Source organism: Lissotriton vulgaris, chromosome 8 (genome assembly GCF_964263255.1).
Source record: "Lissotriton vulgaris chromosome 8, aLisVul1.2, whole genome shotgun sequence".
NCBI lineage: Eukaryota > Metazoa > Chordata > Amphibia > Caudata > Salamandridae > Lissotriton > Lissotriton vulgaris.
The window spans coordinates 1,238,015,134-1,238,303,491 of record NC_141696.1 but is presented as its reverse complement, the minus strand read 5'-3'; the positions used below and the strand labels follow the sequence as shown (position 1 = coordinate 1,238,303,491).

Here is a 288,358-nt window from a genome sequence, read left to right as displayed (position 1 = left end):
AGGTCCAGGTGCAAGAAGATTTCAAACAGAAGCATCCTTTGACCTGTAGACCGGTTTCCATTTCCACAAATATTCTTTCTTAGCCCCGTATAGAACCATCTATGTTTGAAATGAACACGTTAGTCCAATGGACAAAATTAATGATTTAACACCATTCATGTTTTCAACCACTTGTACGTTCTTCTGAATTGCTGTACTATTGTCTGCCCAACATGTGGGTATGTCTTGCTATTTTATGGCAAGACCGGAGGCTCCTATTATGCTTTCTAATCTTGCATTTAATTGCACAGCAGCCAAGATAAGCAAACAAACTACAGTTCCCAGAGGGCCAGAGAACAAACTGGGCCATGGGAATGAGAAAAAACGAGAATGAAGTATCCAATCACGGAGGACCTAACAGATAAAGACCCTAGCTGACTGCGCAGCTTCCTCTTTTCTTGCTGCTCGCAGTCAGATAAGTGTCTTTATCTTTGCTCTCAGCTCTGTACTTATTGAATTTTATGTATTTATGCCTGTTTTTCATGGTGTTTAATTTCTAGTCCTGAAGCGCGACCTCGCGCTGCTGCCTTCACGCTCTCAGCGTGTATTTCCCAGTAGCTCCGGTGCGCATATCCTCGTCCCCCCCCCTCCCTCCGAGCTCGCTTTGGTAGCTCTGTGGCTCGCGCTGCTCCGCGCGTCTTCACCGAACACCTCTCACCTCCCTGAGGCTTCTCCGGTCCCCGGCTCCTCAGCGTGTCGGCGCTTCAGTCCTTTGGCTTTTCTGCTTCCTGGTTGTTCCTTGTGGAGCCCGTCTGACGCTCTCTGCTTGGCCCGCCTCCTAAACACGCCCCTGCTAGAACTATTAACCCTCGTCTGCCTCTCCTGCCTTTCTGTTGTTTTTCCCACATAACCTGGCTATGGAACACGATAGTTCCTCAGAAGAAGTCCCTGCTGAGGACACCCAAAATTTAAAAAAAGACTTGAGTACATTTATCAATAACTCTGTTGAAACAGCTGTGGAAGTCTCCATGAAACGAATGTCAAAAAATATGGAGAACTCCATGTTAAGCATCATGTCCAAAGTGTTGGCCCAATCTGCGGGGGAAAGCAGAAAAAGAAAGGTGGACCACTCTGCTCAGGCTCGTGCCTCTAAAAAAGCGTCATTGATTGGCGAGTCTTCCTCGCTCTTGACTGAGGTCTCAGTGACTCCCAGGCCTCCTACTAAGGAGGGGTTTGTTGGTTCTGAGGGCAAATGAAAACAAAAAGATAAACATGCAGAGTCTCCTAGGAGAAAATTGGTAATTTCCACCATAATGGACACTGTTGATGATGATGATGATAATATGGATGACGCTGATAAGTTGTTTGACATGTTTGACATTGCTGACCCTCCCCCCCCCCTTCCAAATCTACTAAACTAGATTCTTTTGCTTTTGAGCCAGTCTTTGACTCTGAGGGCTTTCCCATGTTTGACCCTTCTTCTATTCGTCATCCAAATTCCACTGAATGGCTTCCTTCCCATCATGTCGGAGAATATATTTCAGCCAGATTGCGTCTCCCTCTGGAGTCCGCAGTGAGATCCAGGCTCAAATCTGAGTGCCCGAAACCAGCTCTTCCCGACAAAATCACTTTAGTTCCTTCCATCGATCAACCTCTTCTCACCTTCTTCTCCAAGTTTGGCAAGGACCCCCGCAGAGGGGTAGACAAAGCTTGGTCCACTTGTCAAGACAAGTTGCTAGACATTGTAGGTCCTCTAGCCCGTATCTTTGATTTGGCGGAAGCCGCTCGTTTAGAGGGTACGGAACTCTCTGCAGAAGAGGTCTCCATGTGGGCACAACGCGCCTTTTGTCTCCTGGGGAATGCGAATTCTGCAATTACTCACGAGCGCCGCAAAGGTCTCCTTATCAAATTGGATCCAAAACTCTCAAACCTCGCCCCTATGGATCCTGGCCCCAAGGCTAATGGTCTCCTGTTCGGAGAAAATTTGGTTCGTGACCTCAGCAGATTTGTATCTACGTTTGCTTCATTGGATAAAGCCCAACAAACCGTAAAAAAGGTTTTCGCCCCTCGGGTTTTTGGACGGGCCGGCCGAGGCAGGGGCCGCTCTTCTGGCCGTCCCTACAATCAAGGCTCCAGAGGGTCGTCAAATAACAACCAGGACTACAAGCCCCAATTTTACCCCCAACGTGGCCGTGGCTTCAGAGGAAAAGGTCAAAGAAACTATTGTCACAACAACTCCAACCAGCAAGGTAAGCCTTTCTTTTTCCCCTCCTGTGGGGGGTCGTTTAAAGCTGTTCCTTCAAAAATGGTGTGCTCTCAGTTCAGACCCTTGGGTCTTAAACACCGTCCAAGGCTACCTAATCGAATTTCTCTCCCCTCCCGTTCAAACATCCTTTCCTCCTCCCCTAGTTTTCTCCTCTCTCATGGCCTCTCAAATCTCAAACGAAATCGGAGCTCTTCTTCTAAAACATATAACCAACAACTGAGATTGCATGTGCTGCCAATCCTTTTGCTCTTTTATTTATAGATGGTACACCTGACTGTTAGATAAATGTACCTAAGACCAAGAAAGTGTCGTTTAACTTATATTTTATTTTGAAAAACAGGGGGGTTATATTTTATTATTAGAATATGAACCGTTTTTTTAGAAGATTTTTCAAAGTATAATTTTTAGACCTTTATGTACAACTGACAAATCAACATATTATAAACACAACAATACTTTTTCACATATTATAAACACAACAATACTTTTTCGGATGGAAATCTTTTAGACTTTATGCACAACATATACAACAGGACACTCAGTCATACTCCTCACACACCACACTATTTACATATCTACACACGGTACAAAAAAAGAACATGCTAGTTCTATCAACAATGTAATCACTGTGGATTTAGAAATGAAGCCTAAAACCTAGTTGTCTATTTACAAGAACTATTCAAAAATAAATCTCATCCATTTTACAGGTTGTCAAAGGCTTGTTAAGTCTACGCGTTTCGAACTCATAAAATTGAATGAGTTCTCATCAGGACCAAGGTCTCTCAGTCACTCAGAAACCAGAAAAAAGCGAGTAATCTGGACACCCAACCACATAATTTTGGTGGGGCCAGGCTCTCTGACGACTTTGGGCGGTGGCGCTCCGGCTCGGGGTATGGTGCTCTACCTTCGCGCAGCCGGTATGGGGTCAATAAATGGTCCGTGGCGCCATAGGGTGGCTTAAGGCGATCGAGCTCGGGCTCGCGGCTTGGTGGTGTTTCTTCACTCAGCCAGTTTGGGATCCAGCAATGGTCCGTAGTGCACAGGAGTAAATCGGCAGTCAAGCCGCGTTCTGTGTTGCCGATCGTCTGGGGCTTCCGGGTCCGCAAAGGATCCTTTGCGGAGCTCGATCGCCTTACAACCTGTAAAATGGATGAGATTTATTTTTGAATAGTTCTTGTAAATAGACAACTAGGTTTTAGGCTTCATTTGTAAATCCACAGTGATTACATTGTTGATAGAACTAGCATGTTCTTTTTTGTACCGTGTGTAGATATGTAAATAGTGTGGTGTGTGAGGAGTATGACTGAGTGTCCTGTTGTATATGTAAATAGTGTGGTGTGTGAGGAGTATGACTGAGTGTCCTGTTGTATATGTTGTGCATAAAGTCTAAAAGATTTCCATCCGAAAAAGTATTGTTGTGTTTATAATATGTGAAAAAGTATTGTTGTGTTTATAATATGTTGATTTGTCAGTTGTACATAAAGGTCTAAAAATTATACTTTGAAAAATCTTCTAAAAAACGGTTCATATTCTAATAATAAAATATAACCCCCCTGTTTTTCAAAATAAAATATAAGTTAAACGACACTTTCTTGGTCTTAGGTACATTTGTCTAACAGTCAGGTGTACCATCTATAAATAAAAGAGCAAAAGGATTGGCAGCACATGCAATCTCAGTTGTTGGTTATATGCTTGTGGCAAGCAGTGCTGTTGGGAGCCCAAACCCAGTAGTTTTGTTGTTTAGGTGCTTCTTCTAAAACAAGCAATTCAAATTTTTCCCTTCGACTCCTCAGGCTTTCTAAGCTCCATTTTTCTAGATCCAAAGAAAAACAAAAATCTCCGCACTGTAATCAACCTGAAGTGGTTCAACCAGTTTGTTGTTTACCGCCATTTCAAAATGGAAACAATTTTACATCTAAGAGACACCCTTCGCCCGAACGACTGGATGGTCCGTTTGGACCTTCAGGATGCTTACCTCACAGTACCCATTCATCACTCCCAATGGAAGTTTCTTCAATTCCAATGGGCAGGTGTCAACTACTGTTTCACCTCTCTTCCCTTTGGCTTATCTTCAGCGCCCTGGTGCTTCACAAAACTCTTAAAACCAGTGGTCGCTTACCTTCGATCCCTTGGCATAAGGCTGATTATTTACTTGGACGACATCCTTCTCATGAACTCCGACAAGCAGAATCTTCTCTCCGACCTGCTCTTGACACAATCTCTTCTGTCAGACCTGGGTTTCCTCATCAACACAGACAAATCATCTCTAATCCCGTCTCAGAACATGGAATTCTTGGGTTTTCTGGTGGACTCTGCGGCAGCGTCCCTTCGCCTGCCTCTCTCCAAAGTTTCCAAGATCAAAGCGGAGATTGTTTCCGTTCTTCAGTCCTCTCTCTTATCTCTCCGGTCCCTGGCGAGGATCGTCGGTCGCCTCTCCTCCTCCATTCAAGCCATCTTCCCTGGCCCTCTTCATTATCGCGCTCTTCAGCGTCTAAAAATAAAGCACTTAAGACAAGGTCTCGCTTATTCGGATCTCGTTGCCCTAGATCTCGAATCCCGCACCGAGCTTCAATGGTGGATAGACCATTTAGATGCGTGGAACGGCCGGACTATCTTCGCCACTGCCCCAGATCTTGTCTTAGAATCCGATGCAAGCCTGTCGGGTTGGGGCGCCCGATGTGGACCAATCTCGACTGGAGGTTCATGGTCCGCCGAGCAGTCCAAATGCACATCAACTGTTTAGAGATGCTTGCAGGTTCCTTTGCGATCAAAAGCCTTTCAAAGAACAGAATTCGCTGTTCAATCCTCCTCCGTATGGACAATGTTTCTGCGGTCCGCTATATCAACCACCTTGGCGGAAGCAGGTCCAAGCCTCTGGCGGACTTAGCGAAAAGTCTGTGGGAATACTGCCTCGCCCATCACCTATCCTTGTCAGCGGAGTATCTCCCAGGAGATCTCAACTCTGTGGCGGATTGGCACTCGAGGTTTCTTCGAGATTCCAGCGATTGGAGGCTCTGTCCATCCGTCTTCCTTTCTCGCTCCCAACTTTGGGGCCCTTTCTCTATCGATCTTTTTGCATCCCAGCTCAAATCCCAATTGCCCCAGTTCTACAGCTGGCGACCGGACCCTATGGCTTTGGCAACAGGCGCTTTCCTGCAGGATTGGTCTCGTCATTTGCATTATGCCTCCCCCCCCCTTTCTGATGATCAACAGGGTTGTCTCTCAAATTCGCCGCCAGTCTTCGTCTCTAGTTCTTGTAGCTCCTTTCTGGCAGGCACAGGTTTGGTTTCCGTCTCTTCTCGAGATGGCAATGGACTTCCCAGTCCTTCTTCCCTCCTTCAGGGATCTTCTACTCAATCCTCAAGGCGAACAACACGGTCTCATTCTCGACAACTCCCTAACGTTGTCGGCCTGGAAAGTTTCCGGCCTTCCGCTTCTAACGTCCTCATTTCACAAGAGGCTTCGCTCTTTATCAGCCAGGCCTGGGGCCCTGGAACCTCCAAGGCATACAAATCTGCCTGGTCTCTATGGGCAAGCTGGTGTTTGGAAAGGGACCTCAATCCCATTTCAGCCCATCTGAATTTTATCATTAATTTCCTCGCTTCACAGGCCAGCGCAGGCAAGGCCTATCGCACTGTCAATCTCTATCGTTCAGCCATTTCTCTCAACCATTCCCAGATTGATGGTAAACCGGTTGGTGCTCACCCTCTAATTTGTCGTCTATTGAAAGGAGTTCGATGTGCGAAACCACAGTTGGCTAAGTATACCTCTTTATGGGATGTTACAGTAGTTCTTAAATTGTTTACAAATTGGCCTGACAATTCTGTTCTTTCACTCAAGATGTTATCTGCCAAACTTACCATGTTACTGTTATTAATTTCCATTAAGAGAGTTTCTGATGTCAAGGCTCTAGATGTTTCTGCTCGCCAATTCTCTCCTACAGGTGTATTATTTCAGATACGCAGACAAACTAAGACTAACTTGGATTCAGTGTTTTATCCTTACTTTCCAGATCATCCCAAATTGTGTGTTGGACAGTGTTTAAAAGTGTATGAACAAAGGACCGCTAATCTCAGAACGCCCTCTCATTCTCAACTCCTTATTTCCTTTCGTAAACATCATCTCCCTGTCTCCTCTCCTTCCCTTGCCCGTTGGATCCGTTGGGTCATGTCTCTTGCCGGAATTGATGTCCCCGTCTTCGGGGCTCATTCGGCCAGGGGAGCCATGGCTTCTAAAGCCTTTTGGTCTGGCTCTCGTTTGGAAGACATTATGAGATCAGCAGATTGGTCCAATGACAGTATTTTTCGCATGTTCTATTGTAAACCTGTTCATACTGTGGCTTCTGATGTTATTAATATGCCATAGTTTGCAAAGAACAGCATGTGTAAGGAAATTCTTGACAATGAGACTAATGTACAACAGAGAATAGTGGGAAAACAAATGGCTACGAAACGTTACAGTGACATGTATAACAAGGCTAAAAATAAGTCAATAGAAAAAGGGGATTATATCATCTTAAAAAACCCTACAAGGTTACTAAGGAAGAATCTACTTTTACCACACCAATTCTTGTCAAAGAAGTATCCACTGGTGCAGTATGTTTAGACAAGAAGGGTTGGTGGAGTAAAAATGACATTGTCAAATTGAAACCAGGACAAGAAAAACTGTTCATGAGAAGTGAAAAACAAAGTGCTGACATATTAGATGACAGGGTGCTAGGATATGAGGATCTGTTTTCTAATGAGTCTACTCTTAATACCAGTAATGTCAAATTCACTGATGGTTACAATGATAATGCTGAGTCTACACCTTTACATATAATTAATGATTCTAGTTGGAAGGTCAATGATGAATCTGGTTTCAAGAAAGAAGTGGATGGCATTCAAGAGAGTAACATTAACAGTGATTTGGCAGCTGCAGGAGAGGCAGCGCCCCCCCACAGATGCGCTCGTGGAGAGTGAGCACATCAGAGACGGGTGCAGAGGTGACGGCTCCTACTGCGCTCAGTATGAAGGCAACATTGAGCAGTTGAGGAGAGAGTGACGACTATTCCGAAAAGGTCACCATGCAGCCCCCGCCGAGAAAGGTGAGCCTCCGGTCTTGCCATAAAATGTAGATTTTCCTAGTGTTCATGACGGAAAGTCTTAATTTTATTAAAGACATGGAGGCGAGTATTATCCCGCCGCAACATTACTAACATTTGTTCTCCCTCCCTACAGCGAATCCAGCCCTGCCACCGGCTTCGTCTTAGGAGATCTACCCTTCGGCTTCTAAGGTCCTCACCTCCACGTTCTCCAGCTCCAGTGCTCCTGGATCCTTCTTCTGGTGTCCTGTTTGGTCTTCTTCCTTGGATTCCTCTGATACAAGACTTATGTTCCTGGACTTTGGCTCTGTCCTTAATTTTGTTCATTTTTCCTTTATTTTATGACATTATATGACTTGCTCGTCAGCGAAAAGAGGAAGCTGCGCAGTCAGTTAGGGTCTTTATCTGTTAGGTCCTCCGTGATTGGATACTTCATTCTCGTTTTTTCTCATTCCCATGGCCCAGTTTGTTCTCTGGCCCTCTGGGAACTGTAGTTTGTTTGCTTATCTTGGCTGCTGTGCAATTAAATGCAAGATTAGAAAGCATAATACTCGCCTCCGTGTCTTTAATAAATTTAAGACTTTCCGTCATGAACACTAGGAAAATCTACATTTACTGTATGAAACATGTTTCGCACTATATCAGATAGAATCCTTAATAGACTTACCTACACGTAGATATATATATATATTGTAACTTGTATCTGATGGGAGAAAATATAGAGAAATTAACCCTCATATAACACATGGAATAGGCTATATAACAATGTTGGAGCACATATTCTCATCAAAATCATCCACTAGACTAACGTTTGTTCTACCATTGTACTTTTGGTCAAATTTTCCACAAACACTTGCGAAATGTCCTACCTTTAGGCAGCTAGTACATCTTTTCTTACTTGCAGGATAACTTATGGAATCAGCTTTATGGTTAAGGGAACCACATCTGAAACATACGATGGGGGAGGAATTTGAATTATAGTTAGTAGAACTGCAGGACTTTTCGTTAATATATTCTCTTTGCCTTCTGTCGTTTACGTAAGACACACTAGAACAAGATTCTTCATTTACTTTTGCTAGTTCTTTCCTGCCTTCAAGTGACCTTTCGATGCCTTTTGCAATATCTACTACTTCAGACAATTTAGGTTTTTTACAGGCCAGTAGTCGCTCCTTAATTTTACGCTCAAAACAATGGAACACAAATTGGTCGCGAATGTACATATCAGCCATGTCACCAAAATCACACTTAGTGGCTAACACCCTTAAACTCCCAATATACTCCTCCACATTTTCTGATTCTAATTGTTTTCTTAAAGCAAAATGATGTCTGCCCACCATAATGTTCTCTTCTTCGTCAAATTGTTTTTCCAATCTTTTCACTGCCTCCTGAAATTTATCAAGGGGAATGAACTGTCACGGAACGGGTTCATACTCCGGTAGGCTTTCAAAAATGTCCTGTCCCGCAATTCCTAATAGTCCATAAAGAATAGTTTTTTTACGTTCAGCATCACATTTTTTACCATTAATCGCAACCAAATAATTTTCGAAAGCCTTATACCATATCTTCCATTTAGTAACTGGTTTACCTGGAACTTCGAGAAAGTGCGCTGGAGCATTGAACATACTTTCGCTGGACATGACTTCACTTACTTCCCCTGCCTCTTTTTTATTTCGGATTTCAATTGTGACAGATTTTTTAAACTGAATGGAATACTTGAACAGGTATTTACAGTAGAAGAGAACACACTTTGAATTAACAGCAATAAATGTGCAATTAGTAGTTAACAGTGTACTTTATATAATAAGCGTTATTTACTCAAAATGAGGAGATATGACCATATTAACTTATAAGCTAAACAAAATAAAATAGTTTACCTTCTGTTCTGCTAAGCGCTGAAATAGTAACCCTAGATCACTAAACCTGCTGCTGACAGACCTGAATGCTAACAATGTAGAGACTAACAATGATTGTTAAATGGAAAATCGATTGACTTAACCTGCATTTGCCTTTGATCATATGGTGAAAAACATATAACAGCTTTATAACATATTTCTCGTATTTTAGTTCCAGAAACACAACAACTTCCGATTTTACAAATGAAAGAAATAACCTACAATTCTTCTGGTAAATAACTAATTGACACGAGCGTTTTCTCTTACTGGCAGCGCCCCATATAAATTTTACCTACACGGATGAACTTTTAACTTTCATGTCAGCAAATGAAACGCAATATTGATTTCACTATATTTCACCTTGTACTACAAATAAAATGCAACTTTTCTGACAGTACCTTAGATATCCTGTGAGCATAATGGCGAGGCTGTGCCTTACAATGAGAATTCAGCCCCCAAAATGTGAGCGTGGTCCGTGGGTGTCGGTGCTGTTCCTAGTGTTGTCGGCCACCAGGAGTCGTCCCAGGCAGACGGGGTAGGGCCAAGGATGAGGACTTCCGTCTTGTCCGAGTTCAGCTTCAGGCGGCTGTTCCTCATCCACTCAGCAACGGCCTTCATACCCTCATGGAGGTTGGTTTTGGCGGTGTGTGGGTCCTTGGTAAGGGAGAGGATGAGCGGAGGTGTCGTCGGCATAGGAGATGATGTTTAGGTCGTGTTGGTGGGCCACTTGTGCGAGGGGGGCCATGTAGATGTTGAACAGTGTCGGGCTGAGGGATGAGCCCTGGGGTACGCCGCAGATGAGGTCGGTTGCTTCGGCTCGGTAGGGTGGGAGGCGGACTCTCTGGGTTCTGCCAGAGAGGAAGGAAGTGGTCCAGTCCAGCGCTTTATCCCTGGACTGGGACTTCAATGAAAATGGAAGAAATATGGATGTAGAAGAACACCATCTCCCTTTCTTAACCCCTTCGACGCTTGTGACAGAACGGTTCCGTCACGAGGGCCGGTCGGGCTGTGCTTATGACGGAACCATTCCGTCATGGCCACGCCTGTTTCTTAAAACCTTCAGCAAAGCGCGAAAATTCTCGCCGCGCTGAAGGTGTTAAGGAAAGAAAATGAAATCAGTACATAATAAAATCATCAAAACAGGCAAAACAACAGATCTATTATGAGAATCATGAGCAGCATTAGAATTGGATTTTTTAAAACATTTATTCATTTTTTATTTAATGCGATTTTATATAGTGCGAACTTTACCCGAAGGTGTCAGAGCGCTTTACATAAGAACCAATTGCAAAACATAAGGACTAAGGATTACATGCATTACATAAAAGATACAAACAGAAAGAATTGCCAATGTACAAGATGTAAAGTCACACAAGGAAGAGATACGAATGGATATACTCTAAGAGTCACATAGGAATGGTAGAGAGTACAAAGGTCTACTGCATATTCTAGTGATTAGAGTTATCTCTATATACATAGGGAAGGGATATGAATGGATATACTCTAAGAGACACATAGGAATGGTAGAGAGTACAAAGGTCTACTGCATATACTAGTGCTTAGAGTTATCTCTATATACATAGGGAAGGGATACGAATGGATATACTCTAAGAGTCACATAGGAATGGTAGACAGTACAAAGGTCTACTGCATATACTAGTGATTAGAGTTATCTCTATATACATAGGAAAGGGATATGAATGGATATACTCTAAGGGTCACATAGGAATGGTAGAGAGTACAAAGGTCTACTGCATATACTACTGATTAGAGTTATCTCTATATACATAGGGAAGGGATACGAAAGGATATACTCAGAGTCACATCGGAATGGTAGAGAGTACAAAGGTCTACTGCATATACTAGTGATTAGAGTTATCTCTATATACATAGGGAAGGGATACGGATGGATATACTCTTAAGAGTCACATAGGAATGGTAGAGAGTACAAAGGTCTACTGCATATACTTGTGATTAGAGTTATCTCTATATACATAGGAAAGGGATATGAATGGATATACTCTAAGGGTCACATAGAAATGGTAGAGAGTACAAAGATCTACTGCATATACTACAGATTAGAGTTATCTCTATATACATAGGGAAGGGATACGAAAGGATATACTCAGAGTCACATCGGAATGGTAGAGAGTACAAAGGTCTACGGCATATACTAGTGATTAGAGTTATCTCTATATACATAGGGAAGGGATACGGATGGATATACTCTTAAGAGTCACATAGGAATGGTAGAGAGTACAAAGGTCTACTGCATATACTATTGATTAGAGTTATCTCTATATACAGAAAAGCAGAGTTCCATTAAGTGGGGTCGGAGGGGAGATGCAGTCACAGCACCATGGGAGGGTGGGAGGGATACACGGGTATGGAGAAAAGGCAAATCAGAAAAGGGAAGAAACATTTGAGGATCGTCGAGGGGGAAACGAGGGAAAAGGGTTAAAGGACGAGGGAATGAACAAGATGGCGGGTCAGGGTCCAAAGAAATGCGGTCGAGAGCAGCAGCAAAATGGCGGCCAGGACAAAAGAAAAAGTAAAGAAGTCCAGGAGAGTCCGTGGCATAGTTTCTTTCATTCGAGTGTGGCTGCAGGGCTGCTGCCTGCATCTGGTGTCTTCACAGCCCCAATGCTTTGTTTTGCGGAGGGGTGTGTGTGTCCCGAGGGCCGCTCCGCACGGGCCTTCTCTGCTGGCCCAGAGTTGCCGGGGCTGCTGCAGACGTGGGGCGGCCGGTGAAGCGCAGCCAGGGCTCACCTTTCTCGGCGGGGGCTGCATGGTGACCTTTTCGGAATAGTCGTCACTCTCTCCTCAACTGCTCAATGTTGCCTCCATACTGAGCGCAGTAGGAGCCGTCACCTCTGCACCCGTCTCTGATGTGCTCACTCTCCACGAGCGCATCTGTGGGGGGGCGCTGCCTCTCCTGCAGCTGCCAAATCACTGTTAATGTTACTCTCTTGAATGCCATCCACTTCTTTCTTGAAACCAGATTCATCATTGACCTTCCAACTAGAATCATTAATTATATGTAAAGGTGTAGACTCAGCATTATCATTGTAACCATCAGTGAATTTGACATTACTGGTATTAAGAGTAGACTCATTAGAAAATAGATCCTCATATCCTAGCACACTGTCATCTAATATGTCAGCACTTTGTTTTTCACTTCTCAAGAACAGTTTTTCTTGTCCTGGTTTCAATTTGACAATGTCATTTTTACTCCACCAACCCTTCTTGTCTAAACATACTGCACCAGTGGATACTTCTTTGACAAGAATTGGTGTGGTAAAAGTAGATTCTTCCTTAGTAACCTTGTAGGGTTTTTTAAGATGATATAATCACCTTTTTCTATTGACTTATTTTTAGCCTTGTTATACATGCCACTGTAACGTTTCGTAGCCATTTGTTTTCCCACTATTCTCTGTTGTACATTAGTCTCATTGTCAAGAATTTCCTTACACATGCTGTTCTTTGCAAACTATGGCCAGATGTAGGTAATTCATATTTACCGACTCTTAAATACCGAATTTTACCGATTCGGTATTTAAGAGTCGGTAAATATGAAGGGGGGAGATGTAGGTAATTCAAATTTAAGAATTACTGAATCGGTAGGATTCGGTATTTACCGATTCGGTAAATACCGAATCGGTATTGCCCATTGATTCCTATGGGCCATGAAGCCCATAGGAATCAATGGGCAATACCGATTCGGTATTTACCGAATCGGTAAATACCGAATCCTGCAAGGGTGCACGTTGACACCCTCTAGCACTCCAATTCCGGACTTGTGTGCCATGTGGCACACAGACATGCCCTTAGGGCATGTCTGTGTGTCACATTGCACAGGTGTGCATGCACAGATGTGCATGCACACCTGAATTCGGTATTTTACCACCCAATTGGATTGGGTGGTAAAATACCGATTCTTAAGGCCCTGTGACACTCTTAGGAGTGTCACCTACATGTGGATTTACCGAATCGGTAAAATTACCGATTCGGTATTTTACAGAATCGGTAAATTTACTGATTCGGTAAATTTACAGATTTTGTAAAATGATGGCTCCTACATGCCAAATCCTAAATATCGGTCGGTAACGGCCGAAATCGGCCGTTACCGACTGGTATTTTCTCTCCTACATCTGGCCCTATGTCTCCTATTTTTGGCGTAAGTTCTGTGTTACAACTTCTTCCTGTCATTAAATAAAATGGAGAATGATCAGTTATGTAATTTCTGGTATTGTTATAGCTATTCACTTTTTCACTCATGTATCTTTTCACAGGTAGGTTGGATGCTATTGCTAATTGTATGCCTTCTTTGAGGAACTTGTTCATGCGCTATACTTGACCATCAGATGAAGGACTATACAAAGGTGTTTTTTCCTGTTTTATTCCATGCTGTTTCAAAAAATCAGTCATTTTCTGTGAAACAAATTGAGTTCCGTTGTCCGACACAGGTATTTTAGGTTGTCCTTCATTTGAGAATATTTTCAATAAGAAATTAATTGTTATTTCAGTGGTTATTTTCGGAATAAACTCATAATGAATCCATTTTGAGTCGTAGTCAGATAAAACCACCAAAAATTTGCATTCTTCATTAAGTAAATGAAATGGTCCTGAAAAGTCAATAGCAACTTTAATCCAAGGACCTTCTGGTATTTCAACAAGTTGCATTTCATTTTTTCTTATTTTCCAGTGTTTACTTGCATTGACGCATTAAGCACAATGATCAACGTACAAGTTAACTTCAGAACTCATGCCTGGCCACCAGTAATAATTTTTCAAAATTTTCTTGGTGGCAGTTGATCCCGGATGTCCTCCTGCGCTAGTATAATCAATTTCTTTCTCAGAAGATATGGTGGAACAAACCGATCATGTCTTTTGAGAAAACCATTTTCAACTGGTAATTCCTCAGATATTTGTTGGAAAACTTTAAGTTCTTGGCTTAAATTTCTTATAGGAGGCCATTTGTTAGAGAGATAACAAATGACTTCTTTTAATACACTGTCTTTTTCTTGTGATTCACACCATTCTTTTTCAGTGACATTTCCTTCACATGATGGTAGCATCGACAAGTGCGACTACACACTCAGTATCTTCTAGACATACGTTTTCCGTGTCAATGATGGGTAAATGTGACAAACAGTCCACACGGCAATTCTTACCCCCTGGAATGTACTTTATCTTAAAATTATATTCCTGCAACTTTGACAACAAACGAACAAGTCTGGATGATGCTCTTCCATTGCCTCTACCGTTTACCGTTACCATCCATCATATGTATTAGGGGTTTGTGGTCAGTCACTAATTCAAATTCTTTTCCCCATAGATATGTTTTAAGTTTGTCCACAGCCTATACATATGCTAGGGTTTCATGTTCTATAGTGCTGTAGCATTGTTCAGTTTTATTCAACCTTCTTGAAATAAATGCAATGGTGTGCTCTTGTTCACCCTTTTTTTGACAGAAAATAGCTCCTATACCTACAGCACAAGCATCAACTGTTATTATGTTTTTCAAAGTGGGGTCATAAGGATACAGTGCTGGTGCTTCAACAATGGATTTCTTTATTTCATTGAATGCCAACTCTTGTTCATCACTCCATTCATATTTTACACCATTACATAACAATTTTCTCAATGGTTCTACCTTATCAGCATATCCAACATTGAAACGTGCTTAGTATTCACTTAGCCACATGAATGACTTTAGAGCATCTTTATTCTCTGGTTTAGGTGCTTCTTTTATAGCTTTAACTAAGTCATGTTTTGGTTTTATCCCTTCAGAGCTAAGTAGATGACCTAAGTACTCAATTTTATCTTTTAAAAATTTACATTTATTTCTAGAGACAGTCATCCCTCTTTCTTTGAGTATATTCAGTACTTTATTCAATATCACGTTACGTTGTTGAATTGTGCTAGCATGTACCAAGATATCGTCTTGGAATTTTTCAACTCCACTCATGTCCTTGATTAATATATCCATCAATTTTTGAAATACGCTAGCCGCAGAGGCTAGTCCAAAGGGTAACCTTACATATCTTTATACACCGAATGGCGTTACAAAGGTGGTGAGGTCTTTCGAACCATCAGATAAACAAATTTGATGGTACGCTGACCTGAGATCAATTAAAGAAAAATATTTAGATCCAGTGGTGGACGCCAATATTTCCTGCACCTTGGGCACTGGGTGACAGTCTATGACTATATTTTTATTAAGTGATCTCAGGTCGGCACAAAGCCTAATGTCTCCAGTCTTTTTTTTTTAGAGACGACAATGGCGGACACCCATTCAGAAGAGTTTGTAGGTTCAAATATGCCCTCCTTACACAATTTTTCCAATAATTCTTTCAATTCTTTTCTTACTGACAGTGGCACAGTTCTCACTTTAGGAGCAATAGGAATAGCATTTTCTTTTAATTTAATCTTGTGTTCAAATCCTTTAACACATCCTATTTGTTCTTTAAAAACTTCTTCATTGTTTTTTAAAACCAAATCTAAACTCTTCACTTCACTAGATGTGCTCACAAAGTTAATATTATTTTCATCTAAAACAATTGGATTCTTTGCTCCTGGTTTTAAAATCACACCTAACTTGGCTAAGTCTCTCCATCCAACTAGGTTTCTACCTCTCTCAGCAACATACATTTTGTTAGATCACTCTTCCTTTAAATTCAAGAGTTTCATGAAAGTATCCAACCATGTCAATTTCGTATTCTCCAAATGCCTTTGGATTAACATCTGTTTCTTTAAGTTGTACATTGTCCCAAGATTTATAAAATGTAGTGTCAGATATTATAGTTATTGGTGATCCTGAATCAGCCATGACTAGTAATTCAATATCACCAATATGAACATTACCAAGCGAACCTCTAATTTTACCATTGTCAACTTCTAATGTAAAGTCAATATTTGAACAAATGTCTTCTTCAAATTCTTCAATGGCATTTACTTTTAATTTATTATTTACATTGTACTTTGTGTTTCTGCATGAGGTGGTCAAATGCCCTACTTTTTTGCATTTGTTACATCTTTTACTAATAGCTGGACACCCTTGAAAGTCTGCAAGATGATTACGTGAACCACATCTGAAACATGCAATATTTTTTACCTCATAATTTCTTCCCCCTTTGTTTCTTTCAGAAGTCTTGAAATCATATTTCTTTTTTTTCTGCAATGCAAATACATTTGTAGAATTTCTACATTCTCTAGCAAGTTCATTTGTAGATACGAAAGATCTTTCTATGCCCTTTGCTATATCAATAACCTCCTGTAGTGAAGGATTTCTGCAATCTAATAAATGCTCTTGTATCTTTTTAGAATAGCAGTGAAAAACGAATTAGTCTCTAATATAAATATCAACCTTTTCGTTAAACTCGCAGTTACTAGCAAGAACACGCAAAGCTGCAATGTATTCTTCAATGTTTTCTTCTTCAAATTGTTTTCTCATTGCAAACTTATGCCTACCAACCATTATATTTGGCTCCTCAGAAAACTGTTTTTCCATACGTTTTATTGCCTCTTGGTACTCATTAAGAGGTATAAATTGTCCAGGCTCATTTTCATATTCTGGTAGGCTATCAAAGATTTCCTGACCAGCCGTGCCTAACAATCCAAACACGATGGCTTTTTTTCTTTCTGCATCATAACCTTTGCCATCTATAGCACTAAATAATTTTCAAATCCCCTTATCCAGTTCTTCCATCTCATGGGGGGTTTTCCTGGCTCACTTAAAAATTGTGCTGGCACGCTGATATTATTACTTTGTGCCATGTTATTGTTATTAAATCGAAAATACTGCAATAAGTAATTCTTACTTTTATATCAGATTATTAATTTCTTTTTTCTAGAATGCTCCTCAAAGTACTACAATCATCCATTGAAATATTGAAGGATTCCTCAATACGATACGATCATCGTTTAAAATGAAGAATTCCTTTCAGAGCTCAAAATGGCCGCACGTCGTTGCGTATGATGTACGTACGGTGTTTTCAATTACACAAAATACCTCTTCATCAGATGTGCGCGTAAAGGAACTGCGCATGCAGGGGAGAATTACAGTTGAACTGCCAATCGCCTGACACCATTGGAACAGTAACTTTCCTCACACGATTCCAAATCGCATACGCAAGCTTTTTGACATACCTTATTTTCCAATGTATGTATACTCGCGATTTACTGCAATTCTTTTCCAAAGGAAAGTCCGTTTTCTGCTCAGAGATGATGAAGAAAAGAAATGATAATAAATATTAAAAAGGTTGCCATGGGCTTCTAAGGTATCCCCGTCGCCAAATTGTTAGGTCAGGAGGCACACGGTTAATAGGTTAACCTCATGCGCGCTAGCGGAATTCCGCTCCTGCGCTGAGATTTTTTAAATCGCATGTTACGTGGCGAACTGGGCTCGTCATCAGCGTGCGAGGAGGCTACGCCATGACGAGCCCAGCTCGTCATCAGCGTGGAAGGGGTTAAATACTTATTTATTGTGATTAAGTAAATAAACAAAAAACCCACAGGCATAAATAACAAGAAGGTTCTGAAGGGACCAGGTAAAGGCAATACCAAGAACGTTCTATGACATCACATTTATACTACATGAAGGTTCTATAATGACATAAGTGGGGAAAGGTAAAGGGATTGGTTAACAGGTGAAGGTGCGCGAGGCAAAGGGGACTACAATGGAAATGGAAGAAATATGCATGTAGAATACAACAGCAGGGGACATATCCCCCCCCCCCTAGATTTTGGAGCGGGGGGAAGGAGAGGACAAAATAATTTCTTGTCTCCCTTCTTTAATTCACAGGGCCTTTAGCACGCAAAAGCGTTACCTTTAATGGCCCTGCAGGCAGAGCCAGCCTTTGCTAGGATAGCGCCCTGTGCGAGAGACATTTGGCGCCCTTGCTATTCTGATGGTAGTGAATTCAATGAGGTAGCAGAGGGTTACTTTTGAGTACACTCTTCAGTACCTGGATTAGCAGGGACTCGCACTAGAACACAAACATCCCGTTTTATGCAGTGCTACCTCTTCTTTCAATTTTTAGGTATCGGCCTGATCCAGCGCATGCGCTGATCTGGCCGAGACATTTAGGAGCTGCTTTGAAAAGTGCTACCAAAGCGGCGACCAGCTTGCTATCACGCGTACAAAAGCGCGCGTGACGTGCACAGCTGCCATTTGCCACTCGCTAGTGTGCCCCTCGCCATCACTTTCAGGGCCGCGACAACGTGGCCCAGCAGAACACTTTCGCTTTCCGAAGTCACTTTTTATGCAAGGAGTAGTTTGAGGCATAATTGACGCGCACAGTATCTTTGTGTTTAACCCCTTCGACGCTGATGACGAGCTCAGCTTGTCATGAAGTACACCTTTCGTACGCTCATGACGAGCTGAGCTCGTCATGAACCGCGGGTTTTTCAAATCTTCAGCGCACAGCGGGAAAATGAGCTGCACCGATGGAGTTAATGTAGATTTTCCTAGTTGTTATGACGGAAAGTCTTAATTTTATGAAAGACATGGAGGCGAGTATTATGCTTTTTTATCTTGTATTTATTATCACAGCAGCCAAGATAAGTGCAAAACTACAGTTCCCAGGGGCCCAGTTAAACAAACTGGCCAATGGGAATGCAAGAAAAACGATATCTCATAACCAATCATCACATTGTAACCTATATAACGTCACATCTGACTGCGTAGCTTCCTCTCTTTCCTGACGAGCAGCTCAGATAAAGTCAGAAAACAGTGGAACAATAGTCAAAACAATAGAAAGAGCCAAAGTCCACCGTCCAGGAGAAACGAACAGCAGAATTCGTTGAAGATGACTGCAAGTCGGACGGAGAAGTGGACTGACGGGGAGGAGACCAAATCCGCTGATGATCAGGACCATTATGAATATGCAGACTCTGAAGGCCGGATTCGCTGAAGGGAGGGAGAACACAGATTAGTAGTGTAGAGGTGGTATAATGCTCGCCTCCTTGTCTTTAATTAAATTAAGACTTTTGGTCATAACAATTAGGAAAATCTACATTTTATGGCAAGACCGGAGGCTCCTATTATGCTTGTTCAAAGCATATCAACCACCAAAAAAGCCACAGTATCAACAGGTTTGCAGTAAAACATTAGAAAAACACTGTCGTTAGTCCAGTCTGCTGATCTCAGAATGTCCTCAAGACGGGAGCCAGCCCAAAAGGCCTTAGAAGCCATGGCCCCTCTGGTGGAATGAGCTCCAAAAACGGAGATGTCAATGCCCGCAAGTGACATGACCCAACGCTCCCATCAGGCCAAGGTAGCAGAAGAAACAGGAAGATGTGGTTTACGGAAGGAAATTAGAAGTTGGGAATGTATGGGCGTTCTGAGATCAGAAGTCCTTTGTTCATACACTTTTAAACATTGGCCTATGCATAACCTAGGATGAGAGGGAAAATAAGGATATAACACAATATTCAAATTAGTCTTAGTTTGTCTATGAACTTGGAACACAACACCTGTAGGAGAAAATTTACGCGAAGAAATATCCAAACCTTTAACATCAGAAACACGTTTAATGGAAACCAAACATAGAAGCATGGTAAGCTTAACTGACAACATCTTTAAAGAAAGTGCAGAATTATCTGGCCAATCAGAAAGCAGTTTGAGAACAACTGAAACATCCCATAAACTTGAATACTTAGCCAACGGAGGTTTGGAGAAACAAACTCCTTTCAGAAGACGGAAGATTAAAGAATGGACGCCCACTGGCTTGCCGTCGATAGGGGAATGATTAAGTGAAATGGCAGACCTGTACAAATTGACTGTCCTGTAGGACTTACCTGCACTAGCTTCAGAGGCTAGGAAGTTGACCACAAAATTTAAAGGGGCTGTAAGGGGATCAATATGCCTTTCCAGACACCAGCTTGCCCTAAGAGATCAGGCGGACTTGTAAGCTTTAGAGGTCCCTGGGGCCCAGGCCTTGCTGATAAAGAGAGAAGCCTCTTGCGAAAGGAGGAAGTCAGGAGAGACAGGCTGGAAACTTTCCAAGCCGACAGCACCAGGGAGTCATTCAGGATGAGGCTGTGAGGACATCCCAACGGATTGAGAAGAAAGTCCTCGCTAGCCGGCAGAAGTACCAGGAAATCCACCGCCATTTCCAACAGAGACGGAAACCAGACTTGGGACTGCCAAAAGGGGGCCACAATGACCAGTGAAGTTGCTTGACGACGAACTTGGGAAATCACTCTGCTGATCATGAGAAAAGGAGGAAACGCGGAATTGAGATGGAGGGACCAGTCCGGAAGGAAAGCATCCGTTGCTAAGGCTGAAGTATCTGGACGCCAGCTGAAGAAACGAGGTAACTGGGCGTTGAGGTGGGAAGCAAAGAGATTGATATAAAAGGGACCCCACTTTTGAGAGAGGGATTGGAAGACGGTAGGCAGAAGCTTTCAGTCGCTGGAGTCTCGAAGATAACACGAGTGTCACTCCGCCACTGCATTGAGATCTCCTGGGAGATATTCCGCTGTCAGGGAAAGTTTGTTTGACAGACAATACTCTCAAAGACTCTTCACCAACTCTGCCAGAGGTTTGGACTTGGTACCGCCGAGATGATTGATGTAACGGACCGCAGACACATTGTCCATACGAAGGAGAATGGAACATCGCACTGTTTTTTGAAAGGCTTTGGATTGCAAGGGAACCTGCAAGCTTCTCTAAACAATTGATGTGCAATTTCGACTCCTTGTGAGACCATGTACCACCAGTCGATATTGGTCCACAGTGGACGCCCCAACCCGACAGGCCTGCATCTGATTCTAATACAAGATCTGGGGCAGAAGCGAAGATAGTACGGCCGTTCCACGCACCTAAATGGTCGATCCACCATTGCAACTCGATGCAGGATTCTTGATCCAAAGCAATAAGATTGGCGGAGGCCAAGCCATGACGCAAGTGTCTGATTTTTAGACTTTGAAGGGCCCGATAATGAAGGGGCCTGGAAAAATGGCTTGAATAGAAGCAGAGAGCAGGCTGACTATCTGTGCAAGCAATCTGAGATAGATTTGAGCGGCCCGAAGAATGAGAGAAATCTCCGACTTGATGGTCGAGACCTTTGATTGAGGGAGAAGAAGGGAAGACGTGGAGGAGTCCACGAGGCATCCCAAGAACTGGATGGTCTGAGATGCAAGAAGCATCGATTTCTCATGATTGAGAAGAAAACCTAGATCCAGGAGCAGGGATTGCGGGTGTTGAGAGCGGACAGAAGGAGCTGTTTGTCCGTGTTCATGATCAGAATGTCGTCCAAGTATATAATGAGCCTGATCCCGAGAGATCGCAGGAAAGCCACTACCGGTTTTAAGAGTTTTGTAAAGCACCAAGGTGCTGTTGAGAGGCCAAACGGGAGAGAGGTGAAGCGATAAGTCACGCCCAACCACTTGAACTGAAGAAACTTGGAGTGAGAAGGATGAATAGGAATGGTGAGGTATGCGTCCTGTAAATCCAATCTGATCATCCAATGGTTTGGACGAAGAGTATCTCTTAAATGGAGAATCGTCTCCATCTTGAAGTGGCGATACACCACAAATTGGTTAAACCAATTTAGATTCATGACCGGACCCAACTTTTTGTTCTTTTTCTGAACTAGAAAAATGGAACTTAGGAAGCCTGAAGGGTTGAAGGGGGCAACTAGAATGGCCTGTTTTCGGGGAAGGGCTAGGACCTCGACGGGATCAAATGGGACATCTCGTTTGAAAAAACCAATGGAGGAGGAAACACAGTCTAGGAAGGCGGCGAATAAAGCTCTATAATATAGCCTTGAACGGTATTGAGCACCCAATGTTCTGTACTGACAGTTTGCCATTTTGTAAGAAATAATTTTAGACGCCCTCCCACGGTGTGTGGGGGGAGGGGAAACATACCTTGTTGATTGTTATTGTTGTTGTGGTAGTTCTTTTGGCCCGACCTCTGTAACCTCTGCCCTTTTGCAGGTAGAATTGGGGCTTGTATTCCTGGGAATTGGAATTGAAGGAGCCTCTGGAGCCTTGATTGTTGTAGGGACAGAGAAAACCTTCTTTATGGACTGCTGTGCCTTATCCAGAGAAGCGAAGGTGGACACAAACCTGCTAAGGTCTTTGACCAGAGAGTCTCCGAAGAGAAGGCCATTAGCCTTATTGTCTGGATCCTGAGGAGCTAAGTTGGCAAACGGGATCCAATTTAATAAGAAGCCCTCTACGGCGTTCATGTGTTATGGCGGCATTGGCGTTGCCCAGCAGGCAAAATGCTCGTTGGACCCACATTGAAACGTCTTCTGCTGAAAGGTCAGAACCATCCAGACGGGCAGACTCTGCCAGATAAAAAATACGAGCCAAAGGGCCTACCACGTCAAGTAGTTTATCTTGACAGGTTGACCAAGCTTTGTCCACACCCTTGCGAGGGTCCTTTCCAAATTTGGAGAAAAAAGTAAGCAAAGGTTGATTTATAGTAGGAACCATGGTAATCTCCATCAAGGAGGGCTTAGGACATTCAGACTTTAACCATGACCTGACCAAAGGCTCCAAGGGAAGGCACAGCCTGGCCAATATGTCATCGCCAACATGTGGGTAAGGAAACAATTCAGTGGAGTTAGGATGACGTATAGAGGAAGGGTCGAACATAGGAACACCCTCCGAATCTATAACAGGCTCAAAAGAAAAAGAATCAGACCTAGATTTTTTAGAAGGGGGGAAGGAGGATCAGAAACATCAAAAAGGTCAAAAAGGTCATCTGCGTCATCCATGTCGTCATCAGAGTCCATTATGGTGGAAATAACCAATTTCTTTGATAACTGCATGCTTTGATTTAAATTTGCGTTTGCCCTCGGAACCTAACAACCCCTCCTTATTAGGAGGCCTGGGAGGCACTTGGTCCTCATTCAAACGTGAGGAAACCTCGCTTGTCACTAATGACGCAGTTTTGGAAGCATAAAAAGTTGGAGAGGAAACCAACTTTCTTTTTCTGCTATCCCCCGCAGACTGGGCCAATGCTTTGGACAAGAGACTCAACATGGAGTTTTCCATGCCCTTAAACATGCGTTTCATGGACACCTACACAGCATTTTCCACAGAAGAATTTATAAATGTATTTAAATCATGCCTGAAGGCTTCGCCTTCCTCATTTATTTGTGTATTCTCTGGAGAGCTATCAATCTCAATGCTTAAACACAAGAAAACAAGTTTCTGGAGGAAGGAAGGGGTTAACTGGAAACAAGAGGGAGGGATTTCAGGCAAAATACTTCCAGCAGGGGCGTGCCACAGCCTCTAAACAAACAGACGCTCAGAAGATGATCGCGAGGTGTGGACAAAGAGTGCTGCTGAAACAGAGGGGAAGAACCCTTCATTGTACTTGAAAGAATAACAGACAGAAGCCTTTGCGTCACCAATGCGAGAAGATACCGGCACTGAGAGACGCTCCGTGAGCGGGACGCGAACCGGCAACTGCACCACGGGGCAAACCACGGACGCCACGGGGGTGGGTGGGGGGGTAGAAGAGCGGGTCTGCGCGGTCGTGGTAACAAGCTGCGTTAGGAGAAAAAAACTCACAGTAAGCAAACAATATAATTAACTTTACACATTAAATGAAATGCCACTTAACAATATTTAGAAACAATGGGAGCAAAAGATAAGTCACTTATATGACTGCGAGCAGCAAGAAAAGTGGAAGCTAAGCAGTCAGATGTGACGTTATATAGGTTACAATGTGATGATTGGTTATGAGATATCGTTTTTCTTGCATTTCCATTGGCCAGTTTGTTTAACTGGGCCCCTGGGAACTGTAGTTTTACACTTATCTTGGCTGCTGTGATAATAAATGCAAGATAAGAAAGCATAATAGGAGCCTCCGGTCTTGCCATAAAATTCCGTCACACTGGAGGCATTTTTGACACTTTGTGGGGTTCTTTATTGGAGATCTTTTTTCCAACTGCCTATGGGTGAAGTGAGGGTAAGGGGCCAGGTAAGAGTAGATGGTGTGGGTGAGGATAAAATGAGGCACAAGGTACCGTAAAACAATTTTATTCTGGTGGTCCTCTGCCGCAATTAAAACAAAGATTAGTCTGTCCTCGCTGGAACTTAAGTTTCCATTACGAGACAGTACTAAGAGGTGAAAGGTGTGGTCAACATGTTTCTCGCTCAAAGTACACTGACATGCGATTCTTCAGGACCTAGTATAAATCAAAACTACTATCTACAGAAACATGACCTATAAAAGTGTCAGTTTATAACGAGCACACAAATTGTACTACCTGTTTAACACCTGCTCTTGCCTGAATTGGGAGACAAAAGAGACTGTTACCACAGGCAGGTGACAAAAATGCATTCCATGTAGTGACCGTGAGCACAAAGTGACATTGTGACATTGGGAATGCATTTTTGTCACCTGCCTGTGGTAATGGTCTCTTTTGTCTCCCAATTCAGGCAAGAGCAGGTGTTAAACAGGTAGTACAATTTGTGTGCTCGTTATAAACTGACACTTTTATAGGTGATGTTGTTGTAGATAGTAGTTTTGATATATACTAGGTCCTGAAGAATCGCATGTCAGTGTACTTTAAGCGAGAAACACGTTGACCACACCTTTCAACTCTTAGTACTGTCTCATAATGTAAACTTAAGTTCCAGCGAGGACAGACTAATCTTTGTTTTAATTGCGGTAGAGGACCACCAGAATAAAATTGTTTTTCCGGTACCTTGTGCCTCATTTTATCCTCACCCACACCATCTACTCTTACCTGGCCCCTTACCCTCACTTCACCCATAGGCTGTTGGAAAAAAGATCTCCGATAAAGAGCCCCTCTTTGAGGTGTGCCCGTTGTGTATTGCACCGCCTACCAAACGAGGAGCATTGCCTATGAAGCATGACACTCTCAAGGGTGTGTGAGGCCAATATATCCAACACAATGGATACTCAGGGTTAGTTCTCCACTGAGTACTGCCCTTTACACCTAGTGACCTTTTTCTCCTTCCTTCAGGAACAGCCCAGTACCCATTTTGTTGTCTTTACCCAGACAACCTAAACTTTCTTACTTTCTTTCATGTTTTTTCCGTTTTCTCCCTTCTCTCAAGGCATCGCCAAGGCACCACACCGCATTTGAGCGTTTTATAAACGAAATAAAATAACATAATACTTTGAAATACAGAGATGATCATTTTAGGCCATTTGAAAATGTTACATTTTTAAGGAAAACAAATTAAAAGTGAATACTGCCTCCCCAATTTCGCATGTTTATGCAGTTAAGTGCATCTTTAATGCTCTTCACGTGGGCCTTCCTCCGAGCAGACCTTGAACCTGCTGCACGCTTTTGAAGTGCCTCCTGGTGCTGCTGATGACGACGTCGGTCGCACTGCAGGCTAGTTAGTGTCTGTGGTCTTGACCCCCGGAGAGTGTGGGGACTGCTGGCGTCTGAGAAATTACTCACACAGTTTAAAATTTAAGCATGGATGGTGACCATGTTTGGTGCATGTTTTTGGAAACTCTGTTTACACCCCTGTGCTCAATGTATTCTCGTTTGAAAATTTATCAAAATCTATTGGATCAAAATATGTAAATCTTTACCTAGACCTCAAACTCCCTTATTATATTAAAAAAGAATGTAGATATTTAGAAACGGTGTCGTTAGTTTATTTCAGCATTCAGTGGAGGAAGCATTTTTGAAAATGTATATGTCGCAGAACAATTGACATGACTGAAGTTTTCATCTTTCTGTTACCATAGTGAAAGGTATAGTTAATTGTCTAAAACAAAGAAACACACTTAAGTGGAAGGAGTACATAGCGAGCTTCGTCATTGTGGTTTGTATATTTGACAGTACATACCGTTTTCCACCGTTGATCACTGCAAGCACAGTCTGCAGACATTTCTGGGCTGGTGTGTGGCTGGACAAATGTGTTTTCCTTCTCAGCCTGTCACACTTTTTTTAAAACTTAGATTCAGAGAAGAAATTGCCAGATTCCTCACCCATTATGGAAAGGCTATGAAGCCATTCAGTCCAGATAATGTAAGATACACGCATGCCAAAATATCATATGTTGTTGCCTATTTTGTAATTTCCGTAATATTCTTTCGTGTTCTGTCTACCTTTCAAGGGCTGTATTCTGGTGTGTTGCACTCATCTACTTGCCTGGAAGTGAGAGCACAAATCGGTACATTGCATGATCCTATGCCCGAGCCTTCGGCACTGTGGTATGGGTGTCATTAGCTTTGTATTATTTTTCTCCAAATGTGGTCCCTCCGGTTTCAAATATAATACATTATAGTGGCTACTTTCATCTAAAAAAAATGTTTTGTCAAACCTATCAGACACCTTTTATTGATTACTTAAATCATGATATTGTATGTCCAGTGTACTTCATGTGTAGTAATGTAGCCATCTATTGGACAGAAGTAGAATTTTTTGACAGTGTTTTACAACAATGCCGGTTTCATTTTCGGGTCACTATTGTAGACAGTTGTTAAAGAGCTAGCAAAGTGGGCTTCCCCACACCACAATTGAAACCCGCATCACTGCCTGCGTGCACACCACAATAGAACCACGCATCACTGCTTGCGTGCACACCACAATAGAACCACGCATCACTGCCTGCGTGCACACCACAATAGAAGAAGGGATCACTGCCTGTGTGCACACCACAATAGAATCACGCATCACTGCCTGCGTGCACACCATAATAGAAGAAGGGATCACTGCCGGCGTGCACACCACAATAGAACCAGGTATGGCGGCCTGTGTGCACACCACAACAGAACCAGGCATCGCTGTCTGCGTGCACACCACAATAGAAGAAGGTATCACTGCGTGCACACCACAATAGAACCAGGTATGGCTGCCTGTGTGCACACCACAACAGAACCAGGCATCGCTGCATATGTGCACACCACAACAGAACCAGGCTTCGCTGCCTGCCTGCGTGCACAACACAACAGAACCGTGCACACCACAACAGAACCAAGCATCACTGCCTGCGTGCACACCACAATAGAAGAAGGGATCACTGCTGGCGTGCACACCACAATAGAACCAGGTATGGCTGCCTGTGTGCACACCACAACAGAACCAGGCATCGCTGCCTGCGTGCACACCACAATAGAAGAAGGTATCACTGCGTGCCCACCACAATATAAGAAGGTATCACTGCGTGCACTGTGAGAAGTTGGCCTGGTATATGATGCTCACTAGTTCTAGTGATCACCTTGTACCATGCCAAGCAACCCTTATGATGATTGGTTGTAAGTCAACCTTATAGACCAGCTATCCTAGTAGCGTGGACAAAGCAGTCTTAGGCTAAACTCTGTAAAGGCATGTGAAGCAAGCTGTTTTACCATATACAATCCCCTTGAATACCAGATGAAAGGACACCACACAGATATATATTGAAAATATATATATATTTATTTACTACAAATATCCCCTATACTCTTTATGAGCACAGAAGCAAATGCGTTAAAACAAAACACAGTTTAAATATACAAAAGTTGCACAATATGGATGAGCCCTAGGGGCCACCTAAACCATATACTAAAATAGTGGTATAAGAACCACCTAGCTGAAAGGAAGTAGGCCTAGGGCCTGGGGAATCGCTGGAGCTGTTCGGGACTAATAGTGAAGAAGTCGGGAAAGGCCAGCGTAAAAGTTACAAAGTTACTGTTTAAGGAACCTTCCGACTGACCTAGAAGTACGAAACTTTAGACATATACACTAGAGGTGTGTACCAGTGTAGGAACACCGGCGTTGCTGAGTTACCTCACCCACAGGAAGCGGGTGCACAGGTGCAAAGTAGTGTCGGGTTTCGTCACGCAGGTCGATGGTGCCTGAAGATGAAGATGCTGCAGGCGGGTCGTCGAGGAGCGTTCCGGTGGATCCAAGGGTGGATCTGAAGAGGTGAAGACCTGAAAGCAGAGGGGACAATGTTCAAAGTCACTAGCCAGTGACGACCGTGGAACCAGGATGGAACCAAGCGATATCGGGTGCCAACAGGCGATGAGGTGAAGATTGTCTCTGCAGCCACGTGTAATCGAAGAGGTCAAGGACGTCCAGGCATTAGTCATGAGCTGTCCCACGAAGGCTCTAGCTGTTGGCGGCGTCGGCTTCTTGATCGGAGCAATCAGGCCTTGGCTAATGCAAGCCACGCAGGAATTGATGCAAGCTTCTCACTCGGACCAGCAAAGTCAGAGCGGGTGCTCCTTTTTACAGGAGCGAGGGCAAGTCTGGCCTTTTGTGTATTGAACTTCATCCACTTGTTTGGCTACTGTCACCCCAACATTCCTGTATTCACAATAGCCCCTTGGCCCATTGACCTACCCTCTGGATCCGTGTCTACTACAGACTGACCCACAGCTGTGTACCTCTAAAGGGTGACCCATATGTCTTTGTGTCCCTTTGATTGCCCTGTGGAGACTTTGCTTGCGGTCACCACTCTATAATCATACATCCTGACCCCATTATTAATGTCCCTTTTATCCTGACCTCTTCTTTATTCTTATCCAAAGATCTTAATTTCCCTCCCTTTACTTGGTCAGTCTTATTGCCTCTGAATTCCAGTGTATTACATAGCCCCACATTTACCGCATTCTTGTGGCACACTTTGAATACCCTAAAATAGCCATGTCACAAAACATAGAGAGGCATACACCATGTGATAGGCATAAAATGATGGAAGTGAATATTGAAGCTTGGTGGCTTGGTCAGTGAGGACGTGTGCCACCGGAGCATAACAATTCAGGGTTATTGTGTCAATGTTTGGGTCCTGTTTTGCACACATACAGCAACTGAAATTAACCTGACTCTTGTGGCTCTGCAACTATAGCTGTCTAGTTTTCTACCAGCTGACAGACTTTGATGTTCAGATTGTTTCCCATAGCACAACTGCAGGATCATGACCTCCGATTCACATCTCCCAGTGAAGGACTATAGTTGCCATCTTGCTACTAAGAGCCTGATTCTGATTCGGGTTGGAAAGCTTCTCGACCGAATCGGTTTGGAAATGGTTTCTGACCCACTTGGATCGGGAGAGTCCGACCTACGGAGTACGATGCATCCAGATGCTTCCAGATACAATTTGGTTGGACTCCCATTGACTTCAATGGGAGCATATGTTCCTAACCGCATCATAATTGGGCCCTGGGTTGGTAAGACACGTTCCCAATACGATTTGGAAGGAGCAAATGCCATTAGGAGGCCTTCTAACCGCATCAGAATCAGGCCCTAGATGGGAATGCTTTCCTAACCGCATCAGAATCAGGCCTTTAAAGCTCAGCAGTCTGATATTGCACCATGCTTGTCAGGTTGTTTCTTATTATGCTGGGCATTAGTGAATTTGTGTTAGAACTGATCATATAAGATCTTAATTCGATTAGCTTGCATCTGTTATGTATATTGGTTGCAGAGCTAGTGGCACTGGGTTGGGAATTGTTTTCGAAAGGAGGGGGTTTGCCGCTGTCTCCAAACTGCCTGATGTGCCGATCTGCCCAGAAATGGAGGTTTTACATATTTTTCCTTTTGAGAGAAAGGAGAAAGTCAAATTTTGTTTCATCTCCATTTTCAGTGAAAATATAACGGGTAAAAATATATAGGCAAGCCCCAACATGTTTACACCTTATAACTTGCGGTCAAACTTTTGTCTTTGCCAGTGCTTGTTTTGGTTTTTGCAGAAACGTATTGTTGGGGAACAACAATAACGTCCTGCAAAAAATAATAAGAATAAAAGCACTGACAGTCAAATGTTTAGCAACCAACTATGAGATGTGAATATGTTGGGACTTGCCTATAGATTGGCAAAAGTAAAAATATTTCTTGGTTTCAAAAGGCAAATATTGTGTAGTAGTCCTTGGCACTGAAGGGAACTACTTTGTGTGTGGATGTGCTCCTTTTGAAAGACTAGACTTAAATATTCCTCTGTGATAATTGTGATTCTGGATAGTCCATAAATAAGGGGAATTTGAAACACGTCAACCTAGGGAGTTGGCAATAATGAACTCCACTTATGCAATCCTAAAAGGAACATCAGATGCCTTGCTCTACTGAAACATGATGGTGCTACAGCGAAGAAGCAGTAGCAATCTGGGGGAGAACATGAGCCTGTAATCTCCCCTACTCTACATCGCGCTATCTCGCTAAAAACCTACGGAATTCATCCATGAGGTCATAATGAGCTGTTCTTTAATGCCCTAAATTGTTAAAAACCCCTTACCCGGTTGAAAGACGGTCGGAAAAGTGTGCATAATAACAAGATGCACAATGTTCGAACAGTGCAGGAGGCAGATGATCTCCTAGAGAATCTAGGATAACTCAAGCAGTGTTGGGATATAGTGTGTGGTATTGTAAACACATCTGTCCGGAGTTTTGAGGGGGAAACTATTGGTGTTAAGAAAGTAAATCAGTTATTTCACCATCTCGTATATTGCAAACCACTTAGTTACACTAGGCATATTAGTAATGGTGTTAAGAAAGGGAATCAAGCATTTCACCATCTCGTACATTGTAATTCACTTAATTACATTAGTCACATTAGTAATGGATGAATTAACCCAAGTTTTTTTCTTTAACGAAAATAGCTTGTCTATTTTAGCGTAGTATTAACGCTTGATTAAAATGAGGTAGAGCCGGGCTTACCGGCAGGCAGAATCTGGACTAGTCCAGGTAAATGGGGGAAGGGTTCTCCAGGGGAGTTAGGGTGGGGTGTAAAGGAGGTGTGGGGTTAGCACGGGTGGGGGAGCAGACGAGTAAAAAAGAAAAAAAAATCTTATTCGTCCTTTAACCTTAGTAGGGTATTTTTTTTGCTGTTATGGGTTCGATATAGATACTTTGCAGGTGAGGGTGGAGTGAAACGGTGGCTCCTCTAATTCTCCATGAGAACGTTTCATTGTTTATCATGGAATGTGAATGGCCTCCGTGCTAAGAGTAGGAGAGAAAAAATCTTCCAGTATTTGAAGGATTCACCCGCACATATAATTATCCTGCAAGAAACCCATCTTCTTAAAGAAGAAACTACGGAAATATGTGGGAAGATTAGGTGGGCGGAACATTGTCTCTGTTCTGGTCAATCGTCAAATGTCAGGGGGGTCCCTATTTTGATTAAAAAACAAGCGGATGTTAGTCTTTTGAATACTGTGACTGATGCAAGTGGTAGATGGGTCATAGCCAAAATCTCTGCAGGAAGTATGCCCATCACAATAGTTGGGTATTATGGACCTAATCGAGATGACACCACCACTTGGAAAATAATTTTTTCCAATTTGTTGGATCGACTATATTTTAATAAGTAATGACTTATGGGGCAATATCAAAGATACAGGCTATTTGACCCCACATCTATCAGATCATGAAGCTATTTGGATGGATCTGGATCTAGTAGGGAAGGCTCAGCAAAGGGTCTGGTCATTTGATCGTACACTCCTCTTGGAAGACGCCGAAATCGGCCACTTGTTTCAGGAGATACAATCCTTCTTAAACATTAACATTGGTTCAGCCGACTCTATGGTGGTTTGGGATACTTTTAAATCTTTTCTAAGGGGTCTAGTTATTAATAGGATGTCCTATAAAAATAGACAGTATAGGGAGGAAATCTCATCCACAGAAAGACAAATGAAGGAGGTGGAAAAAGGTATCATTAAAGAAATTCATCAAGATCAAATGAAATTATTAACAACTAATCTGGAATCCCTGAAGGCCCGCTTAGATAGCACTGTTCAAGCTCGAATAGTTAAGAGGTGGGAGGTGAGCAAACTTGCCCACTTTGAGTACGGCGAGGGGGCAGGTAGATTATTAGCCTGGAACGCCAAATCTGACAGATTGCGTAATCTGATAAAACAAATAGATGACACATATACTAATAAGCTAACAAGCAATGAAGCAGAGATAGGAAACACTTTTCATACCTATTTTAGGGAACTATATGATAAGGACAACAGTGTGGACATTATCTCGGCAAAAGATTGGCCAAATTCAATCCACCTATCTGCACTAGAATCCAGAAAACGAGAAAAATTAGGGATGGAAATTTCACAAGAAGTCAGGAAGGCTCTCCTGGCTTGTAAATCTGGTAAAGCTGCAGGGCCGGATGGCCTCCCAGCCAAAGTGTACAAACGACTGGATGAAGTGATAATCCCATTTATGGCCACCGTTTTTACAAAAATTCTGGCAGAAGGGGCCAAACCACCGTCGTCGTGGGGAGAAGCAAATATCACCCTGATTTTAAAATTAGGTAAACTATCTACAAAGTGTGGGTCGTATAGACCTATTTCACTTCTTAATTCTGATTACAAGGTTTTTACCAGGATCCTGGCCAACAGATTGGGCGCAGTTGCAGGAGATCTATTGCAGAGTGAACAGAAAGGTTTTTTAAAAGGCAGAAATCTCTCTGATCTTACGCATGATCTGATAGGAGCCATTGATTTTGCCTCTAATTTCACTCTCCCTCTGGCAGCAATGACGTTAGATGCAACAAAAGCCTTCGATAGGGTCAAATGGAACTACCTTGCTGCTGTACTTGAAAAACTAAACTTTGTCCATAAATTTCGCCAAACTATAAACCTCATTTACAGTGACCCGTCAGCAAGGCTGGTGGTCACTGGTAAATTGACTAAACCCTTCAAATATTAAGAGAGGAACCAGACAGGGCTGCCCCCTCTCCCCCCTCCTCATCAACTTGTGCATAGAGCCATTTGCTCAGCGTTCTATGGAGGAGGCAGGCATTTTACCTTTTAAGAGCGGTACATGGTAAAGGAAGGTAGCCCTATATGCTGACAACATTCTCATCCTTTCATCAGATTTAGAGTCATCATTCCCTCTAGTCATCTGTCTAGCTGAGGAGTTTGGTTGAGTTTTCGGTTATGAAATTAACGCAGACAAGACCGAGATCATGACCTGGAATCTGCCAAAGGGCTAATATAACACTAAGGATGAGATGAGGTACCTGGGAGTTAAAATTGTACATAATATAGATAACATAGCTAAGGTAAACCTCTCAAACATCCTTAAAGAGAGTAAAAAATTAATGAGATCCTGGACCCACCTTCCCTTAATGATCCTAGGCAGAGTCAATTTGACTAAAATTACAATTTTACCCAAAGTATCATTTTTTTAAACAATATTCCATTACATTTTGACAAACAATTGATCAATAGATTCCAGCAAGCAATTATTTCATTTGTGTGGGTCTATAAAACAATCAGGATCTCCTGGAAAAAACTAAGACGCAGAAGAGAAAAGGGCGGTCTAGCTCTCCCAGATGTTCAGTATTATGCATGCCCATTTCAATTAACCCACTCGAGGATGCTGCTGAAATCACCAGACCTTTCAGACAGAGGGAAGATGTATAAAGCTATGTTAGATCAGGCAGGGCTTCCACATGAAGGCTTTCTTTTTAAATGTGGGGACAAAAGATTCTTCAAGAAAGTAAGGCTGAAGGTTCTATGGGGTGCTGCTCAAATATGGGCTAGAGTTAGAGCATTAACAGGTATGGAATATTATTCAAGATGAGCTCCGTTATGGGATAGCCCAGGGGCACCAAGTTGCCTAAAAGCTATGTTGGCTATACCTTTAAAAACAGCGTGGTTACTTACATGGAGGGATCTAACTGAAGACGGTTCCCTCCTTTCTTGGGGTATGCTCAATGAGAAATTGAAATGGGGCATGTCTTGATTTAAATATTTACAGTTAAAGAGCTGGTCTCAGAACCAAAAAACACTGATTGGGCCATGATATCCTCTAGAAGATCATCTTGTGATAAAGTTAGCAGGGAAGAAAGAGGTATCTTCTTTCTATTGGACAATCGAGGAGGCCATTGATGGGGATTTTAAACTAGCAGGGGAGCTATGGGAGGAATCTATTCCAGAGGCGGATTGGACTGAATTGTGGCAGACTTCCTATAGCACTTTGTTCTCAACAGTAAAGCCGGCATGGTTGAGAAGAAATCATTATTTCACCACTCATAGAACCTACCTATCCCCGGCAAGACTTTCTAAGATGTCCAAGTATCCACCGGCTAAATATAAAAAATGCAACCTGGAAAGGGCAAGTACACATATGTTCTGGACTTGCCCTGCCGTTACGTAATATTGGGAAAAAGTTGGGTCCACTATAGAATCTATCTTAGGATGCCCTATAGCTATGACACTTAGTTGAATAATTTTTGGCATTCAAGACGGAATTACCGGCTCCAATACGGGCTTTCTGTTTTTTGCTATATTACTGGCCAGACGAGAAATATGTAAGAGATGGGTTGAAGCTTCCCCCCCTATACATTCGGATTGGCTTTCCTCCTTGTATAAAACTTCAAGTATCGATCTGGCTAGACTAAAAATTAGCAAGAAAAGAGCCATTTGGGACCCCCTGGTAAATTGGACTTCAGCTTAGATAACCGTTAGGATTAGTACTCTACACCATGTTTTTTGTTTACCAAATCTTCTTTTGTCCTATGATTAAGCCTCATGGGATGCTCTCAGTTTGTGCTGGACTTTGCCGATATCATGAGGGCTTCAGATAACAGTGATCTAAGGCGGAATGCCAGCTACAATACTTGCCCCTTAAGATCAAGGGAGAGCACGACCACCGTCTCCTTAACTATGAGAGGTCAGCAAAACAGGTAGATAGTCAGGGAGCCACTGGTAGGCGGGTGAACAACGTTGGGGTAATACCCCATTAAAAAACCCTACCTCTCCAAAGTGAGTAACAGTGGCAAATTGCAGATCACCAGTAAGCTGAGGTCAGAGGCGAATGAGGAATAAAAAAAGAAAATGGTACTACAGCCCCTACAAATTTGCACAGATGAGGAGTTCTTTTTAAGAAAAAGACTTGAATAAGATAACTAAATCCATTTTTTAACTGATGTAAATTTGTTTTATAAAGCATGCAATTACCCGAAAGTGTCTTAGCGTGGGCGGTTAAACGGCAGAAGTCAGTAGAGAAAAATTGAATAATTAAGCTTATCTAATTGATTCAGCGAAAAGTCATGCTTTGGACTGTTTGTTAAATGGCAGCAGATGTGACTGAGATCTCAAAGTTAAAGGCAAGGAGTTCCAGAGTTTACCTGCTCCTAAGGCGAACGTTCTCCCACCCCATCTGGCTATCTGGGAACAGTTGCCAATCTGGCTGAACTGAATCTGAGGATCTGATTAGGAGAGTGCCATAAGAAGATTTTTTGAAAATATTCTGGCCTGGTCTGGTGCAGGGCTTTGTGAACCAGACACAGTGCCTTAAACTGGATCCTATTCCTCACTGGAATCCATTGTAGCCCCAGCAAGGCCTGAGCAATAGGGGCAAATTTTGGGACTTTCAAAATGAAACTGGTGGCTGCATTTTTCAACGATTGGAGTTTTTTCTCCAGTTGCTTTATGAATGCCAAGGTACATTGCAGTGCAGTAATCTATCCCTGAGATGATGAGTGCTAATGTCACTGTTTTTCGTAGCTCTGCCACAAGGAACGGGAAAATCTTCTTTAGCATGAGCAGGAAGGAGTATGACAATGTTGTTTGGTAAATTTGCTCAGAAAATCACAATTTGATATAAAAAATGATGCCCAAATGTTTTGCTTTTTGAACAGGAACAGGAAGGGGCTAAGATCAGATGGCCACCATGATGTGATCCAAAAGGAGGTGTGATTCCCAAAGAGCAAAACCTCAGTTTTATCTGAGCTTAGCTCCAGGCAACTTTCCTGCATCCACTTGGCTGTGTGAGACATGCAGAAGCAGAAATGTATTGCTTCCTTTTCAAGGTTGGAAGATATAGACACCACCGGGACAGCGCCGGGACGCCCTTTTGCTGGGGCAGCTGTCACGCTAAATAAAACACCCTAACATAACATAACATAACATTTGCGTGTCATCAGCGTAGGAAAAAACAGCGAAGCCGTACTTGCAAATGAGCTTCATCAGAGGAGTGACATAGGCATTGAAAAGTTTAGGGCTGAGGTAGGACCCCTGAGGGACCCCACAGGGTATTCAAAAGGGTCTGAGATGGAGTCTACGAGCTCCACTGTCTGTTGTCTGTCGCATAAGAGTGAGCTCAGCAAGGCCAGTGCTGACTTGTCAAAGCCTAACAACCGAAGCTGATTAAGAAGGAGTAAGTGGTGAACCCCATCAAAGGCGGCAGATAGATCTAGTTAGTAGAATCAATGCCGCCTTTCCACCCTTGTCGACTACCATTCTCAATTCTTCGGTGGGTGCTACCAAGGCCGATTCGGTACCCCAGTTAGCTCTGAAATCGTACTGTAAGGCTTCAAGGAGCAGATTTGCTTCTAGAAATGATACAAATGTGTAATTCATAGCTTTCTCTAATATTTTCACCAGAAAAGGAAGGCGTGATTTAGACCTGTAATTTTTTACATCATTCGGGTCCAGTGAAGGTTATTTCACCAGCGGTAAAATAGCAGATTTTCTCCAAATAGCCAGGAACTGTCCCATGGTCAAAATGCTATTTAATAACTCTGTAAGCGGCCCTGTTACTAAACTAGAAATCGTATGTAGGCCCTGAGGGGGGCATAGGTCTGAAGGGCCCACAGATTTGGTGGAGATGATGCATTTGATCACCTTTTCTTTAGAGAGTGGGCTACATTTTTCAACATTTGTATCATCTGGGCATTTGAGGGATATTTAGGTATCTAGGCCATCTACGATGGCCGGAGCATCTCCTGCACAGAAGGTTGTCTGATTTTGCTTAAAATCTTGGAAAATAATAGTAACTTTGGTTTGAAAGAAATCTGCAAGTTGATTGCAGAAGGGTTGGTCTGGGTTAAATGTGCTGTCACGGCTAAAGTTAGACATGGTCTTCACTGTTTTGAATAGTTTTCTGTTAGTACCTAGCTGAATTGATCTTTTCTGTGAAGTATTTGGACTTAGCTGCAATAATTAGGGCCTTATAACTTGTAAAAATCCTTAGGGCTCGATTAGGATGTCAGGCAGACTTGAGTCCACCCAACACGTCGCGGTTTTGGGACCGACGACCTCCGGTCGGCGGTCCAGACACCACTATCACGATGCGATTATGGTGCCCTCACATACTCCCATAGAGAAATGAGAGATTGTGTTAATCCCTGCACCCGTGGCAGGCACCTCAAGGTGCCTGCCAAAAGGTGCAAGAATCAACAAGGGGGTACCATAGGTGCCACCTCGGCCCCCAACCAGAGGCCGCAAACAGAAGGTGACCCTGCTAGGGGCCTCCAAACACGCTTTCTGACAAGCTTTCCATGTTGGAAAGCCCAGCATGGAAAGCCTGTCGGAATCTATGTATCATAATCCAGACAACGTAAAACGCTGTCCAAAGAGAATATGGGCCTGCTTCCGACTGGCCGACGGGCTCCTTAAACCCGCCTGAATCCAGCCGGAATGAGCGTCCAGTTTCAATTCCTGTATTGTAATCATCCGGTCGGAATTGAAACCGACGATCTCGAACAGAAAGCCTCCTACCTAATGTCGGAGGCTTTCCGACCAAGATCGTAATAGGCCCCTTAGTCTTTTCTTATGGGCAGTACTCGTTACTCCATCTGCGCTCTTGGAGTCTATATTTCTGTTTGAAGGTTTTTAACTAATGTGAATAACACAGGGCTGGCGGACTTTTTCTGTGACTCTTGATTAGTTTTCCTGTTATCAGTCTGAGGACTGCCGATTCTAATCATTGGGTATAATTCTCTGCAGCAATTTCTAATTTGTTATCTCGGACTGCCTTTGAGTTAGAAAGAGCAACCTTTAACTCTTCAAAGTTAAGGTTTTTCCAAAGTCTGTATTTAAAGGTTCTGGATATACTCATGTTTGGGCCCTTGTTGGGGGGAACATTATATGAGAAAAAGAGTTTCTTATGATCAGACCATATTATTGGCATACCCTTAACCAAACTCAGGTTATTATTGTTAGTAAATACCCCATCACAAGTATGACTGGCTAGGTGAGTGGGTTCTTTTATGAACTGTGAAAGACTGAAGCTGTTAAAATTGTCTGATGACAATGACGATGCCTGATGACTGGTATAATGTAAATGTGTTTTTTGTGTTGTGTTTTGATATTAAGTTTAGTTTACAATTTGAGGTATGATTTATGTCTCTTTTTTGTTTAACCATGAGGGCCTAAAACATTGACATAGGTGTGGTGTTGTTGTTCAAAAATATGGACATTGCATATGTAATAACGTAAGAAAGGGAGTAGGCAGAGTAATGGTGACTCCATAAGGTAGTTTATTCTTTAGATTAAATTAGGCATCTTAGGTTTCAGGAATAGTAGTCACTAAGGTAGTTGTAGCAGTAGCAGCCCCACTGGGAGCAGCATCCCAGCTGCTCAGCCCACATACTCCCACTGAAAATTCACTCAACCAGACACACATCAACATTTTATGGCATCACTCACACTGGATGAGCAGCAGAGCACAGAATACAATGTAAGGACTAAGCATCAAGAAGAGCAGTATACAATACATAGGTTTATTGTTTAAAATACCTTAAAATGTACAAAGATAACAATAGGGTCAAGAAAATAAAAAAACTTGATCAGTTCTAAAAATTCTATGGACAAAATAATTATCAGCAAAGGTTTTCGTTGTTATTTGACTTTTTAGAAAGTTTCCTTTTTCTTGCCCTAGCCATTTGGTGACTGCAGCCTGTCTCTGATCACACCACTGTGTGTAGTTGGCAGTTGGGCTTTGTGTATTCCACCTAGACAGCCACACACTGAATAGGATGTGTCCAGTCCCCACACAAAGGGCTGCCTGCCCCTGTAGTTAGTATGAAGCCAGGGCTGGCAGGGCAGGGTGTCTGTGCCCTTCTAAGGCATGCCTCTAGCAGTTTCTCCCGACCTCAGAGGCACAACTGTGTATAAAAGAAGGATTAGACACCACCACTTCAGTACACTTCTGGACAATTCTGGTAGACTCTGGCTTTGATGTGCCGACCTGCTGCCCCCGTGCCTGGGTGAGAAGTACTGGCCCTCAATCTCTTGAACCTTGACACAACAAGATTACGTACTGCAGCCTTGCCGCATCTCCGAACAAATACATCACTTCGGCAGCGCAACAGTTCTTTGCCTCAGATACACGAAACGCTCCAGGATTTAAGGTACTTTGTTCAGCAGGACTAATTGGGTGCCTGTAGCCAGCCCAGGCTCCATCGTGGTCAGCCTGAACTTCTGAATGTGTCTCGATCCGGTGCGACCAAATATTCCTTGTTGAAACGTTGAAATTCAATATCTCCGGTTTCTCTGTTTGGATTTCTGTCATTTAGGTATTGTTTTATTTATTACAATCTCTTTAGTTTTCTAAACCTGATGTGGAATCTTTTTGTGTGGTGTTGTTACTGTTTTTATTGTTTGAAATGTTGCACAAAGGCTACACTTTTCCTTCAAGTTAAGCCTGACGGCTCTGTGTCAAGCTACCAAGGGTGAGCAGGGGTTATTATGGGGTTTGCTTGTGCGTCACCCTGACTTGGATTGTGGTTGCTGCTTGACCAGGATTTACACCGTAGTCAATGAGAAACCCTTCTAATACTTGGCATCAGGAATACATGACATCAATCTTTGAACGTATTGCTTAAGGGGTCTGAGGGTACCAAGCCATTTATCTCCCTATTATCCCCGTTGATTTTCACTCCTCGCTACCTCCAGTTGTGTAATTTAGCACTCACCTGTGTGAGCCACACCCTCTGGGAATGTGGTGGGGGGCCGTCAGCCTCTCCGATGTGGTATCTAGACAAAAAGTCCTCATTACCCTGTTCAGAGGCTTTTCTTTTCCAGACCAAAAACGTGAAAAGGTTGGATGGAAAGAAAGCACTGCAACACCCTTGCATTATTTCCCTTATTTCTACTTAAGCACATTAAGGGAGCATGATCAGTATACAGAGTAAATGGACAGTCTTCCAAATATTTCCACAATTTGTTGATAGACTATTTTCATTGTCAGGCGCTCTTTTTTAATGGCAGGATACTTCGACTCCCCAGGGAACAATGTGCAGCTCACATATAAGAGAGATCTCTCTTCACCTTTGAGATTTACTTGTGAAATGACAGCATCTATTCAGACGTTAGAGGAATCTGTTTGTAATATAAATGGTTTATCTAAATCATTAGACTGCAAAATAGGTTTGGAAGCAACTATGAGTTTCAAGTCACAAAGGGGCAGATGTATCAAGAATCTGTTTTGCGAATCTGTAGTTGCGAGATTTTGCGATTCACAGTTGCAGATTCGCAAAATGGGATATATGTAACAAATCGCAAAAAAATAGCGATTTCCTAAATATTGCTAAAAAATTGAAGATTATTTTGTGATTTCTTAAATTGCAAAATTCGCAATTTAAGAAATCACAAAAACGGGAATCTGCAAAGCAGGTGCAGGTTGATGACATCGCATCCAGGAAGAGGGAGTGATCACCTGAACCTGTTTGCCTGAGTCACACCCAGTGGCAGTTAGGAGACTGTTTGGAAGCTGAACTGAACTGCTAGCTCTGCAATGGAGTCACAGAGGCCACAGGAGTGCATGGATGCTGAAAAGAGTAAAAGAAAGCATAGGTTTTCTGAAAAGGAGCAGGAAGTTTTAATTGAGGAGATGGTTTGCAGCCATGAACTGCTTTTTGGACAGAAAGCATTGAAGGTACCAGAATCCAGGAAGTGGAAGATATGGCTAGAAATACAACAGAAGGTAAATGCTGTAGGAGTGACCACACGTGCCATCGAGGAATTAAGGAAAAGATGGTATGACATGCACCAGAGATCCAAAGAAAGGGTGGCTGCAAGGTTGAAGGAGGCACAGAAGACTGGTGGTGGTGCTTCTACTGCAGAGCAACCAACACCACACGAAGAACTTGTGGAGGCCACTCTCCTGCCTCAGAGTGTAAGTGGAGTGGCTGATATTGACAGCTCCGACCCTACTTCCAGTGCTCAAGGTAAGATGCTTGTCAGAAAGATAAAATCAGCTAGGTGTTGCATGCACACAGTGTAGATAGAGGTTCATTGAGCAAAGAAGTTTTAGTCCAGGTCCACCCTTCAACATACACATACAAATGCGTCATGGGAGTTGTAGTCTTATGCCGGAAACTTTGCATTTGATAGAAATAATACACATGCTTACATTGCGGTTCTGATTTCAGTCAAAATGAGAGTGTCAGGATTGATAGAACTTCAAATTACCAAACTTTAACTGTTCCAAGATACAGATCAAAACACAAACTCATATGTCCCATTCTATATCCACAGCACAATCATGGGCACCAGGGGACATCGCTGAGGGAGAGGAGTCCCAAACCCATGTTCAATCTGGCAATGAAGGGGAAAGTAGTGAGGAACGTGTCTCCACACCAATAGTGCGCACAAAGCGCCGACATGTGCCCCCTCTGCCTCCTCTGGAGGATGTCATGGACATACATGACGATGCAAGCGACAGTAGCCAAGACACAGTGGACCCTGGTGAGAGCCTAGGCCAACGGCAAGTGAAAGCAAGAACACGCACATACGGAGCACAAAGGTCCAGGAGTAGTAGTGTTCATGAAGAGACAACCACTTTATTCAAAGGTCTGGGGCAGGACATGCTTGAGATGCAGCGCCTGCCACATAAGGCACTCTGATCAATAAATATGCAGCTGTCCAAATTAAACAACAATCAGCTAAATATGGGTGAGGGCATGCTGGCAATGGCAGGTGCAATAGACAGATTGTGTACCACACTGGAGCGCACAGAGACAGCAAGAAACAGGGCTGCTCATTGTGCACATGGACGTATGCATTGCTACACAAAGGCTGTTAACCGCCTCTGCACAGTGACATCAAACTTCACAAGGCGCAGCATCATCATGCAGAGGGAGATGAGTCACTGCAGTCAAGATGTAGGTAGAGGCCTAGAGCAACTAACAAATGCAGTTGAAATATTACAGACAGCCAACTCTGGTGCCAGCACCCTAATGGCATCTGCTGAAAGTGAGGAGACCTCTAGCATGAGTAGTAACACTCCTACTCCTACATCGCAAATGACCCAACGCAGAAGTGGCAGACATGGTGCAGCTAGTTCACAAGGAATGGAGGGCACCCTATCAGCACACTGTCCTGCACCTAGGCGCAACCGTAGGAAGTGAAATACAACAGTACACTACTGTTTCTAATGTTGATGCAGCACAACTATGACTTAGAAATTACTTCTCTGAACAGTTCCATGACTGTGCTTTACTAAACAACTAAACAAGTGCCAATACTGTTATTTCTAATTCACAAACCATAGACAGTTATTTGTTTGATTTGAAAATTCTTGTCACATAGGTGATTATTTTTTGAAGAATCTTATGGTGTGGAAAAGTGGTCTACGCGTTTCAAACCCCTATTAAGTGGGGGGTTCTCATCAGGACCTCATAGCTTGCGACTGGAGTGTGCCCTAATTCCTACAATATCCGACGTAGACAAATCACTTCGGGGTGCTCCTGTGATGTGCAGAACATTTTTTAGTTGTTCGTAGTCCTGTATGTATTCGAGGTGCCAAAAGTTGATTATGGGACCTTCGTGTGCAAAGCCTCTCTGTAATGCAGTCTGTCTTCGTCACCGGCGCCGGATTCTTCAAAAAATAATCACCTATGTGACAAGAATTTTCAAATCAAACAAATAACTGTCTATGGTGACAATAATATGTGTTTTGTTATATTAAATTGTGAATAAAGTATGTTTGTTAGGTATATGTGAGAGTGTGAGAATGGAATGTGTATTGTTGATCAACGATGTATGAAAGCAAAGGATGAAGTGTTTTTTCACGAAATTGTGTTTTTGTATTGCTCCTTTTATGTGAATTGTAAAAATTGGTGAATTTTAACCAACAAAAATTGCAAAAATATATGAAAAATAAAGTAATTCATTCAAACTGATCCCTACGTCTTGTACTCACATCAAGTTTTATTCTTTTTGTGCAGAATTCCAGGTTTGTGAATTAGAAATAACAGTATTGGCACTTGTTTAGTTGTTTTGTTATCGAGTGGCTTGGCCTTACTGTGGGAAGCCCACACCCAGTGTTGTTTTCCAATGACTGTGCTTTAACATGTTATGGGTTGTTACACAAATGAGGTGTGTGAAGTGTGATTAAACACAGCCCCTGTGATACAGAAATTTTGTGAGAGTACACTTTTTTCTTACCTAAAAGTAATTTTGTGTGATCTCAGACCGTCTCTGCCGTCCAGCCGCTTCTCCTACTCCTGCTGCTGCCCTGCCAGGGGGAGGTGTGCAATCATCATCTGATGAGTCTGAGTCACTAACTTCAATTTCAGTGCCTTTCCTCATTGACATGTTGTGTAGCATTGCGAAGCTTGTGACAATCTTGCAACATGTTTCAGGCCTGTACTGCAATGCCCCTCCACTTTTATGTATGCACCTGAAACAGCTTTTCAATATGCCAAATGTGCGTTCTATGACGCTGCGCGTTGACCGGTGTGCCCTGTTGTATCTTCTTTCACTTGCATTTGATGGATTTAAGTAGGGCGTTAAGATGAAGTCGCGCACTGCGTAGGCACTGTCACCTGCATTGAGAGAAAGTAAGAGTAAGTGCATGTTCCACTGTCAAATTACTAATGTATGGAAGAATGGATGTGTGAGATATATTTACCAAGCAGGTATCCCTCTCCAAACTGTCTAGCACTCAGACGTCCATGTATCCCACTATATCGTAAAATTAAGGAGTCAGGTGTGCTGCCTGGGTATTTTGCCACAATATCAGTTATAATGTATTTGGCATTGCACACAATCTGGATGTTCATGGAATGGTAGCTTTTCCGATTCCTGAAGACATATTCTGAAACTGCTGGTGGTGTGATGGCAATATGGGTCCCATCAATGCAGCCAATCACATGGGGAAAACGTGCAATTTGGTAGAAATCAAGTTTTGTTTCTTGCAATGCCCGTTGGGTGCTTGGAAAGTAAATGTGATGTAGCCTGTTCAGCATTGCATCCAAAAAAGCATGAAAAACCTTCAAAGGGCACTCTGGGACTCCCCACCAACCTCTGCTATGACCCCTTGAAATGACCCTGAGGCCAGAAGGTGCAGTGAGCACAATACCTGCACATGGGTAGGAAATGATTGTGTCCTGCCTGTTGGGTGCTCCAAAAAAAGGTTTTAGCTCATCAACGAGGTCCAAAATGGTGTGTGGGTGCAGCCTGTACTTATCATAGATGTCCTCTTCAGTCTGCTGGAACAGCGTGATGCGCAGTCTGAATATTCGCTCCTGTCTCTGTCTTCTCTGTGCAAGGGCACGGATACGCAGCCTCCTGGCTATCAGGTATAGTCCTGCCATTTTGGAGTTTACTGTTGCATTGTGGGTTTCTTTTTTACGTTCAACCTGGTTACCACCTGCATGCACTTGGTGGTAATAGCGATTTCTTAATTTGAGATTTCCATGAATTCGCTATTTGCGAATTTTTCATACATGTCATTACGAATTCTTAATTTGCGATTTCTGGATAGCGATATTCACAAACAAAAAACATCGAAAACAAGAAATCGCGAGATAATTCGCAAAAATGATGTTCTCGCAACGTAGGAATCGCAATTTTTGCGATTCCTTATATTGCGATGCTATTTATTTGATACATACCTTTTCTCTATTTTTTTGTTGCAAACGCTGTTTTTTTTGCGAATCGCAGCGTTTGCGACTAAAAAACTTAGTTGATACATCTGCCCCAAAAAGCTGTAGAGAAAGGGGAGTGGGAGGTTTTATTAGTGGTGAACTTCTGAGCATATCTGTGAGAGGAGCAGAAAGACCCACATAATTGAGTTAAAATTGTCTGCAGTAACCTAACAGGGCCAAAAAGGCTCTCATATATTTTTATATGTTGGGAAAAGGGATGTTGGTAATAGCCTTGACCTTTTCTTCTTGAGTTTTATTTAGTCCCTCTCCCAGTAGATATTCAAGATATTTAACTTTATTTATGGGTTAAGTTTCAATGCTTTTGTATTAATTTATAGTCCAGTATCTTGGAGAGAAGTAAATATAACTTTTAAATGGGTTACGTGATTTTAGTTTTAAAAAATGGACATACCTGAGTATTCATTACTTCTTCTTCACCAGCCTTCTGCCATGGAAATTGAAGAGTGGGGTTGTTTATTTGGGCTTCTCTAAAAATGTTATACAGTGACCATGGTTCTTATAAGAAAAGAGCATTTTAAGAGGCTCCCCTCTGTTTTTCTTGCTGCCTTTCTTTCTTCGTCTTTCTACTCTTTTTTTATCTGGGGATACTTCCAATGATACTTGGGAGAAGAGTGCTTCGGATAACCAATTATTTCCTTCATTTAATATTTCTTTGACAAGTGACAAAAACTGGGGATTATCTGTCCCAATTATTACTTCCATATGAAGAAGATTATGTAGAACCCCAACCTCTACTCAGATGTCTGTACCCCTGGACTCTTTACTGAATTTTTAGCTATGAAATAGGCGTTTGAGTCCCCATGGACGCACTTAATGGTAACTTGATGAGTCAGAATAGTTTGATGACGAAAAACTAGACTATCCTTAATAATTGATTACCTAAACACTGAATCCAGCTAGGCCATAACCCATCTTTGATTTAACTCAAAAGTCACGTAATAACTAGGTCCAGTCTCATGGGAGTAATAAATAGGTTGTTCTATACAGATTACAGATAATGGATTCTTTTTCGGAATGGCTTGTTCTACAAAATCAGGCAGTATGTCCCAATCCCCGCACTCGTAGCATTGTGGACCTAGAGCTTTGGAAAATGCAGGTTTAGTGGTACGTAATCCTGTGCCCTCTTGCTTGTGAACCAGAAGCCAGTGTGAGGCACGCCCTATTACAGGTACAGACACTTTAGAACATTTAGAGTACTCTGTTAAGGATCTGGAGGGTTGAGCAGTAGTAAACGTGCTATCCATTTCTATGGCTTGCTCCAAAGACAAACCCAGGTGTTGTCTCAACCACTTTTGTGTGGCAGGAGATAGCACTTCTAGATACTGCTCTAGGTATATTTTGGCCATTATTTCTACTTCGAGGCGTTGTTCCTTTTCAACCATCTACCAGTAGCATCCCTCAATTTAAATAATAAAGTTCCAGGATTGTCAGTGGGCGTTCCTCTTCCTTTGCGGAACCAAAGTCAATAGGCCTCCTCATCTAGCCCTAATCTTTCTAAAAATACTATTTTAATATCAGCATAGGGAGTAGATCCTGTATGGTTGGGAGCTTGGCATGCAGCCTGAGCCTCTCCAATCAACAAAGGTGCCAAATGGTGTGCTCAATGGTCTTCAGGCCAACAGCTGGCCTTTCAAAGTTTACTAAAAATGCTTCCAGGTCTTCTCCTGGAGTGAACTTTTGTAGTGATACAGTTGAGCCAACTGGCATTAGTCCTTTACTTTGAGCAATGCCAGTAGTTAACTGAAGTTGACTTTCAGCAATGTTATAAAATTGATCCGCTCGTACCCTGAAGTGCCCTGAAAAACATTCCCCTTAGTCTAAACAGTCCTTATAACTCATTCTAAAGCCCAATCCAGCTTTGATGCCCTTCTGCCAATCGATGTGTGACATTCGCCATCGTGTTTCAGAGGTCTTAGTGTGATCCCACTACTGACACCACTACTGACACCAAGTGTAGGCGAGGATTATACTTGAAGGCCAACAAAAATGATGTGGATCGTAATTTGTATTGAGACACCTTGGTTTATTCTTAATACAATATTCTATCTTGGGTTTACTTATGGTGCTATGAGGCTTATAAAGTCCATAGTTTCTAGAACAATGCACGTTCCGATGTGATTTTCCTTCTTTCTCTGCCATGTTCTTGAATTTCTGACTCTTATCTCATTTCTTCTAGTTGGAAGAGTTGCTAGACTGGAGTCCCTCAGAAGTAATTTAGGAATACACACAGGTAAATGAACCAGGCTGGAATCCAGGACCTTCCTACTTTCTAATAGCCCTTTGGTATGATTCTGTTTCATCCTCTGCCTTTTTACTACGTTTTTACTTCTTACAGTTTCTCTGTTTTGTATTCTGTCCTATAGTCCTGCCTCTCGACTTTATAACTGTTTCTTTGTTCTCATTAGCCGATTCCCCTTTTGACTCTCTTGCATTAGTTCTCGCTTTTTTCTCTAGCCTGTGCTTACTGTCAGGCAGTGTAACCCTGTCCCTTGTGCACCTTTTAAAAGGTAATTCAGTGGAAAGAAAAAAACTTCTATAACTTATATATAAACAAAACATACTTGGGCCAAAGATTATACTTCTAGGAATGTACTCCTCTATTCTCCCTTGCTGTTCCTTAACTCATTCACTTTGATGTCAGCAAATAAGACATCAATCCTTGAATGCATCGCTTCAAGGTACTGAGGGTCTCCAGCTGCTTGTGTCCCTCATATCCCCATTTGTTTACGCTCCCTTCAACTCCAGCTTCCTACTTTAACACTCACCTGTGTGAGTCTCGCCCTTCCTGGTGTGTAGCGGGAGCCTCTCTGAGATGGTTCTCAGGAGCAAGACCTCCCTTCCTCCCGGGAATGTCTGTCTTTGGGCTATAGCATGAGTCTTCCCCGGTCTGTTCCTGCTTGTTATTCGGCCCTTCACTCTCTTCCTTCACACCTGACTCCTCCTCCTTCTTATTTCTCCCCTGAGGATTTCCACTTCCAGGGTTAAATTCTGTGCAAAAAGATCAAGCAAGTCCTTCTTTTGTTTCTGTCTTTCCTCCCTTTTGTTTTCTTGTCCTTTTTTTCTGATTCACTATTTTTGTTTTTTTCAGGTCGACGCTGGAGGGGAGCCATCTAAACTTCAGGAAAGGATATATCTTTACTTTGTTCTTCCTTACATAGTGCCTCCTTGCACTTATTTTACACTCTTTATATTTTACCTTATTTTACCTTATGAATTGCTGTATGATCAGTACACAATAAAAAAATTATGTTAGACTGCATCCCTGAAGCTGGAGGAATGAGACATAGGCAGTGAATTGAGTCAAGAGGATATGAGGCTTCTTTGGAAATTTAATGAGGCCTGAGAAGCGGCTGATTAGTCTTTTTGAACTGCTAGTTGGTGGATGGTAGGGGTGAAGAGTGCGACTACAGACTCTGTTGTGCAAGGTGAAGGGGACCTTTTAGGTGAGGCTCACACTTTTGTTTTTCTCTAATTGCACTCTAAGTTAGCTGATGATAGCCACGTGCCTCTGCTGTGAATTCTTAAGGCTAGAGACAACCCTGCCGTGTTAAGAGTGAGTCTTGAGTGCAGGCAGGAAAGGACACTTGTAAGGAGAACTACCCACAAACTGATTCTGACAGTGTAGATAGTAGATACACATTTCCAGTCTACTTTTGATGTATACAAGTGGGACCCCACTTCTCCTTCCAGCTCCAAGTCCTCTATGGAAGGTAATGCTCCACAGAGTACTCACAAGGCAGCTGTGTATCCGAGGCTAGTATTTGCCTGACAGCCTGTTTCCCAAAGTAAGGAGACATCACCAGGGTCTGACCTCTTGCTGGAAGAGCTATATACCTGTCTTGAACCATCTGCCTGCTGACACAGGGAAGAAGCTTACCTACCCTACCAGAGGAGTGACTGTTCAGGAGGAGTGAGGTGCAGTGCGTCCCCTGTGCAGGTGGGACTTCTAGAATCTTTCTGGAAGTGTTTCCTGGTGGAAACCGCGCAGACGCTTCCTGAGATCGCATAGTCCTGTCAGGGTTGTGATCTCAAACGATATCAGCCTGTGCCTGGCCGTACTGCCCAGAAGCACATCAACCTCTGCATGCCCCTCTTGTCCAGAAGGAGAATGGCATGTGCGTGGCCCCATTACCCGAAATAGATTGCTCAGTGCTGAGCTGCACTGCTGGGAGGAGATTTGCCAGTGTATAGTTGCCCCAATCCAAGCAAACCGTCCAGCACCAAGATTAGTCCTTCCTTGTGGATTGTCATCCCTACATGATCGACCACTGCCAGTGTAGCAGGACTGCTGTAAGTACATCTGCTAGGTGAGAGAGGAAACCTCAGACTGTAAATGTAAATTGATACTTGTATAGCGCACTACTCACCCGCAAGGGTCTCAAGGCACTTGTACGAATACCGCTGTGGAACCCATCCTGGCTTTCCCTGTGAGGCGTCCACTCCTGGGCACCCCCAAGGTGGAGGCCAGGCATCCTTAGCATTGTGGGGGCCGTTGTGGAGATTAAGCAAGCTATTGCCCAGAGTTGCAGAGTGGGACTCCATGATTGGAATAGGCACCGAGGCGAGAATTATCAGGTCCGGAGAATTTTTGAACCCAAGACCCGCTGAGGCGGGGAATTGAACCCTGGTCCCGGGCCAGACCTCTGCATCAGGGTCTGCCGCTCTAATCATTGAGCCACACTTCTCCCTCTGTCTAGGGTGGATGCCTGCATTGACTGGTCTACTGCTGTGATAAGAACTGAGAAACAGAACTGTTTCAGAAGTACACTTACTGAGCTATGAGAGACTGAGTGCAAATACCGTAAGGAATGCGCGATCAGCTCCTGAGCCATAATCCCGCTAATGCCCTAATGCCAAGGCGGAGCTGCCTAAAACACAGGGAATGAATCCGAGAGAGGTAGTTGATAGAGGCACAGCCCTACTCAACTGTACCTAGAACACTAAATTGCAGTTTGCTTATGTTTGTGTGGATTAATCCGCTCTTTCATGCATTAAAGTGCTTTTCTTTCTTGAAAGAGAAGTACTGGATTGGACATTCAGTTATTGTGCTAGTGTGCGATTGTTGAGCCTGGGCCTGAGGACACAGGCGCTAAGACAATAGTGTAGTTTCCTTACTCTTTGCACAGCCAACAACCACATAAAGCATAACCGTTGCTGTTTATGCAACAGCCAGTTAAACAGAGAAATGTCTTTGCTACTAGCACGGTTACCGGTCAAATTATACATAATCTCTGCTATTTATGTAGCGGCCAGTTAAAAAGTGATTTTCATTTGCTGTTTGCAGGACCACTGACGCAAGAACTCTGCTCTTTAGTCAGCGGCTAGGTAAATAGTGAAGTTTCTTTTCTATCTGCATAGTTGCCAGTCAAATATTATGTAATCATATCTATTTAACCAGCAGCCGGATAAATAGAGAAGTTTCTGTACTGTTTGCAGAGCCACCAGAGAAATAGTACATACCCTCTGCTAATCAGGCAGCCGCCATTTCTTTTTTTTCTCTTGTTTTCTAAATAGCAAGTTAATCCATGCATGAACTTTACTTAGACATGCATTCTCCATACATGACATATTGTGATCTGTCCTCATTTACGTTCAACCCTATTTGAAAGTTATTACATTTTAGCAATTCAACTCTTCTCCTTGGATCACGACCCTGTATTCAATATCACAACATCAAATCTTGCACAATCATTTAAACAGTTGAAACAGCCACCCACCCCTTCCATTCACGCAGGTGTGTTTTCCAGGCCATTATGTATGTTTGCAATCGACGTCACACCTTTGGTAGGCCGGGTTACAGTATAATGATATTTGAAAGGAAGAACTGTAGGAGGGGTCAATTCTGGTGGAGTCAGGAGGACATCAGGCGGTTGGGCCTTTATTGTACTGATCTCATTCCAAGAGAGAGCTTTTAACACTAGTATTCTTCAGACACCGTGGGCCTCTTTTACAATCTTTTGATGTAGGGCAGCGCTGCAAGGCTTCTTGCTGCGCTTCCCTATGTCATAAGAAAAGGGCAGGAATATGCCGCATCTATCAGATCCACCGCATTCCTGTCCTTTCCCTGTGGGCTGCCACACAAATGGCTTCCATGCACCAATGTAGCCACCTTGAGCCATGGTGCAGAATGCAGCACACGCAGAAAGAGGAAATCATTAGGAGAAATAATTTTATTTCTCCCCGTTGAGCCTCCCCTACGCCCCCCCCTGGGGTGGCGTAGGCTTTTGACGCATTCCCAGGTTTACGAAATCTCGTAAATCTGGGAATGTGGCAAATACCTCAGGTGTTACGTGGTAACACTCACCGTAACGCCCATGACACGCCTCCCGATCACAGGGTGAGGCAACTCAACGGCTTATGCTGCGTTGCCTCTGTCCATGTCTACAAGGCCATAAAAATCCATGCAGGGTGACTATACGTGGCATTGTAGACATGGACCTGCAGTGTGCGCCGCCAGGCTGGACCGTCACTAAAAGTGACGTTCCGGTGGCGCAGGGGCCTTGTAAAAGAGGCCCTTAATTGCGTGCGACTTGAAGGAGGCTTGTTTTCATCACTCTCATTCTGGATTTAAACTAAATTGTCCGACTGTTGAGCTATTGTCCTTTTTCTAGGCCCTCTCCTTTCTCTCTGGGTATCATATTGCTTTCTGCCTCTTCCCACAATGGCAATACCCTCTTCTAGTTAGCTGAAACGGGTCTGGCACTTTCTTTCTCATGGTTATGGCCCTTTTGGCTAATATTAATTTCAAATCAAGGAATATCACCTTAACTTTCCCCTTTTTCATCCTTGAAATTATCCCTAAGTACCAGCTCTCTATTTGTCCAATATGTGCTCTCCCAGTTGTGTATGCGGTGTAATCTGAGACAGCCATCCAGATTCGCTGTATCACTGCGCACTCCCAGGTCATATGTTTGAATCCAGCTGTTTCCCTTTTACATCTTGGATGCTTCTGGGCCAAATACGCTGATTTTCTGTGACAAAAGGTACGCTTTGTGTACCACATTAAAGAGTATGTTTTTTAATTGAGCGTTAAAGGACACTGTATGTCAGTATTGTAATGCGCTGTGCCATTCCCACCTCCCAGTGCTGTAAGTGGGAGGAAAAGAGTGCGGGGGGGGGTTCTAAATGGGGCATGGGTAATGTAATTAAGGACGTAAACTACATTTCTGTGATTCCCATAATGTGCCACCGAACGAGCATTATGCTCCCTCGTTGTGCTTCCTGTTATTGAATCCAGATGTGTAACGCAACAACTGACATGCACTTATAACCAGTGATGACCATTGGCTTTGTCAATGGTTGTTAGCTGGTTAAGATAAATGAGGAACAATAGTGATTTTGTTTTAAATAATTAATATTGAAAATGTTTCAATTCTGAAATTGCGAGACTGTGAATTAAACATTACTGAGGCCTGTGGAAGGGGTAGACATCTACAGAGTATCCCAATCACTTAGGTTCACCCAGTGTTAGACATGTATATCTTTTTTCTCTCTGCATCTCCTCCATCTGCATATCAGACACCTCATCTTTTATTATTATTATTATTATTATGTTTCTTATATAGCGCCTGAATCGACCCCCGAAGGGGTATCTCCGCGCTTGCCTTGGGAACCCGTCCTGGCTTTTCCCTGTGAGATAGCCCCTACAGGGCATCCCCAAGGTGAAAGCCAGGCATCCCGCCGCGGGGGGCCGTTGTGGAGATTAAGCAAGCTTAATGCCCAGAGTTGCAGAGTGTGAACCCATGATTAGGTCAGGCACCGAAGCGAGAATTATCGAGTCCATGGACATTTGAGCTCAAGACCCTGCCGCGTCGGGAATTGAACCCTGGTCCAGGGTCTGACCTCTGCTTCAGGGTCTGCCTGCTCTAACCAGTGAGCCACACTTTCTCTTCAGCACCCTCATTTCACTGTCTCCTCAATGCACAACCTAACATCTCCTACTCTTTCACCACCGCCAAACACACAAGGCAACAAGTCACCTATAAGCACTGCATTTTCTTTTACTTTCGCCATGTCAATATTTTGAGTACCTCCTGCACACACATTTGTCTAAAATCACAATTGCAACTTCTATATGTGACCATTGCTCCGCAGAAAGACCAACGATTGGATGACCATGTATTCTGAGCACCTTTTTTGACCAACTGGCAAGTACTGTGAGAAACTCGTGCTGTCTTCAGACCAACTCCAGAGCGCTCAGTTGTGGTCCATTATAAATACATGGAGGCGACTCTGTTAAAAGTAGGCACTATACAATTGTAATATGGTAAATGGACTAGAAAAAAACCAAATACAGCATCCTGGAAATAGCTAACAATACTAGTGAATTGAATATTAAGTAAAACGTGACATAAAGAAAAACGAAATCACTTACATGTATTACCTAAACAATGTTCAAAGATTGATCAATGTTTTTTGCAATTAAGGTTAAAGTCATAAATATAAGGCCTGATAGGGACCCGTTTTAATGCCTGTTCTTAATTACTACCGGGTCTGAGACCCTGGGAAGCCACATAAAGCCCTCCGCCTTTAATTCCCACTTATCTCTCAGAGATTGCAATGATGCTCCTGTATTTTCTTGTACAGATTTTTATAACCATGTAACTAGTTTTCTTCCCTGTCCCATGGTGTGCAATGACTGCATCCCTGCGTTTGCGGCTGTATGTTGGCTTTGTTCCATTGTCTGTGGATGGCGCATTAGCCCTATATTCCCATTACAAGGTTTCAAAACTGAGGATCGTGTCCTCCCCAAACAAGTCTCCTACAGTATTCAAATGTATTGCCTCCTCGTGTTGCAGGTACCAGATCCCGAGAGGTCCTATCAGCATTGGCAGACCTCTGAGAAGTATTGCTGGTGCATAGGGAAGAACACACAGGCTCAATTTACATAATGCTGCGCATCAGGCATTTCACGCAGTTTGGACCAGGAAAGGGAGATCTTTCAGTGTTTGTGCCCTTGCTGGGATTGTTCTTATATCACCCCATCTGCTATCTGCCTCTCTTTCAATGCCGCCTCACTGAGGAGCTGTCCAGCTAGCAAACAAGCGACCCATTGTAATGGTGACACTTAAGTAGTACCCCTTAAAATCAGGAACTCCCAAACCTTCTTGGTCAGTGGAGAATTTCACCTTTGTTAGCCCTTCATATTGTCTCCCCGGCCCCATTTTAAGTCTCCCAGGAGGGAGTCCAGCCATCCAAAAATGTTTTCAGTAGTCTCTAAAGATAGGTTAGCAAAGATGGTGCAAGAGCATGACCTTCTAAGCTATTGCAAAACAAAGGGATATGTTGCAATGGCTGGGAAAGTTGGCACACTCTACCATATGAGTATAGACAAAATTCAAAGTCTTATTAAATCAATGTCCGAATATTATCTGGTGCTCAGGAGAAGGAAGTGACATCCATTCTTCACCAATCAGAAAAGGTTCTGGAATCAACAACAATGTTTTATAGGCACACAGAGATAAAATTGAGATTGTGGTGTTAGTAATTTTTTTATTTCCTTGTAAATATACGAGCCCCTTGCCTGCCAACATGTGTTTCGTCTCAGGCTGTTCTTGTTACAGCAGATTTCCTCAGGGCAAATTATCTATAACAGAGTCATAATCCAATTTTTAGAAGGAATACTGAAGGAGTTGTATAGAAGGCCCCCATAACCTGGATCAGGTGACATGCCAAACAGGTTTGGAGAGTATATAATGTCTTTCTATAGATTAGTGCGTAATGAGCATGTGGATAGGAGCACCCTGTGTCATGCTGAAGGATTTGGCAAACCAGTGTGTGATTTATCGTGAAACTACCTTAATACAAGGTGACATGTTTAGTAGTATTAGACAAGCCAAGTAAGAGAAGTCACTCCCTCAGTTTCTTAATATGATCCTATATGGTTTGGATGAAATAGTGCTAATGGATTCAATTGAGTCTGAAAAGAAACCAACCCATCTGTGTCATGGAATCAATCAGTATCACTATCTATGAGTCAGACTTCTTGCATAAGAACGAGTAAGGCCTTACCTTAAATCGTCCTAATACTGTATACTGGTCTAAGATTGAAAATTGTATTGGACATATCTATAAACAAAATGCATGATATCAGGCTCATGGTCAGTGTAACAACTACGTGAGTATAGAATTAAGTCTGGCAACCCAGGCATAAATGCTACCAGTAACTAAAGAGAAACAATCTATGAAGGACCACATCCAGAACAGTAGGACCAAGTGCACGGATCCTCACAGGAAATTAATAAAAGCATGAATGACTAAGGTATTCGCCAAATGTAAGACACTAGGAGTCATCTAACCATTTATGAGGCATGCATTTGAAAGAGTGCTGTTAAACAAATCAGAGTTATAAGTCAGCGTAAACAAATCACGGACTGTCCAAATCTCTTTTACAGTATTCTCGTTATCACAGGTATGTCAATATAATAAACTAGCGTGCAGGACCTATTTTTGGTATACAACTGTTACAACGAAGTTTTTACCACGCACTACCATTACAACGCAGGCATTACCACGCATACCATTACAACGCATTGCGCTGGGGGGCGCTCTAGGATAGGGAATAAGTATAATTTTATATCCAACACCTTCCCTAGTGTCCACAGGGACTGAAGTTGGAATATAAAATTATACTTACCACTATCCAGCACCTCTAAGCGCTATGCGTTGTAACGGTATTCGTTGTAAATACCGCGTTGTAATGGTATGCGTGGTAAAAGTATGCGTTGTAACGTCATACATCCCCTATTTTACAATACTATCTCTTGATAACTACCGGGTATTCTCTAAAAGTGAAACCGCTAATGTGCAGAAAAAGGCTGCACCCATCTTGCAGTGACTATAATGCCGGACATACTATTAATACCTAAATAAAAAAATAAACTGCTCCCATAGTTGAAGGTTATATTGTACAATGCAAGATACGATCAACGCAACTGTGTAGGCTTCCTAATATAATGGGTCTGCTAAGAGTGCCAGCAAAAACGAGGGTGTTGACAATGCGCATTTGCATTGTGTAAGATCATATAGACAGCGTCAGAGGACTCGTGGACCAAATTAGTCTCAGAAACTACAACAACGGGGTGGCCATCATGTAATGGGTAAATAAGCCCATCCGGTATATGCTCAAATGCCCAGTATCTTAGGAGGAGAAATTATTAACATAATTACTAAGAGATATCAAACCAAACAGTCCCCTCAACTAAGCGAACAATTACAATTCAAGGTTCATAACATAGTTGTAAACCCAAAGGATGCCAGTGAATTAATATAAGCAGTCAATAGTTAAACTAAAAGTTGCCATATGAGTAATCATAACGTTCTGTGTTAATGGAGGTTACGATTCGCACAATCTCCCCCAATGACAGGGTGATGTCTATTTATCGTTCACAATTGTTAGTGAAATACCTAACATTACTGAGAGACCTATGAAGTTAAGGGTCACTCCATAATAGTGTAAGGGTTAGTATTCATTCATGATTGAACACAATCAAGTATACCCAGTATCAGTATCAGTGTAGATAAACAGTAGTAAAAGGACACGTGTCACCTGGATCAATATACGCAGAGGGAAAAGTTAACCAAAGTTGTAATTGAGTCCATGGTTAATCATTCATTCTGAACAGTGCAGGAGATCATAGAGTTTCAACATTTTCTACCCAAATTATCAATGCAGTTTCTATAAATCACATATATGATAATCTTAATCCACACAGGATATCCACACCTATTATGCAATAGGTCTGTCAAAGACAAGACCACATGGCCGAACATATTAGTCAATATTATACAACAGATTATCAGAAAAAAACATATCCAGTATCACATATATCCTGTCACATGTGTGTACATTATTTCAGTTATTCAGTTCCTGTTGCATAGACCTTATGGCCGTTTGTGTTAGTTAGTGTTAAACAAGAGGCCATCTGGAAACTTCATATCTATTATCACAGTTATTGTGTCACAGTTGTGTATACTGTTCCAGAAATCCAGTTCCTATCGCATAAAAGAAAATTGCACTGCATATCAATTATCACAGTTATTGTGTCACAGTTGTGTATATTGTTTCAGATATTCAGTTGAAGTCTCATAAAATAAAATTACAACAAACTTTTAGTCACCCAGGAAGTAGTGTAGTTCATGGTCAATATTCAAACCCATAACGACCGCCGTCAGACGCATTTTCCAAATCGCTTCCTGTTGTCTCATCTCAATTGTAGTTCCCTGTTCCCACGTCTCTCATTTTGTGGCACTATGTCTAGACCATGAAATCGGCATGTCCTGTAGTGGTCTTGTTTGTCACATGTTAGAGTGTGTAGTGCAAAGGGTTATTTTGCTTAGTTGACCTCTCTAAAATGTTCCATTACTCTTTATTTGATCATTCTAATCTCACTTCCTACATACATTTTCTCACATTTACATATTAATACATAAACCACAAAATGTGTAGTACATGTGATGTTGTGGGAAATGTGGTATGTCCGAATATTGTTAAATTCAAAAGATGTTACTTCCTTAGTTAATCTGCACATTGTGCAGTGTCCACATTTATGGAAACCTAAAGTGCGGGGTGTCTGCCAGTTCGTGCTGGTATTGATGTCTGGGCAGCTAGGGCTAATTCGTCCTTTCAGTGTCTTGCCTCTGCGAAATGTCATCCCCACATTCTTAGTAACATGCTGTACAATATGACTGTCACTTCTCAGGAGGTGCCAGTGTCGGTTTAAAACCTTGCTAATGTTACCAGTTGTGTTGCCATATGAAAGTATTGGTCTGATGAGTGCCTACTCCATATGTCTTGTGGGTGAGTATCTTACCTCTGTTCAAAACGACTGCCCTTCTATATGCCTTATTGACAATATCTTTGTCATAGCCTCTAGTGTAAAATCTCTTTTTTATGTCTGTAAGTCAATTGATATATTCCTTGTCTGAGCTGCAGTTCCTCCTGGCTCTTACAATCTCTCCATAGGGTATGGCTTTCATCTGGGGCTGTGGGTGGGCACTGCTAGCATGTAATATGGCATTGCACAATGTTTCCTTCCTGAACATTTTACTCAATAACGTCATACCACATATATACACAGCTCAATGTCTAGGAATTTAATTTCTTGATGATCAAAGTTCATGGTAAATTATATATTGTAAGGATTATCAGTCAAGTACTCTTTGAAATTTTGTAGATCATTTACAGATCAAGTCCATATCATCAGAATATCATCAATAAATCTCCCCCAACTGTGTATATGTATATGTTCTATGTAGCGTGATCCAGCACGGCCCACACTCGCTCCTCCTCAAACCAACCCATGAAAAGGTTGGCATAAGAAGGAGCAAATCTAGATCCCATTGCCGTCCTGATTGTCTGATGATACCATTTGCCTTCAAATATGTAGGTAGTGTTATCCAATATTTTCCTATCCACATACCCATCACATACTAATCTATTCAAAGCCATTATATACTTCCCACATGTCATGTCTGGGGCCACCTGAACCAGGTTTTGGGCCTTATGTACAACTCCTTCAGTATTCCCTCTAAAAATTGGATTATGACTCTTTTATAGATACTTTGCCCTGAGGAAGACTGCTATAACAAGAACAGCCTGATACGAAACACGTGTTGACAGGCAAGGAACTCATATATTTTCAAGGAAATAAAAGAGCTTCTGAAACCACAATCTCAATTTTATCTCTGTGTGCCTGGAGAACATTGTTGTTGATTCTGGAACCTCTTCTTAGCTATTGTAATCCGAGAAACTATCTGGGACATGAGTGAACGTAGAGCCCTTCCCAAATTAAACTCCAGTAGGTCGCTTTTTTCATGATACATGTTGATCCTCAAGTACTGAAAGGTGCCCATTGAAGTGTTCCCTCACCTGAATCCACATGCATTGGGCAGTCGCAGCCTGCACCATTCAGCGGTGGTGGAGCTGCGAACAGGGGGTGGGGGAGAGGGGACTTAAGGAAAATAGTTAAAAAAATTACTTACAAAAAAAACCCAGATGGCCAGCCAAACATTCATGCGCACTTGCAAAGTATGCTTGCCACTCCTCCTGTTTTTATGTCAGAGCAGCGCTGCCCCGTCCTGCAGAGCTGCCACAGTTGGACAAAATAAAATGATAATGACCACGAGTTATTATCATTTTATTTTTCCTTTATTTCGCTGCTGCTGCACATCAGTGGGGGGACTCTCCTCCGCCTTAGCGAAGGGGTCGCCACTGGTGTTGGGGACGTGTTTTATGGAAGGGAAGGCCCAAATTTTTCCCCCTGCTGACCTTCAGGCCCGCATCACTTCAAAATGCATTTTAGGTGTCAGAGATTGAGGTCAGGTGAGTGTTAATGTCTCGCACATATAGCACTATATTATCATCCTATAGGTATATCATATGCAGTCTTCCTGCCAATGGTATTCCACAAGCCCTCCTTGAATTTAGCATATTTATTGTTAAAGGCTTGATTGCCAGCACAAACAGCAATGGGGATAGTGGGCACAACTGCCTCTTCCCTCTTGTTACATCATATGTGTTCGATATGTGCATACCCATTCTGGTGTTCGCTGTCAGCCTAGTATACGGCCATTTTACCAATCTTATCGGCTGGGATCTGATACCAAACCTTTACAAGGCGCTGATCAGGTATTACCAGCTGAGGGTATGAAAGGCCTTCTCTAAGATCATTAATTCGTGGAAAGGGAGCATTTTTCATCCTATGTATAAAAACGGTAATCGCAATGAGCCTAGTAATTATAGGCTCATTGCTTTAACGGATGTTGACGCAAAACTCTATGCCTCCTGTTTATTATTACATCTACAGGACTGGATGGAAAGGTTTAATTCCCAAATATCAAACTGATTTTAGGCAAGGAATGGGCACAAGCACAAACCTGTCAGCGATTGCACTCCTTACAGAGAAAGCAATTTTAAGGAAATCTGGTCTATATGTATGTTATATAGATTTAAAATCGGCTTTTGACAGGGTTTCACGAGAACGACTATGGTCAAAATTGAAAGGATGGGGGATACCGCAACAACTAATAAACTCAATAATATCCCTCCATAGTGAAACCTGGGCCCGGGTGAAGCTGGGAGATGGTAGCATAGCATCAGCTAAGATAAATATAACAAATGGGCTGAAACAGGGGTGTGTCCTGGCCCGAGCCTTTTTAATTTGTACCTTGCAGACCTAGATAACCACTTGTCAAAAGTAAATGGCCATCCTCCGAAATTGGCAGAGAATCACATACAGTATCTGCAATATGCAGTTGATATAGTGGTCTTAAGCCAACCCCCTATTGGTTTGCAAAGAGTCATCGACCATCTGATTATCTACCTAGATCAACAGGGGCTGGAGCTAAACAGGAAAAAAACAAAGGTGGTGCATTTAGTCGGCCCAAGACCTAAAAGAAAATTCAAGTGGTTCGCCAATTGTAAAGAAATAGAGGAACTTGGTAGCAATAAGTATCTGGGTATCAATTTAGGGCGTGGCATGTCTTTCAAAGATCAAAAAAGTGCAATAAGAGCAAAAGCCCAAACTTTAATTTTTGCCTATAAACAGCTCCATTAAAATTGAGTTGCCCATCTTACAGTCATCTTTTAAAAACAATGGCAGCGCAATTACTTCCTGCATTGGCTTACGGACTTGAAATATGGCATGGTCGGTAATTCGGAATTTTAAACGAATTACAAACGAAAGTGTACAAAGCCGTCTTTCCTCTCCTAAGAGCAGCGTCACCAGCACAGCCTGTAATTGGGACTCCAAAATCAGAAATTCCAGAGGCAATCTGTCTTTGTGAAATTATGTTGGAAATTTCGCTCTTCGGAGCACGGCACCCTGAATAATCTATGCTGGTCAGTAATAAAGGCTCAGTTTGATGGAAAAATCCTGTGTTCATGGGGTGAATACCTAAGAATAGCTCTCGAAGAACTGGGCATTCAAGAGGCATGGGATAGCAAGATGGAGAGGGTGGCGTTCAACAAAGTGTGCAACGGCTCCGCAAAACAGTTATCTTTTTTAGAAGACAAAAACACAATGGTAAAAAGGCGAAATTCCTGGACAGTGATAAATTCATATGTAAATTTAAAACCTCAAGCCTATCTAGCAGCTCATTTTAATTTATTCCTGAAAAAGAAGTTTATGCTGTATCGGTTTGGGGGATACGAAACAAAGGATTTGCAACCAAGTTGGAAAGGGAAATACGATAATGAAACTTGCAGATTATGTGGATATCACAAGGAGTCCCTTTGTCACATGATGTGTGTCTGTCCAGCAGTTGGTGAAGCAAGAAAAATACTCTTAAAAACCATCTTAACAGAACTTAATATACGTACCTGCAGGCAGACCGTTACCTGTTGGGCAGGGGGGTCATCAAATATCTTAATCTGTAGAGGGGTAAAGCTTTTAAACATGATTGACTCACTTTTAAAAAAGCGGACATTGAATCAGGAAATACGGTTACTAATGAATTCTAAAATCTCGTATTTATCCAGACACCCTGATGCACTTTATCGTGAATACGGTTACTAGATGAGTGGAATAATGTTTTCCTTTTGTATTTATTAAGATTTAATGATATATATTTTAATGTGAAATTGTCTTTTAACATACCTTGTATTACATTTTAAAGTGTTACATTTTATGGTTGTAAAAAACCCAAATAAGGATTTTCTAGAAAGGCTTTCTCTAAATTTAATGTCATACACTCTGCCCTTGGCTAATATTAACATGGGGCACTCTTCAGGATATTATAAATGTGTCTGATGTTCAGGGGGGTGCAACATCCCAGGATTTTTTTATTTGGTCCTCATAGATCATGTTTGGGAGTCTCACTAACAGTTTATCCACAAATATTTTTCTGAGGATTTTATCATTTGTATTCATAACTGACAATGGCATGTAAGTAGACATGCTAAGAGGGTCATGCCCAGGTTTAAGTATTGAAATAACTAGCACTTCATTCATTATATTAGAGAGGTAGGCCAGCTCCCCCGCATACAATTTAGGTAGTCTGGGAACATGGGGAGTTTCATATGTGCCATAAAAGAAAATGGGTAAGCGATCTGCCCCTGGTCTTCTACACATCACTAGCTCACGAATGGCATCCCTCCCTTCCTGCTCAGTAATTGTGGAATCTGTCTCTTCATTGTGCTCTGAGGGGATTCTAGGTAGCTCCATGTTAGCGAAATAAATGTCTAGGTCTATAGCAGTGAGGACTGTCACTGCTTAAAATGCCTCTTTATAGTATTCTCTAAAAGCTGAGTTTATTTTACCTTGCACGTGGAATATAGTACCTACCCCATCCATGATAGGCACAGGGGGTAATATACTGGCATTGAGGTTGTATTAGCCATGCCAATAGTATTCCAGCTTGATCACTCTTGAAGTCCCTTCTTGTTGTATCTGTTGTCTGGTGCAGACATTGTAGTTGTTTTAATAGATCAGTATACTTCTCTTTGGCTTTATGCAATTGTTACTCATCATTAGATTCTGCATAGGGTTTCCTCTCTAATTCCCATAACAAGTTTTTTGTTGATCAAAAGTTGCCTTCAATTGTTCTTCATGCCTCAATAGTGATGCCTATAGAAACCCCTCTTATGACCACCTTAAACGTCACCCACTCCATAAGGGGGATGAGGTGGTTCCCTTATTCCATAGCCTTCAGCAGTGTCAACTTGAAGATGGGGGTCCTCCAGCCATGTCAGCTGCAGTTTTCAAGTGTGTATGGGGTGAGATCCTTGCCAAAATGAGGACTAGTTTCCTTGGGTTGTGGTCTGAGAGGGTTTTGCCCCAATATGTTGTGTGATATATATGACTGGACCATGTTAGAGCAGACTATTCTATCAAAGTGAACAAGTAGCGCATGTGGGATCGAATGGAAGAAGTATTCTTTAGTCCCTTAGTTTTTGTAGGTGCAGGCATCTACCAGGGACAAACTCTCTCAGCCACAACTCCCATGCTTTCATATTGCAAAAAAACAGAGCACCTTCTAGTGGTGCGTGCAACCAGTTCAGGTCTATGGTGACAGTACTGTTAAAGTCTCCCTCCACCCAGCATTCAAGGTAACAAACTAAATCTACCCATTCTGCCAGTTTTTTAATAATTTTTCCAGATAATGTTGCTGTCTACGTTAGGTATCTATAGGCTACCCAGAACAATAGGTTGCCAATTTAGTCATTCTCTAACCAGGATATATTGCCATTTTAGGTCTTATCATGTTTTGTCAGCCTCTAACGGTATACCTGACCTCACCCAGATTGTAGCACCTCTAGCATACACTGAGTATACATATGCCCCTTCCTTTTACCTCTCAGCGTATTCCCTTCTTTCACAGTTAAGTCAGCTTCTTTAAACGCTATTTGGGTTCCTCTGTGCCTTAACTGTATCTGGATGTTGTGTTGTTTACTTACTAACCCCATACCCTGAATGTTCCAGGCTCTGAATATGTACTAACCCTGCGTCCTCAATGTTGCAACTCAACTATCTTGCATTATGCAGGTGACAGCCACATATGGCCAGGATCTGAAACGCCATGGGAAAACTCTACAGCCAAGTCTGCCTTTGATATCATGCGCTGCAATTAACATGAATACTTTCACAAAGGCAGACAAACTGCCCCGCAGTCATGACCTTTTAACAAAAGAAATTCAGCAAGTCTCCAAGCATGACATGTGCTTTCAGGTGATTCTGCAGGGACACGTCATGCTTGTAGACTTGCTGCATTTAATTTGTTAATTGAGCGGGCAGATTGTGTGAATCATCTAAAAGCACATATTTTGTTTGTAGACTTTCTGCTTTTCTTTTGTTAATTGGGCGCGGCTGCCTGATTAGGACTGTGCAGCCAGTGCCACTGCGGTGCTGACTTCTTATATGGGCGCTGTGTTTTTGCAGGTATATTATTGTTTTAAAAGCACCTGCTCGCCTCCAGCAATTTTTAGGCAATAATAAATATGTCAAGGTAACTGGTGATTAATGTTCTGCTTGGAGAGAGATCAGAGTTTTCTCTAGTGGAACTTTTAAGGTAGCGCAGAGAGTTAATATGCCTGCTTCAAAGAACATGTACCATGCAGATCACAAAGTGCATAGAATGAAAATAGGTTAGTGGGTCAGAGAGGTCATTTTGTTACTTGCAGTTTATAAGTTAAAATCCCTATATAGACCAGTAAACTATTAACTGCCATCAAAGAACTTCCTGCATACTGCATGGTATACATTAGAGTGTTATGTTTCTTTTGCCCCAGCCATTCATTATCCTAATGTTGCAAAAAGGGTTCATTTGGGCACAAAGCGATTCTTATTAAAGAGAACTCCCAACCATGGTGTTGCATTTTAAATTCCTAGTTTGTGCTTCTCCAGACAAAACACTCTTATGGGTACATGCATCAAGGGTTTTTGCATTCGCAAACGGTGCGAAACGCAAAATTAGGCCGTTTGCGAATGCAAATCCCTTTTTTGGGATGCATTAAGGTTTTTGCTATTTTCGCAATTTAAGAAATCGCAATTTATTTGCGAATTCTTAAATTGCGATTGCATTTAAGAAATCGCAATTTTGCGATTTCTTAAATGCAATGCATGATTTTTTTTAAATTGCGAAATCGCAAATAGGTAGTCGTAAATTACCATGAAGTTAACCTTCATGGCAATTTGCGAAAACTTTCAAAAGTGCACAGAAGTGCATTTTTGAAAGTTTCATTTTACACACACACATGCCCTTGGGGCATGTGTGTGTGAAAAATGTACTTAAAGATACATTTCAGGGGTGCAGGGGGGGGGTCCTTTGGATCCCCCCTGCACCCTTGAAATTGCATACTCATTTTGCGATTCCTTAATTGCGAATCGCAAAATGAGAATGCCTTCACATTCATTCCTATGGGCCTCTAGGCCCATAGGAATCAATTGAAAGGGATTCCTTAATTGCGATTCGCAAATTGTGAATCGCAAATTAAGGAAAATTAAGAAATCACAAAGAAAATTGCGATTTCTTGATGCATAGCCGTTTGCGAATTCTTAATTGCGATTCCTTAATTTTCGCAATTAAGAATTCGCAAACGGGAACATTGATGCATGTGGCCGCTAAACTATACTGCCTATCAGTATGGATGACACTCATATACCTTGCAGTCCTCTGTCTTATGTAACATTTCTTATACACTGTTTTACATAACCATGATTGATTGTCTTTGTTTAATGTGTGTGCAAGGTAAAGTGCTCTGACACCCTACTCTGGTGAGTGGGGCTATAAAACGAATTAAATGCATCTTAGAGAGAGTGGTAATGGAGAATTGAGGGGCACTGTTAAAGGCTGGTAGTACAGGAATCACTGGTGGAGGTGGTCTTTGGGGGGCGCCAACAAACATTGCCGCACAGGGTGCCACCAGCGCTAAGGCCCTGTGCGGGGCAGATTGTGTGCCACTGAGAAAGTATTTATGTTTATTGCAGCGCAAGATGGGTGCTACGATTATCATCAATACTCACACAATCTGCGCTATTTGTTGCTGCACCCACACGCAGAGCAGGGCCGGACTGGGAACCAGAACCGGCCCTGGCAAAGTGCTCAGCCGCCCCCCCCCCCCCCCCCTCCGGGAGGAGAGGGGAGGAGGGAGAGGTGCGACCGTGCTCAGTGACGGGCCGGTTTTCGGCCGTTTTTGTTACAGGGCCGTTTTTGCAGCATAACGGCCCTGTAACAAAAACGGCCCCAGGGGCCCAAAACCGGCCCCCCAACCATGCGGCCCACCGGGGATTTGCCCGGTGCCCTCAACGGCCAGTCCGGGCCTGGATCCACCCTCTTGGAGCCTCTGTTAGTTCTTCCACTGTCGAAACGTTCACTTCCGTCTTCGTTCTTAGCTGAGACATTCGACTAACAGGTTACACCTGATTTCTGGCATCTTAACCCAGGGATTAACGAGGATTCCCGTGTGGGCTGTCAGACCTGTGGCACTGCCATACGTTTTCCAGTAAAGGCAGGGCTTTAAGTGGACCTGGTCTCACCGGGTCTGAGCACTGGCAGTTTTTTTTTAAGTGGGCCTCGAAACGGGGTTCTATCGGTCTCTGTTTTGTGCCTTGGCACAGGCGGTCCGTTTTTTTTTACCGGTCTGCAGTTACAGCAGGCACATCGATATGCACGTGGTCGTGAGCATTGAAAAGGAAGGGAAATCCTTTAGAAAGAGTCATTTTCTCTCTCGATTTCCCTTCTCTTTCTGAAACTCAGGAGCAGCAACATTGTCGTGGTGTCACCAGGGTTTAAAGTGGAAGTTTTTTCAATATTATATACAAATTCAAGCCATAGTTGCTGCTTATTATTCTTATGCAACTAGCAACCATTGACAAAGCCAATAGTCCTGACTTATAGGTATGATGTGACTTTTATCACATATGTGGACGCAATGACAGGAACGGCAAAATACAAGTTGGGCGGCACACTGTGCTTAACAAAGATTTTTTTAGTTTAGGTGTTTGGAAACCACCCCCTTAATTACATTGACCACGCCCCTTTGAGAACCCCCTCAGTTTTTCCATCCCTCTTAAAGCCCTGAGTAATGGCTCGAGCGTGCTTCGCCGTCCCATGCGTGCTGCTACCATAGCAACTAATCAGTTGCAGCAGCAACAGTTTAGGTAGCGTCAAGAAGATATTCATTGCAGCGAAGAACTGACACGGTCACACCTGCCAGCTCTGATCTAACTATCTGGAGCTTTCCCTTTTATTGTTTGGGTAAAGTCGGCTTCAGTTATCTCCAAGAACCGTCCGTGGAGGTGAAGCGCTCAAGAAAGCTGCTGGGACCCACACCTCTAGCTCTTTAGCTTTCCTGAGCGTGACCTGCAGTACAAAATGCTTCCCATCCTCCCTGCTGTTGTGGGTATGACCGGACCGGCACTGGTGGGAGGCCTGCTGTACACTAATGCGGACTGGTGTTTACACTTTAAATCCAGACCAGTTGACATTGCTAATGCTTGTTAATCTCATTCGGTCTTCTGCTGTCTAGCGCCTGGATACTGTACAGAGTGATAAGCTGCGCTATACAAATAAACAGCAATCCTGAGTCTTGCCCGTACAGAGGAAAAGCATTCTTATATTTGTATATTTCAACCTTGGTTTTCAAAGGCCTACTTTACGTGTCCGTTCATTTCCTACTGTGTCCCCAGTGCTTTCACATAACTCGATGTGGAATAACTCCTTTACATACTTTATTCCATTTTGCCTCACTTGTGCCTGCCCCATCATTTCCCCTGTGCTCTTTGACTTTCAGTCTCTCCATTGGGATTTCCTCTCTTATTGCCCAGTGTAGCTGAGTTTTCTTTTTCTCACCCACATGCAGTTCTGTCAATATTGTCAAATTATTCTCGGCTGTTCAAGCAAAGACTTCCCCGTATATATCTTGATTCGTTAACACATTTTCTATATACTGTAAAAATTGCACACTTGATATACCTCCGAGGTATCTTGCTCTTCTACAAATTTAATACACAGACTCAGCTTGATTCATGAAGCATTTTTGCGGGCGCAAACGGTGCGAATCGCAGAATTCCGCCGTTTGCGCCCGCAAAAATGGCATTTGAAATTCATCATTGGGTCCTGTACTCGCAATTTGAGAAATCGCAAAAAAATGCGATTTCTCAAATTGCGATCGCATTTAAGGAATCTCAATCTGAGATTCCTTAAATGCTATTCATGACCCAATAAAAAATTGCGAATTCGCAATTTTTTCCCACTATTTAGCGCGAAGTCAGACTTCGTGGTAAATAGCGAAAACTGAGAAAAATGCACTTTTGTGCATTTTTCTCAGTTGTATGTTACACACACACATGTCCTTTGGACATGTGTGTGCGCAACATGAGTCTAATTTACATTTCAGGGGTGCTACAGGGTGTCCGGTGGACACCCCTAGCACCCTTGAAATCGCATCCTTATTTGCGATTAGCAAATTGCTAATCGGAAATAAGGAATAACTCCCCATTCATTCCTATGGGCCTGTAGGCCCATAGGAATCCCAGGGAGACTTGGAGCCTGTGCTTGCTGTCTCAAACCCGGCAACACAGCTGTGGTTGGATACAGCTTCATGTTCACTGATAGCAGCGCATACCACTCCCCGCCGGTGTCTGTCATCTCCCTGACCTCGTCCCTAAGACTTGGCCGGGAAACAAAATAAAACGATAATAAACCCGGGTTTAGGATCATTTTCTTAAGACTTTTTTTTATGCTGTTGTCAGGGGGTCGACGCCCCTCTGCCATAACAGAGGAGCCGACACTGTCAAAAGTTCCCTCTGACAAACGCTTACCAAGATCCACTTCTTCATCAACCCAAATCGCCACACATTGTAGTTTCTTTGTATTTAATAATACTGTTCGGAATATTGTGTTACCATAAAAATGCGGGCGAAATATTGAGATATTTTGGTCATCGATATTTTGACAATGATTTCGTGAAGCACCGGTGCGTAATTTAAGCCGGTGGTTGTCGGTGGAGGCCTTCAACACTCATTTTTGTGGGATCAGCACTTATTTTTTCACATCAGACATTTACACGGGGGAAAGAAGGAGGACGGGAAAGACAGAAAAAAGTCACAAAGGAAGAAAGCCGGAACCTGCAAGAGTGATATAAATAGGCAGGGAGTGTCTGGTAGTGGATTAGAGAGACATGAAGTGGGTTTAGTGCTACGTAGTCTTGGTATTCAACTCGCCAACATTTAACATGAGCTTCTGAGCAGAGCCCGGCTCTCGCTCTTTTACAAACTAAGCACTGGTTGTAGCTCAGTGGTCTGGAAACAATATTTTGGTGGTATACCTTGTTGACTTGAAAAGGCCAGATTATAGCTTTACATACCTGGAAGCTTTAAACCACCCTCTTGTTTCATCTGAATATACCCAGACTTCCCTTATTTATTTTCCCTTTTCCCATCAGCCACCTCAGTGCCTTGTCCAGTCCCTTCATTAGTACAGTGTAGTAAGCTGACTCTGCACAATCTATATCAAAAACAGGTATAGTGTGCACAGAGCCAAGTGAGTCCCCAAAGGTATGGCAGAGGTTAAAGTAGATACTACCTTACTCTCAATTTAATGGTAGCTGGGCTGAGCAGTTAGGCTTATCAGAGTGTTGTACACACTCATACAGGACAGAAACACACACTCAATGACTAACTCCAGACCAATGTTTACCACCATATTACTTTAGTTGCTTTTATTTTAGGAACCACGTTGAACACAGTTACAAGCAGGTAATACTTTGATATCGTCAATCTGGAACCGTAGCATTTAGTTCTTGAACAAGATAGACAGTTGTTGGTAATAGATACAATGCAATGCAATCCTAAGGAAGGAAAACAGGGTTATGCATCAGTGAGTAAGTACACAGTTACGTTGCAAATCTTCAGGAGTTAAACCGGCCCGGAACAAGGGTCGGTTTAAAGTAGGCACTTGCACCACCAGCGGCACTGGGGTGGCCGGGTGCATAGTTCAGTATCTTACGCCGCGGCGGTCGATACCAGCAATGATGTTCACTCTTTCAGACAGCGGGAAGTAACGGGGATGAATTGGAGTCAGCAGACCACCAATGCCGGCACTGTCGTGGTCATCACCAGCGAGTCACTGTAGTTCGAAGGGTGGCACCACCAGCCTACCAGTCACTGTCAGGGAGCTGTGCAGGGGATGGAGGAGTTCCACCGATGCAGGCTGTCTCGGTGAGGCCGCGGTTGAACAGGCAGGGCAGGAGGAGGCCCGACAGGGCCACTTGGAAGGGGGTACAGGCTCTCGAGAACAGTGCTGTGGACAGCTTGGGTCATTGGGTCGAGAGGATCCCTCTAGGTTGTGGAAGCTGTCCAGCTGTGGGGATTTCTTCTGGCAGGACAGAGTCGCGTTGTCACAATTGTTGGTCCTCAACTTACTGCGGCTCCTTTACCGGTGGATGACGGGGACTAGAGCCTCTAGCCCAAAGGGAGTTTCTTGGAGATTGATCTGAAGGCTGGAAGGTCTCCGTAGTTTCTTGGAGCCCTTGCAGTGTTCCTGGAAGAACAGTAGGCCCAGTAGTCGAGCCGGCTACAGATGGCGGAGCTCTTGTCGGGTTCTGTCCAAAGCGGTTCAGTTCCTTGTCCAACAACGGTCTTCTTCTGTCTTCTTCTTTGGCCCGTTAAATCTGAGGAACAAGGTTCAGGGGAGCTCTTAAATACGAAATTTAAAAGCGTTACTTAGGAAAGGGACAGTAGCCAATGGGTATCAGGCCCGGACTGGCACTTCTGGGCACCGGGCAATCCCCCGGTCGGCTGGATGGGGTGGGGGCCGGTTTTATGTCAGGGGGCCGGTTTTGTTGCTGGGGCCGATTTGAGCTTTGGCGTGACCGAGCACAGGACAAGCACACAACAACAACTATCTGCATAAAATGCAGCTGCTGCCTGGTGGTGCTGCACACACCGTCCTTGACATGTCCGTGGTGGATGTCATGTCATCACCCAATTTTATATCATTTCAGCCCTTCCATGCACGTCTTCAGTCTCCGCCTTCGCGTCTGCGCGGCATGTCATTCACCCTTAGGGCGGGTGTGGCGATCATGCGCAAGCGCATTGGGGGTCGACTGAGTGGGGGAGGAGGCCAGCGAGTGAGAATAGGAGAGGCTGGAGCAGATCCTAGTGGCCCTGGCCTGACCCCATAATTTATTTATGAGTAGCCTGCCTGGGCCGTGTCTGTAAGCTGCCGCTCGGCACCCGAAGGTGAGTGATGATCGTGATCGGCAATGCAAATGCAATCCTTATCTCCCACCCTGATCAGTGAATTTATGGCCAGGCACTGTCTCTGGGGGCGTCGCGACCGGGCCGGCCGCCGGAATTGCAAAAGCCTGTTAGACTTAGGCCCCGGCCCCATTCCGCGACCGCAGCAGTAGTTATTATTCAGTGACATCAACAGTTACAGTTTGAGTAACAGAGTCTGAGAACAATTATAAAAACAGAAAAAGTCATGATTTCACTGCACTGCCCACAACAGCAAAAACGCGTACTTTGTTGTCGGTGTACGGGAGCACTGGAGCTCGCAAAAAAACTGCCTTTTTAAACGCGGAGGAGTGTGCTCATTTGCATAGATATGCAAGCGAACAATCTACACGTAAAGACAAATGCGTGGCGGATAGCCACCTCACTTTCGTTTTTGAATGCTTAAACAAACACGTGAACAGCAGGTGGTGATTTCATCTTCAAAATGCAAACCAAAATATTTTCCTGTAAAAATATCAATCGTATTAATCAAATGCTGCGCACCGCGATATGCAGATATTTTGAGACCACGTGAGCAATTCAGTTTTCCTTCTTTTGGCATTTTGCTTTTTTAGTGGTCCGTCTGGTGTGTGGTCATCAAGGATGGAGCTGGGCACAGTCAGGTGGGGGCAGGCGGCCGGGCCGGGAATCTGAGTAAAAGTACATTTAACTATAATAGGCCCTGGCCCGGTTCCGCCTTGATGAGATTGCATACATTTATTTGCTCCTTAAGATTTTGATAGGCTGTTCCCATTTATGAGTGAGTGTCCGCAGCGCAGTAGAGAGAAGTGGCTTGCGCACCGCATGGGCCGGCGTAACAATTTTAATCATGATGATTGTCACCGTGACAATCATCATGATTAAAAGTTTTGATTTATTGCAGCACGCGAATGCGACGGTGCGAGTAGCGCAACAGTTAGTAGGGGGGCTTGGGAGAGGGAGCTGACCGTAGGGAGGTCTCCTCCCCCGGGCGGTTTGGGAGGGCTGCGAGGGGTTTTCTCGAAGTTGCTGGAATGTTCTGGCATTTGGGCTGGCCTAGTAGGACTGGCCAGCCCAATTATAAATTTCCCTGTTCCCTCCTCCTAGCCACCATTTTAGGTTTGGTGACCTGGTGGCTAGGAGGGCTGTTAGCGTTTTTGTGTGCAGAGATTTACTAGGTGCTTTTAGGTATTTTTCATTCGTTTCCTGTGGCTGTTTATTTACTGTAATGGAGGACTATCGCGTTTTGGAGGCCATGAGACTGCTGTCGGAAGCAGGTCGCATGGACTTGTTGGTGGGAGGGGGGCCGGCGGGCCCCCAGCGCCAGGCCTCCGCCGGTGTGTCCGCTGCTGTGCTGGCGTGTTCCTCGCCTAAGAAGAGGCGTTCAGGCCAGGTAAGCGAAAGGGGCCGGTCCCGTACGAGGAAACCGGCCCCTTCCTTGCAGGCGCGTGTGGCGGCAGGGGAGGGGGGAGCTCCGTTGGCTTTGGGCGCTCCCGTGGTTGGCGCTGGTGACGCGCGACCGGCACCCGTGGTACGCCCTCGGTTGCCGGTTGGGGCGGGGGGGGCTCCGGCGGCGGCTCACAAGGCTCCCAGGCAGTCGGGTGAGGCGGCAGGTGCGAGTTTGGTTTCCTCGGCGGTGCGGGCGGGACAGGGTTTGGATGTTGAGGCGTTGGCTTCAGATTATGTTTCAGCAGCCAAGCGAGGGAGGGGGGGGGGGGCGGAGAGGGAGTAAGAAACGCTCCGCTTCTGACCCTCTCTGCGAGCGTCGCGTGGAGCCTGAGCTTGTTGTGTCTGCGCGAGGGGCGCGCAGGGGCTCTGTGCAATTTGATGTTAGTCATGGGGCAGCTCAGCAGCACGATCTGCCGGATTTGCATGTTTCAGAGCGTTTTGTGGCAGAGACACAGCTTAATGTTGATGCAGGCGCCAGAATGTTGTTAACCCCTTCGAATCTTTCTGTACCAGGGCTAAATGTTGCTGATAATAGGATTTTCAGCCTGTGTGTATCAGGTGGGATGGAAAGACAGGTGGGTTTGGAGCCTCATGCTGGCCAGGTTGTTTTTTCACATGATGTTGGTACTGCGCAGGGGGATTTGGACAGTAATGTGGGCAGCCCTTTATTATTCTCTACCTCTGGTTCTTCTGTGGGTGCTGCTTTGTCTGTTGGGGGGGTTCCAGGGGGGAGGGTGAGTGGGCTCAGATGGGCGAAAGTGGTTCTATGTCTGGTGTTGTTTTGGGCCAGGATTGTTCACGGTCAGGGGGTTTTGTGTTTCCTGGTTTTCAGGAGGTGGATGACCGTTTGCAGAGGGATGGCAGGAAGGTGTCACAGGGGGGTCATGGAGCCTTTTTTTGTGAGAGTCGTGGGGCAGGACCTGCGCCTGGCCCAGGGTTGGCGGGGCTTGGAAGGGCAGGTGTGGATGAATTTGTGAGGTTTTCTCAACCTGGTGTGAGGTGTGCAGGGGCTGTGGGTTTCCCGAGCACGTTTTTGGGGCGTGAGGGGTTTTTCAAGCAAGTGAGTGGTGGGCCTGTTCAGGGGGTTAGGGATATGGCCCCAAGTTGGACTGGAGATGCTAGAGGTCCATATTTTATGTTTGGTTCTCCTGGATGGGAGCATTTCGGTACGGCAGGTTTGGCGCAGCGTGGTTTTCAAAAGGATGGTGAGGGCCAAGTTTGGGGTGCGGGGGCCCCTCTTCAGGCCTCTTCTTCAGCGGTGGCGGGCGATAACTTGGATGAGAGTGATGATGAAGAGATGATAGGCGACTCTCCGACCAGGGGAGTGCCTTTGAGGGGCTGTATTAGGGGGCGTTCTTTGGATAGGTTTCAAGGGACGGTTGCTGATGCTAATTTGCAGAGGACAAGGTCTGTTTCAGGTGTTGTATTCAGGGACCCTAGCACACCAGTCCAAACTTTTTCTTTTCAGGATAGGAATAGGTGCGGCGGTCCAGACTTGACAGGGCGCGGTCCAGTCCACTTTCGCCATGGGGAAGCGAGGAGAATGCCTAGCGCGGCCCTCTCTGTTCCACTGAGGGAACCCGCCGCGGCCAGCACACGAGGGTCTGGCGTGACCCCGCTGGCCCCAACGAGTAGCAGGTATAGGTGTCCTACCTTGCCGGCGGCTATGGAGCCGCAGAGTCAACGCAAGGGGAGCTACAGGCGTGTACAGTCTGCTCCCCCCCCTGGAGGTTCTTCAAAAACATTAAAATGTAATATTGTTGATACCGGGTTAAGTAAGACCCGTGGTGATGTGTTGCCTACTGGTTTGGATTCAGTGGTCCTGGACTATGACGAAGATAGTCCAGAGGAAGGTGAATTGCGGGACGTGGAGGGGGGTGCCCTCTCATGTCTCTCATAGTGTTTTTCAGGCTCCAGTGGTTCAGAGTCAAGTGCCAGTGAGAAGAGAGCACGGCCCATCGGTCAGGGCGCCTCGCAGACAAGACACATTGACTTCAGCGCCACGGGCGGAGCCTTCGAGAGTGGTCTCTCTGTTGCCAGGTGAGCAGTTAGCTGCACTGGCCAAACCTACTATGGTGTCTGTGGGCACAGGAGAAGAAACTGTTGTTATTGTTGGTGAAGGGAGATTGTGCAAAGGACGTTACGTGAAAGACACTGCTGTGGACACTGATGATGTTGTGGAAGTCACGGGTAAAGTGGAGAGTGGTACTACCACTGGTGCTTCCAGTACGGTTAAAGAGCCTTTGGCCAGTAAAGAATTGAAAATCAAAAAGTTACCTTATATGGGGGTCACAAAGCCTTTGGGTGCTCATTTGATGTTAACTACAAAAGAGCGTATTTGGAACGGTGAGTATGTGGAACTCCTTAAACTGCTACACCGGGAAGTCCGGTCCAAAGAGGGGTCTAAGGAAGAGGAGTTTGAGTTAGCCAAACGTCCTAGAGTTCCCTTGAACATTGAAAATTGGACAGCTGCATTCCTTATTTATGCGAGTGTATACTGTGAAAAGTTTCCAGAGAGCAGCGTGTCTCTTTTTAAATACATGGATGTTATACGCAAGGCGCAGATCACTGGTGGGGGGTTTGCTTGGTCCCAATATGATGAGGAGTTCAGGGCCAGGATGGCTTGGGATCCGGAGGCCAAGTGGGGGGAGCTCGATCTTGATTTATGGCAGCATACCATGGGCTCTGCGTCAGGGGGGAAGACTATTTTTACAGCGAGTGGATTTCCTTTAGTTTACCGGCCCTTTCAGGGCAAGCCCACCCGGGGAGGGGTGGGAGCTACTTCAACCACGCAGTCAGGGACTGGCACATGCTGGGAGTTTAACAAGGGATCTTGTACCAGAGAATATTGTAAGTTTAAACACGAATGCTCTGGCTGTGGTAGGAGACACCCATTTTCCAGATGCTGGGATAACCAGCCAGCAGGCAGCCAACAGGGGAAACAGGGGAGTGCAGGTGGTTCAGGGACAACCCCACAGTTTTCAGGGGGTAGGGGAGCCAGAGGTTCTAAGGGTGTTGGGTCCAAGGGCTCGTACACCGGTTAAGTTGGAGAGGTTGCGCCTTGCGCTTCAAGACTATGAGGATGAAGCAGTAAAGAAAAAATTGTTGGATGGTTTTGAATTTGGTTTCCGGCTGGGTTACATGGGCGCAAGGGAGAGGAGATGGTCTGCTAATTTAAAATCAGCATCTGAGCATGGCGCAGTGGTACAAGACAAGCTAAATAAAGAGGTACATGAGGGAAGGATGGCTGGCCCTTTTCATGATTGGCCGATCCTTAATTTAATTATATCACCTGTTGGAGTGATCCCGAAGAAAGATCCGGGACAATTCAGGCTTATTCAGCACTTATCATGGCCAGAAGGGTCGTCTGTCAATGATTTTATTGACCCAGAGGCTGTTTCAGTCTCTTATTCCTCAGTTGACGTGGCCATGTCACTTGTTGTGACCGCGGGCGCAGCTGCTGAGATGGCCAAGTGTGATATAAAGTCTGCTTTCCGGCTATTGCCTGTCCACCCGGATGACTGGTGTCTCTTGAGTATTCATTTTGCAGGCCAATGGTATGTGGACAAGGCTCTGCCGATGGATTGCTCCATTTCATGTGCTCTTTTTGAGTGTTTTAGTACTTTTTTACAATGGTACTTTACTCAGCAGTCCTGTCACTCACTGGTAACGCACTACCTAGATGACTTTTTCTTTGTCGGATCTCCGGGCTCCACGGAGTGCCAGTCTGCTCTGGACACTTTCCAAGGGCTCATGGAGGATCTGGGAGTTCCTGTGGCTCCCGAGAAAATGATGGGTCCTGCCACTGTTTTGTCTTTTTTAGGTATTGAGATTGATTCTGTGGCAATGTGTGCTCGCCTGCCCGAGGACAAAAAAGTGAAAATGCTGGAGTTACTGGAGGCCATGTTATCAAAAAGGAAAGTGTCGGTGAAAGATGTTCAGGTGCTACTAGGCCATCTCAATTTTGCTTGTAGGGTGGTGAGGGCAGGCAGGACTTTTTGTCGAAGATTGGGCAGGGCTCTTGCAGGTCATCAGTTGCCTCACCATCGTGTTTGTTTGTCTGCTGGTGTCAAGGAGGATTTGAGAATGTGGAAATTTTTTCTTTCCTCCTTTAATGGTGTTCCTTTGGTGCGGGACGTTGACTTCCAGTGGGATGTGCAGATGTTCTTGGATGCTGCTGGCAGTGATGGTTTTGGGCTGTATTGGAATGGAAGATGGTGTGCTGAACGTTGGCCGGATGAGTGGTTGAATGGAGGTCGCAGCATTACCTTTTTAGAGCTTTTCCCTTTGCTGGTGGCTTTGACCCTGTGGGGGGAAGAATTGGCACACAAGAAGGTGCTTTTTCGTGTGGATAACATGGCTGTAGTGGAGATCGTTAACCGACAGTCTGCCAGGGATGAACAGGTATTGAAGCTCATGAGAGTCTTCGTGCCTGGTTGTTTGAAACACGACATTCATTTTCGTGCTTTGCACATCCCTGGTGTGGACAATGACATTGAGGATGCTCTGTCTCGTTCACAGTGGGGGAGATTCCGTGGACTGGCGAGGGACGCAGACAGAACACCGACCCGATGCCGATTCATCTGTGGCACGTAGGCAAGGTCGGGTCGTACAACTGGTGGTAGGTTCTTTGTCTGTGTCTACGCGTTCTGCTTATTCTCTGGCCTGGAGGGAGTTTCTGGAATCCGGTGCTTCTAGGCGCGATGAAGTTGGGCGTCGTTCTGAGGATGTGGTGAACTTCATTTTGGACCTCATGGATAGAGGGTTGACCAAGGTAACCATTGCGGGCAAATTGACAGGGATAGCTTTCATGGGTAAGTTGTTGTGGGGTTACTCTCCGACAGCGGGGTAAATTGGCAGAAGGATGCTTGAGGGTTTGGCCAGAGAGCAAGGGCATACTAGTAGACTCAGGACTCCTTTATCTTGGCAGGTCCTGGCTAGGTTGATCACTATTCTACCTTCTGTTTGTTCAGATGACTTTGAGTCATGTTTATTTTCGATGTTGATGGCATTCATGTTTTTGGAGCTTTCAGGGTCTCGGAGTTGTTGAGTTCGAAATACAAGTGTGGCATATTTTGGCGGGATGTTTTTTGTTCAGATGAGGGGGTGCACGTATGGTTGGCCAGCTCTAAAACTGATCAGACGAAAAAAGGGAAAGGTGTGTGGTTGCAGGCGCGTGCTCCAAGGCTTACTTGCCCTTTACTGTTGGCGCGGCGCTGGCGTTCACTGTGTGGGGGTGGTGATGAGGCGCTTGTTTTTCAGCATATTGATGGCACCCCTGTGACAACATACCAATTCCGAATGGTTTTGCGCAAGGCTTTGCAGCACTTAGGCCTGGATGGGAACTTATATGGGACACATTCTTTCAGGATTGGTGCTGCAACTGAAGCCTTCAACAGAGGTTGGACTGACAGAGATATCATGAGATTGGGGCGTTGGTCTTCAAACTGTTTTCAGCGCTACGTGAGGAGTCCAGCGGAGGAGGCGCATGCGTCATCTTCCTTCCCATGAGCTCTAACTCTGTTTTCTTTTGTAGGATCGGTTGCTGGGCCTCGTTCTCCTGTGGTGACGGTCTGGATAGTTGGGCATTCCTTCGTGAAGTGGGCCCGAGTCCAGGCAGCACAGAGTTACTTTGGAGAACTTCTTGGTTTTAACGCTCATATGTTTAATGTCGTTTGGAAGGGGAAAGGTGGGATGCTCTGGAGAGAGTTAATCCCTTGTCTTAACAACAATATGGTGGGCGGGCTATGTCCTGATATTTTGGTCATACATCTGGGGGAGAACGATCTCTGTGCTACCAAAGGTGTGGTATTACTTCGAGCTATTAAGAGGGACTTGGGCCTTATTAAGGAGCTGTGGGCTGGGTGCCATGTATTTTGGACTGAATTAATACCGCGTAGGATCTGGAGAGGGGCAGTCAATCCCAGGGCCGTGGACAGGGCCAGGAAGAAGGTAAACTCTGAAGTTTCTCGCTGCTGCCGTGGTCTTGGTTTTAGCAGAATTTCCCATAGGGAAATTAAATTTGAGACGGTGGAATTTTTCAGAGATGATGGTGTTCACCTGTCCAGAGTGGGAATGGACCTATACTTGTTAGAGTTACGTGAGGTTTTGGCGCGTTCGCTTGCTATGCAGCGTTAATATTGGTTCTGTTCTGTCTCTAGTTTTTCTGGTTGGGGGGGCAGAAAGGGAGGTGGTGTAGTTTCTCTTCCCCCCTACCTTTCTGGGTGGCGGGGTTTTGATTGTATCGGTGCAGTTTATGGTAGATTGTTTGATGAGTATTGGATCGATGTTTTGATTGACAGGTTCAGGGGAAGGTTGGTCATTGTTTGACCGTTCAGGTTTTGGGGGGTATTGGCAGGAGTGAAGGGTCAGGCAGGGTTTATGGTTATAGAGGGCCTGGCTTTCAATATGTGATTGGGGTTTGATGAATAAAGGTTTTAAATGATGACGTAATGATTTAATTAAGGACGTAATGTTTTATTGATGATGTGATGTTTATAATGTTGTTGTAATGTTTTAATGCTGTATTGTTGGGTGGGGGAGGGGCCAAAGAATTTTAGGGGAGGGGGTGGGGGGCGGGGTTTGTAGTTAATTATTTATTTAGTGAGGTATAGTTTTGTAAGGCGTTGCCAAGGTTTTATATTTGTAATGTGCACCTGTTTCCTAATAAAGCGGCCTTTTACACACTCAGAACAATCTCGGTCTACTTTACTCCCACCCCTCGCCCTCCCTCCCAAGGGGGGCTTGGGGGAGGGAGCTGACCGTAGGGAGGTCTCATCCCCCGGGCGGTTTGGGAGGGCTGCGAGGGGTTTTCTCGAAGTTGCTGGAATGTTCTGGCATTTGGGCTGGCCTAGTAGGACTGGCCAGCCCAATTATAAATTTCCCTGTTCCCTCCTCCTAGCCACCATTTTAGGTTTGGTGACCTGGTGGCTAGGAGGGCTGTTAGCGTTTTTGTCCCTCCCTCCCTCCCACTTATTATTTCCTTTTTCTGGGTTTTTTGCTTCCCCCATTTTGTTCAGTTAGGGTTTTTCTCTCTCCTTTTAATTTTTATTTTGAATTTTTTATTAAAGGCTGTTTTCTTGGATATAGGTGTGCAGGGGTTTTTTCTTGCACTTTGTATTGTCTCTAGGAACAGGTGCTGTGCGGGGTTTTGGTTGTATCGGTGCAGTTTATGGTAGATTGTTTGATGAGTATTGGATCGATGTTTTGATTGACAGGTTCAGGGGAAGGTTGGTCATTGTTTGACCGTTCAGGTTTTGGGGGGTATTGGCAGGAGTGAAGGGTCAGGCAGGGTTTATGGTTATAGAGGGCCTGGCTTTCAATATGTGATTGGGGTTTGATGAATAAAGGTTTTGAATGATGACGTAATGATTTAATTAATGACGTAATGTTTTATTGATGATGTGATGTTTATAATGTTGTTGTAATGTTTTAATGCTGTATTATTGGGTGGGGGAGGGGCCAAAGAATTTTAGGGGAGGGGGTGGGGGGCGGGGTTTGTAGTTAATTATTTATTTAGTGGGGTATAGTTTTGTAAGGCGTTGCCAAGGTTTTATATTTGTAATGTGCACCTGTTTCCTAATAAAGCGGCCTTTTACACACTCAGAACAATCTCGGTCTACTTTACTCCCACCCCTCACCCTCCCTCCCAAAGAAGCCCGCAGCCCGGAACTGCATGATGGCATTGGGCAGGCCACATGCGGCTGGCTGCCACCGCGTCCGGGACCGGTAGAATACAGTAGTCTACTCTACACTGCTGCGCACTGTGCTGTTCTGTGCTCTGAGCAGCGCAGAACCGGGCCCTGTATTAATTTACAAATCACCTTCTAGGTCCTAGACGGTAATTTGTAAATTAATACAGGCCTTGGGCCCGGTTCTGCGACCAAGATTGCCAGTGCCACTCCAGGCCAGTTAGTGAATGTGGAAGCCTGAGGAGCGGCTTGCAGGGGGGCCGAACGGAAGTTTTGTTACACTGTCCTGGCCATTGGCACCCCCCACCCACCCCCCCACCCCATCATCCTCCTGACCGAATCCGATATTATGATCCAAAGTGTTAAAGATGTCAAATCATTCCTCACATACCAGGCATCAGATTGTTGTCCTCACACTTGCATATTTAATGCAGCATAACAATGCAATTGATGTGCACCGCAGGAACCTGTAGTTCACATCAGTTGCGTCATTATGCCGCAGTAAATATACTAGTGCGACCGGCTATGATCATCATCTTGGAATTCATTTGCTTTCCCTTTCTGCTGGTAAGTGCAATTACCAGACAATCAGGTAGGTACCCAGCTCTTTGGGGAGGACTGACGAGGCAGCCACACCTGATGCTGACCTGGGGGACACTGGGTAAAGAAATAACTTATGCGTTTAAAATACACTTGTGTGTAGTGTGTCCAGCACTTTTCAGGCAACAATAAAAATGCCAAGTAAACTCTGGTGGTTAATATTCCTGCTAGAGAGAGATCAGAGTTTGGGCTAGTGACAGTTTTGACTCATCATAAAGTAGCACAAAGGGTTAATATGTCTGCTACAAACAACATGTACCATGCAAATCACATAACTGTATTTTATGTGCACAGCTCAGTGGGTTACTGGTTTTGCCACAGAGATGTTTTTGTAATTAGCAGTTCTTAAATTACAATCATAATATTGTGCAGTGACCAATAAACTGTCATCAAAGATCCGCGGGCACACTATATGCTATGGGTTAGAACATTATTTTTCCCCAGTTTTTCATTACCCTAATGCTGCTAATAAGGGTTTATTTTGTAGAAATATATTCTTAATAGTAAAGCAAACCCCAACCACTGAGGTACATTTAAAATCCTCAGTTTGTGCTTCTCCAGAACACACATTCTTAAAATGTAATGCCTACCAGTATTGATGATATGTGATTCCTACACCCTGCAATTCACATTGTCTTATGTGTTATTTCCTATAGACTATTGTCTCCATATATAATGTGTGTGTGTTGTAAAGTAATCACACAACCTACACTGCCTGGTATGAGTAGTTCTATAAAACAAATGACATGCCTGTGAGTGGCTATGCGGAGAAGAAGGGCACTGTTGGAGGGTGTTGGCGAGGGATGTGCCAAAAAAGACTGTTGCCCCTGGCACCACCAGCGCTAAAGCTGGCTCTGCCTTCTTCATGTCAGAGTTTACTATTTGTACTAATTTTCAAAGGTATTTAAAGACTGTGCCCCTGGAATTCAAACCATTGACCCACTCAGGTGCTTATTTACATGTCACAACTAGCCATAAGGCATGTAATGAAAAATGTGTTGAAAAATGCATTTTAGTGGTCGGGCTCGCTCGCTGGGCTCGCTCGCGACACGTTGGACAGGGGCTGGTCTGGCAAAATTTGCCAGGGCTGCTTTCAATTCCCAGTCCGGCCCTGATGGGTATTGAGGATTAATTATATTTCTTGGGCAACTCCTCCCAACTTTCCTTCCACCAACACCATTCCAAACCTTTACAAAAACAGAGAACAGTTAGAAATGTTCATAGTAGGAGCAGGTGACCCATATGAATTCATATATATATATATATATATATATATATCTATATATAGATATATATATATATATATATAGATATATATATATATATATATGTATATATATATATATCTATATATATATATATATTTACAAAACGCAAAAACCCCAGATTTTTGGTTTAAGGAAATGAGAGCACTCAAAGCCAATACGGCGTAGGTTCGCCAAGTCTTTTATTATTCAAAGACCTCCTCGGTAGTCAGTTTGCAAACGCGTTTCGGCGTTGCCGCCTTCGTCAGTGTAAACTGACATTATTTACACATTACATTTAAATCAAACACTGTGATCGTCATCAATCACGTGGTCTACCTTCATGGAAGTAAACATAAAAAACGGTACATAAAGCAATTCATTCATTATTATTGTGGCGGCCATCTTTGAACGGATAATTTACTATTTTACACATATACAAAAAAGTGAGAAAAATTAAATTGACCAATTCATTGTCAGTAAGATTGAAACATGAAATGACATTTACTCCAATATTTGTTCTCACTTATTAACCATAAGTCTAGATGGTAATTAAGCCGCAAGTACCTAAGTATGCGAGTTTCACTTATAAATTTTAGTGAAAATCACACCAGTTCACATGATTATAGGTTACCAAAATGGTGTTGCAGTTGAATTATTGACAATTTAGCCCTGAATGGGCATTGGCATTGTCGACAGTCTAGCCCTGGATGGGCTCTATTCATAAAAGACTGAACATGTTTTACCCAATTCTTAACTGCATTCTACATTTACCAAAATAATCAAATAATACAAAAAACATTCATAGTAACTGGTCACACTACTCTGTATAAGGAAAATACTATGTACATGGCTATATTCCTGAAACTGTAGAAAAGAGGCAAGGAAAAGTAAGAGGAATGCTCAGATGTGAGTCCACATCTCTTCTTCATTATTCATCCCTCCCGGGGTCTTGGTCTGCAACTGGATAATGAATCTTGATTCTAATGTTCTCAGTTTCTTTATCCAGTTGCCCCCTCTTTCTGTTCTGACCAATTGATCCAAGATGAAATAGGTCAATAAATTGCTGTTGCTATCATGTTTCTGCTCAAAATGGCGGGCTACTGGGTAGTTTGGATCCTTTGACGAGATGGCCCTCATATGTTCTAGGACCCTGAGTTTGGTTTGTTTCACCGTACTCCCTATATACCTCTTCCCACAGGGACATGTTAGACAATAGACTGTGTAGTCAGAATTACAGTTCACCAGTTTGGTTATTCTCTTTCTACCAGGAATATAGTATTCCTTAACTTTCTGAGAATTCTTACAGGCCTTGCACTTCATACAAGGAAAGAAGCCTGAAACAGTTGATTTTCTCTTTTTTCATAGTGGCTATTTACAAGATGGTCTTTGAAAGATTTCCCCTTTCTGTAAGTAATCAGAGGATAGTCAGACAATGACTTTCCGATTGCAAAATCTGATTTTAGAATCTTCCAGTTCTTGCGCATTATGTTGAAGATCTCTGGAGATTTTTCAGAAAAGTCAGTAATTAGTCTGATCTTGTTATCTAGGGGCCTTATTCTATCAGTCAATAGGTCCTTTCTTTCTACCAAATTGCTTCTCACTTCTGCTTGTGTGAGAATCCCTTTTCCATAGCCTCTTTGAGAGAATCTGGTTTTAGACTGTTCCCTGGAGCTCACAAATTCCTTAGTGGTCGAGCAGTTGCGTTTCATTCGCAAAAACTCTCCCAAAGGGATGTTATTGATGACGCTGCGGGGATGGTAACTGCGTGAGTGTAATATAGTGTTACCCGCCGTGGGTTTTCTGTAGACAGCGGTTTGTATTTTATTGTCTTCCACAAAGACCCGTAGATCTAAGTAGAAAACCTCACTCTGACTCATATTGCTGGTAAAGCTGAGATTAAAGTTGTTCCTGTTCAGATCTGAGATATATTTCTCAGCCTCGTTCTGTGAGCCCCGCCACACCAAAAACAAGTCATCGATGTAGCGGGTCCACAGGACAATGTTGTCCATCCACCGTTCGTTGTCCCCCGCCCAGGCCACGTGCTTCTCCCACCAGCCCACGAATAGATTCGCGTAGCTAGGGGTGAAGCACGTGCCCATCGCGGTCCCTTGCAGTTGTAAATACAGTTTGCCTGCAAATAGAAAAATGTTATTTCGAAGACAGAAATTTGTGAGTTCCAATAACATCTTGTTATGGCTTCGATACTTGATAGGTCTTAATTCAAGGAAGCTTTTCATTGCCATGAGGCCATCTTCGTGTTTGATGGATGTGTATAAGCTGGCAATGTCCAAAGTTATAAGGATCATGTCCTCTTCCCAAACCACATCCTGTATAATTCTCAGGAAGTCCTTCGTATCTTTGAGATACGAGCTGAGATCCTTCACGAAAGGAGCAATGAAGCTGTCGATATAGCTCGATGTTTTTTCAAGTAAGCTGTCTTTAGCAGACACGATAGGTCTGCCTGGAGGCCAAATTTTACTCTTGTGCACCTTTGGCAGGTGATAGAATGTCGCAATTTGTGGGTAATCGCACTTGAGGTTTTTCCAGTCTTGGAAATCAAGGATACCTTTATCCTTCCAATTGTCTATTAGGTCATTGAATGCTTTGATACTTTCAGTGTATTTTGTTCGTTTTATCTCCACGTAGTGTTCCTTGTTATTTAGTTGGGATAGGGCCTCGTCCTCATATTGTCCTCGTTTCAAAATGACAATATTTCCCCCTTTATCACTGGGTTTGATGATTATGTTGTCATCATCTTTAAGATTCTGAATCACTGCCCAATCCTCCTTACTCAAATTTCTCTTGTTGGAGTTCAAACCTTCCATTTGGAGATGCTTTAATTCCTCAATGACAATTTCCTGGAAAGTGTCTATTCCGTCATGTGGTGTTCTCGGATTTGTCTTTGATTTAATAGTCATTCCACTTTTGCAACCTTGTTGAATAATACCACAGTCCTCCAAAGCCTGTGTAGGTTGAATCTCCCAATCTTGGGAATGACTTGTTCCAACGAGTGTTTGTGCTACCGCAATAGCCTCAAGATCTTTGCCTGTTATTATTGTTAAGGGATCTTCCCCTTCAATATTGGTTCCATCAGCTGTTTTGGGGTTAAGAGTATGTAATTTATGAAGTTTTAGTTTTCTGATAAATCTAAAGAGATCTATCCTTGTCTGCGTATAATTGAATGCAGGAGTCGGACAGAAGGTAAGTCCAAGTTTCAACAGCTCTTCCTCTTTTGGGGTCAATATCCGGTCCGAAAGATTAATTATTGTATTTTCTGTCGGATTCATTGTGGTCCTTTCCAGGTCTTCCCTCGGGTGCTCCTTGTTACCACCGGAGTTGATCTTCCTTGGGCGTCCCCGCCTCCCCCTCCTCGTTTTCCTTTTGGTGTTTTTGGAGGGTGTGTAGTTGCTGCGGGTCGCTCTCTGAGTCCTCTGATGACCTCGTACTCTTCGAAAAAAGGATTGTCTTCAGTTAGGTCTTCTCTTACTTCACCGCCCTCTGCACCTCTAGATTCCACGGTGCTTCTCGCCCTTACTGACTCGTCTTCTGAGATTTCAGACTCTTCAGTACTGGCTGGGGTTCTATTCTTGAGTTTATCTTGTTGTAACTTCCTTCTGGGGGCGTCGTATTTTCGTGCAAATGTCAGTATTCTCCCATTTGCATAATCCTTTTCATCGCGAATGAACTTGGATTGCTTCCTCAATTTTATGGTGTTTTCATAATCAATCAGCCTTTTCTTCATTTGATCTCGTAACTCCTCGCATTTTTTTGTGTCTTTTTCTTCGCCAATCTTAGCTTCAATTGCCTTGATTTCTTCCTGCAACTTATTTCTGTCACTCCATGCGTGTTTCACTAGCAGTTTGAGCATCCCTTGCATGACATCATTCATAAATTCAGACCACTCTTTTAAAAGTTCATTGTTGGGTTTCTCATAAGAGGGGACCAATAGGATTCTCAATCCCCTAGGAACCCTCCCAACTTCCAAGTATTTTTGAAGACTGGTGGCCTCCCACCACTTGCGGATTTCTCGCTCGTATGTTTTCTCAAGGGTGGCAAACAATTTGGTCGGCGTGTCAGATGCGCTCGCTGCCTGCAATGGAGTGGTTTTCTTCCGTGCCCCTGTTTGGGGAATAAACAGAGAGTCTGCCGCTTGCTCCCTCTCACTGTCTGTGAACATATCTCTTGCCGAGGGGTTTAATGTTTCTACGCGTGGCTCTACCTCTCGCTCAGGCTGTGCGTGTTCTTGCCGGATATTTAAAGATGATGACAGCGTCGCTCACTCACCCGTTCCAGAATTTCCCGGCCGCCGAGTTCCCTCACGGTCGGTTGTTCTTTTCCGGGTTGTGTTGCGAAATCTCGCTTTTCTCCCAAAGTCGTGCTCCTCGCACGCTTCTCCGGCGGGGCCAGATGGCAATTCAATTTTTCGGCACTCAGGGTCCACCAGCCTCCGCTCCACTCGAACACGGGTGCCTCTCTCGCACGGTGGAGTGCGAAATGTATTTACAAAACGCAAAAACCCCAGATTTTTGGTTTAAGGAAATGAGAGCACTCAAAGCCAATACGGCGTAGGTTCGCAAGTCTTTTATTATTCAAAGACCTCCTCGGTAGTCAGTTTGCAAACGCGTTTCGGCGTTGCCGCCTTCGTCAGTGTAAACTGACATTATTTACACATTACATTTAAATCAAACACTGTGATCGTCATCAATCACGTGGTCTACCTTCATGGAAGTAAACATAAAAAACGGTACATAAAGCAATTCATTCATTATTATTGTGGCGGCCATCTTTGAACGGATAATTTACTATTTTACATATATACAAAAAAGTGAGAAAAATTAAATTGACCAATTCATTGTCAGTAAGATTGAAACATGAAATGACATTTACTCCAATATTTGTTCTCACTTATTAACCATAAGTCTAGATGGTAATTAAGCCGCAAGTACCTAAGTATGCGAGTTTCACTTATAAATTTTAGTGAAAATCACACCAGTTCACATGATTATAGGTTACCAAAATGGTGTTGCAGTTGAATTATTGACAATTTAGCCCTGAATGGGCATTGGCATTGTCGACAGTCTAGCCCTGGATGGGCTCTATTCATAAAAGACTGAACATGTTTTACCCAATTCTTAACTGCATTCTACATTTACCAAAATAATCAAATTAAAAAAAAAAAAAAAAAAAAAAAAATATATATATATATATATATATATATATAAATATATATATATATATATATATATATATATATATATATATAAACACACACTCGATTAGCGTAACTCTCGCCTATTTCCTCAGCAGGCTCCCGGCGGGATCGCCACCTCCCAAAGTATTAAACGGACTCCTGGCAGTACAAACGCTCATAAATCAGCAAGACACCAGAGCCGGGGCCCAAATGTTCGTTCAAGGTGCAGATATTTTATTGGCACACGGAAAACCCAACGCGTTTCAAAGCTTTCGCCTCTTGCTCACGGGTAAAGTGCAACAGTGGCCATTCCATATTTAAAGTGATACAAACATTTAAAAATGTGCACGTGACCATCAATGGACATTGAAGAGATACTTTGTAACAAACAAGGTTTTTCAGTATCGTGTTAACCGGTTACACAGCATAATACAAACATAGGGGAAGAATTATCAGTACACTTACAATCATAAATTGCATTAAAATGTCTGCTTTCCGATATATATAGTCTTTCCATTCTGACTGTTTTTAAAAAATGCACCTTTTTTTCACGTGACCAGGAATTTAAATGATATCACTGATACATTGTTTTTTTCAATCTTTAACTTTGTAGGTATGCAGCATAGACACAAGATATTGGGATCCACCTAGCCCACTTGGGCATGACACCTTCTAATTTGAATCATGGACATTATTTCTACCACCTATATCTTTGGTGAAACACATACCCACTAGGGTGATATAACCTTGTTTATGTTTATTTGCTCAGGACTTGCACATGAAGTTTGGCAAACTGGTATGAATTAATTTGCCCACTGGGGCTTGATACCGCTTTTTGATTCAGTTACAAATCAGGAAGTTCATAGTTTGTTTTCCTGAACAACCAACATGATTTAATTTACAAACATGGAAATGTCTACATGTTGACCAAGAATGCTAATCCATGACATGGTGTTCATATATATTGCTTTGAAGTTTGAAAAACACGTTTTCATTTTTCATTTACGTTCCCATGCTGTGTAACCGGTTAACACGATACTGAAAAACCTTGTTTGTTACAAAGTATCTCTTCAATGTCCATTGATGGTCACGTGCACATTTTTAAATGTTTGTATCACTTTAAATATGGAATGGCCACTGTTGCACTTTACCCGTGAGCAAGAGGCGAAAGCGTTGGGTTTTCCGTGTGCCAATAAAATATCTGCACCTTGAACGAACATTTGGGCCCCGGCTCTGGTGTCTTGCTGATTTATGAGCGTTTGTACTGCCAGGAGTCCGTTTAATATATATATATATATATATATATATATATATATATATATATATATATATATATATATATATATATAGTAACCTGAGGGTGATGATGATGATGATGCCCCGGTAGGTGACCCCGAGGTAGCCGTAGATTGATGAATATTTGGGCTGAATACAACTCACCATGTCAGCCCGTACATGCTACTGTCCCTTGGGAGAGATGGCCGGCCCTGTGGCGACTATAACCGTCCCGATGCACTATATGCTTCAGATATTAGCTCTCCAGAGTTGCAGGGGTTAGTCTTTGCACTACACGCCTGGCAGGGTGGTGAGGGTGGGGGTAGGAATGGGGTTAGTTGAAGTTGGGGGCAGGGTTAGTTGAGAATACTCAGTGGAATAATGGCCACACATGAACTGCGTCATGACCGAAGGTTGGGAAATGTGCAGAACAGAGGGCAGGACTTACTTCCACTGGCAATCCTGCATAGTTGTTAATGTCAACGGGAAATGTGCCACGTGACTTTGACTGTTTGGCCCGTTTCTGGGCTATGTATTTGAATATGACGTAAAACAATAAAAAATGTTTCAAAAATGAAGTCATATATATAAATTGTATTAAAATAATCCGAATAATGTGAAAGGTTTTTTTTAAAAACATATTTTTATTAGCATTTAATCATAAGGACAGTTACGCAAGTACATGTACATCATTTGCCCTGGACACTTTCCCAGGTAAACATACTAACATTGTCATAGATGGCATCGCGTTCTTGGCAAATACATATGTATTGCAATTACGTCGTGCCAGGCCTGTATGGCAAATTCAATACACAGTACATAGCGTCATATTCAGTCCACCCCATGGATAGCCGAGGGCTAAGCCCTGGTCACTATCATAGTAAATATTTCTTCATATCAAACGAACTGTGCTATCTTATAGCTCAAACCATTGTTTGTCAAAAAGGAGAGAAACATAAAGCAGAACAGATAAGAAACTCCGGCAGCAATTGGCGGTTGTGGTGCACTACATCACCTCTTCGGGCATTCAGAGGGACGATTATGAATAAGGTTAATGAAGATTTTGAATGATTCTATTGTAAGGTTTTATTAATGTGCATATAATGCTGACAGATAAATTTTAAAGTGTTATTAAAAGCGAAGCGTGTTGTAAAGCAGATTAGAAAAGCGGTGCCAAAAAACTGCTATGTGATTTCAAATTTGTAAATTTTTGTATGCGTCTAAATGGTTTGAAGGTACGACATTTTTTAAATAATATGCCTAATATATTATGAAGTACAGCTGCATGTTGATCTTTAAAGAGTGCGGTTAATGTTTCTACTATATCTTAAGTTCCAGACCTACTGCCACCTCTATGATTAATCCTTACCACGGCTTAATTTGTAAATGAATAAGTGCTGGGCCCCAAATCTCTTCTCAGAAGTCTGCGACCTGTGCTATTAATTAATTGTCACCACGCCTACAAAATCCACGGCATGCTTCTTTAGTCCACTATTAAACACTCCCTGCCTATTTATCTCAAACTTGCAGGTCCTGCATTCTTCTTTTAAAACGGTGTATACATGTTTGTTGTCCTCCTTCTTTCCCTTAACTCTTGATTCATGTGTGATGTGAAACAATACGGTCCCCAAAAAGGAGTGCTGGTGGGCGCACCGGCAACCAGTGGCTCAAATTAAGCACTGCCCTTGACTGGTCACCAATGCTACCACTGAAGAGTAAAGGGAGGGCAGGCTGGGCAGCAGTAACCAAGGCCCTGCAAAGCCAGTGGTAAACAACAATACTCGCCACTCACCACACAATACTGTAAGTGCAGGCTTACAAATGTAAACCTACTACTGTATGTGCGGACTTACATCTCTCCACCCACTCAAAACGGCGGCTGGTACTTGCTAGCACAGGATTTATGAGTGTAAAATTACTGCTATTGACTTTTCGCATGTAGGCGCAGGTTTTTGTCACAAGGGTGGCGATCTCTTCATGGTACAGGGAAACATCGTAAAGTTTAATAATTATTAAAACAAATATTTCAATGTAAAATAAAAATATGAATGAACTCAGAATAATTATAAGCAACTTAGAACAAAACATAATGTTATGGTGCATTGACTCATCATATTAAATATGTAATCTATGATTAAACAGATAAAATATATACATTTAATTTATATTTTTTATGTAAAATGATTGAAACACATTACCTCTACTTTCATATTATATTTAACTGTTGTTTATTCACAATTGTTTGTGTAATTAATGTTATTTTGTTGTAATTTTCAATAGAAACTTTAACATTTTATTTAATTATTTTTAAAAACAATGTAAATGTAATATGTTAAGTATTAAAAATGTAATTGAATATACAGTCTGAAATGTACAAATATAAATATGTTTATGTTATTTAAAATTCAAAATGATTTTATTTAATAATTATTTACTATGGGTAGTTCTTGTAATTCCCTGCTTCCATTGAGTGTGTTGCAGAACCTATGAGTGTTGGACTTACTCCAAGTTTGGGCTTGAGTACATTTACAACTGTTTGGGGACTTTTTTAGTTTGTAGGAACTTTAGAAGTGCAGTTTGTGAATAGCAACGGGCCTACTGGGTGGATATCTGAGCATACATCTCCCTAAACCCCTCCTTACCCTTCTCCCAGACCCTTCTTAATCCTCCAGGAACCCCTCCCATATAGTAGGGAGTATTCATCATTATCCTGACACTTCTATTCTTGCCTACCACATTTACCACTCAAATGTATATCCACATGTGCAGAGATGTCCGCCCACGTGGTGGCGAACTCCACAAAGAAAAGACAAGCAATAGCATTTGATAAAAAGTATTAAGCAGCATAGCAAAAGATCAAAGACAATTGCCATTTCAACTGAAAATGGATCTTTCTAGAAAATGGTCAGCTGGAGAATATATCTAAATCGAATCATAAAAATTAAACTAGTATATAGATTTTTTTTCTCAATACAAGTCAATGAAGCTTAATCATGTGATAGAAACTTGTTACTCTCACCTTAAAAGTTATCTGACTATCAGGTGGTAGTATCTTCTCCACAAGGAAGTGCTAGGCATACTTAGGGAGAATATACTATTGATATACACAATATTCTCCTGAAATCCTGTTTCCATTTACCAAGTTTGAAAAGTGAGGTTGCACTGCTAGGAAATATGTAGAGGTACAACACCAGGCCCTGTGTTTTTCAGACTTAATATAGTCATGAAAATAAGCAAACATAAAATAATGAGTTTCATATTAGACTAAAATTATTAATATGTTCTGGATTGGGTATGTGATTATTAATACTATATTACATAGGAGTATATGAACACGATGCAGGCAAGGCATAAACATTTATAGCCCCCTCCATTCCTTTTTTTCTGGGAGGAAAAAAATCAGTTTACAGCAGCTTACTGCAGTTTGATGGAATACAGTCTTACGGATGTATGACATTACAACGCATGCTTTTACCACGCATGCCGTTACATTGCAGTTTTTACAACGCATGCTGTTACAACGCATAGCGTTAAGGGGTGCTGGATAGTGAATAGTTTAATTTACTATTCCAACTCCAGTCCCCGTGGATAGTATGGAAGGTGTTGGATAGTAAATTAAATCTATTCCCTATCCTAGAACGCCCCCCAGCGCTATGCGTTGTAATGACATGCGTTGTAATAGTTGCGTCGTAAAGGCACTGCATGGTAAAAGTTGCGTTGAAAAGGATGTTCCCCCAGTCTTACCATCTCTTTATGATGTAATAAGAGTAAATGCTTTAGGAGTGGCTTTATTTTTGTGAGAGTGTTGGATGCTGCACATTAATATCCTATAACAATATGTATAACAACCACAATTAAAACAAAACCAATAATCGATTCACGTATCTTCATAGCCCAAGGGCCGAAAATCCCCCCCAACTGCATCCAGATGTTGTTAGTGATGAGATCAAGGCTGACTTGTATCTCATGTAAGTTCTTTACACACTCCTTAATGTTTTAATGTTATCTATCTTCTGCTTGTGTACACTGAGGGTTGAGAAGAGAAGTGAAAAATTCAGTCCCTACAATGATCCAAACTTCCCCTTTGGCTGCTGAAAGCCAATCTGGAGTCATTCTGTTTTAGATCAGCATTTTGGTGTGGGCATCTAACTGCTCTTTCACTAATCCTAAAGTTATTGAGGTCAAATTTGCTATCTCTTCTAATAGTTCTGCTTTTCCTCCTACAATAACCATTCCATACAAGGGTATCAAAGCAGAAAAGAATCTAGAGGTAGTAGAACCAGCTTGCCTGCCCCTCTTTCTTTCCAAGTGATGATTATCAAAGTGCCTTATGGATGGAACAATGTGCTGTGGATAACTTGTCCCAGTTCAGTTTAACCTTATGGATGCTGCAGATATTCCTCTGCTGTGCTGGGCCATAATGTTAATGGGTGTGGTCATGACGAGCTCAGCTCGTCATGAGCACACAAGAGGTGTACCCCATGACGAGCTGAGCCCGTCATGAGCATCGAAGGGGTTAAGAACATCCAGGGGTAAGCGTGCGACACATAGATGAAATAATCATGACCTCCTTGCCGGTCATCTTTGAGAAACACCAGCCCAAGAGGAAGGTAGTATTCAAATGGACATAACCCCAAAGAAATATTCTGCACCGTAAAAATCACAGTTACTGTGTCCAACAAAAAACTAGCAACATTTGCTCCTCAGTGCTCTAAGATAAATCCTTGGTCAGTCATTGCAAGAGGAGTCAGGTCTGGTTATTGTGGCTGAAAGGATTATTAATATTTTTAAGACCTAGGTGAGAAGAGCGGAGATGTCAGTACACTCTGGCAGGCTATACCAGACGTGGAAAGGATGAAGGTAAGTGTTGTTAAAGCTGATGGTCACCCTAATCAATGGAATGCTACATCAACAGGCATGTTTGTGGAAATCCAGCAAGAGGAAGAGTTAATGGGCTTTCTGTACTTTTCTAGCAGCAACACTTAGGAGTTACCCTTGGAAGCCGACAGATGCAGAGTTTGGCTTTCAAATAAATCTGCATTGATAATGTAATGCACCTCCAGCCATATCCTCAAAAGAGCAAGAAAGATAGCAGGTCAGACCCACAATGAGATCAGGTATTGAGATGGAAGAGGGTGCTTCACTTGGACAGAGGCAGTAGCGATGAAAGGATGTCACTGCAGCATCTCATGATGGTGGTGTAACCGACAGAGGAGGTGGCATGGAGACATCGACCCACCAACAGACAACAAGGCTGCAGTAGAAACAGTATAATAGTAGATAGTCCAGAGCCAGGCATTGCAGGAGCACAATTGTCCCTAGGCAGAGCAACTGTTTGGAAGTGAGATTAGTGGATTCAAGTCTCCAAACCACAGCATTTGACAGCTGAGATGGTGAACAGCAAGACCTGGTATGATCTGCACCCGCGTGGCTGTAATTCTGTCTTCCTTTGAAATGCCTGAACACAGATCTGTTGTTGTGCTTGAAGGAATGACAGGCATAAGTTAGACACTAAATTAAAAGTAACTTTCACCTGAGAATGGAATTTGTAAAGACATTGTAGAAGCTTTCAGCAATAATTGTAAGACGGTATCATCAATTAGCTGCAAATTCAGTTTGGCAGAGGAGACAGGGAGAATTTATGGGACCCACATGGGTCAGTCCATGACCATTTCATATGCCTCTACTTTATATTTTGGGAAGAGATCACTCTCAGGAACTATGGGCTAATGGCAGAGCATCTGGACCTTTTAAATGTTTCCAAATATATCTCAGCTATCTTGCTCTGCAGGGCACAATATTCCTCCTACCGTGCCTGTGATAAGCACAATGGAAATGTTGGTCTAGCCCAGTGCTTAATTTGAGCCGGTGGTTTCCGGTGCTCGACACCAGCACTTGTATGTCACCACCAGCTTTAGTGACAGTCCACCACATGGTGGTGCTGTCTTTAACATTGAGATGAGCACAACAACAGTGTTTTTTAAGACAATATACTTTGAAAAAGAATAACACCAGCCTCTCACGCCATTATTATAGCATTGAGTGGTTTAAAATAGTCTGAATTGTCAAACTTGTAGGAGTGAGATGGTTAGGTGTTATGTTGATAATGTCATTGGCAGTGCTGACAGGGGCAATGTGTGGTGCAAGCTGCAATGACCTTTCAAGAAGGGCCCTGATACTTAATTTTCTACAAATTACTGCCTGCACTAGCGCTGACACAAAGTGTGTCCCTTGATCGCTACGGATTTAGCTGCTATCCCAAACCTGGGGATAAAATCTCTGAGTACCCACTTAGCAACTTCTACAGCATTTCACAATCACATGGTTATGTTTCCATCCATCCTGACTGAAAACATATACACTACAATAAGGGCTTAGGAATAATTTACATATTTGGACATCTGGATAAAGTCAATCTGGATATGCAAAAAGGGGCAGGAGGAAGGAGGGTGAGTTGGGGGTAGTGGCCTTAACCCCTTTCCAGCATTATGTGCAACAACTCTGGGCTATAGAGGGAAAGGAGGGTGCATAACAATGGGATAAAGCGGCACATATAGTGTCGTCCCTATCAACATGGTCTGCTGCATGATGCAACCTGATGAGATTGGTGTTATCACATGCCTACTTCTAACTCTCCACACACCCTAAGGATCTCTTGTACATTGCTGCTTGATCCACAACTCTTTATCATTTTCAGAGGCATGCTTCTGCAACTGAGACAAATCCTTTATGGTAGGTACAGGAAACTGATTGGTTCTAATGACATACATAGCAACATCAGCAGTTTTAGACAGTGCAGCATTCTTAGCAGCTAAACCAGCTAAGGCATTTTGCCTGTTGAAACATCATCATGTGGATGCTGGTGAGCAGCACACTTCACTACAGCAACTGTTTCTGGCAAAGGCAAGGCATTTAAAACATTACATTTAATAAGAGTACCTGCAAAGGTCAAGAAACTTCTTCACATCCAAAGAAGCCCAAAGTCGTGCATCACTCAAAAATGCATACTTTTAGTCCCTGCACACAGCAGTAAAACATGACTTTAGCTAGAATGGAAGCCAAAGTGTGAACTCTGCAATTTGATCTAATCTCACCATAGGCAAGTTAAAACGTTCTGCAATGTGGTTTGCAGTGCAAACAGCATAAGTAGTGAACAGGGTGCCTTCATCATTCCTAAAACATGATCTGCTTACAAAATTTTAGTTCACCATCACTGAGGGAATATTGGTCAAATCAATACCAGGTTTAGTGACATGGGCTGTCACCAGGACACAGTTGTGTGGTTCTCCATCCTCACTGGTAGGCATTAAAGAAGCAGGATTCAAAGCGGGATTGCAGATCAAAGCAATCTCAGAGGCAGACCAAAGCAATATTTCATATTGATACAATTGAGCTGCCTTCCTTTCTGAATTGGAAGTGCTTGTGCTCTCCCTTAAACATGAAATATAGGCCTACATCTAATTGGAACAGGCAATATACTTGTAGGTCCCTAGTAAATGGTACTACCTGTACCCTTGGCCTTCAAATTAAATGCCACTAGTTGGCAGCAGCACTCATTGTACCACCCACTAAAGTAGCTTTTTAACACGTCTCAGGCCTGCCACTGCAGCCTGTAATGCAGTTTTAAGCTGCCATTTCCACCTGGCAAATTAAGCCTTTTAGGAGGCCTAAACCCTTCTTTTTAATGCTTATAAGTCACCCCTAAGATACACACCAAAGGCTCATAGGGCGGGGTGCACGGTATATACAAAGAAGGACATGTGTTATTACGTTTTACATGTCGTGGCAGTGGAAAATGTCTAAAGTTATTTTTCACTGTTGTAAGGCTTTCTCTTACATAGACCAATACTGGGTTACCTTATTATATTTAATAAGTACCACTTTTTTATTGGGGGCAGATAGAAATATAATGTTTACACTCAAATGAAAATCCTCTAATGATTAAGTTGGATTTTAAGTTAAAAATTCCACTTTTAGAAAGCTGGCATTTTCTTGCCCAGACCAACTGTGCCTTTCTGCCAGTGTCTAGGGTCATAAATGACTATGAATGGCTATTGCTTCCAGACTTGGTAACAAAGGTGCTCTAGGTTTGAGAGGAGTTAGTCTCCCTTACAGAATGGCTGGGGAGGAGTAGTCCCCTGCAATGATGAGCACACTTTAAAAGTCTCTGCCTGCAGCACACACAATGGGACCTAACACCAAGCCTGTCCTGCCTTTTGTTATCCTAGACAGTTTGGAGCCAACCCTATGGGAAAGAAAAGAACTGAACAGAAACAGTTTTGGGGATAGACTGGGAATTCCCAACACGATGTCTGGTACCAAGTATAAAAATATAACCTTCAAAACCACTCATCAGAGCACTCCTGAAACAGTGAAAGATACAAAAGAAGCCCTTTTCCTGTTGCCAGAAGGACCGCCCTGCTGCTGAAAAGGAGTGCATTTCTGTCGGAAGAAGGAAGATTGGACCTGCATGCTGTGGCGGCTGGTGTCAGGGCAGAGTGGTTGATTGGTGTGCATCGACGACAGATTACGACAAACATTTTTAAAAAACAAATTAGAACTTACCTTCAGCCAACCCCAGCACGCTCTTCTGCTCCTCTACAGACAGGCTCCCAGAATCCCCTACTGCCAATCCTGATGCTGTGTTCAGGCATCATGAGAGCAGCATCAGGACTGACCTGAGCACCCTGGATTTGCGCTCCCAGTGAGACTGGGAGCCTGTGCCTTGCGCTTTGCTAGGTCTCTGTTGGCTCAAACAGCAGGTTCTGCTGAATCTTTGCATTGGCAATTCTCAGCATAAAAAGGTCTATTTGCAGTCACGAGGAGCCCAAAACTTGCGTTTCCTTTTCTTCAGGAGGAGCTCCACTGTTGCCAGCCAAGGGTTAAGGACCTGGAGGCACCTCTTGGGGATCAGGACTGACTCTAGCAGGGGCCAGTAGCAGAGTTCAGGCATGTCCAGTTGGTGCTTGGCAGCTGGGAAATTGCTGAAGAAACTATACACTTGCTCACACCACGATGAATGTGCAAACGCCCTGAATGCAATATTTGCGTATAAAAACCTCTATTTTGGGGATGAGCCAGACGATTTTTGTCTTGCACTAGGGATGCTGTTCAGTTTCTTCCCGATTTGTCTGCTCATTTGGAACTTAAAATATTTTCTTCTTTTTGCTAACTCCTTATAACTTTACATTCGGGAGCATTCATGGCATTGACTCTGTACCGCTTATTTATTAATTTTGCAATTAAACCCTTTAACTTTTCATTGGTCTAGAACTCAATAATTGATTGGACCCCATGACTTAATGAACTGTTTTTCTGTTGTCTTTGAGGCTTGGGAAGGTGCCTTAATGCAGGAACACATTGGGGCATAATTACAAGGAAATGGCGGAGCTGTGCAAAATTTGCCAGTGCAGTGCTCCGCCATTTCCAAAACGCAGGGATGCGCCGTATATACAACAATGCAGCGCTCGCCTGTGTTTTCCCTAACGCTGGCTCTAAAAATAGCTGCCTAATGCCATCGCAGTCACCTTTGCACCACAGTGAAAGGGTGCCTGTGTTGCAGGGAATGAATGTTTAATACACAATCTATCATGACTATGTGTTACTTCTGTGTGTGCTGCATTCAACAGCACACATAGAAGTAGCACATTATCATTATTTAATTATTGTTTATGCGCAGGAAGGTGTCCCTTTCTGCACATACACAATCATTAATGGCGATTTGCTATTTGTATGTGTGCTTCAGAATGCTCACAGCAACACTATTGCATGCCCCTTTCACGCAAAGTGATGCATGTAAAGGGGCCGTATTTACATTCAAAGTGGCCTAGTGCACTTTGTTAATAAAGAGAAGGACCAGAACGTCCGTAAGAGTGACGCTCTGGTGGCGCTAGGCCCCTTGTAACTATATCCCATTGCCTCATGAAACTGAGGTTAGGCATTAAGCAGAACATTAGCACCTCTTTGCAAAAGCAGAAGTGGTCAAATGAAGGCTTCTGCTGCAGTTCTATGGCCCACTAGATTTTCCATAAATTGCGCGTATGTGGACATTAGCATGTTAGTGGGTGTTTCCCCTCGAGTCTTTCGGAAATGCTTTTGATGAAAGATAAAACAGACTTTGCACTTCCTCTTCTGAAGCAGAAGTGAGTGCCCCTGGTCATTAGAAGGAACTCGAGCTACGCACGCACTGGGCCTGCTGCAAGCCTGCGACTGCCAACATGGGCTACGAGTTTCTGGAAGGCACCGTGCTCCTGGCCATAGTCACACTCATCAGCGTCCTTCAGAACGGTGAGCGAAGGCCTCTGCTTGGCTGGCACTGGTGTGTGAGGGGAGGCGGGAGTCTTATTTTTACCATGAAATAATCCTAGTAGGAATAAATTGCTTCTCTGTTACAAACTAGTATTTGCTACATATTTTGAAATAAAAGTTGGGTTATTCGATATATTCTCTAAAGTACTTCTGTAATGTGGGCAAAATAATGTGTGATATGCTTAATTTAAGTAACGGGAGCAGTTTCGAGTTTTTAATCTTTCTAAAAATTCCTTTAAAACCATTTCATTGTTATAAAACTCAAAGGCGAGAACCTTTTAAGAATGAGCGGTCCATTGCTTTTCATTATTATTCACACACAGACACCTTCACAATAAGAATGTGTTGCTTTTCCTATTGAAAGCATCCTTAATCATTTGTGCAAATATGAAAAACAATATTTGCATTTAAAAGTTGGCTGGAGTGCAAGTGCTGCAAAAACACACAAAAACTGATCTGACTGCCGATTAAATGGCCAGTTCACAAAGGAATTTGGATGTAAGGAAAGCAGTACGTCTGCAGGACTGTTTAATATAGCCTTACATGCCTTTGTGAATTGGTCCCAAAACCTATAAAATAAGAATAAAAGTGGTATATAAAGTTAAAATTAGTACAAACAGAATGGACTAAGCGCAAACAGTAGAGACTGCACCAGTTTAATATCCAAATATAACAAACAACTCTTTGTCAGGGGTAGTAAGTGCTTTATAAATGCAATTTAAATAAGCAACAGACAGTTGACCAGTCAAACTTTGTAAAGGACCAACCACTGCACGAACACGTTGCAGAGTTTTTTATTAACTTTTGAACCGTTTGAGATAGAACATTTTTTTTAATATTCAGATTATGCACCAGATGATGACATATGTGGTAAATGCGGCAATGCTGCTGGACAATGAACATAATTTCAGTGGCCCGACACATAGTTATGGTTTTTAAGCCTTTTTAAATCTTAGGTTTCCGCGTTGTTTAGGTAGGACGAAGCTAAACCTATTTGTCAAAAGGCATGTAAAACAATCTTGTTGCATGGATACCTGTTGCCAGCCTGGGTAAAGCTGATTTAATACAATGATTTTGCAAAACTTATGAGAGAGCGGGTTTTGCAATTAAAGAGCAGTTAGTGTCTGCCTGGAATGCGAAGCATAGAATGTGTTTAGGTTAGTGGGCTCTATAGGCCCGATTCACAGAACTAACTTAAGACAAAATCCTAAACTTACTACTTTTGTTATTAACAGAAGTTAGGATTTTGTCTTAAGTTTGTCTTAAGATAGACTTAAGACAGACTTAAGACAAAATCCTAACTTAAGTCTGTCTTAAGACAAACTTAAGACAAAATCCTAACTTCTGTGAATACCAAAAGTAGTAAGTTTAGGATTTTTGTCTTAAGTTAGTTCTGTGAATCGGGCCCTAAGAGTTTGTCCATTCATGTGCCCAGAGTTAGAGCTGGCCTAAGACTAAGGATCTGGTTTCGAGTTTTGGCGGATGTCTCAAACATGATGCTATTACAAGTGCATTGTTTCCTGTGCCATTTGTAACACCAGGGCTGTTGTCACGTTTGAGATGGAGTGACCCGCCTACCAAACGCGAAATTAGGACCAAAGTAGTTCCAAGAATGAACAGCCACTGTTCAGACTTGCCAGTCCAGTGTGATCTTGTTGCCAGTCCCACTCCTTGAATCTAGGAAAGATCTGCTCCTCAATGTGACATTTTGGTGAAATGTTTCTTCGAGCTAGGACTCAGGGAACCACTAAACCAGGGCAGCAGTGTTCATTATGTGTGCTGAGCCTTCTGGGAGTTTTAGCTGCAAGTGTTTCAACAGGACTCAGACTTGTCTGGCACAATTTCACTTCTCCTTTTCCAAAGTCAGTGGAGCATCTGCTTAAAAAAGGAAAAAAAAGCTTCTGGACCAGGAAAGAAGAGTGGAGTGCCTCGATTACTCATTGGTAAGCTCTTCACTGACAGACTCTCTTATTCACCCCAAACCGTTATTATTTCCTGAGGTGCCCGAATACAACACTCAGAAACCAAAACTCACATCCGGTACCCAGGTCACCCTCACTCTTTTACATCCATTCTTGCGTCATCGTGAGGCTAGAAGCTACCAAGGGGATGGTGGTGCTTCTAAAGGGCTTAAAAAAGGATGTGGGCATTGGGTAATGAGATGACTGTTAATTAGTCAACATAGTTTGTGCTTTAACCTCTTCCTTGTTCAAGTCTTTCATCCCACTCTGGGGACTTTGCAAAGCTGTGTTTACGTACTGAAATGAAATAAAACAGACACCCCAAGGGGAATTGTTAGTAGAGTGGATTTACTTGTCAACCAGTAATCATAACACTCAGTACACCATACATTGAACATGAACACTAAAACCAATAGAGCCCACACTTTCAGTCAGAAGTGGGAGGCAAAGATCAAATGAGATGTTCAAGTGATCTGCCTAGAAAGCATCTACAGTGAAGGGCTCTGTCAGCCCATCTAAGCCTAGCTGTAGCCCACAGACCTGGTAGATTAAATCCACCTGCCAAGGGTGGCCACAGAAATATAAAGCCCCATCTGGCGGAGCCAGAATAAACAAAATACTCCTATGCCTGCGAAACTCTGTAAAAATGGTGGCAGCCAGGGTATGGAAAAGGGCATCATCTGCCAATACTGGATATTGGAAAAAAGAGAAAGAATTAGTTCTGTGAATAGCAGTGACCACCAATCTTCCAGCTTTTTTTATTCTTTCTTTTCACCTAATGAGAAGTATACTTTTATTTGATTTCATAAAAAATCATAAAAGGGTGGAAAACCACCATACATGAAATATACATTTTGGAATAAAAACAGATGAGTATAAAACATACAGACGATACCAAAAGTCAATTTCTGGATGGGTAATACTAAAACGTATTACGTTAGTTAATGTTTTCCTTTTTTTAGAGTTCTGTTGCTGCAGTTTTTAGGAATTTTATGACTCTACAGGACAGTTGGATTGATAGTCCTCCAAGGCATTGAATGACAGCTACTCTGCATGACCTTATTTGTTTCTTTGTATCCTTCCTTACTTTTTCAGTTTTCTCCGTCCACCTTTCCATTCATCTTCTTTCATTTCACCCTTTCTTACATTTATTTATTTCTTACATTTTCCTTCTTTCTTTCCTTCATTTTACTCTTTCTTCTTCCTTACATTTCCCCTTCTTAGGTTACTTTCTTTCCTCTTTCCTTTCTTGCTTGTGTGGCTCCTGCTACCCATTTGTCTCTCTTTGTTGCTGACTCTTCCCCCCCACCCCATTTCCTTGATTTCTCTTTCTCTTATTCCTTTACTGTTTGGCAGCTCTCTACCCCTATGTCAGTTCTTTCATAGTATCCCGTAAATTGTTACTTTTGAGTTTATAGCTGGATATACAGAATGAAAAGGCCATAAAGAACTAATACATTTTTTAGGCTTAAGCTTGGCAGCCCATCGAGCCCAGTGGCCCGCTAGAGTGTGTGGTGGGGGATGGAGTGGGGGTGGGGGGTGGGGAGGGGGTAACACCACTAGTCAGATAATGCACAAATGTAAAGTGTGTTGTCCAGTAAAGATCCAATCTCTCCCAGACCTCTCGTCATTGTGACAGCCACCATGAAGAAGGCTGTGGGGGTATGTACATTAAAGCAAGCTCAGTCACATGAAGGGCAGCCAGGAGTGGACCAAGGGCAACATGTAGGGAGAAAAGAAAGCTTTAAACATGAGATGGGCAATAGCAAAGCCTGCAGATGCCAGATGGCATACATCTCCACCAACTGGAGACCACCCCGTATTATTCTATGAACGCTCTCATGACCTTGTTATGGACTCACTAGGTAGACACCGCCACGTCCAATTAAAAGTCCTCCTGAAGAAACCTTGCCACTAGGATTGCCTCAGAGTCAGATGCACCAACGCTCTTAGTCGAGTACCAAGCCTAGTCAGTGATGAGCTTGGAGGACCTAGAGGATACTTAATCTGCCACAGCTAAGATCCTGGACAGGTCTCTTTGATGTAACACCAGCTTTTTAACTTCCATATGAGAAATGAGGTCTGCTGCAGGCTGGTGGTGACCGCAATAGAGGCCTGAGGCAATACAGCGTTAACTGAAGATTTCACTCACCATAACCACTGCTTTCCACAGAAATCAAGACAAACGCCCCAATAGGGAAAACAGGATCACCATTCACACTTCCTCCAGCATTCTTGGTAGTAAGCTAGAAATCAGGAGAATTTTGAGGGAAAGAATAAAATACAACATATAGAGGAAGACACTTGGTTCAGCCTCTTGGTTGCAACATTGAAAACTTCTTTGATGGAGGCTGTTTCAGGGTCAGCATTTATCTCTGCCCAAAAGCCTAACTGAAAAACATTTCTGGCCGTGCATCTGAAGCGTGGTATCCCTGTCTGTTCACAAAGGCCTTAGGGACCCAATTGCCAGTATGAACTACCACAGAACTCCCAGGGAGAATACCATACAGTTCAAGGAGCATGCCACCTTATATGGATACCAAAGACCTAAGCCCCAGGGGACTGCCATGGTAAGGTCTGATACATCTATTGTTAGATGGGCCACCTCAGCAAAGAGTAAGCCCCACCTTCATTTCAGGCTTTCTGGAACCAACCACAATGCATTCTGCCAAGAATCCGCTTCAACTCTGGGATGAAGGCTTCAAACTGATACAAACTCAAACATCAGAACAGTAAGACATGCCTCCCAAGGAGATCAAGAGGAAGTCTGGCCTGTGGTACCATACAAATTGAAGCCATCTGCATGAAACCAAGAAAGATAACAATTGAACTTTAAGGAAAGGGACCACCCTTTCATGAAGTCTAACATTTTTGCTGCAGTGTTTCCCTGCTGGGAGAGAAACAGTGCCCTGTTCATGGATATCCTCGGGGGGCCTTGGCATCATGAAATAAAAATCCATGAATCACAACAAGGTTGCACACTATCCATGTATGGGCGCCGACACAGATCAGGGCTTGGAAATAAATTATCCACTTTTCTAGGTAGACAGAGACACTAATCGTTTGCCCATGAATGGCCCAGAGGAAAAGAGACAAAACCTTTGTAAACTCCCTTGAGGCTGATTTCAGGCTGTGGGGGAGATAGAGATATGAACGTGTAGGCCTCTGACTTTAAAGCCAAGAAAACTTGGATGGTGTTCCAGAATGGAAATATGTAACTAACTAGGTATCCTCCAGATGAAGCCGGGAACGTCCAGGGCACACCAGGAAGACTAGTGCATGGAGGGAGTCCATCGTGAAAGTGTAAGGTCAAAATATATAAGTTCACCCCATTAAAGTTGATTACATTTGCGAATAATTCAATAATTTTTTGGGTGGTGCTAGAATTTCACTAAGGCTGGACGATAAAAGTCCCCAGCAGCTCAAGTCTGGTGGGGGCATAAAAGGCACGCTGACGTTCTCTCTGCTGGGGTATTCACCTGTTACAACGCATTTTTTACAACGCACTACCACTACAAAGCAGGCATTACAACGCATACCATTACAACGCATAGCGCTGGGGGGCGCTCTAGGATAAGAGGTAAGTTTAATTTACTATCCAACACCTTTCCTAGGGTCCACGGGGACTGGAGTTAGAATAGTAAATTATACTTACCACTATCCAGCACCCCAAAGCGCTATGCGTTGTAGTGGTATGCGTTGTGAATACCGCGTTGTAATGGTATGCGGAGTAAAAGTATGCGTTGTAACGTCATACATCCCTCTGCTGGCAGACCAACAGTTCGACAGGTCTGCCTTCTGGAAAAACTTACCCTTCTCATCGGGAACCGAAGAAAGAGAACGAGGCAAGGAACCACTTCACAAGCCCTCCTTGGAATGGTTATATGATTCTACTACATAAAGGCATGGTGGCAGGGTATGCCATGCTGCACCAACTACCAGTGTTTGTTTCCAGGTAAAACACAATGAATTTAAAAATACTACGTCAATGCCCACCTCCTGAAACCAGCCACCCAAAATAGTTTCAAATGCAGTACATGAACACAAGAGATGAGAGAGGTATTATTGTTAAGGCAAACATTCATAGGGTTTTAATCCCATAGCAGAAAGATGCCTGTGAGTGACTCGAAACCCACGACGTGACAGGAGTTTCCCTGATGGCCACATGAATAGGCCTGCGACTGAGCGCGCTACACTCCATATACTTCGGTTCCTGAAGGGGTCTGTTAATACGGATCTTCGTATATCAAACATTTCTCAGACTCTGCGATCGAAATAATTTATTTAAGAAAATGCGGCTGATTTGAGCTAATACCCGTAGGAATCCCCCCCTTTCTCGACTGTGTGGACCACTCACTTGCCCTGAAGAAGCCTGCATGGGTGAAACGCGTTGGCTGCTGTGTATTAAATATTGAATAAAAGGATCTACAACACCACCTAGTGAAAGAATTACTATTTCTGTCATCGCAGTCATCTTTCTGCTCTGGGAGTAAAACCCTATGAATGTTTGCCTTAACAATAATGCCTCTCTCATCTCTTGTGTTCATTGTTGTACAATTCCTTTTATTTTAGTATCTCATCTGTAGTTCTCCTCAGCATTTCCTTCAGATCTTCCATGGGCTGTAGGGCAGGAGAAGACAACTCCTGCATCTTCTGTACCAGAAAGATATGAGAATACATACATTGCCAGTCAACAGGTCAGAATGGCAACAGCCAGAGCCAGCTCCTTGGAAGCAAGGAGTATTGGTGGTCCTGCATCTGCTGCACAGGGTCCACAGGCCCCTAACAGAGGGAACCCTGCTTGCCACAGATGCAGGTCTGCTGATAGGACTGAACATTACAGTTCAGCATAATAAAACTCAGCAGAATAGCACTTATGCTGAAAGTGTTGACTTCCAACGATCGAATGCTAAAAGAAAAAACAATATTGAAGAGATTAGTTTCTCGAATTTGTAGGGCAATAACACACGAGGTCTGGCTATGCTGACACGAAGTAAGCTCACTCGTGGGCCTGAAATTGCTTCAGTTGCAACTGCAGAAAAAACAAGAAATTAACATAAATATTAATCAGAATGAAATCACCTTATGTACGTCACACATGGACAGTATTTTTTTCTTCACTTTTTATGACTCTCATTGCAACGTTTGTTCACAAGACACCTTAGCATCAAGAGCCAATAGACCTCATTGCTATTAAAAATTGCTAGGCATATATTTTGAAATGACTGTATACTTTAAGAAAGCAACCGTCAACTAACAGTCTTTTACCATCTCATGGGCCAAGTAAGTTAAAACAGGCCCTCTGCTTTTCAGACAGATGGAAACTTAGAACTGCTCAATAAAAGAAAAGCAGTGTTTTGTAGGAATCTGTTTTTCCACTGACCTGCTGACTCTCGGTGGTCTTTGAGCTCACTTCAAATAGGATAGAAAAACACGACTATTATCAGCATCACAGCATTGTTGTGACCAGGGCTTTAAGTTGGATGAAGGAACTGGGGGTCTCTCAAAGGAGCGTGGCCGATGTAATTAAGGGCGTGGCCGATGTAATTAAGGGCGTGGCTTAAAAACACATAAGCTAAAAACCTGTGCTTAGCATAGTGTGCTGCCCGACTGGTAAATTTGCTGCTTCAGTCATTGCATCCAGATAAACAATATAACAAGTAACATACACCTAAAACAAGCCAGGACTATTGGCTTTGCCAATGGTTGTTAGTTACATAAGCTAAATAAGCAACAAGTATGGCTTCGTTGTACAGAACATTGAAAAGGCTTTAGTTCTGAAATGATGAGACTGCAAAAATGGACAGCCCGATAGGGATCTGTTTCAGCACCTGCTTTTTAGAATTGCCCTTGCTGAACACCGGCAGGACCCGGCCCACTTAAAGCCCTGGTTGTGATGGAGAATGTGCTCACCGTCAATGATCATACACTAGATCTCAGCTTTGTGAAATATATCCATATATTTAGCATTATGCACTTTGCGATACATCGCTGAACCATATTTTTCCAAAAATGACTTTGGAGGACAAATGTAATTTCTGCACATACACATAAACAAGCAAAACTCTTCTTTATATACATTTTTGCTCAGTGAGTCATTCAATACTCATACTTTTCGAAATTCCTACGAATGTAGAGTGCTAATGTTACAGGCCGGCAACCCAGCTGTCAAAACTGCTCTAGCACCACTGCAAAAGGTGGTGCACAGCTGTTTGTGTTGGCTTTGCCCAAGACATGCACTGAAAGAACATATAATGTTTATTAATATAAACTAAAAAACATTGAACTTAGTCAACAATGTAAAAACAGTGTTAAAATCTATCAGCAAAACATATTCACAAGTTGTGATACCACTCTGTTGAAAAGCCTAGTCGGATGGGAGGTGGGGGGCTTTGTACACAGTAGCATTAGAGAGGACCATCTTAGCCAAAGACAAGTTGAAATTCCGACAGCTAATTCGTGGGCTTGCCATATGGCGTAGCTGAAAGCCATGATCTGTATCCATGGCCCTGTTCATGAACAAAGGTCATGCGCAGTGGAGTTTTTTTTTAAATGTAGCCAAGAGGAGTGGCCACACTGCTATGCCCTTTAATGAGAGGCTACTAAGCACGGGCAAACACGACGCACAATAGACCAAGGGCCCGATTCACAAAGGGCATCCACATGGGCGTCAATTCACCAAAATGACAGAGGTAGCGAAGTGACATCACGTGCCCCTTGAACTTCACTTTCAACTTGAACTCACAAATACATATGCTTATACATACACACCAGTGTTTAATTTGAACCGGTGGTTTCCGGTGCTCAGCACCGGCACTTAATTGTCAGCACCAGCACTTATGACAGTCTGCACATGGTGCCACTGTCAGTCGAATTTAGAGATAAGGACAACAACTGTTTATTAATTCAATACACAATAAAAAATGACTAATGCCTACCACCCAGATCGTTTTTATAGCTATTGATTTAAAAAATACATTGTGGCAGAAGTTAAGAGCCAAAAAGGCAGCAATGGGTCTCAGTGAAGAAACCCACCTCTTTCAGGACAAAAATGGAATAAGAATCTGCATTCTGGGGCCTTTGGAATATATCTAACAATTTATTTGGCTGACTAGAGTTAATTGAATTATAATACTGAAGGCAAGACTTTATTATGGCTCCTACAGCTAATGTCATATCCGTCAAAAATATTGCAAACAGGATTGGTTTGTTTATTGATTTGTTGATGTTATGGAAGCTGCCTTTAGTTAAAGTAAACTTGATGCTTGAGTGAGGCTTTAGTATTGAATATTAATCTCAGATTCTTAATTTTATCTGTTTTTGTTGAATTTTAATATGAAGATGTCTCATCAGACGGTAAGGAAGATCTACCTTTAGGTGATCACCTCAATTTTGATGTAACAGAAAGTAATTTTGAGCCATCCAGTTTTAGATATATTGTAATAAGACAAACAGATCTATGTGAGATCGTAGATTTTGGGCCTTTCTTATAAATATAGGTGCATTCTTTGCGAATGATTGGAGAAAAACCTTGTAGTCACAACCCATGTTCCCTCTAATTTGTTTCCTCTGTGTGTGGCAGTGTAAGGTCTCTGTGCACTGCAGACAAGGCTATGTGCATCAAGAACCCCACAGTGTGTGTGGGTGCGGCAATAGGGATTCTGACACAGGGGTTCCTGCTTGATTGTGCAGATAACTGACTTAGGTACTGGAACACAGGAGGCCTGTTTGATTGGGAAGGGAGGACCGGACTGGGAACCCAAAGCAGCCCTGGCAATTTAATCAGACCAGGAGGCAAGTGTCAAGCACTACTGCTTAACAAAACCTGTGCCCAGCACTGCAGCTTTTGTTACAGAGGGATGATATTGCAGCATCGGTGCAAAACTGTCCCAGTAACAAAACCGCCCCCCACTACTCCAAAACTGGCCCCCACCCTTCCAGCCTCCCAGGCAAATGCCCGATGCCTGCTACGACCAGTCTGGCCCTGGGGAAGGCCTTCATGTTGGTGACTGTTGTATACTGGTTGTGTCATGTTGGAAATGAACAGGTGCAGTACAGAGCATCTGCAAACAGGACAAAGCTGCACTAATATATATTAGGAGACCGGGGCAACCTGCCTCATTCCACAGTGAACCTCTGCTTTCCTAACTAACTACACAGCAGCGGCTTAGGGACATCTTAAGGATTTTGAGGGCCCTGGGCCAAACGTATTTTGGGGGCCACTGTGAGGATCAGCTTTGGATTTAGGATCCAGTTTCACCTCTCTCGTGTCCTTTTTGGCGAGATCACAAACAGTGCACAGGCACACTGGTTCAAATTCTAATTGTGTTTGTAGTTAATATTCAGTGATAGTGATGCATTTTTCCAATATTGTAACACAGTAGAAGCTCACTAATACTACTGCAAATAATCAATGTGACATCCTCCCATTTCTCATATCTGAGATCCTGTTTGGTTCTAAAAGAAACATTTTTTGTGGATGTTGCATGAAACAAAAACACATTTGTCATAACATGGCTGTAATAGACTCTCGCACATTACTCAGATTAAAAATACATGAAAGGAAAATGCTATTTGCAACAATTTGCTTAAGAATTATTCAAGGTTATAAGGGCAAGACCCTCTGCAGAACAGAACTGCCTCTAAGGGGGGGGGGGGGAGGAATCACTCAACACTTCAGAATTGATGATCATTAGTTCACTTATCAGCTCTGAAGATGGTTTCCTGAATATGCAGGTTGAGGAATGTACATAGAAGGCCACCAAATGTGCTTTTAGAATCACTGATATGTGTTAGTGATTCTGAAAACACACGTCGTGCTTTTAGGCTTGCTGCATGCCCTTTCTTGATAGAGCGCGGCTGGAGGCAGATTGTCTGCTTTTTTCAAGGTATACATGTTGATCGAAGCGCCCGTCATGCTTCTACAGGACGCTGCGATTAACATGAATACTTGTCCCTCGGTGGATGTGCTGTGTGTGTGCGCTTCAAATAAGACAGTGCGCACACGGAGTAACATAGGTGCGCTCGCGTGCGCACCTTACAGGGAACAGCGGTCACAACCTAAATTGAATAATGTTCATTACTAAATATTGAATAGGGTCGGCAAGAGAGCCCAAGGTACTCCATACTGCAAGCTGTTGGATTAGATAGAGAAGGATCCAATTTAATCTGCTGAATATGATCCGTCATGAAGGAGTTGAACCATTTCATAGTATTCAATGCAGCCCCCACGACAGAGGACAGTCGTTCCATATGGATATGATAGTCCACTGTTGAGGCCTCTAAAAGATCCAAGATTTCCAGAAATGGCTGTAAAAGGACTAGTGTCACAATTTAACTCCTCCGAATTATTGAATATATGTAATAAATCTCGCACCATCAGCACTACCTCACGTAGAGCCAGATGTAGGTCGCCAATTACCGGTCGGTAGCGGCCGCTTTTGGCCGTTACCGACCAGTAATTGGTTTTTGAGATGTAGGGGGCATTTTTTTACAGAATCGGTAAATTTACCGATTCAGTAAATTTACCGATTCTGTAAAATACCGAATTGGTAATTTAACCGATTCGGTAAAACCCAGATGTAGGTGGCACTCCACAGAGTGCCACAGGCCCTTATGAGTCGGTATTTTACCACACAATCCTATTGGGTGGTAAAATACCGATTCAGGTGTGCATGCACATCTGTGCATGCACACCTGTGCCATGTGACACACAGACATGCCCTTAGGGCATGTCTGTGTGCCACAGGCACACAGGCCTGCACTTGGGGTGCTAGAGGGTGTCAAAGTGACACCCCCTGCACCCTTGCTGGATTCGGTATTTACCAATTCGGTAAATACCGAATCGGTATTTCCCAATGATTCCTATGGGCTCCAAAGCCCATAGGAATCAATGGGGAATACCGATTCGGTATTTACCGAATCGGTAAATACCGAATGTTACAGATTCGGTAATTCAAAATTAAAAAATACCTACATCTCCCTTCTTCTAATTTACCGATTCATAAATACTGAATCGGTATGATTCGGTATTTAAGAGTCGGTAAATTAGATTTACCTACATCTGGCCCTGAATGCCTCAGAAACAGGGCCCTGTGATACCCTTTAATCAAAGCTAAATAAAGGAAGGTCGTAGGTCATTGCAAATGAATACACTCTACATGGCAGAGGCTGTGCGGGAACCTGTAACTGTTTTAAAGCAGTATAGCTTTATTTTAGATCCTGAGTTTTCTGTCAGAAGCAAGTGATGTGTGATACCAACTCCAGGGCAATTATAATATGTCAAATTAGTCAACAGGAAATGTTTTATAAAATAAAAAGACCAGTCTAACACTCACATTTCTGGTAAAGTCAGTTGCACATTATTACAAAAGCACTTCCCTGTTGTGCAAGTAGACCGACACAGAATGTTCTTATTATTCTTACATACATTGCCTTGTCTTCAATAATCTCTTGCGGTTACTCGTGAAATGGATGCTGTCAAAAAATGGATATGTTGAAAAGGCACAGGAAACAAAGTCCCACTTGAGAAATGTTTTCGTGCTAGACAACACAGCTACAGATCAACAATATACATCATTTGAAAGTCTCAGACCTACACTATCTTTTTCCACTTGCTATTTCTTTTTTCAGAGCTCAAAGGAGCTTGAGGAAGAAACACTTTGTGCACCAAGAACTTGATTGACGTTTGTGAGAAACTGCTCCCTGCCTGCTACCAAGGGTTGAGCAAGGGTCTAATTTACTGAGACCTTTACTAAGCCTTACACTGCGTTAGTGGCATTTTTACTAGTGTAGTGTGGCTCACTGGTTAGAGGCGGCAGACCCGAGAGCAGAGGACGGCCCGGGACCAGGGTTCGATTCCCGGCGCGGCAGGTTTCTGGACCGGGGTCAGCGGACTCGATAATTCTCTCGCCTCAGTGCCCACTCTGATCAGCGATCACACTCGGCAACTCTGGGCATTAGCTTGCCTCATCTTCACTAACGGCCCCACCAGACCGCCGGGGATGCCTGGTCTCACCCTGGAGATACCCATTAAGGGACCATCTCTCAGGGAAGCCAGGAAGGGTTTTGCAGCGGTCGAAGCGCCTTGGGACCCTCCGGGTAAGTAGCGCGCTATATAAATGCCTATACATTTACATTTACATTTACTTGCACCTACCAATAACCCACTTTCTAACATTTGGTGTTCAGTGAGGTGAATAAGGACTTGTGTTTAAAGTACACAACACAGTTATTAAGTTAATATTTTTAAAAATCTTCTAAATGGCCTTATAACAAAACTTTGATTTTTGAATTTTTAAAATGTTGATTAAACTGATTTAATCCATTGTTTTGATTTTTCTAAATGTGTTCTAATTATGATTGATGGTTGTTGAGACCCATAACTAGGGATACCAAGGAGCTGGATCTGGCTAAACTAACTAAACTCTCAGTGGCAAAGCTTAGGGTTCACTGTAGGATTAGGAGCTACCTGCTACTAACAAGATTAGGAAAGCAGAGTAGGTTATGTCCCTTAAGGCCTGGGCAGATACAGCTCAAGAGAAGGCAGGGACGAGTGACCCCTCCAAGTGGATGATAATAACCTTTCCATTTCTTCTAGTACTAGGTTCATACTTCACCTAATAGGGAGAGGGCAGGTTCCCCTGTACATGGTCCACAGATGTCCATTGGAGAGAGGGAGCTTGAGGCTCAGTTAGCCTCCATAGCTTTGGAAGAGATGAAGTTGGTTCTAGAGGAGAAGAAGTGGGAGGAGGTGAAAGCCAAATTGAATGGTGGCAGTGAAATTGAAGAAGAGGTTGAGATGTCCGGGGGTGATTGGTATAATCCCCAAGGGAATAGTGCTCCAGTACACAGAGGAGGACAACATTGTCAAATGGTTCACAGCATTTGAGAGGACCCTTGAGATGTGGGGGTTTGCCACAAGCATTGGGGTTTACTCTTGTGAGAACTGATTCCTATAGCTGGGACTGATAGACTTCTGCTCCTAGTGAGGTTTAGGCTAAATCCTACACCCACATGAGAAGAGGCTTAATTGAGAAAATTAGTTTAACCCGAGAGCAATACAAGGTGAAATTCAGGAACACCCAGAAAGTGAACCCACAGTCCTGGGTGGACTGTGTGGACCTCTCAGAAAAAGGACTTCAGGTGAATGGGATATCTGCCATTGGCCTGTGAGGCACATGTGCCAGTTACACTATAGTAAGTGACAGGTTTGTGTCCCCAAGCATGTATGTGCCAGAAGAGACAAGGAGAGTAAGGGTAGCCACAGGTTGATTTGAGTCCAAGTAGGGCCGTCGCACCCAAAGTTTCTGGGGAGTGAGTTAGAAAACTGGGATCCCAAAGAAGAGGAAAGGTAAGCCACACTTAAAGAGAGTTCCAGTGAGCCAAGGGTGTTTTGTTCTAGTAAAGAAGACACCCAGAGTTGGCACTGGTGAGGCTTCACCTGGCCATAAGGAAGTCCTGAGCAGTCAGGCAGCTGTCAAGCAGCAGGGTACCACCCCTGCATTGACAGAGGGTAAAGTGGAAGAAGGGTGTATGTCACAGGATGTGGTACCCTAATCCCACTCTAAACAGTTAGGGATAGAGAAGGTGGTCACCTCACTAGTGAGGTGGAGTGGTGTGGCTCACTGGTTAGAGGCGGCAGACCTGGAAGCAGAGGACGGCCGGGACCAGGGTTCAATTCCCGACGCAGCAGGGTCGTGGAACAGTGTCAGCGGACTCGATAATTCTCGCCTTGGTGCCTACTCTAACCAGGGATCACACTCGGCAACTCTGGGCATTAGCTTGCCTCATCTCCACAACGGCCCCCCACATACGCCGGGGATGCCTGGTTTCACCTTGGAGATACCCAGTAGGGACCATCTCACAGGGAAAGCCAGGACGGGTTCCCCTGCGGTCTACAGCACGGAGATACCCCATGTGGGGTGATTCATGCGCTTTACAAGACATCATTACATTACATTACATTACTATCCAAACTAAAGAGGAAGTAAGAAAATTAATCAGCTGTGGAGAAGTTTCAGTTTAGAATGGCTCCTGTTATTGTAGAGATGGGTCAGCGTCCCGAGGGAAGTGACCTTAGCAGGAAGATGTACGGCAGAGTAGGCCTTGCAATTGTGCAGCCTGATTTCTGCACTTTCTTCCTTGTCTGATAAACCAGGGAAACTCTCCCAAGGGTGAGCGGAATCTCATGGGCTCCTGGATTGTGTGAGAAATGAGGACCTGTTTGTAGTGTCCCCCCACTTTCTGCCGCCATTTTGACCACTAAATGATGCTTTTCTAACTCCGACTGTGCCTGGGCCTTGCTAGTAAGACACAGGGCCTGTGCTCTGACTAAAGCTACATGCAATTAGGTCTAATCACAATTGGTACTGACAGATCCTATATGTCCCTAGTATATAATAGGGCTAGGGGGTTTAAACTACCTAATAGCCACTAGTATTTTAGGGTATGGAGATTTAGAGGCCCAGCAGATTTCCTGCTCTTGCATGTGTGCATTGCTGAGTGCCTGCTGTCATTTTAAAGGTAGCCTTGTTTTGCAGACTGTCTTTAAAAGTAACTTCAATGCTAATTGGACTTGGTGGCATGGGCACTTTAGAAGTGATAATCTACCTTACTTTAGCAAATTAATCAATCCTAAGGCCTCGCCTAGGTGTTCGGAGGTGGGCTGCCAGTTAACTATACGCAGGGGCCTTATAAAATGTGTTGTATAAACCAGATGAGGGAAAAAACTGCACATTTCATTTTCCCCCATTGTAGATACTTGGCTTCATAGACAAACATTGTAATAATGTATTACAATATAACTATTGCTAGGAAAGGAGTAAATGTCATTCAAGGATTGGTATTGATAATTTCAACAGCTTTCCACTGTTGAACTTATCATAACTAGTACAGAAAAAAAGTTATAAGACTTTCTTTTCTGTGACCCGAAATCCAGCCTTCTAGCAGTCTCCCCTGATTGGTCAGCTCTAACAGGCTTATCCAGGCTGCTTTGATTATGTGATAAGTGACCTGGCCAGAGCAGAAGTTATCTGATGGTGGGAGTTCTGCAGCTGCAAAGACCAGGCTAGGCAGGGGGTGGGTAATAAAACATGAGCTTCAAAGAGAGCATAACAGTAAGGAATGCCAGCTAGGGCCACCCTCTCTTCCTGCCAGATGGCAGGGCCAAATATGGAATTTGCAGGGATCAGAAGTAGTAGGGTTCAGATAAATGAGCCACACCAGTAGGTTGATTTAGTCACCTCTTACTCCTCTGGAAGAGAAATCATCCATGTTGGATATTTTAAGTGCAGTACTTTGTGGGATAAGAAGATGCCACACTTTGGAGGAAGCTGTTGAGCTTTCGGGTGGTACCCTGCACCTCATTAGACAGGGTTGCCCTGCTGCTTGTCACCCCCAAACCCTGAATAAATATGTGAGAGATGCATAGTCTCTTAGATCTGCTGCTCAAAACTAAAAGGAGGAGCAGGACTGCCCTGCTGGAATCTGGATCTGCACCCAAAGGCCTGCACTCTGAATCATTGTGCCTGCTGGACACTCTGGTACTACAGCCCTGGGGACTGTATCTTGCTTCAAGATGGACTCCCTCCAAGCTGCAGGTTAACAGAGCCCACCTGCACCGTCTCCACCAATAGTCTCCATCTTGGGTTATGTCCAGTGGATTTTTAAGGCTTTGATAAGGTGCATTGTGGGAATTGTAGTCCAGACATTCCAGAGACCATGTAGGAGATTTTACACCTTTGGATTGGTTTTTTGGACACTTTGAACCTACAAGGATACCTTTATGAAGCACCTCATGAAGTATTGAGCACTTTGGAGAACTTTTGTGAAAAAGCTCCATAAGGTGACCGACTTGACATCGCGAGTCAAGCCGACTACCTTCAACAGCGACCCAGCCAGGATTTCAGGTTTGTCCAGCTGAAAGCTCCGAAACCTTTGACTTCCAGGATTTCACCAGGGCTTCGCAGAAAGTCAAGCCAGTGAACCCTCACCGAATCCGGCCTGCTGTGGAGTTCTGATCAACTTAGCAAGAAATCCTCCAGGAAAACTTCTAAGTGAGAAGGTAAAATTTTGACCGAGGCCTCCTGCTTAGTGTATCAGGGCTCCATCGCGGTTGGCCTCAAACTTTGACTTTGTCACGGTCAAGCGTTAAGCTTTTAAGCACTAGAAAGGGTTAACTCTTTAAAAGTTCATATCTACGGTTCCTATATTGGATTTTTGTTGTTTTGGTGTTTTTTTGTTCCTAAAAATATAACCTATTTTTATAGATTGTGGGATTTTTATTGTGTTTTGTGTCTTACTTATTTCATGTATTGGTGTTTTTAAATGCTTTACACTCCTGTTACTTAAGTTAGGCCTGACTGCTTGCTGCCAGCCACCAAGAGTTGAGCAAGGGACTAATTTACTGAGAGCTTTATTGGATCTTACACTCCATCAGTGGCCTTATTGCTAGTGGTAGGTACACACTTACACCAACCAATAACCCACTTTCCAACAATGTTGAGGAAATTATTTTAGCTATACGTAAAAGCCCATCCAGGCAAGCCCCAGACCAGATGGAGTCCCTGTGGATGTTTTTAACGAGAATATAGCACTCTGGCGTGCAATATTGAGTATGGTTGTATGTTGGAACAACGAGTTCCTCAACAACGACTCCCTAAACCACGCGGTCTGTACTATGACCACGTCTCAACAACGACTTTTTTTACCACGCATTCTATTACCACAAATTTTGGTTATGAAGGAATGCTTGGTAAAAAACCCTCTAAAATCTATTCTGAACCCCTCCCTAAAAATCTATACCGTACCCCCCCACATCCCACCCCGTAAACACTTAGATGAACCCCCCAACCTCCTAATAACTAACACTAACCCCCCACTCCCTTAAAACTAACTCCAACCATCCCAAACCCTAAAAAGTACACAACCCCCCTCCCACCGCCTAAAAACGATCACAAACCCTGACCCTTAAAAACTAATACGAACCCCCCCACCCCTTAAAACTAACTCAAATTCCTCCCACCGCCTAAAAACTAACACAAACCCCTCCCACCCTCTAAAAACAATTACGATCTACCCCAACCCCTAAGAACAAATATGCACTCCCAACCCCCTATAAACTAATACAACCCCCCACCCCTTAAAATCTACCAGAACCCCTCCCACCCTCTAAAAACTAACACCCAACCCTCCCTCCCCACCCCAAACCCCTCTTACCTCTCCTATTCCTCCGATGCTCCTCGGGACTGGCCATCCGGAAGACTAGGCCGTCTTAGCCTGAACTGGTTCAGGCTAAGTCGTTGTTCTTGCAAGCCGTTGTTCGGCTTGCTTGACTCTGGAACTCGTTGATCCAGGGTCGTTGTTAAGGATGTTCCTCATTGAGTATAGTTATTAAAGCAGCCATAGTAGGTCCAAAAACTAGCATCCTGGAAGAAGGCCATTATAGTGCCAACATTTAAAAAAGGATCTAGGAACCAGCCAAGCTGCTACAGCCGTGTCTCTTTGTTAGAATTGGGGGTCTCTGGTTGGCAGAGCTAGGTACCTTTGTCCAAATAGGGACCCTTGCTTCTAGTCAGGGTAAGGGGGCTACACTCCTAAATAACCCCTTGGTAGATTGGCACGAGCAGGCAGGCTTATCTCAGGGGCAGAGTGTAAAGCGTTTGTGAACACATACAGTAATACAGTGAAAACACTACAAATGGACACCACACCAGTTTAGAAAAATAAGTAATCTTTACTAGACTTAACACAAGACCAAACAACAAAAATCCACAATACTGTAGCCAAAAATAAGACTTTAAAAGGTTAGAAATAGCTTAGTTCAATGTAGATGGTAAATACATCACTTTACTCTCAAAGTACCTTGGATGCGTCACGCAATACAAACAAAAGGGTCGCAGGGAAGGTGATGCGTCGGTTCCTTGCTTCGGGGGAGGTGATGTGCCGGTTCCTTACTGCAGCGCAGTGGAGGTGATGCGTCGTTTCCTTACCGGAGAGGAGGTGAAGACTGACTGACTGACTGACTGACTGACTGACTGAAATTCTTGTAGAGCGCACGAATGCCGCGGCGTCTGGTTTTTACTGCGCTCTGGTTACGATGCGACAAGATGGTGCCACGATGCGACGATCTGGTGCGATGCGACAAAATGGAGTCTTCGAGGCAATGTGACAACGTTGGAGCGATGTGTGCACGCCGATGGCCGGATGGCGAACTCTGTAACTTCTGAGCCACGACAGGCCCTGCGACACGCTTCTCCGGTGATGCGACAGCAACATCTGCAGTGGCGACACGCTTCTCCAGTGATGCAACACGCTTCGTCGGTGATGTGATGGCGAACAGCTGTGGGGCGGTGCTCTTCTTCGACGATGCAGTGACAAATGATGCGTCCGCGGCACACTTCTCCTTGTTGTGTCATGCTTCCAGCTCCCAGCGACACGCAGTCTTCTCAGAGGGCCCAAACAACAGTAGGCACCTTTCTGCAGGGAGAATTCCCAGCAAGGGAATTCATGGGAGCTGGTGGTGAAGTCTTGTATCCCTGAGACTTCAGGCAGGAGGCAAGCACACTTCAAGCCCTTGGAGATTCTTCTTCAAGATGATGAAAACTTCACAAAAGTCCTTTTCCCCATTTCCTTGGCAAATAAAGTAACCACTGCAGGCCAACCCTAGAAATAGCACAGCACAGGGGCAGTCTCCTCCTTCAGCTTTCTTGGTTCTCCTTGGCAAAGGTTTGTCTTGGTTCCCAGAAGTGATCTAAAGTTCTGAGGTTTGGGCCCCAATATTTATTCCAGTAAATCCTTTGTCCTCTGAAGGCAGAGGGTGCCTGTGCCCAGCCAAAACCAGTTCTGTGCAGCTTCCTGACAGGAGGTGGAAGACAGCATTGTTTGAGAGCAGACCTGGCCCAGGTAGCTGAAAGGAAATCTCCTCCCCCTACTCTCTATTCTATAAGGGCTCAGGTCAGTGAAAGGAAATTTCTGCCCCCTACTCTCTATGCAATGCAGGCCCTATTCAGCCCAGTCCTGACTCATCAGACTGCTGGAGCCAAGGCCCTCTCCAGCCCCCTGTCACTCACAAACCAGACATGGAATACACAAACCTAGCAGAGACTTGCCTGCCGGTTAGGCAACAAAATACCTACTTTCTAAAAGTAGTATTCTCAAACATAGAATGTTAAAAGCACCCAAACTAAACAATGTATTTTAACATTCTGAGTTCAGGCACACTAAGCTTGAATTTCTACCTAGTTCCCTGAGTCAGTTAGGATTATAAGATGTTATAATCAACCTGCCCATTCTGGCCTATGGGAACGGATAGCCTTGCAATAGTGAATACAGAAACTGGCTGTAATTCACTATCAGGACATGCCACACACATCAGGACATGGCCTACCTTTCACATACAATGCACCCTGCCCATGGGGGCACCCTGGGCCTACCTTAGGGGTGGCCAACATGTAGAAAAGGGAAGGTTTAGGGACACTTGCCAAGTCTACATGGCAGCCCCAGGCTGCACACAGGCTCTGCAATGGCAGGCCTGAGCCGTATTTTACAAGGCTGCTTCTGTGTGTGGCACAACCAGGGCTGCAAGCCCACCAGCAGCATTTGATTTTCAGGCCCTGGGCACACATTGTGCACTTAACTAGGGTCTGAGAAGTAAATCAAATAAGCTAATCATGGAGTCACTAATCCAATACAATAATTTACAGGGAGAGCATATGCACTTTAGCACTGATCAGCAGTGGTAAAGTGCCCAGAGTCATAAAACCAACAAAAACAAGTCAGAAGAAATACAGGAGGAAGGCAAAAAGTTCAGAGATGACCCTCCAAAATGGGCCAAGTCCAACTATCCCTAATTGATTTTATTTCTAAAACTCTGGGAAGAGTATCACTTAATAGACTAGAGGAATGGACAGAGAAAAACAACATCCTAACTAAAGCTCAATATGGTTCTGGCCAGGTTAGGGCACTCAGAACAGTAGCCCCATATGTATATCTCCTAATAGGTAAATATGTCACAGCCAGGAGAGGAGCCAAATAATATGGCATTTGTGGACCTTTCCTGTCCTTTTGATTTGGTAAACTGCACACAATTGTGAACCATCATGGAAGGATTGGGAGCTGAAATGGCACTGATTGATATTTTTAAGTGTTTATTCTGGGGAGACTACAGCCAAGGTTCGTTATGGACCAAATGGACAACTCTCATTTGCATTTCAATTATAAACTGGAGTGCAGCAGGGATGTGTTCTGGCACCTTTTTTATTTTTAATATATATTAATTTGCATAGAGAAACATTTGATATCTGTTGGGAAAGACATGCCACTTTTTTTCTAGGATCACAAATAGGTTGCAAATTCTTCTAGATTCTCTAACTTCTTTTATGAGTGCACTGACTTAAAAAGAAATGTATCAAAGTTTCTTATTATGAGAAGTTACCCAGAGAATATCAAGTCTATATACAGGGAACCCCAGTCATTAACCTCATAGATGCTCGTAAACATCCCTCCCCAGTGCTGCGCTGTCCATTGGAACTAGTGCTGAATGGACGTCCAATGGTCGTGCGCAGCACTGGGGAGGTAGTGCTGCCATCGGCCAACGCCCCGACGCAGTACTTAAGGGGTTAAAACTGAACACTTTGCGCACCTAGGCATTTTGTTTGACTCTGCTTTAAACTGGAATCATTTATTACATTTAAAAGCATAACATTTCCACAGAACCATTTATGCTGTTTTTCGTTTTTTAATCCAGTTAGGTTATAAACCAAGTAAGGAAATGGTTCACATTTATAAAAATAAATGCATCCCAGTGGGACAACATGGTGTGGGCGTCTCGGGCGGTACTGACAGAACATCTGCAGAAGAAAAAGAACAGATTTGCAAGCAAACTTTGATCTGTCCCTGCATCTCTGTCAACATATATCTGCCATTCTGAGCTAGAGCTCAGTTATGTGGAAGATGCCATCGAAATGAGCCCAATACTCTTATGGATCAGAGTATGGGGAAAGCCTAAAGCCAACATCTCAATGCTGGTAATGAAAGATTGTTTAACACTAAAGAACATGATGGGAATTCAATGAATTGCATATGTGAAGTGGGTCTTTAGTGATCTGGGTGATACAGAATCCCTTACCACTCCAGAGTCTGGTAATGCCAATTCTAACAAGCTTGTTTTTCAACCAACGCGATAACCAGTGTGCAGTAAAAGCTCAGTTGCAAGAAGCAAGTTAGGTATTCTACCTTGAAGAATGTACCTGGTCTGGAATTTTATTATTTTTAAATCAGTTATACTCAATATAGATACCATTTAACTCGTCTTCAATCACATACCTCTCGAGATTTACTGTTTGCCGTCCCTAGACTGGGATGCTGGTGTTGAACCCTCCCAAATGTCCATGTAATAGTCCTGCCAAGTGCCATGCATCAAGGGTTAGATGACCGCATTCTAGTGCTGGTGTCAGCATCACCGTAATAAAATGCATTCGTCATACATTTATAGTGTCCCTGAGGCCACCTTCGAGGACCCGGGCTAGAGAGCTGAACTGCCTAATTGATAACCTTGGCCTTCCATGAAGTGCATTAAAATTGATTTGCTCTTTATTTTTAAAACATTAAGCGCCAGATGTAGCAAGAATTGCTTTTGGGATTCTTAAATAGCAAATTTTACTGATTCGCTACTTAAGAATTGCAAAATGCAATGTATGTAGAATTTGCATAGAAAATTGTGAAACCTACATATTCCTTAATAGCGAATCGCAAATTGTGATACGCTATTAAGGAATACCTTCCCATTCATTCCTATGGGCCTAGAGGCCAATAGGAATGAATGGGATTGCATTCGCAATTTGCGAGTACCAAATAGGTACTCGCAAATTGCGCATGCAATTTCAAGGGTGCAAGGGTGCCAAAAGGACACCCTGTTGCACCCTTGAAATATGCATGTGTGCACATGTGGCGCACATCCATGCCCTACGGGCATGGATGTGCGCCACCCGCCATTAAGGAAAATGCTAAAAGGTGCATTTTTAAAGGAATTTGCAAATTACCACCTGTTAGACGTTGGTGGTAATTTGCGATTCCTTAAAGCCAGGTCGCAAATTTTTCTTGCTTCCTGCACTGCATTTAAGGAATCGCAAATTGTTATTTCCTAAATGGATTCGCAAAATAGGTAATCTCAAAAATTGCAATTACCTATTTTGCAAATGCCTTTTGGGATGATACATCCCAAAAGGCTTTTTCCCATTCGCAAACGGGCCGATTCTGAGAATCGGCCCGTTTGCGAACAGGAAAACTCTTGATACATCTGGCCCTATATGTTTGTCTTACTGGACTAACTAACAGTATAGCGCTTATATAGCGCTGCTGGGCGTGTGTGAGTCACGACGCATTGCAATGGTCAAGCCGAGCCAGGCCTCGGAGAGTGTACCTTGACCACATGGTGTCTGCTCTCAGCACATCAGAAAGGGAAACAAAATAAACAAACAGCTACGCCGGAAAGATTGCAGCACACATGGATACAGATAAAAATGCCCTGCCTTGTTTTCCAGTGGCAGGCTGCAAAACCACTATGCTCACCCACACAGAAAGATTGATTAAATCAGCATGCTGGCAGACACAGAGGCGGCGGGCAGTAGCATTATTTCTATCTTTCCCTACACACTACCAGCCATGCCTTCTTCAGCAGGTAACTGGCTAATCCCCATGTCTTTTCGGTCCCGACTGGCACCTAGGTAGCCAGGCCTCTGCCTGGGTTCTCGTGCCCTGATGGTGGACCACGCTCCCACCTCCTCAGCCCCCCAGAGTTCTCTTGCTAGAGACATTTCTGGCAGCGGTCTGCTTTAGGGTCTCCAGGATGAGAAGTACGCTTCTTACTCTAGTCATGTGTTTGCTGTTGGAGCCCGGGGGTGCACTGTTCTACTTCCAGCAAGCTATGTCCACTGATGGCGCACCCGACCCAACTGGCTTCTCAATCTGCAAGCTGCAGACTCCTAACTCAACCAGAAGTACTACACAAAAAATTGAGGCAGCAGAAGAAGCCTGTCACCTTGAGCGGGCAGCAGCAATTTATGGCAGCACTGTCGACATCCTGCTGAAAAGTGTATAGCTGATGACAGCTAGCTGCAGCAGACACATCTTAGAGGCCCACTAAGTGTAGTAAGGAGTTTTTAAAGTTGACGGAACTATTTTGTCTGATGCCCGATGGAGCTACCTGGTTTAGCTATAGGGGAGATGGACCGTGGATTCCCGCCTTGGTCGTCACCTACACAGTCGGTCTTTAGACAGACTTCCTTTTAGTCTTTCCTCTCTGTCTCTTCCCTTACCCTCCATTTCTCACCTCCCCTGCCCCCTCCACTAATTTTCTCTCTCCTTTCTCTCCTCCCCTAATTGTATTGCCAATTTTTTGATGCATTGTGTAATTGTTGATCTTTTTCTGTAACATTGTTGATTCTCATGTAAAGCGCTCTGAAACCTTCGGGTCTAGCCAGCGCTTTTATAAAACTCTTTAAAATAAATAAATAAATAAATCTATGATGCTGGTGTCTGTAGTTGTGACACAGAATGAAATAAAATAGCTTTTAACATTTTATTTGCAAAATTAGAGGAATAACAGTACTTTGGGACCTGATGCACAACAACTTTAGAAATTTGAAACTGTCCTACGTTGGATCGAATAATCTTTTTTAAGTTTAAAAAGCTTTATTGAATACAAGTATACAACGTAAAACATAATTACAGAAGAAATATGACTACTAAAGGAAGAAAATAAAGGTATATAAAAGAAGAACATTAACAAATCCAACCCCAAGGGGGTAACTAAAACGTACCAAGAAACATAGCTTTTAAAGGTATTCTGTCAAAAGGGAGGGAGGAGAAAGAACGAGAAAGAAAGAAAAAGAGAGAGAAAGGAAAAGAAAGAAAAGGGAGCAACCTAGAGAACAAAATCAATAGACAGCATTGCCCCCATCAATAAAGGAGTTGGGGAAATATTTAAAACATCTAGGGGGTATGTCTAGAAAGGTATTCTGTCAAAGGTAACCATAACAAATCTTTCTTAATTAATAGTGGTACAGTATTGGCAAAAGCGCGATCAAGTCTGTGGTGATTACACAACAAATTCCACCAAGCATTATATGAAAGCTTGGAAGTGTCTTTCCAGTTGGTTGTAATAACCTGAAAAGAAATGGCAATGAAAAGATCAATAAGTTTACCTACATTACAAGTAACATTCCAAACAGGATATGACATGACCCACCCAAGAAAATATGAGTAATCTCAAAGGGGACATTTGTAGATAGAATCTTGTTGAGTGTAGACCAAATACGAGACCAAAGTGCTTTGACCAAAGGGCAGTGAAAAAACATATGGAGAAAATCACTATTATCGTGTGAGTAAGACCAACATTTTTTGGAGTCTAGTAATTTGAATTTGTGTAAGTCAGAAGGGGTAAAAAAAGCCTATTGAAAAAAAAAAAAAGTTTGAGTGGTGCTGGCTGAACGGGATACCAAATGTATTTTCGTCCAGATAGCATCCCAGACTTGTAAAGGAAATTCTTGGTGTAGGTCAGCCTCCCCTAGAAGTTCAAGTTTAGATTTAATCATTTAGGCAGTGGTGCGGGAGAGTAATTTATAAATGGCAGAAGCACTATAAGGGATGGTAAAGTCTGGTGAAAGCCTGTGGGAAGGGTCAGTGTTGGAAGGGGGATTGGTCAGAGAATTAGAGAAGAGATAGACTTAGAGAGTAGAAGAAAATGAGGTAGGTGTGTGTTAGAAAGATTGAAGGATTCATTATAAGTCCTGAAAAGGTCGTAAAGAGTAATCTTTAAGGAGGTGATCGTAAGTGATGATACCTTTATCAATCCATTCTTTCCAGAAAAGGGCCCTATTATTGATCTTGAGGAATTTGTTATACCAAATCGGAGTCGACAAGTGAAACTGTGTAGATGAGAAGGAGGAGCGAAACAACGAAAGTGCTAATACCTTGGAGTGCTTAAATATGGGAGAAAGGAATCTCTTTGGAGGTTGAGATAGGCGAGTAGCAGTAAGAAATGAGAAGGGAGTGAGTTGCCCAAGTTCAATAGAACTCCAAGCAGTCAAGGGAGAAGAAGATGAGTCAGTAAGAAAGGGCCAAATTTGTTTAAGCTTGAATGCAGAATGGAAACAAGAGATATTAGGAAAATTGACCCCTCCCAAATCTTTGGGTTGTTGAAGGCGAGAAAGAGAAATCCTACATTTACGATTATTCCATAAAAACTTAGTTAGAAGGCTACTAACAGTTTCAAAAAAATAATGTGGGAGAGAAATAGGAAGCATAGAGAGATAAAAATTAACAATGTAGTAGGAAGTAGCATCATTTTGACAGTAGCAAGTCTTCCCCACCAAGACAAAAAAAGAGGAGACCAACTATCAGTAAGTGAAGAACGTTTTTTGAAAATGTCTTTATGATTGACTTTAATGGTTTCCCTAATGGTATTGGCATGCAAGATACCTAAGCATTTAACATACCCTGGAGTCAATGCAAAACCAGATCCCTCAAACATATGAGAAAGACAAAACTTATTAAGAGGAAGAACTTCAGATTTATCAATATTCAGTTTATAACCAGAAACCAAAGAATAATCTTGGAGTAAAGAAAAAAGAGTAGGTAGAGAAACAGCTGGATTGGAGATATAAAGTAAAATATCATCTGCATAAGCAGTAAATTTTATTTCAACCTTTCGAATAGGAAGGAGAACGTCTTATTTTTTTCCTGAAAGGGCTCAAGGGCCAGAATAAAAAGGAGGGGGGGGAAAGAGGGCAGCCCTGCCTGGTTCCTCTATGAAGAGGAAAATATCTAGATTGAGTTCCAATGACCCAAATGGAGGTTTGGGGGGAGGAGTATAATAATTGACTAAACTTTATAATAGGGGGACTGAAACCATGCCATTTAAGCGCTCCGAACATAAAATCCTAATTAACCTGATCAAAAGCTTTTTTGGCATCCAATGTAATTGCTGCGACGGGGGAGTTCATTTTTGCAGCAAGATGTATGATATTAAGAAGAGTTCTAGAATTATCGGTGATAGATCTACCCTTGACAAAACCAGATTGGTATATGTTAACTAGATCGGGGATCACTTTATTAATACGAATAGCTAGAATTTTTGCATACATTTTACAGTCTGTGTTAATGAGAGAAATGGGACGGTAGTTCTTACAAAGGGAAGGATCTTTATCTTTCTTGGGAAGCAAACAAAGCATTGCCTGAGTAAAAGAGCCCTTGGATTCACCAACAGCTAGAAAGTGTTGGAGTAAAGTAAGAATGTGTGGTACTAAGACAGCCTTAAAATGGAGGTAAAAGCGTACCGTAAAGCCATCCGGGCCGGGTGTTTTATCCTTGGCAAGTAGAGTAATAGCTTTGTCCAATTCTGCTTTTGTAATAGGAACATCAAGAGAGGAGAGATCTACAGAATTATCAGAGGACTTAGGAAGAGAATGAAAAAAGGAATCAATTTGCTCAGAAGAGGGGTTGGATTCTGGGGTATAGAGCGAAGAATAATATTGAACAAAACAATCGAGAATTTTAGCATCAGTGGACTGAGAAACCCCTTGAGAATCTTTGATGGTAACAATCTTGGATTTTAGTTTTTTAATCTTAAGATAGTTCGCAAGTGATTTACTGGCTTTGTTGAGTCCACCATACATTTTGGCATAAAATTTAAGAAGATGATTAGAGGCAGAGTCCCAGGAATGCTTGTTAAATTGCATTTTTGCTTTGATAAGGGAGGAGAGTGTATCAGGGGAATCAGTAGTAAAATAAAGGTGTTCAAGATCCTTAAGTTGTTTAAGGATTTGAGATGATTTTCTGAGGGCCTTCTTTTTCTGTCGAGACACAAAATCTATAATGCAGCCTCTAGCAACGGCTTTGAAAGAGTCCCAGAGAAAATGAAAATCAGAGACAGTATCGAGATTGTTTCAAAGAAATGTATCCATAAAAATAACAAAGTAATCATTGAATTGAGGGTCAAGTAGTAGTGAGTTGTTGAATCGCCAACGGCGAGAGACAGGAGTGGGTGAAGGGTAATCCATATCTAAGATAACAGGGGCAGGATCTGAAATGAGAATAGACCCTATTTTCAGAATTAGTCATAAATTGAAGGGCATGATGTGTGAGAAAAATATAATCAATGCAGGAGTGTGAAGCATGCACTGGGGAAATAAAAGAAAATTCGAGGGAGTCAGGATGGGAAATTCTCCAGGAATCAATAAGGCCTCTGGAGGAATTTGATTTGTGAAAAGATTTTTGCATTCTATTAGGAATATATCTTGCTTGTGACTTTCGATCCAGAAAAGGATCCATGAGTTGATTACAATCACTACCCACAATCAGATTTTCAGCCACATGGGAAGAAAGAAGCGAGGAAAAGTCATTCCAAAAGGTTAAATCAATGCCATTAGGGCCATACACATTGCATAAGGAAAAATGATAATTGTTAACAATACTATTAAGAAACAACCATCTACCATTAGAATCATGAAATTCATTTTGTATCTGAACAGACAATGACTTATGAAATAAAATAACAACACCATTTTTGTTATTAACTGCAGGAGAGCAAAAGGGCTCTCCCACCCATTGCTTACGCAGTGAAGACATATCCTGAGAGGTGATATGCGTTTCCTGTAAGAGAGCTATTTGACATTTCAATCGAACTAAATGAGACAATACACGTTGCTTTTTAATGGGGTTTCGAAGACCCTTAACATTCAATTAAATTATACGAAGAGCATTCATGGTTGAAAATAAAGCAAGAATGAGAAGAAAGGAATAGACCAGTTAAGAGAGGAGAAAGGAAACTGGATAGAAAATGAATAAGTGATTAGGAAGAAAAGATTGAAAAGGACATCCAATGAAAAAGATATACCGATATATCAATATGCCGATGCCGTGCTGGCTAATAATTAGAGCGTGACTTACTGGCTCGTTAACTTCCCAAATTTGCCTGTTGAAACTCCGATATACCAATTTACCGATCCTTCGGTTTTCATGGTTTTCACTTGGTTCCACTGTCACTCTGTAAGTGCACTTCGTTAGACTCATTGCTGTGTCGATGTGTCGAGTTGTTCTTGCGAGGACCAGCGGTCTGGAGGCAGGACACGGTAGCGCCAGCAATCACGTCGTACGAGGCAGTGAACGCCCATCACACTGCAAGCCCCCACCTGCGCTGCATCCATGGAGGCGAGCCGCCGCTGAGTTACACAAATTGAAACGCGCTCGAAGTCTCTACGGAATTGCACACACAAGCGGAGCTCCCCGTTTTTTTTGCATTGGATTTTTCGTTCTGCCAGCTGCTGATCCGCAGGAAAACTTTGCTTTTCGATGCAAGGGCATTGCCTCAATAGATGGATCCTCCAAGTTAATCACAGTAAGTGGAGCTTGTATAAGTGTGAATGTACGATTTGAAAGCAGTGCTTGCTGCGCTTCTTTTTGCCAAACTCAGGCACACATGAGTGCTGCGGAGTCAGTTAGGAAACTAAGAGGGAAAGGAGCAACCAAGGTCTTAGTGGGGGCTGTTCCATCTCGCAGGAAGAGAGGGAAGAGCGTACTTCAGGACATTGCAGTGGAAACTGATAAGAAGGTACCTGAGACAGTAAAAAGCCCGCAGTCAGATCAAGAGTCTTCCTCATATCTCTCAGTTGAGGTGAAAACAAAAAGGGGAAGAAAACGTACCAAGGTTAAACCCTCTGCAGCTCCTATTCCCAGAGTGACCCCCTCCTTGCGTTCATATTTTAAAGTGGTTCCTCAGATTTTGAACCTTGAGAGAGAGCAATTTCAGCCAAGCAGCAGCACTTCTAATTTTGGTTTCGAGACAATGGAAAATCTAGAGGCCGCGCAGCCACCCAAGACACCATCTATTCTAGTTGAAAACCATGCTACCAGCATCGGTCTGCCTCACGCTGCACAAGCAGAGGAGACTTCATCGGCAGAGATCGACTTGGTAAGCTCAGAATTTAAAAATACTACGGGTCAAGCCACAATAGATGATGAAAAATTAGTAGCAGTGGCAGTGGACGAATTGCTATTACCTAAGCATACTGTAGCTGATAGAGGCGATGCAGTCAGGAACCCTATCGACAATATCAATATCGAAGAAAATTTCGAGGCTGAGATATTCTCTGAAACCTCCTCGGGCACGTCAAAAGAGTTAAGTGAAGAGGTGGGTTCAGGCGTAGAGACAGTGTCTGTTGCATCTATACACGCAATGTTTGCGGCGTTATCTGCAGAGATCAAACAAGGATTTGCAGAGTCAGCCTCTAATCAGAGGGAGATAAGAAGTTTTTGCGGGCTCTCGATGAGAGATTAGGCAACCTGACATTAAGAACACAAGCTTTGGAGGAGACAGTGGGCCAAATATCAATGAGAGCTGAAGGCACTGTGGAGGATATTGTAAAGCTTAGGAAAGAAGACCAGGCACTCTCTGAAAGATTGGAGACTTTAGAAAACAATGCAAGAAGGTGTAATATACGCATTTTGAATATCCCGGAAGGAAGCGAAGGGGAGGATATTAAGAGTTATATTATTACCTTATTAAAAGAAACTCTAAATCTTTCTCAAACTGCTGAAGAGCTAGCAGCGGAAATTCAGCGCATACACCGAGATCCTTTTAGACGCAACCCTCAGAGGACTAAGCCTAGAAAGATTCTCGTTAATTTCCATACTTATTCCGTAAAAGAACAAATTTTGAACCAGGCTCTTAAGCTTAAGTCACAGGCTTACAAAGGCTATAATTTTCAGATCCGCTCTGATCTGTCTCGCTTCACCCTGGACAAACAATGGGGGCTTGGACAAAGGATGGACGCTTTCCGCAAACTAGGCGCGACAGTACAGATGGGCTTCCCTGCATCCCTTAAAATCATGATCGATAACAAGATGCACAACATCAGATCAGTGCAAGCTGCTGATGACCTCTTACTGTCTCTCGGCAATAAGAAACAAAGAGAGTAATACCAAGTTCGGAGGAGATAACACTAATTTAATATCTTCATGAGTAACACCCCACAATTGTTGGGTAGCTGTTATGTGGTTTCATAATGTAAAGTCTAACAAAGCTCATAAAGCTTATCCCCAAAAAAAAAAAAAAATATATATATATATATATATATAAAAACATTAAACGTATGGGGGAATAAAGCATTGACAAAAAAAAAAAAAAAAAAAAAAAATCAAAACATACAAAAAAAAAAAAATAATTAAAAAAAAAAAAATCTGGGTGGGGTAAGAAAGTTAAAAAAAAACAAAACACAAAAACAACATAACTTCACTTACATTATTAGCAATTAAGTCAACTATGAAGTAAACGGTGAGCCACTTTGTAGAAACTAAAGGCACATAGCGACGAGATGGGGAAGAGCTAGGGGCACTTACTTCCGGAAGTTTTCCGGTTGGTGAGTACGGGGTTTTCCCAGGGTGGGTTTAGGGGGGTGAATGGGGAGGTAAAGGGACACAATTATATTTCTGGAAATAAGCTCCAATCGTTTTTTGTAAATATTTTCCTTAACATTATGCTTTTTTCTCATCCTAAGTTATATAGCAATAATTTTTCTGAATTTTCCAGCTTCTCTTTCTTACAGTCAGCCTTAATATGTAACCTATGGCTAATCTAAAAATATTATCCTGGAATGTTAATGGTCTTCGCACCAGACCGCGGGCTAACAAAATTATGCAGTATCTCCGTGACTGTGATGCGGGGATCATTATCCTCCAGGAAACGCATCTAACCGAGACTGAAATGCTTGATCTGGTTCATAGAAATAGATGGATAGAATCAGCTATTTCAACAACACAAGGCTCCAACACAAGGGGGGTCTCGATTATATTCAAAAAATCCGTGGTATTTAAATTAAGACACCAAAAAGTAGACTCCGGAGGGAGATGGGCTATTGTAGCAGTAGAATTAGGTGACACCAAGCTAACTCTTGTAGGATATTACGGTCCCAACATAGACGACCCCTCAGTATTAGAAACCCTCTTTAGCCATCTGCTTAATTTTCCTGACCCTGTTATTATAGCAGGGGATTTCAACATAACTTTGAATCCACTTTTGGATAAATCACCAAATAGTAGGCAGAAAACCATCTCTAAATCTAGAAACTGTCTACTAGGTTTAATGAATCAATATGATTACATAGATATTTGGCGATTCAAAGAGGGTCCAAAGCAAGAATTTTCGTTTAGAAACTGGAAATACAGACATAGATCCAGAATTGATTTTATCCTTACAAGTAGAGCTTTAGCTGATAACGTCACCAGAATAAAGCATAATCCATTACATCTCTCTGACCATTCTGCATTAGTGTTAGATCTAAAACTGGCGATGCCACCTCTTACTAGAATATGGTCTTTTGACAGATCTTTTCTCTCATCAACGGAAGATATTACATTCTTACTATCAGAGACAAGATACTTCTTTAGTACTAATGAGGGAACAGCCCCGATAGGAATTATTTGGGACGCGTTCAAATGTACTTTAAGAGGTCTTATTAAAAACAAAGTAGTTTATCGAGCTAGACAATATACAGACGAAGTAACCTCTATTGAAAGAAATATTTTGAATGTACAAAGGGAATTAGACAATACTACCCCTATGGATAATTCAGCCATTAATATTAAACAAGCGGAATTGAATGAGTTGAAGCTTTTACTGTCCACAGTTCTGGAGAAGAGGATCATTCAGAGATGGGAGGCAAGCAAACTCTCACATTTCCAATATGGGGAGGGGGCAGGAAAATTACTCGCCTGGAAAACAAAATCTGACCGGGTCCGTAACAATATCTGTTCTATCACTACTCCTCAGGGCACTGTTTCCAGGGATGATGAAATTAGAGCAGTCTTTAGGGATTTTTTTGAGTCTATATACCAAGATGATCTTAAGCCCCAACAGAGTGACATAATTAATTGGCTTGAAGGTATATCTCTTCCGTCCCTAACTACTGAGCAGTCCCGCTCATTAGATAAAGAAATAACTATAATAGAGGTTGAGGAGGCCATTAAAAAATCCAAGAGCGGAAAGGCGGTAGGTACTGATGGTATGCCTTGCGAGATATATAAAAAACTTGTCTCGGAGGTCGCTCCAGTGCTGGCCACTTTGTTCAACCAAATTCTTAGAGAAGGCGAATTACCACCTGAATCATGGAATAATGCCTCTATTACTCTCATCCTGAAACCTGGCAAACCCGCTTCTGAATGTGGCTCATACAGACCCATCTCCATATTAAATGCCGATTACAAAATTTTTACTTCTATATTAGCAAATCGGCTAGGTCAGGTGACCCCAGATATTATAGATCCGACACAAAAGGGGTTTATTAAAGGGAGACAGCTTGGCGATCTTACGTATGAATTGATTGGTACAATAGACATTGCTATAAAGGAGCAGATTCCATTGGTTGTGCTTACCCTTGACGCCACCAAGGCCTTCGATAGAGTGAACTGGTTATACCTATCGGAGGCTTTAAAGAGGGTTAATGTTGGTGACAGATTTCGGAGGACCATAGAGCTCCTGTACCGTAACCCATCCGCCTCATTGTTAATTAATGGTGGTTTGACAGAACCCTTCAAGGTCATGAGAGGAACCAGACAGGGTTGCCCCCTGTCCCCTCTTCTTTTTGACGTTTACATAGAACCCTTTGCTCAAATGCTTAGGAATAACAGTCTAATTAACTCCTTTAGCTTTGGTGGTTGGGATAAGAAGGTGGCACTCTATGCTGACGATATCATGATTTTTTCCACTAGCTATGAAGAGGCATACCCTGAGGTAGTTGAACAGGCCCTTACATTTGGGAAAGTGTCTGGGTACGAAATTAATGCCCTCAAAACAGAATCAATGTCCTGGAATTGCAATAGAACGAATAATAATGGGACATCAAAAAGTCTAATTCGGTATCTGGGGGTAAATATAGTTAATGATATTAACGCTATTGCCTCTTTAAACTTTAATAAAGTAGCTGCAGAGTGCCGGAAACTTATGAGAGGCTGGTCTCATCTCCCACTTTCTATTTTGGGTAAACTTAATTTGGTGAAGATGAGTATTTTACCGAAAGTTTCTTTTTTATTTAACACTATACCACTTTATTTCGATCCTAAGTTAATTTTTAAACTGCAGAGCTCGATTACTAGTTTCATTTGGAATAATAAAAGTGCTAGAATCTCCTGGAAAAAAATTAGGCGTCGTAGGGAGAAAGGGGGCTTGGTTGGCCCTGACCTTCAAATATACGCATGGGCGTTCCAATTATCGCATATGCGAATGCTGTTTAAAATCCCCACATCTACAGGGAAGGGCCCGCTTTTTTCCACTTTATTGGATTGTGAAGGAGTTGATCATGCCAGTTTTTTGTTTAAGTTTGGTGATCCCAAATTCTTTAAAAAGATAAAACTGAAAGTTCTAAAAGGGTCTATATCCACGTGGTATAAAATTAGGCAAGCGATAAAGATTGGCTATTATTCTGCAAAGGCTCCAATATGGAACCTACCCAACCCACCCATATGGACAACAGATGCTCTTAACAAATCCCTATTAGAAGCTGATATCCATTGCTGGGAAGACCTGTTTTTGGACGGGTCTTTACTTCCATGGGATCATCTTAGCAACAAAGTTGGTCCAGGGTTGTCAAGATTTAAATATATTCAGATTTCCAGCTGGGCTCAGTCATATAAAGATCTGCCAGCAAGACGTAACAAGCAACATATAGGTGGCCCTAGCGACCTGATCAACTGCTTGGTAGAAAGTCCGGTGGCAAAAAAAGAAATCTCAAGCTGGTATAACAAAATAATAGATGAAATGGATGTCAGTTTCCAGTTACCAACCACGCTGTGGGCAGAATTAATGCCAGGATTTGATGTAGAAGAGCTCTGGACCGTTTCATGCTCATTGTTATGGAAGTTAGTTAAACCTTCGTGGCTTCGTAGAAACCACCTTTTTACTATACATAGGGCATATTATTCTCCATACAGGTTAACTAAATTTTCATTAACAGGCCCAGTTAAATGTCCGAGATGTGGGTTAATTGAAGCTACGGACACTCACATGTTTCTAGAATGCCCAGAGCTAACAGAATTTTGGGAAGCCATCAAAAATAAGCTGTCAGAATCCTTGGGGGAACAGGTCAATATAGATTTGGTTCTTGTTATTTTTGGTGTGAGAAATAAAATCTGCAACTCAGCATCTAAATTGATATTTTACTCCATACTTGCTGCACGCAGGGAGATATGCAGGCATTGGAAAGATGCTCAACCCCCTACAGTGCATGAATGGCGAACATCACTATTTCAAATTTCCAAACTTGACCTAGCTAGGGCAGGGAGTTCAAATAGTAGAGCGTTTTGGGCAATGCTGGTTTAGTCGTGACTAATCCTGGGGTTTTTTTTTTTTTTCCCCCCAGGTCCAATGATTAACGTGTGCACTGCCCATCCCGGTTAACAAGATTAACAATCTTGGCACCAATGGGGTCTCGATAATTCGGTTACTATCAACTGAGATACCATTCTAAGCTGGTTTAAGATTGGTCACTGTATATAGTGCTGAGTGGAATTGGCCTTACTTCGCTCTCCATAATTTCCCTTACCAGCTACAAGCTGAGTGGCACAATACACGACTGGTCGGCCTATTGCTCTGTGGTGGTTTTCTCTTTTGTTTTGGTAGATTGGAGCTATGCGCACAAATGAGGATAAAAAAAAAAAAAAAACAAAAGAAAAAAAAAAAAGAAAAAAAAAAAAAAAAAAAAGAAAAAGAAAATGGTAATTGCAACCAGCACAGTTGTAAAAAACGAGACAGCAACGGAAAAAAGATAAAGTTAAGAAGGCAGAATACAGAGAGAGAAATAGAATATACTAAGAGGTAGGTTAGAGAAATGTTGCAAAAAAGAAGAAGGTACAAGGAGGTGAAACTACAGCAGGAACATGATGTGAGGAGGAGAAAGGAAGGAAAGAGAAAACCGCGTATTAGGAAGAGAAGAAAAACGGATACAACATGAAAAGAGACGAAACAGAATGAGAGGTAAGGAGGAAAGGTACAGGGAAAAAGAGGTGGGGGGAAAATGCCCCCAAAAAAGACATCAGAAGAAAGATGGCGGAAAGCCAAAGGGCTTTAGCCAAAAAAAACAATTGTACAAAAAACATTAATGTGGAAGGGAGGCAGCGGGGAGCAAGAAAACTGCATGAGAATGAGACTACATATAAGACATGACGCAAAATATCATAGAAAAAGTAAAAATAACAAGGGGTAGAAGCGACCTTATAAAACAGACGAAGGGAACTTACCAAAAACACGAGGGGAGAGCAGCAGCAGGATGAAGTGGGATGTACAGTACAAAAGGGATTCATCGAAAACACGTCAAACAAGTACCTGAAAAACATGAAAGAGGATGAGTATTCGGATATAGATAGACAACATATTACATACTACATAGTAGCTTCAAGTTAAACAAGTCATAACAAAAATACATTGACAAAAGTATCAGGGTTTGCTCAGGTCCATAAGTTCTCCTTTGTGAGTATGAACGAACTTCCGTAATTCAGCAGGATCGTCAAAGCTGAAGGTTCTGTCTTTATAAGTCACTTTGAAGAAACAGGGATGTATTAAACCATAGCGGGCATTCATAGCTCTCAATGCAGGTCTGAGGTCAAGAAATTGCTTCCGACGTGAAGTGGAGACTTTGGAAACATCTTGAGTGAAAAATATTTTATGACCAGAACAGAGCATTTGCTTGTGCTGCTTTGCTGCTTGAAGAATTGTCATAAGGACTGAGTACAAAAGAAAGTAAGCAATGATACCTCTTGGCTTAGATGTAGAAGATGTTGTCATCTTTGGTCCCAAGCGATGAGCTAGTTGAATATTAAAATCCGAAGACTTTGGAAGGCCAACAATCTGAAGAACTTGAGTTTTCAAGAATTGGATCATATCCGACCCCTCTGAACCTTCTGGAATACCGTAGATACGAACAGGCAGAGGCGATTTGGACGGAGAAGGTAGTTTTTTTTATGTGTTTGCTTGTAAAAGCAGATGAGTCCTTGCAACTGCAAGTGGAATTCCCATGAGATTTAGTGGAGTGTGCAGGTTCCATTGTGAGACCAACAGTATGAGAAGTTGTAGGTGAGGACCAAAGGAGTAGCCAGAGGTATCAGCAAAAAGTGATAATGAAAAAACCAAGCAAGCGTGGTAAATCAAATCACCAAGGAAGTGCAGCAAGCGATAAGCGATGGAGTAGAGGTATCGGAGATATGCATCACAGAACCAGTGGAATATCCAAGGAAACAATGGAGCAACAGCAGCATTAAGGTGAGCAGCCAATAAAATCAGTGCTAAAAGAGATGCGCCACTGAGGACATGTAGAAAGACAGCGCCCATAAAATTATCCCATGAAAGTTGCGTAAGTGATTGAAGGAGGAGCATTAAAGACAATGAAGGCATTAATGGGCAGAAAATTGGAGCAGAGTTTTAATAACAGTGCAGTCCAAGGGCCAAAGAAAACACCACCAAATAGAAGGAAGGAAAATATCCTGTAAGAAGTACATGCATTGCACATATGTGAGGAAAAAAATTAATGCAGCACAGAAACAAAAACAAAATGGCAGCGGCTGGCTGAGGCAAACACAAAAATCAGCTTATCTTTGTTAAAAAAGCCACATTGCAGTAAAAAAACTTGCCATTGTGGGCCCCTTAACTTCCGATGCACGAAACTGCCTTTTTTTCAGGGGCAGCGCTGCAGGATAAGGTTCCCTTCGTTCAGAAGCCGACTCGAGCGAACAGAGCTCTTCACATGGCGGCCATCTTACTTCGCCGCGCCGCGCGCCTCGCCCTGGATCGGATGATCTTATCTAGGTATTGCAGTACATGGACGATTTGCTGTTTTGTGCCATACAAGTTTTCTTCCTAGCTGCTCTTGGTGAAATGTCATTGAAAGTGTCACACATGATAGACGTAAATGCCACTCACACGCATGGTATAAACATAGAAATGCCCCAGAGGCATGCTGCAAACGTAGCAGCTATGGATAATTTCTCTAAGCAAAGCAGGTCACGTTATGCTTTTCTGTTCTTTGTACAGTTTTTATCAAAGTAATTTATTGGTCCTGATCCTATGATCAACTTTATTAGATCAGCCCTTCAAATTAGGAAAAGATATGGTGCGGATAATTGCTCAGTAAATAAGAATTGACTAATTTGGAAAAACTATTATAAATGTGTGCTTTTAAAAGTTTTATGTCCATAACTTATGTGCTTTTATGGCTGTTTCGGCCGAATAAAGTAAATAGAATAAAATGAAATGAAAATAAATGATAGAGAAATATGTCTTTAACTCATTTGAGTCTAAAATCATCTTTAGTGGTAAAGTCAGATATTAAATTACTATTTTGAACATGCCACTTTGAGAAAATTACAAAAGACAAAAAAGATGCCCAAAACCTCATATCATAGTCATACAGTTATTTCATGAAGACCAAATGCCAATTCATTAGACCTGGTCAGGTACTTTTATTTATACCAATTATTCGTATTTTTTTTATATACTTTTTTTTAAAGCACTTGTTTTTCTTAGGCGAAAAAATATATACATTTTAAACATATACAACATAACATTACAAACTGAGTAATTTTGACAAGAGAAACATGAAACAAAAATCAAGAGTACATCCAATTAACACTAAACATTAAACATTACAAAATCATTTCATTCATATTTACAAGTCAATTTCTTATTAAAGACATACAAAGCGACATTGAATCACAAGAGTGAAGTAGTATATATTTGTTTTTGATATATCACTCAATGATATAATTAACTCTTGTAGGTATGCCAACGCGTTTCAGGTTCGAGTAACCAGTTCTCGAACCCTCATCAGGGCTTTGTTATTTGTCTGTATAGGATGCAAAAAAACAGTAAAGTTTTATTGACAACCTGTACGCCTCAAAACTGCCACTCACAAATTATAGAATCATCAAAATCTACCTTTATCTTTTAGGCTGGCGGTATTTTCATTTGTATCAACACGAGGAACGTTGTGCTGAGCTTCAGGTTTAATTTCTACTATGAATAAGGCACAAACTATGTAAATTTTTTTAACAAAGGCACAACGTTTTCGAACACTCAAACGCGCGTGCCTTAGTTCTACATACCTCCATGTGCACCATCCGGCGCCTCTTGGAGGCTGGGGAGGTCGTGGTCAATGTGTCTGGATCCCTAATTCAAGGAAAGGATTTTATGCGTAATTTTTATATGGCTTTTTTATCATCAGAACAATATACATTTCCTCCCCAACATGGCCCCATACCTTATATTCTTGTCCTGGGTTGAGACGGCGTTTAAATCAGGGGCGTAACACAGGCCCCCGCAGACCCCGCAGTGCGGGGGGCCTCGGGTCCCCACGCTCCAGACAGGGGCCCCTCACTCAGCCCAACAAGCCTCGAGTCTGACTCTGACTCTGTGTGCGCACGCCACACGCATCATTTAATTCATGATTGAAGTTCAATCATAAATTAAATGGTGCTCACAGCGCACGCCACTGCCAGCCGCACAGCATCTTTATTATGCATTGGTCCCGACGTGCCTCCAATTGGTTAGTAATGGTGGAGTGGTGGTGCACATGCGCATGCCCGGGCCCCGGGCGGGCGGGGCCACCAGGGACTTTCACTTCTTGCTGCGCGCGCCGAGGGCCAACTTAGATGATGAATTCAACAGTTGAAATGAAATAAAAGCGGACCTGGGAGGCCCCTGGAATTGCTTCCGCTTCACAGGTAAGGCTTTGGCTGTGGATGATGTGTGGCTAAGTAAGTTTCGACCTCTCTAACGCTCAGCAGTCAGGGCGCAGCAGCATGGATTGAAAGACGCACAGATCTGTAACTTTCGCCAGCAGGACGCTTGTTGAATCATGAAGACTGGGCGCGTGGGGCTCGTGCTTCGCCACTGACTCCAGCTTGGCTGAGAGGCTCACATTTTGGGGGCCTCCGGAGTGCTATGGAGTTGGGGAGGGTCGTTCCGTGGTTCCACAGCACATTTTCTCTTTTTTTTAATGCATTTTGGGTACTCGGTTTCCGCCCATGCTGTGCACTTTTTGTTTTGTTTGTTTTCCTATGAATTCCATTTCTTGGTGTTCAAATTGGTAATGTTTTTTTATTGAGGAATCCAATAGACAGCCTGTTATGGATTGGTGGTTAAAGTCTAGTGGGGCGTGGAGTGAGCCCACAGAGCAGCAACAGTGTGCCAAGAATGATAGAGATATATTCGGGGAAGTGGATGGGCCTGGAGTGTAGCAAATTGTCGCCGGAGTCATATGGGAGAGAGTGGGACACACATGGGAAGGGAAGGACATTGTGGGTCGGAAGGGGAGCATCCATGTGGGATGTCATATCTAATAAGCATTGGCAAAGCCAATGGGTCTGACGTTGGTTGCAGAGCTATTGACTGTGCCAAAGTATGTTTCTTTTGCTGTAGTTTATTGTGACTTTGTTGTTCCAAGATGGCTAGTGGAGGCTGAGAAAAGAGAGACCTGAAGAAATCATTGAAATACGAAGGGATGTAAATGCAGTGGGTGGACAGTGGTGAATGAGAGACATTGAGGCACTGCAGGGTGTGGAGGCAGCGAGTGGACAGTTGTGTATGAGAGACAATGAAATGCAGGGTGTGGGTGCAGTGGGTGGACAGTGGTGTATGAGAGACAATTGAGTGCTGCAGGGTGTGGGTGCAGTGGGTGGACAGCAGTGTACGGGAGACAATGGGATACAGGGTATAGATGCAGTGACTGGACAGCGGTGTGTGAGAGACAATGAAGCGCAGGGTGTAAATACAGTGGGTGGACGGCGGTGTATGAGACAGTGAGGTGTAGGTACAGTGGGTGGACAGTGGTGGATGAGAGTCAGTGAGGTGCTGCGGGGTGTGGATACAGTGGATGGGCAGCGGTGTACGAGAAAATGAAATACAGGGTGTAAATACAGTGGGTGGACAGAGGTGAATGAGAGACTTTGAGGCACTGCAGGGTGAGGAGGCAGCGAGTGGACAGTTGTGTATGAGAGACAATGAAATGCAGGGTGTGGGTGCAGTGGGTGGACAGTGGTGTATGAGAGACAATTGAGTGCTGCAGGGTGTGGGTGCAGTGGGTGGACAGCAGTGTACGGGAGACAATGGGATACAGGGTATAGATGCAGTGACTGGACAGCGGTGTGTGAGAGACAATGAAGTGCAGGGTGTAAATACAGTGGGTGGACGGCGGTGTATGAGACAGTGAGGTGTAGGTACAGTGGGTGGACAGTGGTGGATGAGAGTCAGTGAGGTGCTGCGGGGTGTGGATACAGTGGATGGGCAGCGGTGTACGAGAAAATGAAATACAGGGTGTAAATACAGTGGGTGGACAGTGGTGAATGGAAGACAATTAAATACTACAGGGCGTAGATGGGCTTGGACTACATAGACCATGATTTGGCATGGGGCAGGGAGTAAACGCGGTGGGCTCTGAAGTCGTGACCTCGGCTGTCCTGCAGGGAGCTGTGCGCCAGTGCCCCATGGCCTATTGCAGACCCTGCATCTCGCATATAGGTCAAGCTGTTTTTATTCTATGTGATGTCTTCCTTACTTTTCTAGGTGGGTAGCCATTCCAGGATGGTTGATGTGCATTTGACCTGTGGAGGGGTACAGGCGACATGTGGGTGACCTTGTGTACTGTGGGGGGGCTGTGATGGGAGTGGGTAGACTGTTAGAGACAGGCTAGGAAGCCATTCATGTCTTGTTCTCTCTTTTCCATAGTACCTGCGACATGCCTTTGTGTGGAAAGGGCTATCACTGGCTAGAGAGGGGAGCTTGTCGCGGCCGCAAGTGAGATTCTGCAGATCTGCCCCATTTCAACACCAGCGATGTTCCATGATTGTGTACTTGATAGATGGAATGACATGACATAGTGTTGGCCCTGCCATGGTGGTGGTACATGTCGGCCCAATGTGCTCACCCATGGTATGGTGGTGCCCCGGCCGGGTGGAACGCGGGCCCTGGCATAATAGTGGTGGTTCCTGTCTGATTGCGTGGTGGTGCACAGCCCTCGTGCTAGCTTCGGCTTGATGGTGGTGGTTCTTGGCTTGGGATTGGCGCATATGACATGCGACTTTGACACATAGATGTTCAGGGCAGAGTCTATCCATGTGTTGCAGTGGTTCATGCCAGTGGTTGAACTTTTTCACAGAGCAGATGACTTCTTGATTTAGGGAATCTGGGTTGTTTTTCAAAATGCAAAGCTAGTGTTTGGTGGCAGGGCGTGTCTGCGTTCATGGGCTGACGGGCTGATGTTTTGGAAACAAATTACTGAATTGTTTGGAGCTGAGATTTTTAGTGGTTGGGGGGCCGACTTGGGAAGGACAGCCCTGGGAACTCCTCTTTCACTTTGGTATACTTGCTGTACTCACTTGCTCCTTCGGCTTGGATCTCTGCTTTTCGTTCCACCACTTTTGGGATCCACCGGCCGCCACTGGTGCACGCGCAGCAGGCCCTTGACCTGAGGGCTCCTGACTGAATCCGGAGTATGGGGGGCCCCCTCCATATTCTTTGCAGGGGGGCCCCCTCAAGTTTCGTTACGCCACTGGTTTAAATCTCTGTCTCTCAATGGCAGTTCGTTTTAAAAAACGACCTATCGGCAATGGAGGACCAGTTACACACAACACAGGCCCAAGTGGTTTAAATAACGCTAGTGTGTATGTTTGCATGTCGTTTTCCTAAAGTAAAGCGTACCTGTTTTAGAACCAAAGTTCAATTTCTCCCTCGTTGTCTTTTTGCGGTGAACCCCCAGGGGTCCGTTATATCCCTCTTAAATCGTCACGCACTACATAAAGAATAGAAAATGGGAAGCGCTCGATAAATGTCAGCGTTAAACATGTACGCTGCACGATGTCAATTGCAGCTTGCCCATTCTTACCTGAATGCGGTCGCACGAAGCCTCCACTGTCAGGTTTCCACTAGATCGCCTCACTAACTGTGGCGGCCATCTTAGTTGAATTTTAAAGTCACGAGCTCAGCTGAACTCGCAAGCTGCATTTGACATCGTGCAGCGTACATGTTTAACGCTGACATTTATCGAGCGCTTCCCATTTTCTATTCTTTATGTAGTGCGTGAAGATTTAAGAGGGATATAACGGACCCCTGGGGGTTTACCGCAAAAAGACAACCAGGGAGAAATTGAACTTCGGTTCTAAAACAGGTACGCTTTACTTTAGGAAAACGACATGCAAACATACACACTAGCGTTATTTAAACCACTTGGGCCTGTGTTGTGTGTAACTGGTCCTCCATTCCCGATAGGTCGTTTTTTAAAACGAACTGCCATTGAGAGACAGAGATTTAAACGCCGTCTCAACCCAGGACAAGAATATAAGGTATGGTAAAGCGCCAAGAAACCGCATGGTAGAAGTGCGCTATACAAATGTTTTTAAATTCTAAATTCTAAATTCTATGGGGCCACGTTGGGGCGGAAATGTATATTGTTCTGATAATAAAAAAAAGCCATATAAAAATTATGCATAAAATCCTTTCCTTGAATTAGGGATCCAGACACATTGTCCATGACCTCCCCTCCCTCCAAGAGGCGCCGGATGGTGCACATGGAGGTATGTAGAACTAAGGCATGCACGTTTGAGTGTTCAAAAACGTTGTGCCTTTGTTAACATTTTTTACATAGTTTGTGCCTTATTCATAGTAGAAATTAAACCTGAAGCTCAGCACAACGTTCCTCGTGTTGATACTAATGAAAATACCGCCAGCCTAAAAGATAAAGGTAGATTTTGATGATTCTATAATTTGTGAGTGGCAGTTTTGAGGCGTACAAGTTGTCAATAAAACTTTACTGTTTTTTGCATCCTATACAGACAAATAACAAAGCCCTGATGAGGGTTCGAGAACTGGTTACTCGAACCTGAAACGCGTCGGCATACCTACAAGAGTTAATTATATAATTGAGTGATATATCAAAAACAAATATATACTACTTCACTCTTGTGATTCAATGTCGCTTTGTATGTCTTTAATAAGAAATTAACTTGTAAATATGAATGAAATGATTTTGTAATGTTTAATGTTTAGTGTTAATTGGATGTACTCTTGATTTTTGTTTCATGTTTCTCTTGTCAAAATTGCTCAGTTTGTAATGTTATGTTGTATATGTTTTAAATGTAGATCTTTTTTCGCCTAAGAAAAACAAGTGCTTTAAAAAAAAAGTATATAAAAAAATACGAATAATTGGTATAAATAAAAGTACCTGACCAGGTCTAATGAATTGGCATTTGGTCTTGATGAAATAACTGTATGACTATGATATGAGGTTTTGGGCATCTTTCTTGTCTTTTTCAGTATAACGGTCCAGCCACCCTCAGTCCCGATAAGGACCTAACTCCTTTGTGTACCAAACTTTGAGAAAATTGGCATTTTCCTGCCTACACCAAAGGTGCCTTTCTGCCAGTGGCCAGGGTCACATAACTGTTAATGGCTCTCCTGTGATGTGAAGTGTGTTCCTTTCAGACAGTGGACAAAAGGACTTTGGGTGTGGGGAAGGGTGTTCATTTCCTGAGCAGGGCGGCCTGGGGGATTGTGCTCAGCCCTTCCTTAACTTCAAAGGGTATCCTGAGGGCTATGCCTAGCCCCTCTAACTCCTGATGATTCCTGCCCTGTCACTGGCAAATGCAGCCAACCCCTGGTTCTGGCTGCCCTGTGTTTCCCTAGGTAGATTGGTGCCAAACCAAACAAAAATAGAAGAACTGACTAGAACCAGTTTAGGGTTAGACAAAAAGTTTAGGGTTAGACAAAGAGGGTGACCCCCACACACAAGCTGGTGCTAGGTATAAAAGTGTCCCCCCAGAACCTCTCATTTGAACACTACTACACATGAGAAGATTCAGGAGAAGGACTGCCCTGCTGTCTGAAGAAGCAACAATGTTCCTGCTTGCCTTGAACCCCGGAAGTGACTCCAAAGGTCAGTTGGCTGACCTATTTGAGCAACAGGGACACAAGAAGCATCCAGAGGCTCCAGCTGATTAGTACCTACTGGACTTGTTCTGGCCTCCTCTGCTTGGCTTTGTGGGAGTGAGTCCTGACCCCCAAGTGCCGTCCTCCAGGTCCTGGACACTTAGCTGGAGTCAGAGTGTACTTCTTCCTGCCTAACTGAAGGTTACATCTATTCTGACACAAAGCAATGCCAGGTCCTACAAAGCCTCACAGCTCCGAACTGTAGCCTTCACCAGAAACTGATGCCAAGTGACGCAAAGCCCAACAGAGCCTCACCGTGAAGCAGCAAGCCTCACCGGATCAGACGCCGAGCGACTCAAAGCCGTGCGCAGCCATGCTGCACGAATCCCATCTGAAAGTTTCACTGAATCCAAGGCAGAGTGATGCTGAGTCCCGCCTAGCTGCACAGCTCCAAATTGAAAGCTTCATCTGACTTAACACATAGCAATGAAGTTCTGCAAAGTAACACCATGCAGACCTCCCATCAAAGACAGAAGGTACAACTTCCAGTGGCAGAATTCTGTCCTGTACCTGATCTGCGTGGTCAGCCTGAACTTGTTGCTTTGTCCTGGTACAGCGTGACCAGATACAGGCAGTTGATGCTTCGTGCCTCTTGGCACTATATCTTAAACTTTAAAAACTCATAAGTCTGGTTCTACTGGTTCAATTTTTGTCGTTTTGGTGTCATTTATTAATCAAAATAGTCTTTCTTTTTCTAAATTTGGCATCGGATTTTTCTTGTGTTGTGCTTTCACTTTATTACTGTTTCAAAGCTGCATAAATATTTTGCACATTGCCTCTAAGTTAAGCCTGACTGCTTTGGCGCCAAGCTACCAGAGGCTGAAGCACATGTTTATTTAGTAACTTTTGTGGTTCTTCCTGACAAGGATTTTGATTATTCTTTGAAGTGTGTTCTCACCCCTTCAACAAATAATCCAATTTCTTACAGGCCTTATATCCTGTTTTAGGTGCATACTCATTCCATCTTTATTCCATTCCTCAAATAGATCTATTTGATGCAGAGGACGGATAGTTCTACCCTAACCAGAATTCATGTCCATGGCTAATACTAGATTGATGATAGGCTTGTAATCTGGATTGTGAGACTTTAGGCTTCTTTTCATGATTCCTAATGTCCTTTCTACCTTAGCTGTTGGCACCATCCTCATGTTAGGCTTGCCAAAGCTTCAGTTAATAGGGCCCTGCCTGCCGCCTTAATTGAATCCCATGGTATGCTCTTGTCCGTGAACATTTTAGACTTAGCTCGTGTGTATTGTTGAGCATGAAGATGTGCATCCAGTCTTTTATCCATGATACTTTGTTCTTTCGATTATGATTAAACTAATAGAGACTTGGGCTGTTGGGAGGAAGTTCTAAATATAGAGGGCGATTGCAATTTCCTCCATCAATAATTTTCTAATGGCTTATATTGTGTTGGTGGATTCTCCACCAGAATCACACTCCCTCCACGAGACAGAGAATTTTCTGTTACCACCAGAGTCAAAGCCACTTCAAGCTAAACTATCAAACTTTTGCATCATTTTTTTCTCTCTGCCTTCATTGTCTCCACCAACAGCATTCAGTTTTGGCACCTTCGCGCCCTTTTCCGTACTTTAATTTTAATTGATCTATCTTGACAATCCATGTGTTCCTTCTTTATCACCATATCACTTTCAATACTAAAAAAGACGATTTTTGGAAATTATCTTTGGTGGCTTTGCAAAGCATTTTTGTTACAAAAATACCAAATTAAAGGGCATACTTACAACATTTTGGCGTAGGGCGGCACCGCAAGTCTTCTTGCAGTGCTGCCCTACATTAAACAAAGCGCTGTATCTACAAGATACCACGCATTCCTTTCCTTTCTGCCGGCGCACAAACTGCAGCCGGGTGCCAAAGCAGGCACCCTTGCACCATGGTGCAAGGGTGTCTGTGTTGTTGGTTTGAATTTATCAAGGAAGGTGTTTCCCTCGTTGTATGTGTGCTGCAGAATTCAGCAAACCTAGAAAAGGGAAAAACGAGGAGAAATATAAACATTTCTCCTCGTTACACCTGCTTTGGGAAGGCGTTAGTTTTGGCTCTGCCCAGAGTTTCGCTATGTTGTAAATCTGGAGCACTGTCAAAACCCATGGTGGGAACACCCACAGCAACACCCATGGAATGCCCCTTCCACGCAGAGTAAGACATCTTCTTACTCCATATTTACAAGGTCAGGGTGGTTTTATGTGGCCTTGTAAATATGGGCCGTCAAACTGCGTCTCCGGAGCATCACAAAAGTGAAGCTCCAGCAGTGTAAAAGTGCTGCAGGGGCATTGTAAATATGCCCCTAAATGTTTACGTCGGTCTTGGCCCTAGTTTTGTGTTCCTGAGGAAAGGCAGAAAACCTAAAACTCTCATCTAAAAAAATTTGATCCTATAATTCAGTACTTCCTTGAATACGCTTTGGAAGGCCATATTCAACTTGCTATTAGGACAGTGGTGCTAGCCTTATACACTGATGCTGCAGCACTTGCTTGGGTACTAAAAGAGCTTAGTTTTTATAAAAAAAATGAAACTGTGCACATTTGGTTAGTTGTTTTTAGGGTTTGGATATGACTGAAAGTGACTCTTCACTGATTGGTGAGCTTTTTTCTATGTCTTACTGTGGATGAGTGAGTGTGTGAATGCAATAATGAGTAGGTTGGTTGGTGAATGAATGCATATGTGGAAGGATATATGACATGCATGATGAATTATTGAGTGCCTAAACTCGCTATATAATGAAGAGGCGCTTTCAGTTATAAGCCATAACTATTGGCTTTGCCAATACTTGTTTAAACAGTATAGTTTGTGTTCAAGTGATACATTTGACATTTTTTTGCAAGTAACAACAGTTTTCCAAATAGATGTATCCACAATCAAGGAATGTTCTTGGATGCTTACCTGGTAAGATATCACATAAACACACTTAAGGTAAGTAAAACGCCTTTACTTCCAGTTTCTGTTCATGCAACTGGCTGGGAAACAGGATCACAGGAACTGCTCATTCAAAGGATAACATCTTATCTTCACAAGCAACATTCCAAGACTACACCTGTCAGTCGTTCATTACATCATACTACAAGACCCAACATTACCCACCCCACATTTGCATTTTTAGAACTAAAGTTAGGTTTGCAAGCTGAGGAAAATCCATCAAAATCGTCACATTTAGAACTTTACTGCAGTGGCGTAGCTAGACCCACGGCCATGTGTATGACCAGGTGGGTTGTGGGGTGCTGGTGATTTCCTTTGCGGCCACCCACAATGGCTGCAGGTAAGAGTCAGGGGTTGGGGGGAGGCTGCTGCCCCCCAAACTCGGTCCGCCTCCTCTTGCCAAGTCACTACGTTGCTAAGGTTCTTAATATCCACATTGACCCCCTCATCCCATCTGACAGTTCCTATTTTACCAACTTTTGACTGTCTTTACAACTGAAGAAAACACATCCACCTACTAGAATCAAATTTGTAAGCATCATCCACTGCCATGACTATCAGTAAAATCAAACCAGGCTCTGTCATTAGTTCTAATATGGTACCCTTTCAATCAATCAATCAAAGCATTTATATAGCGCACTACTCACCCAGAGGGTCTCAAGGCGCTAGGGGAGGGGGATCCGCTACTGCTCGAACAGCCAGGTCTTGAGTTGCCTCCTGAAGGCGAGGTGGTCCTGGGTCAGGCGGAGGTGGGTCGGGAGGGAGTTCCATGTCTTGGCGGCGAGGTAGGAGAAGGACCGTCCCCCTGTGGTGGCTCTTCGGATGCGGGGGACGGTGACGAGGGCGTGGCCGGTCGATCGAAGCTGGCGTTTGGGAGCGTAGAAGTTGAGGCGGCTGTTGAGGTATCCTGGGCCTTGGTTGTGTAGGGCTTTGTGTGCGTGGGTGAGGAGACGGAAGGTGATTCTCTTGGTGACCAGGAGCCAGTGCAGGTCTCTCAGGTGTCCGGAGATGTGGCTGCGACGGGGGATGTCCAGGATGAGTCGTGCTGAGGCGTTCTGGATCCGCTGAAGTCTTTTCTGGAGTTTGGCGGTGGTTCCGGCGTAGAGGGAGTTGCCGTAGTCCAGACGGCTGGTGACGAGGGCCTGGGTGACCGTCTTGCTGGTCTCGGTGGGGATCCACCGGAAGATCTTTCATAGCATGCGCAGGATGATGAAGCACGACGAGAAGACGGCGTTGACTTGTCTGGTCATGGAGAGGGTGGAGTCCAGGATGAAGCCCAGGTTGCATGCGTGGTCTGTTGGTTTGGGTGCGCTGCATAGGGCGGGGGGCCACCAGGAGTCGTCCCAGGCGGAGGGTGAGGATCCCAGGATGAGGACTTCCGTCTTGTCCGAGTTCAGTTTCAGGCGGCTGTTCTTCATCCATTCGGCTACCTCTGTCATCCCTTCGTGAAGGTTGGCTCTGGCGGTGGCGGGGTCGTTGGTGAGGAAGAGAATCAGCTGGGTGTCGTCGGCGTAGGAGATGATGTTGAGGTTGTGCTGGCGTGCGATGTCTGCGAGGGGGCTCATGTACACGTTGAAGAGGGTTGGACTGAGCGAGGAGCCTTGAGGAACGCCGCAGATGACTTTGGTGGCTTCAGATCTGAACGGGGGGAGGCGGACTCTCTGTGTCCTTCCGGCGAAGAAGGAGATGATCCACTCCAGTGCCTTCTCCTGGATTCCGACGTTGCTGAGTCGCTGTACTAGTGTACGGTGGCAGACAGTGTCGAAGGCCGCGGAGAGGTCTAGGAGGATGAGGGCCGCTGTTTCTCCGTTGTCAAGCAGAGCTCGGATGTCATCGGTGGCTGCGATCAGGGCGGTCTCGGTGCTGTGGTTGGCCTGGAAGCCAGACTGCGAGAGGTCGAGGGATCCGTTTGTCTCGAGGAAGGCGGCCAGCTGCTTGTTGATGGTCTTCTCGATGACTTTTGCAGGAAACGGGAGCAGCGAGATGGGGCGGTAGTTCTTGAGGTCGGTGGGGTCGGCTGATGGCTTCTTTAGTAGAGCGCTGAGTTCGGCGTGCTTCCAGCTCTCCGGGAAGGTAGCGGTGTCGAAGGAGGTGTTGATGATGTCCCGCAGGTGGGGTGCGATGACAGCGTCGGCCTTGTTGAAGACGTGGTGAGGGCAGGGGTCGGTAGGAGATCCGGAGTGGATAGAGTTCATCGTGCGGACGGTGTCTTCGGTGCTGATCGGGGTCCAGGCGTGGAGGGTGGTGGTGGGGGGCGGTGGTGCGGTCGTGGCGTGCGTCGGTTGACTGCTGAAGCTGTTGTGTATGTCCGCGATCTTGTTGTGGAAGTAGGAGGCGAGGGAGTTGCAGAGGTCTTGCGAAGGGGTGATGTTGTTGTTTCCGGCGTTGGGGTTGGAGAGCTCTTTGACGATGTTGAAGAGTTCCTTGCTGTTGTGTGCGTTGTTGTCCAGTCGTTCCTTGAATGCGGTTTTCTTGGTGGCATGGATGAGTTGGTGGTGTTTTCGGGTGGCGAGCTTGAGGGCAGTCATGTTGTCCGGTGTTGGGTCTCTGCGCCAGGTTCTCTCGAGGGCTCGGCAGTTCTTCTTGGAGCTCTTGAGTTCGTCGGTGAACCATGGGGCTTTCTTGCTTCCGGGTCTGCTAGGCGGGGTCTTCAGAGGGGCGAGGTCGTCTGCGCAGTCGCTGATCCACTTCGTGAGGTTGGTGGCCGCTTGGCTGGGGTTCGTTGCGCTGGTGGGTGGGTTCTTGCTCAGGGCAGTCGCGAGCTGGTCGGCTGTGATCTTGTTCCAGCTTCTGCGTGCAACCTGTTGCTGGTGGTGGTGGATCGTGGTCCTTCTGAAGCTGAAGTGGACGCAGCTGTGGTCCGTCCAGTGGAGACCGGTGGCGTGGCTGAAGGCGATGTCCTTGCTGGATGAGAAGACGGGGTCGAGTGTGTGTCCGGCGTAGTGGGTGGGGGTGGTCACCAGCTGCTTGAGTCCGAGGTTGGTGAGGTTGTCCAGCAGGGTGGTGGTGTTGCGGTCGTTGTTGTTCTCCAGGTGGAAGTTGAGGTCCCCGAGGAGGATGTAGTCAGCGGAGGGGAGGGCGTGCGGGCTGATGAAGTCGGCGATGTCTTCGCTGAATTGTGTGCGTGGTCCCGGGGGTCTGTAGATGAGGGTGCCTCTGAGGGTGGTCTTGGGGTTGATGTGGACCTGAAAGTGCAGGTGCTCGGCGGGTGCGAGGGTGTCGACGGTGTTGGTCGTGATGCGGATGGTGTTCCTGTGGATGATGGCGATGCCTCCTCCGGTGTGGTTGATGCGGTCCCTTGGGATGATCTTGTAGCCGTCTGGGATGGCGATGGCGATGTCGGGCGCTGAAGAGGCGTTCATCCATGTTTCCGTGAGGAAGGCGACGTCTGGGGCTGTGGTGTCGAGCAGGTTCTAGAGCTTGACGGCGTGTCTGTGGACGGAGCGGGTGTTGAGCAGGATGCATTTCAGGTGGCTGCTGTTGTTGCTCGTCTTGGTCTTGGTTGGTGCTGGAGTAGTGCAGGTCCGGATGCAGGTGAACTTGCAGGAGTTGCAGCAGAAGGGTCCGTGGGTGCGTCTCGGGGTGGCTCGGTAGCATCCTGGGATTCGGACGGCGTTGAGTGCGTTGAGGGTGGCGGCGTCGTACGTCCGGCGGGTGGGCTGGGGTCTGCGGGGGCCAGGGGTCCTGGCACTGGGCGCGGTCCAGGCGCGGACGGGCGTAGACGGGCTTACCTTTGGCGCACCTTCGGCGCTCAATCGGTGCTCCCGCTGCGCGCGTCCGCTGCGCGCGTCCGCTGCGCGGTCGCTCTGGGGACGTCATAAGAAGGGAGCCGGTCGGGAGGGTCTGCGGGGAGGCGGGAGCGAGAGCCAATCGGCTGGTGGGGGGCGGGGCCACGGGCTGGGGCGGCGGGAAAAGCTGGAGCGGGCTTGGTGGCCCTCGGGTGGCTGGGGCTGCGGGAGGCTGGTGTGGGCTCCACGGCCCTCGGGTGGCTGGGGCTGCTGGAGGCTGGTGTGGGCTCGGCGGCCCTCGGGTGGCTGGGGCTGCGGAGCAGGCACAGGCACTGGAGCGTGGGGGTGACCAGGCCGGAAGGCAGGTATCTGTGTGAAAAGGGCATGCAATGGGTATTGCTGTGGGCATTCCACCGCAACCTGCTTTTTAACCCTGCCCCAGATTTACAAGGATCTGGAAATTTGAGGCAGCCCCAAAAACTGACACCATGCAAGAGCAGGTGTTAGAATGGTGAAACAAAGGGAAATACTTAAAATTTCGTCTTGTTTTTGCTTTTTCTATTTGTGGTGCAGCACACATAGAAAAAGCAAAACGCCATGAATGATTGTTTATGTGCAGGAAGGGGTCTCTTTCTGCACACAAACAATCATTAAATATTGATTTGCTACTTCTAGCGGGCTGCATTCTGCAGTGCACATGGAAGTAATACATCACCATTATTAAATATTTATGTGCAGGAATGGACACCTTCCAGCACATAAACGATCACTCCCTGCAACGCAGGCACCCTTGTACTATGGTGGAAGGGTGCTAATTGAAAAAACAGGTGTGCGCCGTATTGTTGTAAATACAGCGCATCCCTATGTTTTGGAAATGTCGATGCACGGTGCCTCCAAATTTGGCGCAACTCCACGCTCCAACATTTCCTTGTACATATGCCCCTTCGGGTTATGGAATTAGTGCAAATAGGGACAACCATCCAGCTACTCTCGTATTTGCCTGTTTGAAGCTCTTTCACCATCCACTTTACAATAAAGGTAAATCTGACGTCTTGTAGTTTTTGTGTGGTAAAAAAAAACCTTTTTTTCCGAGTAATATTACTTTTTTCAGGGCTTCTGACATCTCAAGTGCCTGAAACTTCTCTTCTGCCCAGGTTTGGACTAATAGACAAAGTAGCCCCATTAGTGAATAGTATGTTCAAAAATTGGGCCACATGTTGCACATTGGGGAAGTTTTGAATTTATAAAGACACGCTTAATATAAGAATTTTGTGAGGTAAATTAGACTGGATGTATTTGTGCTTGCTGCAGGCAATTTTTGTGGTAAAATCTGGGATATCAACTGAAATAAATGCCCACCAGCCAATAAAACAGGTCCATTAACAGCCGACACTCTGAAACTGCCAGATTGACTTATAGGACAGCACGAGTCTGCTTCTACCCGAGCAAGTAACTTCACTATTCAACATATTTTCTTTTGTTGCAAAATAACAACTAACCATGGTCAAAATCTACTTTTACAGGATTCTTTGCGCACAAGGTGGAGATTGAGAACACGAAGCAGAATGCGAGAAGTTTCCAGAGAACAGGTTCTCCCGCTTTCGAGCGAGTCTACACTGCAAAGTGAGTTTTTAAACAAATGAAATTGGTACGGGGAAAAAAGAGGGTAAAAGGATAAATTGCAAGGCTTTTAGATGGATGTATGACGTTACAACGCAGGCTATTACAACACCTGCCTCTACAATGCGGTTTTTACATCGCATACCTTTACAACGCATAGCGCTTAGAGGCGCTGGATAGTGAAAAGTTTAATTTTCTATTCCGACTCCAGTCCCCGTGGACACTAGGGAAGGTGTTGGATAGAATATTAAACTTATTCCCTATCCTAGAGCGCCCCCCAGCGCAATGCGTTGTAATGGTTTGCGTTGTATGACCGCGTTGTAATGGTAGTGCGTTGTAAAAGTTTCGTTGTAAAGGCTGTTTACCCTTTTAAATCTTGTTGGCTAAAATTAAAATAAGTATTATTTTGGGGGTTTTTCCAGCTGCGGCCTGATTGGTCAGCGGCTTATGGGGAAGCCATCTTCTCCATGTAGGCTGCAATGCCACAGGTCTCTCTATACTGGTCTTCCTTACCAGTTTGTTTTTGAAATTATTTGAATTGTGTACTCTCCAACCAGTGACTTTCACCTACACCTACCCATTACGAGCATGCCCGTTCCCCCCTTCTTTCTCTTTTATGCAACCTTGTATCAAATACATAAATTGTGATTTAATTCTACTATATGGAATAAACAGACTCTAATTGAATTATTTCTGGCGCTTTTGTCTCACATTCATTGTATGCTTTTGAAATATATCCTTGATTCCATGGAGCGTAGTGGTCTCTCTACATGGTATTAAATACTAGTGTTGAATGTGAATGCAACACACACTAGATAGCTTGGAATTTAGTTCTCCTTAAAGGAGTCACAGACCAATTTTTTCATTCCCGCATTGTATCCAGGTCTGGTGACTATTTTTGGGTTACCCCATTATTTGTATTGGTTTAATCTGAGGCAGCAGAGGGGAAGGATTTTTTGTCCAGGAGCCAGGTTGAGACGACGACAGGAAGACCCCAAGGTATTTAAAACCATCCGGCACTACCGTCACCTGTTGTGCCCAAGCCCCAAGCTGATCGCTCTAGCACTAAGGCCAGAAGAAGGAGCATTCATATAGAGACCAGAGTTTTTGCCAAATATTTCCATTATTCGAAGGAGGTGGGGGCCAGATCTGTTCGTGTGTGTAAAAAAGAATAACACATCGTCAGCATACAGCGCTATGTGATCGGATACCTCACGTGACCACTCAAATTCATATATCTTAGCATTGATTCGCACCCATGCCACAAGCGGCTCCGTGACGAGAACAAACAGATAGTGAGATAGAGGGCATCCCTGTCTAGTTCCTCTTCTGATGTGGAGCAGCCGCGAGATTGAGCTGGCGATCTGTACTGAGGCAGTGATGTCTGTTTATAGGAGGCAAATTTATTTAAGAAGTCTAGGGCCAATGTTCAGGCGGTCCAAGAGTGTAAACAGATAGCTCCAGCTAAGAGAATCAAAAGCATTATCCATATCAGAAAGAAGGAGCGCAGCTGGTTCATTCAGCCGGTCTACAGAGGCAATTGCGTTGTGTGTGTGACGAATATTGTGTTGGGTGGCACGGTTAGGCATAAAGTCCACCTCATGGGGATGGACCATTGTGGTAATAAACGGGACAATGCGGTTAGCAATGATTTTGCCCAGGAGATTGGCCTCTACATTGATTAAAGAGATCGGTCTATATGAGGCGTGCAACTCTGGGGGTCGGCCCGGCTTGGGTAAGACCATTATCTCGGCGTGACACCAGTCAGCCAAGAAGCGGCCATCCTCCACAGCAGCATGAAGAGCCGCCAAATAATGTGCTGATATTTTGATGAGTATTTCTTGTAGAACTTGTCATGTTTATGTTTTAATACAGAACCATAGGAGTTGACGTCATGAAGTAGAAGATCTGGCCACACCAACGGGGGGGCCCTTAGACACCGGGGATGGCACCCATCAGATTGAAACATTGCAGGACACAGAGGGTATATTTCTCAAATGTTCTGGCCCTATGTGAGCAGGCGACGATCAACGAGATGAAGAGGACTCTGTACAGATTGTTTTACAAAATGCAGTCACATCAGCTGGGGTATCCAAGATTTTGGTGTGTCTGTTATGTTCTACCCGCAAGCGGGCTGGGTATAGCATGATGTACTGGATGCTCAGCCTATGTAGAGTGTTCTTAACATCGCTAACTTTTTGTCTAACTTCTTGTACCATGGGTATGAAGTAAGGAAATAGCGAGACGTTGGCACGCTGATACCTGAGAGGGGCTTTCTCGGGCACCAAGCGGAGGCCGGAATCCCTAAACCTGTAGTTGAGAAGGTGCACTATTATGTACCATGGTGGGGTGTCCTCTGGGGGTTTAGGACCCAATTGAGCGATGTGCCCGCTCCAAAGTGGCAGAGAAGATGGAATGATCAAAGAGGTCCCTCAGGAGCCGCTAAGCGAAGTCCACTGGTGCCCCATGTTAATAGTTTCTGCAATTCCAGAGAGGCGAGACCTGGCTTCAAGCTACTATTTTTTTATGGTCACTTGCTTTAACACATGCTCCATTTTGTCGGGCTGCTTCTGCTAATGGTGGAAGTATCCTCCAAGTCGGAGATCCTCTTCGTTGCGTTCTTCAGTCGGACCCCATTTCTATACAGCCATTCATCCCGCTTATCGATGCAGTCCGTGAGTGTGTCAAAACGGGCGTCCATTGCGTTGAAGCCTGCCTTGAACTTGGCCATTATAATTGCCATGTTGCTAGGGGTGGCAATGTCTAGGCTGCTGCCCTGGGCTCATCTGTATCGGAGTAAGTGCCTTGGCCCTCGGTGGGTTTTGTGCGGTCAAAGGTGAGCCACCACTTCTTGGGGTCCCTGCGGCCCATGATATGGCTCTGGTATGCTACAGCCGCAAAGGCTGGGAGTTCGGTGGTTTGAAGCATTATGGCAAAGTTGCTGGAGGCGGCTATCTCGTCCAAAAGGTCTGAGCCCGGCCGTCTCTGCAAGGCTGTTGTGTGGGTTCAGTGGTGTCGCCAGAGAGATGCGGGATCGAGTTCCTCACTGGTGCCTATGAGTCCGCTGTACCCGCGGGGAACAGGGGGTGATGCCATCTGGTGAAGGTCAGAGCGGGCGGCAGCAGGGCAGCACCAGCAGTGTAGTTCTCCAGTGGGCCGCCAGTGTGCCATCAGGTTTCCACCCAGAGGGTGATGTTTTGATGTGTTCCTCCTGGTTTCCACCACACAAGATGGAGCCCACTTCTGCCTGGAGAAGGATCTAGTGTCCTGGGCCGGTGCAAAGTTAAATACGGGCACTGCACTGACAGCCGCAGACCCGCTCTGGTGCTCCGCCCACAACTGCAGATAGTCTCCTGCTCGTCTCCACCAGGACGCCACCGACAAGACTCCCCACGTTTCCACGATTTGGCCGCTGCCCAGCCCGGCCCACAGTGGCTCCAGTCAGGGGGCTCGCACCTAGCCTCCGCATCCGCCGCCCGCCTTCTCCAGTGGGTCATCCTGACCGGTAGCCGCCAACCCCGGGGGGAGGGCTCCAATCAGCAGTTTTCTCTGGCCACATCACTCGATCTGCGGTCCCACGGAGTGGATTCAGGGGGGAAGAGGAGAGAAGCTTGTGTGTATCACTGATGGGACGGGGTGGTCCCTGTCTCAGGTCCGCACCGCACTCTCCTCACCAAATATGGGTCAGCCAGGTCTCCACTCTGCAACGTCACTGCTTTAGTTCTGCCAGGCCTCGCAAGTCCTGCATCACATGGGGCTCTGCAATCAGTATCAGCAGCGGTTAGAATCGGGTACCGAACCCTCCCCGGCACCAGACCCTCACAAAAGTGCGGCCATCTGGGTGGTGGTCGTGGCCGCGCCACATCCCCCCCTTCTCCGCCCCTCCCACCCCCCGGGTGTTCACAAATATTTAGTCTAACGACCTCCCCCCTTGAAAATTTTGGATATTTGTTCCTGTCAAGGGCAGAAGTATATCCCTTTTCAGGGTGAGAAGGGAGAATCCAAAAACAGGTTGCTGTGTAAAAGAAAAACTTTCTCCACATGGAGAAATATATTCCCCATGGTGAAGGAGTAAATGCCATTACACGAACACAGTGGTATTTCCCAATACACAAATTTGCTCTATGTACAGGTGTACATGCAGAACCTCTCCTAGTCTCAGTTGGTAATTCCCTAAGGGTATTCAGGACTATATCAGGAAATCTGTAAATGGTGCGAATTTGCATCTATACAAGAGGTAAACCCTCTGGGCTCACAATTACAGCGAACATTTGTGAATCAGGCAGATAGACCGGGTGCCAGAGCCTCAGCCGCTGATAGTGATGAGATAAGAAGTGTCCTGCAGGTTTCCATCCAGTCTGACTAGGACAAATGGTCAAAGTGCCTAAAAAAACGTAATGATCACTGGGGGCAGGATTTGGTCACAACGGGTTATAGTTGAGATGATTTCGAGCATATCAAAAATAGAAGGTAAAAATATGCTTTAAAGAGAGTACCAAAAACATTAATTAACTATGAAGAGACCTGGATATGCCACAGCCCCAAAACATGCCAGAACTATGAAAGTTATTTTAAAGAGGACTGGAGTGAGACTAGATTTCATAAGAAGTCGAGTTCTTTAACAGTCAGCAGTGAAGAAGTGGGGCTATTTAACAGCCAAAATACAAGTAATGGAACTCTCTTTCTATTAGTTACTGCTCACTTCGACCTCTGCCACGGGGAGAAAAGGACTTAAGCCTGGCAGTACAGAACATCGATTCTATTCACCAAAATACTAGTGGCTGCAGAGCTGATATCAAATGATCTTTGATCCAGGTGACATCACAGGAAGTGACATTACAGGCCTTTGAACACTGGTTGCATTACAGGAAGTGACGCCCCAGGTACTTAAACCTTGTTGCTATTATAGCAAGAGACATTACTCTTGTCAAAAACCTACAATAAGTGGTAATAAAACTAAACATTGGCAAAGCCAATTAGTCTAACCTTTCAAAAGTGAATCTATTTTCTTTGATGGTATCTTGGCTGCGTGTGTGCCGAGAACCATGTGAGATCTGAACTAGTCAGCAGACTTCAAACAAAGAAGTGCGAAAAAATAAAAAAAATTAAACAGCATGCTTTGTCATCTATCAACGTAGGATGTGGAACAACATCCCCGTATCCACCATGACCACACCTAACACTGCTTCAATGTAGGAAAGAGTTGACTCAACTCTTTAACAAACAGTACATCACAATGTATTAACACTCCACAACTTCTTCTCCTATTACTCGTTGGCTTTATTCTTGCCTTTGACCATATACAGCGATCTGGTTCCTTCTGGCTAGGTTTAGGCTGTAAAAAAATATATTTACAAACAACAAGAGAGAGAGGGAGAGTCACGAACACTCTTAGTCCCCAAATTATAATATGTAACAACAACAAAAGAGTGTTCCTGTTCTGGTTAAGGTGGAAAAAGGCACAGAGCACAAGGAAACAACAAAGCCCAATAGGTTTGTTAGGAAAGCCCTCACTCACCGACCTGGTCGGTGACTTGCTTCATCATCGGGCCCCACCGGGTGTGACCGAATGCCACCCCGGTGTGCTACGACGCCAGAATTACTGCGGAGCTGGTTTTTGTGATGGGAGGGCTATGTGAAGAAGTACGTGAATAGTGTCAAGTGGTGAGGTTAAAATTGCCTTGTATGTGTCAAAAATTTAATTTTAATCAAAGACCATCAAGGACAAGGTTAAAAAATGTGTAGGTGAGTAGGGCCAACTAATTGGATGGTCTTACTCCCACTAGCATTACGTGAAGAAGTGAATGGTCAACATGGACATGTTTCAGCCGGTGTGGTATCATTAACCTGGCATTCGTCAGGACCTATGGTGTTAAACCTCGGCGGTATGGGCACTCTAAGGCCCACCCTACGACGAGACCCGGTCCTGAGGGCGATTAGGCTGATCTGCAGGAGACGGACGCCGTGGGCGATGTGCCAAATGCGCCGTCCCCTCCCTCCCGCGGTCTATGGGGTGGATTTTCATCCCTGGTGAAGTGCCTTTTATTTTTAGTCTCTAAACTTTAGAGGCTGGAGGTGTGTGCGTCCTACCTTTGGGTGGTGAAGCCCGCCCCCTGTTTTTTGCACTTCACAGACTTTTAACTTTCAAGTCCTCTGGTAGGGTGGGCCTTAGAGTGCCCATACCGCCGAGGTTTAACACCATAGGTCCTGACGAATGCCAGGTTAATGATACCACACCGGCTGAAACATGTCCATGTTGACCATTCACTTCTTCACGTAATGCTAGTGGGAGTAAGACCATCCAATTAGTTGGCCCTACTCACCTACACATTTTTTAACCTTGTCCTTGATGGTCTTTGATTAAAATTAAATTTTTGACACATACAAGGCAATTTTAACCTCACCACTTGACACTATTCACGTACTTCTTCACATAGCCCTCCCATCACAAAAACCAGCTCCGCAGTAATTCTGGCGTCGTAGCACACCGGGGTGGCATTCGGTCACACCCGGTGGGGCCCGATGATGAAGCAAGTCACCGACCAGGTCGGTGAGTGAGGGCTTTCCTAACAAACCTATTGGGCTTTGTTGTTTCCTTGTGCTCTGTGCCTTTTTCCACCTTAACCAGAACAGGAACACTCTTTTGTTGTTGTAAAAAAATATATACATACATACATTTGCTAGTGCTTCTTGCCATGCTGGGTAGCACCAGAAAAAGCAAAAAAATGCTTGTATATCAATGCGGAACACCACCTACAACAAAAAGCAGCTATGATGTGTAGGTGCCTGTGTCACCACTCATTCACACGTAGGCGTAGGCGGCATGATGCTATGGCGGACCAGCGTGATAATGAATATGTGTGCATGCATCACCATGCTTGCGTGCATATGCAGCATGATACAGCTGTTTTACATTTTTGATCATGTGTATGTATGTCTGTATGTATGCGTTGTTATTTGTAGAGTACCACCCTAGCTTGGAAGGGATGGAGTGCTGAACAGTGGGCATGACCTCCGAGAAGATACAATCATCGGGGTCAAGGGTAGACCTTCGAGTCGGGGTAGTGCTCCTTGAAGAGGTGTGTCTTCACCTTTTTTCCAGCTGCTGAGTACTCGAAATAAGTATATACATATGTCTATATATGTAAAACAAAAATGAGATAGACAGAGAGGGGCTGGGCATCAATGAAGTAGTGGCTGTGGGTGGGGAGGAAGTCAACACTGCTGAGAGGCAGGGGGTATGGGGCAGAGGAGCAATGAAGGAAAGGGGTTGAGAGTTAACTCTTTTAAAAACAAGCATTTGCAATGCAATGGGTCCCGCATTTACCAGCGTTTAAGCTATTGGCATTGTAAATGACAATGCCTTTTATTTATGTTTTAAAAATGAAAACAAAACTAAAAGGTATTGTCATTTGCAATGTCAAGTCAAGTCAAGTCAAAAGATCTTTATTCGGATTGTAAAAACACCCATAAAAGTACATGATAAACACAGCAGGAGTGTTAACATGGTCTTAAAAGGTGAATGTACATAAATAAATAATCACTGGCAAAGTTACAAGTTCATAGCAGTAACTAGATTTATCATGTGCAAATAAGCATACGCTAGTGCAAAAAATACAATGTGCAAAAGTGCATAGTGCAAACGTCTCAATCAATAAGTAGAGAAGCACGAGCCCGGACAACTGCTTTAAGAAAGCTGCTCACTCTAAGAATTGCTTCATCCGTCTTTAACATCAACAAGTCATTAAAAGCTAGTTTAAAATCCATCGAAATTTTTTTTCTACAGTACGGTATTAAAAAGTGCTTAGTGTGCATTCTATAAAAACCACAAAAAAAGTAAAATGAAGCAAACTTTGTTTTCCACCAAGGTTACAGGGACAGCTTAAATTTTCCACGTGTTTATTATAGCCTAGTGGGAAGCAAAGTAGATTTATAATGCTTCCATCCCTGAACCTAAATAACAAACTCCTATTCCACCTACCTAATTTTATACGGAGATAACCCTGAGGCAAGGCATGAGGTTTGTCGCACAGCTCCATAAGGGGGATATACCTTAGTGTGGACGGCTTTGCCAAGTCGCACCTTTCCCTCTCTTTACGATAAGAATCGTACAAAGACCTTTTTATTAGATTCTTATGCGAGCAGTTAATTAGTTGAGGGGAAGTAAAAAGATGTCCCTGCCCCACGCTCGCTAGGCTTTTTTCCACAGCCTTAAGCCAAGGTATAAGGTTAGCCCTCTCACAACTTAGGCAGTCCAGGATGATGTCACGAGTCAAAGGTGCAGCGGAATTAATCCAAATTTTTATCCAAAAGAGGGCAGGTCTTGATCTTACAAAATCCTCTATGTTGGGAGTTTTAATTCCCTGTGACACACATAAGTTGGAGCTGTAAAAATTCCCCCCAGAACCTTCCGACAGAATCTGTTTTCTTCAATCTGTAATTGAGTACAGTTCGAGTAGTCCCACACCTGTGCGCCATAAGTTCCTACGGGTAGGCATTGTGTTCTGTAAATTTGTAATAATGATATAATCACATCTGCCTGGTGAGGCTGACGGAGGGAAGTTAAAGAGTGTATGGCTTTACTTAGTTTGTTCCTTCCCTGGGCGACATGAGGCTGCCAAGATCCAGTATTACAGAACAATAAACCAAGATAGGGAAAAGTGCAAGTGCTTTTTAAAATATTGTCCCCTGATATAATCTGGGTTATTTTATAACTTTTAGGGCCACATGACATAATGAATGATTTCTTAAAATTGGTACACAGGCCCAAATCAGCCATATATGGTACAAATCCAGAAATTAAAATACGCAAAGCATTGGGTGTGCGGCCCATAAGGACTGCGTCATCCGCATAGAGGAGTGCGGGGACAGGTTTGCCATTTACTTGCGGAACATCGTTAGTTTGCTTACTCAAAGAATCACTAAATTCATTATTGTATAAAATAAAAAGCAGGGGGGCCAAAACACAACCCTGTCTGACCCCCCTGCCAATTAAAATATCGTTAGACACTTCGCCCTCATTGTTAATGCGGACGCGAGCTTTCAAATTACTATAGAGATGTGCCAAAAAATAAACTAAGGATTCGTCTAAACCATAATTTAACAGGACTGACCATAAACGAGAGCGATTAACAAAATCGAAAGCAGAACTTAAGTCCATAAACCCAAAATATAAAGGGGATTTTTTAGCAATAGTGTATTTGGCCATGAGTAAGTTTAAATTTAAACATTGCTCTACCGTACTCACTTTACTTCTGAAACCTAACTTGCACGGGTGTAAAATGTTTATTTCTTCCGCCCAGGTTCTAAATGTATTGAAAAGGACCCTGCCTAAAACCTTTAACGTGTTGTCAATCAAAGATATGGGGCGGTAGCAGCCAGGGTCAAGTCTATTGCCTTTTTTGAATATAGGCATAATAGTGCTGCTAGACCATGTTTCAGGAACTGGGGTACAGGATAAATTGTTAAAAACATTGCATAGCAGGGGTGCCCAAAAGTCAGGTTCAGATTTGATTTGGTCGATGGATAAGCCATCGGGTCCCGGGGCTTTATTCCCAGCACTTTCGGTGATGGCATCCTCCACCTCCAACAGTGTAATAATCAGAGGCCTGGCTAGTGGGGCAATGTCAACAGCTCAAACTCGCGTAAATGCGAGGCCTATTGCATTGCAAATGCTTGTTTGCCATCTGTTTCCTTGCTGTCTCTTTTATTTTTTTTTGATTTTCAAAAACCTTTATTGAATATTTGCACATTACACGGTAAATGAAGGCATTATCAATCAAAGTAATGATAATTGTCATACTCCGTATACATTGCTGGATGAGTTTGTAACATTCTGCTGTCCCTCCTCCCATCCCCCCCACGAAACAAAATCCCCCCCAACACATACTTTCAGGCATATCGACATATTACGAAGAACTGTGCCAGACTGCTCCGTGGTCTAGGGCCCAGTAGCATGTGGACACCCTCTAGTTCCTAACATCATTTGAAATCCTGCAGTATGTCTGCGTGGGCAGAAACTTCGATCCTGTGCCTTCCAACTATAGGGCACTAGCGTGGTCATTCATACTTCCAGGGAAGAGTGCCTAAGCACCCTCCGGCGCAGTCCCCACCCGTGTCTCTTCACCTCCTCCGCCTACCACTGTCCCCTCCTGTTCTGCCGGGTCCATCTCTTCTTTTGACCCCTGGGCTAGTAGGTAAGCGGTCAGCGGACCCCAGAAGTCTTTGGGGTGGGATTTTATGGGTAGAAGATCAGCATAGCAGTGTAGATGTTCCTGCCACGTAGATAGGTCAAGCACCAAAATTTTGAATTTAGGGGCCCGACCTCTGCCCCATCTGCAGGCCACCTGTCGTTTCGCAAGTAACATTCCCAGTGCCAAAAATTTCTTATGTACTGTATCGATTTCTTAGGTGAGGCCCAAGAGGGCTACGTGCCGGGTTGGCAATATTTGTACTCCTATCATAGCTTGCTTAATCTCCACAACAGCCCTAAAGCGCTGGGATGCCTGGTTTCACCTTGGGGGTGCCCAGTAGGGAGCATCTCACAGGGAAAGCCAGGACGGGTTCCACAACGGTATACAGCGCCATGATGCCTGTCAGGTGATAGTGCGCTTTACAAGTATACATACATACATACACATACATAGCCAACATGCCCTCAAAAACTTCCGCCCAGTAGGTCGCCACCTGCGGGCAGTTCCACGCCCCCTCTTGCCCACATCTATCACATTTTTCATCTGCCCTAAGAAGAAATTTATTGAGTTTGACCGGGGTGTGATATATCCTGTGTAAGAATTTAAAGTGTATTAGACGTAATCTGCTGTTAGCTGTGATCGCCTCGGTCTGTGTGCAACTGGTGTCCCATTGTTCATCCGCGAGGAGAGCGTTCAAGTCAGTATCCCAGTCCGTTCTGGCCCACAGGGGATGGGGCAGTGGGGAGTCTCGTACATACTTATATAACAAGGAAGTGACGTGTTTGGGGGCTTCAGTCTGCAACAGCGCGTGTAGGGGTGCAAAAGTGTAGGGTTCTGTAGGAAAAGATGGGGTTATGGCCTTCACACTTTGTCTAAGTTGAGTATACATGAATAAATCCATGGTAGTTGGTGATTGCTCCCCAAAATTTTTTTACTTTGTCCTGAACTGTCCCGCTGTGTAGAGGTCCCCCAGGTGCTACAACGTAGCTTGTTCAGCATTCTGCGACATAATCCTTCAAATGTGACCGGTAAGAGCGGAGTGCGGGCCAAGGCTCTTCTAGGGGAATACATTAGGGAGTCTCCAATTTAAGGGCTATCCACCGCCACGCAGCAACAGTGCAGTCCACAGTGGACGGGCCGCGCTCCCGTTCCCTGACAATCGCAAACAGGTACCTCTCCGGAGGTGTCGGGGCCGTGTAACCATCCTTCACCGCCAGATGAGGCATAAATGGGGGCTGGTGGAGCCCGTACACTGCAAAGTGCACCTGCGCACTGTAATAGTACTGCTCAAAGTTGTGATATGGTAGCATCAGTGTGGTTAGTTTAAGCCGTACTTGTTTCCCTCCCCATATAAGCCATATGAGCTATGTCTGAAGTGTGTTAAAAAAAATCTGCCCGGATGGTAAGGTTAAGTTAGTAAATAGGTATAGGAATTTTGGTAGTATCACCATCTTTAATAGGGATATCCTCCCCGCCAACGAAAGAGGCAGACGTATCCATTTGGTCATGTTTTCTGTCACTTTGTCAACCGCCACGCCATAATTGGCACGCATAAGAGCGTCCTTGTCTCTGGTGACATGGATGCCTAAGTACTTAAACTCATCACTTTCCCACTCCAGGGGGTAGTCCAGTTGGTACTGGGCAGTCCTCTCTGTCTGGGGGAACACTGCAGACTTAGCCCAGTTTATTTGTATGCCTGATATGGCCCCAAATCTAGTTATTTCTCGTAATATTGGATTGAGATTATCCTGGGGTTTATGAACATAAAGGGTAATATCGTCCGCATACAGGGATATAAATAGTTGTCTGACTGGGTAAATCAGTGCCCTCTCGTTATGGTGTTTCCTCAATTTTTTCGCTAAGGGTTCTATTGCCAGGGCAAATAAAATTGGGGATAGGGGACATCCTTGTCTCGTGCCTCTGGAGACGGGAAAGTTGGCGGATCTGGTGCCATTCAGTAACAGTGGCCTTTGGTTGTTTGTATAGTAGTTGAACCCAATTTAAAAAGATTAGTGGCATCCCCATGTACCATGTACCCCAACAATCCAATCAGGTAGTCCCACTCCACTGAGTCGAACGCCTTAGTGGCATCTAAGAAGACTGCCACCGTTGGGGTCTACATCTTGCATAACAGCGAGGATGGTTCTGAGATTGTGGGACGTGGCTCGGTTCGGGATGAACCCCGCCTGGTTCGGCAGTGCCAGCCTCTCCATCAGGAGGTTAAGACGGGTGGCTAAGAATTTTGCTAAATCTTAGTATCGCAGTTTAACAGGGACAGGGGACGTTATGACTCACACTGGAGTGGAGTCGTACCACGCTCCTCCGTTATTTCCGCTACATAGTTAGTAAACTTGGGAGAACGGATCGCCTGAAACAAGACCCTCCCCAGTTTGTCTCCCTCGCCATAGACTCTCGCCATGTGGGGCTTACCTCGGAATTTGCATTCCTCACCTGCAGCGTCTTCATTTTCCGTGATTTTGTCCCGCTGTTGAGCTCTAACAGTATTGTCGCCAGTGTTAGTAGAGAGCGCCCTTTCCAATGTTTTGATCTCTCCCTCAAGCTTGTTCAGTTCCCTGCGTAGGTCTTTAAGAATGCTTCCGCCTTTCGAGATGCACCATCTCCTCACTGTGACCTTAAATACCTCCCAGACTATTGTGAGACTTTATACCGACGCCACATTGCGAGTGAAAAAGTCCTGAATTTCCTGCTGTATTTCAGCTTTGAAGACCAGGTCTTGGAGGTGCCAGGGGTTAAGTCTCCAGTTAATATATGGGGGTTGATCAACAGGGGGCCGCATGGCAACCACTACTGGGGAATGGTCGGAGAATGTACGGGCGAGGTGTGTCACCTTATCCAGCCAATGCGCCATCCCCAATGTCACGATTAGATAATCTAGCCTAGCCCATGACGAGTGTACCGCGGAGTGGTGTGTGCCTTCTTGCCGTGTGGGGTGTTTATACCTCCAGGTGTCGAGGAGGTAGTTATATTCTATAGTGTCTTTCAGTGTGTGCTGCGAGCTTTGTGTAATGCGTGGGCGAGGCTCTTAATCTATCCAGCTGCGGGTTCACAACCGTATTAAAATCGCCACCCCGGATGACAAAGATAGTCCCTATCGCTTAGATTTTACTCCATAGCAGTAACAGAGCCTGCGGATCGTCCGTGTTGGATCCAGAATAATTAGCCAGGGTTACATAATGTGTGTCCATCTTCCCCCAAAACAGGCAGAACCTCCCATTGGCTTCCGATTCCGATGCTCTCTTCACAAACCGCACCCCGCTTAATGAGGATGACGACGGCCCTAGAGTACCCTGAGTACGATGCAAAGCAACGGTGAGATGCCCACCTAGTGCGAACTGGGGAGTGTCACTTTAATGTGATGTCTGTGTAAGTACCCTAGGATCTGTCTTTTCTTTCGGGGATTATTCAAGCCCCATACATTCCACGTTATAATGTTTAGATTACATATATCATTTGTATCATCTGACATTCCCTCGCATTGTAAATAGCAAGGAAGCATACTTGACCTTGCCTTCATTGAATTGTGTTAGAAACATTTTACCCAAGAAAGATTCCACTCCCCCCAACCACTCCGGCAGCCCCAACTTGCTGTGCATTTGCACCCTCCCTAACGGAAAAATAAGGGAATCAGTGAGTCCCAACCCTTGGTAAATAAAAAACTGGGGGTTCGCCCGCTATGGGGGTCACTAGGGGCCCACGACTTGCCACCGCTTCTCCTCTGTTTCACCCACCCGCTGCGTCGCCAGAGAGGCAAGCAACTTCAGTGGGATAGAGAAGAGTGACCGGGCGGGCCCATTTACTCAAACAGTGTCAAAATGAATACTTCACCGACTCAGTGCAGTTCATATGGAGTGCAGAGGCCGCGACAGTCATAGATGTGTCTGCGAGTCCCAGGCAACTCATTCCGGTTGCGACAATGGCGATTGCGATCTGGAGTGATCTTGTGCTTCCGCCTCCCTGGATGCCGCCCTTCGATTCTTCTTGAGGTAGTCCTCTGCCTGTTGGGAGTTGGTGAAGTAGTGCTGTCTCCCACGATGAGTGATCTTTAGTTTCGCCGGGTACATCATGGCGTACGGAATTTCCTGTTGTTGTAGTTTTTTCTTTACTGCTGCAAATTTGCGCCTAGCTTCTGGCACCGCTTGGGTAAAATCTGGGAAAAATGCCAATGTGGTATTTTCATAGTGCACCTGTTTCTTTTCACGAGCCAACCTTAGGACCGTGTCTCTGTCGCAGTAGTTCAATAAGCGCATTATTACAGGACGAGGCGGCGCTCCTGGGGATGGTCGTGCAGCTAGCGATCTGTGTGCTCTTTCTATGGTCATGTGCGCCGAGAAGGAGTCTCTCCCAAACAGATCGGTGACCAGTTTTTCCATGAAGTCCTCCATGCGACGCATGTTTGTTGATTCGGCTAGGCCCAAAACGTGAACGTTGTTCCTCCTGGTGCAAATCCTTGTTCTTGTCCGCAATTTAGTAGTTTGTCCATTTGGAGCACATGTTCCCTTTTTTGCTACTTCTCCGTCGTCCAGCTCCGACACTCTGGTTTCAGCCTCTTTAATTCTCTGGTCATGATGTTCGAGTTTGTTCACCACTGAGTCCATTCTTGCATTTATTGTGTCCATTTTGGCATCAATGCTCAGCAGCAGGGTCTTCCAGTCCTCTTCTTGGTTGTCCGCAGCATCAGAGTCTGCATGCTCCGTGGAGTTGGATCATGGTGCCCTGTGGGATTCAAATGAGATTTTCGCTTGTTTGGCGTCTGTGCGCCCCATGCTGGCTGCCTGCTACAGATGTGTGGTCAACGATCAGCCCGCTACCGGTGTTGGACTGCACTTTATAATGTCCAGGCCTGCCTGTTTCAACGTCCAGTATATGGGGTCTTCGAGTTGATGGAGCGGTGTTTGCTAGTAGTGGAGCTGGAGTGGTCTTTAGGAACATCTAGGGTGGGCACTGGCAATGTTGGGGCTCCATGCACATAAAACAATAACTTCACTGGACCACTATTCAGCCAGGTCCTCCCCACCACCTTCGGGGCGCACAGTATGCTCAGGGTCCGAGTCTGCAGTCTACAGTCTCTGCCTACACCCTCGAGTAATAGGATTGTTCAGGCCGTCCCGCTAGACCAGAGAAGCCCCCTCACGAAAGAGCCTCCTACACAGATCACGCAGACCACATCGCGCTGCTGGCAGATCCCCCACTCATCTCGTCTTTCCGGGCGTGTGGCGCCTCATGGCCGCTCCCATATATTGGCACGGAGGGTCAGGCTCTCACCTGCCAAGAAGTCCGCCACAATGGTCGACCCTCCTTCCTTCGCCATCCCGCTCAGCACTCAATGGCGGCTGATGCTGCGTGTGTTCTCTCGGCAGGCCCCTTGCAGGTATTTGCGGGCACCCTCAATGCACTGGTTGAGATCAGGGCAGGCAGCACCAATCTTTGTAATGCGCTCAGAGCCCCCGGCTGCCTACGCCGCCCCGCGGCTTCCCCCGCAGTAGTTCTCCGCACGTCTCCCTCTGCAGCGGCACGCAGCGCGGGATGTTTTCTCTCTGTGCGGCTCTCTCTGGGCTCGGATCTTGCCTTACCGGGGGTTAGCTCCACTGCCCAGTTATGGTGGTGTCCAGGCCCTATGATCTATGCGACTTATACCGCAGCGGAACTCCGCGTCCCGCCTTCAGTCCGTCACAGCGGGAGCTCGCAGCGGCCTCCTCCACCAGTAGGCCCGATCTGCCCCTGTCTTTCCTGGAATCGTGAGTGGCCTATTCACTTCCAGCTGCCACCATCTCCCCTCGCTCAAATTGTCGTCTGCCTCCAGCTCAGGATCAGTACTGCCTCGCGACGCACCAGTCACATCATAATAATCAGCAGGAGTTCCGCTCTCAGTCAGTGTGTCTACTGAGCTTTGCTTTCTATACAGGATGATGCTGCAGGATATTTTCCGCCTGGTCGGGCTGGAGCCTTACTGGTGTGTGGCCATCTTGGTCGCGTGCCAACTAGCGCCCTTCCTTGCTGTCTCTACTTTTTTTTCTTAAGGAACAGCTTGGTCTTTTAAAGCGGAGATCTACTTGCTTTGTCATTGCTTGTTAAAAAAAATAATCCAGGATAGATCACGTCCTCTTGACGTGTACATGAATGTATGTGTCAGCCACTGTATTGATGATTTGTGGGTGTCATTTTGTTTGTGTGTAGTTTTAATAATTGTACATATAGCTGCAGTGACAGCATCAGCATTTACAGCATTAGTGAGACTAGCATATGGCGCAAATTTACTTACCAAAACCCCTTCATGTTGCCCTGCTTTAGATTGCAACTGGCATTAAAAGAATAATTTACATTTATTTTCTGCACGACTAGATCCTACAGATAAACATCTTCTAATAATAAAATAAATGCCATGCAGTGCACATAAAAAGGAGCAGCTTGCATTGTACATGCACTGTAACAAGGGGGCCGGCTGCATCTGTTTCTTTTGATGAGGTGAAGAGCAGGGTCAAGGCAGCCCGACCCCTTGTGCAGCTTTACAGGCCCTTTAAAGATGGCCATCTGCTCATTAAACCTTGAATGGCGCGCACCAGGCACATGGGACCAGAAAGGGAGGGTGGAAAGCAGATCCATTAGGCAGGAGGCTTGACAAACGAAAGACAAAGAGCCCTCCCGGCCTTACTGTTGTTTGCCAAACACCGGAGAGAGAAGGAAATGTATCTTCGACATCTGCTAAGCACACCACATTGGCACCCCATCTTTTAAATGTGGTATACATCAGACCTGCTCCGTGTTCCAGATGTGTTTTTTGTTGTTGAAAACGAAAAGTTTTGCTTTTGTTCTCTCTGCAATGAGCTAAAAGTGAGGCTTTAAACCTCTTGTTTTCTTCACGTTATCAGACCCCTGGTGCCTGCAGCTCGTCGGAAGTTGTTGCGGGCCCGAGTCAACCCACCGAAGCGGGGCCTTTGCTAGGAGAGTAGGGTGACCAGAATTGCAAAGCCAAGAAGCGCAGCTAGGCTATCTAAAAAAACATGACCCCTGCGCGCCGCTGCTGGCTTCCGAGAGCAAAACGCTCTGGGAGTGAGCATTTCACTAAAAGCTGGGACATCCACACGCCTTTGGCCAATTGCGTGCTAAAGCCAGATGCAAAGGCTAATGGGGTGTGAGCACCACAAGCACAAGCTTCTCCTGAAGTGATTCCAAGAGGTAGATTTCCTAAGCAGCGCATGCGCGCTGCCATAGGCTCGACCTAAAAAGCTGTGGAATAGCTGTGGGGGAAGGGATTAGAAACACAGAGAGTTGGGGTTTAGGGGACAGCAGCAAACAAGGAAGAGAGCAAGATAGCACATGCACTCAGATAGGGTGCTAAAAGAAAAAGAGAAACATAGTTACCTGAATGGAAACAGTGGAGGGACATCCAGTCAGAACAAAATGAGGTAGAAATGTTCCAGAGGAAGGACAAAGAAAAAATAGGGCAGAACGCCATTCAATAAGAAGCAGGGAAATGAGATAGACAAGAACAAATCCAATCAAGAGAAATAAACTAACCAGAATCCCTACTATATGTATATATTTTAATAGGGAAACATTGGTTACATAGCGGTATTTATACCACAATACCCTAACAACGCGGGTATTACAATGCAAGTCATTACAAAGACTTGCGCTGGATGGTGCTCTAACCTAAGGAATAGTATGGTTTACTATTCCAACACCTTCCCTACTGTACGTAGACTAGAATTGGAATAGTAAATAATACTATTCCTAAGTCCAGCGCCCTTCAGCGCAAGTCATTGTAAAGACTTGCGTTGTAATGCCTGCGTTGTAAAGGTATCGCGGTGTAAACACGTGATGTAACATTGTATACTAATTTTATTATGTAACAGACACAAAAACCGTCTATAAGCAAGGCTTAAAAAGGATACTAAAATGGATAAAAGTACAAACACATACTGACTAGACTGCTAGCATAATATTGCCGGAGTGCAACCATGAAATTTTTGGAGGATAGGCATGCTAGACCTGAAGAAAATACTTCACAGGCCAAATAAGACAACATATTCCTAAACATAGTTTCAAATGCCCAGACCCAGCCATCATTTGCGAAACACACAAATCATATGTCTAAGCACAACCATGATATGCTTAGAAATTCCTCATATGTCAGAATTCAGCCTCAAACGCCAAGGCAAAATGTACAGATGTCAAGGCAAAACCAATCCATGCCCAAGCATAGCCACACGTTTTCAGTGCTGTCTCATAAGAGCACAGTTATTAAACAGAGGCTGAACCTGAGTGGAACACAAGTGCAGGCTGTCCTTATCAGAACTAATCTCCGCACAGACTGCAAAGCTCTAGCCACAGGCACAAACAACCCACCGAAATGCACATACTCATCTCAAACAAAATGTTCAATCCTTTCCATTGCTTCTTTCACAATTGCCTGCATCCACAGCAGGATATCTGTTCTGGGAAGAGCATATTTAGATTATTAACTGATTTATGTGGCATATACCTTGTCTCTCAATGCTAACAATAATTACTTTGTTTTAGACACACCAGGGCCGGTATTTCATCAAGGATGCAATACCCCATTGTGCGCTGGGGCACACCCGGATGTATAATGAATGCAGTGTTCTAAGTGCAGGAACAAACTCACGCCTGTAGTTTGAACAGCACTTTATTGAGAGGGGGCTGTCTGTTTGAAGCAGCCGGCCCACTTTTCACTGAGGTCACATTTAAATGGGGGAAGCGATCTCCCTGTAGTTGGGTGCAATGAGTGACTGCACCTGCCTACTTAGGGATGTCTGGGGGAGTGCCTGAGACCAACCAATCAATCAATCACGGCATTTATAAAGCGTTCTACTCACCCGGGAGGGTCTCAAGGCGCTGGGGGAGAGGGGTATGTTACTGCTCGAACAGCCAGGTCTTGAGCTGCTTCCTGAAGGAGAGATGGTCTTGGGTTCGTCGAAGGTGGGTGGGGAGGGAGTTCCATGACTTGGCTGCCAGGTAGGAGAAGGATCTTCCTCCGGCGGTCGCTCTGCGGATGCGTGGTACGGTGGCGAGTGCGAGACCCCCATACCCATATTGTAAGGGGCGTCCTCAGGACATATACTGACTGTGCACCACCTCTAAGTAGTTCACAATCAGTGCGCTTTCACTTTAATCACAATCACTTCTCATTCCCCGTTTCCCAACCCTGAGCACACACACATGCTCACATACACACACTTGCACATAAACACTCCCTCGTTCACACAAACACACTCTCACGCACACATGCGCACACAACATACATTTAAAAACCTTTTCTACTTACCTGATGCTCCAGTTTTTATTACACTAATAATGAATAATACACAATTATTGACTGTTAGCTCAATTAAAAATGAGCTCCAAACAAGGAGGGCAAATCCTCTTCTGTCTTTTTGGCACTTATTTTGCCGCCTCTGAGGCCAGGGTTCGCACAGGCAGTGGCAGGGGTCGCAGTTAGCAAGTCAGGGGTTGCAGCTGCGACCCCTGGTGCCTCCTAAATGACATCCATGTTGTATTGTCTAATTGTACTGTCTAATCAGTATAATAAGTTGTGTTAAAAGTTTTTGTGTCATTGTTTGAGTAGAAAGTGCTTTTAAGAGCACTGTGACTTCTAACTATATGGAATGTCTGCCCTGTATATTGTTTATTTGATTGGTCTGATGTGTTCTGTAGGAGGTTTTGTTAGTGTTGCTGCTGTTTATTGTAATGCAAAAAGAACAATTGATTGACAGAATGCTGCACAATGTCAAACATTCACCCCAGTACTGAGTTCTGAGCATAAATCCAACAGGCCTGATGCACAAAGGTAAACTAAGGCGAAAGTCTAACTTTACGATTTTCGGTATTCACATAGGGCATTTACGAGTAGTAAAGCGAGACTTTTGGCTCTGTTAAACTTAAGTTTGGGTCATCAGTTTACCTGAGACAAAAGTCTACTTTACTACTCGTACATGCCCTTTGTGAATACCGAAAGTCGTAAAGTTAGACTTTCATCTCAGTTTACCTATGTGATTCGGGCCCATCGTTTGTTTGCTCCACATGCCTTTCCAGTTCAGACCCAGCCATATGCAAATCAGTCTTGACCCTGCACCCAATGGGAACAGTCCAGCCCGAACTGCCAGGCCAGGTCCTCCGTGGACTGGAAACAAGCATCCTGGACCGGTTTCAGCACACATACTGATGAAACACGATGCAACTGGAGTATGTTTTACAAATCCCCTGAATGAAAAGGGAAATTCCCAAAAAACCTACAGAATTAAGGAAGGGCAGGAGGGGTCTTAAAAAGGGATCAAGAGGTCCTGATGAAAGCCGTACAGACCTTCTATTGAGGGCAATTGGAAACCGTCTGAAACATTTTGACGAACATGCAGTAAGGAGGGGTGAACGGTTACTAACAATCTTTTTCACCCCCATCCTATTTTCTTTTAACCCTGGCCGGGTAATCCAGGAATAAAGCGCAGCAGCGGATATACCCGAGCTAGTTTTAATGATCACCAACTGCACATTTATCATTCTTTTGATCCCGTTATTATTTTTATGTTTGCATTGTCTTGCCGTACCCTTTGCTTCACACCATGAGTTGTCTACACGGGGGTCTTAGCAAGCCCAATGATGAAGCATGTCACAATCTGTGAGTGAGGGCAGTTTTCTCGCACTCGCATGTGCCACTTGCACAAGATTATAATTTCACATAGGGAGCACTTGCACTGTGGCACTGATCAGCAGTGGCACAGTGCCCAAAGCAATATACCAGCAAAAACATTGTAAACAGAGGAGGCAAACAGAAAAAAATGGAGGAGAGACTCAGGCCAATGATGTCAGGTCTAACACACAAGATTATACAGTTACATCCTCCACTCCTACCTCTCTTTTGTGTGGACAACCTAGAGACCCCTTTAAAAAGCTGTAAGCTCAGTCTTGAACAACTACATGAATGAACTCCTCAACATAGTTTCGAAAACCTGCCATACACAAACCCACTCAAAAACAGAAACGTGCTTGAACGCCTGCCAGAACCCCCACCATGACACCAAATTAAAATGAGCACTTCCACCTGCCCAAAACCTGAGAAAAATTCATTTTGTTTAGTGTGAGAAGGGGGTTTTGGCCACTTACACAGAAGCATAACAGAAAATTGCCAAGCTAGACACTAAAAAATGCTGGAAATTTTAATTAAGGAGTACTATGAAAATAACAGTAATTAGCAACAGGACACAATGTATTTTATTTGCATCACAATGTCTCAAATTGGTAATACAATAACATCTTTATAACCCATAGCAGCCCCTGACACTGACAGTACTGAAGACTACTTCCCTGTATAGAATATTACCTTCTATTTTTCTTTGATATGTGACTCTTTGACAACTGCCTATATCTCAAACAGTGTAAGAAAAATCGTACATCACATAGAAGGTCTGAGACCTTGTCGTGTCTCAAGTAAAGGTAAAATTGCTCTACATATATCCACTTTTACATCCAGAAATGCCTGAGAAGTTTCCTAACCACAAACACCTACAAGGTCAAACCCATGTTCTATCATAAGGTCATGTAAATCTGCGGTGACTTGCAATATCCTTTTTAAAGTGCAGTTGGGGATACATTATGACATATTTTTTATTACAAGGGTGCTAGCAGTCTTTGTATAAAAGCAGGTCTCAAATCTCCTTATTAATGTCAGGTTGTGACATTTCTAGTCACATGTAATAAGGAAATGACTGAGCTGCCCAGCCATAATATGTTACTACAGTTGAGCTGTGACATTCTGATGCCTTCTGCTGGAGTCATTCTAAACAACGGAAAAGAGAACTGGCTTTTAGCTCTTCTGATCTGTGTATCAATATTGAACAGTAATGTTTCTACGCATTCTGAGCTACAGAGATGCAGTGCCATATTACAAACAGCTCCATTGTGTTACTGTAAGAACTGACCAGGCTCCAGGCTTTCTCGGGTGTGTCAGGGATTGTATGCACTCTTATAGATTTCTGGGGAAGTGCATTTAATCTCTGTTTTTGTGACAGCAGAGAGGGGGCAGGGGTGGCAGGCCAACAATTCTACTCGCCCTTGGAACCCTTTGCTGCCTTAGACTTCACGAATTGACTATGAACAGAGGGAAAAGGACAAATTCCGTATAAATACAGAATATATATTTCTAAAGAGAAGACAATGCACATTTTCTTTAGAATATCTGCAAGATGAGCCACATTCCTGGTTTCAGGTTGAGCAAGGAATGAAGGTATGATGGCAACTCTTTGCTTATTGTAGATATATCTGCATGTTGCTCTGCATGTATAAATATATAGGTTATAGTTTGGAACACCAAACGATACGTTTTTTGATCATATTAGAGATGGTCATTACTATGGAATTCAGTGGTGCTCATCATCATCATCAAAACCTTTATTCGGTCTGAGGCAAGTAAAACATAAAAGCCAGTAAGAGCATACTAAAATAATTGAAATCACAATGATACAATATAAGGTTAATATAACAATAACAACTTGATAAAACCATCTCAACGTTCTGCTACAACAATGCAAAGGTGCAAAGAACCTTTAGGACCATTGCATCAGTCTAAAAGTATTGAGTTTCTTTATCTTGACAGCACAGTTTCAAAAATATGCCACATGGTGACTAATTCTAAGATCAGCCAGCATCTACATATTCAACAAGGCGGGCCTTACACGTCTGGTTGGCTAAAAAGGTCAGCAGCGGCGGCCGGCACAGGTAAGCGCGGTGAGGCGGGCAGGGTGTAGCAGGGAGGAAGCCCCCAGATGACGGAATAGGTATTATTTATTTATTTAATTACACCTCTTCTGTCGTCTGTTGGGTTTCTCCCAGCTCCCACCCCGCCCCGCCCCACCGTCTTTACCTGTGCCGCAGAGGCTGCAAGTCAGAGCTTCCAAGTTTGTGTTTCACTCAATGACATATTTGAGCCATGGCATTCTATTGTCATAGTCTAGATTTAGATGATATTTGACAATGCCTCTATTAAACTCAAGGTCCTTTTTGATCCAGATAGCTAGCACAGGAACAAGAGATGGAACTGAATTAAATCAGAAACAAAGCCAGCGGCTGACTCTTCATGGACATTAAAGGAGGATGCATTTCAAAGTAATTAAAGTAATGGCTTAAGAAACCTATTCTCCATCGTTTGACTCTCAACCCCATACGTTGCAATACTGAGACATTGAGCTTGATAACATTTCAACATTGCAGGAACACACTTTTGCCCAATCGTAGAAGTAAAGTAAAAAAACAAAGCAAGATTCCTTGAAAAGGTGTGTCTTCTGGCACTAACCAAAGGGGACCAACAAAAAGATGAGTCAAAGAGAATCCTTAAATGGGAGAATGTCTTTACCTTGCTAAGCAAGTTAACTTTAATGTAATGGACTCTACTTTTGGTGTTTTAGGGCTAGCCATGAAACCAATAAATCTGCTCAAGAGTTGCTGTAAACTCAGAGCAGTTCTCGAAATCAGGACAGCGTGGTCAGCATAAAATAAAATCGGCAAAGAACGACCTTTCACCCTAGATAAATCATGCCCCTCCACACGAAGGACCTTCTTCAGATTGTTTATGTATAAAATATGTATAAAATACATACAATTGGTGGCAATACACAACCTTGTCTGACACCTATGTTCAAGGCAAATTTAGCCTCACACTCCCCTGAGGGCCCATAGTGGACGGTAGCTGTAAGGTCTGAGTGCAGGTCACTGAGAAAAGCAATTCCAGATTTGTTAAAACCCATCCCCAGCATTCTGCCCCAGAGCTTGGTCCTATTAACCCTGCTAATTAAATCCATAAACCCCAAGTGAAGAGACCCTTCCTAACCAATTAACTATGTTGGTGTTAAGTAGCAGTAATTGGTCAATCATCCCAGGTTTGAGGGGGGGGGGCACATGGTCAAGGACAATTACATAGGGCGTGGCAGCAGGTGGTAAATCAAGGCTATGGCAAGATCGAGTAGAATCTCCACTGCTAATAGCTACATAGGACGACCTCCTCTCTAGTACTGTTCCTTTATGAAAACACTGTCTCGAAGAGTACTCACAACCCCTACGATGGAACCAGGCACAACTATAATGTCAGGCGTATCCTTAGGTACAGAGTCTACTTTTCGTGATGCAGATGATTGAGCCGATTTGCGTTCCCGTAAAGGTTCTGGAAGGGTACTATTGGTCACTATGGCTCCCACAGTGGCTGGCTGGATGGGTTGCAGTGCTTCGGTCTGCTTGATAAAGGCAGCATTTAGTTTGGCTAGCCTGTTATGGCACACCAAGAAAGACATTATGATCATGAACGTCTCAAACCCATTCTTGGATTTTCCGATCCTTGCACTCAACAGGCCATCATTCAGACAGTAATCCAATCCTGGTTAGACTATTGCAACATTCTATACCTAGAAATCAACAAGTCAGTGAGCACAAGACTCCAGCAGGCTCAAAATGCTGCAGCTAGGCTGCTGTTCTCCCTTCTGATATTCTGTCCTGCGTCCGGCCTATTTTGCACATTGCACTGGCTACCTGCGGAGAAGTGTGTATAATTAAAGACCTTGTGTACTGTCTATAAGATCATACTCTCCCAGGGTCCACCCATTCTGTCCAGTTTGCTTTGCAACGTATCAACCTTCATGGCCCCTGTGCTCAGCTAACACTAAGCTGGCCACTGTTCCTTGTGTTAAGAGAATAGAAGCGGGAGACTGCTTGTTTCATGCAAAAGCCCCAATTCTCAGGAATGTACTTCCCCCTCCTAGCAGGAAAGTCCAGAATCGCTTGTCCTTCAGAAAACCTCAGACGACCTGGCTTTTTTCTACTTAGCGTTTTCCTTTTGGGCATTCTTCCCATTGGCCACTGTTGCAGCAGGTTTAGATTTCAGGACTAGTGCCAGGAAGCTCCATTGCTGGAGCAGCTATGCATAAAATGTATAACATAACATCAAATTAACCGATTTTCTGAACTATCTAGCAAACAATTCACCAACAAGCTCAATGGGAAATAAAGAACATTTAGGTGCCTCCACACTGTCAGCTCTCTTCTTTTTCTGAGAGAGCTGGAGTGGCAGAGATGAGGTGGAGCCCGCAGCTGGAGGATGGTGAACAATAGCTTCACCTGACTGTAAAGTGTCCTTTGGAAGAGATCCCATGGCCACGTTTGACCTGGGAACATCCCCTATGGGCAGCGTCCTATCAGCAGGTCCTTCAACAGAAATAATTTCATTATTTAATGCCCCTTTCACAGATGTCAAATAAGTAAATATATGAGGTCCACTGCACTGGTGATTTGGGGCACAAGGTGCAGGGGACATTTTCTGTTTGCCCAGGCCCCTGGCTAAAAAAGAGTAGTTGAAGTCTCAGTTAGGTATTGCAAGTGAAATACAGTAGGTAGTCACAAAGTCACAAAAGACCAGTGGGGGATCAACAAAGGTAAGTACCTCAATGTGGTACTGTGAAGGAGCCCCCAGCTAAGCCGTACTTACTCTTTACTGAGGCAATAGATGTTAGGTGGTTGGCCCAGCCCAGCCTCCTCTGTGCTCCGACCGGTGTGGACGAGTCCAACCTTGGACCGGGCGCGTCCCGCGCCACAGGGATCCGAGTGCACTTCTGTAGCTCTGCTGCCGCGCTCCTGCCCCGCTCCTGCCCCTCCTGTCCTCAGGGGCACTGGTGGCTGGGACGTGCAGTACCCTATTCAAAACAAATGTGCCCATGGTAGCCAATTTATTGATCTCAGAAGAATGAAGGTTTGTTTGATTTAGCCCTGCACGAGCTTAAAGTGTTGCCCCAAAGTTTACATGAAGATTACAACTGTGGAAGCTATCTTAGTAGCATTCATATATGTTTATTTTATTTCTTGCAGCATTATATATTATATAATAATATTATATATCACCAAGTGCTTTCCTGCCTCTTGTTAAGGGTCTATGCTGATTGCGAGGCATACAAATCTGAGACAGGTGTTTTTAGTGGTGTCATTTATTTGTGATGAGTATGGATGGCAGAGTGCAGCACCTGCTTTAGGGTGGTGCGACCAGTGCAGCCGCACTGGGCGCTGACCTGGAGGGCGGCAGTGGTGACCTCAGGGGGGCCCTGTGTTTAGCATTAATGTACGATTCAAAAGCACCTGCTGAAGAGTTCCTTGTGTTTTCAGCTTTCAGGCAGCAATTAAAATATCAAGCCAACTCTGATTAATGTTCCTGCTAGAGAGAGAGATGGCAGTTTTGACTCACCATAAAGTAGCGCAGAGGATCAATAAGCCTGCTGCAGAGAACAGATCTGTATTTTATATGGATAGCCGAGTGGGCTAGTAAAGCCAGGCTTTACCAGTACTTTAAGACACATGAAATGTATGTAAGAGAGGGGCTATGGGGAGATGAGGGGCAGGTGATAGTAAAGGAATTGGAGGAGGCGGTCACGGGGAGGCTGGGACCAAAAAAGAGGAAAGAGGAAAGAAGAAAAAAGAAAAAATCTCCTATTACCTATTCTCTCAAGAGACTGTTCAGAGAAGAACTAGAAAATACCACCGAAAATAACATTAAGCTTTATCCCATTTTTTCAAATAATGTAAATAACACCGATCAAGATCCGATTGCTCGGGATAATAAAGTAGAGTCAATAAGAGTTATTGCGGAACAGGAACCAAATCAAACGGGAAAGATCGAAAATATTAAAGTCCGGGAAGAAGCAAGGGGAAAGAAAAAGAGAAGAAAGCCACTGAGAAGAATCCAGAAGAAAAAAGGGAACAAGCTTAAATCTCAAAAACCTACTTTCTCAACAAATCCCGTGAACTCTCCAGCAATTCAAATAACACCACTGGTGAAACCTTTGAACCCAAAAGCAGAAGAATACTGTCCGGCCACAGTAATAAGAACAACAGGGCTAAAGACCATAGTCACAAAAGAACTACAAGACAAGAAATTCCAGCAGTGGGAAGGAACTCCATCAAAACACATAATAATCGAAGAACTCTATCCTACAGACAATATGCCGTTCAACCGTGGTAGAATAATTAACCTCTTACAAGAAATACCATCTTTGAACTCTCTTACAAGTAAAGAAATCGATCTAGTATTCTTTCCGAAAAAAGAAAATGACAAATTAGTACAAGTAACATTTTTTTCCCCAGTTCTCCCTGGAATAATAATTAGAGAGAAGGAAATTCTACACAAGAATGGATACGATGTAATCTCAGTATCAGAACTCAAAAAAATATACAAAATAACGGTTCAATAGGACAATCTCATAGAAGAAATGATAATAATAATACTTTCAGTTCTAAATTGGGAGACTCTGTACCAAATATTACGAGAAAAGACATACTAAAAATACAAGTAACACATGGTGAAAGGTCAGTATGGTCCCGGGATACAGGACTAATTAATACAGAGAATTCTATAAAATCTTGGGCATGGCTATCAGAAACTTTAAACTGTAAAAAAATGGATAAACCTCAACAACATCTAGTTTAGCAAAGGCTTGACGTTAATGACATGGAATCTGGCCGGGAAAACTGCTATAAAAATGAAAGATGCAACTAAAGATCTCCCAGATATTCTTGCTCTACAGGAGACATGGTCAACCGTTCCCTTTTCGCAAAAAGGATATTATGTCTACGAAACTCCCGCAAAAAAATCTAAAAGGGGACATGCGAAGGGAGGTCTGGCAATCTTATTAAAAGAGGAATATTCTTGGTCACAAGAAATAATCGACACAAACTCAGATAATCTGCAATGTATTAAGGTGTCATTCAAAACACAATCATCAGCTATTCACAAAAAAATACTACTCTTTAACATCTATGCTCCTCCCAGTAACAAATACGACTTATTATTTGACCATTTGATGGAGATCATTACTCACATACTTGACGATCGACTCTACATGCCATATATTATAATGGGTGATTTGAACGCCAAAATCTCAAACAGCGAAATTAAGAAATGGGCTCTTTTATTTAAAGAGGAATCTTTGGAAATGTCACTCCCACAACTACCTAAAGGAGCTAAATCAGATAAGAGAGGAAGCTCACTACTATCATTCCTTCCTAGTATAAACGGGACCATATTAAACGGTAATACCAATGGAGATAAACCGGCATCATATACTAAGCAGGGAAATGGAACTCCCTCTATTCTCGATTATTTCATATGTGGGATTGAAGAAAAGGAACAAATCACTCAACTCTCAATTAAATTTAACGAGGAAAGTGATCATGCACTCTTACATTTAACAACTCTCTGGACGGCACAGACTACCTTTCTGAATCAGCCAATATTCTATAAACCCAAAATGGAAGTAAATATAGTCCAGCGTCGGATCTATTGGTGTACAGAAAATTTGGATTATTTGAAAATTCTAATTTCTCAAACTCAATTGTTGACTACCATTTATTCAGATGACCCTATATTGAACTTTGAAAATATAATTTACAAACTTAAGTACGCTCTACAAAGCAAATTACATCAGGACAGACCAGTAAATAGTAAATGCACCAGTAGGAATAAAAACTGGAACCAACCGATTGTAAAAAAACTTAATAGGTTGATTCGAGCCCAGTATCTGAGTTTCTCGTCAGTAAATAAAGCGGAAATTAACAGATTAAAGAACCAAATACGAAGAGAAAAAACTAAACAGAAAAAACTGAAGCAGGACTCTAACTGGATTGATATCCAACTAGCAGTCAAGCAATGTAACCAGCGCAAATATTGGTCCTTGATTGCGAAAATGACTGGAACCAAAAAGAAGTTGGAAGCAACTCCCGTTTCAGAGGAAGACTGGGACATCTACCTGAGCGACTTATACAAATCCAATCTGAATACTATGGAAAGAGAGGCTGTTGAACGAGATATGGAAATCAAAGATACTAAAATCACCAAGACTTCGGCAGTGTCTATTGCCATGAATATTAGAAAGGCAAGAAGCACGGGTGCATCCGGCCCTGATCAGATTCCTATTAAGGTCTACCAAGCCGATCATAAAGTGTGGGGCCTGATACTCTCGCCATTGTTCAATTACATTTTTGACTCTGGAAAAATACCAAACTCCTGGAAGGGAAGTATAATTATCCCGATCTACAAAAAAGGAAAAAGAAACATAGCAGGAAACTACAGACAAATAGCTCTTATGGACGCTGCCGGGAAGATTTTTGCAGCAGAAATATTGGACAGGTTGAAATCTTGGGCATTTACGTTGGGACTAATTCCCCTGTTTCAGGCTGGATTCCGACCGAACCATTCAGTCACAGATAATATAGCAATCTTTCAGACAATCCTAGATAAATATGTAACAGGGAAATCACAACCCATTTACGCAGCGTTCATCGATTACTCCACCGCCTTTGACCGAGTGGATAGACCGACCCTGTGGACAAAACTAAGAAGGATGGGTATCCCTGAACCACTACTACAACTAATAGTGAATCTCCACAGTAACACCTGGTGCCGTGTTCAAATGGGGAGAGATAAGGGCTTGTCAAAGATAATACGGACATCTAACGGCTTAAAACAAGGGTGTCTTTTGGCTCCGATTTTATTCTCTCTGTACTTAGGTGACTTACCATCCCAATTACAACAGGGGTTATGCACACCTCCGAAGATCGCCACTCAGTGCATTCATGCCCTGCTGTATGCGGACGATATAGTCATGTTCGACTTAACGCCTTTTGGACTTCAAAGCCTTTTAGATATTTTATACAACTACTCTAAGGAAAATTTTCTAATCCCGAATATAAACAAAACTAAAGTGGTTGCATTTTCGAAAAAGAAAAAAGGTGTGAGGTACCAATGGAAGCTGGGTGGAGAGAGGTTAGAGCAGGTAAAGGAATATACCTATCTTGGTAGAATTTTCTCACACAACATGAGTAACATCAAACAAATTAATCATTTAAAAAGGAAAAGTGATTTACATGCTGGGGCCATGTCACGCCTGTACACGGCCACTGGAAATAAGCATTTTTCTGCACTAATAAAAGTCTACAGAGCTAAGATTCCCCCGGTTCTGTCATATGCCTCGGAATATATTCCTTTAAAACAATGGACCTATATGGACTTAAACGAAGGCAAAATACTAAAAAAACTACTGAAAGTTTCCACTTCTAAACCAGTACAGGCGCTAAGACTGGAATGTACTATCACCAGCGCATATGCCACAGCCGTAGCAAGTATCATCAGGTGGGCCTATAACCTTCTCCATTCTAAAGAAGGTACTCTACGATGTCTGTTAAAAATCGAGACATTAGATAAAGATTCCACCCATCTTATCTTTTCCAAAAATATGAGAGAGGCGTTTCAGCTAGCAAAAGTCAGCTTAGAAATTTTGTCATCATGGACACCTGCACAACTCAAACTTTTCCTAAAAAACTTTACTCCCAAATTGAGTTATGAGCTTGATCACTTACATTGTACCAAACTATCTGTGTACAAGACTTATGCTGACTCTCAGGAATTTAAGCAAGAACAGCCGTATTTAGACTATACTCTTACACACGGCGCAAGGCGTGCAATCATGATGTTGCGTTTGGGTATACTTCCCGTACTAACCTTTACCTCTTCTTGGAGACTAGACAGTTCTTCGCTATGTACCCTTTGTCAGGGGGGCAAACAGAATCTTGAGCACCTTCTATTTATATGCCCAAACAACAAAGTTGTAAATGCAAGGTTAACATGTCTTGAGCCCATCTATCGGTCCTGTAGGATTGTCAATACAAAAGATTTTCTACTTTTATGTAAAATGCCACCTAATGAATATGTTTGCTATAGAATTTTTAAGTTTTTAAAAATTTCATTGAAAATGTATTAATTTGTATGAAAACCTAAATGTATATTTTAATCAATTTTGTGGTCCTCAAAAGAGTACCGAAACAAAATAAATTTTTGACTTTTGACTTAGGGACCAAAAAATATTTTTGCTCCACCAGCGCTAAAGCCGAGTGTGCACGCCAAACATAAAGCAGTGGAGGGTGAACACTTTATGCCCATGTGGCAGAAAGCAATGAAGCGTTATGTAGGCTCACAAGCAGCATATGCCATCTAGTCAGGGTTGCTGCGTACATGGACTGAATATTTTATAATGATTCAAATATATGACCTGCAGATTACCTACAGGTCCCTAAAATATGAGCACTGAACTCCCTTATGAGCAGATACAGTTTGCCAACAAATACTTCTGGTAGGATAGCTCAGTGGGTTCCTGATCCTACTTTAGCAATGCTGGTGTGGGCAAATGAGCTGTTTAAGAAAATAAGTATCACTCAGCCATATAACAGCCATGCATATATTTTTATACTGTGCTATGAACTTTAATTACTATAGGAAGGAAAAAACATATAAATAAACAGGTAATAAAATGTGTGTTCCTATGGTCCTGTAGATGTATGCATCTTGTGTGGGAGGTGGTGTCTCAAGTCTCTAAAAAGCAACACTTCCAAATATTTCAGAAACACTTCCCAGGCTCTTCATTCCCAAAATATATTGAAGTAGGAACAGTGAGTGAAAAAAGAAACAGAGCCACTTGGGATAGTACATAGGAAGCTCATGTGTGTAATGCACAAATAACCGGCAAGCATTAAAAAAGCAAGGCAATTGCCTAGTTATAAATAAGCAAGGCAATGCCTAGTTATAAATAGGCAAGGCATGCCTAGTTAAGGGACCAGAGTTTCACCACCGATCAGCTGGAGCATATACTGTTCAAATCCACACATTTTGGTGTTGCATTGATGCACTTTGTTTGCTCAATGCAATGAATGAAAGCGGGAACACATGATAAAACAGAAACCTAAAGAAAGGCACTTATGACAGTTGCCAGGCTCTTCTTGCTCGAAGAAAGTGAGATGGTCTTGGAAATATGTGACAAATATCACCAGCAAGAATTACCACTCTCAGAAGCGGGACGGATTGCCCTCCTGAAGATGGTGGCCCTGCTACGGCACCTCCTGTATTTCTTTTTAATCCTCCCACTCTGGGTTCCACGGGCAATGTTTCGAGAACTGGACTCCATAATTGATGCCTTCATATGGGGGACTGGCAGTCCCTGACTTTGAGACGTGCTGTATAGCAGCCCAGCTTAATTGGCTAGTCCAATGGCTGATGACCATGAGAAACCCTGCCAGGACTCCGAGTCCATTTGCGCCAACATCTTCAAACCTCAACAAGGTGTTGTTGAGAGTCAGACGATCCAATCAGATGGTATCCATGAGTTCCGAGTGATCACCCAATGCTGGTATAGGTGCTTGCAGAAAACTAGTAGCAAAATTCCCCATTCCCCTGACTTACCACTCACTATGTTAAAACATCTGGTACATGGGGGATGCTGAAGAGATATGGATACTTGGGCTGAAGCAGGGGCAGCAAAACTGGGGGATCTTTTTAGAGACTCGGAACAGCTACGGTTTGAGTGATTCCGTGAGGAATTTAACTGACTGCAAAGTCACTTTCTCCTGCACAGAGCACTTACCATGGTGCGAAGGAAGCACTGGGGCGCAGGCTTAAGAGCTGCCAATATTTGGCTCTATCGGCAGGCACCATTAAAACAGGCTCCTGCCTCTACAGGGCAATCCTCGTTGGCTGCCAGCCCCTATTGGAGCGCTTACGATCACAATGGTAGGAGGATCTGGCCATTCCCATACCTTGTAAGGACTGGGATAGGATCCTAGAACAGGCGTCAACAGTCTCCAGAAATGCAAGCTTCAAATTAATTAATTATTATGTGCTACACAGATCGTACCTTAACCCTGAAAGGATTGGAAGATACCTTAACGTAGCTGAGGCTACCTGTCCCAGATGCGGGGAGAAGAGGGCGCATCTATTGCATATGTCTTGGGTGTGCCCTGTGCTGCACACCATTTGGGAAGAGATCACGTCTGCGATAGGCACTGTCATTGAAAGGGAGATTCCCCTGCTTCCAGAGCCAATGCCTAATGGGGTGTTTACCGCATACACCTAAAACTAAAGTCACAAGCAAATTTCAAGACTTGGAATATATCTTTGGTAAGCATTAGAAATTACCAGGAGGGTCCCGAAAAAACAATTGGAGAAGGGAAAATGAAAAATGGGCGAACTGAGAAGGGAGATTGCTACTAAGAGAAGCTAAATGCGGAATAGGCACAGTAGAGACAGCAATGGCCGGAAAGCATTGGCAGACAGCTTTACCACACTGGATGCTGGCACGCCCTGGCCTCTCCAGAGGGATCACAGGTTGAGCATCCACGACGGGACACACAGAGCCCTTATTGACACCCTGAGTGCCCCCTGAACTGCCATGCACGGCCCGATGACTAGCATGCATTATCCTACATATTCACCAAGTTACACAGACAAACTACCCTCTGCTACTAAACCTAGGATGCTGCATTGACTCACTTGGGGAGGTAGGGGAAAGGAATGTTGATTGACTGGGGGAACCTGTATCGTAAGTGTATTATTGATTGTCTGTGGTCAATTACTTATATAAATGGCGCCATTAAGCTTCACTATATTAGTTTTAAAACTCTAATAAAGTTTGTTTTTAAACAAAAGTATCACCAGCAAGAGTTGTCTCTACTACTTTCTGAAATCCTCCCTACAGTGTGCCAACTTCAAAACGAGATTATGCTCACCAGAACGGCTTAGCTGAAATGTGCAGTGTATAAGCATGGGCGAATTTTGCGAATCTCGCGTTCGCGAATTTTGCGGATTTGCGAACTCGCAATCCGCAAAATCCGCGAATTCCCGCGAATTTGCGTTTTTTTTTTGTGTTCGCGCGTGTTTCTGCCAGTTCGCGAGGGTTTTTACAATTTCGCAATTTGCGAACTTACCTGTCGGGTCGCAAGTTTTGCGAACTTGTTGTTTCTACGTGTCCAGCCTGTTTGGGACACTCTTCTTCATCACTGCCACTCTCTGTCACCACTGCCACTCTCTGACTACTCATGCAACCCTCTGGCCCACCCATGCCACCCTCTGTTTCATCACCACACCCTCTGGTTGTCCAGTGTACATTATTTTCGGCAAAGCAAAGCACACCTTCCCTCCCTCAAGTGACCTGAATTAATTTGGGGCTGATTAATGTGTCACAGAATATTTTTTTAGCTGGCACCTGCTTCCTTAGTGCTTCCTGATTAGTGATCTTTTGCACTTGCTAAGTGCTTTCATTGTTGCAAAATTAGTTACAACACCTGCCCTGCCCCAACTGACAATAATGAATTAGGGGCTGATTAATGGATTTTAACTTCCAGCCTGGCTCCTGCTTGTCTCCCTTAGCTGTAATTCAGGACCTTTGTGGCATATGTGTAACTATTCTGAGGTTCAGAGCAGGGTCACATAATAGTTGCAACTGGCAACTGAACTCTGGAGGGGCCCCTCAGGAAGCACTACAGGAAATGGCTACTAATGATGAGCCTGAACTTTTGAACCTGGTAAGTAGTTTCAGTTTTGCTAAGATCGTATTTCTGCAATTTAGCACTTACTCGCGGGGTGCGAAGTTGTACTGGCAAGCCGCGAACTCACGCGAACAGTGCGAGCAAGCCATAAAATCCGCTGCTCGCGGATTTGCGGATTTTGCGGGAGATTCGCGGATCTCGCGGATTGCGAATTTACCGAAAATCCGCAAAATCCGCGAGCGAAACGGATTTTCCGCCCATGCTTAGCAGTGTACAACGCGGGAAAACAAAATTGAAACTCATTTAAATTGTGTGTAAGTGTGCAATAATACTAAGGCTTTAGTTGGTCTTCAAACAAGCACAAAAAAAGTAGCAATTGGTTAGTAAAATAGCCACACTAAGGTACAAATTGTGGATTGGCATGTCCATAGTATATAAGCAACCATGAAAGCGCATATTTTGGGGAATTTATGTTCTCGAATGTGAAAGGGGTCAAGTGGTTACGGGTTAATTAAGATTTTTAAGGGTGTGGAAATTGGGTAAAGGGTTTATGCCATAGGCTAAAAGTATGATGTACAAGGGTTAGACAATGAATAATTAGGTGCTATGTGGTTAAGAGTTTTGAGTTAAGGATAAGAGGCATAGAGTTAAGGGGGTTTAGAGTATGACGATGTAATATATTCAACTGTAGTTGGATACGGTGAACCATGGTATTCTGCTGGACTGGTTGAGAGAGGTAGGGGTTGCAGGGAGTGCCCTTGGGTGGTTTGAGTCCTTACTCCAGGGTAGGGAACAAGCTGTGTCCCTCCCTCCATTTCAATCCTCCTTCTCTACCATCTCGCATGTCGTCCTTCAAGGCTCGGCAGTTAGCCCGATATTATCTAACATCTATATGAAGCCTTTAATAGCGGTCATCAAACAATATAAGATTGAAATTGTTAACTACGCTGATGACACGCAGTTGATTCTATCCTTGGAGGGAAATGAATCAACCTCCTTGGAAGAATTTCATAACTGCCTACGAGCTACCGCGGACTGGTTGAAAGCTAGCGCTCTGCAATTTAACACAGGAAAGACCGAGGTGTTATATTGCCCAAGGCCCAGGGTACAATCTCTTCTACCCAGCAACTTCTGGCCAGTGGAATTTTGTTCCGCTGGTGCAGCCGGTGAAGGTAGTACGGAATCTAGGCGCTATATTTAATAGCGACCTTGCTCTGGAGACGCAGGTTTCAAAGGTGGTAGCTGGCTGCTTGACCATCATTCGCCTCCTGTGAAAAAAATCCTTCCCCTGTTACCGCCCCGTGCTCAGATAGAGGTGGTGCGTTGTACCGTGCTCAGTAGATTAGACTACTGCAACGCCTTACTGTTGGAGTCTCCAAGCTATCTCATGGATAGACTTCAGAGACTCCAGTCTGCAGCTGCAAAATTAGCCCTGGGGTGGCCAACTAGATCTTCCTCTTCAGGGGCCCTGGCTCAGCTGCACTTGCTCCCAGTGAGGCAGAGGGTGATATTTAAGTCTCTCTGCCTGACCTTTAAAGCCCTCCATGGGTTAGGCCCGGCCTGTTTACAAAGGAAGTTTTCATGGCATGTGCCGGCCCTCAATCTACGCTCCTCCTCTGCGAGGTTGGTGACCATACCGAGGTTTCGGAGATCCAGAGCAGGAGGTAGATCGTTCAGCGTGGCCGCGGCGAAGCTCTGGAACTCTCTTCCCACCGAACTCAGGCAGGTTTCCGGCCTTCTCGCATTTAGAAGGCACTTGAAAACTTGGCTCTTCCCAAATCCCTAGCCTGTTATCAGCTGTCCCCCTCTTTTCGATACGAGTCTGTCAGCGCCAGGATGCCTCTCTGAGGTGATAGTGCGCTTTAGAAGTGAAATAAATAAATAAATATTTATGGCTTGCCATAAAATGCAAAATAATGCATCCATACTATTTTTCAAGGATTCAAAGGTCATTCTAATGTGTCTTAAGAACCACCCTGTGTGTAAAATAGCACAGGCATATATCAAGACTTCACGCTTTACAAGCATACACATATTACTTCTGTGGAAAACACATGTAAATTTAAGAGCCAAGATTTACTGAAGCTTTGGGCATGCGCCAAGTGACACAAATCAACACAAAGACATACAACAAGGGTATTTACTATCCACTGCAAACGGTTTTTTTTGTGCTACAAAGGTGCCTTTTACTAAGTGCAAAACACCTTTTCCATGCTTTGCATGGTTTTACATGAAGGGAGTTACTGGAGTGGATTAATGCAAATACCCATAGGTTTTCAAACAAAGCTCAATTGCCTAAGATAGCAAGACTGGGTGTTGCATCAAAAACGAATATATCCTTGAAATGGGCTTTAAAAAGGGGAAATGTGCTTGTTTCTCAAATAACCGCACGCAGTGCACAAATCCAATGAGTGGGGTCCTTCTGAGTTTGTCTATGTAAATGTAGTAGTATTTGTATAGAAGGTGCAGCCAGGCATCCTAGCGCTGTTGGGGCCGTTGTGGAGATTAAGCAAGCTATTGCCCAGAGTTGCAGAGTGGGACCCATGATTAGAATAGGCACCGAGGCGAGAATTATCAGGTCCGAGGAAATTGAGCCCAAGACCTGCCGAGGCGGGAATTGAACCCTGGTCCCGGGCTAGACCTCTGCAGCAGGGTCTGCCGCTCTAACCATTAAGCCACACTTCTATGTATAGGAATTTGTACTGAAGGGATATGCTTCCAATATAAATCCTTTGCAAGATAGCGGACTCTCTCCTTCTTCACCATGGGTCACGGCGGTGGGCCACACAAGGAAGCCTGCTTGTGCACCAGCACAGGGAGGACAATTGATGGCAGGTCAGTCTTATTAGATATGACTCTGGGTTGTGTCCACCCCGCCCCCTTTACAACACAGCACCACAAATGTGATTGTTGCTCTGCATTACGTGAAAAAAAACATATCAGCTCTGCTAAGGTCGATGAGTCCTGCTGGCTGCTAGCTCACAATTCATTTGACAGAGGCTTAAGGGGGCAAAGCAGTGTAATGAGGAGAAAAACAATCTGAAATTTAAGTGCAAAAGCGATGGCATGAAGGGAAGCACCACCCCGCCTAGTTAGCGCCAAGAAACTACGGCGGTAGTGTGCTCTACTAAAAAAACAATAACATAAAGCAACATTACAACAGTTGCTTATCTCATGTTGCTGCCATCAGCTTCTCGGAAGGAAGCGCCTCATCTCTCGTGCGTTGGATTTCGCAATAAGGGTATCTGGGCTCCAGGATGTTGTAAATGCTTTAAAATGTGTCCTTTGGCAAGGCCCGCGCACAATCCAGAGGACAAACACGCGAACATGAACAGAACATCTTTCAAACGGAAACAAAAGAAATCCCCCCCTGCCCCCACAAAAAACCGTAACGTAAAGCTTTTTCCACAAATATGAACGGGGCTCGTTTGTCTTATTTCTGAAACGCTGCTCTCCTCCCTGAACCAAATGCAGTGTTCTGCTGGACAGAAGATGGCTGTGAAGCTGGCAGGATGCCCCACGCTGGCATCTGCTGTGAACTGCTTGGCATGAGGGAGAAATTCTGACATCAGGGATTATCCTTTCATCCTTCCAGGGTTGGTAAATTGTCCATCATTTGATTAGATGACAGTAACAGCTGTTATTATTTACAGCACCAAGGGATGACAAAACTGTAGTATGATAGGCGCTAGAACAAAACGTATTAAGGTTGATCCAAATATGTGCAGCTTAAGAGACCACACCTGAAACATAGTTACGTTTTAGTAATTTTAACCTTACTCAAAATTGAATTTAATTCCGATTCCTAATTGATTAAAATAGAGTTTCCTTAATCTAACACCATGACTTGAACCCAAAATTAAATTATCTGAATTTAAATAATGTTATTATTAAATGTAATACTAACTTTAAACCTAACTTTTTTTAAAATATATTTAATTACATTAAAACTGAATAAGCTTAACATTAATTCTATTTAAATATTTCAAATCAAATTAAATTTATTTAACATGCTAATCTAGGTTGTGGGAGTTCCTTCGGTAACCAAGACACATGTCACATAGCCCAAACCTAAACTGCTAATGCCATGTGTCCCAAAATTCAGATGTACAATGCCTGCTGACTATCAGTAAGTGCTAAATAAAGCCTCCAATCCTCTGGGGTGCATGTTGTCCTTCATCTTTTCCAGATTAGACCCTCAACAGGATCTGCTACAAGGAATTAGCCAATTCTCTACAGTCAGCGGCCGGAGTTACTGCTGCCATTGTCAGACCTCTGCCACTGTAATGGGGACTTAGTTGGGCTTGCTTTTCCTGTTCTAGCTGTGGACAGTGGTATATCAACGCATTGAGAAGGGTCAACATAAGAGATCAATGGAGCGTGGCCATCTTTAGGCCCACTTAAACCCGCCTGACCATTGGATTATGTTGAGGGGGATATTCACAAAGAAGTGGCGGGGAGAGGCGTTAGCCTCCTTGGCTTAAAGCCTCTCACCGCCCCTTTGGAAATGCCAGGCTGCACCCTATTCACAAGAATGTGGTGCAGCCTGGCGTTTCCCCCATAGACGGCTCTAAGTCTCATGACTTAACGCCAAAACTGGCACCCTTGCACCAGAGCGCAAGGGTGTCTGCAGCGAAGAAGGTTTGTTAATGCACAGGAAGGTGTCCCTTCCTGTACATTAACAAACCAAAAATGCCAGTTTGCTTTTTCCATGTGTGCTGCTACATGCAGCAAACATGGAACAAGCAAAAACGAAGAGAAATAAAACTTTTCTTCTCATTTAGCCACCTTAAGACCTGATTTTTCTAGGTCTTAAGTTTGGCGCGTGCCACCTATTATCACACCCCTTGTTAGTAGGCCGTAGCGTCAAACTCAATGGGTGTTGCAGTGGTACGCCCACTGCAACACCAGCTGTTCGCCTCCTTTCATGCTAAGTTTAGCGTGAAAGGGGCCCTAATCTCAAGGCAGCGTTAGCCACATAACGTGGCTTTAGTTCACATTATGTGGGTTAACGCTGCCTTGAGAATAGGGCTCTGGCACTATCACCACAGGAACGTCAAAAAAGTGAATTTCCAATGGCGATAGGGCCTTGTGAATATGCCCCTGACTGTCATAACACCAACTACGTTGTTTTCTTGATTAAACCCCACCAGTGCTCTTTGTGATTGTCAAAACAGGACCTTATCAAGAAGACCTATTGCAGAGATAAGTCTGCGCCCCCACTGCTAGAAGTGGCCAGGAAGATTACAATCTAGGAGGAATCGTCCCAATTAAGCAGATTCTACTATAAATGTTTGTAACTCAAGGCCTCTAGTGCATCCTCTCCTTGATCAAAGGAGCATGGTACAAGCACCAAAGAACATTGTGGGGTCAGAAGTGGGCATTATCACAGCATTGGCTCTGATGTGTCAGTGCATGAGTAGTGCGACTTGCTGCACCACATTCGGTTCGGATGACATAACATAACATGTGTATTTGTAAAGCGCACTTCACCCAAGGGTATCTTGGGGCTGAATAACACGTTTATTGTTACCCAACTCAAAGGTGCTCATTTTGACAGGGCACGCATGGGCCCATGATGAGCTGGAAGCATTCGACTCCAAATACCTTTGTGTGAGTCTTCCTAGTAACTGCACAGTGAAGGGAGGAGAAAACTGTTCAATCAATATCGCTGCTGCTGTGCTCCCAGGCCTCATAAAGTCCATGGAGCGGATGCTGCTGCTGATGCTCACGCCTTCTTTTGCTTTCTCACACCACAGCGTACCCAGTTTCCATGTGTTCAGGATATAATGGGTGCGGCTCCTAGGGCATGAGTGATGTCAGTCGAGGCACCCTGAACTAGTCAATCTGGAAATGAGTGTAAAGGAAGGAATAAGTAGCAAAGATCATCCTGATTTTTCAGTCTAGAGTCAGACAAGTTGTAGTCAAATAAACTGCCAGTTTAAGAAAAAGTGGGATTCCAAGGGTAAATTCGGCAAACATTGGCATTGTGAAGAACAGGTGGAATGTACAAGATTTAAGACAATAAACTACGTAAGAAGATTGAGGATAATACACATAAATCTATCACATATGTTGCCAAACTTTCCATGCCAGAAGCAATAGATGCCCTGAAAAAGGTAAAGAGTAGCCAGAGGATAAAGGCGTGTATGTGATTGGTGTTGAAAAAGGGCATTTTCTGCTGTTCCTGGATCGCAACAAGGACCTAATGCAAAATGAATCAACTCAGAAAATTGTGTACACAATCTACATTGAGTATAGAACCATAAGAATAGTTGCAGATTTTAAAGGTCAAGTGAAATTTGGGGGCTGAGTGCTTGAAGATACAATTATGGAGATTTAGGAAGGACTTTAAAACTACTTTAATGGGTCTGTTATTTTTAAATGGTATTATGTGGACTGTGGGCAATAATTTCACCTTTTGGGATGTTCCCCATGTTTGTTTCATTTTGGACATTAGTGCTTTTTTATTTTTTCTCTGGCGGTCTTACTGACTAGACTGAGGATCACATGTCCTCTGTTAAATTTGTATTATTTGCCAAACTGCTATGACTGTCGCTATATTAATAAAGCTGTCTGTGCCTAGGCTCCCTGCACAGATGCCAAGCGCACGGTTATGGGAAGTGGTAGTGACTTCTTGAATAACATTCTATCATGAATCTGTAACTTCTGAATGTTAGAGGAGATCAGGACCACATCGACAGCGGACAGGCAACCTCACCTGAAAAGATCTCTGGTGAAGTGAGATTGCAGTTATCATGATTGCTTCTAGCAGTTGTGGGGTATGAAACATCATCTGCCTAGACTCAGCCACTGTGCATTCAAATAGTATTCGAATTTCTGGATAGAGTTCCCAGCACCTCACAATAGTGCAAGTGAAGAAAGCCTCTGAGGTCATGTACCTCTGCCCTGGGGGATTTGTAGGTGAAGTGCTAGTTGATGCAGATTTCTTCCTCTGTAGTTCAGGGGGCCAGACTGAGGACGTGGATTGAGTTGGAAGGCAGTCGCGCATGGTTGAAGGTAAGTTCTGTTTAGTTCAATGGATTCGTTGAATTATTCTGTGTCACAAGGCACGTCCTAGAGCAGGCAGGTGAGAGTGGGAACCTGGGAATTGTATTAGAGTTCGTGCAGCAGTCGCCACCAAAGGTAAACGGGATTTTACTTTTAAAACCCCACAATAGAAATAAATTAGTGTGCAGATCGAATTGGAGCTGAAAATAAATACTACCTGCTTTCTTTAGAATACTATGAATATCTGTCTGCATGTCCGGGAAAAATGCCTTTCATGATAACTTTCTCTGGGTGGCAGGTACCTCCATGGCATTTTTAAAAATCCTTTCCTGTGCATGTATGTTGTACTGAAAAGCGCCTCTATTGTCACATTATATGCACACCGATCCTGCTATGGTCCAATTACGATGGCTCATCAAACATTGGGTGCAAATGGCATATCCGCTAATTTGTGTTTGTGCCGGGTTCACAAATTAGAAGGCGCTCAAACTGTACCTGATTCTCGGTCGGATATTTTGGAATGGCAAATAAATTGCCACTAGCGCATGTTATCCCATTCTAATGTGCTCAAACAGCATATGTGTGCTTTTTGCTCCTGTACTTTGCACCAGATTTTATGTGCTGCATATGGCAGAAGAGAACATCAGTGATTAACACACGGATTAAAGTCCTGCTAAGGGTGCAAAAGCCAGGTTGTGCTCAACGGGGATACCAGCCTCTTTGTGATCGATACCAATGAACAGTCGATATCCTTGTAGAACGTAAGGCGTATTTTCGGGAGAGATGTCAGCTGTGTAATGGTTAACTTCTTATGACCCAGATTTGGGGTTGGGACTACCTGAGCTGTGAGACAGTCACCAGTTCTGGGTGCTTCAGGATGGCTCCTTTCTTCATGCTGAGTGAGATGTGAGATGATCTGATTGGTCGTCTCAACAATTGCAAACAGGGTGCAGGAAGAAATGAAATAAATTTGTACTTGTAAAGCACACTTATACCCTAATCAGGGTTTCCTGGCGCTGTACGCATACCGCTGTGGAACCCTTCCTGGCTTTTCCCTGTGAAATGTCCACTCCTGGGCACCCACAAGGTGAAGCTAGGCATCCCAGCGCTGTTGGGGCCATTGTAGAGCTTAAGCAAGCTATTACCCAGATTTGCAGAGTGGGACCCATGATTAGAATAGGCACTGAGACGAGAATTATCAGGTCCGAGGAAATTGAGGCCAAGACCCGCCGAGGCTGGAATTGAACCCTGGTCCCAGGCCAGACCTCTGCATCAGGGTCTGCCGCTCTAACCATTGAGCCACACTTCTCCACAAGAGACACTGCGCTAGGCACCCTAGTGACTTGGCGTTTCAAAATTCCAAGGAAGCCCAGTAGAAACCAGTCGGATTGAGCCACTTCTTGAACATAGAAGAGTAGTTTCCAAAATTACGCCGCTAAACACAGCTGGAGTCTGAAGTGGGACTGGCTATTTTTGGTGATTGAAGCAGCGAGTTGGCAGACTTCCCATTCTGAATCTGAAGGCTTCCTATCCTATCCTCTGGACTTGACCAAGACAACAGAGACCAATGATGGTATTATAGCTCCATGGGGTGCAGGGCTTTTGATCCAGTGTGGCCCTCTTCAGCTTCCCACACCGACATCATTGTGACCTCCTTCTCCCACATCTAAATGGATATTGCATTGAGTATTTCAACAAATTGCAAAGCTGTACCATTTGCACTAGTGAGTGGTGGGAATTCCTTCAAAGACTCAGTGAATGCTTTGAATCCTAACAAAAAAGTAGCAACATTCCACAGAGACAGGAAGGATATCTTCACCCCCTCCCAAATTAAAGTATCAGCAGTGAGTATTGAAAGAAAGAACGACCCATGCCTGATCAATCTTAACCGGTACAAAAGGAGGTGGTAATGGACAGAGCATCTGAACCAATCAAACACTCACACCCAGTCAAAAGATCTGGGTTTAATCCATCACCGTTCTTTAGCCCACTCTGCCACCCCAGTTCAGACATGGCTACATGCAAATCAGTTTGACCTCGTGCCTCATGGGAACAGTCCAGCCCAAACTGCCAAGCCATGTCTTCGCTGGACCGGAAACAAGCTTCCGAGGACCGGTTTCTGGCATTCCAGCCGTCTTCAGCCTGGCTTGCTTGAATCCAGTGGCAAAGTGAGCAAGGGACTCACGTCTGAGCATACCCTGCCACACTTATGGTGGCCAAAAGCGGTACAAAAGGGGGTGGTAATGGACGGGGCATCTGAAACAATCAAACACTCACACCCAGTCAAAAGATCTGGGTTTAATCCATCACCGTTCTTTAGCCCACTCTGCCACCCCAGTTCAGACATGGCTATATGCAAATTAGTCTGACCCCGTGCCTCATGGGAACAGTCCAGCCCGAACTGCCAAGCCATGCCTTCCCTGGACCGGAAATAAGCTTCCGAGGACCGGTTTCTGGCATTCCAGCCGTCTTCAGCCCGGCTTGCTTGAATCCAATGGCAAAGTGAGCAAGGGACTCACGTCTGAGCATACCCTGCGACACTTATGGCGGCCAAAAGCAAGAAAGAATCCTTCATGAAATTCTAAAGAATTTACAAAAATCCTGCAAAAACATGTCAAAGACATGGTAGCGGTGCAGTGGGTGATGGCACAAATGTACACTAGAATGAAGAGGGAGAAAGCAAAGTGTCTGCACTTGACATCGAAATGGAAAATATGGATACACATCTCCTGCACATGAGGTTCTCATTCATAACCAATGAATTTTTTTTTCTATTCTATTCTATTCTATTCTATTCTATTCTATTCTATTCTATTCTATTCCTTAACTCCATAGCCTCTGACCCTTAACTACATGTTAGGAATCAATATTATGATGTCCATATACGTTAAGGACAATATAAAAATGTTGATATGGCAGTCGAACACCCAGAGCCACTAAGACCCCTCTGAGGTGCAAAGGGGTAGCTCAGTGGAACAAGATACAATTAAAGGGGAACTGGACTCCTGATGCTAAATGAGGAATGGTTGAGAGCAGCAACAAAATAAAAGTCCCTGACCGAGCAAAATTCAATGATATAAATTTCTCCAGATTTTTGCTGTGTTAGAAGAAACAGAATTACTTTGGAAATAGGAAGGAATTCATCATCAGAGTGGCAGAGGCCTGCGAATATTCTTGAATGTGGCTTCCAGGATCTGTACTCAACCTGAGATAGGCAGAGTTTCTAAAATATCTCTCAATTATTGTCCTAATGACAGAGAGCCACTCTGAGATCTCTGCATTCCAAGGCATGCTTCCAGATTCCAGATTTGTAAAGCCGATTTATCACCGCTAAGGGTATCCAGGTGCTGGGGGCCATCGGGGAGATTAAGTGAGCTATTGCAGTTTGTGAATGTCCAGAAACAAGTATGTTTGTGGGCATTCACGAACGACTTCATTCCTGTTCTAGGCTGGAAAGGGCGATATATTTACATCAGACAAGTGCTGGCATAAATACAGCTTCCAGAGTGGGATAGGAAATTAATCACCCCCAAATTTGGTTGGGGTGTAGTGGAAGGGCTTTCTTGATGGGGATAAATATTTTCCCAGTAGAGAATAAAAGAAACAAAAAAATGTGCATTTGCATTGGGAGATCCATTCCCCTGTGCAGAATTCTGCATCTCTGAAAATTCAACACAGAGAAAGTACATTCCCAACAAGGAAATCACGTGATTTTCTAAAGAGTCCACATGGAAACCTGCTCCCGGTGCAGCTTTCCATGTGGATCCCTTGAGGAGACTGTGGGGCATGTGTACAAGCTCCTATCGCCACGGGAACGTCACAAAAAGTGACGTTCCTGTGGCGATAGGGGCTTTGCCTTATGTACAAGGTAGAGTTAAGCTGTTTAATGTGGCTTAACGCTTCCTTCTACATAAGGCACCATTTCACGCTATGGTTAGCGTGAAAGGGCCGTGCAGTGGTTATTGCGGTGCATTGTACTTGATGCTGTCCCCTATGTACAAGGGTGGCGTACATAGGAAGCAGATCCAAAATGAAGACCAGGAAAACTCTAGTCTTAAGTTGTCTAAACGAGGAGAAATGCATTATTTCTCCTTGTTTTCGCTTTTTCCATGTGTGCTGCACAAGGCAGCGCACACATGGAAAAAGCAAAATACCATGATTTGTTTATGTACAGGAAGGTATCCCTTCCTGTACATAAACAAACTTTAAAAGTGACAGAATTGCATTTTAGGGTTGTTTATGTGCAGGAAGGGACACCTTCCTACACATAAACAATCCTCCCCTGCACGCAGACACCCTTGCACTCTGGCGTAAGGGTGCCTACGTTGGCGCTAATTTGTTAAACTTAGCGCCATCGCAGGGGAAACGCAAGGCTGCACCACATTCTTGTAAATATGGTGCAGCCTTGCGTTTACGAAGTGGCGGAGCGTGTCGTTAAACCAATGACACTCTCCGCCACTCCATTGTACATATTCCCCGAAGTCTATTTACTGGATCGAACGACGAAGGCATCACCTCCAATTTTCATAGGTATATTGTAAAAGGGCGTTTCCCAAATTGAAAAATGTTGCAGTGAGAACCCCCCCCCCATATTTTCTGTGTTAATGTAGTAAAAGCTTACTTGCTTGTAAAGGTGTAAGAATAGAAGGGATGGAGTATTCAAGGAAATGTATGATTCGCCTAGATTTCCACTGCTACAGCGGGGGATTTTTGTGAATATTCCAAAAAGTTAGGGATTTTTGTGAATATGCAAAAAGTGGGAAATCCACTAAACTTGTAGGCATTAATCGGCAAGGGGTTTTACATTGTTCATAGTCCATTTTAAGTCGATGTATTGCTGTCCATTTCATTGGAGTGACATTTATACATCAAAGGATGAAGATGATGATAACTAACATCTTATGTGACATTTTTTCTCGTATTGAATTTTATAATTATTTTCCATTTCTCTTTCCCAGCCAAAATTGTGTGGATGCGTACCCTACATTCTTAGCCGTACTTTGGTGCGCAGGATTGTTTTGTAGTGAAGGTAAGGCAAACATGTACATATTTATCCTAATTCATTAATATGTATGTATATATCCTCAAAAATCTCTCCAACATACAGAGAGAGCGGGGGACAAGCCATCCATTTAATTGCACCAGCCTGCATAGAAGTCTAATCGCCAACAAAACACGTCTGACACAACAGTCTGCTTAATAGTAATCGTCAATTTTAATGAAGATGTTTTTCGGCTGATCAAACAGACTTTCCCAGTTCCAAAAAATCGCCATTTTGAATGTCATTTCAAATGCCCCTAATATACTTCTATTCAATAAACATAAAGGACATAGGGGCATATTATCAAGGGGGTTTATCTCCGCTTTTTTGGCTTTAAAAGCCAAGAAAGCGGAGATAAAATTCTCCCTATTACCTAGCTGTCGCTAACACCAGTTAGCGACAGCTAGTAGGAGATAACGACCATCTTGGGCCCCACTTTGCATGTTAGTGATATTTATCACTAATGACATGCAAAGTGGGCGTGCCAGAGCGACTGGAAACAGTCGCTAACATCGCTCTCTCCTATTACCAACTTTTAGAGATATCGCGCTAAGCGCGAATATCTCCAAAAGCTAACACCTGCCCTGAGCAGTTCTTAGCCATGTTATCCAATGGGAGGTGGATAACATGGCTAAGAGCATTAGCTCGGTAATGCATGAATATCGCTGACTTTTCAGCGATATTCATGCATTGCGGCCGATTTTTATCGCATTTGCGATAAACCTTGGAAATACCAAGGTTTATTTGCGATAAAAATCGCCGCAGCTCAGCGGTAATTTTGTGTCTCTAACCAAGCAATAGCGATAATTATCGCTATTGCTTGGTAATATGCCCCATACTTCGGGTTACCCCGCGTGCAACACCAATAAATCAGCCAGGTGCCCATCAATTATATCATAGTTTATATCGGCCATATATGGGCTTTTACTCATGGTTGTAGTATATAAATGCCCCAAGTTGCACCCAGGAAATTACACAATGTTAACTAGAAACTTTAAGTCTCATTAGGAATAAACTGACCCGTTAGACCTTGTTTTAAGCTTTATGTATTTATTTCATGGTGTAGATGAATCTTGAAAATCACTCAAAGAAAGCACAAGGCTGGATTGGAAGTAAATTCTGCCCAATTTTAGGGAAGACTGACCCAGACCTTTTGCTTCTGTCTACCAATTTATAATGCCACCGTTTTAACCGGTGGTGATGTAACAGCAGTGTGAAAATATTTTGAAAAGAAGAAGAGAATATTATTACTTTTATCAAAACAAAATAAACTATGCAGAAGGCCAGTACTGTGATAGAAAGCTCTTCATAACTAAAATGTTGGTGGCAAGTCCCTGCCGACTTTGTGAATCGAGGAAACGTGTTTCACTTCACAACAGGAGTCCATTGTTAGAACTGTTAGCTTAGCAGTAATACATTGACAGGAAACAAGTCCAATACAGCACACTCTGACAAGCATTGGCAAAGCAAATAGGTGTGGCATTGATGCACTAAAAGAGGCAACCACAGGCAAGCACAAATACTTACTGCATTTGTTCGCATAATAAATCCAGGCCTATTGGCTTTGCAAGTCTAGTTGTCCTGAGGGGGAGCAGCAGAACACTGCTGCACCACAGGCTGTTACTAGGTGCCGCAAGATTAAAAAAGTACAAGTACAGCTGCAGTTTATCATAATGCCCCTGTAAATTAACTGTGATCTAATTTCAAAAATATTAGATCACCTGGCAATATTTCAATTAGTACAACTAGATGGTTTCTATAAAAGTCCTATACTTAGGAAGGCAAACACAAGGAGATGATGGACGGAGCTCTGAAACTTTTCAGACACCCATCCCCGGTCACAGATCTGGATTTAATGCGTCGCTTTGCCACTCCAGTTTAGACCCAGCCAAATGCAAATCAGTCTTGATCCTGTGCCTCATGGGAACAGTCCAGCCCAAACTGCCAAGCCAGGTCTTCCCTGGACCGGAAACCTGCATCTTGGGACAGGTTTCGGGGTAATACCCCTTATCAGCCAGGCTAGCTTGAATCCAGTGGCAAAGTAAGGAAGGGACCGCATACCCTGCCAACTTAGGGTGAACAAAGCAAACACAAGGAGATGATGGATTGTGCGCTGAAACTTTTCAGACACTCACTAATGGAGTTTCCTACCATCATCGAACATGTACAATGCAATCCTGTAACCTTCATGGCTATGCACTCAGGCACCCCTCTGGATATCAGAATAACTGAAGCAAAATGTGAGATTTTTGAAACTTTTAATGGTTTTATTTCACAGAATGGAATGGCTTGATAAATAACTGTGTAATGTATTATTGTGTAATAATTTGTAATCTTAATGTACTTTTTTACGCTTACGTGTATGTGGTCTATTTTCAACAAGATTTGAAGTAATGATAAATGAAAAAAAAACCTAGGTGTCATCAAAGTTGAGATCTATGACAAATGAGACTTCACATTTTTTCAAGTGACTAGGTGTCCACTTTGTTGAGTGGTCAAATTGTGAGGAAGCCCTGAACCTTCTACACTTCGCGGTTCCCAATTTTAAAATGAAGTTTGTCTACTTCCAATCTTTAATTTCTCACTTCCCAAGCTGTTTCTTGGTAGCCCAATTCAGGAGTGCCATTTTCCTCACTTACTTTAACTTCCATGCAAGAGCATGAGGTGTGTGCCTCTTGAGGCCTTTCCAAAGGTGCTTTAGATCTATGCACGCACTTTGAATTTGCTGCTCCCTGCATAGGTGTACTAAAATATGCTATATACTGTGATGTAACAATCCTCAAGGTCAGGTGATTTAAAAATTATTGACTAAAGTTTATACACTTAATATCCATGAACACAAAAGCAGAAGAAAGCAACAATTCCCTTGCATTGGGAGAAAACAAATCCGGAATCAGTGCTGTTAATTCCTAACTCCTAGCATCCGGGAAACATCCTTTACAATGCAACCTTTACCACGCAGGGCTTTTACATCGCAACTTTTACAACGCAAACCATTACAACGCATTGCGCTGGGGGGCGCTCTAGGATAGGGAATAGATTTAATTTACTATCCAACACCTTCCCTACTATCCACGGGAACTGGAGTTGGAATAGTAAATTAAACTATTCACTATCCAGCACCCCTCAACACTATGCATTGTAAAGGCATGCGTTGTAAAACTTGCGATGTAAAAGCATGCGTTGTGATGTCATACATCCCTAGCATCCCAATGACACTATTGTGAATTCGATTTTCTGATTTCCTAGCGTAGTTTAATAACACATTGATTTTGATTTAATCTCTTTCAGCTCCTGCCGCTTTTGCTGGATTGATGTATCTGTTTGTGAGACAAAAGTACTTTGTTGGTTACCTTGGAGAGAAGACTCAGAGGTAAAGTAATTATTTAAATGGTGACATAACTCAAAAGAATATGAAGAAAGGGCAAGGCATCATGCTAGACATAGCTCGATACAACCTGGGACCTCGACTGACAACAATCCTAAGCTATGTATTATTTTGATTTGACATGACACAGTGAGTAGACACTGACACTGCATTTGATATCCAGTGCTTAATTTGTGCAGGTGTTTGCAGGTAGCAAGCACAAGCACTCATTTTTGGGGGCTAAGACTTACTTTTCATCATCAGACTTAGAGGCATAACACAAAATGTCGGGGTCCCCTCAGAATGTGAAGAGGGGACCCCACATCTCCCATGCCTCACAGGTGTTCATTGGCATTGGACAGAATGGAGTCCCCACTGAAGGGTTGGAGGGGTGTTGAAGGCATGGTGGTCCCCAGCACCATAGGGGCTGTAGGAGTGCAGGGGCCTGCGTAATGCCCCTGATCACACTTCGATTCAGAAAAAGAAAGAGAAAGGCAGAAAAGGAGACAGAAGAAGGAAGTGCAAGGATTTAAAACAGAGACTAATGAAGAATGCATGGAATAACAAGCATTTGCAATGTAATAGCTCTTGCATTACTGAAAGTTTGAGCTATGGACATTGCTAATAATAATGCAATGCTACTAGCTCAAACTTTCAGTAATGCGAGCGCAATTACAGTACAAATGGATCACAGCACTCACGCTTCAGCTTTAAACATCGTAAGCTAAAGCGCGGGTGCCACGTTTGCTTCAAAAGTAAAGAAATAGAAAACAATGTATATTTCTTTACTTTTGAAGCAATCACAGCACCCACGCTTTAGAAGCAGTTTTTTAAGACAAAAAATAGCTGGTCTTAAAAATGGTGCAAACACTTGGGGCCTCATTTCAGAAGGTTTTGGTGCTCGACAGCGCTGCAAGGAATGTTGTTGCGCTGTCCTGTGTCAAAACTACAGGGCAGGAATGCGCACCATCAATAAGATAGAGCACATTCCTGTGCCTCATTCATGTAAAGTGTTGCACACTGCGACAAAACAGTATTGCAATACTTTTCACTACGCCCTTCTTGTGACACCATAGATGCACTGTATATACCGTACAGTGCTCCATTTTACAATTAATGACAGATATGTCTGGAATCATGGTGTATCTGTCAGCGCAAAAGTCACGCATTGCTGCAGTTGTGGCACAAGCATGACGCAACTCCAGCAATGCATGGGGCCAGCCTATCCCTGTGGCACTGCGTCACCCTTACACCTGCCATGAGGCAGGCATAAGATACTGCTGAGGTGGCGTGCAACAATTGTTGCAGTGAAATCTGATGGATTTCACTGACCCACTCCTATGAGGATTTGTTGCGTGGGAACGCCCACCGTGCATACATCATACCTGATGCAGGTCCAATGTGGCACAGGGCTTCATAAGGTCACACATATGCCTGGATGAGTCACTTCGCAAAAATTATGCAACGTGGTGCAAGAATCACGCTGAAAGCATGTCAAGAAAATGATGCAGCAGTGGCGTGAAACTGTCAGAAGGGGCTCATGAATAAGCCCCACTGTTTTTTTCACCTAAGTTGGCCCACAATGGCTGCTATGCGGCAACGAAGTCGCCCTTGCGCCATGGTGCATGGGTGGCAGTGTTGCTGAGTTGATTTATGTTGTGGCTCCATCTCTTCTCAAGATGTCTGCAGGTGGGGCTGGACTAATGGAGGGCCGAAGTGAACCAGTTGGCCTTCTTGGAGTGTTGTTTGCATCGTCTTTTCTTGAGGGGTGCCTTGGTGCAGTTGGAGATCCATCGGTGGAGGTAGCGCACTGCGTTGTTGGCATCTGCAAGCGTTGGCAAAGTGGTGGTGCTGAGGGAGTTGACCGGAAGTTCTTCAGTGGCCTTGATCCAGCCACAAAGGAGGGGGGGGGGAGGAGGGCAATGATGACGATGAGGTACTGTGGGCATGGTGAAGGCGTGATGGAAACAATGATGGTCGGTACATGAGAGTCCTGTGGTGTGGCTGTAGTTGAAGTTTCCGCTGGTGGAGAAGAGGGGCTCAAAACTGTGTCAGGCTATGTGGGTTGGTGCGGTGACTGGCTGCTTGAGTCCGATGTTGACAAGGTTCCCAGGACGGAGTGATGTTCTGGTCACTGGGGTTCTACAGGTGGAACTTGAGGTTTCTGAGTAGGATGTAGTCGGTGGATGGGAGAACCTGGGGTATGATGAGGTCTACAATAGCATTGGTGAATGGGCATTCATGGCCCGAGGGGCCTGTAGATGAGGGTGCCACAGAGGGTGGTGTTGGGCCGGATCTGGAAGTGGAGGTGTTCCATGGCCACCTTTGGGTCATTAGAGTGCGTGGTCAGTCTGAGTTGACCTTTTTTAGACAATGGCAATGCCTCCTCCGGACCGCTTGGGATGGTCCATGTGGGTGAATTTGTATCCGTTGTGGATGGTGATGGTGATGTCCGGTCTGGAGCAGAGGTTGGCTCAGGTTTCCGTGATGAAGGTGATGTCTGAAGAGGTGATGTCGAGGATGTCCCAGATTTCTGTTGAGTCTTTGTGGAGGGACCTCACGTTGAGAAGGCTGCTGTTGAGCTGGTCGGCTGGGCGGCAGGAGGCGCTGGTGTGCTGATGTGGCAAAAGGTGTGTTTGCAGTTTCGACAGGTGCAGGGTGCAAGAGAATTCTACAGTGTTGCTAGATGGCAGGCCGTGTGGCATCCAGGGTAGATGGCGAGGAAGGTGCTGGCGTCGTAGCGGTGGAGTGACTAAGAGGAAAGGTCCTTGGTGCTGGGTGCGTTCCATGGGAGGATGGACGCAGACAGGCTTGCCTTTGGTGCACCAGTGGTACACCCGCTGCGCATGGCCGCAAAGCGGCCGCCATTATGTAATGCTGCGGGGGGACTGGACAGCTGGGAGGCGTGAAATGCGGGTAAGGACCCTGAAGGGGGCGGGGACGCGGGATGGGAGCGGGGGTTGTAATATATTTTATATTAATTCTTACCTCGAGGCCGGGTTATGCATCTTCTGTGCTCCTCCTCTCCTAAATCTGCTTCCAGGAACAGGAAGCAGGCAGCCAGGCTACTTCCCCATAGCCAATCAAAATGCTGCATTATAACATAGTGATTGTTCTTGAGCGCCTTGCCAAGGTGTTCAGCCAGGGGCTAGAAGGGGGCATTTTCTCCATGCAGGCTAAAATGCAGCCTGCATTGTGAACAGGGATGTGCACATGACTACTTTGGGCGGCCTGAGAGGGCCAACCAAACAGTCATTGCACACTTGAGTGAGTAGAGCTGCCCACTCATCCTCCCGCAAAGGAAACATGGCAGGAGTACGGATGTACCATGTTACTCCGCATACCGTTACAACTACCTACCATTACAACGCGACCATTACAACGCATACCATTACAACGCATAGCGCTTTGGGGTGCTGGATAGTGGTAAGTATAATTTACTATTCTAACTCCAGTCCCCCTGGACCCTAGGGAAGGTGTTGGATAGTAAATTATACTTATTCCCTATCCTATAGCGCCCCCCAGCGCAATGCGTTGTAATGGTATGCGTTGTAAAAGTCGCGTTGTAATGGTAGTGCGGAGTAACAAATGCGTTGTAACAGGTGCATACCCAGGAGTACATCAGAAAGTTATCATCATGTTATGTTTCCTCTTCTTGCACTGCTTGAAAGCAGTGGGGCAACGCTCTTCCGCCACAGCGGATGAGCCGCCACTGGGGGTGCGTCACCCACAGGTGCTAGGCCTGGGCCCGACCCAACCCCCGGGCCTCCCCGCTATGCGTCCTACCTTCTCCTCACCTGAACATTGACACTGTGGTGCTATTCACTACACTCTCTCCAAATCAGCCAGCACGAGCTGCAGCCAGGCGGAATTTCAATAGCCAGGGTACAGCAGTCGCCGTCAAGTACACTGGGGAATCTCCAGATGCAGATGATGCAACAGGGCTCCCCCCAAGCGTAAAGTTGCAGCGCACCCACCACACAAGTTCTGCACAGCTCTGGGCCCTCGCCTCCACAGCGTCCGGCAAGTGCAACATCCTCTGGCCTGTGATGCAGAGAGGAGCAGCCCACTATTGGTAATCTCCTCTGTGCACCCCAGTGTAGTGGTGGCGTGTGGTATGTGATGCAGACCTCCTTACGTTGGTGCACAGGAGCGCCTCTACCGTTCACAGCTCCAAGGGGCACCAGGCGGTCTTCTCACACAGGTCAGCAACGTGTCTCCATGCAACCTGGTAAAACTTCACCACCAGGTAAGGGCAATCGTCAACACCTCAATGTCTACCACCACGGCCCAGCAACTCCACAGCACCTCCACATTCCAAATCCGGGGCCCAGACGCAGGGCCAATGAGGCTTCCAGGCCCCGGGGACTGTCCACGCTTCCAAGGTTTTGGATGCCATGGTGTTGCAATGAGTGTGTAATGATAAGTGATGCATCACTGGTTTTGCCTAGAGATGCGCCTCTTTTCATGATTGTAGCCCTGGATTTCCTCTTTCCTGGGACTCAGGCTGTTCTTCCTGATTATTGGGAGGCATGAGGGGCTGTTGATATGTGCTGCACTTGGCCCTGGCTGCTCCAGTCTGCATTACATTGCTTTTGGTTCATTTTTTCATTGGAGGTGGACTTATAGGCTAATTTTGCATCTAGAGCCAAAAAAAGTCACATTGGGCTGACTAAAGTGAGTTTTTTGCCCACAAATTGACCTTTCGTCAGTTTTTAACCACTAACGCCAGAATTTGTATGTCTTTCATGCTAGTGTTAACGGCAGATTTCACCATGGCTACCTGTAACTATCAGCATGTAGCGATGTATTATAAATACATCGCTAACAGGGCAATAATTTTTGGTGATAGGCCGCGTTAAGAAACTGTTGATAATTAGCGTTAGCGTTAGTTTGCGGCAGTTCTTGTACATATCCCCCCCAGAGTATCTTCAAGAATAATGCTGGCTAAAGTAGTTATATGGGGTATTATGAAAGGCTGTAAAATCACAGCTTAATGCTGGAGTGTGCACAAGTAGAACAAGATGCCTCTCTCTGGCAAATTCACCAGCATGAAAGATGTGACGGTGATTTTCCACACGTTGACTGTGAATAGATCCCTTCCACGTGCCGACTGACTGAAGTCTAGTAACATTTTAAATTATGTGGTGTTAACACTGGCTTACTAGAAGAAAAATACCTGATTAGCGCACATGAATTAACATAAATACGAAATGACCTCAAATTAAGATAAAACATGATTGTTGAGACTTGCTTGATTTCCAGAATTCAGTTTTTGGAGAGCGATCTACATATAATTAAATATTAATATCCAACTTTCCTGCTGTTAGGTTTATGGTTAGATGTTTTGCTTTTGAGATGGAATAAAGGGATCATATTTTTAGCTATTTGCGGATTCTGTTAATTTCTTTCTCAACTAAAGAAGTTAATTTTCAAAGATGCACTGTGATCGATCATAATACTTGAAAAGAGAAAACGTAAAGTAGTGTTTTACAGGGTGAACATTTCAAAGGTAATTATAGTCTGGTTATTCCTAGAATGTCCTAAATTAACGTCACTTCCTCTGGCCTGGGAAAAGCGTTCGTAACCCAACCACATAACTTCCCAGGTCCTTTGCGATCCGGCTTTTGCCATTAGGCAAAGCACTGGAAATGCCCTGATTAATGGTTCTATTCCGCTCCACGCGGAATCCAGTGCGCTATGTATTATCACCCTCCTGGATGTCTCTGCTCAACTGGACATCGTCTTTCTAGCAGAAGCGGGCCGTGGAGGGGGTTCCATGGGGCGGTGAGGCAGGGTAGGGGGGAGGGGAAGGATGGGGGGTAGTAAACACCGGAATATGGATGAACGGAAGTAAGTAAACATATGATTAAATAAAACTAATTCCTTTTGAGCGCGCTGTATCGCAAAATGCGATGCAGCACTTGCAACGTAATTCATTTTATTTATTTAAATGTTTACTAACCTCCATTCATATATATTCTGCTGTTTACTACCTCCCACCCTGCCCCTCCCCGCCCGCCTCACTGCCCCACTGAACTCCCTCCACGGGCCGCTACTGCTTTCTAGACACATCAGCCACAGGATCTAAACAGCTGCCAATAAGGAATCATACCTCTAATGGCACTGAACCCAAACCAGCAGAACTCAACCCTCTTTACAATAGTTTTTTTAACTTTTGCATCCAATCTTCCATCTGCCTACCGATGCACCTTTACGATAATCCATCCTTTCATTTTACCATCGAGCCATCATTTAATCCGTCTGTCCTTTAACTCATCCATACTTTTGTCAGTCCATCCATCTGTCTCTTCACTGATCCTTTCATTCACATACCATACTTTCACCCTTTCGGTCATCCTTCTCTTCATCCATCCTTCAGTCTATCAATCCAAGCATCTCCATCACACCACCCAATCATACATTCATTCTTTCTTCCAAATTCCACACATCCATTAATTTTCAAACCTTCATTTTCCATCCGTGTATACGTCTAGACACCCATCAGTTCCCCATCAAAACCAACCACCCATTCATCCATTCTTTCATTTTTCTGTCTACCTATTCATCCTTCCATTCATCTGTTCATTCATCCACCAGTCTTTAAGCTAGCATGTCCATTTCTTCCACACATCCATGAGTGCACCCATCCGTCCATTTTTCACTAACCAAATCATCCTTTGAGGCATTGATCCTTTCTCTAACACATATGTTCACACTTACATAAATGCATTCTTTCACCCATCCATCCACTCCCTATTTCATCCATCGATCCATCGTTTCGCCTATCAATCCTCTCACCTATCCATCCTTTAACTCCACCTGTCACCTTTCCATCCATTAATCAATCCTTTCATCTATTGATTCATCCATCCTCTCCCTCTTCCATCCATCTTTCGTTCACAATTACATCAACCCACCCTCCCTTTTTTCTATTAACCCTTCTTTCATAATTTCTTCCTTTTAACTTCTTTCTTCATCTTACAAATTATTGTCCAGGAGCGAGAACAGAGGAAGGCGCAGCATTTTTCACATTGCTGCTATGGGCAACATCGGTATCTGAGGATTGCTTTATCCAGAACAAGCATTTACAATGCAATAGGTCTCGCATTTGCAAGAGTTTAAGCTATTGGCATTGTACATGGCAATGCCTTTTATTTATCTGTTTTGTTAATTAACACATAAATAAAAGGCATTGTCATTTACAATGCCAATAGCTCATACTCTTGTCTGCCATGGTCCCGGGTTGCTTGGAAAGTGAACGCGTGCATGACGTGCTGAATGTTGCGGAAAAGCATGTTGTGCCTGCAGTAGGAGAAACTCATCAAAGGAAATAGTGCTTACAGACTAAACAAGACGAACTGTGTAACAACCGAAATAAAAGGACCAGTCTTCATGGAGGTTACAAATGAAGACAAGGCGGTTCTAAGGAGGAACTAACAAGCCAATTAATGATCAGAAGCCAGCATTTACGAAGGACAATGACACAAGCCAATGACAAATATGGGCAAAGAGTGGGCGGGGCTTCAAGTCTATACTCGAATGCAGCATGCCTCGCAGAGCAGCAAACGTGATGCCCAGGCTCGACCTAAAAAACAATGCTCATTGTCTTATAAATTCCATTCTGATACAGTTTGACAGAAGAAAACAACTGGGGGCCATGAATGGAAACCAATATCTCAGAGAGTCGCAAAACAATGCATGTATAGGAGATACATAGAATACCTAGGTCCCAATACAGCTATTTTTTATCAGTCAACATAATGTTATCAGATTGCTGTTACTCCTTATTGAGGAAAAAAAGGGATGCTAGCATAAGTGTTGTCTGATAGTAGAGGTGAAGATGCCCTTAGAGGAGAAACCCATCTTCAGGTCCAATAACAGCTATTTTTTCACAGCGCTTAGAAATGGCAGAAGAGTATATGAAACACTGCATAAAAAGTTAGGATTTAGCAGCACTCACAGTGAGAGCACGATTTGCTAGCAGTTTATAGTTGCCAGGTTCCTCAAGTCCATGTGTAACAAGCTTCTCCCTTCCAGGTTATTTCTTGAATACATTCTGCAACTTGTAGTTCTGGTTGCAACACTCAGAACACCAAAGTAAGAGTTTTTCCCTTGAAGTGCTACAGTGCCACTGGGTCAACACTTCAATGTAATAGTTTCCCCCTTGAAGTGCTGTAGCGCCACTGAGTCAACACTTGGAACACCAAACTAATAATTTCTCCCTTGAAGTACTATAGTGCCACTGTGTCAACACTTCAATGTAATAGTTTCTCCCTTAAAGTGCTATGGTGATGCTATAGTGCCACTGTGTCAACATTAATAACACCAATGCGGCAGTGTGCCACTAGTGATAATAAACGTGCCACTGTGCCAAATGTTAACTTATAATGAAAATACTTAAGCTGCTTATCTACCCAGCGGATACATACCAAGTGTAATCCCCGCAGCCGCTCTGGAGGTATTAGCCTACGGCATGCGCTGGCAGGCCTGCGATGCGAGTCTTAGTTCTAGTATCTACCACCACTGGGAGTGCTTAGTAAACCTGCGGAAGCTGTATAAAACCCTATAAAAAATTGAACATTTACATTCTGTGTGAAGAGGTTTGCAAGGGAAGCCGCACGACATATGAGTGCCCCTTCCCCTACCACTGCCTCCTGAGTGTCTACAGAGTGCTTCATCGTCTAGCGCTGCCTTCACTGCGCTATATTCATGTACTTCTATCAGAGCCCTGAGGTGGGCGAGCAGCTCTGCTAAGTGATGTGGCGGCGTTGCAGAGGCTGCCGGAGCCAGTGTGTTGTCTTTCCTTCCTTCTCACCCGCCCCCACTTTCTTTCCTCCTCTGTGGCTGCAGCTTGTATCAATCACAATGCACCGGACACAGTCAAAGGAAGCAACGACTCACCCGTGATGCACTGCGAGACCAGCCTTCATTGCCGTGTGCCCTCCCCTTCCGTTCTCCCCCAACATACACGCAGCTTTACTAAGCCCTCCAGCCTGCATAATCCAACTCCCAACCAACATTTGGCCAACGTAGACCCACAGAGCCACCGTAGGTGAACTGTTGGGGGGAGGGGAAGAGAGCCTTACCATAGCTAAGTAGTAAGGCAGCTCAATGGGGTTTTGAACCTGCTGCTTGACATCTCTATTGAGTTCACAGTTTACAGATTTGAAGCACGTGGAAATGATTCAGCCTTTGGCGGTAGAGACAGAGTGGGTCTGAGCCGGGTAGTTTACACCTGTTCTGTTTAGAGTGCAGAGTAGTAGCAGCCTGACCTGGTGATTTTGCAACATGCTGGTAGAGACCTAGGCTCCCTCCTCCCTAGATCACCACGTGTTCACTCTACTGTTTCCCAGTCAACTGCTGCAGAGATAACGGTAGGCCTCTGTGGGCGGGAGCAGTGGTAGAAGACAGGGGCACGAGAGGGTAGAAGGTGAGAGTGGGGTAGAGAGCAGCACACCATGCGCAGCAGGGAATCCAGAGAGAGACGCAAAGAAAGAGGCGAGAACAGCGGGGATTATGAAGGAGAAGACGGGAGAGGTAACTGCACGAGAGAGAAATGTGAAGGCAACAGAATCAGAAAGCGAAGCGCACAATAGAGAGTGCGAGAAGAGATGGGTGCTCAAACAGGGGCTCAAAACAATTTTACTTTGCAGCAATCCCGGCACCTGAGCTTTACCTTTAACATGCAGGTGCCATGATTGCTGCAAAAGTAAAGAAATAGAAACAAATTATTTCTTTACTTTTTTAACAATTGCGGCACCCATGCTTTAGCTTAACATTGCTAAAGGTAAAGCGCGGATGCCGCCAACGTGAAAAATAATTAGAAAAACAAGATGGTGTGCGCTTGTCCGGATGGGCCGGCCCAAAAGTCAACAGGGCGGTAACCGAAATGGCCGAAAGCTAATCGCGAGGCTGTGATTAGCATAAAGTACAACGCGCACCTATCGAAAACAGGGGCGGGGCTTAAAACCCCCTTCTGATATATATTGTTAACTAAAGCTCTCGCAGGCGGGGAGCGCATGCGCTCCAACGCCAGGCGAGACCTAAATAGGTGGCTAAATCATCAAAGAATGACTGGTAGTCGGTGATGTCCTGACTCATTGCTGCAGGGAGGGCCATTGATTTGATAATCGTAAATATATCGCTCGAAGAATTTTGGATGGCAGTATCTTGTTTACATAGGAGATAGATTTTGTGAGTTTTACATTTTTTTGGTACCCTTTTTAAGCATCACAATACTTTTTCTGTACCCTTATTTAGCATCACAATAGATTTTTTTCTTTCTTCTTTTTTAGCATCACAATAGATTTTGTTTCTGAGTCACAAAGAGTTTGTTCCTGAATTAACCAAGGTGCATTTTTCCATTGTAAGGAGGGCAAATGTAGTAATAAATGTAGTCACGTAGATCCCTCACCTGCTCACGTCCAACTGACATTCATAGTCCTCTGAAATCTCAACACCAAGATTCCATGAAGCACTATGATAACCATTACAACACTAGCTCATCCAGGGCTGATGAAATGCATTTGCGGTAGGAAACGGCATGAGTGTCTATAGTGCCTGAAAGTTAAGGTTGATTTCTGGCTAATATAGAGTTGAATTCTGGTTCAGTAATCAAATGCCAGAGTCTTTTTAAAGAGGAAGAGTTCCTGCATTTAACATTGGAAAGAGGTTTGGGAATGGAAAAAGGAATCACAAAATGGTCAGACCAAAGCAAAAGGTAATGGTGTTTAACAGAGTAATACATATTTAAATATTAACTGTCAGTCAGCCAAAGGCAACGTTTATATAGACCGTAGGTCTTCAAACAGCATAAACAACATAAAACATCTTTTATAAATAGCCTAAGATCATCACAATTCCATCAATCATTCAATTGAGTAGGTACTATATACACAATAAAAATAAAAACATCACAAATGCCCATACAATGAATATCATAGTAGCATTATTTCATAATGTAAATATTATCAGCACAGCCCTACTAAAATTGAATACAGATTCAAAAGATAGATTTCATCCTTTAACTTCACTATAAGCCCAGTTCAATTAACACCTTTGTTCTCATGTTCATTTTCCATAAAAAAGCTTTTTACAGCCTTCATATATCTTCTAATTGCAATGGCAATATCAAGTAAAGGCATATCGGTAAAAAGATCCATAGAGTGGGCCCGTGATTCAATGCCATACTTTAAGAACATAGGCCGCAAGAATAATTTATGTAGGGCTAAAACTGTCATACAATCAACTAATATATGCGGAATATCACATTTTGTTCCTAGCATACATTTACAATTGCCATGGGGCTGCATCATTACTACTCGTTTTTTATTAGCCAGGGGTTAATTTGAATTCTTAATCTTAAGATTTCGTACCTGAGCCAATTATTAGGTAACATATCAAGGTCCGGGTACCAGGCTTCATTCTGCCAGGTCATCCTCATGAATTGTACCGATTTTTTCTTGCTCAGGTGACTATATTGTCTTGCACCAATGAAAGTTATCAGCAATAAGTCCCCTGAACTAAGTGTAAATTAAAATCACTTTGTGCTCAAACATCAGCTTGTCAGTGTCCGGAAATACACACAAACTCTTATGAAATATGCACTTTTGATTTTGGAAAATTACATCAAATTCCCTAAACAAAACCATGGCACCTTCATCCAGAATCTCACTTGGATGTGTTGTAATAACTGTACGTTTGATCCCCTAGCATTAGTGTGTCTCATGAAGGCAGAGTCTGGCTTGCTTGAATATGCACCAGCACCACATGAAAGGAATAGGTGTTAGTTTCAACAACATGCCAAGAAATTCCACCATTATGCTAGGGCAAGTTTTATATCTGGGGTTATCTTCATCATCCCACTATTATGCAAGGACCAGCATTAAACAGGAGTGGGCAACATCATGCCATCGTCCCCATCCCGAATATGGTAAGAGTTATGCACAGTGTTTCTTCTCAAGCACTTTGCCAGGGGTGAGCACAACTGTGTCACTGGCACCACAAATACGTCAAGAATTATGACCATTATTCCAAGGGCAGCTATCTGTCTGAGGTTGACATTATTGTGTCTCGTGCCATAGATGTGCATAATACGCCACAAATTACCACCATCCTGCAATAGTTATTTGGTCCAGGATTAATACTCATGTGGCACAGATACTCACCTTCATGCCATTTTCCTCCTTTTCTACTTAAATTCAAGATCACATTTCTGCCTGCATTTGTGCTATCGAGACATGGATGATTATTCACTTCTTCAACCATAATTTTCCAACAGATATACATTTTTCACTGTTTCGTGACATATTCCTCCCCCCTTATATCTCCTTTCTGCCCTGCCATTTGTCTTATTACACTTCATCTCCCAGTCTTGGATTTGATACCTATCTCTACCTCTAATATCTTTCCATTTTAACTACCCAGTATTATATAATCGAATCATGTCTTTCTTGTCTGTAAAATGTCTTTTCCAAACTATTGTTGCTGCTTGTCCTAATAAGTGCATCTTTATTGTCACTCGTCTTAATAACTGCGTCTCTCTATTACTGCTCCTCCCCCGATTATCCACATTTCTTGTGTTTGCCTTTTGTCTTCTTTTTCCAGCATCCTGCACATATCTCTCCTTCCTTTTTTCAACTTTGGTGGCTACATTGCGCCTTAAATTTGGACTCCAATTTTGTATTTGTAGTGTTTAAATATATTTGAGCACCACCTCATGGATGTTTTATATGTTCACGATTTAGCCACCCTCTAACTCTTCCCTCTGCTACTGTGTTTCTCATTTGTGCTTCTTATTGGTTTTGCTTATTTGTCTTCTTAACACTTAAACTTGTAGAAAACATTTCCAGTTGATATCAAAAGTCCTACAATCCATTTAAGATTTTTTTTTAAAACACTGAGGCCTCATTTATTAAAAGTGACGCATCACTGCTTGAAAACAGAGATGCATCGCATTTCATTGCGCCATCCTTGCGACATGCTGAATGCTCATATCTACAGTATGAACCATCATGTCGCAAGGAGTTTCAGATACGTCAGTATTTCTGACGGATATGTACGCGCATAAATGACACATTGCTGGAGTGTGTCACAAAAGTGACACAACTCCATCAATGGGTCATTTCACATGGGCAAGTCCCATTTCAAATGTTCTTGCGTCATTCTTACGCCTGCTGTGAGGCAGGCATAAGATATTGATGCATTTGCGTCTTAGATGTAATGCAGTGATATCTCATAAATTTCACTGCGTCACTTCTACGAGGCTTACTTGCGTCAGAACACCCACCCTCCATACATTATACCTGGAGCAGGTATAATGTGGCGCAGAGGTTTACAAAGTGACACATCTACCTAGATGCGTCATTTTGTAAATATGACTCAACATGGCACATTTTTTACCCTGTAGGTGCGTCACAAAAAGTGATGCATCGGCGGCGCAAAAGTGACGCACAGGCTCATAAATAAGCCCCTGAAAGACTACCTCCTTCAGGTAACCTATCAACATTGTTTAAAGTAATTAAAAGTTGTTTTCTTGTCATTTTCTTTAGTTTTTTTGTCCCATGTTTCTTTCTTATTTTTGACGTGTTGGATAAACACCCTACAATGTAGAGGTGGACATCAGCATGCCATGGTTGCCCCCATGCCAAGAATTACCACCATTATGCAGATTGCAAACGTGTGCAAAAGGTGGGAACCAACGAGTCACAAATGCTCCCAACTTCACAAGAATGACGTTCATTATGTCAGGTCTGGAATTATAACCAGGGTGAGCACCATTGTGAAATGGAGGTGCACAATATGCCAAGAAATATCACCATTTTACCAGGGACATCTAGGCAAGTCCCAGCCAAGGGCAAAGACCGGCCCCTCTCAGTGTAACTCAGGACCAAACACATGGCCCAGTCCAACCCAGAATCCAGCACAGCCAAATGGTCGGTAAAGCTAAGGCCACTTTACTTACAAGCCCAACCTCTACCCGAACCAGGAGCATAATCTAGCCAAACCCACTCTAACATTAAATCCCTCATCCCATCAAGAGCCAAACTTGGAGCCAGATGTATGAAGCTCAAATGGGTTCGCAAGCGCCGAAATTTGCAGAATTTCGGCGTTTGCAAACTCATTTGAGCAAAATGGTATGTATGTAGTAAATTTCAGTGCAAAATAAGGAATCGCAAATTTGTGATTCCTTATTTTGCGATTGCATTTAAGGAATCTCAAAATTTGCGGTTTCTTAAATGCAATGTATGAAGCAAAACTTTTTTGCTAATTGTCCTTAAGGAATCGCAAATTACCACCAACTTCAAGTTGGTGGTAATTTGCGAATTTCTTGAAAAATGCCCATTTTTGCATTTTTCAAAGTGCTTTGTGATGCACATACATGCCCTATGTATGTACACCACATGTGCACCCATGCTTATTTCAGGGGTGCAACAGGGTGTCCTTTGGACACCCCTGCACCCTTGAAATTATTCTCAATTTGCGATTAGAAAATTGCGAATCGCAAATTGAGAATAATTTCACATTCATTCCTATGGGCCTCCTGGCCCATAGAAATGAATGGGAAATTATTCCTTAATTGCGATTAGCAATTTGATAATCGCAATTAAGGAATTTTAAGAAATCGCTAAAAAATAGCGAATTTCTACATACATACCATTTTGCAATTCTCAAAGAGCAATTCCTTAAAAATCGCTATTTGAGAATCACAAAAGTGTATCTTGATACATCTGGCCCTTGGTCATCTGCGGCATTTTGCACTCTCTCCCTGGATAGACCTCTAGTCCATATCTAATAATGCTGTGTGTGCTTAGAAATAGTACCTGTCGGAATTGAGCACTATCTCAATAGCAGGCTGTTTGCACGGTCAAAATGCTGGCTTACTAATGAAGATGGAGTGGGCTGCTGAAATTATGTATCATCCCACGGAGGTCAGGAGATGTGCCACAATAAAATCTCTGATGAAACTCTTGGTCCTGTCTTGACTCGGTGGCCTGCCATGTGAGTAGATTCCGTTGTTGTCACTTGTAGCGTCAGGAGATATACTGTATACATTTGACAAGTTTCATAACTTGCAATCTGTTTATTTTTTTATCACTAATGGTACAACTGTTGCCTGAGTCGTCACAGCTGTGATTGACAGCTCTAACAGAAAAAAATAGCCCACAAACTGTTTTCCCACAAATTTTTCACCACTGAACTGTGAGCACAGCTGTACCTGTCATAGAGAACAACTGGTGTATTTGAGGTTTGCGGGCAGCAGGAAAGGAACCGCCCAAGGGTGCAATGTGCAACTTCTTACCCCCTGTGGCTGTGGCTGCACTTTCTGAGAGCAGCAGCACCAACCTTGTGTGGGCATGGACCAGATTGTGTCCACACCCTGGTGCCTAGTTATGAGCTTAGCTTTCAATGTGGCAGGAGGTGCAGTGGCAATGGTGCCCAATAGTCAGACAGGTTCACTGCTCTCCAATTATGGCTATATTTTACTATCCAACCGTGGATTTGGGGCAGGTGGAAACTCTTTCCATGCATCTATTAGGGTCAATGGTTCTCTTGTTTCTTCACTCTTCACTGTGAGTGCTAGAGTGTGTCTGGGTTCCTTCCTGTATACCATTTCCTAAAGTATAAGAAAGGATTAGAGTGCATCACATTGCACAAAACATCCGGCGCTGCACTGAGGCTAGGAGCGTTAAAAAGAAGTAATTACCCTAGTGTGTTCTCTTCTGAATTAGGTGAACTTCCGCCCACTTGTAGCAATGTAAGGAAGCTATACCTGTGACTAAGCCAGCAGATTCGTTCGAAACCCTTTGCAAACAAGGTCAGAAAGTTGCAATACTAAACAATTGGTCCAAGTGCAACATACAATACAATAAGGGCCACTTCTACAGAGCTCCTCAGCTCAGACCCCTCCAGCATAGCAAAGGTACACACCTGCCGACTAAATGAAGAGAGGGAGATGTTTTACTTCTGCCACTGGTTGTGGTGGTTGTAGCGATGCAGAAGAGGTTAACTTGCCTTTCTGCTGCCTCACCTGTGATGCCGGTGAAAGGGTGGCCACCATTTGTAGAGGGAGATGTTTCAGCCTAAGGCCTTTGCATAGCTGACAACATTTACACCATGCTTATGTGGGACATATCGTTGTTCTCAGTGTGCTCATGTGTGACATTTCATGCGACTGATGGAGCTTTCGAGGAGTACCATTGGTAAGTTTTGTGGATCCCTAAACAGAATAACAGTACATTCAACTTCACAACATACTTTTACAATTTGTTTGTGAATCAGTATTTACATTTGTAACAGGAAGGATAAAAGTCCCCGTTAGCTACCAGTCTCCTCCTGGAGATAAAAACGAGTGCAGACCTGGCTTGCGTGCAAAATTTGTTTTTTATTTATCTCACATTGAGTCCGCCATGACGCGTTTCAAACGATGACCAGCCTTGATCATATGACATGGCTAAGACTGCTTCACTAAATCTAAAGTGCCCATGCTCGCAACCAAAATGATAGGCATAGACAATATACTTGTTCATGGTTCCAATTGACTGCTTCAATGCATTATAATATGAAATAATTCCATACATATAATGTAATAACAATATGAAATAATTTTTGCCATGATTAGTATATTTATAACAACATGAACCCGGTATAATATCTTAACTATTATGGCTTTAATACCAAGTTAATCCAATACGGTTCTCACATCCGTATGCCATAGTTTTTTTTTTATTTTTTTAAATTTTTTGGTAATCCTCATATATCACAGATGGAACTCTTGATGGGAAACTTGCTCCTCCATGCACCAATGGTCATTTTGTACCGGCCCTTGTTGATTTCGGCCAGATGCGAGTTGGTTTGCCCATACCCTCAAGTAGCCACTACCTTCCCCTCCATACTCCTTTTTTCGCCGATCTGTGTGCGCCCCATGCTACTTAGGAGATCGGGGAACCAACAGGGCTCCAGACAAATCATTGGAATACCAATCATCGAGATTGCCATGCCGCCAAGGCCGCCCAAACATTCGTCTCACTTCTGGGATCACATGCCACATCTGATTTGCTAATTATCATAATCTGCCTCAGGCAGTTAGCAAAGGTGGGGGAAGTTGGATCTTTCCACGCCCTGCAGATCTCATGCCTTGCTAACAGGATAATGTAGAATACAAATTTCGTGGGAAGATCATTCACCTGATAGTTTGTGACAAGCCCAGACATTACTGTAAACCTTGGGACTGATATAGACATTAAGAGGACTTCTTCTAGCAATTCCCTTATCTTGCTCCAATATTCCACCAATTCAGGGCAATCTACGAACATATGTACATCATCTGCCTTCAGAAGGCCACACCTTGGGCAGTTGTAGTCTATATTTGAAAATTTGGCCAGTTTTTTAGGAGTTATATAAACCCTGTACATAGTGTATATATGATTTCTTTTCAGCGCTGCCGGCTTTATTACAGCGTTTAACACCCTGAAAGAGTCGTGCCAGAAATCCATGAAGGACCCGCTGGCCCGGGGTAAAAGCGGTGCACCACAATTTGCTGATTTCAGCCTCCGTAACATCCTCACCCTCTAACATTGCTGAATACCAAAAAGATATTTGACTCTTCCACTTACCCCTTCTAGTTACCGCATCAAATTTGGGGTTAGGGGGGTTGTTATCTCCGGGTGTCACAGGTCTCGTTGCCCACCAACCTGATAGTTGATAATATTTAAACCGCGTCAGAGATCCCCTAGTTAGATTCGACAATATATCCCAACTTAAAAGTTGGCCATCTCCCTGCAAGTCTCTCCAACTCTCCAACCCTGCCTGCTTCAATGGTAAAGATAAATGATCATTTAGACAGGCTGGAAGACCTGGTGAGTCCCATATGGGTGCCTGCGGCGCATAATAACCGTATGCCATAGGTTGACTGCATATTACTGTGCCCTCCCCTATAATTAAAACATCTTCACTGTTTGCAAAAATATTCCACATTTATGCCCATGAGTACAATTATTTACCCTGTTCATTGAGTTCTGTCCCCTAAAGGGTTGCTCAAAGTATGAATACCGTTGCCATTAATAATCTTACCAGAACATGTTCATTATACAAAATATACTTATCCATGCGCACATTTAGCAAATGCTGACAAAGTGACAACGTTCTAAATGAATAATTCCCTAAAGTTTGCAAAATAATCCTAAAGTACAATGTGCTGAGTGCTACTTTTTGCCGGCAGCATTACATATAGAACTAAGTGTTACCAAATGCTCAACTGGTAATAAGACCTAAAGGTGCAAATAACTAGTGACTAAAAAGCTCTACATACTATTGGCAGCAACCTTGCTAACATAATGTACTGATGCCACACAATTGAGTATGATTAAAGTACAGATAATGTGTGTCATATTCCAGGATTATTCCATAGACATATCATAAATATTACCTTTGCAGTTGATCCCCTTTTTTTTATACATAAATACATAAATATATAAATAACCATAAAAATATGATATATAAAACAACTGTTTAAAATGAATAAATATGTGCATGAATAGAATTCCACATTAAATATGCATATTAAATACATACTGTAAAGACACACGAAGTTATCAATTCTAGATGCATTAGAAGACAGTTTGTATGGTCAGACAGATAATTTATTTCCCTGAAACCATTAATATTACTATTGATAAATTGGAGTGGTGCCATAATTGATTGATGTATATATTGACTCTCTATATCATAGGTAGGTGTGCAAGTCCTCACATGTGTTTAGGCCTCCTGGCTGTTTTGAATCAAATTCTAAAATATAGCTGGTCTGTAGGCGCCTTAGTTTAGCTTCCCGGTTACCACCTCTTTTCTGTGGTGGTATTGCATCTATGGCAAAGTTTTTAAGATGCTTAAGGTCTCTATTGTGACATTCCTTAAAATGCCTTTCCACCGGGTAGCTTGTATCATTGTTGACAATGGCCCTTGTATGCCGGAGTATTCTCTCATGCATGGCTAACTTCGTACTACCAATGTATTTAAGGTTGCAGCTACATTCAAGGATATATACAAGATACTCAGACTTACAGGTAAGATGTTGTTTAAAAGCCTGTATTCTGGTATTGAATGCAGTTTGGTACAAAGTTTTGATAACGCTGTGTTGACAGGCTTTACAGGTAGAACATTTATAAAAACCTTTCCTAGCTGTGAGCCACATCCCCCTGTCCTGGTCCTCTGGGCTACTTTTTACCAGCGCATTCCCCATACTCGCAGTTTTTTCTATATGTAATTGATGGTTGAGTTGGTAAAAATGTGCCTATTATGGGGCCGTCCAGAACTATAGGCCAATTGCATCTTACTATGGCCCTCAATTGTTTTTTCTGCCTAGAGTAAGATAAAATTAATCTAGTGGGTTCTTGGGCTACATCTGGTAATCTGCTTGTCACACTTCTTGATTTGACACTGTATTGTAACAGGTCCTCCCTTGCTCATACTCTGGACCTTGCAATAGCTGCATCAACTGTCTCGGTTCTATATCCTCTGGCTAGGAACCAAGCTCGACTTTCTGATTGCTTATCTACAGTGTCTTGCTTATCACTACATATACGTCTAATGCGTAACATTTCCCCATATGGGATGCTGTTAATAAGATGGGCAGGATGTGCACTAGAAGCATGCAGCACTGTATTGCCAGCTGTTGATTTGCGATACAGGGATGTAGACAAGCGTTTATTAATGATTTGGACCTGCACATCCAAAAACGTTCCTTGATCTTTGCTGATCGCTGATGTAAATTTCAAGTTAATGTCATTGATATTAATTTGAGCAATAGAGTCCATAGCACTCTGCTCATTGCCGCACCACACTATAAACAAATCATCTATGAATCTTAGCCAGGAAATTACCTTGGTATTGCTTACTGAGGACCAGCTCCTCCCACCAACCGTTAAATAAACACGTATAACTGGGGAAGACGCTGCCCCCCATCGGCGTCCCTTGAATTTGCTGGTACATTTGATTCTTAAATAAGAACAGGGTATTTTCCAAGCACAAGAGCAGCGTGCTAAGTAACATTTTGTTATGTTGAGCATACTTGAGGGGTCTATTAGCCAGAAAGTATTCCACAGACCTGATGCCATCCTTGTTTCTAATGCATGTACATAATGAAGATACACCCAGGGCTATTAAGAGATATTCTGGCTTCCATTGTATGTCTTTAACTTTTCAGAGGAAATTGCATGTGTTCTGCAAGTGGGACCTTAGATTCTTAACATGTTTTTGCAAAAAATAGTCAATATATCTTGACATGTTTTCTAAAGGTCCATCACATGCTGCAATAATGGGTGTTCCCGGGGGTCTATATATATTCTTATGTACTTTTTGGACAAAGAAGATCACCGGGATGGTGGGATGTTCCTACTTGTATTCCTCCAAATTAATAAGACCCAAACTTTTCCATGCCAACAATCTAGAGAAGAAAAGGTCCTGAGTACTTTTGAGTTTTTGTGGTGAACTCTTTCTGTAGCAATCCTGGTTGTTAAGTTGACTGGATGCTTCCATCATATATTCTTCCAAGGGCCATAAGACAATGTTCCTGCCCTTGTCTGAGTTCCTCACCACCACTTTATTCTCCTTTTTGAGTTTGTCGATAAGCTGATAATATTTTGTTTCCTGGTTAGTAATTGTCATCTTAGATCTATTTATATTCATATTCAGTTTCTTGACCTGTGCCACCACCTGTTCATTAAACACATCAAGTGAGTCTCGAGGCATAATGGGTATAAATGTTTGATTTGAATTTTTTTTTTTTAAACAAATTTTATTTTTCAGAACATGCAAATAATGCATAGCCCTGACACCCGGAGTCTGCTGCACACATTAGTAGATCAACAATAGCATCGTCAGACTTTTACAGAAAATACAAACACCCACCCCCCATCCCCCTTCCCCATTGCGCTGCTGCCATTACTGATTTACAATAGAATATCCAAAACAAGGACATGCTAAGTCCACAGAACCACCACCTGAGCATTGCCAAAGATCCATCTGTCAGATTGTCGGGAGGACGGCCCTCTCAGGTGGGGGGGTCCAAGTCCAGCCCCCGATAGTCGGCCCACCTCTTTCAGATCTTAAAGTGCTTACGGGGGCACCCCTGGCCAGAAATATAAGTTGCTCTAGTCCCAAACAAAAGTCCATGCCATTCCTCCAGGCGGCCAACGGCGGGGCTTGGGGCGCCTTCCAAGCTTTAGCAATGTCTCGTTTGGCCAACGTCAGGCCCAGTAATAACAAATGGCGCTTATATCTATTGCCCCCGACCCCCTCCATAACATGCAGCAAGGCCAGTTTCGGGTCCCGGGGAAACTCCCAAGCCAACACCTCAGACAAGCACCTGAAAACCCCATTCCAGAATTTAGATATCGCTGAGCACCCCCAAGTAGTGTGTAGAAGTGTACCCACCTCTGATCCGCACCGGAGACAGTCGGGGCAACCAATCATGCCCGCCCTCCATAAACGCTATCGGGTGAAATAAGTGCGATGTAGGTACTTAAATTTTATCAGTCGCAGGCGAGTGGAGATTGCTGCCTCCCTAGGACTCGCCAGGGCCTCCACCCAATCTTCTTCCTCTAAGTCCCCCACATCCCCCTCCCACGCGGATTTAAGTCTTTGCAAGTCAGAGGAACAATGGTAGACCAACGTCTGATATATACGGTAGATTTTCTTGTCCGGCAATTCCCCCATAAATAGCTTGGCTTCCAGCTGACCAAATTCGGGAAGTTGCTCAAGGTCAGTCAGGTATGGCGTCAGTGCATGTCAAAACTGGAGGTATTTAAAAAACTGGGAGCGGGGCATCTCGAATTCGTCTTGTAGGTTCTGAAAGGACTTCAGAGAGCAGCCCGACATCACGTCCCCTAGGGAGGAGATTCCTATCGCGTCCCACCCCCGAAAGCCCAGCAACGCATCCAAGTGGGGCAAGCGACCATTGTGCCAAAGAGGGGTTTCTTGAGTAAGCACATTCCACCATCCCATTCTGTGCAGTGTTTGCCTCCAGATGTAAAATACTACCTGCGTGGCAGATGGAAGGTACCGCCAAAGGGCGTGCAGAGTACAGCAGTGTATGGACGGATGCCGAGCCCATAAAGTACTGCTCGACCGCATAGGCCTGATCGCTCCTATCACCGTACCACCATTCGTTTAAGACCAACAGGTGTGCCGTTTGATAATAAGAGAGCACATCTGATGTGGCTAGGCCCCTGTATATGAAGATAAGAAGGACATCCGTAACGCCACCGAGCCATCCCCCCTCCCACAGAAACCCACCCAGTGGCGAGTTGACTCGTTGGAACCAGCGGGGCGGAATCCGATGCGGGTGATTCAGTAATTGATACACTAGGCGAGGGAGCGCCACCATTTTAAAGATAGCTGTCCTGCCATAGATGGTCAATGGCATACGGGACCACACCTTCATGTCCTCGCGCGTGCGATACCATTCCGGGGTGAGATTGTGATCCCGGGAGGCAACCGCCTCCTCCGACAGATACACCCCCATATATTTCACCCCTCCGGACGCCAACTGAAGGCCCGACGCCCATGCTCACACCCGCCGCTGTCCACCGAGTATCCACAACGTTGACTTACCCGGATTCATGTAAAGTTCAGAAGATTCGCCAAAAATCTGCAAAATGCGCATCAACCGCGGCCCTGACCAATCCAGGTCGGTGAGGAAAAACAAAACTTTGTCCGCGTATAGCGCTATTTTATCAGTAATACCCGAGGACCACCGAAAGCCCTTGAGTTGGGCGTCTATGGGCACCCTCGCCGCCAGGGGCTCCATTGGGAGTGTGAACAAGTAGGGGGAGAGGGGACAGCCCTGTCGCGTCCCCCGCTGAACCGGGAAGGACCTAGAAACCGCACGCCCAACTCGCACCGAAGCTGTAAGGTCAGTGTACAGCAGCCGTATATAAGCCAAGAAGCGTGGGCCCAAATTAAGGCGTCGCAATAGGGCAAACAGATACTCCAACTCAGGGAGTCAAAAGCTCGGTCCATGTCCGCCAAAAGTAGCGCTGCCTGCTCCTCCAAACTCCTCCAGGCTGATATTGCGACGTGGGCACGCCTAATATTGTGTCGAGTCGCCCTCTGAGGCATAAAGCCCACCTGATCCAGATGTACCAGATCTGTAATGTGGGGCTTGGGCCTATTAGCCAGGGCCTTAGCCAGGACTTTGGCCTCCGTATTGAGCAGAGAGATCGGACGGTAGGACGCGTGACACCCCAGGGGTCTACCTGCTTTCAGAAAGACCACCACCTCCGCGTGTCGCCAATCCGGAGGGAGTATGCCACCCTCACATGCCTCCTCTACAACCGGACTAAGGCGTGGACCCAGCTGCAAATAAATCCGCCAGAAAAATTTGCATGGGAAGCCGTTGGGGCCCGGTGCCTTACCAGGATTCAGCTCGCCCAGGGTCCTGCCCAATTCGTCGTCTGTCAGGGGCCTATCCAGTAGTTTCCGCACCTCATCCGAGACAGACCGCGGGGGGAGATCATCTATGAATCGCTGGACGACATCAGCTGTCAAGCATTCCTGAGGCGCATTCAGCCCCTCATAGTACGCAGCAAAGCTCTCCGCGATTGCCGTGGGCTCAAGTACGGGCACCCCCGCCGGGTCTAAGATTTGGGGCAGTGGTTGGGCATGTAGTGTGCCCTGACACAGGTGGTGCAACATCTTGCATGATTTGTCCCCCCACTGGTACACCCAACTACGAGTAGCCAGCCATGCCTGACTCGCCTCCTCCATCAAGACCGCAGTGTACTGCTGTTGGGCCCAAACTAACTGTCGCCTGGCAGATCTACAGCCCGCTTTCCGACTCCTACGCTCCAGCGCTTTCAGATCCGCCTCACTCTGCACCAAGTCTCTCCGCCGCTCCTTACGAGCCGCCACGCACCAGGAGATATCCACCCCCCGCAATGTGGGTTTTAAAGCTTCCCAGAGGGTAGTCGGGGAATCTACGGAGCCTACGTTGGAGGTCAGATAATGATCAATTTCTTTGGTCATATGCTCCTTGTATTCGTCCTGCAGCAGGTGCCACCCCGACATGCGCCACCGAAACGACTGTCTGGCCGGGCCTACGCTGAATGTGAGGGCTACCGGTGAGTGATCAGACAGGGCGCTCTGCAGAGTGTCTGTCGATAGTATTCTATGGGCCGACCCCCTAGGAACAAATATGTTGTCCAATCTGGAGAATGAGTCGTGCACCGTGGAGAGATAGGTGTATTCCCTACGTGAGCCATGTTTGTACCGCCAGGCGTCTGTCCAGTCAAGTCCCGTGGCTAGGGCATGCAGTTAGATGGTGGGTCCCCCCACCCCCAAACCCAGACAGCTACCTCCCCCCACCACCCCCACCCCGTACCTCCCAAACATGGAAGCACCTGTTGCGGTCGGAATGCAGCCTAGTTCCCAACGGGGGAACAAGAACCACCCCCTCCAATGGATCCCCCAGTGACAACCCATAACAAAGGGGCTTTCACTCCCTCCCACCCACACCTGTTGGGTCAGGCTCCCAGCCCTAGAAAGCTGCGCACCTAAGCATCCGTGATTACCATACATTCAGTTGTACGTGGAAGTCCAAGGCTTCATTTCACTACTTGTTGCTGCTCCTGCGCCGGATCACTCTGACGAGGCGCGGAGCCAGAGCGCGATCTACGTCCAGATTTCGACCTCCTACAGCGTCGCTGCTGACTCCTGAGACCCTCACGGCCCATTCCACTCGAGGAGGAATCCGATTCTCCACCCTTGGCCATGTTGACTCGAATTTTCACCGTCTCATCCGTCCATTTGAACACTTCCTCTGGGGAGTCGAAGAACAGTGTGCGGGACTTATAAATAACTAACAATCGCGCTGGGTAGAGCAAGGCATACTGAAGCTTAAGACCACGAAGGCGGGCCTTGGCTGCAAGGAAGGATTGTCGCTGCTGCTGCACCAACCGCGTGTAGTCCGGGAAGATAAGGATGGTGGCGTTGCTATACGTGAGAGAGGCCTTCACCCTCGCCTGTCGCAGAATGGTGTCACGATCAGAGTAATTAATACATTTGGCAATGATCGGCCTCAGACGTGCTCCAACTGGGGGCTTCTGCATAAGGGCCCTGTGGGCCCGTTCCACCACAAAGCAGCGGGAGAGAGTATCCGGGGAAAGCCAGCCCTCCACTGGGCCAGAAAGCGCTCCACGTTGTCACCCTCACAGCTCTCCGAAAATCCCACAAAGCATAAGTTGTTCTGCCGAGCCCGCCCTTCTGCGACCTCGACCTGCATGGCCAAGCCCTTCTGTATTCTTTCCATGGTTGCAACCTTCTTTTTTAGCACGGACACATCATCTTCCCCCTCTGATATGCGCCGGTGATCCGCTCCACCGCATTCCTCAGGTCCTGGCGGAGCAACGTAACATCTGATCCCACGGCCCTGATCTTGGCGTCCAACATGTCCCTGGACTGTGTTATGGCCGCCAATAACGCGCATTGTCGGGTGCCGGATTCTGTGAGCCCACGGCGCCAGTCTCCTGGCTCGCCTCCGTAAATTTGTCGAGGGTCCCCTACTTGGTGTGGCCGCCGCCAGTGCGATCCAGTGTCATCGTGGCTGTGTCAGGTGTTCCCGGTGATAGGACTCTCCACCCCAATGCCCGTCTCCACCGGCAAGTCAGAGGTCAGGTAGGGCAATAGGTAAGTCAATGGGCCCACTTCTACCGTCCGCAGGACGTTTGGACTCGGCGCGCAGACACACTGGAGCAGACCCTCGGTCACTGCAATGCTGGACTAGCAGAGAGGGCCATGGACCAGGTCGCCGGGGCCCCCGGCCAGGAGATCGAGGCCCACCGGCCCCAGCTGCAATCCCAGTGGGCCTCCGCACGAGCACAACCCCACTGATCCCGGGGTTCTGTAGTCCCCCGCCGGGGCCCGATCTAGCCCCGAACCCCACCACCGGAGGATAGAACTGGTGTCCAGGAGGATCAATGAGGAGGGGAGGGGGAGGAAGGGCCAACGCACCCAACCGCACGCCACAGGCCCACACCGCTCACTGCAGTCCGAAGGTCGTCGCAGATCTCACCAGGTAGCCACAGCCAGCACAGCCAGTCCGCAGGAGGGCCACCTGAACAACGCCCCAGACCAGGGGCACAATCCGGCAAGCAATGGCGCCACAGGCCTCTTCCTCACTCCAGGCCCTCTCAAGGATACGCAATTCGCCTCAAGATGGCGGCCGCTTCCACCGGGACGCCTTAGAGTGAGGCTCCCCTCGACCTTCACAGGCGTTGTTGTGCCCACTTCACGGCCCCTGCGGCGACGCTGCCCCGACACCAGCCAGGATCCCAGGCGCGCTCAGCCCCGTGTGTGCTGGAGCGAGCTGGCCCCCACCTGCGTCCGCCTCACTGCCCCGCACTCGCCGCCAATCAGGTGCCTCTCGCCGGGCCTCACGAAAATCGAGGCCCCGGATTCAAGCTCCGCCAGTCCCACAGGCCGCTCCACGCCGCCAGAAGTCCGCACGTCTTCCGGAGCCCGTGATGTTGCCGCTGCCGCCACCGGAAAGTTCCCCCGGAGCGGAAGAGCCCGCAGGAGGAAGCAGCGCCCTTGTGGATGCTCAGGGCCAGGATATTGCCACAGGATGTACGGCGTCTGGTCGGAGCTCTCGCTCTACACGACCGCCATCGTTGCCAGCTAAGCCACGCCCCCCTAAATTTTGATTTGATTTTTAAGGGAGTTACTGGTTTTGCACATGTTTCTCGGATGTTAAGGACTCCTCTGCATGGTGATCTCTTTGATTGGATTGGTCTTCTCCCGTGCTGGTCGTGCTCTCTTTACTTTGTTTCAATTCATGTAGGTCTCGCAATATTCCAGTCTGCTGCTGTTAAATTTGAGGTGTCAGGGGTAGTATTGGTTGGCATGATGTTGTCCTTTTGCCTGGATTGATTTGAAGTAAATTATATTTTTTCAACCTAAGTTTTCTGATGAACTTGTACATATCTGCCCTGGTCTGTGTGTAGTTGAAGTTCGATTCCGGACAGTAGGACAATCAGAACGACAAATGCTGTTACTCAGCTATATTTAGATTGATGTGGGGTACCATCTACTTGCATTTCCCCTGTCCTCTTTCTCGTTTCTTGAGTCCTGCGGTTTCTGCAGGCTTGCCTTATTTCCCTTCTCCTCTGAGTGTTCCTATTTTTGCAGGCCCTGTGTTCCTCGGCCGCATTGTTTCTCTTCTGCTCCTTATTATAAAGCCCAATTCTTCCCCAACGTTAACCTCACGGCGCTCTGGTCAGGTCTTTTCCTTGTGGCCTTTGTTTCGGATTCACTCTCAAGCGCTGAGCTTAAGTCAGATGCTGATGAGGCAAAAAAGGATGAAATTTGGCTGTAGTCACGTTAGATTCATGACTCCCCCCAAAAATAACAAAGAAAATTAAGCCTGCAGCCTCGTGGCCCCCTGCAGCCCTGCAGACCACCACTTCTCTGAGGGCTATATTTAAAAATAATGTGAGGGGGCAGCCCCCCACCCAGCCCCGGGGACCTCCTTCGGGCTAATTGACTGAAATGTGGGGGGGGGGGCATGCTCTGCCCCGGCAGCCCCAGGGAACGCCACCCCCTGGGGGCTATGCTTATAATGTGTGGGGGGACTCCAGCCCCCACACAGCCCCGGGGACCGCCATCACCAGCTGCATACTAAATTATATACTGGGGCCACGCGTCCCTGGAACTTAATTTTTGTTAGAGGGGGACCGCCCTGCCCCCCTCATGGAGCCTTACATAGCCCTGGGGACGGCCACCACCCCCCCCAGGTCCAGCTCCAGCAATGTCCTGAGGTGCTACCTCCAGGGACATTGCAGTTTGCTATGGCTTGGCGGGAGTAATGCTCCCACCATGCCATAGCATACTGTGGTCAGCTTCATGGAAGCAAGAGCATTAAAAATGCTCCTGCTTTCATAAAGCGGAGCAGAATTAGCATTGGACAGAGGGAGCTGCATGTCAGCAGGTCACTCAATCGAAACGCAATGCCGGCTCCTGCAGGAGGCGGGGAGCCGGCAGGGACCGCGGAGGCTCCCCCGCGGTCCCCAACAAGGTGGCCATGCCCCAGGGGAAGGGTCCCAGGGGTAATATCGGCCCAGGGATAGTGGCTGTGCAGGCCTCCCTCCCTTATTTAAAAAAAAATTAAATAAAGGCCTGGCCCGAGGGATGAGGTCCCCAGGGCGAAAAAACAGCTGTCCCTCTTCCCTAAAAAAATATTTTAATGCAAAAAAAAACTCCCAACACCCCATTCACTACCACTCTGCAAATAAGCCTCCTGCCACAGTGGTGGTTGGAGAATGAAATCCCTTTAAATCCTGAGGGTCTTTGAGAGCCAACAAACCCTCTTGTTACCTCCTGTAAGTCCAAGGCAGTGGGATTGCTGAGTTGACTTGAAGGCCATGCTCCAAATCCTCGCCGCTCTGCAAACGCACCTCCTGGCGCGCTTCTGGTTGGGTAATTAATGGACAAAGGGGGTGTGGCCTCTGACAACCCCATAGCAATCCAGCTGTGTGAGTTTTACTGGTCGGTGGCAGGAGGGGTAGTTGGTCCCAAGGACCCTCAAGAGCCAAGGGGACTTCATCCCCCAACTAGTGGTGCACCAGGAGGCTCGTTTGCAGAGTGGTGGAGAAAGGGGGCGTGCCCACCGAACACCTCTCAGCAAACCCACTGTGTGGGACGTACTGAAGTTAACAGGAGGATTAGTTGACCCCCAAAGATCCTTTCGAGCCAAGGGTACCTCATCCCCCTACTAGTAGTGCACCAGGATGTGCGTTCGCACAGTGGTGGAGAAAAGGGGCATGGCCTCCAACAACCTCTCAGCAATCCTGCTGTGTGGAACTTACTGGAGATAACAGGAGGGGTAGTTGGCCCCCGAGGACGTCTTTGATGGCCCACTACCCCTCCTATTACCCCAGTAAGTCCCACACAGCAGGATTGCTAAGAGGTCTTTGGCAGCCATGCCCCCTTTCTCTACCAATCTTCAAATGTGGCTCAACTTGTGGTACACTATTGCTTGGGGAATGAAGTCTACTTTACTACTGAGGGACCTTGGGGGCTATGAAACCCTCCTGGTACCTCCTGTAAGTTCTACACAGTGGGATTCCTGAGAGCTGGTTGGAGGCCCAGCCCTCTTTTCCCACCACTCTGCAAACGCGATTACTAGTTAAAAACCATAGAAATTCACTGTAAAAAACACAAGGATTTCAGGGACGTTATAGTTAGGAATCAGCTGCTAACAAAAGCCTTAGAAATTCACTGAAAAAAAAAGGTTACAGGGACTTTAAAGTTAGCAGATAGAATTGAAAAAACCTTAGAAATTTACTTAAAAGAACAAAAGTTACAGGAACCTTAAAGTTAGAGTTTCACTCAGACGAAACCAGAGAAATTCAGCAGCTATAGTCAGCTAACCTAACTATAACGTACGCCCCTGCAATGCACTGCTTATGACATCACATATGACATCCTTCATGAAATGGTCAGTGACATTACTGATGACATCTCAAATTACATCACTGATGACATCTTCCACAGAACCACTCATACAACTACTCACATCCCCATACAACCTCTTGTGCTCCCAATCACACACCCTTACAACCACTGACATACTCATTCACAGACCTATACCAGGATTCACACACCCACTCAGTCCACCATCAAGCCACTCACTAACCTACTCAGTGGTGGCTCACTGAGGGAGTGCTGCTGGGTGATGGGGCTAGGGAGGGGGAGGGGCAGGGGGCGGGTGGGGGGTAGTGAAGTACGACATACAACAAACAGAAGTAAGGTAAGTAATTAAATAAATAACAATTTTACCTTGCGTGCGCTGCATCGCCGAGTTGGCGTGGCAGCGCATGCAAGGTAAATTGTTTTATTTATTTAATCACTTACCTTACTCCTGTCTGTCGAATGACACTCACTAGCCTACTCAGTGGTGGCTCACCGAGGGAGTGCTGCCGCGTGGTGGGGCGGGGGAGGGGCAGGGTGGGGGGTTAGTGGAGTCCGACATACAACAGACAGGAGTAAGGTAAGTAAATAAATAAAACAATTTACCTTGTGCACGCTGCATTGCCGAGTTGGCGATGCAGCGCACACAAGGTAAATTGTTTTATTTGTTTAATTACTTACCTTACTCCTGTCCATCGTATGTCAAACTCCACTACCCCTCACCCTGCTCCTCCCCGCCTCCCCCCAACGCCCCCGCAGCACTTCCTCGGCGAGCGGCCACTGTACCTACTCTCTCACTTATACACCCACTCATGCAACCATTCACTCACCCATACAGCCACTCATACATTTAGTTATTCACCCATTCAGCCAGCCACATAACCACACACTCACCCACACAGCTACTTACACATCCACTTATTTACCTACAAAGTCCCACCCACTCACTCACCCAATCAGCCTCTCAACACAGCCCCTCACTCACCCGTAGAAGCCCTCATAAACTCACTCACACAACACTTGGAATCCCATTTACATATCCATACTAGCACTCACACATTCCTGCATACACCCATATAGCCATTCACACGCACTTACTGTCCAATACAGTCACTCACACACAAAGTCACTTAATGAAACACCTACTCAAACAGCCACTCACTCACCCATACAGCCACTTAAAGACCCACTTACTTACTCATACAGTCACTGCACACCCACTGAAAGAGGCATTGACACCATCACTCCACCAACCCATACATTCACTGACACATTTACTCACTCACTCACCAACACAGCCACCCACACAGCATCTCACTCACCCACACAGCTGCTTACACAACCACTTATACACCCATACAGCCACTCACACACACACACAGATACACACAAGGCTACATACAGTCGCACAGCCACTTACATGATATATATTAAAAGTAGTATCACTCATTAGTGGTGCACCTAGTGTACTACTTTAAGTTTTGTAGTACCTTAGTATATATGTTTAGCAATCATAAACTCTTACCAAATACTTACACTCACTGGATGGTGTCATCAGTGATGGCAACAGTGATGTCATTTGAGATGTCATCAGTGATGTCATCAATGATATCACCGACCATGTTAAGAGTGATGTAATATGTGAGGTCATAAGCGGTGCATTGTGGGGCGTAAGTTATAGTTATCTCAGCTAACTATAACTACTGAATTTTGTCTGGTTTTGTACAAGGGAAATCTGACCCTAACTATAAAGCCCCTGTAACCTTTGTTTTTTTCAGTGAATTTCTAAGGTTTTTCAAATTAGTTTTGCTAATTATAACATCCCTGTAACCTTTGTTATTTTCAGCGAATATATATAAATACATCATCCTGCATTATCCATGAAGGCATGTATATATAGTAAGACAGTGCTATTTGATGACAGCCCAGTGCCATATGTGTAGAGTGTTGCAGAGGAATCTGGCAGAGCTATTGTAGAATGCAGAGGCTGGTTGGATGTTCCCTTCAGTTGAAAGCAGAGCTAGAGAGAGAAGAAAGACTGCCTGATTCTGATGGATCTACTTTAAGGCATTGTTGAAGTGAAGACCCTCAGGGTGGTTCCCACTGTGGGATTTCTCTTGGACTTATTCCTCAATTAGTGGGAAGGGTGGACTCCTAGGCTAATTCTATCAAATAGTATTGCCTGTTGTAGCTTTTCTCTTATTGTTGCTTAGGCTCAGTGAGAGACTGATGCTAGAACTACTAGTGTGCCTAACACCAGGATTTCATTGGGAATAATAGTATTAACTGCTGACATGTGCAGGTTGCCAGAAAGAAGGGCAAGCTAAGATGACGTGGGCAGTTGATGAAATAAATGAGGTTTCTTGTTAAGAGCGGCTAACACGTTTGGGGCCCACGGGGGGTAAAATCGGGGCGAAAGTGAAAGTAATCGCGGCTGTAATGGTGCCCGCGAGATGGCGCCTGTGCTCATAAGCGCGCGCCGGCTCACGTAACCGCTCGCTGGTGGCCGGAGAAAGCCTTTGGTAGCACTCCAAAAAGCCAGTAACTAAATGTCTCACCAGATCAGTGCATGCGCTGGCTCTAGCGAGACCTAAAAACGGCATTTCAGATTGTTTTTGTGCAGGAAGGGAACCCTTCCTGAAGAAAAACAATCTCCCCACGACACAGGCATGGTGCAAGAGTACCTAAGCCGGCGCATGGCAGCAGTTTGTGCGCCTGCACAGGGGGAAGCACAGAAATGAGACATATTACTGTAAATATGTCGGAATCCCCGTACTTTGAAAGTGACTCAGTGTGGCGCAGCCAAATGGCTTGCAGCACGCACTGAGTCACTTTCACTGAAAATCTGCCCCATAATGTCTCTAAATGACTGCATCACATTCGTTAAACTGCTCCCAAAAAACATTGGCCTGTACAAAAAATCTTAAGTATCCATGAAAAATCAATAATATTTTATAGCAAAATACTCTACCTAATAAAATGAATTTTTCAAGATAAATGAAGATTGAAAATGATCAGTCATAGTAGGCAGTGGTAAGGCTAGGTTCACAGCTGCTGTTGTACAGGTCTGGCAACTAACAGTCAATATATATATGTTTTTACAATGAATGATGTCCAGATTTCCACCAAACAAAAAAAGGTTACACTTTTACATATTGTCCAAGTTCTGTGTACATTTTCTTTGCATTATTTACACTCTTGCTTCCCAAAAATACTCAACAGGGATATAAATGGATAATGGAACTGTTTGACACTCTATAACTTTTCTCACTTCATCATGACATTACATTAATTGTGACAATGCTGCACTTGCACTTTTGTTAAATATGGCATTTTTGATGTGGCATGCACACTGGCAATTGTTTTAAAATATGTCTGGATTAGCGATGCAATGGGCTCAGGTGTCAGGGAAATGGAGATTATATACACTAAATGATGGTGCATTGGGTATTTACCTGGTTTACCAGTGTGGGGGGTCCTTCTTTTCTTCTTCCCCTTTTAAAAACAAGATCTTATCTTGTTTTATAATGTATATTTTAAAGACAGTGTCTAAACATTAATAAAGTATGAACTGAACTGAGCTAACTACACCAATCATGATGCAGCCTCAAACTCAAATGATCGCTTACATTTTTGGGGAAGGTTCATACAGATTGTTCAAAAAGGGCAGACGATATAGGTGATCCAAAGGACCCATATTTAATGGACATTTGGTTGAGCAATAGCAACAGAGTCACTATTGCAAGAGTGATAGTCCCTATGGCCCTTATAAAGTCCTTGGTTTGTACCCAGTATCCCTCCTGGGGTATAGGTCATGGCATTCGCTTCTTGGTAGGGCCTGTCCACTGGCATGGCCGCTCCCTTCAGGGCAGTGAAGTTTTCTCCAGCAGGCCCCTTGTTAAAATGCCACTCCTGTCAAACTATTTTGTTCAGAGAAAACAAACTAAATGTAATTTGGCCCTGGTATGCAGGGATCTTTCACACAGCTCTTGGGTGGCAGTTAACTTTTTTTTTACATCCACGCTTCTGTCATACTTTGCATGGCGGACACGGGCAATGAAAATGAGAGACAGTATCCACCCTCAGTAGCAAGAGATGATCCCCACTCTGATCCAGCGTTCCAGTCGAGGATGGCCTGTTGGGTCAAGGGTTACAGCGGCGGAGTCAGTGGAGGCCCAATGACAGCAACATAGAGGTTTCTCCAACACTAGATCAGAGCGGGGGACTCGTGGGTTTGGTGATGTGGGTCCTTGCTTTCATTGTTATGTTGCTTAATTCAATAGAGTGGCATTTTTGGGGATCACTTATACCTTCTCACCAGTTGAATTCTGCAGAACATTTTGATCTTGGAAGTTTTGTGTAGCTTTGGTAACATGTATTCATTGGCCTGAATGATTGAGGCATGTGATTTGTATGTCTTGTCATCTGCTTTCCCATGTTTCATGCTCCTGTTGTGAGCGGTCACTGTCCTGTGCTATGAAATGCAAGATGTGGGAAGGTTTTGTTGTGTGACGGTTCTGACAGGTGTGGGTTGATGAGCTTCCACTGGGCATGAAGTAAGCAAGGGGGAACACATCTGCTGGCAAAGTGTGTATACTGAAGAAAGCTTTAACATTTAAATGTATACAATACACCTAATTTATGTACCTTGTGTGGAGTTAATGTTGGTGACAAGGATGTTGTGACAAAAACCCATAGAGTTCAATGCTGACCGTTAATACAAGCTGAAAGACACACAATAAACCATAGTTTTCACACTACATGCTGGGAGCAGAGCAGTGCTTGCACTAATAAAAGGAGCTGTGGGATTGAGAACAGCTGTTGCTGCTTCCAGAGGACCCACTGAATGTATAAATCACTGCATATATAAATAATATAGCATCACACATAGCATGCTGCCACCTGGCAGGTGTGAAGCCTGAGCTGCCACTTTAAACATGGAGTTTAAGTAATGTTGAAGACGGGTCAGAAAGGCACCTTTAGGCAGCACCACATTTCGATGAAAATCATTACAGATGGGGCCAGAAAAGCATGTGATTGGGCGAATGAAGTGAAAACGCTGCCATGATCTACAGTGGTTTCATGGGTGGCGGCAGGTATAAGTGGGCGGGAAGGAGTTGTGGCAGTGTTTGTGGTAAATGCAGTCCAACAACCTAGAGTGGCTGCTGCAGGGCACACACTACTTGGACTCCAAGAAGTGGACTTCTCAGGAGCTCATCACAGTGCTCTTCTCTGGAGTGGACAGACCTGTTTCAAAACGTTGGAGTAAATGGGACGTGCATCCACCAGGGTTGCATAATTAACTCTTCAACCACTTTCCCCTTAGAAATACCCGTGGAACCAATACCTGTAGCCAGTGCACTGTAAAGTTCCATACTAGTTACTGTTTGGTTTCAATTTCTTTGTTAAATTGTTTATGAGATGTGTGCTAGGGGTAGTCAGTTTCAGCCCATTGTAGGGCTGGTATTCTATTCTTTTAAAGTGCTCGTATTTGTTTGGCTCAATAAAAAGTGGCCAATAATGAAATATATATGGGGAACAATTACTTCCACTGTGTATTAAACAAACGTTTTAAAAAAAAAATAATGAATGGAACATTACATTTTTGTATTTGCTCATTGTCTCCACCCAAATATGTATATCAAAGGCACTGTCTGTGGTCATGCATCATCCCCTTACCATTTGTATGACAAATGAGAAAGAAAGAGACAGCAGGTGACAATTCTCAGGTGAGCGCTAAGATCTCCTGGATATCTCGCTCATCAGTGTCAGGAGCTGAAATTAGACATCCTCATAAATTAAGCTTACTGTGGAGGCTAATTTGCATACTATAAAAATAATGACTGAATTGCAAAGAGAGGACAGCTGCGAAGTGCTCATGATAGTCACATGTGCGAGCTAATTTCTGAGTCTGTCACATATATTACGCATATGTGTGGTTGGCTAATGCATGATATGGATTGTCATTTCCTGGTCCAGCATCTGTCCTAATTTCAGATGTAGGTGACCCATGTTACATCAAACACACAAAAGGTGACGGCAATCGCTCCGGGTAGCATTCCAACCCATCGTTCTTTTGCCCTCCATGCACCTTAGTTTTAGACCCAGTCATGTTCAAATTAGCCTTGATCCTCTCAAAATGATCCGCCAAGCCTGGACTGCCAGGCCTGGATTCACCTGAACCTGAACACAAGGAGTACAAGATCAGGTTTGCCCTGAATGGAGCTATTCAGTCCGGTGTAGTTGGCTCTTATGGCTCGAGTTCGGAAACCACATCTGGGTATATACCCTCATCACTTAGGGCACTACGTCAAACAGACGAAAATGGATGGGAGGAAAGCATGCATTTAGTCTAATCACTGGCAATCGCTTTGGGTAGTATTCCAACTCATCGTTCTTTTGCCCACCATGCCATCTCACTTTGGACCCTGCCATATGCAAATCAGTCTTGATCCTGTCAAATAAGAACAGTTCAGTCGTAGTCTGAGGTGGCATCCATAACAAGGTTAACAGACATGACCTCTGAAGGTTATATTACAATTCTCTGAATTATACTAACTTGTTTTTAGGCCATATAAATAAAAGAAAGACGGTGTGTACTGCATGCAGGTGCTCCACTAATTTTGCTCACCATAGAGAGTAGTCCATTTAGTCTTAGGGGGCCACAAAGGGGGATCTTTTTTTGCAAAGCTGCTATAAGTATGGTGCTTATCCCTATGCTAAAAGCAGAGAGAGAGAGAGAGTGAAGCAATTGTGGGTATGCATTGCCTCCTTTCGGTGTGCACATGGCTCTTCCCATGACAGCACTCATAACTAATAGAGCGTAATATTAATCCTGTTGATTTAGCTTGCACAGGTGATTGTGTACTTATAAAATAAAGACTGGCATGAAAACTCTTGATGTAATGTAGACCTATCAGAGAGTGTGCAAATATATATGTTTGCTGCCTCTATTATATACTTTGTGCCAATACATTTAGAAGTGATATGAAACAGTTATTGAACACAACATGTGGGGTTCCAACATAATTTAATGAAATGTTATTTATTGAGAAATCACAATGCACGTATTGAGGAAATAATAAGTGTTGAAGATCAACATTTGTGGGAGTCAACTTCCGAACGTGTGATGTACAGCGCACATGTGTGCTGTTATCTGTAATACAGGGCGCCACTTTAGGTGACTGACATGCCAAGTTCAACGCCAAACATTTCAGAGGGCGAGGTCATGTGTGCAGCCATAACGTATAATGCCTGGTCCTTCCTTAGTGATGGAGACCAAGTATTTATGGACACTAAAAGATGGCGCGGGTGCTGGACGCTGTACTCGTGCTGCCACCGGTATTGAGAATAATAAACGTACTCGGTAAGTGTCTTGTAGGACGTTTACTTCTTAAAACCCTGAAGCAGTAATTGGAAGCTTTGAATAGGTATACTGGCGATATGTTAATCTACTTGTATTTAACGATGTTCTTTTAACTTTACGAGTGCTTCAAAGTATGGGAAACCTTGTCTGAGAGGTTTTCCACTAGAAAACTTTAATATGTCCTGACTCGAGTATTTAAAATTAGATCGAGGAGGGCCAGTAAAAAATGTTTTAATGGTGTTGAAAGCTAGATATTGCAATGTATTGTATTGCCGAGGACCTAATATTAATCTTCTGTTTTAGACGTTGTGACTGGACTTTACCTTGACGATGGTCTCGTTTATTTCTATAAATTGAGGTGCTTCTTCTTCGTTGAATCGACTTGATAACTTCGAATTTATTGAGTATTGGAGTTACTTTTTGGTTTTCCTTACAAAGTGTGATGAGGCATATAAATGGGAGTGCTAATGTCACTCCATGGTCAAATTGGACTTCATACGGTAAATATATCCTTTGAATATTTTATTGTACAGCTAACTCATTGTGCCACTTGGAACAGAGAGTCAGTGGTGTTGCCAGTCTCGTAAATATACATGGTGGTGAGCATTTATTATAGGTTTACACTCTTTTATATTCACTGTTATCCAATTAGGGTTTTGGAGGTATCAGGATTCCTTTATAATCTGCACTTAGCTGGACGTGTCCTTTTTTATATTCTTCTCTTTACTTTAAATAATTTTTAATTTTGGGTTTTGTTTGGGTTTCTTTGAGTCTGTCTTTGCACTTCTTATCTTTTTACAAATAAAAGATACATTCTCTGGTGATTTTTGGTTTATTCGAATATGGTGTATTCACATTGGGTGTGTTGATTGAATCCATTACCTTGACACATAGGTGAAATCTCTATTTGGATGCTCCTGTCATTTGATGTGATATGGTTGTCACGGGGTTGAGAATAAACTTGTCTTCTCTGAATTACTTTTTGAATATGTTTTATATGACATATTTAGTTTGTAATTGTCGTTTTTGTTGTATATTCTAGCCCTGATGAAGTCTAAATGCATAAACTGCTAAAATTAGACGAAACACGTGTTGGCTAGCAATCAAAGAGATGCTGTAATGAACATTAAAGAAGAAGACTGACACCTAATTTGGAACATGATGCTTTATTTGATAGTTGTTTTGTATATAGCTTGACTTTGCTCGGGATATATTGCATGCTACAATCCTAATATAGCACAGTGAGCAATGAACTGTCATCAGAGAGTAAAGAGTGTAAAACCAGCGTGAACAGCACCATGCAGCACACCAGAGGGCACTGGTACTTTCTGTCGCTCGAGTAGATTTTCTACTCAAACGGCAGCTTTCTCAGCGCGACCTGCCACACACCCTGCCTTGAGAAAGGTCACTGGGAGGTGTTCTAGCGCCCACAGTCACGCTAGGGAATGCAAATTCTCACTTGCCAACTTAACGTTGGTGAGCTGTGCGTGAGAAAATAATCGGCTACGTGAAAGTTGGAGGAGTTTTGCCGGAACTGAGCATTGGAGTGGGCAAAACTCCACAAACTTCAGTGGTGGAGCAGAGTTTATTGCCCACCCCTATCTGACACCCATTCTGATATGAGTAGAGTTATAAAACAAATGAACTATGTGTGAGAGAAGGGCTATGGAGAGATGAGGGGCACAACTAGAAGGTGGTAGTGAGGGAATGCATGAAGAAGGCGGTCATAGGGGGGCGACAAAACGATTTGCGCATTGGCTAAAGCGAGGCCTGTCTGCCACCTTTGACACTTGTACACAGCATCAATTTCCCCTCCCCACCACTGCAAGGAGACTGAAACGGGTAGTCTGGCTTGGAGTGACAAAGATGATGCTGGCCAGTGACAGGAAGGGAAACGCCTTGTGCTGGGCACAAAGAACAAAAAAAATGAATACTCATGTTGACTCTGATAATTCCCTTGTCTATGAAAAGGACAAAAGCAGTGAAAGGGAAAGGTCTTATACTTGAAGAATAACAGCTACAATCAAAAAAATGCGGGCTGATGAACATTTACATAGTTCTATCAAAAGAGGTTGGGGCTGTTCCTCTGTGATCGATATCACCTCCCAACTAATTAGTGGTGGTGATAAAGGAGAGGGGTAAAGGAGGTAGTGGGATGGGAGGATCCCGCTTGGGTGGAACTAGGGGCCTCACACACCCAGCAAGCTAGGTGTCATGCTTCATCATATGGACCTGCTCCTCGTTGAGCCAGCGCTGCAATGCTCAACGGGCACCCGCGAAGGGCCCTTTGTCGGTGACAAAAGCAGTCTCCATTGTTATAGACCCATATCGCTCTTAGACTCTGTTGTAAAAGTGGTGGGGCGGGTCCTCCTGCAGAGACTTTCATCATGGGCAGAGGACAACAAGATTCTGTCTGAGGTCCAGTATGGGTTCTGTCGTGGACGATCTACCGTTGCCCAGTGTCTCAATCTTTTTATGATATTGAGCAAGTACACCGTGGCTCGCTCGGGGACCATTCACCTTGTCTTCATGGACTTGTCTTCAGCTTTTGACTGTGTCAACAGGAATAAGCTCTGGCAGTCCATGAGGGCAATGGGAGTCGAAAATGGTGTTGTAACTTCTTAGAGGACCTACACAGGTCCACAAAAGCCAATGTCAGGTTTTCTCAGGATTTGAGCGTTACGAGGAATTTTAATATTAAAAAGGGAGTCCGACAAGGATGTATTTTGGCTCCCATTTTGTTTAACCATTATATTAATGAGTTAGATAGCGTCTTGATGGCGTCCTGTTATATGTGGACGACGCCGTCCTCATATCCAGGACGGAAAGGGGACTACAAGCACTCCTAACCGCTTTCTCTGCATTTATGTCAGACAGGGATTTGAAAATAAACAACACCAAATCTTATGTCATGCAAGTGGGGCACCCACCAAAAAAGAATTTCCAATTTAAAGTTGTAGATTCAAACATTCCCCTTACTAACATGTTTTCATATTTAGGGGTCCTCTTTGACAACAAGCTTAATTGGGGTCCCCCAGTGCTTAATTTGTGCCGGTGCTTTCCGGTGCTTAGCACCGGCACTTATTTGACAGGGCCGGGGCTATTGGATTATGCTCCGGTATGCGATGAGCCTAGAAATGATTCTACATAAATGTACTTACCTGTTCTGCCAGCCGCTCCATCGGAGATAGTTTATTGTGAGATTGCTCTTATTGTGAGATTGCTCTTCTTCCCAGCTCAGGAGATCTAGTGGGCAAGATCGTTGTCAGCCTGACGTCACCGGGCCGAGTCAGGCTGTGTTACACGTCGGCGCGCGGGGGACGTCACATACTGCGTGCTGGTGTGGGAGGCAGGAGGTTGAATTTGCGCGCCCCCAAACCAATCATAATTATGGCGCTCTCAGCGTCCCACTGCAGCTGCTGGCACCGGCCTGGGCCGCAGCGTGCTGTCAGCTGTGCTGCACCCTGCCCTATTCAGTTATTAACGCAGCCGACGGAGAAGGAGTCAGTGACCCTGTTTAAAGTGGCCGCAAGAAGTGAGGACAGTTTGGTACTGGAGGACGGGTCCAATCTCAATTAGGATACGTAAGTGATGTAATATATATGCACAACATTTAATTTTATCTGCTTTTATTTTACCACGTCATGGTGATTATGTTGTATGGGTAGTACTGCACCACAACCGTCAGCCGTTTGTTTTCTGAGTGCTAAATCTTAGTAAGGCTGTTGCACAAACTCGCTGCTTATTTGGGAACAAAAACAAGACAGTGTTGTGTTGCGGTCTCAGACAAATGACTGTCCTTGAGTTGTGATATTTTCAGGAAAAACTGAAAATTCTATGACCCATAATGCCTTTGCTGGACGTCCTTCATAAGGTCCTCATCATATTTGTAGGGTCTTCTTCATGTGCACATTTTAAACGTCCGCCATGTGCTTAGATGCGTCATAAAGAAAAAAAGTAAAACCATACAGTGCATATATCTCGACTTTTCACCATCATGATGGGGGAGTTAAAGTACGATTTTAGCCAACCAGGAGGCTGTAGGCATTGACTTATTCGAGGGAGTTGAGGCCAAGAACCTAATCTGGGTTCATCCAGTAATTGTAAAAGGTGCAGTCAGCCTTTAAGAGGTAAACCGCATTAGGCCAGGTGCTTGAAATGTACTAAGGAACTGTATATGTTAGGTCACTTCTCTCCACATCTGGTCTCTCCTTGTTGTGTTTGATAGCTTATTATAGAAGTTATTTAAAGATCTTTTTCTGTTTTTGTCTGTTAAAGTAGAACCAGTGATTGTACAAAGAGTAAAAACTAAAATATAACAATAAAGTGATGGAGTGCTAAATGATAACACAGTTGACTCAAGGCCAGCACTTAGATGTAGCAGTCACGGAGGATGATTGGGTCATGCACTTCTCTAAAATCTTTGGCCCACCCTCACATACTGCTGCATCTATAGGAGCAGAACCAAGTGAAGACCTTACACCAAAGAATAACATCTATCCAATAAACATCCAATTCCACCATAGCAAAATCATTAAAGCGATCAAGGCATCAAAACCAGCCAAGGCCCCGGGCCCTGATGGAGTGCCAATGGACATTTTCCTCCAAAATGTAAAACTTTGGTCACCGATAATCACCCAGGTCCTGACAGCAGTAACATCGGCAGGGCTTTTTCAATCATGGTCAACGTCAATCCTTTTACCCATCTTTAAAAAAGGCGATCGTAATGACCCAGCCTGCTACAGGCCAATCTCCCTTCTGGACTCCATGGGCAAAATAGCAGGTCGAGTGCTCCTAGACCGTCTTCAATCTTGGGCCCAGGAAAATAACATCATGACCGACCTGCAATACGGTTCCCAGAAGGGGCTTGGGACCGTGGAGCAGGCCTTGAGCCTTGCCCTCTTGACTGGGAAATACGTTGGCGCCAAAGGAGGTAACATCTTCCTCATCTATGTCGACCTCAGTGCGGCATTTGACTGCGTCCAACATGAAAAACTCTGGAGAATACTCGCCGACCTTGGAGTGGACCCTCCATTAATTGTCTTCCTCCGCGAACTTTATTCTAATGCCTCAGGGCGAGTCAGATTCGGTACTAGCGGCGAGTTGTCTCGCCCCTTTTCAATAACAAAAGGAGTAAGACAAGGTTGCGTACTGGCTCCCTTCCTCTTCAATCTTTATACCAACGGCCTAGAGCAGGCTATGTTGGAAGGGAGCCAGGATTTACCCCACATAAATCACCGTCCAATACCGACACTGCTATATGCAGATGACTCAGTCATCCTGGCCCGCACATTAAATCAACTTCAAAAACAAACCAATAAGTATAGCAACTTTATGGACTCACTTGGCCTGAAAATTAACATAAAAAAAAACTTCATCATGCATATTGGCCCCAGGGTAAAAAAGCCAAAACCAATAATAGTGGATAATTTAAAGTTGGAAAAAACTTCTGTATATCCATATTTGGGGATCCTCGTGGACGGCGCGTTGAACTGGCGTCAAGCCACGGCCACTAGAAACCTTCTTTTTCGACGTGCAACATCGGCCTTGACTTCTTTCTCAAGAAAACTGGGCAAACCAGCGGCACCTGAACTGCTGAAAGTTTATTATGCTAAATGCCACAGTGTGGCAATCTATAGAGCGGGTGTTTGGGGGCACGGCCACATAGATCATCTACAAGTAACAGAGAACAGCTTCATTAAATATGTGCTGGCCCTCCCACAGAGCGCCCCGATCTTTGCTTCCCACAGTGAGCTTGGCATGGAATATATCAGTAGCGGTCGGCAGTAGGTGTTTCTATAGGGCGGTGACGTGGGCAGGAGGAGGGGCAGGGTGGGGGGAAATAATGTATGGATTACGGAGTTTTACAGGTAAGTAAACATTTAAATACATAAAACGAATTTCGTTGCGCGCACTGCATCACCAAATGTGATGCAGTGCGCGCAACGAAATTCGTTTTATGTATTTAAATGTTTACTTACCTGTAAAACTCCGTAATCCATACATTATTTCCCCCCACCCTGCCCCTCCTCCTGCCCACGTCACCGCCCTATAGAAACACCTACTGCCGACCGCTACTGGAATATATTACAGACACTATTCGTTCACAACCAATCTTACTGTGGCAACGTATATGGTCTAAACCTGAGTGCCATCTAACTCGATCCTTGATCTCAGACTGTTTAACCTTGACCAACTGGTACAAGATTCCATGGTTGGTCTATGTACAAAACTTTTTTAATGACATTGGACACAAGTCATATTTTGACGACCCACCCAGTATCGAAGATATATCTAGAAAGCAGCTAAAGATGATGTGCTTGGCTCACTTGAGAGAGCTGCGAAACCAGACAGAAATCATAAAGTCTTCGAACAGCCAAATCTGTGCAATACAACCTCTCAAAAGTATCCAATCGTACCTGTCCTACTTTTTATCAAATCAGGAGAAATACTTATTAACAAGATTTCCCTTTAATATCTTTTTTCGCTTAATTTCATTCCCTGAAATTCAAAACTGGTCCCGCACTCTCATGAACTGTCCGTGTGATGGAATATCCTCACAAACAACGAGCCACATTATTTTCTTTTGCAAATACTACAAAACTCCGCGCAAATCCTGGATTCTCCCACTCATTCGATCCAGTGGTCACAGACAGTGTCATTCTGCATTGTTCTTTTTACAGTCCTTGGATTCGCCGTATGTAGCAAAATCTGTGGCGACCTTTTTGAAATACACTATCAAAATACGTCAAAAATTACAAACTGAATAGAAGCATTTAAAAAACAACTTTTTCTTTATTATGAGTTTTTTATGAGTTACTCTATGTATTTCTCTTTTTTAACTGCTTTTCTATTTTTTTTATGTCTGAATTGATTGTGTTTTATTTTAAAATTATGTACTTTTTATGATTATACAAGTGGCAATCGAATAAAAGTTATTGAACTGAACTGATAGCTTATTATAGAAGTTATTTAAAGATCTTTTTCTGTTTTTGTCTGTTAAAGTAGAACCAGTGATTGTACAAAGAGTAAAAACTAAAATATAACAATAAAGTGATGGAGTGCTAAATGATAACACAGTTGACTTCCTGCCAGCTTCATGCAGTTGTGGACTTACGCTGCTTACTTTGAGATGTAGTTTGAGCAAAGCAAGATTAGTCTACTCTGGACAGTCCCCACTCCATCTATCAGATTACGAACTGCTGAAATCATATGGCTCTGCATTTTATTGGCTGATGATATGGACGGTGGTCCGGGGCCATGTTTGAATGGGAGTCTATTTTACACATACAAATGGGGAAGGGGCACAAGTACGTCATGTTGGTAGTGCTATAAGATGAGGCCCACAGAGATACAAATACTTGGGGTTTCGTGGTAAGCTTCAAAGTGTGCGATAACCCTATTGTCTCGCAAGTTTCCGCATCATTGAACCTGAACAATAACATTGTGGGTGACATGACTGCAAAAGATTGTCTTTAAAACTAAGAAAAACTGGCAGTGCAATTTGTGTTTGTTTGAACTGCCAAGTGTTAAGAGTAAAACAGTGCTATTTTTTGCGATGGTGTTTCTCAGCATTATGTTTGACCTTATTGCATTAACTCAGTCACAGGCATAATCGGTTGCTAATGTAGTTCAAACAAACACAACTTGCACTGCCAGTCTCTCTTAGTTTTAAAGACAATTGTTTGCAGTCATGTCACTATTTTCACGGATCGCTAGAGAAGAAACCACCACAGACAAAACACCGAGCCTCCCTGCTGCATTGAACTTGACAGTCATCCTTAATACTCATACAAATGATGGGAGAAGACTTGAGTTTTAGGAAGAATAGATCAGGGACATTATAAGGATTTTGTGATCCTTGGACCAAGCGTGTTTTGTGGGATACTGTTCAGAACAGGTTTGAGTTTATGATCCAGTTTTAGCTTTTTCATGCCCTCCTTGGAGTTGTCACTGACAGTGCGCATGCATACTCTCCAAATGATAAATGTGTTTTCATCAAATAGTCAGGGATAGTGAAGTGTGTTTTCAATATTGTAGCACAGCAGCTGACTAAAAGTATTGTAAAAAAATCTCTGTGACCATTTCCTGTTGTGAATATATGAGGTATTGTTTCTATCTAAAAGAAGCTTTATGAATGTTACATGGTGTGTATGATCAAAGTCCCACAGGGCAGTGGCGTAACATAGGCCCACGCATCCCCCGCAGTGCGGTGGGGCCCTCAAGCTCAAGGGGGCCCCCTCAGCACTGCACTTCGCCCTGAGAGCTCCTAATAGAGTCCGGAGGGGGCCCCTCCATGTACCTGGCAGGGGGGCCCCCTCAATTATCGTTACGCCACTGCCACAGGGCCAAGACTGTGTGATTAAATTCTTCTGGTAAAGGTCTTGTGGTAAGACACATATGTGGGAAAAGCTGACAAATGCCAGTGTGGTAAAGTTCCCAGTGGAAGGATTGAGTTTCGTACGTGTGGTAAAGAGACTGACGTGTGGCAAATGTCTGTGTGGTAAAGTATAGGTCCCTGGGTTAACATGATTCTGCATTGTGATTGTGTGTTAAACAGCCGAGTACAGTGTATTAAAAATGTCTTGTGTGAATGGTGGTTCCTTCCATGTGATAAATGTTCATTTGGATAAAAGATCTCCCTTGTGCTGCAGGGTACAACTTGGTAAAAGTGTGTTTAAAGTGTTAAGGGACTACATTGAGAGCAAGGATATCTGGTGTATGCACAAAACTACATACTTGCATATCTCTGTGCTGTTACCTGTTGCAACCTATCTTAATCTGACCTTTCTGTCTTGATTTGTGTTTCTTTGTCCCTGAGGTGCTTATGCGAAGAGCCAGGTCTTCAGCTTCTTGTGGAACTCGAGAAGTGAGGTGGTGGCTCTGATGTGTTAGACTTGTGGATGTGGGTGGAGCCAATAAAGGAAGTGGGTGGGGTCAATAAAGGAAGTGGGTGGGGCCAGGGAAGTGGGTGTGTCCTCCCCCCCAAACATTTGAGCACCTGCACTTCATTTTTTACAAATTAAGCGCTGGGGTCCCCTTATATTGAAGAAAAAAGGGGACGTTGCGAGGGTAACTGCAGCAATTTATAACTTTACCTCCAAATTAGGTAAGAAGCCCTCTGGAGCTTTGCTGCAAGTTTACCAGGCTAAATCTCTGGCTACAGCATCCTATGGTAGCGAAATATGGGGACATAATGTGGGAGATTCTTTACAAATTGCAGAGAACTACTTTTTGAAACTTCTACTGTGTGTCCCACGGGGTACATCAAATTTAGCTGTTCATGAGGAGCTGAGGGTCCAGTTTGTTAGTGACGTACTATCCTTGCGACCCCTGACTTGTTGGCTAAAATTGTGGCTGAATCCAGACATCCCCTTGACTCATCTGATCCTAAAAGATTGCATGATTATGGATAACTCGACCGTAGTGCCGTGGTTGAATTACATTATGAAAAGTCTTGCAAGTTTAGGGCAGGGGGAGTTATTCGTCAACCCTGATTGTATCAAAAAGGGAGATGTGGAGGCAATTAAAACTGCCTTTCTATTAGAGAGGAAATTGACCAGGGAAGTTAAGGAGGTTCAGAAACCTAGTGTGCGAATGTATATCATGCTGAAAACAACCCCCTGGAGCAGAGCCGTATCTCATGGGTTTATTGTCTACGCACGAGAAATTTTTATTAACTAGGTTTCGCATGAATCTTTTTCACTATTTGTTTGCCAGACCCAAATGTTTTATCTATTATAATGTGGCAGCTCCCTGCGGCTGCGATGGAAAGTCTCCGCAGGATATGCTGCATTTTATGTTTTTATGTCGACTGTATGAATTCCCTCGTAAACGCTATGTGGTCCCTCTTTTAAAAAGACTTAACTTTGGGCAGGCTCGACCCGCATTGATGTACCTACAATTATTGAAGGAGTATTGTCTATTTTTTATCGTGGAATTTTTCAAATCTACTGTTAATTCCAGGAAGTACATGGATTTGTAACGTACTTTTCTCACATTTTTTATCATTTATTTATTGTATGTTGCTATGGATATCACAATGCACTGTCACTTTTGATGTATCATGATGTGTAACTTTTATGGTTTGCAACTTAAACCGAATAAAGTGTTCTTTGATTTGATTTGATTTGACTAAAATGATAAAATGTAGCTGCTGCTTCTTGGAAAATGTCCGGGGCCCTTGAACTGGGATTCGGAAGACACTTTTGTAATCTGCCGAGCAGCTGAAGCAAGCAGCTTAAACGATGGACTCCGCAAGAAAAACATTAGAAGCATTTTGGTTTTTAGAACAACAAAGGACTCTGCCCCTTACCGAGTGGGAGGCAGACAGTCCCATATATTAAACCCTATCTACGCCCATAATATGACCAGAGCTGCGAATCCAGCCACGGCACTAAATAATTCTCCTTTCGTCTTCATTGCTCCAGAGGTAAAGGAAACGTATTATATTTGACTTTGAAATTTGATATAGTGCAGCCATTTCCCACATGTCTAACGAAATGCTGAGCAGGGCAAAGTATAAACGATGATTTCATACAGACATACAACTGATATGAAACCAAAGTAAATCTAACAAAGTACTTCTGCACCAAGCACGCCTGAAATTTCTTTCGGAAGATAAATGGGACCATTCATCATCACTGGCCAGCAATAGGCCTTCTAGAATATTCCTTCGTTTGGCGATGACGTAATTATTTGGGCGGCCCCTTTAAGAAAACTGGATGGTGGCGGGGATGCTCAAGCTGAGAGCAGCCACAGAAGATCCTTCCGTGCAAGCACGATCATTTTGTCAGAGGAGAGAAGTGGGGAGGCACAAATATCCTTTGTTAGTGCGCTCGCCCAGTGCACTCGAAGTTGCCTCATTCCCCTTCAGGTGACAGATGATAGACACGTTTACTCAAGAGTGCTCCTACAGGGAAACGGCTGGCGCTTCAGATGAAATGAAACTTCTCGGGTGCTTCAGGTGAAATAAAACTTACCGGATGCTTCAGCAGCGTGAAACGAAACTGGCTAGCGTCTGAGGTGAAATAAAAATGTATTTAATAGTTGCTGCTGAACAGCACACACCGGTCAGTATATTATTTATGCGGGGCATGTTTGAATCGTAATCATAACCAAGAGAAATATAAACTGGGACAAAAAAAGACAGGCATACAAAAGCTTTGAGTATAAAAAACGAGAAGGAAATAAGTAAGAATCTCTCAACTTCCCCAGCTTTTGTGGGTGAAACGTTGCTTAGGTGGCCTCCAGCGCTTACTTTTTAAAACAATAACAGCCAGATTCATCATCGCCAGATTCATCATCCAAAATTGCGATCGCAATACCTGCAAATTAGCTATTGCGAGCGCAATCAAAAGAAAAGCAATTCATGATTGGAAAAAGTACAAAATTGGGAATTCGCAAAAAAAATTCTGCGAAATCGTAAAATAATTCACAGAATCTAGGAGGAACCCCTATAGCGAATCGGATTTAGCGAGAATCCATGGATTCTGTGAAATATTTTACAAACTCGCTAAATAATTGCTAACGCAATTCATGAAAAATCGCAAATTGCGAAAAATCCGAAAATCGCTATTTGCGACGCGCAATTTAAGGAGAACACAAACCAGGTGGTAACCATGAAGCGAAGGTTCCAGGCTGCAGCAAGGAACAGACGCAGAATCCAGGAGCGAATATTCTGCCAGGGGATCACCCTTCTGGGCCAAACTGCGGAGCAAATCTACTCCAAGTACCGCCTGAATGGGGCAATGATCACTAAGCTGATCCGTGACCTAGACCCCCTGATGCTGTCAAGTGTGCGTTGCCTCTGACACCATGGATCTCGCAAATTATTTGTTTTCAAAGTCCTATTTATTGACAATGACTGCATAAATACTTTTAGCACATTACTTTACGAGTAGTTCAATGGTACATAATTGGGTGTGAACAAATCATTTGTAGTTATCTCCTTAAATAATAAAGCACATTCAACATATATTGAGACGAATAATTTCCTAACATCAAAGTAAATCAACATGAGACAAATAACCAATACACAATAATGAAATTAATTGAAACATGAGACAAATAACCAATACACAATAATGAAATTAATTGAGTTCGTATATCGACATTATCCTTAGAGTTTGCTGTTTTTTCAGGTTTACAAGGTAAGGGAGGGGGGTCCTACTGGGAATCTAGGAAAGGTTTTGTGAGTAGCCTGGGGTATAATGACTATTTCACCCTCAAAGGAGTCATTAATTGTCCTGTATAAAGGCCAGGGAAAACAACTTATTTCTAGAAAAGTTTGTTGCCTTAGTGTGAGATTCGTCTCTCACTATATGTCCTATTGCTTTACTAGATCATAGGGCATGCAGTTCTCCTGGCCCGGAAGTTGAGCCTACGCGTTTCGACCTTCTAAGTCTTGACAGGAAAGGTTTTTTGACCAGGTCTTCATCAGGGCTCGCTGTTGGTGCTGTAGGACATCATATTACACCTGGGGAGGGGTGTAAGGGGCATGTTTTAGTACTGAGTTGTGAAATGCAAGAACATAGACTGTGCTTTTTCTCAGTGCTAGCAAGTACTTGTTAGTGCGTGTTGAGCTCACGTACCCAATATAGATGGAGGCGGTTCTGCTTTTCTTATTTACAGATTGGTCGCAGGGTTCGGTGTGGTGGTGTTTCGCACGTTAGTCTGGTGCCGTTGTGGACCCGTCGTCCCACAGTCCGGGATGTACTGTTAAAAGGGTGAGAGAATGGATTCAATGTCTTAGTAATTCACTGGCGTCCTATTCACGTATGGCATATTGCATAGTGAAGTCATATTGCAATGTTCGTGAGTAAAGGAGAAAAGGAAGGCGGTAGCACCTATTTTTGTTTTCCTTAGAGGAACCATGCGTGGGGAGACATCACTTCGTCTTTAGTTCGGAAGGCTACTTGGTAAGAGCAGACCCACCCTGGGCGTCACGTACCTGTAGGTTGGTCGGTGACCGTTGTCGGCTTTTCTTTTTTAAGGTTTGCACGACATCTTCTCGCGGGGCAGTCTTTCCGCGAGATTGAGGACCGTTAAGGTAACTGCTTTTCTTTTACCGCGGTGTCTCCTCGCAAAGCGTTTCTCCACGAAACCGGGTCCCGCTGGGTTAAGATCCGAACAGCGCACGTCCGGCGTTGAGTCTTTCACTTGGGATGTGAAAGAAAGAGGCTTGCTCATTGGTGGACTCGTCGGCGAGTTTGGGAAGGGGCTACTGATTGGTCAGTGTTTCCGAATACGTGTACATGTGATCTCGTTGCTAAGAGATCGGGACGCTTTCTGCAGTCGGCGTTGTTGAAGACTGTAGTTTCTGCACAGAGTTTCTAAGACTTGTAATTAGCACATGAAGCTGGATATTTCCGCTAATTCATTTAATCCATGATTGACAGTGTCGAGATACATGATGGTTTTCGCTTCCTGCTTTGACAGGTTGTTGGCCACATCTTTACCTTTGATATATTTTACCACTGTCCATTTTAAGTCGTCTGGTCCATGATTTTTTTCAATGCAGTGGGGGACCATAGGTGCATTTTCTTTCTTACATCGAATCCTGGAGCGGTGTTGAGATATTCTTGTTTTTATAGGTTGGCTCGTTTTGCCGACATACGCAAGTCCACATGGGCATATGACACAATAGATAACGTTATAGGTGTTACAGTTTGTAAAGGGGTCGTGTTTGATTTGTTTTTGGCCGTATGAGAATGTTGATCCTTCTATAGTACTGTCGCAGGAAATACAGTTTCCACATTTGTGGTGTCCTCTGACAGGTGGAAGGTTCAGGAGTGACTGAATGGAACTTTCTTGCCTTGGCAGTGATGTATCAGCTCGGACCAGTTTGTTTCTCACACTCTCGTTCTTTTTCAGTGCGAAGATTGGTGGGACATCGAAAGGTTTCAGGTCCCGTACTGTGTTCCAATTTTTGGAGACTATTTTCTTAATTTCTGTGGTTGCCCCAGAAAAGGTTGTCACACATACGATTGGAGTTTCTTCCTTGTTCCAGGCTGCAGCAAGGAACAGACGCAGAATCCAGGAGCGAATATTCTGCCAGCGGATCACCCTTCTGGGCCAAACTGCGGAGCAAATCTACTCCAAGTACCGCCTGAATGGGGCAATGATCACTAAGCTGATCCGTGACCTAGACCCCCTGATGCAGCACCCAGCAAGGAGGACCAATGCCGTGCCCACCCATGTGCAGGTATTGTGCAGCCTGCATCTACTGGCCTCCGGAAGCTTCCAGGGGGTAGTTGCCGTTGCAGGGGGGATATCCCAGCCCACCATGTCCCGCTGCCTAAGGAGTTTCCTGGATGCAATGCTGACCCGGCTACACCATTACATCACATTCCCGACCACCCAACAGGACTTGAATCAAACCAAGCTTCATTTTTACAACATTGCGCAATTCCCACATGTAATAGGATGCATTGACTGTACCCACATCCACATCTGCCCACCTGCACAAACAGAATACATGTACCGGAACCGCAAGTCCTACCACTCCCTGAATATCCAGATGGTGTGCCACGCTAAGACAATCATCACGGACATAGTGGCACAATATCCGGGGAGCACACATGACTCCTTCATATTCCGGCACAGCGGCATGCACACATGATCGGCCAGGGGAGAATTTGGCGAAGGACACCTACTAGATAAGTACACATGCCAACAAATACTACATTGTGACCATGTATCTGCGCATAACAGGCACTCACCCTCTGCTCCTTTCATTCAGGTGACAGCGCCTACGGTCTCCGTGAGTACCTCCGCACCCCATACCTCAACCCTGCCACACCACAGCAACGGCGTTACAATGCTGCACACATACACACAAGAAATTGCATTGAGAGGACATTTGGCCTTTTGAAGAGCCGATTCCGCATACTTCACAAGACTGGTGGGGCCCTCAAATACGAGCCTGAGGTCTGCTGCCTCATCGTGGCCGTGTGTGCAATACTCCACAAAATTTCTACCAAGCACAGGATACCTGTAGAGATCTCTGGCAGTGAGTCGGAAGGGGACAACCGCCAACGTGCACATGTGCGTCATGCACGCGGGGAGAATCCTGCTGAAGGACACAGGCGCCGCAACCAACTCACAATTAACTGTTTCTAGTGCACCCACTCCCCTCACCCAACACTTCACTCATGCATGACAATTGAAATAATGACATGAGTCAGATGAACTGGTACTGAAAATATATTATTGTTTTCTTCACAATAATGTGGCATTGTTTCTTACAGTGACATGAGAGCCGTATTGAGTCATACATCCCCATGTATGTGAGGAGGGCATGCTTGTCTCATCAGCATGGCCCTGCATGGTACAAAATAAATTGTCAGTGGCGCCTCTGGGCGGACGCTTCAAGTCGCCTTTCCACCTCTTCCTCAGCATTTGCCCATGAGGCAGAAGGGGGCCTGGTGCTGCGGCGGGGTACTGTCACCAGTGGCAACGATTGGCTGCTGTGGCTTGAATTGGCCTCACTTGTGTCATCCCCCCCACCTGCCTGGCCATGGCCAGTTGCCTGCAGACCCTGCACTGTAGTGGTGACTTGCTCCAGTGCCCTAGCGACATCCTGGCAGCATTGCACCATTTGAATTTGCATGGCCAACGAGCGTCGTGAGAGTTGGAAGGTGGCATTCCCTATGATGTGGTTCGAGCGCGTGTACGCAGACAGGCGGGTCAGCAGCTGGCAGTGGCGCCGCCGGTTGACGTCCCGCTGGGTCAACATGGCCTGGGTGTTTGCCTCCACTTCAGCGGTCATCCTCTCCATTCTGTCAGACAGCTGTCCCACATTGCTTGCAGTCTTGTGCAGCTGCAGGTGAATGGCTGCAAGATGACGTGCCTGCTTCTGGTGTATGCGGAGCATACGGCGCTCAATTGACAGGCCAGGTACCCGCACATTCACCCCCCTGCCAGCGCGTGGTGTTGTGTTACGCGGCTCCCTCACCAGTCTGCTGGACTGTGTTCTCACAGTGGCTGTGCGCCGTGTTTGTTTCCGTGCTGCAGCTGTTGTTGCCAGTGCCACTGGCATGGGTGTCACACGGTGTGGTTGTGGTGCGCCTGTTGTTGCTGAGGTGGCCCTGTCCACAGGGGCAGGTGGTGGTACTACTGATGGTGCTGCTGCTTGCCCTTACGTTCCTGGTTGTGGGGCAGGATGGACGTCTCCCTCGGAGTCCTCAGGATTGTCATCTATTTGCAGGGCCTCACTATCAGTGCTGGGTTCTTCAGCGCCACCTGTGATGTAAAGTGGACGTTGATTAATGACATGTATCTTGCACATGTAAGGTTGCTACATACATGCAGGCTAGCATTCCCTAACTGGCTGTAGGATTGACTCTCACTGGACAGGTCTGGCTGTATGGGGCTAGATGGAAATTGTGGTCAGACTACATGACCCACAATGCAATAGGGCTTTTCTGGTGTGCATAGGCTGCATGACTGGGGTTTCTAATGGGTAGCTCTGGGGTCATGGCCATTGTTAGGGGACAGGGTCGCAGTCGCATGGCACTTACCTTGGGATTCTTGGGTGGGTCGTGGGGAGTCCAGCCGGGTTACCCCCACGCATGCCTCGGTATTCAGGGTGTCCTCCACAAGGTCCTCCAGTGGGGTGTTGGGTGGTACAGTGGGCTCTCCTCCTCCTGTTGCGACACGCTCCCCCAGCCTCTATGCAATCCTCTCCTTGGCACGCCCTCTGAGGTCGTACCACCTCTTCTTTAAATCATCTATGGAGCGCTGGGTAACTCCCACGGAATTTACTTTGGCGCGGATGCGCATCCAAATGCGTCTTTTGTCCGCCTCAGGCACCCTCCTTGAGTCCTTCCCAAAGAGCCGGTCATGGTCTTTGCTCACTCCCTCAATTAGGTATTCCAATTCTTGCTCTGAGAATTTGATTTTTCGTTTCCTTCCTGAGGAACTGCTGCCTGCTGCTTCCTGGGACATTTTCTGCAGTGGGGTGTCTCCTGATTTTCAGCTGGAGGTGGTCTGGAGTGGAGCTCTGGACAGTGCTGCTTCCACTTCAGGCTCAGTATGCAGAATGAGGGAGGGAACTGCCTGCTTCCTGGTTGTGATGTCATCACTGTGCTCGAAATGCGACTTCCCGTTTTTGCGATCTCGCAATTGGCGAGATCTCAATTTGCGATTTCGGTAATTGCGAGATCGCAATTTCAACATGGGAAACGGACGATTCTGCAAATTTTATGCGATTTTCGCAAAATCGCAATCGGCAACTGCGGCCGAATGCAATTCGCTTTTTTTATTCGCATTTGTTCATGAATCCCATTCTGCCATTTCTAAATTGCGATTCGGTATTTCTCGCAATTTAGAAATCGCAGAATTTGTGTTTGATGAATCTGGGGGTAAGGGCTTGATTACGAGCATGGTGGTCCCCAGACCACCAGATTTAAGGGGCACGGCTGCATCCTGACCGCCCTATTATAATTTTGGCGGTCGGACCGTCATTGTCCCGCCGCAGCCGCCAGTAAACTGCTCTTCTCTGGTGGTTTTGCTGCTTGGAGGCAACAATATGCTTGGTGGGACCGATGCGGTGCCACCAAGCAGATTAGGAGCTTCCTGTCCACCATGGTTTTAACGGCTGTTCCTCCGCCATGAAAACCCTGGCAGAGAGGAAACAAAGGGGGTCCTACAGGGCCCATTTGTTCCTCTGCACCCTGGGGTGCATGCAGGGGGCACAATATGTTCTCCTGTATGTGCATGCACCCCAGTTCCTGCACAGCATGTACTTTTCAGTCCATGCCGTGAAGGAACTGTTTTTGGTGTTCCCATTGTGGTGATCTCTTTTAGAGGCACTGCCATGGGAATGCCTCAAAAAAAGCCCGCCAGACAGTAGGAAACTCCTAATCTGGCGGGTGGCTCGACCACAGGTTTGGCGGTGTGGCAGTGGGGATGACCCGGCGCTGCACTGCCAAACTCTGAATCAGGCCTGAAGTGCTGGGGCCCAAAGTTTTTGTCAGGACCCTGCGTCCAGAGCTGCAAGCATCGAGATCAGAATACTGCTCTTAAGTACACATAATGCCTCTTTCCAGGGCTTTAATTGGGCCTGATCTGCTGGGTCTCAAACTCTGCAGTAGTTGAAGATCGACTTTGAAACTGGTCCGTATCATGCTCTGTATTCATGCGCTTAAATTTATTGGCAAAAAGACTGATTGATTTATCAATAATAACTGTAAATTCCATACCTTATTCTATTTCAGCAATGCAATCCCTGTTCACATTTCACAGGTTTTACTTCATCTTGCATTTCCTATGGACTAGGGCAGTGAAGAGTAGTATGACTCATAGTAATGTATTCCTTAAAAGAACTATCTGTTTTTCAATATGTTGTGTTTCTATAGTTTGTTAAATGCAACATAGGACTCTCTTATAGCCTATACTATGTATTGAATGGCTTCCAGGTGTCTGAGTAGTTGCGGGATCGCCCCATTGGTCCCCAGCTCGAATTTCATTTTAATCCCAGGAAGGTGGTGGTGCCCGGGGCAGAGGAAGGGCATCCGCCCTCATTAATGGCTGACTTTGCACCGCGGAGGTGGCGGTTCTCAGGGGTGCAAGGGGAGGGGTGGACAGACCCACCTGTATTAAAATTCACATTTTGCCGTGGGAAGGTGGCTGTCCCCAGGGCACAGGGGTTGTGGAATAAGCAACCCTGCACTAATATTTAAATGAAGCCTTGGGGAGGTGATGGTCCCTGGGGCATAATAAGCCCCAGTAGGGGAGGCTCATGCACCCCCTCCTTTAATTGTACTATGCCCAATAACTGGCCCCAAATGTTTTTTTATGAGTTTTTGGGCCCTGCAGTGTTCCAGTGGTACTGCTCAAAAGTCCTCAGGGGACAGCGTATTTCTACCTTGCCCATTTTTCGTTTTTTATTTTAATTTATGGAAGACTCAGTTCAGCCAAGTCCTAAGATGGCTGCCAACACTTCCTGGTTGAAGTGTTGGAAGCCAATTACATTTCAGTAGCATTTCAGTAGGATTTTGGGCAACCAGATATTTATATTTCTTAAACCTAAATAGCTCTAAAACTACTGAATAGATTTACACCAAATCACAAACGCACGCTTTCTGGGCCAACATCTAGCTATCTGCCAAATTTGGTGTAATTCCATTCAGCGGTTCGAGCTGTAGTCGTGTTCAAAAAATGAAAAAACACCATAGACATAATCGGGGAAAAACTCATTTTGGGACTTCCCCCCCCCCCCCTCATGTTTCTCAGCCCCCACTTAACATGTCACCACAAAACTTTCAACACAGCAGCTGAACCAAAACAGGGAAGGTTCTTGAAAATTTCGTATAGATTTGTCTAGCAGCGCCAAAGTTATCGGCAAAACAAAAAAGCTTTTCCTATGGAAACTTTGGTCCTAACTATAAAATATATATATATATATATATATATATATATATATATATATATATATATATATATATATATATATATATATATATATATATATATATACATATATATATATATATATATATATATATATATATATATATATATAAATATATATATAAAAATGTATACATATAAATATATATATATATATATATATATATATATATATATATATTAATTTATTTTCAAGACTTTCAAAACACCCGTTCCATTTTGAAGCAGGTTCCCACACACACGCGGGTTCACTTTCAGATGGCTTTTAGTTTTATTGTAACTTAAGGTGATGTGCTTTGACCGTCTCTGCAGTCTTTTTCACAACAAATGCATGCCACCATTTTGGCCTTTTTATATCACTGAGATTGAAGTGACAGTGCAACTATTTTTAAACCGAGCATGTGATACAATGTAATATTCTTCCTTCTATAATTTGGCAGAATCAAACTGTCTATTCTTATAAGCAATATTGTCTTCCAATAAAGTGAATCCAAATAAGTGGAATACATTGTAAAATTAAAATTAAAATAAAATACATTATACTTGGTGACTATTTTCACACTTAGCAGCATATTGTCTGATTCTAAACTCTTTTCACTCCTGGAATTATTGTATCTAATTCTGTCCTAACAGCTTCTGTGACTGCCAATGTCCTACCCCACAGGGTTAAACATTGTGTGATCTGCCAAGTGGCCCCTTACTGTGCCTCTAAAGGATCTAGGGAACTCATCCCAGGGGCCACATACATTGCTGTGTCCTGGAGAGTACTCCCGGGCACAGTTTCCCTGCCTGCAAGAGCACATGCAGTGAAACAAAAATACATTCCCACCTGATGGGAGCTGCATAAATGCTCCTGCCGGGTGAGAGCATTTATTTTTTTCTCTACCCGTGCTCTTTCTGGCAGGGTAACAGAGATTGCTCCTCCTCAGTGGGAGCAAAGTCAAATACCTGCTCCCGCTGTGTGGGAGCGATGCCGGCTCCAAATGCACCCAGGTTAGGTGCATCCAGGGGAGCAAGCATGGCTGGGGGTGGCACTGAAGCTCCCCCCACAGCTCCCAATATTGTTTGTTGTGGGTGCTCTGGGTGGGCACCGGGTTACTCACATTAGGCCTCAGGAGATGGGCTCTGTAGTGGCCCGTAAAGGCTCATGCAAGGTGGGCCACATGCCCCTACCCCTAAAAAAAGACTACAGCCAAAGGGGATGGGGTCCCCGAGGCTCAGCCACTGCTAATTAATCAGGGCAGCATACCAGCTCATGGTTACTTTGCAAACCATTCCACCTCAGTTAGACCTAGCCAGATGCAAATAATTCTTGACCCTGCTCAAATGGGCACAGTCCAGCCTGAACCCCAGATCTGATCTTTCCTGAACTAGAACACAAGCAATCCAGTATAATTTTCACCCTAGATACGGCTCATTAAGCCAGGTACAGCGTGCTTCCAGTTACACAGTGCCGAAGAGAAAAGCCGAGCATGGGGATTACTGATAGCTAACTGAAGCATGCTTGTCTGAATTTGCCGACTCCCCAGCTCTCTTGAAAAAGAAAGTTTGCTAGCCATCCTTTGGAATATTTGGGCTTGGGGAAATCCAAGTCACTTGAGCTGCAGCAAATGCTAGAGTCAGAATCTAAAGGCAATGCTGTATTACAAAGAATATTTGAGTTCTATTATATGTGCCCTTGACAGACAAGCTCATAGTTCCTCAGGTGCAGGACCAGTGGCGGCTCACCCGGAACGGGGTTTGTCAGGCAGGGGGATTAAAAACAATTTTAAAATATGAACTTACTGTGTCCGCCGTGCCACTGCATGCCTCTACAGCCGCCGCACACCTCTCCTCCGTCTGCTGGAAGCACCGGAAGCACTCAGTCTTCTGGGCTCTCCCAGCCAATCACGAAGCTACAGAAGCAGCGTTGTGATTTGTCTGAGCATCATGTTTGGATGTTCAGGCAGTGCCTGGGGAAGTTGGCATGTTCTCCATGGGGCTCTGCAACACGGTAAACAACGTTTACCACAAATCTTTTTCCCCGCAGGGAATCACAATGCGGTTGTTACAACGACCACGTTGTGATTCCGTATACCATTACTTCGCAAGTCGGAACAACGACTTGTGAAGGGGGGAAGGTGTTGGATTTAAAATCCAACACCTTCCCTATTGTCCGCACAGACTGGAGATGGAATAGTAAATTATACTATTCCAACATCCAGCGATCCCCCTCCGTAAGTCATGTCAGTAAAACATCGAATCGCATAATAATGGGCTGCTAATGCTTAACGTGTGAGATGGGCTATACTCTGTTTAGAACCAACAAGGTCCGGTTATACCACCTGTTGTTAATTACTGAATTCTCAAGTAGTTATTACTAATGTTACTATGATGCACAGGTACACAGTGTCTATGATATTGCAGCCATGAAGCACAGTTACACAGTGTCAATGAATATTTCAGCCATGGTGTACAGTTTCACAGGGTCTCAGTATATTGCAGTCAGTATCAACTAAGTCTTAGTAGCACGACTAGTGTCCCCAGTGTGCAAATACCCCATAGCTGGAGTTAGGAGGCATGAAACTAGGAGGTATGACAGACCTGGAACACAACCATATTACAGAAGGGCGGTTACAGTAAAAGTGACCATGACAGAGCAGGATTTGTATCTGAGTAATCAAAAGGTGCTGTGCCCTAATCTGCACGAGGAAGTAGGCCCAGGTAAATAAGGTAACACGTTTGCCCAGTGTTTGTGTCAATATTTCAAATGCAGGCATAGGGACAAACACCAAGGGAGTGGCATGCTTTTAGTGTACCCTTTGCAGCTAACTTTTGGGAAGGGACACAACTATCCCAGAGACCTACCCAGACATCTCTCACAGGTGTGTGTAAGCATGCTGCATGGGATCACACAAGAAAGACTTGACAGTTTGAAAAAATATCCCGACTTTCACTGCTGCACTGATGTTCTGTCCTCAATGCAGACCCAAGCTTGTGACTGCACTGTTGACAGCACATTTCTTTGACTGTATGTATGTGATATTTGTATAGTGTGCACCTAGCCAAAAGGCAGCCAACGCTGTACAAGGTCATAGGCAAGCATACAGTCAATAAGTGATAGGAGAGGTAGCTGTGTTCTGGATGCAGAAGTGTACAGATACTGCATTGAGATGGTGCACAGACATAATATCGAGTCCAAAATATCAATTGGACATAATATCGAGTTTTTAATATAGACTGGACAAAATATCGACAGGACAGGATATAGATAACAAAAATATCGTTTTTAAGGTAAGTGAAGTAATATCGACTGTTAAAAATATAGATAGTTAAAATATCGAAGTATATAATATAGATAGTTAAAAATATCGATTTTTTAATAATATATAGTTTTTGACAGTGTATTTTTATGTTATAATATGTGTGAAAAGTGTGTATTTATGTTATAAATAATTTTATTTAATGAATTTTGTTTTTATAATTATTGCGTAATGTAAATCTGTAGCAGGTTGTGGGTTTATAGGGAAATAGGGTGGGAAGTAATTTCATTATAATTAATTAAATATGTAAATGTATTTATTGATAGTAATTTGTAATTAATTGTTAATTAATTTATATGTGTTAATTTAATTGTATTTGGAAAATAATTATTATTAATTGATTGATTGGTAATTATGTAAATGTTACTAATTTAATTCTGTAGCGGGTTGTGGGTTTATAGGGGAATAGGGTGGGAATTAATTTAATTATAATTAATTAAATATGTAAATTTATTTATTGATAGGTATTAGTAATTAATTGTTAATTAATTAATATGCATTAATTAATTTAATTATAATTGTTAAATAATTTCTATTAATTGATTAATTGTTTTTTATGTAAATTTTACTAATTTAATTTCTGTAGCGGGTTGTGGGTTTATAGGGGAATAGGGTGGGAAGTAATTTATTAATAATTAATTAAATAATGAAATTAATTAAAATGTATTTTTTGGGAAATAATTGTAAATTCATTTTTAAATATTAAATAATTAATTGTTAATGTTTAATTAATTTGTATTAATAGGTGATTAATTGAAATAATTATTGTTAATTAGTCATTTTTAAATATTATTTATTATATTAGATAAAATGTATATTTATTTTTAATGAATTATTAATAGATATTCATTTTAAGATTTTTGAAAAATATATGAAATATTTACTTTCCCTAATGTATTCTCTGGAGTGGGAATAGTAATTTCAACCCCTACGCTATCCAACGCTTTCCCTACTGTTGCATCCACTGGAGTGGGAATAGTAATTTTTACCCCTACGCTATCCAACGCTTTCCCTACTGTTGCACTCTTTGGAGTGGGAATAGTAATTGTAACCCCTACGCTATCCAACACTTTCCCTACTGTTGCACCCACTGGAGTGGGAATAGTCATTTTAACCCTTACGCTATCCAACGCTTTCCCTACTGTTGCACTCTTTGGAGTGGGAATAGTAATTTTAACCCCTACGCTATCCAAAACTTTCCCTACTGTTGCACCCAGTGGAGTGGGAATAGCAATTTTAACCCCTACGCTATCCAACGCTTTCCCTACTGTTGCACCCACTGGAGTGGGAATAGTAATTTTACCCCTACGCTATCCAACGCTTTCCCTACTGTTACACTCTTTGGAGTGGGAATAGTAATTTTAACCCCTACGCTATCCAACGCTTTCCCTACTGTTGCACCCGCTGGAGTGGGAATAGTAATCTTAACCCCTACGCTATCCAACACTTTCCCTACTGTTGCACCCACTGCAGTGGGAATAGTAATTCTAACCCCTACACTATCCAACGCTTTCCCTACTGTTGCACCCACTGGAGTGGGAATAGTAATTTTAACCCCTACGCTATCCAACGCTTTCCCTACTGTTGCACTCTTTGGAGTGGGAATAGTAATTTTAACCCCTACGCTATCCAACGCTTTCCCTATTGTTGCACCCACTGGAGTGGGAATAGTAATTTTTACCCCTACGCTATCCAACCCTTTCCCTACTGTTGCACTCACTGGAGTGGGAATAGTAATTTTAACCCCTACGCTATCCAAAGCTTTCCCTACTGTTGCACTCTTTGGAGTGGGAATAGTAATTTTTACCCCTACGCTATCCAACGCTTTCCTTACTGTTGCACCCACTGGAGTGGGGATAGTAATTTTAACCCCTACGCTATCCAACGCTTACCCTATACTTGCACTCTTTGGAGTGGGAATAGTAATTTTTACACTTTTGTTATTGTACGTTAATAATATTGGCTATTATTTAAATATATTTTGTTACTATATATATATGTTTTAAGAAATATGAATATTTTTTTTTAACTTTCATTAATTATTTAATTATTATAAGTTAATTTAAGTATTTTTAAGTATATTTTAGTAATTAATTTTTAATATTAATTTAATTTAACATTGTTTTTAGTAAAGTCGATATTTTTTATAACTATATTTTTGTAAACGATATTTTTAACTCAATATTTTTGTAGTTACCTGTTTGTAGATAGAAACTCGATATTTTGTCAGTCTATATTTTGTCAACGATATTCTTGATGGTCGATATTCTGTCTCTCGATATTATTTCAGTGATCCCATTGAGATTTAGGGCACATTTACAAGCCCTTTGCGACATCTTTATGACATTGTTGTGTCACTTCTGTGATGCAGCGGCGTCGTAAACAATGCACCACTATGCAACATATTTACAATGTGACGCATCTAGTGAGATGGGTCACGTTGTAAAGCCCTGCAATATGCGATTATACCTGCCTCAGGTATAATGTATGCAGGGTGGGCGTTCCATCGCAAGGAAGCCTCGTAAAAGTGACACAGTGAAATCTACAAGATTTCACAGAGTCACTTTTACGACCCCGCTGCTTCAAAACCTTACGCCTGCTTGAAGCAGGCGTAAGGAGTGACGCAGCACAATAGGTATAGGCCACCCATGAGCATTGCTGGAGTTGCGTTGCGGTGCAACACGACTCCAGCAATGCGCTGCCCTAATGACATCTGACTATCCTTGCGCCACGGTGCACCACATTGTAAATGCGACTCATCTGTGGTGGCGCAAGGGTATTCCTACATGTCGCATCTTTACTGGTGCATCCCTGCTAATATGCAGGGATGCGCCAGTCCTTGTAAATCTGCCCCTTAGTTTTCTTTAAAGAGATACATCTTCAACCTTTTCCTAAATTGGTGCAGCATTGGGGCAGTGATGATGAATACAGGAGTGTTGTTCCAGACCTTGGATGCATAGATGCAAAAGGCCTGTAGCCTTGTTTTTTTAATATATTTCTTAGTCTCCAATCTGATGGTGTCCTGCCTGTTAGTGTGCCGAGAGGGAAAACAGCCTTTAAACCGAGGTAAATACATTGCATGCATTTGCATCACATTTTTTAGCACTCATTTTGTTACCGCAATAATGCATTTCCATCACATACCAATACCACCAATTTAAGGTAAATTGAGGGGGGTGGCAGGTCTCCCCCCACAAATACATTGTTTTTAAATATAAAAACAATGAGTGGTATTGGCATGCAATGTAAATGCATAATCTCATAAAAACATGCGCGCAATAAAACGCAGGGCAAATGCATGCAATGTATTTACTAGCGCTTTACCGTTGTACAACCTGCCAAGAGGCACCAGTAATGGTGAGTTCCCCTACAAGATTAGTGGGGGTGCTGCTCAAAACGGCCTTGTAAATTATGCAGCTGGGTTTGAAGATGGTGTGGGCCAAAAGGGGGGAGCCCAAAGGAGTTACATCAGGATGTATAACATGTGATCATATTTCTACAGACCTTGGATTAGATGTGTTGAGACATGTTGGGAGCGTGTGAGTAGGGCCTGTGTGGAGTTTGGAGGCCTTAGAGCAGGACATTGCCACCATCCAGATGCAAGAGTACGGGGGCTTGACCAGCAGTTCTGAAGTTGCTTTCAGGAAGAACAATGCGGTTGTTACAACGACTGCGTTGTTACAACGCATACCATTACATCGCAAGTCGATTCTACGATTTGCTGTAGGGGGTGCGCTGGACTTAGGAATAGTATAATTTACTATTCCAACTCCAGCCTGCGCAACTGTAGGGAAGGTGTTGGAATAGTAAATTATACTATTCCTTAGTTTAGAGCGCCCCCTACAGTAAGTCGTAGAAACGACTTGCGTTGTAATGGATAGCATTGTAACAATGCGGTTGTAACGCTGCTTCCCGGTACTAAGCCATCGTTGTGTTTTTAAAAATTAATTCCTTAAGTGTAAGGTTGGGGCCCAAGGTGAATCCAAGTGACCTGGCATTCAGTAAAGGTTGAGCCTTGAAGTTGTTAAGGTTCAGGTCACTGATCCAGGTTGGTGCTATTTCTTGCTTGTTGTCCTTGGCAAATAACTGAAATTATGCTTTGGTGGGTTTGAGCTTCAAGTAGATGCTGAACAACTGGTCACTTTGAGGTGCAGGCAGTGTTTCAGGGACTAGATGTCTGGCGCACTGTCCTGTTCTGCTGTACCAGCAGCCAAGCAACTACTCACAATATTAGTGTAGCACAGCCTCAAGAACATAGCTGTATTACAATTGATCCGAGGGTTCACTATTTTCCCTGCACTGTGGATTCTAATTTTGTAAGGCATTTTGCTCTCCATGTGGTTCTGGATTATATGATGTTTTGTAAAATCTGACTTTTCTGTCTTTTCTCTTTCTGCAGCACTCCCGGCTACATCTTTGGGAAGCGCATCATGCTCTTCTTATACTTGATGGCTCTGGCAGGAATACTGAACTATTTTCTTGTTCATTTGTTTGGAAGCAACTTTGAAGCCTACATAAAAGTGATCAGCAGCACCATCTCACCGCTCCTTATCATTGCTTAGTTATGAGGAAGTGATCCAGCTCAGCTCTTACTACCGGGAGGACTGAGACTGGAGAGTGACAGTATAACGATGACACATCCTGTAATTTCCGGAAATGTTTGTGACAGCTAGATTCTGCAGGCATCTAGATGAGGTCATTAATGCCAACATTGTTAATGCCAGTGAGTCACTTTTTAACTGAATAAGGAAAGGATTGTTTTCCCTGATCATGCCACTGGCTTTCTGTAAAGTAGAGGCCTTTATAATTTAATAGACGGCCATGCTTAGTCAAATTGAGTTGTTTTAAGAAAATGTTTTTATACAGTATGTCCTTCAGTCATTTTGATGCAGCTTTATGTCGTCAACGCTGCTTCTAAAATGACCATTTTATGTTTCCTCTGCTGCTACAGCTGAGAGCATGTGCGTTATTACATTATTTGCAGCATGTGTTGAGGTATGGATTATTGATTCAAGCTTAAATAAACGGTGATTAGAGTGGCCTGTTGATAAATACCGTTATTTATTCAGTTGTCGCATTTTAGACGGCGTTTCCTTTTCCGTTTCCTAACGGCCAGGGCGGTCGTCCTCGAATCTGGGGAACTGGGTTCGAGTCTCAGCAACGGCTCTGAACATCATGTGATTCTGGGCAAACCACTTAATCTCCCCGTGCCTAACAAAAAAATGAATGTGTCCTCATGTAACGCAACTGGTGCTATGTAAAGCGCTCTGATACCTGATTCGGGTCAAGTTCGCGCTATAAAAAATCTTTAACCCCTCCCCTGCTGATGAAGGAACCGCTCCGTCATCAGCCGCGGTGGCGCTGTGCTGATGACGGAGAGGTTCCGTCATGGCCCGCCCGACGCACCTGCGTGGCGCGGATTCCGCGCCTGCGCTGGGCGTTCTATTGAGCGGGCGGGGCCATGACGGAACCGCTCCGTCATAAGCACAGCGCATACGACGCTGGTGACGGAGCGGTTCAGTCACCAGCATGCGCCCGCCACTCAGCCGCCCTCCCCCCTTAGCACTGCGGCGGAATAGCCGCCGCAGTGAAGGGGTTAAAAAAAAGTCTTCTGATAACATCACACAAACAAGACTCCAGTGTTGTCTTGGTGAAGGAAACTAAGGGGCATATTTATAATGCCCATGCAGCACATTAACCCCGCCAGAGCATCACTTCTGTAGCACACATAGAAGGAGGAAAACGCCATCAATATTAGTTTATGTGCAGGAAGTTGTCCCTTCCTGAACATAAACAATCATCCCTGCAATGCAGGCACCCTTGCACCATAGTACAAGGGTGCCTGCATTGACAGCCAGTTTTGCGCCAGCTCTTGGCAGTCCAGTCAAGCAGTAGACCATTAGATGCAACAGAGTAATTTGAAACAAATGTCCTCTAAAATGGAGATCCTGACAAAAATATAGCCTTACCATCATGTGGCATCAGGAGATCAGACCACGCCCACCCAAATATAACAGTTCAGAAATACGGAGTGATCATAGATTCCATCACCTCAATTACAGTTACAGCTGCAGGTGCGGTTTAACTAGTAATCGCATTTGCAGAGTGGTGGAGAAAGGGGGCTGGGCCTCCGACAAGCTCTCAGGAATCTTACTGTGTAGGACACACAGGCGGTACCAGGAGTGCTTCTTAGCAATCCTGCTGTGTGGGACTTACTGGAGGTAACATAAGGGTAGCTGGGCCTCAAGGACGTCCTTTAGGGCCAACTACCCTTCCTGTTACCTCCAGTAAGTCTCACACAGCATGTTTGCTGAGATGTTGTCAGAGGCCACGCCCCTTTGTCCACCACTGTGCAAACTCACCCCCTGGCGCGCTACTAGTAGGATGATGAAGTCCCCTTGCCTCCAGAAGATCCTTGGGGGATAACTACCTCTCCTGTTAACTCCAGTAAGTCCCACACAGTGGGTTTACTGAGAGGGGTTCTGTGGCAACGCCCCCTTTCTCCACCACTCTGCAAACGCGTCTCCTGACGCACTACTAGTTGGGGGAGAAAGTCCCCTTAGCTCTTGAGGGTCCTTCGGGGCCAACTACCCATCATGCGCCTCCAGTAAGACCCACACAACCGGATGTTGTCATAAGCCACGACCCCTTTCTCTACTACTCTGCAAACGCCTCCTGATGCACTTCTGGTTGCGGGAAATAGTCCACTTCAATTCTGAGGAGTAGAGTGGAATTATTTCCCCAACCATATATATATATATATATATATATATATATATATATATATATATATATATATATATATATATATATATATATATATATATATATATATATATATATATATATATATATATATATATATATATATATATATATATATATATACATTGAAGAAGCCTGGATTTGCACAAGGAATTTTTCCAATGCACTTCGTGCCTGAGGTAACACCTTTGAGAGGCGAACTACAGCTGTTTAGAAACTCTGTGGTAGCGAGACTTTACTTTGATACACTGTGACCGGGTATTGGAACTGTCCGTTTAAAGCAAGTGTTGCACTCGGCACACAGTGAAACATTGTGCAGTTTTGCCAAAATCGACATTGAGAACCAGTAAGGAATGAAATGGGCAGTTATAAGGCATTTTGGGAATTGTACTCCCGAATTTTCGAGTAAGAACTAATGAAATATGCTACGAAAAATGCATTTGATATTAGACACCATTTGGGGGTTAAAAGGTAACCTGAGACAAGACTTTGTACTTACCTTCGCTACATTACTGAAAAATTTTAAATGGTGATAATTATGAACCAAAAACTGTTAACTTACTGCCCCTTTAAACTGGATGTATTGACGGTTGTCCTTTCTCTTTTTTTTAAAATATTTTTTATTGGTTCACGACAAAATACATCATACAGCTATATCATAAATCATAAATACATCATGATACAGAAGAGAATAACATAATTCATATATAATTTGAAAGATAAACATTTTCAATCTTCATAATAATCAGAAAAGACCCCCCAGATTTTCCGTCCCATTTTTTCCCTTCTCCTAGACCCGGAAACTGAAAAAAGACCCCACTCTAATTTATACAGTTTATACAATCGTGCTCGCCACTGCTGAAATAGTGGCGGTTTTTCCTGAAGCCACTCTGTAGCTATACATAACCGTGCTACAGTCATGGTAAAAAAAATAAAGTCGCGAAAACGATAAAGTCCATCAACCCGATTATCATTGGGAATCTTCCCCAGCACCAACATAGAAGGAGTAATCGTTACACAAACATTAAGCACTAAGGACAAAAACTTTTCAATATCTTGTATGAACACTGTTAAAATAGGGCAGGAAAAGAAAATATGTAAACTGTCTGCATTATCAGCCTTACAGCGAAAACATTTTCCATCAAAACTCCTCCCCATTTTGACATTCGTAATGGTGTATAATATAAATCAGATAAGGTTTTGAAAAACTGAGCTTTTAAATTGGCTGACATCAAAACTTCTTTAGAAAACGAAATCAAATTTTCCACATCAACCTCATTATCTCCCAATAAATCCACCCATTTTGCCCTTATTCTCTCCAATATTTACAACAAGGGGTGGTGAGGGACAGAGTCTCTGAATTAAGCAGAAAGCTCTCACCCAGTCAAGAGATCAGGGCTAGATCCAACACCGTTTTTTAGCTCACTGCACCATCCCAGTTTCAGAACCTGGCTGTATGCAAATTAGTCTGTTCCTGTCCCAGTGCATGATGGGAACAGGGCAAACCAAACTACAAAAGCCAATTCTTACACTGGGAAGGAAACAAGCTCCCGGGGACCGGTTTCTGGCATTACAGCCGTCTTCGGCCCGGTTTGCTTGAATCCTGATGGTGCAATGAGCAAGGGTCTCACATCTGAGAATACCCTTCCACGCTTAGGGTGGACAAAAATATTTACAACAAGGGGTGGTGAGGGACAGAGTCTCTGAATTAAGCAGAAAGCTCTCACCCAGTCAAGAGATCAGGGCTAGATCCAACACCGTTTTTTAGCTCACTGCACCATCCCAGTTTCAGAACCTGGCTGTATGCAAATTAGTCTGTTCCTGTCCCAGTGCATGATGGGAACAGGGCAAACCAAACTACAAAAGCCAATTCTTACACTGGGAAGGAAACAAGCTCCCGGGGACCGGTTTCTGGCATTACAGCCGTCTTCGGCCCGGTTTGCTTGAATCCTGATGGTGCAATGAGCAAGGGTCTCACATCTGAGAATACCCTTCCACGCTTAGGGTGGACAAAAATATTTACAACAAGGGGTGGTGAGGGACAGAGTCTCTGAATTAAGCAGAAAGCTCTCACCCAGTCAAGAGATCAGGGCTAGATCCAACACCGTTTTTTAGCTCACTGCACCATCCCAGTTTCAGAACCTGGCTGTATGCAAATTAGTCTGTTCCTGTCCCAGTGCATGATGGGAACAGGGCAAACCAAACTACAAAAGCCAATTCTTACACTGGGAAGGAAACAAGCTCCCGGGGACCGGTTTCTGGCATTACAGCCGTCTTCGGCCCGGTTTGCTTGAATCCTGATGGTGCAATGAGCAAGGGTCTCACATCTGAGAATACCCTTCCACGCTTAGGGTGGACAAAAATATTTACAACAAGGGGTGGTGAGGGACAGAGTCTCTGAATTAAGCAGAAAGCTCTCACCCAGTCAAGAGATCAGGGCTAGATCCAACACCGTTTTTTAACTCAGACACTCTGTTCATCACCACCCCCTTTTCTAAATCGTTTTTGGCCACTATAGGTGTGGCAGGGTATACTCAGACATGAGTCCCTTTCTCACTGCTCCATCAGGATTCAAGCAAGCCGGGCCGAAGAAGGCTGAAATGCCAGAAACCGGTCCCCGGTAGCTTGTCTCCTTTCTGGTGAAGAATTGGCTTGGTAGTTTAGTCTGCCCTGTTCCCATGATGCACTGGGCCAGGGACAGACTGATTTGCATATAGCCAGGTTCTGAGCTGGGATGGGGCAGTGAGATAAATAACGGTGATGGATCAAGCCCTGATCTTTGGACTGGGTAAGAGTGGTCTGTTTAACTCAGACACTCTGTTCATCACCACCCCCTTTTCTAAATCCTTATTCTCTCCAAATCATCACGTTTCTCCTCCATAAGCATTCGGTAGAGAATTCCAATCTTCACCTGTCGCGCAATTCCCTCTACTACTTGGTGCTTTTTCAAACTTAATTTATGTCTTGTGAGGAAATCCCTTATTTGTAAAAATTTGAAAAAATAACTTCTGGGTAAGCCAAACTCTTCACTCAATTCAACAAATTATTTACATTTACCATCCACCGAAAAAAAATCCCCCAAACAAGTCACCCCCTTTTTTTGCCATTTCAAAGCTATACCATCCGAAAATATTATAGGCAATAATCTTGATGTGAAAAGGGAGTATAATACGCCAACTTTCCCATACCTATAGTACGAGTCAGCCATTTCCAGGTCTTATGAGCTCCAATCAATACCTTAAATCGGGTCCTTTTGTAATAGTTAGCATCTATTTCATTGAAAAAACTTTGTTTCACATGTACTCCCATCAAAACCTCAAATATAGAAGGGTGATTATATGAAAGTTCCGTAGATTCCCCTATTGTCAACACTCTCATTCTTAACAAAAAACAGACTATGTAATAAAGAAAAAAATCAGGTACTCCTAGCCCTCCCCTTTCAGGAGGGAAGGTCAAATATTTCATAGCTCGTCTAGGTTTTCCGGGGCTTCAAATGAATTTCCCACATAGTGATTGTAAGGCCTGTAACTTGGGTTTTGGAAATTCCAAAGGAATTGAACGGAATAAGTAGAGCACTTTAGGTAAAACATTCATTTTTATAACGTTGGTCCGTCCAATAATGGTCCAATATAAACGATCCCATCTCTCAAGAGAAGCCTTAATTTTATCGTATACATTGCTCCAATTTACATCAACCAATTCAGACATATTTGTTTTAATCCGTATCCCCAGGTACATAGCCTCCCCCACCACTCTCTCATCCTCCCAAGTTATGGCTTCTGAACAAGACGGTTGTCCTTTCTCAATGTCTTAGGAGTTACGTTATATTTGAAATTAATCGACACCCACGGAGAACACAACAAGCGGCATATGAATAAGAGTCGCAGGACTCAAAACGCGTCATGCCTGTTGTTCTGCAAATAAAGAATCTTATCAAGCACTGTTGGTGTGGCCCGTATTGCGTTTCTGAAGAAGCGCATTTCCTCTTTGGATATATACATATATCTATCTATCTATCTATCTATCTATCTATCTATCTATCTATCTATCTATCTATCTATCTATCTATCTACCTATCTATATATATATATATATATATATATATATATATATATATATATATATATATATATATATATATATATATATATATATATATATTTATGTATATATTCACTGAAAAAATCATAGGTTTCACACATGTTGTAGTTAGCTGGACATTTCACTCATACAAAACCATTGAAATTCCCCCGTTATAGTTAGTTCAGCTAACTATAACTCATGCGCCTGCAATGCACTGCTGATGACGTCACATACTACATCACTCATGCCATGGTCAGTGACATCACTGATGACATCACTGATGACATCCCAAATGACATCACTGATGACATCACTGATGACATCATCCAGTGAATGTGTGTTTTTCTGAAATTTAAATATGTTTTATATATGTATATCTCAAGGTCGATGGAAGAATAAATGGGTATATAAGTGTCTAAATGGATGATTTTTTTGTAAAATTAATTGTATAACTGACTGATTAATTGTATCTTAGTGAATACATGGGTTAGTGAGTAATGTTTAAATATGTAAATATCTGTATCAGTCTCACATTTTTTGAATAAGTGGCTACATGGGTTGGTGAGTAGCTACATGAGTGTATATATAGGTTATTAGTTGGTTTTTTGAGTATCAGTATGAGTTTCTGAGTGTCTATATGGTTTGGTGGGGGATATTACTTAGCGCATAGATGCATGAATGAGTGACTCACTGTTTGTATGTGTTTTGAAGACAGCATGTGTGCAGGACTGTATGGGTGGATGAGTGTGTGTATAGGTGTGTTAGTGGGTGAATGACTGTCTCAATACTGTCTTTATGACTAAGTACATATGTTTTCAAACTACTATAAGTGAGTATTGGTGTATATAAGTGAGTATATATGAGAGTGAGAGATTGGAAGAGTTCCTGTTTAACTAAGTATGTGTTTCTATAAGTGATTGTTTAAGAGAGTAAGTATGTGTACATTTCTGTACAAATAAGTGTAGTGGTGTGTGTATAGCTATATATGCAAGCAAATGGATGTTTGAAAGTTTATTTGCATGTGTAAGTATGTGTGTGAGTAACTCTATGTGTGAGTGTAGGTGTGTAACAGGAGGTATAGGTGTATGAGTACATATGATGAGTGAATACATGTATGAGTGACTATATAGAACTGTTGGAGAATTAATGGATGTGTATGTAGATTTTGGAATTACTGAATAGGTTGTTTTAACTAGTATTGATATCTCCATTGTTTTGAAAATGTTAGTTTCTATTTTTGAATGTGTATATCAAAACTTGTTTTAGGGTAAGAGGAGGTGTGCCACTCTTTCACAAGGATGATGTCATCAGTGATGTCATTTGAGATGTCATGATGTCATGAGTGATGTCACTGACCATGTCATGAGTGATGTATGTGACGTAATCAGCAGTGCATTGCGGGCGCGCGAGTTATAGTTAGCTGAACTAACTATAACAGGGGAATTTCAATGGTTTTGTATGAGTGAAATGTCCAGCTAAGTACAACATGTGTGAAACCTATCGTTTTTTCAGTGAATTTACAAGGTTTTTTAAAAGCTAATTCTTAACTATAACGTGTGTGAAACCTATGTTTTTTTCAGTGAATTTGCAAGGTTTTTGAAATGCTAATTCCTAACTACAACGTGGCTCAAACCTATGGTTCTTTCCAGTGAATTTCAAAGATTTTGTAAATGATAATTTTTAAATGTATTAATTATTATATTTCTTTCTTTTTATACTAATTTCCTACATTTTTATTACAAATACTTATATATTTTTTTAAAGTTATATTTCATATTTTCTTTTTTTTAATTTTATTTTTTATTAAGAACCAGTATCAGCATAAGATAATACACATAGCATGAAAAACATTGAATAAAGTATATACATTTGGATTCAGTAAGAAAATAACATAATGCGAGCAGTAACAGTTATGATATGCAGGAGTGAAAAGAAAAGCAGAAAACGAAAGGGGAGATGTATTAACGGAGATTACAAAAATCAATAGCATATGTACACAAAATCACGTTTAGCTCAACCAATTCCACTAGGAAATAAACCTTCTTTCCAAGTAGAAATTGGGCGCCAAAGTTCTTTGCCGCGAAGTTTTGTTTTAATTCCCCTGGTGGCAAATACTGCAGATTCAGAATTAAAGACGGGAAGAAAGCGAGCTAACCACATTTGGAAGCTAGGGGGAAGACTATCCTTCCAGCGCGCAGATAAGATTAATCTCAGTACAGCTGTACCTATAAATAATAATCTTTGTTCCGATTTAGTTAAATTTAGCGAGCTATCATATCCCAAAACATATAGGGTGTCAGATTCAGGAAGTTTATGATGAAATACTTTCTCCCAAAATGAAGCAATCATATTTTTTATAAGAAGAAGTTCGGGACAGCTGCTGAACATATGGACTAACGTCGCTGGGCCTTGTGAGCAACGTGGGCATAAGTCAGTTTCCCTTTTACCCCAAACGAATAATTTGGCCGAGGTAAAATATAAATCATAAATTGTTTTATACAATTGTGCCCTTAAATTGCTAGCCACAAACAGATTATTACTCATATTGAGTACTTTATCTATATCTGTAATCGGGGTTATTTAATTTTACCACCCATTTAGTTTCTGTTTTCTTGATATCATCCTTAATATTTGTTAGGAGAATATCGTAGAATGTTCCTATCCTAGTTTTTGCAATATTACATGCTTCAATTAGGTCGTTTTTCTGGAGACTGATTATGTCCCTTTTTTCTTTTAATTTTGCATGTAATTGAGCAAATTTGAGAAAGTCCCCTTCTGAAAGACCAAATTTTATTTTTAAATCTTGAAATGTAGTAAGTGGGCCATTTACCCAAACATCTTTAACTGTTCTTATGCCCAGTCTTTGCCATTTCTTGGCCGTATGATCAAAATCGAGACCAGAGGTAATGGTCGATTGAAGTAGGGGCGTATATCGGTTAATTTTGCCAATCTGTGTATGTTTAAGTATCTGATTCCAGATTAGGCAGGCGCTTTTAGTGATTTCACCCTTAAGTTGTTTATAATGGGCGTTTTCAGTTTTTCTTAATAAAAAGCCATTGGCTTCCTGCCCAAGTACCAGTTCATAGATTGTAGGAATAGTGGTGTTAGTAATATCAGAGACAGAGGGTGTTTCTAGAATCATTGGTTTTAAATGTTTTAAAAAAGCTGCCCAATGATACAGGATAATATTCGGTGCTGTAAGCCCACCTCTGTTGAACGGAATGGATAAGTAGGACAGTGAGCGCCTGATTTTCCCATGTTGCCATACAAATTTAGAAATGAGCTTATTGATTAACTTAATTATCTTAGGATCTACAATTAAAGGGATTGAACGAAAAAGATATAGGCATCTCGGTAGTATATTCGTTTTTAAATAATTTACCCTACCAATAATGGAAAGATGTAATCCATTTTCCCTGTCCAGGTCTGTCTTAATCTTATCTACAAGTGGATCAAAGTTGTTTTTAACTAAAGTCTTAATACCAGTAGATAAAATCACACCGAGATACACTGCAGTTTTTGCTCTTCTTGTATCTAGGCATACAGTGTTGTCTGTGCACAGTACAATAGTCTTTCCCCTGTTCAGAGAATAACCCGAGTAGTTGCCATATTGCAGAGAAAGCTGTTCAATTTTGTGTAGCGCTTCTATCGGGTGAGTTGTTAATACCGCGATGTCATCAGCGTATGCCAAAACCTTAGTTTCATAATGATTACATAAGATTGGCTTTATATTATTATTTATATATACTAATACTTTTAAGAAGAGGGGATTAATATAAAGGGCGAAAAGTAAAGGTGAACAAGGACAACCTTGTCTTGTGCCTCTTGTTATGTTAATAAAACCAGATTCCAAACCTAATATTGAAATTTTTGCTTTAGGTTGATGATACATGGATTTTATAGACTTAAGAAATTTGGGGCCGAAATTAAGACGTGCCATGGCAACCCACAAAAAGTTCCATGAAACACGATCAAAGGCTTTCTCAGCATCAAGCAGGATCATAGACATCTGGCCCCCCGTGACAGACATGGCATCAAATAGGGCAATAGCCCGACGAATATGGTCGGTGGTCCCCTTACCTGGAACGAAGCCATGCTGCCATGGAGAGACCAGATGCCCAATGATCCTGCTGAGTGTGAGCGCCATCACTTTGGCATATCATTTGGAGTCCGAATTTATCAATGAAATAGGGCAATAAGAAGTCAGCTGCTCGGGTGATTTTCCCTTCTTAGGAAATACTATAATACTAGCCTCATCCCAAGAAAGTGGGGGAATGCCATTGTACTGTACACCCAAAAATAAATCCAATAATAAGGGGCTTAATAGGAAACTAAGGGTTTTATAAATTTCAATTGGCAGTTTGTCAGGGCCTGCTGCTTTACCAGAAGATAAAAGTGATAGAGCTTCTACAACTTCATCTAGTGTAATCTCAGCTTCAAGTTCTTCTCTCATCCCATCATCTAGTAAACTGGTGGCTGCCGAGTTGTTAAGAAAGCCAGCCAAAAAAGTATCAATATCTTTTTCGGAATTATTCCCTTCCTCAGAATATAAATTTTGATAATACTGTTGGAATTGTAGAATAATGTCTGTAGGTTGGTTGTAAGTCCGTCCACCATCTACAATTGTGGTAATATTATTAGAAACATTTTTTTGACGTGTTCGTAATGCCAATCGTTTACCTATTTTTTCCCCACTTTCGTAAACCTTCTTTCTTTAAGCTCTATAAGTTTGAGCAGCTTTTTGACTTAGATCAGTATTAAGTTCAGCTTTTAAAACCCAACCCGAAGCCATTGATTATTGGAATCTTTGTTCTGTTAAATCAGAGAGGTGTGCTCTAATTCAGCTTTCATCAAATCAGACAACTTTATTTCATAAAATGTTCTAGTTTTGGTTCGTGCTGCATATTGAAAATTGGAGATCTCTCCTCTTAAAGCAGATTTATATGAATCCCAAACTATGTTTCTAGACGCACTAAAGCGATTTATATTAAAAAACTCTTCAGTCCATTTTTAATGTATGAAATGAATTCGGTATTGGAGAGTAGTTTCCTGTCAAATGACCAAGACCGTTGTTGAGTAGAAAAAGGAGTGATTGTAATTGCAAGGATTAGTGCATTGTGGTCTGAGATTATTCTTGGAATTTTTTTTATATTTGATTGTTGAATGAGGTCTCCAGTAGCAAATATATAGTCGATTCAAACCTGTTTTTGATGCGGATGAGAGAAGTAGGTAAATCCTTGATCTTGTGGATTATTGTGTAACCACATATCAGTTAATCCAAGATTAGTTATAAGCCTCCTAACGGCTTTGTATACTCTGGGTTTACGTCCTCTATATTTTGTTTTGGAGGTATTGGATAATGGTGGTATTAATGAGATATTAAAATCACCACACAGAATTAACGGGCCCTGCCAAGTAGGCAATTCGATCTCTAATTCTTCAAAGATTGTGGGATCATCTTGGTTTGAGCCATAAACCGTACAAATAGTTATACCACAGGCGAGTTTTACAATAGTCCATCTGCCATGGGGATCTGAAAGGTGTCGTACACTTGGACCAAGAATGTTTTTCGCGAGAATTGCAACCCTCTCTATATTCGGGGATTGTGTGGAGACAGCTAATAGATTATACCCATTCATATTTAACCATGATTTTTTACTCCATGGCAGATGGGTTTCTTGGAGACAGAGTACATCTACTGGAGTATATTTAAGCAACTCAGCCAAGCGTCTTTGTTTATCCCCTGTTAATAATCCTCCAACATTCCAAGTTTGGACATTTAATCTACCCATTATTAATTGAGAATGATTGTATCAGCGCTTCAAGCATGTACAACTTAATTATACAGAAATAATCGAAATCTGTTACTGTTCTATTAGGTATCCTTTTAAGTATTTCTTTTGCTGAAAAAACTGTTTTTTTTTTTCATTTTGTGTTTTCACCCCGTTAGGTGATCCACCCGTGTCCCCCCCTAGCGACCCCACCACCCTTCCCCTGGAGCCCCCCCCCCCATTCAGTGGGCAATCAGACTCACACAGAGTCTGAGTGATGTAGTCACAGCATAGTGTCTAAGCTACCGCTTAAAAAAGGTATTGACTCATAGAATTATAAAAAGAAAAGAAAAGGAAGAAAGGATTGAAAGAAGAAAAGACGCGAGGAAGCGAAGCGTTTACACAATATAAGTGCAATACTGAAAGTGAAAGTGAAAAACCCCGGTAGTAATGCATATATTAACACATATGAGACATCATCTAAAAGTGTAGAAGCCATTGATTAGATTATAAGAGCCAAGCGGCCCATATATATATATATATATATATATATTTTTTTTTTTGTACAATTACCACATATCTACAAAGAACAAAACAGTTTTCATTATTCATTCGTATTCTAATAGTATTAGGAAATCTGGTCTAGGCAAGCCTTTGCTTTGATTTCTGATTGGAAAAATTTAGTAAGGCCGCCGTGTACAATTTTTAGCTTTGCGGGGTTATTGAGATATGCTTGTGCACCTTTATCTTGGAACGGTTTGATCAAAGATCGAAGCCGCCAACGTCTTTCCACCGTGACGTGGCAAAAGTCTGGTCTTGAGAAATATGCAAAGTCATTATACTGCACTTTATGATCTGGTCTAGCTTTATCGGCAACAATCTGCCTTACCAAACAATTCCCAAAATAAACCAAAATAGCTCTGGGATATATGCCCGGTTTTGTTGGAATATTAAATGGCAACCGGTGGGCCCGTTGAACCTCTACATTCAAGTTCCAATCTTTGAGGGTGGGAAGGGAATCTTCTAACAGTTTAACCACGAAAGCTCAGGTATCGCCCCCTTCAAGTTTCTCCGGGACACCTAGAATACGAAGATTGTTCCGACGTTGCGGGTTTTCAAATTCCTCCAGCTTCCACTTAATATCTACAAGCTCAGCATCTTGAAGTTTAGCACGCTCGGCTTTCAGCATAGTTTCTTTCTCATTAGTCACAACCCTAGCCTCCATCTCAGTGACTCTTTCACCTATCAGGTTACATGATTTAGAGAGTTTTCTAACTACTCCTTGCATTTTTCGAAGCGCAGCTCGAGATCTTTTACTATCTTGTGCAGTCTCTTCTCTGTGAGCCGCTATGGCTTGCAGAATAGTCTCTACAGCTGACCGAGAAACCTCCGGATTTGCTGGAGCATTTAATATTGCTGCTGATTGCGGAGGTAAATTAGGAGCCGCCTGAATATTCTTAGAGCCTTTTTCCAATATCCTAGTGGTGGCTTTAGGTCTAGCTCTGATCGTGTTAATGTTAGAGTCTTGCTCATCTGTACTTTCATCATATGAACTGATCTGTGGTTCAGATTCCTCAGAGTCCTCCAACGAATCAGTTTCATCTGACCACTCCTCCTGAACATTTAAGCCATTCTCATCAGAGAAAGAGTAAAATTCGCTAGGTTCTTTCTCCTTCTCCTTCTCTTCAGATATCTGATTCTTTAATGTGCTTTCCCCTGCTGTTATTTGATTCAATAAATGTGCCCCGTCTAGCAAATCTGAATCCGCAGAGCCCACAGTCTGTTCTACAGGGGGTGCATTCGAAGGTTCAGTAAGTGTGGTAAGGAGTTTGTTAGGAGACAGTTGACTAGATTGAACCATCCCCGGTGGGGTTGAATCTATTTGAACCCCCAAAACATTTCCCCCAGCCCCTGAAAAAGACATAGATTGTCTTGTAGGCTCTAAAACCTGATTTGCACTAATCGGAGCCTCCGGTATATCAAAGACAGGGGTCTGAGCAGACTCATCGATGTTACTTACAGTTTCGAGGTTCAGTGAGGAAAGTTGTAATTCAGGAGTAGCACAAATTTCTGTAGATGAATGTCCTAATTCCGCAGCGATGATAGTGGTGGAGGTAGGAGATAAAGTGGGAGTCTCGTTTGTCATGTTTCTTTTGTTGGAGCCACTGAGAAGACCTTTCTTGAGAAACAAATCCAATACCGTGCCACCAGTTGAATTTAGTTTCCTACGGGTGGCGTGGAGTCCTTGTCTTGCTGTAGAATCCAATATAGCCTGCTGGCTTCGCGTCTTAGACTTGTCAGAATTAGATGGTAAGCATGTTCCTTCATTTTCGTCGAGCAGCTCCTCGCGTTGCTCATGCTGGTGGCGCTCAGCCTCCTTACGAAGAATCCTGGCTGCCTTAGCGACCCGTGCTCTAGTTGCTGCAGCTGATGCAGAAGACTTTGCCGGCATGTTTTTAGTCGAACCCGGGTCTATATCGGATATTTTCTTCGCACTTCATGGTTTTACAGTTTGTAACACAAACTTCACTCCAAATTCCGCTTTAATCAGTCCGTTACTGAAGTTGGCAAAGGGGCCCGCTGCTACAATATTTCCACGATCTTCAGAGTCGGAGCACAGTTGATTCCGCTGCAAAACCAGCGTCGGACTCGGAGTCGGAGTCGGAGCCCCACCCTGCTGCTCCCTGTGCGAGGAATAAGCTGCAGCTGCGGTTGGGAGGGTCAGAGAGAGCGCTCGCGGCGCTGCAGTGAAGCCGAGCAAGGCTCCCGGTACAGTGGAGGACTGGAGCCGCTCGTAGGAAGCGTAGACTTCAAAAATAAGCATATGGATCTCTCTCGGGTCAGAAACAGTTCAACGCCATATTTTCAATGTAAAATAATAACAAAAGTAAATTCAAAAACGTTTTTTTTATTACTGTTTTTTTTTCAATATATTAAAATTAAATTCTATATATTTCTGTTTTCATTGTTTTATTTTTTTGGTTAATCGTACCGTACGCGTATGGTGATTGCACCATACTTTGTACGGTAAATCGTCTTTACGAATGCGCTTTAATGTTATGTGTCGCATCCACGTTTCCGTGTGACGGCATATACGGCGCCCAGTACGCGTACGGCGTGAAAGTTTCTAATTGTTCAAAAACATATATTTATGTATTTAATGAACATATTGAGGGAAGACATTATCAAGCAATGCGTCGCCTTCCCAACACAAATACATCACATATCTGTGTCGTTTTTGCCCCATAGTACACCACATTGTAAATATGGTGCATCCATAGTGCTGATGTCACAGTACACAATAACTGGCATATCTCTAGGAATGTACTACTTATTGTACATCTGTTGATTAGTGTTTTAATGTACTGAATGGATTACTACACACTGATCAATTAGTCACTACAAAACTATAACAGGAGTGACAGAGTGTTTAGTGGAACTGTAAGAATAGAGATGGGGGAATTGAACATATAAAAGGCAAATTTGCAGGTGCATAGAACAGTGCATGTATAGTCTATAGGGATTTAAAGCACTCCATGCTCTAAGGCCCACTTTGCACCATGAGTACTTGAGTACTAGCTGAATGATTACAATTCAGCAAGGAGAGTGTCTGCGTCAATGTATAGCAGCTTCACTTTTAGAACAACGTATAGATAAGCACATACTGCTCTATGATTCATTTCAATACTGAAACAGTAGTGTGACAGTGTTTGATGAAACTGTAACAATACAGACTGGGGAATTGAAGGTATTAAAGGCAAATTTGCCAGCGTATAGAACAGTGGATGCATAGTCTATAGGGATTTGAAGCAGTTTTTGCCCAAAGGCCTACTTTGGTGCATGAGTACTTGGAAACCAACTGAATGCTTACAGTTTTACAAGAAGACTGGCTGAATATATAGCACGTTCACTTTTAAAACAGTGCATACATAAGAACTTACTGCTGCATGACTCACTAAAATACTAAAATTACTTGGGTACTGTCTGCATAATTACAGTTCTGCAAGGTTAGTGTATGTCTGAATTTATAAGAGCTTTATTTTTAGCACAGAGCATAGATAAGCACATTCTGATGAATAGCTCAGTACAATACTGAATCAGTAATCACAGAGAGTTGGCTGGAAGTGTAAGGATGTAGACTGGGAAATAGAACCTATAAAAGACAAGTTTGCCAGTGCATAGAAAAATGCATACATAGTTTATAAGGGTTTGAACCAGTCCATGCCCTAATGCCCACTTTGCACCATGAGTACTTGGGTAGTAGCTGAATGATTACAATTCTACAAGCAGAGTGTCTCAAACCATTATTATTTTATAATAATACATTTATTCTTGTAACATCTCATAATTTAATAGAGCTTCTAAAATAATTTCATCAGGTATTTCATTTTCCTGGTTATCAATTTCAAAAGTCATCTGATGAATCTCAATGTCATCTAATGCTTCTACAAAAGCATCATCCGAGGTTTCATCTAGAAAATCACAGCTGATATCTCCACCATTCATTTCTTCCTCTTCAATGTTGCTGCTCGTAAAAGGTATGTTCCGCTCTTCTACGCCACTGCTATTAATTTTGAAATCTTCCATATTGTTTTGTTGATTTTCCATAGTGAATTTCTTATATTGTAGATCCTTGTACAAAATCATAAACACTTTTAAAATAATTTTTCCTAATACAGAACACAAAACTAGCTTTATCGACTAATTTCCCTTGAAAAAATATTATACAAATACCATTGTCAACTATTTTATAACATTATATAAATATAATTTTTTATATGAATGTTCAGTTTTTAAAGTTTCTTAAATGATCAAACCAGTCACTCCTTATCACTATCGAAAAAACCCCAGGCTGTTATTATAAAATGCAGTACTAAAAAAAGTACAATATGTCTATTTAACTTACCTGGTCCAAAGTAGCAGATGTGTTGTAGTAAAATGTAAAGAATACTGGTACACTCAGTATATTTATATTTTAAGTTTTTCAAATGTATATAAAAGATACAAACCATCTTTGAACGTATGTACTCCATCCATGTTTAGTTATTTCACCTCTGTAGAAGCACACTCCATTGGCCATTCTTAACAGTTATTTATACTTACCTTAAACATAATAAGTAAGAATAAAATTATATATTATAAAATTAGCATCTGTGGAAGACAAAAAAAATACAGTTACAATATATCCTTTACAACACCAAGGGCCAGATGTAGGTAAATGAGATTTACCGATTTTTAATTACCGAATTTTACCGATTCGGTAATTAAAAATCGGTAAATCTGAGGGGTGGATATGTAGGAACATCCAGATGTTCCTTTTACTGAATCGGTAAATATCGGTATTTACCGATTCGGTAAATACCGACCGGTAATGCCCCATTCATTCCTATGGGCTTTGAAGCCCATAGGAATTAATGGGGCATTACCGGTCGGTATTCACCGAATCGGTAAATACCGATTCTGACAAGGGTGCAGGGGGTGTCACTTTGACACCCTCTGGCACCCCCAAAAAAGGTTCGGGGGCCATGTGGCAGGCATACCTGCCCTAAGGGCAGGTCTGCCTGTCATATGGCACAGGTGTGCATGCACACATGTGCATGCACACCAGAATCGATATTTTACCATCAAATAGTATTTGATGGTAAAATACCGATTCTGTAATGCTTGTGGGACTCAGAAGAGTCCCACCTACATATCAATTTTACCGAATCGGAAAAAATACCGATTCGGTATTTTACAGAATCGGTAAATTTACCGATCGGTAAATTTACCGATTCTGTAAAATACAGGGCCCTACATCTCAAATTGCATTTACCGGTCGGTAACAGCCGAATTCGGCCGTTACCGACCGGTAAATGCCTACCTACATCTGGCCCCAAATCATTTGTAAAGCATTTCATTTGCCTCTTTTGCTGTTCTCAGAATATATGGAATTTCACTAGAAATAGTGAGTTCAATAGTACTCATCACATAACAGTGGGCAAAAAAAACAGACAATCAATAAGATTATCTTTAAAAAAAACATTCAACATTCTCAATAGCAATCAAAAAAATTGTAATAAAACATATGTTAAATGTTTTTTTCAAACAACAATTTCTTACGTAACTATGAGATATCTCAAAGAATCTTAAAATACCAAAACACTATCATTAATTTTCATACACTGTAAACAAAGTTACTTTTAAATATATATTGATAAAATATAGAACAAATAGTCCTTAATGGTTTTACATACGTTTCCACATGGCCAAATAGTATATCTCAAATTCTTAGTAAAGAAGTTCCTCAATAGTAATCCTCAGCATCTGTCTCCCACCTTTCAGATCCAAAACCACCGACATCATTTGCAACTTCCTCCAGGGCTCATCCCTCAACTTGACGCTATTCAACATCTACTTGGCACCCTTACACAAGTAGCCCGCCATCACAACCTCAACATTATCTGCTAAGATGACGACACTCAACTCATCTTCTCCCTCACCAAGGAGCCACATACCACCGAAAGACGTAACCAACTGCATAAGAATCAACTCTCTAAATCTCAACTCGGACAAACACCTACAACGAGTCCAACGACTCCAGAACAACTCCGCCTGACTGATCATCAATGTCCCCTGCTGCAGCCGAATTGCCCACCACCTCAGACACCTACACTGGCTCCACATCGAAAAGAGGATCACCTTCAAGCTCCTCACCCTCACTTACAAAGTACTCTACAACACCAGTGCAACCTACCTTAACAGCAGTAATCCTGAAAGGCCAAATTTTGGGGCATATTACCAAGCAATAGCGATAATTATCGCTATTGCTTGGTTAGAGACAAAAATTTACCGCTGAGCTGCGGCAATTTTTATCGCAGATAAACCTTGGTATTAGCAAGGTTTATCGCAAATGCGATAAAAATCGGCCACAATGCATGAATATCGCTGAAAAGTCAGCGATATTCATGCATTACCGAGGTAATGCTCTTAGCCATGTTATCCACCTCCCATTGCTAAGAACTGCTCAGGGCAGGTATTAGCATTTGGAGATATTCGCACTTAGCGCGAATATCTCCAAAAGTTGGTAATAGGAGATAGCGATGTTTCCAGTCGCTAACATCTTGGCACTCCCACTTTGCATGTCATTAGTGATAAATATCACTGACATGCAAAGTGGGGCCCAAGATGGTCGCTATCTCCTACTAGCTATCGCTAACTGGTGTTAGCGACAGCTAGGTAATAGGGAGATAATTTTATATCCGCTTTCTTTGGCTTTTAAAGCCAAAAAAGCAGAGATAAACCCCCTTGATAATATGCCCCTTTGTTTTTTAAATTTTGGCTTTAAAAATATTAGGTAAGAATTTGGTAACTCTTTAGGCAAACGTTGTTTAAAAACAAATTGACTATCATTACAATGTATCCAACCTTTCAGACATTTTCAATAAACAGTGTAATGTCCAGATGTTGTAGAAGGTCCATCATGAAAAATAATTGCAACAGCTACAAAAGTTCTTCCTGATATTGATACTTGAGCAGCTACAACATTTTTAATTAAAGTTTTCAATTTTCTTCCATCAGCTCTACAACGTTGCAGCATTAAAATTACATACTGTCCATATCTTTGTATAAATAATGTTGATAACATTTCTGATTTACATTGGCTACACTCCATGTTTTGACTTGCTCCTCTAATTAAATTGTTAAAAGACACTGATTCACAGTCAGGTAAAGTCAAATATATGAATCTTTCCCTGTTAGTGTTACTGCCACATGTAAACAAACAATTTTCACAGTCAAGTTGCCATTTATAATAAAGGCGAAAAAGGTATTCAATATCTATACCTTCATCTTCTAATACAACAAGCATATACATTAGAAATTCCTGACAATCTTGCTGAATATTCTGCGTAAATTGAGTAGAACCAGAACATAAGTCCAAAACATTTCGAATATCAGAAACACTTTGTATTTTACTTTTACCACTACTACATTTCTCATAAACAGAATACAACACACAGAATCTTTTTTTCCGATTTTGAACAATTTGTTGTTGCAAACTTTAAAGAAAAAAAACAACATTAATAACTACATTAGCATAGGAGTTGACACCAGAACTATTTTCAAACTGATAACCAATATTCTCTTCAACACTGTCCTTTTTCTTTTTATGTCCAATCACAACTTCATCTTGTTTTTTTCCCCTCTCTACAGCTTCACTACAGATATTCTCAAATCTTCTTTTTCTACCTACCACACAATTTTCAAACACTGGATATTGACCTAGATTGGGTGCATATTCTCTTTTTAACCGATTATACTCTTTCACACAACTTGCATCTGCACTAATCTTCGTCTCATCAAAATCAATCAAGTACAATCCAGATAAAGTTCTCACTCGAGACAAAGCAACATATGCCATACCTTCTTTAAACAAGGTACTTCCAATATTCACTAAACCACTATCTACACTTAAACCTTGAGATTTATGAATGGTCACCGCATACGCCAAAGAAATAGGAAACTGTTTTCTGTGAACATACAAATCTTTTACAAGCAAAAACTGAGCTGAACAATGACTAAATTGTTGTACTTCTGCAATTTCATCAAATTTGATTTTCAAAAATTCGATACCATCTCTATTTACATAATTAACAAAATCAACAATTTTACCCATTGCTCCATTTACTAAACCTTTTTCCACATGCAAATTATGTCGTAAAATTACCCTACAGTTTACACATGCATATACATTCTTTTCTAAACCAGCAGTTTTACTTATCAATTTCTCTAAAGAATCCAATTTCCTCTTCAACTTTTCAGTCAAAATAATAGTGATTCCTTCATGTTCTAGTTTATCAATAGCTTCCAATTTTATAATTTCTTCATTTTCCAACTTTAACATTTCTTTATTGAATATAGAACATTCATACAGTGTTGGCATTAAGCAGATTACAGATTTGTTTTCTCAATTCTCATATATATTTTTTCTGGGACAATATTTTCATTTGGAAACAAATTAGAAAGCAATCGTCTCTGTAAAGCTTCTTTGCCATGTTTAGTCACTTTTCCAATTCTTATATCTTGAAGAATAGTTCCATATTCAGCATCATTTGCTTGTCGCATTTTTGTAATAAGTTCTTTATACTGAAAAGATTACTAAATGTTTACATTTCCAATGCTCCCCAAAGACTTTCTGGTATCTTCATGCGCCAGTGTTTTAAACACTGGTTGTCCCTTTACAGGAGTAAGTTGTAGAATATCTTCAAAAACTATGACGTGTTTTCCTCCAAATAATACGGCATACTCTCTTTTAAGAATTTGCTGCATTCTTAAATGCACAAAGGCAAGCATTAAGTTTGATACCATGCTTACCTAATCAATAATGAGAAGTTTCATTCTCCTCAAGACTCTTGAAACTTCCCAACAAGCTTCTCCAGATAGCTTGTGGTATTCTAATTTGTTTTCATGCTCTACTGGTAGCATTAATAAACAATGTAAAGTAATTCCTTTAATATTGTGGGCTGCCAACCCAGTTGGAGCAGTGACAAAACAAGACAAATGCGACTCAGTTGTTTTCTGTAGAAAAGTTGTAATTACTTGAATTAAAAAACTTTTTCCTGTTCCAGCTTGTCCACTCACGTACATTTGGATAGGTTGAAATGATGAGCAAGATCACTCTTTCTTCTCATGAAGTAATCCATGGTCAATCTGATCTCTTACTTGCTCATATATTTGATTCTGCTCAACATTTAGTTGTTCTTTCAAGTTTCCTAAGTTTGTTACATCTCCTTGAGCTTGATACATTGCTGTTCCCACCTCTTCCATAGCAGTTGCTGCTTCATTTTGAACAATTGGTTCTCCTAGTGGGTCCTGACTCAACGGAGCAGAAGTTTGACTATCTTGAGAACTGTCTCTAGCAATCTCAGCTGCAATTGTAGCTTCTTGCTCAATTTCGTCGAACAACATTTTCAAATAATTAGCAAAACCGGGGACATTCTATAGTATCTTTACTTGCGCTGAATGAATCTTCATAGCTCTGAAAATCTCCAAGTAATTCCAATTCTGAACGCCACGGCTTGATAAGTTGCAAAAGAGCTATATAGTAAAATTCCCTTTTGTCAGGAGTTTCGCAACTCAGTTTACGGTGATTAATCAAATGTCCTTTTCTTTGTTTCACCAAACATCCTTCAGAACCAACCACAGCATATGTATCATTATTGATGTTTTCTATAATATTCAGTTTAAAAATATCGTTTTGAAGCACTTCATAGAGACACATGTTTTCAAGATGATGACTTCTATTTGGATAATATGTATCCAACATATTTGTTTTCACAATATCTGTACTTTCTGTCTCTTTTTCCGCTAAATATTCAATTTCTTGTACAGATTTAAGAACTCAATTTCGTGTTGCAGCAAGACCTAGACTCACACAAATGATTCTTCTAGGTTTGGAGTAAAGACTTGCAGATGATAAGCGATCTGAACATTCATACGCTCCAATTTCTCAATGAGATAACATCTTCAAACTGTTACTATATAATTTCTTACTTAGACTCTTCTCGTGGGAAATCTCTTACCACATCTCCTTCAATTCTGCCTTTTCTGATTTTGTTATGTAGGATGTTACATATCGAGCAACAGCAATGGAATTGTCTGCAACATATTGAATGTCCATGTTAGCATTCCACATGGACAAAATGACTGGGTTGTAGTCATTTA

General features: G+C 43.6%; 2 protein-coding genes across 2 annotated transcripts; both read left to right on the top strand.

The window, feature by feature from the left end:
- The first annotated feature begins 1,444 nt into the window (after positions 1-1,444).
- Positions 1,445-7,206, top strand: LOC147698539 (uncharacterized). The gene is made up of 2 exons (XM_086936254.1): positions 1,445-2,228; positions 6,827-7,206. The coding sequence occupies exons 1-2, from the start codon at positions 1,445-1,447 to the stop codon at positions 7,204-7,206; spliced, it is 1,164 nt and encodes a 387-aa protein (XP_086792380.1).
- Positions 7,207-98,071: 90,865 nt separating this feature from the next.
- On the top strand, positions 98,072-266,074 carry ALOX5AP (arachidonate 5-lipoxygenase activating protein). The gene is made up of 5 exons (XM_086935142.1): positions 98,072-98,225; positions 151,411-151,510; positions 198,039-198,109; positions 201,413-201,494; positions 265,435-266,074. The coding sequence occupies exons 1-5, from the start codon at positions 98,156-98,158 to the stop codon at positions 265,595-265,597; spliced, it is 486 nt and encodes a 161-aa protein (XP_086791268.1). The 5' UTR covers positions 98,072-98,155; the 3' UTR covers positions 265,598-266,074.
- The last annotated feature ends 22,284 nt before the right edge of the window (positions 266,075-288,358 follow it).

Bases quoted from the DNA above. Each gene is read 5' to 3' on its own strand.
- LOC147698539 (XM_086936254.1), top strand. From the start codon at position 1,445: ATGTTTGACCCTTCTTCTATTCGTCATCCAAATTCCACTGAATGGCTT. The intron at 2,229-6,826 runs GTAAGCCTTTCT...TTGTCAAAGAAG, and splicing joins CAACAACTCCAACCAGCAAG to TATCCACTGGTGCAGTATGT.
- ALOX5AP (XM_086935142.1), top strand. From the start codon at position 98,156: ATGGGCTACGAGTTTCTGGAAGGCACCGTGCTCCTGGCCATAGTCACA. The intron at 98,226-151,410 runs GTGAGCGAAGGC...CTACTTTTACAG, and splicing joins CATCAGCGTCCTTCAGAACG to GATTCTTTGCGCACAAGGTG. The intron at 151,511-198,038 runs GTGAGTTTTTAA...TCTCTTTCCCAG, and splicing joins GAGCGAGTCTACACTGCAAA to CCAAAATTGTGTGGATGCGT.